A 288,358-nucleotide genomic window follows, 5' to 3' on the forward strand; every position below is an offset into this window, starting at 1 on the left:
TGCAATGTTTATGTTACCTTTATTTATTCAAATTTCAATGTATTAGATTTATATTGTTTACAAGTTTCTTAATTATAATGTATTAAAAATTCTTGTTATTGATAAAATCGTAACTTTCCTTCATGCCTAAATTTATTTACGGTTTGTATCAATTTAAAAAAATGGTCAGTTGTGCCTGCCGGTCTACTTATAAAACTAAACAACAATTGAAACATTCAGCCTCTGAAAACTAAACTACCCTTCTAATGCATGAAACCTTTTTTTACAACTGTGCCCACTTAGTTAATAATTTATATTTAATTTTCTGGCCAAATATGATAATCTAAAATTAAATATTGGAGAAAAAACTCCACAAAAAAAAATTTGACGTACCTACAGCGAAAATATTTTCCGATAAAAAGTATATCATTAAAGATATCTAGGTATAAAAATCTTAATAAACATTTTTCCGGTTTCTGAATTTTTGAAAAGATAATGTTATGAAGACAAAATGGTAAGCTAGGAATAATATATAAAACATTGCATTAATTTTGCATTATCTATCTTCTCATCTCTCAGGCAGAAATAATATAATACTTAGACATACACAAACATTGTGTAAATGGTGTACCTATGTGCAAATGCTTACCAGCAGCATATTCTGCTTGGAATTTTATGAGATGATAGAGAGGCCACATTGAAGTGTCAAGTCATGGAGATAATTAAAAATACACAAACAATTTGAATTTTAAGGAAACCAACATTTATTTATTATTTATGGGAAATATGTGATACTAAATTTTACTCTCAATCAAAAGTATAATTGAGGGCTTTTTAGATCTAACCTGGCTCTAAGAAAAATGTACGAACATTCAGTGGTTTTATAATCATAGGTACACTTAGTGATAATTAATGATCACATCTGATTTTGAGTCTAGAATTTTGAAATAAATCTTAAGAAACCGAAGTGCTGTTGTTGTTTGCAATTGTTACAAAAATGAAGTCGCAGAGATCAGCTAGTTGATGCCACCAACACACCAGTAGTATATTATTGAATATACATTTAAAGGATTATGAAATAAAGTTTTAGAAACCAGTTTTTAATAGCATTGTCAGTGTTATAGTAACAGTTAACTTTGTTTTATTGTGGTATTTTTATTAAAAAAATATTAAATATAGTACCTACTTTAATAATCTTTAGTAATAACTTATTTCGTAATAGTAGGTACACAAATAACTGCTATTACATATTCCTAGAAAAAAAATTTTTTTCTCATACATCCATGATATAACAAACAATAAACGCGAAGCTCCCTTGCGTTCCCTATAATTTTCCTATTCGTTAAACACCATATTTTGAACTCCGACACCGTTTTTACATAATGTTCTATGAACACTGGATAAAGCCATTATTTTCGCTCGAGATAAAATTCTGATGTAAGAATGGTGTGAAACTTACATTATAGCAAATATAAGTATAGTGACGCCAAGGACTTTAACGGTTATAAAAAATTACATGGTACATTCGTTTGGAGTATATTTTCAAATTCAAATTCACTAGGTGCAATAAAAAATATTTAAAAAATACTAAACATGAAGTAAAAGCACCTAAACAAAAATTGTAAAAGTTAATTAACCGTGAGTATTTTGCTCTTAAAGTACAGAAGGCGTTAATTTGAAAGTTTTTAAACACAAATATTTGTATTGCAATAAACATTATTTTAGTTCTGCTGCGTTATACGACGTGTGAATATTAAATAAATCTTAAAGACAAAGCAACTGTAAAGGCGAAAGCTAGGTACTCTATCACCTTTCACGAAGCCTCTAATGTGATCTCTAAACTAGAAGTCCAAATTACCCAGTTGAGAGTAGGTACTTAGCGTGTCACATACAGTGAAATATGACTTAATGTTAGTATGGAAAGGGACACGTTCATGCATTTCTAAGTACGCTGCCATTTTCTACAACTAGATTGTTATCACAGAGATCACGCTAACAAGTCGACATGAGCAGGTAGCTCGTAGACCAATATAATGGACTGCGGAAGTTAGCGACAGTATTCTGCCCGAATCGCGCCCACAAATCGAGATATTCACTTGTATGCTAATGGAAGCCCATATAGCTGATGTGATAATACGAAATGGGCACCATATACAGTGATACGAATTGTAGATACCAGATACACGTGTTGATAAGGGCGATTGTCGGAACTCGTAATAGAGACAAAGGGACAGGTCGACATTGCAAGCTCTATACTTGTAACAATACCATTCTATAATAACGTTATTGCCACGAATTCCAATGTGAACTCGTGCACAAATTGTGTGGCTAGGAATATTGAAATCGATATTAGCAATGCGCAATAATAATTTTATTTTGCATAAATGCATATTTATATAGTCGTACAAAATTATAATAGAAATTACATCTTCGCAGCTTGTTCGTTATACACTCACAAACCGATTTTCACAAAGCTCGAATTAGAATTGTTAGTGTAATTTTATATAACTGCAAGAACAGATTAAAGAAAACGTGTTATATCAGGGTATGATAAAGAAATATGTTAATAAATTAATAATATCAACGTTGAATAATGGAAGGCATGCGTACGTGATCAATTTATTATCTACCTACTAGTAGGTCAGCAGACTAAAGACTATTTAAGTGTTCAGAAGGGTTAACCAATTTGTTAGAAGGTCAACCTGTTCGATTACGGTTCTCATCGTCTAGAACTCCTCGGACCCGAGACCGCTATACAATCTGTAGTTTCATGCGTCCTAATAAACTTGTATCTGGGAAAATAATGAGTGGTGTAATGGTGTAATTGAATTTTTTCTACCCACCAATACCATATATTCGTAGTCGTGTTATGTAGTGTTATCCGTAAAAGTATGTTTATGCTATAGAATAATTTAATTAGTGGATACCTATATATATACCTGGGTATATCTTTTTGTGAATAATGTAAATGTTATAAAATGTGATGTTACGCCTGACGTGTTGGTTTAATTATAATTAAATCTAAAATTTGGTTACCGACTACGGTAATCAAATCTAAATCTAGGGTAAAATTTCATACGGTCATCGAGAGTTGTATTGCCTTAGAATGGGTACGGTTAGGACTAAAACAGAAAACAAAGAATTTTTAGCCCGATGATATGTTTTATGAGGAATAATTGAAGCTTAAGACAAAACCCTACCTTTTAGAGCTTTTAGGCTCGAGGGAAAAGAATTTTTGAGTCGTGCTAAAATCAGTAATCTAAGTAATTATAGTCTCTCTAGTTTGCGTATTGCTAAAAAAAGTAAAGTTTCTCCACAGTGAAAAACCCTGTAGATTTATTTGTCATTAAATCTTTGTTTCTCAAGAGATAATTTTTTTTACGGATTATATAGATATAAATGAAGTCAATACGCGTGTACAACTTATAATCTATTGCATATCTTCATTTCATGTAGTTTATAATATAATTAATCTTCTAACGTTATTGATGATATTAGTAATTGGATATTAATGAATGTGAATGCGCGGTTCCTACATGAGAAACGTTCAACTATGTTCATATGGAATCATTAGGTTTTTTGGATTAGAGGCCTTGTTCCCCATTGCTTTCATAAATAGATTTAACAATTAATGAAAGCTCGAGTTTATTCCATGCAAATAACTTTTATGAATCAACTTGCTGGTATCGTGAGGGAATCGGCTATTTTATAGTCATAATTCATAAAAAGCATGTATCAGACCATATCACCAAACCAAATAAATTGATGTAAAAATGTGCTCAGTAAAATAGATACAGAAACGTGTTTACCTGTTCTGTTTGTGCTTCCGGGATTCTTAAAGTAATTAAACTTTTATTACACGAATATTTAATAAAAACGTAAACATCCTTAGAGCACGGAATAAAAGTATTACGTTTACAATAGTGAACATAAATTATTTGCGTATGATTTTACAAAGGTAGTCTTATGTTCGTTGATCAATACTATGACAGCTATTTTAAATCATATTTAGCACCTTGATTGATGCTTGTATACGTTATGCAAGAATAGTATTAATATTTCTCAATGCAAATAAACGTTATTTGTAGTTCCTCACTTCAATTACGAGATTATGATTAGAAATTAAGTCTATTTTGCACTCGAAGGCATCCCTATTCATGAATTGGATTCGAGCTTCATTACAACGCATTCACAGTGATCGATGTCCTGTCTGGGATTGAGTTATACAATTCTAACAATATATTACTTACTTCCTTTAGTGTTCTACGTCACAGGCTAATGATGAGTCTTCATGTATTAAGAACAGCCTTAGGGGTTTGAAAGTTTTCATAGACAATCGTACTGATTGGTGGACTACTTTGCTCTAAAATGTTGCAAGTAATTAGTATTCAGCTTTGGAATGCTAATTCTAATATTTTAAATAATAATGTTTAAAATTTTCACAATGAATGTATAAAGTACCAAATAGCTCCGAATAAGATACTTCGCATTTTATGCCGAATAGCGCTATCTGACAGTCGTGAAACGCAAAAATATTGTTTATCCTACCAATAAGTAATAAATAGCTTATTTGGAACTTATCCGGACATTGTGAAACAGACCCTAGATTTTGATTTGTATTAGTCCCATAACTACTAAATCATTGAAAATTTTAATTATAAAAAGCAACAAAAATGCAAAAAGAATGTTTATGGGTGTTGCTGTCAAATATTTAATTGTTATCACGATGTGGTAAACTATCACCACAAATTAAAGAATCCACAAGATCATCAAAAATCTGGATTTGGATATATATATAAAAATCTAGCGATTAATAACACGAATCTCTTTTATGTAACTTTTGGAGACCAAACTACTAGATAGGTACTCAGAATTTTATGACACCCATCCGTTTCCATTACCCAATGCAAATTAGTAAAATTGAGCAATTGCTATGTATAGCCTTTCAAAGTTATTACTTGGAAGATAACAGCTTTGACAGGCTCGTAAATACCTAAGGGATTTCTGGAACGAAGCAATTTAGCAGGAACTAAGTTCAATTGTAATTTTCATTACCCATTCGAGGTTCTCTAATTAGCTGGGATGCTTATTACTATTAAACGGCTGGCTCACGATTTGTCGATTTACTTCAAATCAGTTGTGGTTTCGTCTTGATAAGCTGGACATTAGTCAAGACCTTTGCTAACTAGCAGGATGTATACATTCCCGGAAACCCTTAGGTAAACATCGTTAGATATATTGATGTAAATTGTCAGGTTTAAAAAACAATTTTATTTGTACAAATTTTTTCCTATTTCGTTCGTTTTTCTGATTCAAATTTTTAACTCTTTGAACGTTTCAGTAGCTTATGGTACGAAACAAAATCGATTCAATTTACAACCTAAACTCATCAGCATCTAAACTTAACAAAGCTTATAGTAGGCTCCCAGTATTTACCTTACATAAAATTTAACTTAAGGGATCTGATTGCATTGACTGCATTCTTATATATCTCTAGGAATGAAGTATTTATAAAATTTCGTATAAATTTCAACACGTTCTATTGGTATTTGCTCAAAACAAAGGCTTCCAAAGGCACAGGATTTAAAGAACTACCTAAGATTGCGACTTGTTGAAGCTGGTATCTTTAATAGTGCTAAGAGAGTTGGATTTGAGTTTTATAGGAAAGTGAGTATTAGTGGTACAAACATTTCGTCCCAATGCAGTTAGCAGTTGTAATATATGAATATTCCAGTAGCTAAAACATTTTTAAGCAGTAATTAACTTTCCTTATAAAAAAAAATTGTAACACTTTAAACACGTTTTCCTACATTTTATAATATTATATATACATACCACCTGAAATTTATTGCAGTACCGATGACCATGCATCGTGACTTTCTAACACTGTAACTGGCGCATTGGCTAACGGATTTTCATTCACCATTTGCACGTAGGTTTTATTATTTTCGTTCACTTATTGGTCTCCATTTGCGAAAACGTACCTATTGATTGAGGTTGTGGTGATGCGGTCTATATATTGAAGTATTGTGCAGACTCAAATAGAATACGGTTTTTGATATATAAATACCGATTACCGATTTAAATAAAAAGCGTTTAAAGTACATAATGTGTAATGTGACAACGTTTTTAACGCCAAATTAATGTGTTTATGTCAGGGTCATAGAGCATTCACATTTCTTTTTAATAATAATTCTTTGTAAGTACGTGAACGTATCTCGGTCACCCCGAAATTAATTGAATTTAGGGCCTAATATTAAAAAAAAACTATCTTATCTTAATTACTTACACTCAATAATAATTTTTGGCTTTCAGTAACTGCCGCAATTTGTACCGGCTTTTCTTGGAAGAACCTACTTTCCAATCGAATTAAAACATGTATGTTTCGAAAGCGCATTCTAAAAATTTCATTTTAATGAAGTTTGCTTGAATCGCCTTTGGAACAAACACTTGATTGTACATCGCAAGCGGTTCTGGGATGATTTTCAAACATCCTTATTCTACAGCGAAGAACAAAAACATTAATGAGCCGTGCGACCAACGTCTGAAACTAAAATATTTTTTACGATGTCACATCCAATTTGTTTCTAGATCGACGCAAATGCAAAAAAAATCTATTCATATACTGTTACTTGTTTCGCTTAATAAGTAGTCGGGGTTGAAATCAGATAGGACTATCCATTAGAAGAAAACAACACACCTGTAATGATGTACCAACATCCGTCAAGATGTTATCGGTAACACTATGAGGCATGACTTGGCAGATCGCACCTCACAATTTGTATAACATATTTGGCAAAATGCTTATTACAATAGGTGTAATTTAGCTTACTTAAAAATGCATTAAACATTAACCGTTATTCATGGGAACGGTAACTGAATTATTTCTGTGTATTTGAGTTCTATCTATATCTATATATTCTTTATATCCGTTTTTTAAAGCAAAGTATTTCGCTTTTATCACCACTAATAGGGTGGAACCACTATATGGTCTTTCTCGATAAATGGACTATGGCACGAATATATGTATATGATGTTCTAAACGAATTTGTTTGTTCCTTCTGTGGTAGGGCGTTGAACAAACAGAATTCACAGCTTTGTAATATTAGATATTTATAGATAAACCTTATGCTCGTATAATGACGACAACTTTTTTTTTTATTTTTTTTTATTCGAGGTGGAAATGCATTTCGCATCCCCTGCCCTAGAAAGTTGCAGGGGTATGTGGGACTCGACCCACACCAAAATCTCTGCTATTCAGAGACTGGGTGAACAATACCCAATAAAAACACCTCGACAAATTCCTACAAAGCCGCGTTACAGAGGCTCCGGGTTCGCTATCGCATTCTACCGGCACCTCAACGGCATAATACACTCAAAAAGCTTTGGTGCAATACACTACATAGGAGGTAAGAGATGGGCATATCTTCTCCTATTTCCTCCCCGTCTTCTACCCCTAGGATTCGTCCTAAAGCGCTCCCTTTCTCGTTCTGCTGACTCCTTCTGTAGCATTACATGCTCACAGAAGGATACCACTGCATTCCATACCTCGTCACTGCCGAGCATTTTATTTACAACACAAGGTAAAGCAAGATTATAACCCACCACAGAACAAAGATTATGACGCAACTGAGACCACTGTGGACAATCCTCCATATAATGACGACAACTAGCAAGAGTGTCTTAATACGAATCTTAAGGATTTAAACAAATACAAAATAGATTATATTGTATACAATTTATAAAGTAATGTACATGTAAAAATGGCGGAAAACCCAAATCAGGTTTTCTAAGGACAAACTTTTTGGGTTTTCTCAATAGTACCGCGCTGGCCATTAACACACAAGCCAGAGAGCTCGTGAGTACGCCGTTGGACTTCTAACCAATGACCAAACTTCTTTCATATTAAACTCAACACGTATGTATAACTCGAAGCGCAATCTTTTTCATAAAAATTTCATGTTACTATTTTTATACCTACTTAATATATTTAACTAAACATACAGTTAAATTATGTGCCTTAATGGTAATAGTATTAAAGGGTATTTGGGCTAGTAATATATTAAGATTAATTGATATATGCGACGAATTATTAGGACAACGTGCGCGTTGGCTGAAACACGACAGCGACACATTTAAGCCGATCAACGACCTCAGTTGACAACTACATATAAGTATTTTTGCCCATTTTATTCTAAACCGTATATGACTCATGTGGAAATTGCAGTCTATCCCTGCAACTTAAATCTGAATATTTAGTTTCCTTAGAGATCTCAGCCAGAACTGGAGCTGCATACAATAAATTTATGGCCGAAGTATTGTGTGTGGATCGTAAGCGTAACTCGTAAGTTCAAACAATCATGGATTTTATAACTATGCGTGTGGAATTTTGCTAAATATTTTCTTACCATGTGTGATTATATATTGACAAGAAAAAAAAACAGGGCGGCTAGCTACATCAATCTAGAGTCTGTTTAAAGCGCTACCGATGTAGTGTTATTTAGTAAAATGATTAAAGGTATGATATTCTACCACAACACGCAAATGTTATTTTGACAGCATAAGAACAAAAGTATTTTCCTTATATTTCTATGTCAAAATTGAATACCAATTAAATTACATGTAACATGTAATGGTTTGTATGTTAGTAGGTAATTGGCATTTTAATAAATCATGCATGACATTTTTGAAACTGTGAAATGAATTCGCGTGACGGCGTAAAGTCGACACGGTGACTAATGCTAAAAACGATAGAAAATATTTTCGAACCAAAGTTCTGTTATTTCATTTTTACCAATTTCAGTTGTGACTTGCGCTCTAAAAAATACCAAAAGTGCATGCATCGATTGTATATAAATATTGAAAGCATATAGCATTCAATATTTACATTGAAACATTTATCAACAAATATATTATTAGCTATAATGTTAGTTAAGTTTAATGTTTTTATGTAGAATAGTTGGTGTGGGAGTTATTTTGGAATTCTATCGTATTTGTAGTTACTGTTAAGATAGAAAAATGTAGTGAAATAAACAAATAAATATAAATGTAAGGGAAAAAGTGGGTATTTGTATATTATTAACATAAAAGTTAAAATAATTTTTTTGATTGATTTGATTGGAATTTAGAATTCGAACGAAATTCTTAAATACTATTAAAAATAATTATTTTCTATGTTTATACATCGAATGTTGTACAAAAATCAGTTCTACGTCCATTATAAGAAATAACAACACCAGATACAACGAATTATTTATTAATAAAATATCGTAAAATTAAGAACAAATACATATTATTTACATATTATGTTGTGCTAAGAATATTTTTAAATACAAAAATAATTTTCAAAGATTTATACAACAGCTTACATACGAAATTGTAAAAAAGAATTAAATTTTATTATGCTCTCACAACACCACAGGTAATGTACTATTTAGTCGATTTTATAAAACTATAGCAAAAAGATTTATTCGCTTGTATAAGAAGTGTACCCTTATTACGAGACATATGATCGAATCATTACAATAATGGATTAGTTTCGTATGGTACTGAGGACAGCACAAACATTACTACAGTTTTGTTAGACACTTTCAAAAACAATTTTATACAAAATTGGTATTACGATAACTATTCGATCACTTGTATTATTCTTGCAGATCTCTAGTAGTAATCTATTCATATAACAATGAAATTGCATCATCTATAAGTTTGCTTTTATCACACATTATTCTGCAACATAAGGCGTATGGCAGTAACATTTCCTATTTTACCGGTAAAGACAATTCTTTTCTGTAGATTACTCCTACCTTATATTTTACGTACATTACACCTTAATAAAACTAATAAGTTTCACGTTTCGAGAAAATAAAAGTATAGACGAAATTGTGTGATTGCGCTTTTTACACTAATTCTGTAATAATCATGTTTACCTGTTGTTCGTATAATACATCAGTTGCACAATGTATTTGAGAATGTATTAAACGCAACGTCTGCATGAAATATTTAACGACAAAGAGCAAAAAGATTATTTCATACAAATAGTTTCTTAAAAGAGCGGCGCGCAGTTGCGAGTATTACAGAGTATTTTTTCGAATTAATAATAAATAATGAATATTAATGAAATGTAAGGTTAGGTCCGAATAGAAACCAGAACAGAGTATCTAATAATAGATTATATTCAAACAAGTAATTAAATTTCGTAGTACAAATCATAAATTTAAACTACGAAATTTAATGACTTGTTTCAGGTTTAAGGATACTTGTTACACAATTAAAATGTTCACTCCCTTAAAGCCGTTTATTCTCATCAAATGATTCTGTACTGGTTTAGTCAGTTGGTGGATTTTGGAAGATAGCTCACAAGGAGAGTGAACTTTGAAATATCCAAAAACTATATTAAAATAAGTATATATAAAATAGTAAATTTAAACGTACCCGTTATAAAAATAACTAAGATAAATTCCAGACGCTTCATAAGAATACGGGGTAACAGAAAAATAAAATGATAATAATTAATATAACAAATGTAGGAGTTTGTTGTTTGCAATACAGAATTTCAACGCATTATACACGCGTCTAAATATAATGAAATAATCGCGCGAAACATCTGTGATAGATAATAAACTTTAAAAAAACGTTCATTGACTTACGTATTTTATAAGGATATCTAGTTAGTGTAAACAAAGTGAAAAAGCATTTGTGCTTGCTATACACGTATTGAAAAATAAGTACAACATCTTATAAGCTTACAAAGGAAAGTTAATTTTTTTATAAAAGTCGGTTACACCAAAAATAAAGATTACAAATAAATGTTCAACAAATATAATAATTAACTATATTCGAAACAAATTTTGAATAAAGAACAGCCAATTTTATGTGACTAGCTACCACACCTTCAAATTTGTATTCCTAAATCATTTTTATGTACTTCGTGATTCCCAAAACACATAGCATTTAATATACTATAAAATTATAGTGACATAAAATTGACTCCTAATGCGAATTTGTATCCAAGTTTTGTGATACTTAACACTTGCCATTTCGGAAAAGCGTCTGAGAATTGTCTACCATTCTATGAATCTTAATTCAGTTTGAGTATAAAATCTTAAATGTATGACATGTTTTTTGGCAAGAACATTAATCTAGAGAGACAGTTACTTGTAAGTAGGTGCGCCAGAGGGTATGTGTTCGTAATTTGATCACCAACGGAAACAAATCTGAGTTTTGAGAGATCATTTTACAAACAAATTTAGATTTTGAGGTCATGAAATGAATTTTTTGCGACCTCAACAATTCTTTTATCCATTGGAAACTCTGTGTCATACGCAAATACAGATTCAATTTCATTTTTAAACGAGAAATAGATTATAATGAAAAGATCACCATCATTTATAAGAAAAAAACATTTGAAACTATTCGGACAAAAGTTGTGTGTTTTTATCGACGCTTGATTTTCATGGCGCCATGTTTTTTAATTCTAGATGGCGCATTTGAGTAATTAAGCGGTCGGTTACATGTAATTTCATTAGCGTTTTTATGTGGGTTCATTGACAGTTAAATATGATTAAAAAGGTTCAATTATAGATTAATTTTCGCTCGTCACAAAATATTTACAAACACGCTCCGATAGGTGGCGTTACCCAACTCTTTTGTTTCACAAAAACTTCGTTGGAGCCACGAATATGAACAATTGTACATTAAAAAAAAGTAGGCTGCCAAGGTTCAGATTAAATATATAAATACATATATCATAAATATTTTAAAACGATTTTTAACGAAATCAAGACATCAATAATTATGGCTGCAACGCGCTCGAATCACGAGATTTTATAGCTATTTATTACAGTGGAATTATGACTTACTATTATTTTTTTATACGCCAACGAGCCTACCATCAACTCACACGACACGACACTCAATCACAGTCATCGCATCCGATGTCAGTGGGTGCGTTGCCGGCTTTTGAGAGTGGGCGCTTTGGAGTCCTAAAGCGAAATTATCGTGATTGATTGATCTTTCGGCATATAGTCATCACCGTGCGAGGTGTCGAAGCACATTTTAAGGGAGATTAACCGATGAAATGTGTGAAAATTTGAGACTTCAAAGAAGTATGAGCTTTTTAACCCATTAACACAAATCATTTGAGTCTCCTAATTAGCTGTGACAAAGTTGCTATCTCAGTAATAGATAGGTTTATTGATCGCGAGAATTGTCCGCCAGTCGCATTGTGTGCTAATGAGTCGGAAGCGTCTGCCCTCTGATCCCGGCCAAGTTGGGAAAACAAATATGTAGTAAGGGTTATTTGTTGTACCACAGTATTAATTAACTGGCTTATTATCGTACTTTGGTAAGCAATATGTCAAAATACTGTTTTATCTCTTAAATTCTTGTTACTTATTTTGTAAATTTTTCTTTTCTTTATTGGGTTTGATGACGTCGTATATAAGACAAAAGAACTAAAATGTAAATGGGCTGGACATACTATAAGAGGAGCAGATAAATGGAGCAAAATTGTAACATTATGGCAGACCGAGGTAGGTAATTTAAAAGGTGGGCCGACGAAATTGCGGAAATGGCTGGAAAGACCTGGACGAGATTGATTTACAATAAGGAAAAATGGGGGAGGCCTCTGCCCGTGGGCACACAGAATCAGTTATCGTAGATTAACAAACACAATAGCTATAATTTATATATTTTGTATTCTGATATAAGGCTATAAATAAATAAATAATGTCAAAATATCAAAATGACGGTGTGATTAAACGAGAACGACAGCCTTTCAATGCGACTGATCTGTTAAGAAAATACGCCAATATGTCGCTATGGTCGTTTTTAGGTCTGGGCCTCAGATTTCTGATCTGTTTCCTGATCGTTTGTCATCTTAATAGTCTAGTACGTGATCAGCCTCCAGTGACGTCCACGTCATTGACTTTTTACCAAGACGGGGTTACGATATTTTCCTTCAAGCGAATGTCGTATACATTCTCATTTGCGAATACGCAAACGTGCACAGTCGGGAATACGACCACAAGGATGAGAGTCGCTCGCTGAAGCCACTAGGACAAGACTACTCTAATTTAAAGACAAAACCTTAGAATATTGCAGTTTCCTTTCTGAATAATTTGATATTTTGATTTTAAGTCGGTATGAAAAAATTCCGTATATATTTGGCGAACCTTAAACACTCGTATTTATGAAGTTTTTCAGAATTAATAAAAAAATACTGTAGAAAAAACCTTTTAACCAAACGATCCAAGAAATAATGTTATAATTAAAACTTAAGTAAACAATAGGTGGCGTAACCACAGGGAGGTACTCAAATAGCCATTCATGTATTAAGCTTCAAAAGCTTAATACATGAATGAATCATTAAGTTACAAGATTTTATAATTGTTTGAAGTCCACCAACGGGCGCTTTCTGTACTCAATCCCAATCCAAGTTTGACTACTAGAGATTGACATTCCAATTTATTTCTCATAAATTACTTTTCAATAACCGATCGATGGATCGTTTTTGTAAAATATCTTTCAATTCGACAGTTCGAATTTTAACCAAACTTAATTTGCGAACATCTAGATTGCAAACAGTTTTAGACTAAAGATCGATTATAGAAAGCGGCCGACCCAATGTTAGAGCTTCTTTTATTGTCATTTTTTGTAGGGTCGCTCAAGGTTAGCCTTCTCTTGATAGCAACCTGATAATTTTTAATTATTTTACCAGAAATCGAACCCTTAGAACTTTAAGTTATTACAGTTACAAGCAATGTGTGTTGAATGCCATGCTGACGACAGTAAAGTCCCACAGATTCTGTGATATTATTATTTATCTATTGTTTATAATGTTGTAAATTAAACGACACATAGTCTAAATTCATAGTCTATAGAATGTTTTCACGTTCCCCCAGTGAGGCCCCAACCTAGGGCTTCAGAAACAGTAATTACACCACCCAGTTAATAAGGAATGAAAATAATTCGGAAGACAGCGTGTAGTGCAATCGCGCGTAAAAACATGACTTAAACATAGCACCCAATTAGTATTTACAAATACAATTTTTAGTTTTTTATTCGCAAGATCGATATCCGTTAAATAGTACATGTTACACGAATGAAAAAGCTGGAGACTGCTTAAGGCTCTAATCAACCGTGTTTCCTTCGTCTTTTTTTATGTTTATTTTTTACCAACACACAAAAAAGCCAACACAAACGCGTGGGTTTGTTTTCGTAATAGTTTAGTTATGTATTTTACAGATGTCCTGACAGTCGTTATTAATTAGGTTACAAATGATTTAGGAAAACATCCACGTTAATTTTAGCTTCATTTTAATCTACGGTTGTGATATATGTAAATTAAATGTGTGGTCGTAATAAACGGCACACACATATGTTACACTTATGTACTTCTATATATAGTAATTAATTTTGTTCCATATCTTAATTCGTACAAAATTTAATTTAACAATTTAAAATTTAATTTTCAAAAGACCTTTGAAATGAATTAGAAGCTGATGTCTTTTAATATTATTGACACATCGTTATAAAAGAAGTCAATCAAATCACGTGACTTATAAAAGAGCCTAATCATACAGATTTCGAGACTAAGAAATTTCCATACAAGCCTTGCTTGTCTGTAAACACTGTGTTTTACGTAAGTCTATGAAGAATATCGGTTGTGATGCCGCGTAGAAACTCAATCACCTCGCCGCTTTCACCGCTGTCAGCGCTTTCCGCTGTTGGAGTCTCGGGTTTAGGAATCTGAAAGCAGACATTTAATTAAATATTGGTTTAGTAATTGTTTGTGGAAGATTATCTATCGTGTAATTTACAACAGGAACATGTCAAGGTGAGAAATGCATGAGGTTTGAAAAAGTTCGGGAACCAAATAACAAAGACACATACGTACATAATACACATTAGGTAGAAAACATCATTATCATATTACAAATTTTCAATGAAACAAAAGACGACATGATGGCGTATATCATTTGCATGTCATAGGTCAGTATAATTTCTAATATATTTAAAAACCGAAGCACGTCTAAAGACCACCGATGGAACACCATTTAACAAATCACAATCAAGGAAACAACAAAATTTTCATAATAAAAAACGTATAATAAAGTTTCATATTTATTTACCCAAGACTTTAGTTACCTATTTATACCATCCAAACACCTTCAAACACGATAAACATTTCCCTAACGCAGGCCATATCATTTTGTAAGTTCAAACAAGGTTAAGGAATTCTCTCTAGACTTATCTTTTATCACCTAAATATATTTTACTGAAATGTACATGAATGTCATTTCGACATAATATTTGCGACCATTTTGTAGAGTACGAATAGAAAACATGATATGTTTATTGTAGAGTTACCGTTATTAACACTTCTCATATATTTGTATATCATAGCACTATTTCAAATCTATTCGATTTATATTGTTTAGTGAATTGCCGACGCTGTGGCGTTGTTCCATATTTGGAACAAATGACTATGTTTTTCGATCAAGAAGATGATTTTTATACGGTGTATATTTAGGAGCAACTTTATTGGCAGGAAGTCTCGAACCTCTGAGGTAGCGCGTTTGAATATATGTAGAGAGGCATAGAGTCATTATTTCCCCTGAAGCAAAACAAACATTCAACGTCCAAGCTTTCTAAGCGAAACTAACGCGATCGAGATATACATAGATAACTTTTAAAAGTGCATGTCTAATCAAATTGTACATTCAGTACAGACCTACAAAGTAGTGATTTGTGAAACGACTTGTAATAGACAAAATTGCTTGAGAAGTTCACACAGACGAAATGATAGCCCCCAAATAATTCAATTGCGATAATTTACCAAATCTCGCTCGGAGGCAAATTGTTCCGTTTAGGAAATAAAAGTTGACCCACATCTTAAAGTCAAGATAACAATCACAAACGAAGCGACATAAGCATTGTGAGTTCTTTATTGTTAATCTCTGAAAATGATTTGGTAATAGCCGACATTAAATGTATTAGGACTACTGAAAACAATGATAGTGTTTATTAGGAGAGCGATGAACTGAAGGTGAAGCTTGTCATGCTCGGGTGACCCCGTTCTTCAACTCCAAGTGTCTTCTTTAGTTTAAATGTTAACGATAAAGGATAAGTAGTAATTCTAGTTAGACGCAATCTACTTATCTATCCGGTGTGATACAGGAATTTCGCATAAGTGAGTCGAGAGGAGCGGAAATATTCTCAGGAGTTTTTGCATTCGTTTTTATAGTGTGAAATTAAGATCACAATCGCTCAACTGAAAAGCCAGATGACATATTAGGGTCCTCTTTAATTAATAACTTTACGGTACTTTGAATGTGTGAGAAATTAAAATATTTCTGAATTATTTGGTTATGTACTTTCGGTCGTGAAATGTTTATATCTTTAGTATAACAATCTAGTCGAGACATATTTATGTGTCTGTCAATACAACGCGACAGTGCGTTATCAATTCGTATGTGATTAAGATCTGAGGTTCGTGCGTGGATTGGTCGGGTCATTACGCCGAAATGTAACCGACCAGGAAGTAACGGCATTTGGTTTAGCCGCGGGCATAGATTTGTTTACATGATCAATTAATAGAATTTACAACTTTTATTACCATAATTGAGTAAGATGATTCAGAAATACAATTACTGAAAGTGGAATAAGAGGTAAGGATCTATGCATGTGGCGTTTGATTTTGTGATTTTCGTAATGAGAACATAATTCTCTTAGCAATTCGCGGATCGCGGATTTTCCGCGATGGATATGAGGTATAAAATAAATAAAGTGATTTAAAAAGAAAGGGATTTCTATTAGGTCTAAGTCTAATCTTGATGACATGTTATAATATTGTTACAATAAGGACCTACAGTGCAGCAATGTTGTGAGAAGGCACGTTCATTTTATTTATTTATTTATTTTATTTTGTTAATCTCATAAGAAGATACATTAAAGAATAAAGTAATATCAAAATATAAAAGAAAAATAAAACATAATACATATATATAATTAAGTAACAGAAAGAATCATATTAAATACAAATCGGTAATTTTAAGTTTACAGTCAATAATAGGCTAGTTCAATAATTAACAATTTTAAGTAACTGAAATTCGGAGGCATTTTTTTAGGGTTTTCAGCATTCCAATCACGGATAAAAATATTTCGCGAGCCTTCGCTTTTCTTATGTAGTTTATAATATAACACAAAGAATGACTATTCTTTTTAATCATATTATGCATAATTTTACTAAGATTTTCCGCCCTTTTTTTAAATAAATATTTTCTAGATAATTCCCCGACTTTATAGTCGTCGAAGGTGTTAGATAGTTTACATAAATGGTATTGGTAACTTGGATGATAAAAAAATACTACCTATTTCTTTTAACTACTTTTTGTTTGATCTTTACAGCAAATCCAAAATAAAACTTTGTGACTAGAGATAATACAAGTCGAACAATAATAGAAATCCAGAATATATTTAAAAAATGCTATAATTATTCTTATGAAAAAGCTATGGGAAATGAAAGTGTGTCACGCTTATAATAGTACAATAACAAACACGTTCTGAAAATTGGATTGGTAATTTTTCCGCTTTATTTAACCGACCCGTTGTGACGTGATTAACTAGTGATTGAACCAAATACTTCCCGCAGAGATGTTGTTGTCATATAATTTAAGTGTGAAGTTAATTTATTCAACACAATAATTTCACTTATGTCGTGAAGAAAATCTAAATATTTTCTTTTATTGGCATTCTTAGTTTGAACAAAAAGTTTAAGGCTTTTGAAGTAGATCATGTACTTGATTTTAACCATAGGGGTCGTTAAAAAGTATTACGTAAGCAGGGGTGTAGGGAGGGGAGGTGATTACGTCATCGGTATTTATTTACTTTTTTACAAATGTTACCCCCACGTTGTCTATGCTTGAAACAAAATACATTTTCGATGATTATATAATTAGAATATATAATTGGAATCTCGGAATCAGCTCCAACGATTTTCATGAAATTTAGTATACAGAGGGTTTCGGGGGAGATAAATCGATTTAGCTAGGAATCATTTCTAGAAAATGTCATTTTATTTGTGTTTTATCAACTTAAACATAGAATTGCTCGTTTAAAGATGTCAGTCAAATGAAAACTTAAATATGAATATAATTATCTTTATTCGATAATTATATTCATATTTCATAATTTTATTAGTATGTAATTCGTACTTAAATAAAATTTCCAAAAAACACGATTTATAAAAAAAATACCGAGCTAAGCTCGGTCATCCAGGTCCTGAAATGTTTAATTGTCAGTGCTCACAAAAAATACCATAAATAATATAGATATAATACTATTTCCTTACATACCCTTAATCTAATATTTTACTAGAATTTACAAGTAACATTCCTAGTATTCATTCAATACAAATTTGTTCATGGGTTTTCAAAGTGAAGGTGTTGGACAATGCATGTGATATTGTTCGGTCAGCACGAATCCATAGTTCATACATACAAAAACTCAATGAAAGTCGAAAGTCACGCTTTCACTTGTCGGCGATTTTGTTTTGTACATAACCGCTAAACTCATTTTTAACAAAGGTGAATTTTAGGTAATGGTCAAATTATCGAACGCAAATTATTGGGTCGAGATATAATTATTTTTAAACAAGACATCACATACCGAAGGCTTTTATGGGTACAATTTCACTTATGACCGCGACTTAGCTTACTTTAAAACGGAACAAAAATCTTTTGAGTTCAATACAAGCCGACGGGTGCATCTCTCAATTCAAAGCTCGTGTATTGGAGTCCTAGCCGTCCTATGAACATAATAATTAATACAAGCTGATTGTAAACCAAAATATGTTAACGTAAAGGGGGAAAAAGGTGATGAACTAGTTTTTTATAGAACAATCACTCAACGTTGATGGCAACACTAAATGAAATGTTTATTTAGTACTAATACTATATTTTAAAACCACTCGAAGTTTGAATTTCAAATAATCAAAATTAATAAGAAGAGTTACGTGCAAATATCCAAGCAATGAAATTGCATAGTAACAGTTACATCACATCAAGGATCAAGGTGTCGCAAGTGTCAAAGCTCTCAGTGAGTTGTCACGAGGTCAGTCACTAGAAAGGTCAGAGGCGGGTAATTATACCGTCTGCGCATGTCCGCTACTAATCTGTCTAATAGTTTAAATATTTCTAGTACATATCATACAACGTTAAAGGCAGTAAAATATTTGTTAGCATAGACAACTTTTCACATGTTTATTTTAACGATTAAAAATGAAAAATATTTTGTCAAATTATTCCTTGTTAATGAAGTAGTATATTATTTTAGTCTAATATACTACGATATTCTTATACTACATATGAATAATAATAATAACAAATATATAAACAGAAAGCAAAAAAAAGTTTTGATTCTTCGCCGTATTGCGATTATTCATTAAGGAAAAGACAACGGTACTGTGTAACAAATTAAATATTTAAATTAATCGAAATATTTTTTATTATTATTAGGCTGCTTGTAAGTATCTACTCTTTTCAGCGTATGCAGACTAAAGGTAAGATGTGCATTAGAGAAATGTTCATAAAAAATACAATCAAAATCTGCACCAAGCATCAAATATTCTTACTCTATATAACTGCGTTTTTTACTTTGTCGAGTTCAGTAGAGCTCAAGATATTCAATGTATGGAGCAAATTATAATTGCAATAATTTAAACGAGCCCACTTATCGCTTAATGCGTAGGTAACACGATAGCATCTTACATCAAGCGTTATCTCATGAGTAAAAGGATATAATTATTGTATGTCTAAGGATGAGATGTAGGTCCTGGATGCTGTCAATCTTTATTTCAAATTGGTCCTTATTAGCATAAAATATGATGAATATTAAAAGTGCAATAAGCATTCATGGCTAAATTACCTCAGAGAAATTACACATCATTTATTTAGCCATAGGATTTCTTTATTTCGTTATAATATCTATCATATTGTTACCAGCGAAATTATATATATTAGATTTAGGTTCTCTTTTGTGTCAAGTAGACACGATTAAAAAAATCTGTTGACTTATAGTGTAAATTTCATTTTAAAGAATCATATCACGAAGACTTTCGATTTTTGAAAATCTAATCAATACTTTACAAAAAGATTGTTTGCATACAGGCAAAAATATAGGGAGTTGTCGAATGATTATATATCGATTACCTGCGGAGGCTGAGCATCCCATGCCTGTCACAAATCACCCCAAATGACGGCTCGCTTCGCGCGATCCACTGATGCGAGGAGACCCGACTGCGGGTGCCACGACACGGCTGTCACGGCAGTTCTAGAAAAATAAAATAAAATTGAATATTTAGGGCCTGTTTCACAATGTCCGGATAAGTTCCAAATAAGCTATTTGTTACTTATTGGTAGGATAAATAGTATTTTTGCGTTTCACGACTGTCAGATAGCGCTATACGTCATGAAATGTGAAGTATCTTATTTGGAACTTTTATCTTTCGAATAATTTATGTGTTGCATAGCTATTTGGCACTTTATCCATACATTGTGAAACAGGCCCTTAATATGGCTAATTAACTAAAACTTTATAGTCAATATTTTTTTTTGTAATCTGTTAAAAATACCTGTAATAATAATTAATTTCAAAATGCCTGGTTATAAATTGTAATTAAAAGTAACGATACAAATACTACGAATACAAACTCTTTACAAAAAAGTTAGTAATTACATGGCGTATTTATTAATCAAGACATTGGAGTTTTATCTAGGTGGCATTTCGTATAAAAAAAATGCAGTAGTTTTTATTTGTTCCAAAATAAATTCATTGATATTGAGAACATTAAATAAGACAAACAAAGTGCGTTTCATTTATAAGTTATAACTTATTACCCAAAAAATCCAAGCAGAAATACGCCGCAGACATTATACACGTATTTGGCTAGAGAGAGATGACATTTATTCACAGATAATAGACTAAGAAAACCATCCATAAATGTCGTAATTGGATATATCAATAGAACTCCTCGCGATATGCTTAAATATCATTCGGTCCCGTTAATAAAATTGAATAATTGTTCGGAGAGTGAAGTCGTGAGTGAAGAACACGTCAGATCGGGAACTAGTGAATAGCGAACCTTGAATAGTCAATTCCGATACTGATAAATCTTTGAACTTAACGTTAGACCGACAAATATATGAGCTTTGACATTTCTAACGCTGATTTAACGCTAGGTAATGGCTCGGAAATGAAATATGACTGAAGGTATACGCGATTGAATGTAAGCATAAAATTTTTAAATACAAATTGAAAGAATTTTTATCAAGTTTTGAAATAGCTTTTGAATTATATAATTTTTAATGAATATGTTATGTGCGTCAATGTCAATGATGGGCAGTGGAGTTAATTTGATTGGTGTGCAACTTTTAGATTATGCGCGAACTTCCCTTTTTTTTCTTGCCCGCTTTCTGGTTAGAAAGTATTTATTTATTATATTATATTTACTCTTCGTTACCATAATATACAAAATCATACATAAAAAAAAACAACAAAAAAGCAGGTTACACAAGTTATTAGGGCAACAGGCGGCTTTATCGCTAACTAGCGATTTCTTCCAGGCAATATATACTGAACAATAAAAAAAGAAAAAGTATTATAGGATAAATGTGTGTGTGTGTGTAACTCTATTTCAGAGTCCCTTCAGAGAGACTTTGAATGTTTACGAAGTTTTTACTGTATTATTTTTTGAATTTTTACAAACAATTTAATTAAATGTAAGGATTAAATCATTTCTTAAAAACTGGTAGCCATAAGAATGTGGTTTACGACGCACATCTCATCTCGCGCGTGATAAATGTCATTCGTACGTTGTTAGATGGGTCTTAAAAGGAAGACATTTCAAGCTTCTCGACAAAATCTTTTAAAGGTCATAAACTTCGTGCCATCGTTTACTTCACAACTGGTGCATTTTGTCATTGTAATATTTCTTAGAATAATGTATGGTATCTACAGTAGTGTTCATTTCCTTAGAATATTAGATATTAGCGTTGCCCAAGTCTTTCCTATTTTGATATGGGGCGAGCTAATTTTCTATGCCTCATACTCACATGTATAGTTTTATTTATTTATTTCGTACTCTTACAGCTACCATATATTATATTAATGAAAAATTTTAAGATAAGATGGAATACATGATATAAACAAAAAGAAAAACATCTATTCAAAAACTAAAAATTATTCAATACTATTAAAAACTAACTAACCTAATTTGGTTGTGTTGTATGATAGTGTTAAAGTCAGGGTACGTATGTACGTGAGTTAATTAATTGAAATTTAATTAATACATAAATATATCACTCTAAAAATTACATCATTTTAATTTCTATTTAATTACAACGTTAGGTCGTGGGTTCGAATGGCTGTGCTATCTATGTTTATTTCAAGTACACATTTACCACTCCTTCGTACGACAAAGGAAATTATCGCGAGGAAACGAGACACGCCTTACAGTGACACAGAAGGCGGATCACACTTCTTTATAGAAGACTCAGATCACGAAAAATAAATAGATCTGAGGTGAGGATCAGACCCAAAAGCTTGTAGCGCCACTATAGGCGCATCAAGCATATATGGAATGTTACTTAATTAATTACAATTATATAGCATTTTACCAACTAAGACGAATCTTGTCTTCAGATCAATTAAACCAAAGCATTTTACTTATACCTTCAAACTACTTACAGTAACTATTAGTTTAAAGAGCACCAATTATTGCGCTTATTGTATAGCGGCTAGTTTATAGCTTTATTATCGTATTTATCCTCGATAAGGGGCCGCATAAACAAGAATTAGAGAGTATGCGCGGTTCGTTTACACATACCGCATCGGGTCCGTATAACGAGCCAAGCAATTTGGTACCAGGAAGGCATATGCCGAGCCAAAATCGGGACCAAGCCTGTTTGGATATAAGGTCTTAATACATACAGACTTAATTAGCAAAACCAGTATAGAATGCTTATTTAAATGAAATGTAGATTAGCAGAATTTCTAGTATGAAGGATTTTTGACATTTAAGTTTCTAATTATACGATTTTAACAATATTGACGTTTTACATTTGTTTATTTATTATGGTTTGACAATGGGTGTTGTAATTCTTCTTTTTACAGTGCGTTTTCATTACTGAAGGTTGACCGTCAGTCGGTTGAAGGGTGTCTTGTCCTGTACCAGATGCATCAACTTTTATAAATAAAAAAAAAACCCGTCCGCAGTTGCCATACCTGTCCACTCCTTGCTATAGCCATGGTTTGATCCTTCTACCGACATACCGTTTACCCTGCTTTAACCGATTATAATTAATTTAAGATCGTAGCGTTCAGGGCACAACACGTGGCCTAAGTATGCAACTTAATTCCGTTTCGACATTACAAATAGTTTCAAAACCTTCTCGTTCGACACCTAGAACCAGCTTTTCCTAAGTTTGCGATAGCATCACATCTTAATCTACAATACAGATACATAAAATAAATACAAGAGGCATACTGAATAACTAATATAACATAAAAAAACTATAATAATACGATTTATCAAATCAAGCAATATCAATGCTCATTAAAAATATATAAATAACGCATCACGTTGTTTGTCTGTTATGGACTCCCAAACTACTTAACCGATTTCAATCAAATTTGCACACCGTCTACAGTCTAATTTAACTTTAAAGATAAGAGATAGTAGATAAGAAAACATACATATATATAATTCTAGGGCACGTGCGTATGTCACTAAACTCTTAAACGGCTGGACCGATTGATGAATGATATTTTTTTGCGTTTGGGTGGAGCCTTGTATGGTTTAGATGGCGCTGTAATCAGTACTTTCATACTTTCTTTAATATCCTAATCATGCAGGACAATGTCTGTGGAGTCCGCTAGTATATATATGTTACCTCTATACATAATTCTTTAAGAAAACAGTTAAACTGATCCATAAATAATACACTTTAGGGACACATTAACGGTACGTGAGGCCTTAGTGAGTTTCGACGTTAATTAAATCGTTACGACCTTTAGCCGAATTCTGATCAATTAGTTAAATCAGATAACGCATAAGAGCCGAATTAGTTACGGTGCATCATTCGATAATCAAATGTTTGTGTGGCCATAAAATTTTAAATTGAACATGGATTTATCGTTCAATCTTGAATGCAATACGAATATTCTAAATTCAAATCGCATTAATTTTTAGTCTTATTCATTATGTTATTTGTTTATATATACAGGCGTTTACCAAGAGACAGACAGAGACCTGTCTGAAATTGCTATAGTCCTGACGCTTCATTCACTTTCATGATATTCACCATGTATGCTCGTTGTTTTTATAAACTAATAACAGTACCAATTATTTAACAAGGGCACTAGTCGGAGCAAAAATGTATAAATCATCCACGGGCGTTTTAACTCCTGGGTGGACCAACTTTGTGGAAGTGAATTGTATGTGTTTAATGTTTGAAAATGGTTTAGATGGACAATTGTTTTTTTTATAAAACAGGGGACAAAGGGGCAGGAGGCTCACCTGATGTTAAGCGATACCGTACCCCATGGACACTCTCGATGCCAGAGGGCTGGCGAGTGCGTTGCCGGCGTTTTAAGAATTTGTACGTCTTGTCTTCAAGGACCCTAAGTCGAATCGGTTCGGATATACTTCAGTGGGCACCTGATTCTACAAAGTGGTGGTTCGCGGGAAAAACTGCCTTGTTTTAATGTGTACAGGACAGCATCTTTTGGGTCCACTATGTATAATTACTAGAAACATTTGAAATATTAGCATTCTACTGAAGGCATAAAGACAGCATGAGACCGGAGTAAAGCAAAGCCGCAAGATGTTCGACCAAGCTTACGTTATTTTTTAATTACGGTCCATGAAGGTGAAATAACCTATTAGTTTTTAAATGACTACTAAAACCAAATTTAAACTTTATTAGACCCTTATCAATTCAGGATGTTCTATCAGATTATCTTTAAAACCGCTTCCGTGGCTCCAAGTGCAACTTTTAAAAAGGAAAATAAAAATAAGTCAATAACTTTTATTAAACATCTCACTAAGGAAGCAATGATAATTTAAATTTAAATAAATGAATGAATAATAATAATAACACATTATCCAGAGGCGCTACAAGTCTGTGGTCTTTGGCTCGGATTGCATTAATTTGATAATTTTATTTCATAGACAAGTAGATCAGTTTTCTGTACACTTGTCGATTGGATTTGAGACATATGTATATACATAGAGGTTTTCTTCGTCTCTTTCATTGTGTGAGTGTGTGATGCGCACAAAGACAGAAAGTCCATAGGTTTATAGCCGTGGATTGAACCTACGATCTCAGGGATAAGACACTCTAACGCCACTAGGCCACAGCTTTTATTATCTCTATTGTATCATGTTTTTCTAAAGAGTATTTGATGACCGTACTTTCTTACTCGTCAAACACGCACGTTTTTCTAGGTATGTGTGTGTCTTGATTATAAAACTGGACTGTTTTACAGTTTACACATTTAGTGATTAACAAAACTGTATAATTTTGAGCTTTCAAACCGATAAAGAAGGAATTTCGATATGAATATTCAAATTATTAAAATCTATTTCGCATTATAGTAGCTGATTGCTAAATCGATATAACAATATCAATAATAATTTGTATGTCGTTGCTGGCGGTCTAACGGATTTTGATAGTTTGATATTTTAAATATAAGTTAAATCTATTGCGTTTCTGTATAAGGCGCTTTTCGTCCCCAATAAAAAGCGGAGATTTCTCATGTTATATTTCGATAGTATTAAATATATACGTAATGATTTGTCCATAGTTAGTTTTGTACTTCAATAATTTTGTCAAACAAAACAACCTTATTAAAATCGTGTTCCTAGTTTTTGAATTGTTAGAAAAAACTGTGTTACGTTAATGAATTATGTATATTTGCGATATCAACAAAAATTTGTAAGCATTTATGATGATAATTTATTGTGTTATAAACATTTTAAAAGCCTTTCCTTTTAAAACTACAGTAATCATAATGTATCTAGTTTTGAGTGAATACATTATCTTAATTTAAAAGCTGTCCTTGGATAGAATATTTATCGGTTAGTCATAATAGGTTATTTATAATGCAAACACAAATAAATATTAAAAATAAGTGTTATTGCCAGTAATCTTTTTAGAATATAAAAACTTATAAAAAATAAAAATAAAATAATTTGTTGATTAATATTAATTTATAGAAAAATCCATAGATTATTAAAAATATTGATTTTTTATAAGCCAGTCACGTGGCGCAAAACGATCTCGGATAACTCGAATTGTACATGTATATAATTAACATTCATAATTATGTTAATTAAGACGCAACCAACTTGACGGTGGTTTATGTATTTACCGGTATAGGGACTAGGCGACGCAATCTTTTCTAGAGAAGCGTTTTGGTGGGTTCTTGAAATTGGAAATGAAAAAGATTTTTCAAACCCCGACTCAATAGAAATATAAATAAGAATAACAATTAGTGTAACTTATAAATAAAATGAAATATTTTTCAATTCAATTTTCTTTACTTATTTTTTACAGTAGGTATAAAACAACAAAGATAACTTTTATTTTAGTAGATTAATTACTAAAAGCAATTTATCAACCTGTCACAAATATGTGACAAGCTGGTGACAGATTTTGGAAGCTTTAGTTTAGTTTTTGCTAATTTTTGCTTTACTACTAAATTACCTATATCGGTTGGCAATGCGAAGATCGCTACCAAAAAGGCACTGGTCCATCAGAAAGCGTAAGAGAGACGGGTCCAATATACAGAGGTATTTTCAAATCTGTACTTTATAAATCAAAAGCTTATCCAAATATTCAAACAAGAAAGATAAGCAAAATCATTTTAGGTGTAATATAGATAACTTTGCTGACACTGCTTAAATTTAAATATCAAAGGATTTTGAATTTAGATGCCAATTTGGGAATCTATCCGAAATTAATTAACATTTTCTCGTTAAGATTGACTTCTAACTTGATTGTGGATTCATATATGTATGAAAATGCTAGCCTCACAAAACCAAATTAATTTTTATACAAATCTATGTATAATAAATTAAAATTTATTGATTTTGGTAATTACACATCTAAACAATAATTATAAACTCTGGTATTTCCATCAGAGTTTGTTGACTTTAACTAGCTGGCTTGCGGTATGGCGAAACACATTGTTATATAATATTATTAGTTATAAAGTTTTATATGAACATATTATGTAAAACTGATACGGACGAATGTTATTTATAATAAAAACTGTGGTTCACCTTAATATGTTTTATTTACCTAACCTAACCTTTTAGTTTCTACATACCAACATATATAACATTTCGATATGTTACTTCATAGCGACTCTTCGCTTGTCCGAAATATAAACCTAAATATCTTTCTAACTCTAATCTACATAAGAACATTTCTCAGAATAAAAGAAAAAAATACTCGATTTTGTCAGCCGTCTTCGAGTTATGGACTCATTTACATATGTATATAAAATCGTCAGCGAAAGTAGTTACATACGAACATACATAACATACGAATTATTATAAAATTATTTATGGTTTTAAAGAAGTTTTATTACAAGTAAATCCATCTACCTAAAACCGGCGCATTCGTATTCGAAAGAAGTATACGGCTACAATTTCCCTCATCTCATGCAAGGCGAATTTAGATGAATAGTTTAATAGATAAAAGTTTTATAATAAATAGTAACATACAATAACTTTACCGCAGAAAGCAATTGCACACAATACAAAAGCAAATATATTGGCTCTACATCTTGGTCTCAGATGGCATCCGTTTCATAAATATTTTTTCATTTGAAAAACAATTAAATGATTCTTCTTCTGCATCTGACTTTTGTCTAGCCTCTAGCTAAATGCACACATAGAAAGACATCAACACAACCCCGGTAGGCTATTAGGACAACGCTCCTCTATAACAATAATAATAATAATAATAAGCCTTTATTTTTCCACATCTTATTTACATAAATAAAATGTATACAATTTTAACTAAGATGTGACCCCTGTCTCAGTGTCACCCCAGAAGGCCTCCTCTAACTTTTTCCACCCTAATTTATTTTGTGCCATCGTCATCCAAACAATAGTATGCGTAATGCGTATAATGCGTAAACATGTCTTAGCCTAAGTCTATACAGAATATTAAATATGATGATATATTAATATGAATGTTACTTAAAAGGTATCTAGTGACTTTATCGTGTGAGTAGAAACACTTATTTTGGAAAAGGGAAGAGCAGTGGTATTTTGCGAAAACCTCTATCATCGTTGTTAATCTTTAGCCATTATGTTTAGTAATTCTAAGGGCCGTTATCTTAAGTGATATGAATCAACGATAAATCGTCGGGCTGCGCAATAAATCATAATACACACAATAAGTGTCCGCGTGTCGCACATGTTGTTAATTTTGTACCGCACGCTGCGAAGGGCGCTACGATAACATTCAGCAAGCACGTCACTGCTTTTATGCCTACCATTGACAGACTGAATTTCATTTGCAAATGTACTTCTAGAACCGTTAGACTTTCGTTATAGTTGCTATTACTAAAACTATGTCCGTAACGAGAAGACTGTGTAAAGACTTTTAATTTTTATATGATTGTATTCAGATCGTCTGAATACGCCCTTAGATCCAAAAGTCGGTACCAAAAACGGTGAGTATCAGAAAGAAAAGGCAGATTACTACAATTTGAATGAACAAAATAAACTCAAAGTCCTGAAAAAGGGAGGCAACGCTGATAACAAAGTATTTACTATTTTAATTTACATGGGAGTGAGGCAAATAAATTTCTTGACATTCTAGACATTTGTACTTGACAATTAAGGTACAAATAAAAAACACTATATAATATGTCTTAAAGCAATATCAACTAAAGTTCATGAACTTTTCAAAGGTCATGAACGCAAAGTTGACCTATCAGCTGTTCGTTAGCACTATAATCATAAGCTCTGAGTAGTTGCTCAGCTAATAGATCTTTAGCAAATAATCGTTTCATGAGATAGATACTTTAAAACAATATTTTGTATATTACTGCCTGCAATAGATTCATTTAAGGTATAAAAACCAATTATGTATTTTGTTTTTACTTAAAATGGACTACATTATTAGGAAAACTGTATCACGGTACTAGTAAGATTCAAGGCGTGTTAAAGACATTTTATTACAATGCTAATAAGTCTATCTCGATAAGACTTGGAACAGTTTTATAGTCGGGTATTGAACCCGCTCGCGGTTTATGAAACACGAAACAATGGGTTAACCGAAATGAAATCCAATCTTTATTGTTCATCTAAATATTCGATAAACTGAAACTATTTAAATTGATTTCCATTAAGTTCATTTCTATTATATCTTATTAAGCGTTGCTCGTAGTGAATGAATGATATAAACCAAATTAAAAATAAATTATTTTATTGTTGTTATAATAACTAATAACATCACTACATATCTATATAAATATTTTTTTAAATTTATTTGAGTATATTTTTTTAACTGATATGATCATGTTCGAGACTTGAATACATTATACATGTCGTAGGATAATTTGATACTTCGAATCTTCGCGAAAATCCTAGGGGTTTTGAGAAAACGCGGATAATTAGACATAGGCTAAAAATTATCAAATCTTACTGGACAAAGTCAGGATTTTTGCGAAAATACTCGTTAGTATAGCAATATTGCGAAACGAAACGCTGGCTGTTATGAAATAAGAACGCTGATTGGTCGGTCAGCGCGTTCAATCAGAGATCGTCTCTGATTGGTTGACGTCTTAAATGTCAATCATTTGTTGTCGCACGTTGTTTGTTTACGTTTGTGTCTGAGTTAAATTGCAGAAGTGTTTTGTTTTTTATCGTAAATAGTGTACCTACTTGGACTTTAATAAAGTGGTAAATAAAAGTGCTACACGGATGTACATAGTGTCATATATCATAAAAGTCTTAGTCAATCACTCAACAACAACATTGCTTTCGAGATTGGTTTAGCGGTCTTTTTGTTTGTCATTGTGTTAAAAGTGGACTATAAAATTGGACTTGAACTAAGAAACGGTGTGAATAGGAGGTTTGGTTTTCATATAATTATGACAGATTCGACAGAGAATGATGTTCAACCTTCAGCAGAATCGGAGAATTTGGAGGTTATATCCGATAAAGACAAATTTTACATAGAGTTAAGAAAGTTTTACGATAATAGAGTTGACGGTACAACTAAACCAGAATGGACTAAAGAACGCGTAAATGCTGTAATAAATTCAATTGAACAATTTAACACTGCCAGTGTACTTAAGCAACCAAAAACACAACAACAGTATAGGAATTCAAAAAAATACGACGTGATGAGTGTAGGTGAAGAAAAACTTCTGATACTGAGAAGAAAGGATCTTAACTCTCCTGTTGTACAAGTACCTTCAACAGATATGTACTATGATATTCTTCTGCAGGGGCACATATCAACTGGGCATGGAGGACGCGACAAACTGATATATAACCTAAAGCAACAATATGTGATACCGGTACCGATTATGATATTGTTCCTCAACTTGTGTAAGATCTGTCTAAATAAAAAAAGTTGCCCAAAAACAGGAATTGTTGTACGCCCCATAATTTCTCAAGACTTTAACATACGTGCGCAGGTAGACTTAATTGATCTCCAGTCAACTCCTAGCCACAATTACAAATGGATTTTAAACTATCAAGACCACCTCACTAAGTTCTGCTTTCTCAGACCTTTAACCAGTAAAAAAGCAACTGAAGTAGCCATGGCTCTTTTAAAAATATTCTTAGAAGTGGGTGCGCCAATGATTTTACAGAGTGATAATGGCAAGGAATTTACTGCCAGCATAATAAAAGAGCTAATCACATTGTGGCCTGCATGCAAGATAGTGAATGGACGTCCCCGACATCCTCAAAGTCAAGGTTTGTTTGCAAGTTTTGCACTATCCGGCTTACCGCTATGCATTTTTCTTTCACCCAAAGGTTGCCTGGTAGAGATTGCTACCTTAGCAATAAGGCCACCTATGTTGTACTGTCTTTTGTTGTTATTTGTTGTTTTGTATTTTTTTTAATGTGCAATAAAGTATTTTTCTCTTTTTTAGGTTCGGTAGAAAGGTGCAATCAGGATGTTGAGAACATGTTGCGTTCCTGGATGTCCGACAATAACTCAACTGAATGGTCACTGGGATGCTATTTCGTTCAGTTCCAGAAGAATTCTTCGCATCATCGCACAATAGGACGTTCACCATACAAAGCCTTGTTTGGTCACGATCCTGTAATTGGCCTGTCTTCAACTTATTTGCCTAGAGATACATTGTCAAAATTAGAAAATGAAGGAGACTTACAACAGGTTTTAATTAATGAAAATCCTTCTCGCACTGAAGATATTCAAGATGAGCGAAATGCAGGTTGTAGAAATGAATCCAAAGTTGAAAATGCAATCCTTTCCTATGAGCAGCTTTCTAACAAAACTACAAATCAGTATGTTTCCACTGATCAAAAAATGACTATCCGAACACAAACTTCAACACAATCTACCCCTCTTTCATCTATGACACAATATAAAAAAGAAGAAATGATTATCGATCTGAGTAATAAAGCGAACAAATTTGTAGTAGCCGCCGATTCTGCAAATAACATTACAATTTTAGAAGATGTAATAAATGTCCCAGGAAGTACAACAAAAACGATCTGTCTTGATAACAATATCGCTATAAATGACACAAATTCCCACACAAATGTACAACAACAGCATTCCAATAATATTGTTTCTACTAAAGTTAAATGTTGTATTTGCCAAATTACCACATGCGATTCACTCAAATGTTCAAAATGCCAACAAGTGATTCACGGCGCATGTGGAGTGTCTGAAGTTAGAGAAGGTAGTAGTTCTTCTAATGTTAAATGTAACTTATGCTGGCAAGAAGATTCTATTAAGAAAGAAAGAACAAGTTCGCATGAAAATTTAAAAAGAGCAGCTGCGACTATGTGTACTACATCCAACAAAAAATTTAAAGAAATAGATGTAGGTGCTACAATTTTGGTTGATGTTCCGAAGTACGATCGTGCACCCTTAGATAACAAAAACATTACAGGACGAGTAATTGATAAGAAGAATGGTTTGTTTCAAGTTGGTACCTCCGTTGGTATAATTAAAGATTGGCTACCAAGAAACGCACTTCAAATATCTCCAGGAGCTCAATTTACCGGCCCCGTTCCCGAGGTAGTATTACCTATTCGTGGTATTTCCTCACAACTATCACCATTCGGCGGACAAGGGTATAAGCAATGTCATTGCAAGAAATCAAGCAAACAATGTTCCTCAAATAAGTGTGCTTGTAAAAAGCACGGTTTGCTTTGTAATTCCAAATGTCATAAATCTTTGAATTGTTGTAACAAGTAAAGTCTTACTAATAATTTCATAATATTACTATTTACTAAACGCAGCTGTGCTTGCATTGCAACTCCAATGTTACAGGTCCATGCAACTCAGCGTAAGTTTCACATTAGTGACGTATTTAATTATCTTTTGTTCTGTGATTATTCGCTTTTCAATTTTTTTTCTAGTTATCTTTTAATTTTTGCTTACTATTAACAAAATAAAAATATATATTAAGCATTATGTCATGTTATAAATACATAATTGTGTTTAGGTCTTTGAATAAGTCTATTTTTTCCTATTTTTGCTAATTCAATAATAATTTGTTGTAGTTATTTTGTTCACTATAAGTGAACCAGAATGTGATAATAATTTTGCCTCAATATATCTTAAGTTTAGCTGTATAAGAGAAGAGAAGGCTGATGAATGAGTGATTTTATCTCAAGACTTTAATTTACAAGACTGATCAATTCCATTGTTGCACTATTAAACTAATTGTTTACCTAACCAATTTCATCAAATTTATGGATTACACCCTAAAATTGGATCATTTTTTTTTACTACGACTGAGATCTCCTATTGTCTGTAGAAAACAACATACATACTAAAATTTTCAATAAAAAGTTTATAAAAATCAATTTAGTGATTTTCCTTTCTCACCTATTCTAAACCTTCATAACTCTATGATACAATACTTGAAGTTAATCATCGGCAAACTAGGAACCAATTAGAAGTCAGCCAGCAAAATTGTAGCCAATCAGTGTTGAGCACATCAAATCTTACTAGAACGAAGAGTATTTTCGCAAAAATCCTGACTTTGTCCAGTAAGATTTGATAATTTTTAGCCTATGTCTAATTATCCGCGTTTTCTCAAAACCCCTAGGATATTCGCGAAGATTCGAAGCATCAAATTATCCTACGACATACATATTAGATATATATAAAAGAAAAATCCGTGGCGGTACAACCTTTTTAGGTCTAGGCCTCAGATTTGTGTATCTGTTTTAAGATCATTCGTCAATATAATAGGCAACTAGGTGATCAGCCTTTTGTGCCTGACGCCGTCGACTCATATATACGTATAAGGGGTAATTAAAAATCATTATCATTCAAACCACCAGGAAACAATTCTAATTTAACTACCCACATAACAGGGATCCTGTGTGACGGCTAGCGTTAGATCAATTGTCACAACAATATTTCTGACCTGAATATAGTTATTAGATCAGTTCACAGCATTCTCAAAAAACAACGATTTGTCTTCAGTCGGATTTTGTTATTTTAACAAACTTTAAAAAATCCGACTGAAACCCAACCTTATGAGAAAACCGGAATACAATCGAATACAGTTCTTAAATTATCTGCTAATTTTAAATTATAATTTCTTTCGTGAATTAAATTTAAGAATCAGAAACAGTAAGAAGAGAATCATCGCTTTGGATCACTCAAGATGATTTCTGACCATCTGGGCTCATAGGAATAAAATCATGTTAGTCAAAAAGTTGTTTCAGCAATTTTTTCAGCCATCTCATATCTTCAATTCAAAGCATTTTGTCTATGTAAATGTTCGTATATCTTAAATAAATAAACTAATCGAGCATTCAATTTTACGATTATTTCTCTACGTCGTGCGTTTTAATTGAGAGACGAACTCAGTGTATAGTAATAGCTTAGAGCACAGTAAAACGTTTGTAATTATTCAAAACACAATTATACTACTTTAATTTGATGGCCTTTTGATGCTTCTGAAATAACAATAAACATTACTTCCTTAATGCTAATTTAATAGCTAATATTATTTTGCACTGTGCGTAATATAAAGTATAATTTGTTGTCTATACGTTTTAGTTTGTACATAGGGTTTTGAAAAGTCTCTAGAGAAGTTCAGTAGGGATTTGAGGGATGGAGATATAAAATGCGAAAATATTTATTACATATTTACTTGTATGGAGATTAAAAATGTAGAGTTAATGCATTATATATATATCAGAGTTTTGATTTCCACCAACCAAAAAATAGTTTTATACAATATTTACTCTTATCATTTTCCCTAACGCGCCAAAAGAAGTATGACTTTAATAATATAACATGGTAAATGGATTGATTTCGTCACATTTTATTACCCGATATAATATTACTGACACTTAAATATATACACAGCTATTTTATATTTTGTCCTTATTACTCATTGGTCAATTTTAAACTGAATAGAAGAGAACACTTTTTTAGTCTTCAATTTGCTCATTAGACTGTTGGAGTTCTATCTTGAATCTTTCATTTCCTAAGTGTAGGATTATATACTTACGTAAGCGTCTGAAAATCACAAAGCCGTGTGGGAAAGAGAAATTTATATAACGAGAAAGACAAAACTGACGTTGACCTCACGATTTCAATTGTCCAAGCGAATTATTTTGCCTAAACGATGTCACGAGCTGGCTGTTAGTGTGAATTTCAAGGTCGTTAAAATCCCGCGAAAAGATCATCTTAAATGATTAGTCTCTATTTTTAGTTTGCTTCATAGGCATATTAACATGTAAGATGCCAAGCGTCTTTATGTATGTGTCGCAGCCAAAGAGGGCAATTAGACGTTCAATTAACACCCTAGCCTTTTAATTTACAGCCTGAAAGATCCGTAGCGTCTGTAACAACATTTAATAAACTCACTGGCTAATACTTAGGCCATTCGTACGATAGAGTCATTATTTGTCAGCAATAAAAAATATGAATCATATGACATAACAAATATTTCTTTTAAAATTAAATTGCTCGAGTCAAATTCACATTATTATTGTCACTACAGTCTTCCACTGTATTTGTTGTTTTTCATGAATATTTGGGAAACACCATCAAAGTTGTAGTTTGCCGACGCCATATTAACAGTAGGAAGAGTTTCGTTTCGAGTTTGAGAGTGGAATTAAATTTAAATTTACAATCAACAGGCTAGACAAGTAATGAAACGTCATTGATCCAAGTCATTTGCATTGCTGTTTGATCAACTAACTGAACATCTTTCAGGTCGATAGTTAAACGGCGCGGTTTAGTTAAAAGGTTATTCTGTTAATTGAACGGCTAATTAATAGCTAAATAATGGCCTAATGGTTGGCTGCGAGATATGCATAAAGTGGCTCCTCAAACCTGTATGTATTTTTTCATGGGACAGGAGGCAAATGAGTAGACGGATCATAAATACGCTCAATCGATCGATCAATTAAAACAACTAACTAAACAGATATTAAAATGTGTGTGCCTTATGTTTATATAGGGCGGTTGTGGACTTTAAAGATTACCAATATTATTACTTAACTATACTTACTAAGTCCTCAAAGATAAATAATTACGCGAAGCCCCTAATCAAAATTAAACATAAGATATATTACAGACGTAATAATACTTACGAGTGATCTTTGAGTACTGCTTCTAGTTTGCCGGAATGTGTATTCCATACGTAGGCGGCACCGTCCGCCGCGCCCACCGCGAGAAGCCGCCCGCCCGGGCCGAAGGCGGCGCGCGACCAATCGCAACCAACTTTGAAAGAATCGTGGCTGAAAAATTGCTCATTTTAAGTAACTTAATTACATCCTACTTCTATGAATTTGGTATTTACATTGCCTTTTCGTATTACATTATTAAATACTTTGTTGCATAAAGCAGAAAAAATAAATATTTAGGTCAAACTGGCGGCTTATTGTTAAGCTAATCTAGTAAGGGAAGTTAATTCAAATTTCAAGTATTTACCATCATACTATGCAATTTATACTTGATATTTGTATACCAGCTTGTAATTTAAAAATAAGTAAATTTTGTGAATAATGTCTGTTAAAATATTCGTAATTAAGTCTCACCTGAAGGACCGCACAATAGTATTCATTCTTAAGTCTATGAGTTGTATTGTGTCATCTCGTACGCACGCTAATAAATAATTACTATCTGAAAATCAAATTTAAAAATTAGTTTGCTTTGTAACACAATTATGTAACTGGTATATTGATACTGACATTCCATAAATTATTTTGAAATAACTCGGACTTCTAACCTAGTAAGTCTAAAAGCATAATAATGTGTTGAATATATGTGTATATATTTTATTTATATATACAATAACTATCCCTCAAAAGAAGATTGACAATAATTTACATACATTAATAAATAGTTGTAACTTATCATGGATGAAGTTTTGTATGTTTTTGTGAGAAAATAAATAAAGATTATTATTATTATTATTCACTTCTTTTACCTGAAGGGGTATTCAGAGACCACGAATCTTCAGTTACTCCGGTCCTAATACACCTCTCTCGCTTCATACACTTACGTGTTAAGATACTTCGCACGTAACAGTTATATTAACTTAAGATAATTCTAAATTTCCAATTGAATGTATAAACATTAAAATAAAAGGTATAAAATCAAGATTTAAATGTGATACATAAACATTTATTTAATTACTTAATGCCCTAACTGTCTCACGCAACAGGAAATGTACCTCCAAAGGATAATTTAACGATTCCGAAATAATCTTTAAGCAACCAAAAAGATAATAAAGAACATGCCACACATAACGGGATATATTATTCTCGAATTTTAAACTTTAGCAAACTTCTATACAACATACCTATTATAGCAATTTATCATGTTTACCGCGATCATAGTGTATTATTAGATAGTTTATTGGTTTTCTATGTTCGCGAGAGGATTAACCTCTGCAATACCAAAACCTTTCGCAGTATAAGGTAAAAAGCAGTTGAGACCGCTAGATTATGCCAGGATTATTATTAAATTAAATGAGGACTTTAGACGATAAAATCTCTCTCGCATTTATCATAGCATTAGCGGATGGACATTCAATTGGGGTTTAATTTTGAAATATTATCGCAAAGTGGTACAACATTTGTATGGCGATTGATTACGAGGAGTTTGTATATGAATATGTGGGTCACCGCATCCGCTGTTTACGGGCACATCAACGCGTAACAGATGATTGATGCTCTTGATGGATCTGGATCAGGCGTGACGTCTAACTGTGAATCTCCCAATTTGTTGGCCGATCGGTCGAGCGAGGTCGGCGGCGGAATCGACGTGATTCAATCATTTTCCGAAAGACGTCCAGACGCAGCGATAGAATGTATCAATCTCGGTATTTCGTGCTCTGTCCGGACCGTTATCGACAAAAAAGGGTTTGATCGAGACACGCGTAACGGAAATAGGCATCGCCTACCCGTCACGTTGTTGTTCTGACACGAATACCGATAATAATATTCTAAGTATTCAATTATAAGAACACTATATAAATTAAAATCAGTATGAAAACCGTTCAAAGAGTAGCGTTTGCCAATCGTGAGATAGCGATTTGTTTAATTAATACTGGTTAGTAGTAGGTACCTCTACTGAGATCGAGTGAGGTGACTTTGCCCTGAAGCACAATGTGATTGGCTGACATTTCTGTTCGTATGTCCCAAAATCGTATCCGCTTATCGAAGTGTCCTGAAATGATGGTCGAACCGGCGCCGTCTGACGTCACGAGGTCATTGCAAGATGATCCCGCGAATTTGGTTTCTGTGCCTGTAAAAAATACACAATTGGTTACGGGAGATTTGCATGTATGTGTTGAGTGCATACTTTAAAGACTACGAAAACATAATTTATTAATATATAATCGACATAATCCAAGATACTGTTTACAAAATATTGTAGTAAATTTATATAAATTATAAAAAATTGTCTCGTAAAGAAAAGTTATCAAAAAAATTAAACCAAAGGCCAATATAGGGTTGTAGCTAAACTATATAATGTATAAATATTACTTACACATCCTACTCCTAAGATCCCATATTTTCAAAGTCCTATCATGACTTCCGGTGATAACTTTTGAAGGCTCTCCCAGGAATTTGGCTGCCATAACTTTCCCACTGTGCCCAGTTAACGTATGCTGAAACAATGTTATTAACGTTAATTTTCATTCGTAATGTAAAAAGACGATGTTATTAATGATAATATTTTTAAAACCGGTAACTTAAAATTATTTCTTAAGATAAGCAGAATGAGTACATCTCGCGATCACTTCCGGTGATATTCGAGCTTTTAAGAGTAGTTCTTTTTGCATTCATTTATGGTATTTAGTTCAAGCTTTTTGAAATTTTTGGTACACATATTTAATTAAGTTGCATTGATGATAATTAAAAAAAAAGTTTAACATTTTTTTTTATTTTAATGTTCTTATTTAGTAATTATTTTGTGTGATGAAGAATGCTATAAAGGCGATAGTTCATTATTTACTAATGCTAATGTTTGTTCAACATTCAATAAGGCACAATTTAGTCCTTCATTGGCCATTAGCACGAGTACATGTCGGCGCATGCGCAGCTAGTTGCGACGAACGATTATTGTCCAATGTTTACGGCTTCGTGATCACACAACTGGCCTCGGCCCGTGCTATACTGACGTCTCACGAACAGATTTGCTGTAAGCTTATTTACATAGAAAAAGCTCATTAATTATCCGTTTAATGCACACAACCCTTGTTACCTATTTGTGTAACTTTATTGTGTCTTAATGTTTACTGCATTTGTCAAAACTCGTTTCGTAACTGAAAATATGTATCTTAGGCCGGCAACGCACTAGCAAACCATCTGACAATGTGAATATCAATGGGCGTCGGTATACCTAAATATCAGGCTAGCCTTCTACCCATTTGTCATATAAAAAAAAGACACGAAACATAGAATTCGAAATGCCATCGATCAAGATCGTATACCTCAATCCATTTTTGACCATCAGAGATATATCTCTGAATCATCAGAATCTTAATCCAAATACATAGTTATAAAAGTTTGCTTATAACCAATCGACGGATTGTAATAGCCATCTGTCGATACAAGCTATTCATGGTGGGTCGGTACTTTGTATGAAAATAACAGTTTAACTGTGCCAATATCCTATCTGAAGATTTTGAACTTACACCAGTTTTTAACACAATTAAAAAGCTATTTGACATATTTTAAACATATACATGTAAATTTTAATATTATTTGTACGGTTTTATTTACTTTATTTGGTTTATATTGATTATCAAACATGAGTGTAAAGAGCGAAGAAATTTCATTCTATCCGTCGACAAAAATTGAGTTGTCTTCATAGGGTTTGGTTATTGGGATGCAGATAGGATATCAATTTACTGTAACGGTCTGATCTCAAATTGTTTTTAATCTAAGATTGTGGATACATTATTGGGTTTAGGCGTATGCGCACAGGATTTTTTGATTGAAGACCTGCCAGTTTTCTCCCTTAACCTATTGAGAATGCTGAACCTCACACTCAAAAATCATAGATAAATGATATAACTCATCCCTCTAAAGGGAAAGTGGATATCAATAAGCCCAATTAAACAATAGTCTAGTATCATAACTAAGGTCTCAGTGCGTCTGACCTTCTTAATTATAGACAAAACACTCCGTTATCCGAACGTGTCGACTCTCATTCCATTTATGCGAAGAACAGTAACATAAACAAAGGCGATCGTAGAACGAACCGCAAACATTGATCTGCACTTGCCAAGCAAGATGTTTGCTTAACTTTAGTGTTTTGTAACCTATTTAGTACTATATCCCAAATAACGTTTACAGTTATGTGTTTATTTTATATTTTTATTTTTTTTCGCTCTTTGATAAACAGCAGTACATATACCTTTCAAGCGTTGATCACTGCGTTACGGTTTTGATATCACCTCACAATTAAAAAAAAATTATGTTTAAAATCTTTTTTTTTTGGGAACAGGGGGCAAACGGGCAGGAGGCTCACCTGAGGTTAAGTGATACCGCCGCAAATGGACACTCTTGATGCTAGAGGGCTCGCGAGTGCGTTGCCGGTTTTTTATTTTAATCTTTTTTTCAGATTGTTATAATTTTTTATTATTGAACAAGTGCTGATTTTAATAGGGATGCGAAGTATGTCTTCTCTATTTGGGTAACTTTAAAAAAAACAACAACGATACAATTAAAAACATAAGTTAAAGCTGAAATAGGATATTTTCGAGGCTTAAGTTTATTTTTTAGGTTATTTATTAGTTAAGATGTATAATGTATATTTATGTATGCTTTATATTTAATAACTTTTGCTAACTAACACCATTACAACTATAAATATGTGATTTATAAACGGAATATACATGATAAATAACTTATGGAACCGTGAACATTTTATGGGGAAAATTCATTAGCTCACTTACAAATCGTAGGAATAGGTTATATCCTTGAACAGTTATACAAATGGAGGGGATATAGAAATAGCAATTTTTGGGCGAACGACACCAACGTGACAGGTTTTACGACTCAACATTGGCCATTGCAAATACCAGACACTGGTCTCAGTAACATAAACAAAGGCGATCGTAGAGCGAACTGCAAACATTGATCTGCACTTGGATGCGAAGCGAAATGTTTGCTTAACTTCGGTATTTTGTACTGTATTTATAGCAGGCATAGGATACTAAAAATTACGTCTTTAGACTACAATTCGTTGTGTCAACTGACTGGATTCGGTTTAAAATATAAATATTTATTCTTACGTATATAATGTAAAATAAACATTTCAAAAATGGCATAGCAAACAGCCAATTTAACATTCTATAAATATAAATGAAATACACTTTAATTTTTAATAAGAACCTATTATTAGCTATGTTTTAAAACCATTTTTTTAATAAGATACACATAGGTCCTTCATAAATTACCTACATCTTGTGCACTTTTACGTAATAGCTTATAATTGCTTGGTTATTACATTCAATAAAGTCTTACTTATGCAAGTATAATTGTTTCTAATTTTAAATACGTGATATTCCTAATACGTTCTTGTCCGGTGATCAAGCCTTTTTTGATTAGACATAACATCGCCATAGAAGTTATTGTTATCTCTTTTTCCATACCGCTTTATGCCGCATAATTAAAAGACTATTATTATCCTCGATGAACGAAAAAATTGCCCGCATTTTTCATGGAACTCGGTGACAGGTTTGTGAGGCAGTAGGAGAATATAACGATTATCCTATAGCGATAAGTTACAAAATGCTTTGATATCATCTTGTTCGTTATTTCTCAAACAAAACAAAATGAAGCAAGTTAATTAATAAACTTTTTATAAATCACATTTGAGTTGCTAATTTTCACTATTAACTCGGAATGGCGGAACTTAATTTTTTAATACAAGTAAAAAGAAGTCCCAAATGAATCATATAACAGTGTCGGTTGCAGATGTCACAGTCTATAATAGATTTTTCTTACAATGTACAATGTGTAATGGGTGAAAATGTACGAGCGTCTCGTGCGTGAAACATTATAATTAATATTAATTTGATATTGTAATAAAGAAAAAGAAAGAAAGAAAGAAATAATATATTTTAATACAGTCATGACTTAGTAATAAAATAATACAAAAAATTACTTTAACTATAATAATGTAATTGTAACATCTATTCTACCCTTTAGGACAAATTTGCACGCAATTATGTATGGCATAATATAAGAAACTATACCACCACAACATTTTTGTACCATGCGTATAAATTATTATCATTATTAAAAAAAAGAACCAAAGCTTAGTACGATTAACTATACATCATTAATATCAATATAGCTATATACACTATACGAAGAAATTATTGTAGCATATATTTCATTCTTAGTTCAAGCAGACATAGCATATAGCAATAATTTTCAGTTCTGAAAGCACTCTCTCGTCTTGTGGGAGACAGGCAGACAACTCTTTCCAATCTCTTAGGAACATGAGGAATTAATTAAACGATTCGCAAACCATTAACCAATGTTTAAGACCAACGGGATGTTATCATTTCGAAATTTATAGTATAACGGCTAATTAAGTGTATCTTCATTCCTTTCGTGTCACGAGTTGAAGCTACATTTTGATTAGTACTTGGAGCTCAATGTTTTTGGATTTTAATTAATTATATTTTCTACGACAAAATCAAATTTTAAATTTAATTTATTTTAAATCGAATTCATTAAGGAAACATTAATGTATATTTTCAATGATCGAACGAATATTTACAAAAGCAAAAAATTATAATTTTAATTTGATTAATATACTCCTTTCAATATTTTCACTCTTCGATTTTTAACAAGTAAAATACTCGTTATAATACAAGCATTAAATTATGGAGTGGAGAAAATATATCGAGATTAGATGCGGTTATTAAAATTAAATTATTAGACGTTTATAACGTCTTAATATAAGTAGTTCTAACTCTTAATTACTATTTATGATATGCGCATATTCTGTGAAGAACGAAAGGGATTGTTAAATACGCCTGGAGGCACCATATTGCCTTACATACATTTATTACACTGATAACCATGTTAGTCTTCGTAGTAAAGGGATAAAAAATAGATAGCTAGGTAATAGTAATCAACGTGTTATTAATACATTTAATTAGTTTTCCTTCAATTTCGTAAACTGTATTCTTTAACTAGAACTAAACATTTACAAACTTAAAGGGTGAGTAAAATAAAGACTTAGATGCTATCATATTTTTTTTTAAATATTGAACTGATTAGCTGACTTTCATTGACTTGAAGGACGTTATCTATTCATTACCGAAAGATATATATAAATTAACTACCTTCGGGTCTGTTTCACAATGTCCGGATAAGTGCCATATAGCTATTTATTACTGGTAGGATAAACACTATTGTTGCGTTTCACGACTGTCAGATAGCGATATTCGTCATGAAACGCGATGTGTCTTATTCGGTACTTTTATCATCAGAATATTTATGTGTTGCATAGCGATTCGGTACCTTATCCATATATTGCGAAACAGACCCTTAATAATATAATTTAGAACAGCACAGCCTTTACATTCTACTTAATAATTATCGTTATCCGATGAAGTGTAATTGAATGAATGACCACGATTTGTCCTAATGTCTTAACATGAGCTGAACGCGAGGCAAGATGGTTTCCCATCTGAATTCGCTACACTTATCTCGCCTATGGATTTGAATATCTAAGTGGTTTAGAATGTATAAATAACCCACGAGCTTCGGGCGAAATAACTCATTCCTTATAAATCGGACGATTTGAATTGCAGTCGCTCATTAGCGATTCCAGCTGTGCGGCGTTCACCAGAATCTACACAACTTATTACTTAAATGTATATACGCTTTATAGCCATGATATGTAATGAGTTCATAGGGAATTATTGATTGACTTTTACATTTTATCACAGGTATTGTATTATTTTATTAGAGTGTCTTAGATAAGACAAACCTCGCTGCCAGATTTGAGTATATAGTTTTCCTAGGCTTGGAATCTAAAATAATTCTATGATGGAGGTGTTGGTTTGGATTTTTTGTCTGCAGAGCACAAGTTAAAGTTTTGATTCCTGACTGAAACAAACACATGGGGAAGGGTTGGTAGACGTTCAAACTTTTATGAATAAAACTGTATGGTGTGTTTTTAATTTACTAGTAAACCGTCCGATCACATTTTTGACCCTGAATTTTCACCCTTTGTAACAATATCAATTATATACTAACTATAGCTAAACCCACCCGTGAGCCTTGCACTGGCGATGTTTTTAATAAAATTATTTCCGCTTACATGACATAAAATTCTTCATTGCTCATTGATTCTCTTTTATTATGTTCATTTTAAAACACTTTTTATACCATTATTCATTTTTAATTGTCCATTAAGGACAAATATAAAAATACTCTAATTAATTGTCGGCTTAGACTTTGGAGATAAGTGTTAATGGGGAGAAAGGTAGATAACCTTACAAATAGAATCCGCTTATTGCTATTCATCCTTACTCCACTCTTATCACTTGTAACAGGTTCTATCATGTGCGATTATTGAGTGCTATCTTACTTCCGCTAATTAACACTTAATTGAGATACGTCAATAAATGAAGCAAATGTACTAACGGTATAATTGTTCAATAAACAATGGAATCGGGTATTTATGGATCAATACAGTGAATTAAAGTATATTTTAGATTTTTAACGAGATTTTATATTTGTCGGTTCGATAAGTGTATGTTAAGTACTTTATAGTAGACTATAAAGTACTTAACATACACTTATATTTAGTATACTATTATTAACATAAAATTTAGATTAATATTACTCAAAATAATACAATCCTAGTCCTGCTCGTTTTAGCGAAATTTGTTTCTCCTAACATTTATCTTTAGACCTACCACATTTAAGAGTCTTAGACGAATTGACTGTTATTAAATAAGCAATTAAAAGCAAGATATCTAAGCTAAATGAGACAAGTTCACTGTTATTATAATAGTCACAACAGGATAGATCTTGAGAAAATAATGTTATAATAAGTGCAAGGTTTTCTGTGTCAGCGCGCAGTAGGGATCCACAGTTATTTCTTAATGTGATAAGGACCCGGAGACACGTGTAATTGTGCTGATGTATCTCAGAAACGCATCGAGAGAAATAATTAGAAGAATAACATACGTATAGTATTTATAGTGAAGTCCCGTAACACCAGTAAGGCTTACGTGACAGTACTCATCTCTTTCTGCCCGAGTCACACGAGGCTAGTTTTTAAGTAGCTTCTTTCTCGTTTAGGCAAAACTAAGCTAGTCTTCTTTCGATCAAGTAGATAGGACCGTTTTTAATAGGATGGAGTTCTATTTTTTAGGATAGTAGCACCCCCCACCACTGATTTTACTATCCTAGCTGGTGTACTAGCTTCATGTTGCTGGCGAAGCTAGTTTTCGGTTGGCTAGTAGCTAGTCACCGCGACGTGTTTCTGAGATTTTAAGATGCCCAAACTAAATATGGATATTAATTTAAAGTTTGTACAACTGTACCGTGACCATTCATGACTGTGGAACGCCACCCTTCAAAGTTATAAAGACATATCTGAACGTGATTCAGCACTACAAAAAATTGTGGCAAATTAAAGCGAGTGTCAGACAGGCAGTTTTTGTATCATCTAGTTCGTTTAGTGCGAATTGGAACTGTTTTCGAAGTAACTCATTTAGTCTAGTTTAAAATAATCCTAGCCTCATGTAAACAGAACTAGCATGTTCCATGCCAGGACAGTGCTAGCTTGCCAACCTGGCTTGAAAAACTAGCATCGTGTAACTCGGGCTCACACTGATTTTCAGACTTAAAAACTTGATTCGATAGTGTTAGAGGTTTCCAGTAGACAAATTTGAGGTGTCTCATCAAACGAGATGTATAAATGATAATCTCTTGGTCACAGTCGCGGTTCGATTACATGACCGGGGTTGACAGTTAGCCGCCTAAACACTAGGCTCATGTTTTTCTATTCGAACCTAAACTCAACGTAAATATAGGAGAAGATCGAAAGCACCCAAGCACTCTATTTTGTTATGGATAATATCACTGGGCGAAATAAATCAGGCGCTTATCTTAGAATTGGCCAATTAAACGGATGTTAATTTGCTCGTGAATCTAGCGAGATGCATGATTCTAAGTGATAAAGTAGAAAATTTGAGGTCGTTGTGCACCGTGAGAATATCCTTAACTACTCACATTATTATTTTGTTTTATATTTGTATGAATCATTAAATCCATTGTGTATATAGTGAATATATAAATATAGTTTATTTATTACGCATTGTCCCCGAATTTTCAACCGCGCAAATCCTATGTTAAGGTCACTGACCATTCAGACCTCCAAGAAGCAATTAAGGTAAATTGTATATCTTGGATTTAATTTATATTTAATAATAGAGTTTAGCCAACAGATTCCCGTTGATGATTAATTAGAATATCGCATTGACCCGGCGTTATGAACCTAGTATCAACCAGTTTGTTTGAACAACGACATGTAATCGAGGAGGATATGTTTATGTTGTCATTCGTTGTTGCTGGGTCAAGAATCATAAGTCGCGTTGTCTTGTACGGTTAAAGGATTAAAGCTCTTTGCATACTGTGTGCGGTCTATGACCGGCACTTCATGTTAATATTGCCGTGTCTCGGCGGCGACATGGCCAGCGCACGGTGCGTACGAGACTTTGTAGTAACCATTTTATATTTGCCTAGCGAGTACGGATGGCAAACACTGGCACATTATTTTGACAGATGAAAGTAACAAATGGGTTGTCGACAACTTAAATAACTTTAAATACTGTGTAACTCAAAACAAAACAAAATATATCGAGTAATAATACCAAACAAAAAATATGTTATATAATAATTCTGAAAAGTTAGTGAGTTGAGTGGCGTCTAGTCGTTAAATCTTTAAATGGACAAAAACCCAAAATAAATTTAATACAAACAAAGTATTATTTTACCTGATAAATGTATTTAAATAACTGTATTTTTTGTAACAACCCGCCCATCTAATTAATAATAGAAAATTTTCTACTAAGATGTTTTTACAAAGATTTATAGTGGAAGCACCTACCTTATATCATACATATACATGTTTGTCAGCATACAGTTATCTTAACATTAACATATATTATGGATGAAATAAAATAAACCGTTTAGGTTATTTTAATCATGCTGATCTCACTTTACTACCACTATGAACAGTATTAAGAACGATGCTGTCAAGTTATTTTAGAAAGCAAAATGTATGTATTTCTATTATATATCTGAAGTGAACAAATAGAGACGGACGTGAATAGTTTCCTTGTTATTTGAATACTATAAAATTTCCCCTTTGTTTATTGTGGGGTCATACAATGCAGAGAAAGTCAACAGGGCTAAATTTCAAATCTACCTGTCAGCTTGGACGGAATATTCCCACGGTAGGATTGATAACATTTCCAGCTTGTTAGTGGAAATGAAAATTATTAACAATTGACTCACATATACCAATTCCCGAATTTGATCTCTCCGATCTTATTCTAAATTATGGGGATATCAGATATTTTTATTTAATTAACATAAATTATTATTAATATCTATAAGTCTTCCTTGTTTGTTTATTATGTTCTTAGTGATGTTTAAGTTTTTTGTAAGTGTAGGTTTATTACATTTATGTTCGTTGATTTATCGTGTTAGCCTATTTTTACATCTTAACTTTATTGATACACTTATGATTTTTAATTCGATTTTTAGTGATTTTAGGACTTAAACATATGAATAATTTTAAGTAGTGTTGCCCAAAGCAAGACCAAGACGAGACTTAGACCAGTCTTGGTATTGGTCTTGCGTCAATATACCTGGTCTTGTTCTTGGTATTGGTATTGCGCTCTCAGTCTTGGTCTTGGTCTTGATCTTGCAGCAAGAGTCTCGCAAGTCTCGCAAGACTTGTAAATACCTATTAGCCTATTGCTATTTATTCGTCACTCATGTCAAATTGTAAACATTCACTCCGAAAGCAATAAGAATTTAGAGTATCTAGCTAGTAAATGGGCGAGAATAATAAATAAGATAGACTCGAAGCGAAACTCAATTGGAAATGACTGAAATTGAAATAAAAACTCATATTTATAAGCACACAAGCCGAAGACCGACAAAGAAAAATGCGGCATTCTTTGATAGATAGAATAAATCTTTGAAAGATTAAAAAACAGAAGTATCAGAATCAAAATCATATAGGTTTTGTGCCTACGCAAAAATAAAGTGTAGATAATTATGCAAATAATATTGTTTATTATGTTCCTTTTTTATTGGAACTATATGTTGCCTGCTGTTTTTATGGCGGTTACTAGCTACTAGAGTAGATATGATAGAAGTTGATAAACCGACACTGCAAATCTCGATTTTTGGAAATGTGTGATTTTAAAACCAAATGCGTAAAGCAATATGACGTCGCTCATATTTGGAGGTTTCCACGTTTCAAGTTAATGTTTAAATCACCCACTTCCAAATTTGCAGTGCAATGTCCTTCAAAAAGGTATAATAGGTATTAATAATAATATAAACTAGGTATATTATTATAAATTTTTTATAATATCCTTACGACTACAATCTTCCTTGCGAGGAAAACATAATCTACGTCCGTTTTGAGCACCCAAAAACCTATTATATTCTTTGGAACCATAGGCAGTGGCGGCGACCTTTGACATGAAAGCGACGCGACAACACAAAGTCTAGGACTAAATTTTTACCTATTTTGGTAGGATTGTCAATGTTGGCATTAGCACAGAAAAATAAAATTAAGTAAACACAACGTTTATCACTTTTTTAATAACTAGGTATCCACGATAGAATATTTTTTCTACTAATTCCCTAAGTACTCAGTCTTAATATATTTTTCATAATTTTTTGTTTTTCAATAATTTATTGTGTGTAATTGAATAGTAAACTCTAAATCTTACTTGAAAGCTTTTTTAAAATAAACTTAAGTTAATAAAACGAAAGCACTGACATGGCATATACAATTTTCAATGTTGCTGCTCACACTTTAGTACCTAGGTATATCACTCACTGTCTAACATTTACCGATATTAACAATGATTATTTCGAAATCAAAATATTCGCAATTCAATAGATGCAATACCTACTTAGTTATTAATTATCATGTCGCCCGACAGCCAGTGTGAGAATGTACAAGAAACTTAGAGCATTCAATTTATACCTACCTACTGCTAGACATCTTCACGGTCATTTAATTTTATCCTCCTGTACCAACCCTATCAAAATAGGTAACAATTTTGTGTGCCTCTGTCCGTACTCTTTGTCGGCGAATGCGGCGCTCAAACAGTGTCAAATGCTGTGATACACTTGTTGCAAACCGCGTCGTCTTTGTCGGTAAATTATCAAATATGTATATCACCGACCGACCAATAGTTTATTCGCAGAACGTCACATTTTCCCAATCAACATTGAACCTTAAATCTCTTTGGATATAGTTGAAAATCTGTTAAAGAAATTTGATAACGCCCAAATCTCAGTTTGTCTTAACTGCAAGACGCAAGAGTATTGCAGGCTTAAGTATTGTCTTGCTCAAGTCTTGCAGGCTTCGGTCTTGGTATTGGTCTTGCTACGATAAGGCGGTCTTGGTATTGGTATTGGTCTTGCAAAAATGCAAGAACAAGACCAAGACTGCAAGACCAAGACCGATTTTGGGCAACACTAATTTTAAGGTATATATAGGTTCTATAAACAATCTGCATATTCCGATTTAGTCAGGATAAATTAAATTTATTTTGACATCTAATCACTTCAATACATATTCAAGGACAGGAACTTGGACCTTAAATAATTTTTGGTTTGGATTTCCAAAGAGCAAGTAAGCTTCTACATTATGAATTGTATCAACTGGTGAGAAACTTCAAACTTAGAGTAAACTTTATAAAACTCCTACTCACATTAAGTATTAGAAGAAGTTAAATTAAGTAGAAGTATTCATAAATAAATCGAAGTTTTAAGCCATTTATTGAAACAGCGTACAGAATGAAAAAATATTCCGCGAAAGTTGACATTGTAATCTATATTGCTAACCAGCCAACTACAGAGGCGTTTGAAAACATTAACATAAAAGATTTATTCCTACGTCGACAACATCACGCGATTAATTAACAAATTAAATATGTGAGAAACAGAAACTGGGATAATGCAATGTACGTTTTTAGATCACGTTTCACTCCCGTACTATTGTCTTGGCTACGTTCGCATCGATCACTTGCCGGGTATCGTTAAATTTAAATAGAGCACTGCAATTTCCTTTAAATTGATTCAATTAATTAGATTAGTAATTTCATGATGTTCTTATCACATAACACTTTATATGATTAAACAAGATCGCGACAAATAGGCAGGCGTTTACCCAATATCAAGAGGAATAATAGAAATAGCATTTAGAGAAGTACTTGAAATAGGATAAATATAACAGGTAATAACAATGAAAATGTTTAATATAAATTCAGTCATACTGCTGAGAATAATTTATTTTAGTCCGAAAACCAAACACCTCTAGGATTTAAGCTATGTTCCGCAACTAAATAATTATATTAGATAGCCTAACGTTAACCAACATAAAAAGTACATGTCGTGATTCATGTGCACTGTTTACTTTTTGTTTTGTTTTATGTAACTTGTATCAGTTTAGTTTATTTTTATTTCTTTTTGTTTCTGTTAAGTATGTTTTTTTTCCTCCTTTTTTATTTTTGCACTTCTTGCCTACCTTATCTAATATACTCATAGTGGTTTTTTCCTTTACTAACAGTGGTTGTCTGGAAGAAATCGCTCTAAAGCGATAAGGCCGCCAGTTGCTTGTCATTAAATTATGTTTAATATTTTCCTTTTATGTAATGCAACAAAGTGTTAATAAATAAATAAATAAATAAATAAAGTAAGTTGAAAAACTACATTTCTATGCATGTTCCTAAACAAGACTGCTATTACATTTATACAAACCACAGCGGTTTTATAATATAATAGATTATTCTGTAAAATAAATAAATTGAAAATTAATTATTTAATCTCAATTGTATTCTTCAGTCTCACTCGGTTTGGTCTTTATAATTTTTAATAATTACACGTATATAAAGTTATTAATCAAAACTTAATTAGTATAAATATAATTTTAGTATAAGATAAATGTGTAGAAATGCCTCTTGCATTTAATTTACAGAGTTGTCTGGAAGAGATCACTCAATCAGGTGGTCTACCATTAATATTTTTTCAGTTTATTATAAGTTTTTCAAATCATATGCAATTAAATCTTATCTGTCAAATCAAGAGGTAGTTATAAAAATTTTAAGTAATTTAAAACCAATAATTTATTAATAAAGATACTTTGTTCAGACAGTTTCCTTTAATTCGACATCAAGTTATGCTAACAAGCAGACACCCACAGTGATAACCAAAGCAGTCATTAACCCATATAATTTTATTGCAATATCTTTATAACGGAAACTTATCAATGTACTAATTACGCGCCATTTTCATCACTTTTATGGGCGCCGACGCGTGTGCGTCGGTTTCATATTCCCCTGTTACTTAAACTATATTTACACCTAACTCTTGTTTGATAAATAAACACGATAAAATTCTGATAATTCTAATAATAAATTAACATCATAATCACTCATCATTTTTATTTATTGTTTTCTTTTCTTATTAGGGTTGCCTGGATAGATCGCTTGTTAGCGATAAGGCCGCCCGTAGCATCCCTTGTAATTTTTATATATTGTGTTATTTGTGTTTCTTTGCAACGAAGTGTGAATAAATAAATAAAATCTTTTTTTCGAAATATAATTTTCAACCAAGCAGTTTTATTATACTTTATTTTAGCAGCTTATTTGACAGAATTAAAATTATTAATGACATATTTTTCGGTCTTACACTATTTCTTTAGACTAGGAGTCAATTAGTTTCCGTGAGCATTACTAAGCCAAGCACATAATACATCTTTACACACTTGAGCAAGGGCTTTAAATTAGACATACAGTCAAACCTAACCTAATGTCTATTATGAGAATAAATGTCTTTAAACCTAACCTGGATAATTGAGAATGTAATGTGTAAAACAAGAAATACCTTTAAAGTATAATATATCAATTTAATAATCAATAGACTGAATGTAAATTTACTATACCAAAATCAAATTTAATGTGCGTGCGAAAATGTTATACCATACATAACTTTGATTTAGGGTCGATATTGCCATACATAAATTGAAAAGTACACATGAGTTTACAGTTGAAGTGTACGGTTAGTCAATTAACGAAATGCGTCGTGTAGCGGACTTAGGCTTTATATGCGGTGTGCTTTATCTTTATCGAGTTTTCCGCAAAGGACTGCGGTCATAAGCTAGAACCGCAAAATCACCATTAAATATTTCATCTGGTAGCTTATTTATATTTACGACGAGGTTATTAATTATAAGATATATTATATTGCTCCTACATAATTTGAAAATGATTTTCATAGGTCTCAGAATGCTGTGTGTTTTTTTACAATTTACGGATAAGAAGGCATTCGTTATCGTAACATACATTGATTAAACGACCAAGCAAGTGGCGTTACAAGCCTTTACGTTTGGGTCTCAGATATCTGTATCTGTTCCGTGTTCATTTATTTATCTCAATAAGCAGGCTATTTCAAATGCACACTGATTTGTCAGAAACCTGTAAAAAAATACACGATTACCTGGTAAAAACAGTAGTAGATACCGGGAAAGATTAAGCAAGCATACAAATGAACTGGCCAAGAATCTGTTACGTCCAGGTGATGACGTGACTCGCCTAAAAAGATGGCAAATACTGGACCTAGACCGGAGAAACTAATCTAAAATCCAGGTGCCTTTCAATGGAAATGCACCCAAACCAAATTAACCTCAGAAAATATCTGAATATGGCTGATAGCCATACAATTATAGGATAATCGCCTTTATATATAAAATTAACTTTTTTATCTAGTTAAATACAGTTTATTTTAATTTTATATATATATTATAATATTGGCTATAGCTAACTTTAGAGTCAGTGTTTTGTGACAGTGTGCGTGCATCGTAAAAATTTACTCTCATCATTTTCCGTAACGCGCCAATAGAAGTATAACTTCAATAAGCCTTAAATAGTAGCGTATAAGATGACGATCGTATTAATTACTCTATTGATTTTAGCACATTAAGCCGAAATAAGGACCTTTTACTGGTCAGCAAGAATAGCCAAACACTGATACTTGGGTACTCCCAAATTTCTAAATTCTAACAAAAGGGGTAAAGGGCAGTAGGTTTGGATTAAATGAACGGCATGTAAACATAAAAGAACTGCTTTCGTTAAAAGTGCATTTCCCCATAATCAGATACACAACAGTCGAAATACGTGTGAAACTTGTATACATTAAAAAGATGTCTAACCACTTGTCATAAAAAAGCCGTAAAACCATTTCAATTACACGTGTTTAGATTAAAAAGTGCTGTTGCAATTACGAAGTGACGGCTCGTGGTATGGGACAGACATTTGTACGGATCTGTTTAGTTATTAGTAATTCTAATACTATGAAGGTAGAACCAGCTACCCACTGAAGTATTTCTTCGGGTCCTTTGAGAAAAGAGCGAACCAAGTCTTAAGGCCTAGGTACTAGTGTACACACATAAGAAGTAAAGTTTCTTAAGACCTTATTTTTCTAAAAATGATCTACGATATGCAACTTTACAGAAATTGGTTAAATAAAGTTTAATCAGATAAAGTTTTACAAAAGGCTTTTATTAAAATTTTACCTTATTACTAAAATTATTACTATCATTGTTATCGTTATTATATATTTTAGTTAATAATGGCTTATAAAATCTATTGTTTAATATACGCGTAACCGAAAAATGTAACGGTTTTATTTTTTCCAACGCCGATAAAGAAGTTTCACTTCAAAAACTTATTATTATTCCAAATTCTATGGCAGCATGATTAAAAAAACCTAAATGTGGTTTAATAAACAATAGATCTATCGATCTAGAGAAAGATAGAGGTAAGCTTTATTTGATAAGATTGTCTTTCATCAGGAATCTCAGATTGGGGTAAAATGTAATCAAACATACAAACTGTCCCAATACGATTGGCGTATTATGCAAACAAAACATTTAAATATTATATGAACTAAGTTGAATACAAAGAACGATTGTGAATATATTTTTACTAAATCCTAGTATGAACATGTTTAAAATACGTTTACTCCGAGCTTAAATATGTGTAGGAAACGCGCCATAACTGCGAATCAGAGATGAAAAAATGCACACAAATATTTAAATGAGTATTCATAGTATACTAAGGGCCTGTTTCACAATGTATGGATAAAGTGCCAAATAGCTAGGCAACACATAAATTATTCGAAAGATAAAAGTTCCGAATAAGATACTTCGCATTTCATGACGTATAGCGCTATCTGACAGTCGTGAAACGCAAAAATACTGTTTATCCTACCAATTAGTAACAAATAGCTTATTTGGAACTTATTCGGACATTGTGAAACAGGCCCTTAATCTCAAATCGTATGTACTATACGGTAATATAAACGTTTCGCACGCTCAGTGCAAATTGCTTGAACAAGAATAAAAGAATGCGGTAAAAACAAAATTGGGCGGTCAAGAATCGATGTGACCGTGTTTCTGATGATAGTAATGCTTTTGTGGCGTGCCGACACCATCTAATGTGGTTATAATGGCAATATGAGGCGGGGCTATGCTAAGTAAATTGATAGAGCGACTCCGCCAAGTTTACTGTGTTAGTCGCGCTAATATATTTGATTACATACAATGATGTCTTCATTCACAGACATTTCATTAAAATATTATAACTAAATATTTTTGAACAAATTAATTTTTTTTACGATATTCAATTAAATAATTTATTTGAAAAGCATAGGTTTAATTAAAAGTTTGTTTATAAGTAAAATTTTGCTGGCGAGTTATTTAGACTGGGAGTACAAAATAAATATCACATTATTAGAGTTCATATTGATTTGCTCAGTCAAGCCCTAATGATGTAATAGCTAGCTTATAAATTATAACATACCAATGAAATACAAAAAATACCCATATATAGTACAATATTTTAAGTAATACAGCATGCACCGTAAAAAATTGAATCTAAGAACGCACACGTTGATTTATAAACGTATATAAAATGCTATTCCATAATTCAATAGTCTTTTACGAGCCGTTGCAATAAAAGAAGATTACGAATTTCAACATGCGAACGTTACGATAAACAAGAATTGCGGGAAACGCTTTTTCTTTCAGATGGGCACCCATAAAATCAGCTACATCCCCGTTCAACGCCAGTCGCCCATTGTACGGCCCATAACAATAAACAATACTTAATACTTTCTATTCCTAGTGTACTAGTAAAAGTTTATGCATTATCAAAATTATCCGCAGTAATCTGTTAATATCAATAGGTTTGCGCAGACAATACGATAACCCGACTGTTGGTTAAGTTGATTTTTTTTTGTTTAACTAAATTATACGTTTTCATCATGAGAAAGTTCGAGCGGGATTCAAATTCGTGCTAAATTGTCTCTTTAAGTGAAAGTTTTGCACGGACATGGGAAGTGTTTATTTTATGTAGTGAAGTAAATGAAGTTATAAAGTGGATCGTACATAAGATGCGAGATTGAGAGCTATCATCGCCTGGCACTGTCTTGTTATTGTAGCGAAAATATCGCTAAATCAGTATTGCTCGGGCATATTCTTAGAGGCATGACCATTACATTTAGAAGTGGGTGCGAAATGTTCCGCTAGTGGTTTTGGTTACACTGTAAGCAAAGTGTAACGAACAAAAGATCATTCACATTTTGTGCTGTTTCTGCCGTAGGAGATAGCATGTAGGAAACAATGAATGTAACTGAATCGCTCTTTTAGTATTGTTTTGTTGTTATGGCCTTTTCATTTCTTCATTTGACTAGCTCTTAGTATGTAAACTTTGTAAGCATTGGAAAAATGTTACATTTCCGAAATGTAACTTAAAACAATTACCGCTATTCGACGAATGAAATTAATTCTTAGTCTGATACTTTTTTTTTATAGAACAGGTGGCAGGAGGCTCACCTGATGTTAAGTGATACCACCGCCCATGGACACTCTCAATGCCAGAGGGGCTGCGTTGCCGGCCTTTTAAGAATTGGTACGCTCTTTTCTTGAAGGACTCTAAGTCGAATTGGTTCGGAAATACTTCAGTGGGCAGCTGGTTCCACAAAGTGGTAGTGCGTTAGATAGATTTTTAAGTGTGTTACTTTAAAATCTATCCCGCTGTGCACTATGTAAATGTAGAGTGAAAGCACTCATTTTGGCATTAATAAATGAGTTAACATTAAGAAAATAAGCCAGAAAGTCAATTAGCGTAATTACTATACACGTTTTCTTACGGCACCAAACATTAAATTAATCTCCTGTAGATGTCGCACTAAATCTCTTCGCGTGTCATCCATAATAGATGTGAACACTATCACTTATGTTAAACAATGTGATAAAGCGTAGAGTTTGAATGATAAATGTGCCAGAAATGCAAATACATTAGCTCTAGGGCAGGAAAAGCAGGTATAAAAAATTTGATACGACTGATGCTTGTCTGATGTATGTCGAGATATGAATCGTTAACTTTATCTCGATCGAAGCTTAACTGGAGCAACACGCAAATTAACTGCATACTGAGACAAAAATTGCGAAAAAATGCATTTTCCCATCCTTTTCTTGACGTGCAATCTCCGTTATTAATTACGTTAACGGGAACCGGTAAAATTTACACAAATAAATTATTGTTACGGTTTATGGAAGGCATATAATATATTCAGTAAATAAAGCTATTATTGGCTTAGGTGGATCTAATATAATTCACTAGACTGAACTAAAAGGAAAAAGAAATAAGGGCAGACCAATAGAGCCATAGAGATTGGATGACATGAAAAAAAGTGTTATATGATGCCCAATACAATGTGGATAAATAGAGGCTTAAAACAAATATATAACTCAAATTAACTTAAAACACCTGCCATATTTTGAACGCTTTATAGTTCACTCAATTTTCTAGAAGTAATAGTAAATATATAATATTAATAAAGATTTCGGTACAGATAACGCATTCGTTTCAGATCCAACCATACGCATACTAGATATATTTAATGCTAAAATTCAGAAACGGCTCTATGTACTAAATCCCATCTGCCATCTGTCAGAGTCATGAGTCAGGTACACATCTGGGTTAGTTACAACTAATCAGTACACACTGATTAACCTTTCGGGGAAGATTCAGTCTGACGTCATTAATGTTTCGCGTTAATTTATGCCTGTTTCTTACGCTTGGGTTGATATGATACGCTCAAACAGCCCTGGTTTAGTTCCCCATATCAATAGGTATTGGTTGTGACTATAACAATTGTATTTACTATGTGTGCTACGGTTGATGTATCATATAATAAGCTATATTACCTTACTCTGAAGTCATAAGCATTACTCAAAGCCAGCTCTGATTCTATATTACAAAGTTAATTACGAAGACTTTTTGCTAATTCTTATACACTCAATCATTTATGTATATATTTTATCTTATACTTAATATTCTGGTTAGTGATAAATATTGTGTTCACACGATATGGTTTTTATACGCATAGCATAAAGCAAAAACAAAGATATATTTTTGTTTTTATAATAATACCTATTCGTTTAAATTAATAAAATTTTATTCATGACAGAAGTATGGTTGTAGCAAAAATGATGTAATGTAAACCCCCATACTAGGGAGCTTCTGTGTTGTGGGTAACTAGATTAAAGCATATTTTTTTATTTAAAATAAGCGTTACTTAAAACCTAATTAAACTCCTTTTACAAAAAACAACTAACGCCGGGTTACGTCGCAAATGAAGGCAATACGTAAGAAGTCAAAATTAACGGTAGCTAGGTACAATACCCTTGGAGGGCGATCACACGCCAAACTTCGCACCCATGCCTACGAGTGCTTAACGTGTTCACAGCGTAAATATTTGGTCCAGGACATTCACCTTTACGACATCTATGAAACATTCATTGCATAGTTACGGTTTAAGATATTATATTTATTTTATATTATATTTATTTCTCATTAAGAATATTACAACATTGACTTATATGAGAAAATATACAAATATTTTTTGTATATTACAATAGTTAAAAAGTACAACAACAGAATATACGTAAAAACAATTTGTTTTTATTTCGTATAGATATAAATCATGAAGCAGCTAGTATAAAAATTAGCAAAAAGTCAGCGTAATGGAACTTTGTCATATAGAATCAGAGCTGTATTTGAGTAATGCTTTTGAATTCAGAGTAAAATAATATAGCTTATAGTACCAAACATCAACATGTACTAAATAAAATCGTTATAGTAACAATAATATACAGTAAACAGATACACAACTCGAAAAAGAATTCAAGATAAAAGAATACAAAGCTACAACCACAATGAATAATAAATAGAAGTAATGTTACAAATAACACAGAAATGTATAATTTATATTTCAGTAATAAAGCACGCCAAACGTCTTTTAAAGGCGCCAACAGTTTTGGTACCTGTTATCGACGAAGGCTATTAAACTATTTTGCAATTCCTTCAATTTTTATTGTATAAGATTTTTATTCTAATTCCACTATAAACGGTTATAAGCTACTGTAATATATACGGTTTTTTCACTGAGTTTACATTAAATTAACATGACTTATGTTTGTTCATACAAGAATACAGTTTAAATAGCGTATATAATTGTTATATATTAAATAATTATACTGAAAAAAAAAACATTGATAAATTAAGTTAATTTTTTGGCAACCAGAAACAAACGCTATCAATAAATTATAAAACCGTTGTTTTGTAATCATCGTAATATGTTAATGCGAAAATACGCTGGTAATGTATTTCGCATTAATATGTGTTTTATCTTAAATTCATATTTAAAAATTATCTATAACAGTAGATAATGTTCTAATAATTATATATCCAAACAAGTAGCTACTTAATATCAAGCTACTAACTTTAAGTGTAAAATACCTTATTCAAGAACAATCATTTTATTTTTACTAAAACTTAGTAACGGCTTTACTTACGTAATATAACGGCTTTTAGTAGAAATAAAATATATGTTTCAATTGCCCTGCAACTAGGTATAGGTTTTATTTTTAGAAAGGACTATATAGCACTCGTATATATATTTTCACTAGCTGACCCGGCGAACTTTGTTCCGCCTTAATGGCAATAAAAAAGCAGTTTGGGTTTTTTTATTGGAAAAAATACAAAAAAATTAAATACCTACATTAATCATTCATTATTATTTCTGTATTTTAGTACATAGGTTGCTCTTCCCTTAAGTACCTTGTGATACACATTTTTTCATTTTTTGTTTTATTATCAGGCGCAAAAACAAACAACGCTGATGGTCTTCCGACCCGTGAACATGCCACGTATAATTGACCATGGGAAAAACATGAATGTTCTAGATTTAAACCACAAACTTTTAAGGATTGGCCTTGTGATTAGTTGATGGTCATGGCAAATGCAAGACGTATCGGAAATTGAAGTCTTTTAAATTCAAACGGCATATCGGTTGGGATCATCGGGATCCTCGGAATAAGAACTTCCTCACCTTTGAATTTTCCTATCATTATCGTAGCGTAAATTACATTGTTTTTCAATTTTCTAACCACCAAACGCATACCATTATGTAGTTCAGGTCATCTACATCTTTATTCTTTTTCTTCTTTTTTATCAGTAAGCAATGTAACTCTCATGTTTGTTGTCAGCTGCAGTTTCGTCACATAGCGCCATAGATTTGACGATTTGAGGCAAGCGTTTATTTCGTCGACAGCCGTAGATCTTGGAATTACTGGCAGTATTTGGCGGAAATCGCCAGACAGTAAAATCATTGCTCCTCCAAAACATCTCGATTCATTGCGTAAATCTTTTAATGTTCGGTTAAGTGCTTCCAATGCACGTTTATGCGCCATTGTGCATTCGTCCCAGATGATGATTTTCGATGCCGCTAAAACTTTGGCCATTGCTGAGTGTTTTGCAATATTACACGTTGGTTCTCCAATAGTTTGAAGATTTAACGGTAATTTTAATTCTGAATGAGCCGTACGGCATCTTTCTAACAATGTGGCTGCTATTTCAGAAGAAGCAACTGCAACCGCTATGTTGGATCTCGCCCGAACAGTTGCTAAAACTAATGACATGAGGAATGTCTTGCCAGTTCCACCAAGGGCATCTAGGAAATATAAACCACCATTTTCATCATCGTTTGCCTTCATTAAAGTATCATAAACTTCCTTTTGTTGGTATTTCAACAGGGGTACATTCGTTTGAACTACTAAATCTAATTCCTGGTGATCATATTCACGTTCCCGTTCCAATACTCGATTAAATGCGTCATTCGACAACAACAACAAATAGAAACATTCATCATTCTTTGGATGAACTGTATACATACGACAATACCGAGTTTTATAGTTCTCTTCACTGTTTATACGAATGGGCAATAGCACTATCATTATAATTAAATTGTAAATTGTAAAAATAATTAAACGTATTTATTTAATAGAAATATTTTGAATATTGATTTCTTACAAATATCAAATTGTCATATATACGTCATTACATAGCTGTCATTATACGTCAATTACATAGCTATCATTTGCGTTTTATTATTCCAAGTCTGATTCTTATTTGTTATACCACTTTTTATAGTGACTGACGTTTCATGTCAAGTCCCACAGGAACGCTGTCGAACGGGATAAAAAGTATCCTATGTCCGTCTCCTGGCTCTAAGCTACCTCCATACCAATTTTCACTCAAATCTGTTCTTTCGTTCTTGAGTTATAAGTGGTGTAACTAACACGACTTTCTTTTATATATATAGATTGAGAATTTCCTATATCGTCAGGTCACCAGAAGTGTGTCTGCCATACGTCGATTTTTTGCCAATCAATGGTCAATTGGGCAGTATTAAAAATATATTGAGACATAACTGGGGTTTTAACACACGACATATTTGCGTTCTATTAATGAAATACATCTTAAGGAAGACACCTATCTTGATGTTTACTAGCATTTGGAATGTGTTAAGTCGAAGGTGTGCGCACATTGACAACCTGTAGACATAAATCTGTGCAAATTGCGTTTGACGATACAATGGTGGGAAGAGTAATATAATTGTTTGACAACGCCTCTTGTGAAATGTTGTCAGGCTGTCAAGAACAAAAGTACTTATACATTAACAGATTTGTCTGCTATTATGCTTAAATTGTATGCAGAAATGATTTAATAACGTCACCAAGTTTTTAATTTGAAATATCAAGAATAATAAACAATTATAATTTGCTAGAGCTAATGGGTATAGTGCAATAGTACATTTAGTGTAATTTTGTGATGGATGGACTGCCTGACACACGCCATCGACATTTTGGGACCTAGGCGTGTCGGTGTTTACTCTATATATATTTTCCTTCGCCGTATGACTCACATAAAGCCACTAAAGCAACTCCTCATACACGGGGAAAGGATTTATATTGTACAAAGAAGTCTAGAATAAAAGATAATTAAGTGTGTGGATAAAATAAATTTCCCATTTATATTAATGAAATAGAATTTATCTCTTAAATGGTATTTAATTAAGTGATAATCACGTGAGAAACTTAGGTCAATAAAATACCGTTTGTCAAGGTCAAAAGACATTACGTTGACTTCTCTGATCCAACAATAAAAATAACACACCAAACGCTCTTTAAGTCGTAATAAATAAACCAAGATAGATAAGTATTAAAAATTGCAAGCAATAATTCAAATTAAAAATTCGATCGAAATATATTCACCGATAAGAATACGTCCTTTAAGCTAAGACCAGACTAGCGAAATTTTTACAATGAGATGCGTATTTTTTTTTTGCAGTTTCAAAAACCAGGTAGTGTTCTTGAACATCCACAAACTTTGTATTATACTGTGACTTTAATAAACAAAAACATTCAGTGTATTATAAATATTCGCCAGAATTACGGAAACTTTGTAATTACGTAGCTACGTACTAATAAATAAAAAACCTAACCATGGCCTCGTATTGGCCTTAAAAGTCTATATAACAAACTATCGTAGGTGGGTGTATAGTCTCATCTGGCCGCAGCCTTAAGACAATCAATATATCTAAACGACGGTAATTCATCATTAGGTTTTTGTCGCAAAACCACGCCTTAAGCAATGTAACTGTATTTAATGAGTTATTTTGACAGAACGCCACTTAATCATTGACCTTATGGACGTATGATTAATCAATGTTCTATTAGAAACATGCCACTTGACATTGTAATATTTGAATACAGTTTTTATATTAAAATTCTCGTGCACTGACAACTGGTTGATTTTAATAATCGTCTTGAAATTAGTTTTCTTTTTCCACAACCAACTGACAGTTTTTTTTCTGCAACAGAACTGTTTTTGTTGTATCTGTGTTTCAAAATAGATCTCATGCTATGAAACACGACGAATTTCTGAACGCATAACAATGTTTCATTTCTAAAAAGACACATTCAACATATTTATTTGAAAAAAAAAAACACAGTTCTATTGGAAAATTCAATTGTCGTGTCATTCTTTATTATTTATGGCTACCACCGTTTAAAACTTTCCTGGACTTCTACAAATAGTTCAATATTATAATTATTGTTATACTATTCGTTTAAAAAATGTTCTTTAGAAAAAGCATTAGATTGCCGTATCTAAATAAGCCATTCTACTCAGGTATTATTCATTAATGAAATAAAAATAAAATATACATTTTGTAAGTCCTTACTGAAATGTTTAATAAATTTAACAAACAAAATTTAATGTTCATATTAATCAGTAAACTTATAAATTATTTTAATAAATCATACAACGTTAGGTGATTTGGAAAATGGCGATATTTGTCAGTGAACTCGTCCGTTCTGCATGGGTGGTCTAGGCGCGCACGCACCTAATTATCCCTCGCAATCTTGCAATCTGAATATTACTTTATTTCGAGCTTAGCTTTCATGTTTGATAAAGATAAGTACTATCGTTCCATAGATACTTGTTGCTATAAGCTTTCGTGCTGAACGCAATGGTTTTAGTACCCATGGTTCTGTAACTTCAAACCGTTAATCATATTTTTTTTAAATTTCATTATTTTATATAATATACTTCGCGTAGTATAAGGACTTTCTAGACCGAAACCAATAGCACCGCTCTGTAACTTCTAAAAGCAACATACCTATCCGTATATTATATACAAGTTCATTATACATAGTTCATCCGTAACGTTGATGTCTTGGTATCGTGCGGAACAAAAACTCTTTACTGTCAGAATCTCAGTCTGCTATCGGCCGAAGACCCTTACCGTTCCATCATAGCATCGCTTGAGTGGGTTCGCTTTGGTTTAACTTCAACAATAATGATTTGTAGGATATGCAGCTGAAGCTAATGATGAGACATTATTACATTTTTTACAAGAGAAAAGGAAAATAGTCTATATTTTTTATAGTAAATATTGTTGGTTGTATTTATCTTTATATGTAATTTTATGTATTTGCATCCTTTAAACTTTTAATATTTTTTATTCTTTCTAATTATCAAATATTTTTTAATAATTTTTTATACTCCAACGTAATATTATGTACATTACAATTTAAAAAAATACAATATATTCGTTAAAAACAAGTAAGGATTGTATCAAAAACGTGAATGATTTTTTTCTAACAGTTTTATTAACGGATCGTTATAACAATATATGTATACAATTTTGGTTTCTGAATCCCATATAACTTCATATAGGTAATCCTCAAACTAAAACTATTGAATACCGCAATTTAAATAAAGCAACGTGTGGGTTATTAATGACATTACTGCGTGCCTGATTTTTACCATTCTTAATTCGTTAATTAGCTTTCAAATGGAAAGCGCCTCAGCTAATTTGGTAATACCAATAAAATACTAAACCATAAATATAAGATTAGGAACATGAATTTTATTGCTAAACATAACATTGAGGTTAACTAATTGTAAATCATTTTATGTGTAATATCATGAATAAATAACAGTCAACCGTATTAAAAGGCATTACCGTATTAAATATAGGTATATTTTACTTAAATAAAAAGTTCCAGCGAAATCAGGCATCTCTGAAGTCTGTTAGAATTAACCGAGGTGATTTTAGTGTGAGTAGTCACCAGAGTCGCTGAGTGGCATAGTGGGTGTGAGTCGAACCTAACATAATATTTTAGCTATTAATAAACCGCAGATCTAGATAATTCTAGACATTCTAAGTTAAATAGTGTTTTATATTTCAATTACTAAGGATTCTTATTAAATTAATAATATTTGTATATTTTTATAAGTGTACATCGAAAATTTATTAGTGCGTAGACATACGTTATTAGAAACCAAACAATTAGGATATAATCCCATTTCAAATCAGACTTACACACAGTTAAATCAATGTATAGTCGCACAAAAGGATTTTTATTCATCCACAGTTTAATAACGAACTACTATTGTCCATTTAATATGAACTCTAGAAAAGGTACAACGCTATACAAATGGCGGAAGGCACTGTTGGGGGCTATGTACTTGACTCTGTATTATCACGTAACTAAATAACATAACTAATATGATATATTCTTGAAGTGCTCCAGGTGCTCTATGGCCTAAAACACGTTGCACATGTCCCGCTAATTCAATTTATGTGTTCTGCTAGAAAAGATAGGTATCGGAGGCGTGAGGCGGAAGGATTGTGGTACAATGCGTAAGTACGCAGGTCGCGTATCGCGCTGCGCGAAAGCATCCGCGGAATATCTCATAGGACGGTGTTCGCAATTAGAGGACGGCCTGACTAGGCTAAGAGCTAAACAAAATTTTAAGGCATCATTGATTTATTTTCATATCAATAGAAATGAAAAACACTTCTAAGTTCTATTCGCCAGTTTCTTCAGGGGCGCTGTCGCGTTGATTTTATTTGTACAAATCACATATAACTGAAAATTATGAAGTTGGTTTTTATCAATTTTACATCGATATTAGTATTTGAACAAAACAAAATGTTTAATAAAATCCAATTTCAAAAAGGCGTTTGGTCAATCTTCAAAATTTCCTTTTATGGTCCGGCAAAAAAAGGATATTTTTAATGCTTTTACGTACTAACGGAATGGGATGATGCTCGCCTTGTCGAAGTGGTGTGCGGACACCAACCTCATCCATGGTATATAGTGGGAAGCTTCATGTTGTGGTGGAGATCGGCGTTTCTCACGTAGAATGACGCACCGGGCGTCTTTATTCTGAACCGACGGCGACGTTTTAGCTCCTATACTACACGCTATCGACGCATCCGGCGCGGGCGCCGCGTATCGTGTGTGAGATCAACTCCACCTGCACTTAGCTGAATACGAGTGCCATTGCAAATGATTACCGACAGATCAGATTATCAAGATTATACTGGCATTAATATAATTTTATTTCATTTTTAATTAGAGTTAATTTGATGGCTTCAGATTGTTACTAGAACTTTTCTTAAGCACAATAAATGTAATACACATTTGAATTACTCAAAGATTCGTAATGAAACGTTTTAGAGTAAGTTTAGTAACCCGGGTGGTATGTTTTGATTTTGTACGAAACACCGTTCATAATATGCATATTAAAGTGATATGTAAGAAATTCCATTTTAAACATTTGTATAATAACGAAATATCTAATATACGGTGTACTAATGAAACTTCAAATATCACTATTAAAGTAATAAATTAATTCAAATCTATATTTTAATAGCCGAGGTGTGATAAAACATTAATTAACACTAATAACACACGGAAAGCTCTCGGGATCATTAATATTTAAATTCCATCAAAAATCCCATAACATGTAAACATTAAATTGATTAATATTTCGAATACACAAGTAGCGAGCCACGATCAAATGTGGAATTCGCAGTTTAACGAAATACGGCGAAATTACGTTCGATAAATCACATCAATTTAGCCATAAATTATTCAAGCGATAAGTAATCATTAATATGAATAGTGTGAAATTTATAAATTGGAATTTGGCGACGTCAAAACATTTGTAATTTAACCGAGGTTCATTGGCCGTTCGACACTGTATTATCTTTCAAAGAGAACTTATGAGACATCAAAACTTGTACGTTCAAAAAATCGTACCAGTTTATTTATCAGGAACACATAACCCATGTTTTTTTTTTTTTATTGGACCACAAAATTAGGACAAACACATGTCAACATCAACTTACATTCGAAATATAAAAAAAATGCGGTGCCGTCCCTAGGACATGTGGACACGACCAGTGAATACAATACAGTGTCAAAACAAAAAAACAAACAAAAATCTAAAAATAATAGCTATAAAGAATGAAAACACTATAAACAAGAAAAGAAATTATTGGTACTGAGTCCTAATTCTACTCTTTGCTGAGGCCAGCGAACCATGAAAAATTGTCAAAACTCTGTGCAATATCATTATGGTGGCGACACAACCTATTAATTGGAGAGTTGGTTTCAAGACTTACAATTTCTCAAATAAAGTTATATTCATGAAGTATTCGACAATTCGCAATAAAATCGAAAATTCAAACGTCTTAGTAGTTTTCAATATACTTCATATTTTGATAATTATTGCCTATAATTTTGATCCTTGCTTGCAAAACGCATTACTTACATTCCTAAACATTTTAATGCCCCCGACATTAAATGCACGTCTGTGGGCAGTAAAGCTGTTAGTCAGTTACGGCAAGGTGCATTGATTGTAAAGTATCATGACTATAACTGTTGATAATTAAGAGTGGTCGCCTGATGGCGGTAACGGCTCATGTGCCGTGTCCGCTTCAAACGTATGCCAGCAAATATTGACATTATGACCGCTATAAACACAATATCTAGACATATCTAGGCACTGTGTCCACACTGTATACGTCAACCCTAAGCTTAAACAAGACGAGGAAATGTTTTAGGATTATATTCCCTATTAGAAACATTTAAAATTCAGTTATCCAGGAAACATCACAAATACAGATTTAAATGAAACAGGTTTATTAATATTAACTGCATACAATTAAGCTTTTGATAGGTGTAAATATCAATATTAACCGACTTGAAATTAAAGAGGGATGTTATATTTGTATTTTAAATTAGTGTCACGCAATTGTCTGTTGAAATATAGGAGCATCAGAGTGCGATTCTCATTCCTCCGTAACTTGTAGGCAGAACCCTGACTATATGCGCCTTTGACACTCGGTTGCTGATCATTTACTTGCCTTTTAAAAGAAAAAGTTCGTGCGTACAAAGTACACATTTCAGAAGTGAAACTTTTTTGTAAATTAATTATTACTAAGGAAAAAACTAACTATATGATCACTTCATTTGAACAAGACGTTATGCAACAGAATTGCCATCTAAAGTTTTAATATGTACTAAACGAATACATCAACCAATGGCGTGTATTTTCTCGATCTCCCTTTCTCACTCTCTCTCAATCGCTCTCTCACTTATCTTCGACAAAACGCTGCACATCTTCGTGACGTGTCATCCGTAAAACAATTAACCTCATGCACCTAAAGAAGTTTCACTTCAAAAATAAATACGAAATTTCCGCTCCAAACCTAAAAGGCTGTAGCGCCAGTGACTTTGTTATGCGATTACTATAATCTAAAAAGGCATACCCATTTTTGAGTTAGATTCTATCTTAAATCTATGAATTAGACATAGAATTATCCAATAATCAATCTACCAATAAAACCATGTTGCGGTCACTAAACTCAATATTTATTACACTATATATTATCATGTTATTTGTGTACAATTTGCTCATAACTATGTACATAAATCCTAATAACTAAGCGGCCGTCAAGTGTGGACTCGTTGTATATTTGAAGGTACAAAGGATGGACGGGACATTGAAAAATACGCGAAGAGAACCTCCAGGAGCGTAATTCAAATAACATTAAATATTTATACTTGAACTTGCTCAGTGCATCGATTTCGCATACAATAAATTCAACGTCACATGCAATAATGCACTCGTTTATAACTAGCGACTGGCGACTGCACATAATGAGCTTCATATGAATAAATGGCCTTTTGCTCAGCAAAAATTTGGCTAATTATGAACTTGAAATATTTCAGCAAGTTTAGGCGAGGTTTAAACGGCGAGAAACATAAGTAATAAGTAAGTAAGAACAAAAAAACGATAATTGAATAAAATCTGTTTTAACCTGGAAAATATTTGCTTTCTTTTTTTTTCTGAAATGTAAAATTGTCTATGAGGTCCCTAAAGAGGTGGGGTAGGTGACCCGCTGAAGATCGATTTTCTAAGAACATTATGTGTTCTAACCCTAGGCCTTGAGTGTGGGTGATTATACATTTATAAAAAAAATGAATATAAATGATGTGTAACAATGTTAAATCTAATCAAACAAACAATTGTGTAAGTTGGTTATACATACTTAAGTATGAGTATGTGCTAAGTATGTGAATGTTCATGTGTGCGTATTTGAGAGTGTAAAGTACTACTATCGTAGCTTCACACGTTGTCTGGGTTAGTTTTATAGTTGTAGTAGTTAAAGTTTTGCGTTGACCTTTTCTAATACACTCTCATTGTAGGCTGCGACTATGTAATCTGTGAAATTATTTCAATATTCTGCAGTAGTCAAGGATACGGAGGTATTTGATTTCAATTATTTTGGAACATAAGATCATCTAGGTATCACTTATTCCACGTCAATCAATTCGAACCTGGTTATTGTCAATATCATATCAGTCTTGATTGGAGAAAGAAACTTCATAGTTCATACAGAGATCATATATTTACATAAATTTCTATAATAAAAAAGCATTTAATATGATATCATTTTAAACTTAAATTATAATAAGCTTTTTAATTTTGTTTTAAAAGACTGAGAAAAATGACACGATAAAAGCTGCAGGTGTTATAGATACAGGTACCTTCCATGATAAATATTAGGGCTTTGAGCAAATTGCAATCACTGTATATCAAAATCAACTTTATGTAACTAAAAAACAAATGCGAAATGTGCAGCTAAATAACACAGTGTAGATAAAGAAAGAGAAGAAAGGTTAAATTATGGGTGTGATGGTGTTTAAAGACCTGGACGTGAAATATTATTGGGGCCACAGCAGTGAACATACTAAGTCGGGCAACTAAATGGTACAGCAAAAAGTTCCCTTAAGTAAGGGATTAAATAAATTGACCGACTTGTATTACAATTTTTGACGGTCAAAAAACATCATTTAATTTTATCTACATTTAACAAAATCTAGAGAGTCACTATTTACACTTTTACGTCTACATATGTCTAGAAGACCAGGTGTATGTTTATGATATTTACGATCTACTTTGCTCGTATTAATTTTATTCATTGCTCTTAGAATAGATTGTTATTTATGGCCCCGTGAGAGGAGGCTTTTAGCTTTTAAATATTTATTTTTATCAACCGATGTCATCAGATTATTAGATTAATATAAAAAATTGAATGATTACCACCAATGTAATACCAGAAATAAGGATGGTTGTAAATGCTTTTTAAATAGGGATTCCACGGCTTTTCAACACATTTCCAAATACGAATTTGTTTGTTTTATCTACAATCTTTACCGACAATTCACAACAAAGACGTCCAACTCTAAACCGCGCTATATTACCCGTTAATGGCGCTAATACAGTAGCGAGTATGCAAATACATAATGAACAAAAAACATACCGCGTAATGAGATTTGCGGGTAGATACAACTTACAATAACAATACAAACAAGTCCTTTAGAGGCAACGATTCTAAATTCTAAAGTATTTAAATTCCCAAACACTTGGCGTAATATAATTCGAAGCACTGTATTTATGAGGTCCGTCACCCATGTGGTCACCTCATATATACGCTAATGTTGTATGCATATAGATAACAAACTAAAGAACATACTGCGTAACGATAATAGCGGGTAAAGCATTTTATAATACTCACAAATCAGAAGCAAACATTCTAATTTCATAAGAGTGTTTTAGTTCACATAAACACTTGCCGTAATACATCTGGAAGTACATATTTGAGGCCCGTTATAATGTAAGACAATAATGTGTATGTACATAGAAGGGCAGGCGCCGCCACAGAGGCTCGGTATCCCCACGATTGTATTTCAGCTATGTGCAGTTGAGTTATCGCTGTTTGGTTCGTTCGTTTCCGCATCATTGTCACAGGTTACAAAGATGGCTAACACACTTTAATACATGTAGAATTAAAGTTAGGAATAAAACAGCTGTTGAAGCTTTAAAATTATGTTATTTAGCGGTTTTATGTTGTCTGTGGATTGTTAGCACTCCGCTAGCGGCTCTTTTGATAAGCTACGCTACGAGAGACCACCTGATACCACAATCACATACATCGACTGGACAAGTAGAAACTTTTTAATATACTACAAAGTTATTACTTCAATTAATAATATTTCTGTACCAATTCTCCTCTTTCAATTTTATTAATAATAAAGCAAATTAAGTTTTTATAACATAATTTAAAGTATAGTAAAATAAAACAAGTCTAATGTCCTAAGGCCACGAAATTAATAGATAAGAAGAAAGAAATTTAAAAACTTTAAAGAAATACATAAAGTATTTTCTTTCGTCGCGTCACATCGGAATTTGAATACTTTAACAATTACTTTTGATAAATTCGAAATCGATTCGGGAAATCTTCTTATCCTATCACTTGTAAGGCGAAAAATAAATTATTTTGTAAAATGAATTGATAAATAATATTGTTAGTCAACTTCAGGTTGATATTAAAATAGAACCTCAAAACAATACATTAATACGAGTAATGATTCCACAGAATAAAATTTACTTTTTCCAACGGATACTACGGCCAGTAACAATATATTAGCATCGATTGAAAACGATGCGATAGACAAACCTGAATACATAAAACATGATCATGAAGTTTTAAGTTTTGAATAGAATCGATACTGTAAGATATGTGCATGAATTTATGATAATTGATATATGAATATCAGGACCTACCTAAACAAGTGGATGATGTCTTTTTTACATAGTATTGCTTCCCTGAATCTGCCTTGAATATATGAATGTTAAGCGACTTATCGTAAAAGAAAAAGAAAAGGAAAGATGTTATTTTTTATGATTACGTTTAAAGCACTGGTATTGATAATTGTTCTAATTTAGTATAATATATTGTCTATACATTGTGAGTAATAAATCAATAATTTTTAATTATAAATCGCCACTCGGAGGAGCTGGACACTATTAATAAATCTTATGCAAAAAAAAAATGTCTACTTCAAACGTTAAATACCAAAAAGTAGTTACTTATGCAGTAAGATCCCAGACGTAATAAGTAAAATATACGAGATCTGTTTACTTCCATATTATTTAATTATTATAATTTCTACTGATTTTTACAACGACAACTGTCAACTCAAATAAATATATATTTAGGTACTGAAGCTATTTGAAAAGATTTCTCACTTTTAATACTTACTAAATACCATCAATGAATCGTAAGAAACATTTAATATCTAAAAGAACCCGACAACAGCAATACACTCTCAAGTATATCGTAATATATTATACATAGATTATTTATCATAGCTCTACAATGAATTAACTAATTCAGCTGATCATAATTAGTGAGCAACAAGATGTTCAAATGCTTTAACAAAGGTGTGAGCCAATGTCAGTGATTATTATTCGTTGTAGCTTCGGGCAATTTTACTTCATTCCCCTCACGGTAACTTTAATTAACAACAACACAAACGTCCGCATTTAAAAGGAGCGCACCTAATTTATTTGCAAATTTATTTGAAACATAAGCCTCCTTAGATTTATTATAGGAAACGAATTGACTGCCGCTAATGCCCGGTATGATGCTTTAGTAATCTCCAATAACGAGTTCGCCTGTTATGGAATTCTATAATTGCTGAGACGAATTATCGAAAGCAAGTGTTAAGCAATTAAGAACAAACTGAAAATAAAACTCTTTTGAAAATGTAACGTCTTTTAAAACTCTTTTATATAAACATTTCCTAACCTTATCATATCCTAATCAATCGTGACCTGTATAATTTTTGTATCTCCTCTTTGCTAGTCTTGAATCCTTAAGATTAGCTATTTGGTTTTAGTTAGTTATTAATATTCTGTTTTTTTTCTCTAGATTATGGTTATTTAGATTAATATAATTTTTTTATATAACTTCTCATCATTTTTATTTATTGTTTTCTTTTCTTATTTGCCTTGAAGAGATCGCTTGTTAGCCGCTAGATAAGGCCGCCCGTTGCATCCCTTGTAATTTTTATATATTGTGTTATTTGTGTTTCTTTGCAACGAAGTGTGAATAAATAAAGAAAAAGAACAAACATCAATCGAACACTTTCAAAAGCTAAGTATGTAAATGAAAAAGTAACAGAGCACAATACGGGAGCGAGGTACGTGATCGACCGAGAGACCTACTCGATTTAATCACATTAATTGATACAACCGTTACGGAAATGATGATGTATTGTGGAAATAATTTGATGTTTTAGTATACCGTGTGTTGCGTGCAAAAAACGAATTCAGGTACCGCAAATTAGATAAAAGCCTAGCGTAGCGTGGGGTGTTTGACTTTTGAGTTGCACTTTCCGAACAATGGCGGACTGAGTAATATAATTGCCCTATAATCTTACTAAATTAGGCATGAGAAGGAAATTTTGTCTGAATTAGATCACTATTTACGTGTGATGTTTTTTTAAAGGATAATTTGAAACGGTTTCTAAGTGGCCCGTACTAAAAGTTAAAATAATTACTTTCAATCACAGTTTGCCAACTATTCCTCATGATGTTCCGTGGGAAGTGAATGAAGCCAATACAAATATAACACAAGAAATATGAATTAGCTATTAAGGTAGTGTTTCCGACATAAATTCCAGTATAAATCGATCAGAAAGATAATTATGTACGGCGGTCACGATTACCAAACTTAAAATACTAGATGTGTGAACCCGTAATTTAATACAAATCCATCAGAGCAATGAACTCAAGGTAATATAGAAGAAAATGATCCGGCCACTTAAGATACAAATTTTATTGTCGAAATGAGAGCAGAGGCGGCCATCGCCTCTAATGACCGTTGTTACGTGTGTAATTTGCACAGATTTAAGACAAATGTGTTAATGTGAATTTTATGGCATAATAATTACTGCACTTGTAAAATAAACGTCAGATTGAGACAATTTGAATGTAACTAACTTCCGCCCGAGGCAATCCTAGTTATGTTTATCACACATTTGTGTTGTTCAAATCGCGATGTTGCTATTTTATCGGCAGGTCTCGTCCAATAGTTATTACGCCCATAAATCTAAACAAATTTCTTGTAACAAATAGCTGTAAACGCCAGACAAGGATGAGTTGTGCTGACGTTGTCAAAAGAAAACAGGAATGTTTTATCGTATATCGTAGCTGCCCGGGGCCAGGCGGCCAGTTAGTTCGATACGGGACAAACTGTTCACTTCCTAACATAAATTCGGTGCAGAATCGGATATTATTCAATCGTACGATCGAGGTCCAATAATTCATGGCGACTCGAGCGCCGGCGGCCGCCGTGAGCAACGGCGCACGAGCACGATCCCATCACCAAGCATTCGGATGCTTTTAGCAGGTGCTTTCAATACCATATTGACGTGGTAAACAGCTATATACGTAAGAACAACATACATTGTGGCATATTTGTCACGCTGTAAATAGAATTTAAATATATGACATTAAGGACGATACCAGTTTCAAAGTCAAAGTCTCAGTGCATACGTTACAAAACATATCGGTCTAACGACAGCGACTTTGAATATTTACAATTTGAATGTTAAAAGTCTGTTAAGGCAATTTTGTTTCGTTAAACAGAATGCATTGTCCTAATTCTCTTAATTTAAGATACAGTTCAACGATGACTTCCTTGATATCTTTTGTATGGGCCAAAGGTTCTCATAGAAAATAAACAAGTTTAGCGGAGTATATGCTCACTATGTAAGTATTTTATTAAGGATATAGAGATATATCACCAGCCTACTATTTAAACAGTCACAATAAATAGTTGACTGAAAATCGAAGCCTCCGTTGACAGGCTGAAACGAATGAACGCAGCCGTCAAGTTAAACTTAAAACAATTGTCTAGTATAAGATTTCTTTATTTCACGCAATGTCACCACTTTTATATTCCGTACGTGAGTTTAACAGTCAATTATAAAATAAAAAACAATAAAAACACCGCTGGCGGTGTAAAATGTTGAAAAATTTTTACGTAGAAAAAGAAATTGTCCGACAAAGAAACCGGTATCAAAATAGCTATGCACTTGGCCTAATATCACGGTACATTTGGAGACTTTTTAATTTTACTATGGCCAATTTAATAAAAATTCTTTGAATACGAAGTAACGCTACAGTAAAACTTATTCTTTATGAAGCTAATAGTATATAATTACTAAACATAACTACAAGTGTCCAAGGGCGGTAGTATCACTTAACGCTAGGTTAGCCTCCTGTCTGTAACATAAAAAAAACCTATGTCGAAGGCTTTGCCAATACCAGGGGCGCTACAACCTTATAGGTCTACTACTAATATCGGCTTCATGATAATTTATTTTCCATAATAATGATTTTTGGGTATAAGGTGCGCTAGTTTTTGCCTACAATGTTTTTGCTTCACAATTGTTTAATGCGCACTTAGAAAAAAATCAATTCGTGCACTGCTGTGATTCCATCGCACGACACTCAGAGATGAGAGGAACACGCTCAAGTCACTGCTTCCGATACAGTAAGCCGTAAATGTATATGACACGATGCTATGTGTCCGTAAACAATTCAAAGCAATGCGAATGGTCAACCAAAATCAATCCCTTTTAATTGTTCTATTTGAACTAGAGAAATATAGATATGTAGATTCACTTCTCAAGTAAATATGTTACCTGCGGGAAACAAACGTGGTACAACAAAAGTGATGGGAGAAATGGATGGAAGAAGAAAATGGAAAGTTTAGAAGGAGACCTTTTGCCCAGAAATATTGTATACAATAAGAAATAAAACAATAAAATAACAGTTACTAAACTAGTCTACGTAAGTCACAAATTATATCAATTGGGATATAAAATATCTATATATAAAAATAAATAAGTAATAATTATCGTTTAAAAAATGACAATGAAAAATTTTTATTTAATTTTTTTAAATATTATTAATGTACATTAAGAATATTTAAATACAGTATATTTATATTCCGTGTACTTTTTATCCCAGTATATAGACTTATTGGGAAAAATATAAATCACACGGCGAACTTTTTTTTTTTTTTTTTTTTTTTTTCTATATACATGTGTCTTCACTGAGACATCATGGAACATTACGATCTAGCCTAACTTAAGACTAATAAGTAATTTAAGTCTAACCTAATTTACTAAAAAGGATTATTATATAAGTGAGTGTCCAATAACACTACTTACAGTCTCTATTAAAGGGAAGAAGACACTCTGTTCTTGTGTTCTATGTTGCAGACACTCTTTAGCACTTGATATTTACGTACATTATCACTAAATCACTAGTTCAAATGGTTTTGTCCTTTTCAGTCTTCTCACTAAGCCCGTGGTGTCAAGGAGTTGGATAGCCTCGACATTCACGTGATGGTGGAGCCTATGTTCGTGTGCTCCAGCAGTCTTTTTTATTACTGTAGCGACGTCCTCAACATTAAGGTCCCGGTGGAGGTCGTAATTGCGAATGTACCAGGGAGCATTGACTATTCCCCTGAGCACTTTGTTTTGGAAACGTTGGATCACTTGGATGTTACTATTACTGGTGCAGCCCCACAGCTGGCAACCATAAGTCCATACAGGTGTCAGGACTTGTTTGTATATCAATAATTTATTTTGTACTGATAAGGTGGAATGCCTTCCGAGCAACCAGTACAATTTAGTGTAACGGAGATCCAACTCTTCGCGCTTCTTTTTAACATGGACCTTCCATCGTAGTTTAGTGTCCAGCGTCATACCTAGGTACTTAGCTGAATTTTCGAACGGAACTTTGTCGTTATCAATGTATACTGGCAGGTAATTTGATGTCTTGTTGGAAAAGTTAATGTGAACTGATTTCGACTGATTTAGTCTTATCCGCCACTTCTTGGTCCACAAGCCAACAATATTTATAGCTCTTTGTAGTTTTGCTACCGCTTCCTTTTCAGTAGCTGCCGTAGACATGATAGCAGTATCATCGGCAAAGGTCGCGATTATGTTATCTTCTAGTTCAGGGATATCGCACGTGTATAAGAGGTACAGGACCGGACCTAATACACTCCCTTGCGGCACCCCAGCTTTTATTTGTTTCAGTTCTGAATAATCATCTTCTTGTCGTACCCTAAACGTTCTTTGTGTTAAATATGACTCGAGGATATTTGAAAATTGACGAGGCAGTAGTTTCTTCAATTTGTAAACAAGTCCTCGGTGCCACACTTTGTCAAAAGCCTGAGCTACATCTAGAAAGACCGTGGAGCAGACTTTTTGTTCTTCTAGTGCTATTTCAATATTATTTGTAATTCTATGGACCTGCTCTATGGTAGAATATTTATCTCTGAAACCGAATTGGTAATCCGGTATGAGCTGCTTTTTGGCAATAATGGGGTTAAGACGTTTGAGAAAGAGTTTCTCAAATAGTTTTGCTATAACAGGTAACAGTGAGATTGGCCGGTAAGATGTTACTTCGTGTGGTGGTTTTCCTGGCTTGGGAATCATTATAACTTCCGCAACTTTCCACATACTCGGAACATATTGAAGTCGAAATGTGGCATTAATTAAGGTTGTCATTTTAACTACGGCTTTACGGGGGAGATGCTGTAGTACCTCACCCGTAATTAAATCAAAACCTGGCGCCTTTTTCTTAGTTAAACATTTAATTTCTCTTATAACTTCTTTCGGTGTGACTAGACGGATGTTTAACTCTTCTAACGATGTTTCTTCGAAGTCAAGTGAATCTTCTTCATCGATTTGAAATATATTTTCTAGGTGATCAGCAAACCTCCTAACTTTTTGTATGTTACTTGCAGCCCAATTCCCATTAGACTCTCGTAAGGGAGGAATATGTGTTGTAGGTTTTTTGATATTTCTTATCGCTTTCCAGATGGAGTAGTTGGTGGAACCATCAGATGTTAATTGGCTTAGGTATTTATTTATTGAGGTATCTTTATATATTTTTATCTCTCTCCTTAGTTGTTTAGTAAGATTATTCAGATGTTTTTTGTCTTCAGGACATCTTGTGGAATGCCACCTTTTTCTTTGAGCTCGTTTTGTCTGTATGAGATTTATAATCTCTTTTGGAAAGTAGTTGTTTTGTACCTTTTTCTTAAATTTAGGAGTATTGCTCCAAGCAGCTTGTTGGATGTTCTTTGTAAAGTTATTTACTTCAAATTCTAATTGTTCCTCAGTCTTTAAAGGTACTCTTAGGTCTATCATATTCTCAAGATAAATTTTGAAGCTGTCCCAGTCCGTATGCGGGTTTACGAGAGATGGATTCAGTTTTCGCTTTATAGGGTCTTCGCCAATTGTGAGTAAGATTGGTGAGTGATCTGAGTTCATATCATTGGCTTCCTCTATTTGGAGAACATTTGGTGATACTTCTCTAAATATGAAGAAATCTATAAGATCTGGTATTTTATTCTTGTCTGTTGGCCAGTAGGTAGGCTTTCCTGTCGAAATAGTATCACATCTCAAATCTTTCATAGCATTGAACAGTTCTTTTCCTTTAGTCGATATTAATCTTGATCCCCAGTAGGTATGTTTTGCATTGAAATCGCCTCCCAACACAAATCTATTTCCAAGACTTTCTAGTAGGCTTTTGTACTGATCATACTTAAGTGCATGTCTAGGTGGGCAGTAGATAGATGAAATTGTTAATGGACACTGTTTCATTGCTACGCTTACAGCCACAGCTTGAATATGCTCTTTTTCATATTTAAATGTCTCATGGTGTTTTAAACTGTCCTTTATTATAACTGTACTTCCCCCACTGGATTTATTACTGGGATGAAGGGCATGGTAGGCTTGATATCCTTTAAGTTGAATGTATGACTCCCTGGTAAAATGTGTTTCCGATACCAAGCAGATGTCAATGTTTTCATGTTTAAGAACAATATGAAGTTCTCTTTGGTGTTTTAATAACCCATTAGCATTCCATGCCATTATTTTTAAAGACATCATTGCTTCAGACGTTTAGAAGCTGCTATTATGGTGCCGCTTTCTAGTTTTTTAAGTCTTTCATCAAAAGATGTCAATAATGAAAGTATGGTGTTGATCTTTTCATCTATGCCTGTGTTAGCTTTCTCGTTTAGTTGTGTTGAGGATTTAGCCTTTGGTCCTTTAGTGACCTGAGCAAAAGAAACAGTCTTGGAAACTAGTTTTTCTGGTTTTACAGATTTGACCGGTTCTGTATTTGATTTTGATTTTAAGACGTTTCTCATTTTTTGCAGTTCTTTTGCAACTACACAGCCTCTATAGTTAGCTGGATGTGACTCACCACAGTGAACGCACTTCGGTTTCGCGTCTCGAGGCTTGTTACAGTCTACTGTGAGGTGCTTTGCAGTACATTTTACACACCTCGGCTCCTTGGAGCAGTATTTCTGTGTGTGCCCATAAGCCTGACACCTCTTGCATTGAGGAATCAATTTTGGTGATTTCAGTGGCTGTACATCAATTTTGCAGCCAAGTATCGATTTGATTTGATAAATGTTCTTTATGTTTTCCTCATGATGGAAAGAGAGAATGAACATGTTCAGCGGTTCCTTGTTTTTCCAGCTATATTTAACGGCTGCGTCTAAAATTTTAAATCCTTGGAGGATGAGGTCTTCAACTATCCTATCAGGCTTGCAAGAAGCATGCAGATTTTTTGCCATAACTCTTATTGGTCTGTTCTGCTTGTTTTCGTAAGAGAACCACGAGGCTTCTTCTTCTTTTAGATGTTTTGTGATACATCTATAGGTAGCTTCGCTATTGGTATTGATCTTCACCGATCCATTTCTGAGCATTTTTACTGTAAAGGAGTCTTTATTTAATTCTTTTTTCATTAAAGTGTCGTAAAATGATTGGTATTCAATCACATTTTCGACGATAATCGGGGGTGGAAGGGGTTCCTTTTTGGACTTTTGTTTGGCTACTTCACTACAAGTAACTTCTTTCATGGGGGAAGGGGAGGTGTTTAGTTTCCTTTTCTTTCTGCTTTTTTGTCGCACCCATTCCGTTTCTTTAGCCAGTTCTTCTTCGTCCGTCTCATACTGGATAGGTTCAGCGGCTGCCGCATCCCTTTGTGTTAAGGGTTGATTTTGCTCGAGCTGAGCTATCCGTTCCTTTAGTTCATGGACAATAGTTTCCAGGTCTGAGCATCGGGCTCTTTCCTTTTTCAATTCAGCTATTAATAAGTGGGTTTTAATTTCACTGACAATTGGAGATGCCATGATAAATTTAAAATAATTAAAATTATAAAATCAAAAACCTTGCCTTAATTCATTACACAGTAACAATTAGGTCAACGATTCATCGTAGCGCGACCGCAGCGCTGCGTCAGCGCGTTGCACTTTTTCGATTACAATAATAAATACGCGTCGTTTCTAACCGAAATGGAAACTACGAATAACGGCGAACTTGAAAAATTTATATTTCTATTAATTAAATAATATATTAACTTGCTTCTTATATAACAATAACACTAGTATAAATATGTTACACTTGTAAAGATAATGCAGTCCTGTAATTGTAATGTGGGCGCATGACTAAAATGTAAAGTACTACTTAAGCAGAACTTAACGTTTTCAGACTTCGAGATGAGAACATGTATCAAGGCAATATTTTCTACCTGTCCTAACGGTACTTATACCTATAAGATAAATAGAGTTTATATAAAACACTTTATAAATCAATAACCAGTGGCGATACGACCTTTGAGGGTTAGGTCTCACATTTCTGTGTTTGTTTCGTGATTAGTTTTTTCTAATACGTGATCAGCCTTCTGTATCGAACATTCGCCGTCGAGTTTTTGGTTCTAAGGCATGTCGATTCCTGACGATATTTTTTCCACGTACGAGTAAATTTTAAATGCGCACTTAGATATTAAAAGTCCATTGGTGCCACAGCCGAGCTACAAACCTACGGCGGTTGAAATTGATTGAGGGATGAGATTAGGAACGCTGCAACCACTAAGCCTAATACACTTTCCAAACACTTAGAATTGGAAAAGCAGAAGAGAACATCAGTATTGACAGCAACATACAGTTGAGTTGGACACATTTTTCACTTAAATGCATGACTCAGTATATGGCTCCATATGTACTTTTATCATATACATTTTTTTTCTTATAAAATAAAAGACAAGTATCTGATTTTCTATTAAGATTTTCAATGATCAATATCAAGTATATAAAAGGCTTTCTCTAAGTCTAGATCATTTAAAGTCTAGAACGAAATCATAAAATCTTCAACGTTAATAGCGGTGAAAGTTCTCAGGTCTGCAAGAAATTGATGACCTAAAAGGCAAAAACTGAAGATAGATCTTACATTAAAGGTCATGGGACAGTCATGCCTTAGGTCCATTGGAGAAATAGCTTCTAATTGGTACAAGTGCATTGTAAACGGTGTTATTCATTTTAATACAATGCGTTTCTTTTGTTGTAATTAACAAGTTTCAAGACTAAGAAAGGGGAAGGTATGTATCAGAATGGTATTGTATTATTTTAATGTATTATTTTTTCGAAATTCACCATTTTTATTTAAACGTGTAGTTTGTTTTAAGAACAAAAAAAAAATACTGCGTCCTAATGTAACTTTGGCTTGTTAGCACAGAATCCGATTTTATTTTCTGAAAAATGATAGCAAAATTCTCTCATATAAAATAATATAATATAAAAAAATATAATAAGTATAATAGTCTTTTTAAGCCTTAAGCTAAAATTAAACTAAAGTAATAAAGGGTAAAAGTAGGTAAATAGCCTTCCTAAAGGTACCTGGCGTATATCCAATGGACACCGTAAGAGCAATATTAATTGCACATAGAAAAATAATAAATACGACTTTAAGCTCAAAAGCTTTCTTCTCAGTCAAGTATTCGAACCTACACAGCGAGAGGCGTTCAATACCGATTAATTCATAAGAAGTATTATTAGATCCACCTGGATATCTAGGTCTATATAAATTGATCTGGATACTTGCCAAGGGCTAAAATAAAATATCTAGACTGTAATGGACATCATTGAACTAGCAAATACAAAACTTTTCCCGTCTTATAACCCGCTGGCAAATAATGTATCGCGTAATTATAGTAAATTATGTAAGATACTTTTAGTATTCATCGTGAAGCTTTCCGTTAAAAATAATTAATCTACAGCGGTATGAAGAGTCGTTTATTAGGAAACAATAACAAAAGCTTTTTATTATGAATCAACGGTTTCAGGAACTTAGTAAATGGCCTTATGGGACTAATCGCAAGCTACAAAAGGCAGTTTTTGCCGCGCATCACCACTTTGTGCAACCAGCTGGGCACTAAAGTATTTTGGGAACATTTCAACTTAGGGTCCTTCAAGAAAAGAGCGTACCAATTCCTAATAGGCCAGCAACGCACTCGCGAGCTTTCTGGCATCGAGAGTGTCCATGGGCAGCGGTATCACTTGACATCAGGTGAGCCTCCTGCCCATTTACCCCCTGTTGTAATACGATTCTTTAAATCGTTAGTTAATCGGGCATTATGTATTACTTAGTTCGATGCACTTTATTGAAACATCACGATGAAGAAATCACAAGCATCTTGTTCCCTATTTTATTAAAAAAATTATTTAAATAATCCTTAGCTACGTACGAATTCTAAATTTAGCTCACCTTTTTCAACGAAGTAAAATTAAATATTTTGTAAATCCAAAAAAACAACTGAATAAAAATCACACAGATATTCCTGCAATGTAGAAATAGAAACCAAACATTGCATTGATATAAAATATCGAAAGGAATTTATAAGCCATTCAATACCCAGGCAAAAAAATAAAAACCTCCAGGAGTTTACTCGTGTAATTTGTTCGTAAAATATCTACACTACTTGAATTAGCTCGAAGCACCTGCCTCTATGGAATTTTGTGCCACACACTGAGCAATCCCGTTACAAAAATAAAATTGAAACTTCGGTGAACCATCGAATGGGAATTTTAATAGTGAAAAATGATGGTTTACGCTCGAAAGAAACCAATTTGTATGTAGGTATTATAATTATCTTGCGTCATATCGATATTACTACACCATGATAACATTTGATTTATTACTCATAAGCAACAAACGTTTTAATTATAATAGCAATTTTTAAATGAAATTGTTCATCAGATTGCTTAGCTGAAGAATTTTTCTACTTACACTTACTATTAATGGGAAGACACATCTGTTCTTGGATAGTATAAATATAATAAACCGTATATAATAATAAAACTATGGCTATACAATTAACATTTTAATCGCATAAATCAATACATAATTGGATAAGTAACTGAATTAAGTTTTTCTACCCGTTTAATATATCGTCGTATAATAGAGCAACTGGTATCTTTACGAAGTAATGAAAGTTGATTATGTGAATCCGAATTGTAACAAAAAAGGCGTGACCAGAGAGTCATTAGGGTAGAGAAACGGCAAAAGCGTGCCTAGAGGCAGTTGGTAGTCGGAACTGCAATGCGAGTAGCGTGAGAAATGCACACTGAGGCCCTACTGAAGCGTGCGCACCCAATTCCCAATGCAAATTTGCACTCATCTCCCACCACTAGTGCACTAAGCCGCCCGGCCCGACTGCAGTATCACATTAATCGCTGGAGGCACAAGGCTCAAACTCGAGCGACCCAAGAACACCACATATATAGAGTTAATAACTCGGCAAACGTACCTTTTACTGCTTTATTCGCAACATTAGAATAATCTGCGCAGCTTTTTACGGCGCATCACAACAATAGTGCTTAATAACTAGCGAGCACTGCTACAAGATCGCATCCCTATTATTTTATTAAGTGCTCAATAAGAAGACTCTGCGAGCAAGACCCATTTATCTCCAACTGCTTATTGTTTAACCACGAGTGTAATAAATACATTGGTGGTAAAATGTTTATCGCGTCATAAATATACATGAATCAATTACTCTATCGTTTTGTTCATCACAATATTTTTCACAGTAATAGCTGCTTTGCTTTAATTTATAGCCATCTGAAGCTCGACACTTCTATAAACTATAATGTTAGGACCATATTTAACAACGATAGTTAAAATTAAGATATACTCGTACAGGTTAAAGTAAATTTGGTCTCAAGTAAAATTAATTTCTATAATAGGCAATTTTATCGTTATAACAAACAAAATCAGAGAAGTGCATAACAGACAAAATCAAAGAAGTATATAAAGATCCCATTTCATATAATCACGAGTAAAATCAAATCAGATATTTATCAGCATAAACTAGGTATGTTATTTGGACCAATTCAAAAATTTGATTAGCACAAAAAGTTGCACGGATCGATTAGCGTGAAGCGGTTGACACGAGACAATAGAGCGGAGTGCAGATTGAAACCGACAGGCCGAACGATATTGTTGGAATTACAAGCGTTTAATCACGGAGAATAAGCTCGCGACGCAACGCAAGCCGGCGCCGACAATAGCAGAGCGTCATGCCGAACATCAAATCTCAAACGATCACGACCGCGACATCAGAAATCAATAAATGATTTAGCCACCGCTCCGCGTGCGAACCTGATTAGACACGATAATGCCGCGTCTCCGAACTCTTGGGCTGAGGGGCGATAGGTTATCGTCGCCCGTACTTCACACAACTGTTTTATTTCTAGACATCGAATAACGGCGTAAAACACTGACATATATTTTACAATGATATCTATCTCACGAGAGCGTACTCGATTTAGTCGCTCTTAATTGCTAGGCGTGCATTTGCCGTTGAGTGCAAGTGTGAATTTCGGATACAAAAAAGCTTTCGTGACGTATCAATAAAGGCAATTACTGTCTGTGTAATCGGCGCTGCGTGCGAGTTTCCATCATGTTTCACTAATGTATCTAGAATAATCTATCATTACAATGATTTATATGGGGTCGATCACTGGCTAGGATGGTTAATGACAGGTCGTGGTCCTTCTAGCGTTGCATATGGGTTTGTGGTTTATAATGATTGAGTACGCCTCCCTTGAGCAATGAGCGTAATGCGTGTATCTTCAGAAAAAAAAACAGCGCTGTTCTATTAATATAAAAGAACTTCGCAATAAAAACTATAAATCGATTTAGGTTATATTATGCTTGGCTAGGGTAGTACTAGAAATTTAATAAAGTGATTTAACCATAGAGGAGAAGTCACACAATGTATAGTAGACGATATACGAAACATGTAGCCTATTTGCTACCGCTGTATACAGAATCAGTGAACTTTTGTAAAGTATGTATAATTACAAAATAAAGGGAACATTAACCACTCGGCATTTACAGAAGCACTTGCAAAAATCTCCATCAACGTAAAAGATTTTTTGTGGAAGCTTAAATGAAGTTATTACCGCAACGGCCAACAAGTAATAACTATATTTAAGTAAGCCAGTTTGGAATTCTTCTCAACGTTAACATTACAAAGGAAAAAAATGTCATTAACAAATTTGAACGACATGTATTTTTAATAACAAATTTATTTTAATACTTTTAAATAAGAATATCATTCAATTGCCTGTTAATCGGTTCAAAAGTGACTATTGAACTTTCGTAAATATGCACTTATTTTTTACTTTGCTTTTATATACTTTATACACACATACTTTATACAGATTCGCTTATAGTTTGCATATCTAAACGCATCAGTTAGTAAAAGTCCATTTTATAATTATTCAATAATTTAATAAACTTTGGACATACTAAATACTGAAAACAAATCCACATACTATGTTAGCTATCTTATTGAATAATGAAGAGTTGTACTTACATTGTTCATATTCTGTAATAAAATTACAAATACAGATATAATGCTATCTTAATTTTCGATTAATTATTCTAATACATCTTTATGTAATAAAACATACATAAAATATGTATTAAAACCTATAAATAGTTACTTCACAAATTATTTTCATACTTAAAACCAGACTTACCAAGTGTGATTATCTTAAGTTTGTTTAACACATGTCAATCAACACGACATGTGCTTATTGGTCGTAAAAATGTGATATTCAATTTAATATAATTTTGAACAGTTACTTTCAATTACGTATAATTTATCGCCATTAAGATTGCGCATTTGTGGACACATCAAAGCCTGAGTTCACCGGCTTTTTAACAACGATTTATAACCTCATGTTTAATGAATAGTCAAAAATTCAAAGAAAACGAATGCTTAAAAAAATTTTTATCGTAAATGGCTTGGCCTCTGCATTCGTTTCTTTAAACATTTTTATTTTATAGACAAGTAGATGATCAAACACATGTCGTCGATTTTTGATTTAAGATATGCCGGTTTCCTCAGGATGTTTTTCTTTACCGTCCCTAGCCAGTATTGGATTGCGCAGATGCGTCTAATAGTGCACGGCCGGCAATTGAACCTACGACTTCAGGGATGAGAGTCTCTAGATCTACACCTGTTAAAATAAATAGCTTAAAGTTTAACAATCTATGACATTCTTTACTTATATCATCATGTCATATGATTGTTTTCATGAGTTTTAAATATATCACCTAACAAATGCACAGCATTCTCATGACGAACCGCAGTTAAATAGAAAAAACTTCACCTAAATCTACAAAATAACGCCTACTTGAGTCGATTAAAAAGTTGGTGCGCATAACCAACACGCAAAAGCTTGCTAAATTACTTGCCATCTAGTGTTATATACATTTACACAAACTTATAATTATCCAATTCGATTGAGGTTAAATATATGTAATTTTATACAAGCTACTCGACAGCGATTCTTTCTGAATATAATAAGGGATCCTTTAACACATTAACTTGAACGTGGTATCTTTGCAAATAACCACAGATTATGGTCGATGGTAAATGGAGCCCGTAAAATTTGCTTGAGACATTGTGAGATGATAAATACAATGAAATTAACTGCATGCTCTTTGGGGATACAATTTTTTGATCACTTGATTTTGAATGTTAGTTTATATACTTTTCAATGTGCTCTACGATGTCTTAGTTATTGGAAACGTTTCAACTGTACATTGACTTCAGAAAACTTTGATAATTTAATTTTACTAAATAATATCGTTAATTTTATATTCGTGCATTTATTGATACCGTCTTCTTATTCATTAGTAGTGCCTTCATTCACTTAAGGTTTAATAGTCAGATATATTTATGAAATATATTTCAAAATCAATTAATATTTAATACTTTTACATGTGTCAAAACAACAATCAAAGTATCCGAATCAATTAGCAACAAGTAGCACACTTTAATTTAACAATGTATTTAAATATAACGGACTTTAAAATTAAATTCTGTTCGATCACTTAATGTCGAATCGCACGTTATTTTTGTCAAACTGTAAATTACGACTGACCCAAATTTCTATCGCATAAACGGCGAATGCTTTTATTGTAATAATAATTCGATATTAAAATTTAATTTAGTACCTATTAAACTGCAAGTATTCTAATAGATTATACAATGTTGCTTAACAAAAGCTTACAGAAACTTACTGTATAGTTTTATGTAAGGTATGTTTGAGTTGCCATTCGATATTTAAATGTATTAAATTTGCAAATTTTATAGGCGTAATCTTCAAATTTATAGATATAACATAAACCTTAGAGTAGGGGCCTGCGATGCTAAAAGGAGATTTACTCTTCATAGAGACCGATAATAATATAAAACATAATTATTAACGATAATATAGAACATAAATACGACTTCATAACACATTTTAGGTGTAAGTCTATCAAACAAAATTCTGAAAGATATTTTTTTTGTTTCTTATATTTATTTGCGAAATGGTAAGGACAAATTATTCAATAGCTACGAGGCTTTTACTTTGACTTTATAATTATTAAATATTTATGATTGGAAAGTTTGTTTTTGTGCGCGCCTAGTTGTATATATTTTTCGGGAATTCTTTTTATATTTTACTCAGAACGTGATGATTTAACTAATGGTTTAAAGTACATTGATGATAATGTATGTAATAGTGAAATTAATGTGTGATATCGTCCCAAAGAAGTCATGTATTCTTGATACAGATCTGTCCCTTTAAAAATAAATTTGCTAGTCCTGTTCAGAGGTTGTTTTAATTCGTTCGTTTAGCCAAAAGAAAAAGCGACATTTACAACGAGCAATTACAGTAAATAAGACCTATTTATTGGTCACCCAAATCGTTAATCCACAGGACTTTTAAGATAACATCTTTTGAGAGAGCGATTTAAAAAGTCTTAATGATTAGCCCACTACGACATTTCATTATTCAGTGAGGCGCCAATAATCAGGACTCAGGCATGCGAACAGGCCAGCCATAAATAGACTTGCTCTATCGAACTTCACCAACTAACCTATAAAGCCTCCTCAGAGAGAAACCTTATATCGTTACCATGGAAAATGAATTAAATAAAATCTCGTGGTCTATGTGTACGTGGTAATAAATCTACAAACATATAAATATATATAATGCAAAAAAAAATTGGTGATTTCGGCAATACTTAATAATAAAATTAGCGTTAGGCTAATACAGATTTTTGGTTGAGCTTTCAAACTTTTGCAGAGTTTTTTTTTTCTAAGGTCCAATTAACATACGAAACCAGCCGGTCTCATCCGAATCGACGACGTGTGTCAAAACTGATGAACGTAAGACGCAATAATGTGCTACCCTGTTTCAATTTGGGTAATGGAATAACAAAATCTAATACAAACCGACTGCTTATGCCGCGCAAATACTACTTACACTCACATAAAAGCACTCGCAAACTACAAACTATTTCAAAATGATTATTGAATATTAATATTATTTTTACATTCCATTATCTCGTTTAACAGCGGATAAGTGTATTCATGTGCATTAAATAGTTTTAATGCTCGTACGATAAAACCGGCAACGATCGTACGCTTACTTGATCACTCATAAAAAATATAATAAAACTTTAGCAGGGCAAGATATTGATTATAACTCTACATATTTTAGCGCAGAGCTTATGACATAATTGTATGTTGATGAGCGCTAAGTGGCGACATCTGGGCGACGTACTTACCATAATAATATAAGATATCGTTCCGTGCATTTTCACCCTTTTTAATTGGTTCAAATACTGTCTATAGATAGATATGAGAGTATGATAGAGAAGGACTTAATCTAAGTGTTCACGGATGATTTAAAAAATTGTATCGATTTAAGTTTAATGTATTATATACATTATACGTATAATATATAGTAATAATTTAATAATGTATTTTAATTATAAAATTTTAAGGTTAGTTATTAGGTATATTAGAATTAACTACAATTATATTTTTAACTTATTTAATTATTAATATATAAGTTATTATTTTAACATCTTACAAAGACATAAGTTATGATCGAATATTTGAATGTAACAGCATGTCTTCTATTTATCCTGTGATTTAGGTGCATTTAGACTTTAAAAAACTTCGCTATACAATGACGGTATAAAGACTATATGGATAATTATATCTATACGAACACATAAACGTATAAATCACAGCACTTGTTGACCTCACAAATCACAAGCCGTAATTAAATGCACTCATAACATGCATGAGTTATATCTTTGCAGGCTTTGCAACTTTTATTGAAAACCAAAACGAAAATAACCTCTCTCCACGTAGGTCGGTACTCTATGGTATATTTTTATTCCATTTTTAAAACTAAACTTGTCATTTGAATGTTCATTTATAATTAAAACTCTTACTATGCCTATAAATCGAGGCTGGAGCCTTGTTTTCATGTTTTTTAATCAACTCGGTATGCAGATGGAGATACTACACAATAAATATAGCTTCTATTGTCTGATCGTATAATTTAATAGTAATAATCTTAGATAGATTCAAAGATAGTCGCAGAAATATACCTTTTTATTACTCGAGCATAAAGTATTTTTACTGCGAAAATACTTCTTTTTGGCGAAGTATTTATGGACAATCAGCATAAATATATTGCTTTTTAAAACGTTTATAATATTTAGAGGCAATAAACTCGTAGCATTCCTAGCAAAGATAAGTAACTGTTACGCATGACTAATGATTTTGAATATACAAGACATTTATTGGTAAAAATACGCCGTTTATATATTAAGTTCGGACACTTGTTAAATTGTTTTTAACACACAAAAACAATATTTTAATTATACCTGGCTATTATTAAAGCTTTTCTAACATGCGCTGTAAAAGGATTTTCCTCATTTGGCACTACAAGCCCGCCCTGGTAATCAACCTCTCAGTATTCATAGCAAATCGCGAAACACGATAGATAATATCAAGTACATGGATAAAAATCTATAATAACAATGTTATTAAACCAGATAGCAAAACAACTAAAAATCCAGTACAAAAATAAATCGTACTAAAATGGTATGTTTATTAATAATATCTGGGGTGGATTCATTGAAGTGTAAATAGAAACGAGTTGAAACTGGTTAGTAATTCCTAAAGGGAGCTATATATCACGAGCGGTGGAGGGATGATGTGCGAAAGAGATAGAGATGTCTGGCGGCAAGGACGCCATTGCAAGGCCGAGTGCGTGTCATTGCGCCTGCGTCAAAGCCCTCATTTGACAGAACCCCGATCAAACGTCACACCAATCAAGGGGCGGTGACAGCTTTACACGCCTCAAGGATCAAAATGAATTATTTATTGCTTTTAATCTGAGCTTTATTGAATCTTCTTCTCGTGGAATGCTATTTTAATAGGCGCTGATATATCATATTATGATGAAAGACGAACAATCTCGTTAATAACAAAACATATTCTTGCTAATGAAAATTGAAAAAGGAAACTTTTTCTCTGGGATAGTGTTCGTAATCTATGGGAATTTTATATATGGCATATGGGATGTTCTGAAACCCCCCACTAGGCCTTTATGAAAATACTTTAAGGACTGTTTAAAAAGCACCATCAGTGCTAGTGTAATTTTGTCTCGGCTTCACATTTATGTATCTGTTTAGTTATATTTGTGTAACTTCCCTCTGTCTGTCTTGTGCTCGATACTCGTTGAATGAAGCTCTAAGGCCAGTAATGCTCAGTCTGTTTATATTGACTATAATTTTTAAAATTTCCATTTAGACCCAAAAAAATTATTTAAAACTATTTTCCTCAGATTAATTTTAGGCTATACAGATAACGTAAATAATTAAAAAAAACCGATCGTTAAACAAAATACGCATGGCAATAACTCATTGTAATATTAAACAGAGAAGCTCAAGTAGTAAAAGTTCCGTTACCAATAAAACTATACCTATATCTAAATAGTTAACGAGAACCCGTAAACTGTAAATGCTTTGGTTACAAATAATATCAATAGTTACAGCATCATACAGTTAGGTTGTAATAAAATGCTTAGCATGAACAGTACTTAAAATCGAATTGTTTACGTAATAGCATTGTAACAACATTTTTGCCCAGAAAACTTCAACAGCGCCGTGGATGTATTTGGAACTAATTTCTATCGATAACTATCTGTGCAGACCTGTGTATCATAACGTGACGACGTTTCGTTTTGAACGGGACTGTCCCTTTTTCCAATAACGAGTCCCAGTGTCCCCGAAATGGACGGGGACTGTGGGACGCAAAATTGTGCCATTCTCAGAAACCTCGCGAATATTTGAGCAACAGAATGTAAAAACATCGTACCAAGGGTTTTGTTCTTATTTGAAATCGTCACCATAAAACAAATGTGTTCGTCTGATAAATAAAAATATGTATTACTAAAAAATTTTGGTACATATATTTTGTAATTTATTACTTTTAAGCCAACTTTTTTGCATTAAATAACTTTAAAGTGTTTCTTTTAAATTGAATACTTAATATTTTAACTAAATTTAACCAATGTCCGGTTTTGAATCAAAGAATAAATGGTCACTAAGAATATACCGTGTATGAGATCTGTGTCCCAGTTCTACAGAGTATCCAACACTTGAAACTGTTAAAACACACGAACCAAAAATATAAAAGAAATACATAAAATAAAAAAATATATATAAAAGCATCTAGATGGTGTCATTCATGGTCATTAAAATGTTTAGTGCGAATTTACAATAAACAAGCACATTAGTTAAGATTGAGCTTTTAACTGTGTTATTGTATTATATGGTAGTTAAGCTCCCGTTGGCATAACCGAAAGCTGCATGCAAGATAATGTAATTCAAATTCAATTCAATGTTGTGTTAAAGTGCCCTATTAGCTGGTAGGTGATTGTTGAATATAAACGATTTACTTCGAATTAAATAGCTATACGTGACTTGGCGTATTCGAGACTTATGGGAAAGTGTTAAGAAATTGTGGAAACAAGTTCACGATACTTAAACGGTTGGTTTTCTAAAACAGTTCGTAATTCTAATACTAAAGCTTCGTTTGAGAGAAATCGTATTGTTAAAATGTCGGTGAACATCGGCCTGAATGGAAACGTTTACATACTTTCATTTGAATACTTATTGATAAAAAAACTTTTGATGACATTTATAAACAGAAAGTCACTGTAAGAAATTTTTCTGATTCGGCAATTTGTCTCAATAACTTTAAGTATATTAGGTTAAAAGATAGATACGTCTCAGTATTTATGGATTTGTATTGTTTTTATAATGGTATTATAGATATTCATACTGACCAGAATATTTCACAACTCACCTAACCTAACGTCCGTATCCACATTCATTGTTAGTAATTTAATCCATTAAGTGTATGTTATAAACGTTAATCATAAGTACAAGAGACAAAATGGCTTCAATAACACAGCTTCCTCAGATCAGTCGATTTTTTTAACTAAGTGTCTCTGTTCTTTAGATTTGTCACTCACACATCACTTATAATAGTGAAAAAGGTAAAATTATTCCATCCTATGTCAAAGCAATTAATATAGTGGTCATCCTTCATAATTTATATGTATAAATCAATCATATCAAATAAAAATATATGACATCCATCATACATATATATTGCTGCTTGTCAGAGTGAAAATCATGAAAATATCCTAATTTCCAACTGACGAAGCCACATCTATGCATAGACAATTCTAATAATAATACCTCACCTAGATAGAAGATTAGGAGACACGTATTTTACGATTACATACGCTTCGAAACAAGCCTTATACACTCACAATAATCGTACACTACAAACCCATTTTCGTACTGAATACGTTTTAAAGCCGGGCAAACTCAATAAATTCAATACAGCATAGCCTTCGGTGGCGAGAGGCGACCATCTAAATATGCCACGGATGTCAGGCTAATGTTTCGCTTACATATTATACAGTATAACCGTTCGTGAATAATTTTACATGAAACCCTTTGACAGTCCCTTTTACACTTAAACAATATACTTCCTGTTTGCAATTTAAGTGCGGATAACCAATAAGGTTAGCTTCGGATTGTCTTATTTGAAATGCTTTACACGTGAACCATTCAATGCAGTTTATCTAAGTGCATTTAAGGACTAATAAATTAATGACAAATTTAATGTTTCATGTATTAAAAAGATTTTGCAAATAATGGGGTAATCTTAATGTGTTGAAATACCAACATCAATCAATATATATCTTAAATTTTTAAATATTTGTTGGAGAATATATCTGTCGTCATAGATCAGACAATAATAAGTACATTTTTGCTCAGTATGACTCATTAATATTTCGAGTGTTTCATATTTTAATAGTGTTTTCAAGATTTCTTAATAATTAAATTGCTTTTTTTTATTTTATAGAACAGGGGGCAAACGGGCAGGAGGCTCACCTAATGTTAAGTGATACCGCAGCCCTGTAAAATATTGAAATTGCAGTTATCATATTCGGACCTATGGCCACAGATATAAATTTATAGAGATTTTATAAGTGTGATAAAGTTACCTACAACAAGAAATAATTCTTGCTTCTAATTTAGTTTCTAATATTATAAAGAATAAAGATTTTGTTTATTTGTTTATTTGGTTTTTCAGGCTTTAACTGGATTTAAAAATTTCTTTCACTATTAACTTTGACGGAAATATGCTACAAAAAAATTACGGATCCGTATGAAAACTTTGATAATGTAACACAAGGTGTGAAAAAAATACAAATTAAAATTCCTATATACGCTGCGGAAACTTTTATAATAGAGAAAAGTAATGTAGTACAGTTTTATAGAAGACATAAACATCTACAAAAGTCCGTGGTGACATGCTTTAATATTAGATATTTAATAAAATAAATATCCAAACTGCGATATACGATAACTATATATTTTATATCTTTTCACTTATAAAATATCATATTTTTTTATGTAAAGTAATAATAATACACGCAGCAAGACTTATTTCAGACAGTCTGCCTTTTACAACATGCTGTTATTTGTACTTGCACCTGACATTTGCATTGTAAATTGCTTATCAAAGATCTGTCGAAGTGCTTTGAACTTAAAGCTCAGTGATCTAGTGCAAAGTTCACGACACTGATAGGCCTACTTAACTGTACTTTTAATTAACATATCTCAATCTTCGCGTACATGTACCGTAACAAAGACTGCACAGTGATAAAATTAACGACTAGTGAGTCCTTAGTTTATCTTGATCATAGCCTATATATAGCTTATATTCAAGCCATAAATAATAAAGTACAGTAGCTCTCAGTACTCTTTAATTTACCATTTGCAGTCATAGCTTTCAAAGGCATTTATTTTTAGGCGATAATAAATATTCTTGATAAAAATCTTAAATAGGTCTAAAATGTCGCACATAACATATTTTTTAAGATCTTAATCGTTAATTAGAGTGTCGAAGTCGGCGCTTCTTTTCAACTCCTTAAATGGCCGAGAAATGTGAAACTAATTAACAAAAATAAATCATGAAATATATCGGCTTGAAATATTTTACAGCACATTTTTATTAACATTGTAAGTTTCATTTGCTAATCGAAGTAATAAAAATTATTGTCATAAAACTTTAACATTTTATTATTTAATATGAATATTTATGAAATTAAGGTTAAGGCTAGTTCGGGCATATTTTATGCATTTGTTCTCTTGTCAAAGCAGTATTGATCTAGTGGCTTCAGCGTCCGACTCTCATCGCTGACCTCTTTGGTCGTCGGGGATCGACCTCGACAGTGCAATTAAAATTCGCCTGTCGGAAGGAAAACATTTTGAGGAAACCAGCATGTCTTAAATCCAAAAAAACTACGACATATGGCAGGCGGATAGACTTGTCTATGAAATGAAATGATCAAATAAACGGGTGCAATATGAGTCCATATAGAGACACTGCATTATTGTCAAAATAAATTTAATAGCAAGAGTAAAATCATCCTCTTTTTCTAGGTAATTATAATTCTTCGGCCCTAATCGTCTACGATAATTAATCATTGTTGCCGGTGACAAACACAGCCTCTGCGCACGCACCACACTAACCAACCACTATCATTACATCTTGATTTATAAATTAGTACCGTTTAGCTTTAATTAAACGTCGATTCATTTTACACATGGTACTGGCTCCATCATTCGTCCATTGTCTAACATTTTTATAACAAAAGAAACAATCTTGGTAACGTTATTTTATTCTAGGAATGAATAATTACTAACTGTATTATGATAAGGATTTGAAACAGGTCCTATTAAAATTCAATGACCAATTATCGATTTGCGATCCAGTTGCTAAAAGATATTGACCCCGCCCAAGGTGGATGGCATATGATGGATGGTGGATGTTTTTCATTCGATCAATAACTCATATTTTCAATTTGTAACACTTTTATTACCATATCCCAAATACACAAACCCATCACCGTAGACAATGTAAAAAGACAAAATACATTTTCCATTACAGTTATTTGTGTCGATTCATGTACAGAAGCGTCAATTGATTCACTACAAAAATAAAAGGTAACCAATATCGCTACATTAAAAGTAGACTTTGTTAGGACGCTTGTACAATGAAATATTATTAAACGGCAAATGCAAAACAACAAAACTCATCGATTCTAGAGCGTGAGACATAAATCAAAATCGTAGATGCATGATATAAGTAAAAGTGTGGGCTTGATTGACAGTCTTTTCATTTCTATTTGTTGATATTGATGAGAGAGAACGGGGCTTTTACTTGATACCTGCAAATGGCATTTAATCCGCCGGCATGAGGTCTCTGACACTACGGATTAATTAGCCTCTGCAAATGAAAATAAACGTTTCATTGATAATGCATAGTGCATTCATCGCTTCGGCTTATAGTCATCGTATCAATATGTCAGACTATTTAAAGCTGATAAGTTCTTTATTCCAATGTTATTTCAAACGGTGAGAATAAACAATTTTTGCTCCATCTGATAATGTGGCGCCGCGGCAGCTAGCCAAACAGTCGTAAGGATCACATCTTGTGGAGATTGGTGAATTAATTTAGCGAACGCGAGATCGAGTAACGGTGTCGGCGTGCCATTGACATTTGTCAGAAGCCGTCTCTCACCGGCCACTGAGCTAGTACGTGTCATCGAACGAATTTCCACTCTAATATTTTTTATCAATAACATGAACACCTTTTTTTGTTTTGTCTTGCACTGAATCTATTAATTTGGTGATGGTGCTCTGAATACGCTTAATATGGCGTGAGTGTAGCGTTTCATAACCACCTTTCCAATAATAATGAATGAGTCGATGTTATATTACAAAAGTTTGGTTAGCGGATTTTTTGCGCATCGCTCTCTTTATAGATTGATTTCTATTATAGTTTGAGCGAGAGCATTAACAATTGAATATAATTAACACCCGCAGACTTCCACTACACTGCGCTAATTTTATATAGAGGCTAACAATTAAGTAAGTGAAAAAACGTCTGTAATTGGCGCAAGTAACATTTGTTTGACCCACTTGGAATCAATTTTGAATTGAACGCGCAAAGGATTATTTTCAGATTAAGTATTAAAATCGGCTGATTCTCACGTTTCAGTATATAAAGTGTTTTTTGAAATTAATTATTTTGCATAAAACGACAGGTAATTAAAACTTTTTTGAACGAACGTATGTACGGTAAAACTCGTACGGAACAACTTTTTACAGAGTTTATTTTATTGAAATATACTCATACTAATAAAGTTAAATGTTTTAAAAAAGTTTTTTGATTTTATTGATGCATTGAGTTAAAACTTAAGAACGTTAGCACACTTTTTTTAATTATTTAATGTAAATATTATTTAAAATCACACCATTTCACATTCCAACTACGATGAAGAAGTTTAAATAAAATACAGTTCTTATCGGATACATCTGGTTTAATTATTTTTAACGAAAGCCGTTTGTGTGCGATACCTACGTAAAAATAAGAGTTTATTTCTAAAGCTATTTTTATGCCCTGCGCACCCGCTTCACAAACCATATTTAAATAACTTATCAACGCGATCTCTGGACAAATTATCACTATTTGAATATACTAAAGAAAAAAGGTTTCGGTAAACAAAATACGTTTATTTTGGAATATAAGATCATCATGGTATCACTTATAAACAACCAGTAAATAAGGTATTTATAAAAAAAAGTAAGCAGGAAAAGTTTACTTCACGCATTTAGCCATTTCAATCTATACTAATCTTACAAAGAGGAAAGATTTGTATGTAAGTATGTTTGTAACGAATTTTCAATTGCAAGAAAAAATTTGAAAATAAGGTACCACTATTGTACTAACACTACTATAACAATTTTTTCATACACCCAAGGTGTAAAAAAAGCCTATAAATTATCTTTCATCTCCTGCGCTGAGAAAACTTTTAATGATAAAACAAAACAATGTTCAACAATATTAAAGACGGGCCGCTAGTTATTCATATTTTTCTAATTCAAACCGGATATATATACGTTATCAGTTTGTCAACTCATAAGTGTTCATCATGCTCATAATTATTCAGTGTTATACATCATCTATGCACAAAGACATAACATTAAGATTTAGCCCAAATTGGGCTCCAATAAGTAATGTAAGTTGAACCTAATTTACTAAGATGGATATTTAAGAAAGTGCAATAACACTACTTAGTCTTGATTATGGGGAAGACAATCTGTTCTTGGCAAGTTTAGATTTTTTTAAAGCTTACAAACGGTAAAAAGCTATCGACATAGTCCTATTTTGATACTATATAAAACCGGTGTCAAACCGCTTATAAAAGTATTTAAGTGTTGTCTTACAACACTTCTATTTCTAGACTTTATAGTTTGAAATAAAATTAAGCTGAGTCTTGCATACGGTGAGAACTTTTGTGATAATTAAACGGATATATCTCTTGTAATTAAACTGCTCATTATAAAAACGGGTGCTGGAAAAAAGGAAGTATTTTATGGCAAGATTTTACAAGGCGTGGTAGGATTTTTTAATCGTGTTATAATAATGATAGATATTATATACTGTTACTATAGAAAATATGAAATTTGGATACGGACCTGTTCTGCCTAATGTAAAGTAAAACAGTAGTCACCGAAAAATAAAGTTTTATATAATGTTTAACTATTCTAACTTCTCTAGGGGTTACACAATGGAGAGACAGTACTAGCATAATGTTATTATAAAGAACAAGAATAAAATTATCTACTTTGACATAGATATTGACTTTTTATTGACAAACGAAACGAAGTACGAGAGCTGTTAATATTTTTTTTAATACAAATACCACGAAAGGGTACACACAAATAGGTGTATATAACACAAATACATGCGATAGAAGGCTTGTAATCCGATAAAGTTGGCAATATCTCATAGGCAATTTGAAAAACCTAAGTTTTTAAATTATCATAACACTATCGAGAATTTGCGTATAATGTCCTCGATTAAGATTGTGTAGGCGACTGAACGACCGTTTCTATAATAAAAGGCCTGTGGGATTATACAAATAGCTTTTTTGTATTTTAGTTCATATTTATGGTAATACGTGACTCTATGGTGGGAATTATCTACTTTACGTCCGACCTTAAATTGAAGGTAAATAATGTTTGGAGGTAAACTCTTCATTGGTAAACTCTCACCAATATTATTAGTCAAAGTACGTATTCAAATTAGCTTTTAAACGACATTTTAGTCGTCAGTATTCTTTAGTAGAGCCGGGAATCCCAGTAGGTACCCTAAATATGAATTATATCGATAGACATAAAATAATTTGAAAGAATCAGTTTTAATTAAATTATATTAGTATTGTGTTGTTTGAATTTTTGTGTCTATTATTGTATTTTATTTAAGTTGTGTTACTCATTGTTTTTTTCACAAAAGATCTTATCTGTTAAATAATTCAAGGACTTTTTTGTTTATACATCTTGTATTTGTTATGCGTCTGTCATTTTGCCTTTTGAATGAATTAATAAACTTTTAAATATTTAGATTACGCCGATACAAATATCAGCACTTAAAAATAGTGCAGTTAAGAAACTGCAGAACTAAGCTTTAGCTTAATTCTTTCTTTATTCTTCTTTTTCTCAGCTGAGGTAATCACTTGACACGTTAATCTATAAAAATTATTATAGTCATCAGAATGGCTGACGAACACGTTTTAAAATTAATCATATATTCAATTAGGGTTTATAAGGCTATGTGAAAAAATCTTTACTAGAAAAATGAGTTGTATTCTTGTGATGTGTGTGTATTAATTTATACTTTGGTGAATTTTCTTAGTAAAGATTAAAAATGTTAAACGCGTACAACTCTAAGCCAAAACTCGTAATTCCCGATACTATGTCTCTTTATACAACGTTGCTACCTACGGATTAAACATTTTTTTATTTGAAAACGCATTAACAGCTTGATTTCTATTGATAAATATTTGTAGAAATTACTTCTATTTATAAAAAAAAAGGTTGTCTATATTTTTTATTTTATTTAATGTGTTACATGCTACATAGCAACACTCACTTATTTAAAAATAGAACGAAGTTTTTTTATATTATTTAAACTGCCTGTAGGCTATTGATTTTACTGCAAGGGCTCCAGTTTTTACCATATGCGGCACTTGTCCTGCTGTACGTCACGCTTTCTTTTATTTTAGTGTCACAAACGTCTATTTGTGGATTAGTGTCAACTACAACCATTGTCATGAGAATAATGTTTCTTCTCACCGACAGATATAGCCTTATATATTAACCACACTATATATAGTCTAAAGAAGTCTTACCGCTAAAGACAGTTCTGCCAGTTAATTCGAGTAATAATTTAATTGTTTTTTTTTATATTAATGGTTTAAAGTGCTGTAGGGTTTTAAATGTTTCCTTTAATCAAATTTTGTCTTGTTTAGGGTTGTCTGCTTTTTGCTTTAAGACCGCCACTTCACACATTTTAGTGTTTTATGATATTGTCTGTTATGTACATAAAGTGATCTTTTTATTATGATATATTTACGAATCTATATTCAAATGACTATAAGTGTTTAAATAAGAGAATTAGTGCGTTACAAATTGTTGGAGTTTCAGTGTTATCGAAGTCCAAAGTTCATATTGAATCATAATTGTAAAGAATAATTTACGATCATCTTTAAATATAAAATCAACGTTCACAAAGTATTCAAATAATATTCTGAGTTGTTAATAGATAGCTAAAATTTCATTTTAATTGTATATAATGTGACAACAATACCTATAAGCTATGATTCATAAGTCTAAAAGTGATTAGTAGAAACTAAAATTAGAAGTGTTATTATTATTGGTAAAATTTATGTTTACCGCCTTCGTCATTTAGAATAGATAGGTTGTAACTTATACAGAAAATGCATTTTATATAAACCCGTGTACTTTAATAAATCTATACGACTATCTTTTCAATAGAAATTAGATAGGAAAGAACACATTTTTTCTTAAAAACACTGTAAAATATCACCGTTAAAACGGAAAAGCCTACGCGTCAATAAAAATACCGGTTGAATTATACAAATATATCGAATGGCCTGTTAAAAATATGCGATCTATTGACATAATTTAGATCAAGTAGGCTATCGACACAGCCTTGGTGCTCTACATTTAGTTCCGCGAATCACCTGCACTTAGACGTCGTCTCAAGAAAATGACCGATGAAAAATGGAAAGTGGAGTGAATTTGTCTGGTCCAGTGTGTTAGTATCTTAACGGTTTTCAAGAGAATGTCATATAATAATAATAATAAGTATCATATGAAGCTCGGAAAGCTACATCAATAATTATCGCTCAAGTATTTACGTTATTCTTCACAAGGAACAACGTTAAGCTTTTAAGGAAGCTTTAAAGGACCAGGAAAATCTTACTCACGCCCTATCTATAAATAAATAAATTAGTGGCACTACAACCTCTTTAGGTCTTGACCTCAGATTTCTTTCATGATCAATTTTTAAATCTAGTAGGCAAGTAGGTGATCAGCCTCCAGTGTATTTATTTTCTATTTTTGACGCAACTAACATATTTAATTTATCATTAAATTGAATGAGAACTTTTATTGGTATAATATTTATTCCATTTTCTTGGTGATTAATTCCTAATCGCCATTATGTGATTTTTTTATAATAAAACTTCATTATGAATGTAAAATTTTACTAAATAAAAGAAATATATAAATGTTAAATTTCATTTTTTTTAATATTTGCTTGAGGTTTTTGGTTGACAACTGAAGTGAACTGAACTGAAATCGATTAGTTCAGTTCAGTTCACTTCATTTGTTTAGAATTAATATTTGTCCCCCTTTAAATGGTGTGAGAGGTGGTTTTATTGTATGTTGTGTTTGAATATACCTAGTTATTTTTTTAATGCAAATGTGGTGTGATTGGCCGGCTGTATGTTAGAAGGTAGTATGTAAATATGTTACACAAAATAGCTATTATAATTATTGTTTAATAGATATTTTGTATTTACTGTATATTAATATTTTATGTGTATTTGCAAGTTTTCTATCTTTGTAGGTTATAAAGCTCTTAGAAGGCCTGTCTATAGCTTACCAACGAAGGACATTTCTTTTTAAATTGATCACCTATAGAAATCAACGTGTTTCTTAAGGCCGTATTATAGTAAAGCGTGAGAATAGCAGCTATCAGTTCTGATACCATCTCGTTACAATCGTGATAAATCATTTTGCCGCGCAGTTGACTTCGACTCTATTATTACACCTAGCACGATGTAATTAAGATACTTCCAATTAAATTATGAGTCTTTGTATACAAACATTACATATCTAAAATATTGGTACAGGTCTTTTGGATGCGGTACGTAGATTTTATTTTTATTTGGGATAGATTATATTGAGATGGAGGCGTTTATAGATTTTTGTTATGAAATGGCAACAGAGTACAGGATTTAAGCTCATCTATGTACTGACTAGCATTGTATTATTCTGTTGAAAGTACACCTAAAAACAGTCATAAAGCCCAACCAATACTTTATAAGTAAATTGTCATAGGTCTTCGTATATATGGTGTTATCCGTTTTGGCGATTACAATTATTGTAATTTTATAATATTATTGTAATTTTTAAATTATAAAAAATATGTTTAAAAAACTGTGAATGAACAATAAACTGTTAATAAAAAAAATTATTATTATAATTGTGAGAGAATGTCACTACGCAATTTATATTTTTTTAGAATAAAAACAATATGATTTATGATAGACAAGGCGGCTGTCTAATTTCGACTATGTATTTGCGTGTTGTTCCCACGAGAATGAAAGTGCGTGCTCCTTTTTCACCATGTCTACTGCTGATAGAGGACAAATATTTTTTTAACTATTTTTTATTAATTACTGAGATGACAGATGATGACATGTGGAATATGGTGTAATGGTTGCAGCTCCTCCTACAAACATTGTGTAAAACAAAAACTTGGCGTTCTTGATTTGAGAACTGGCAGTTCATGTAAAATTAGAAGTATTTAGCATATAATATGTGTTTCTTAATTCACGTTCATAAGTGGATTATATGAATAAATAATTTTTAATTTTGTATTTAGAAATTTTTGATTATAGAAGCATTTGTACATTAGATCTAGGACCCGAAAGAATAAATAAACAAGAATTACAGGAATATAAACCATGTATGTTACAACAAAATCAGTCTAATTATAAGTTTACGATTAAAAATATTATTCGTCTTGTGTCAAATATTACGACATGATAATCTTTTTTTAATCGGAATATCATTTACACTATGGAACTATAATTAGACCTTGCTGATTTAAATATAAATTTAATAATTAACGCTCTTGTGTTAATTTCCAATAAATTATAGTAATGAAATATGCTACTAAAACTTTAAACGATGTTAAAATCCGTCTGATTAAATATACTAAAAAAATATTTCGCATCGAGAATCGAACACCAGACACGGTTTATCAAAACAATTAAAGTAATTCGTAATCCACACTTAAGCAGCTTATATCAATGTAATAAATTTGTTACTTTCCAAGAAAAGTGTGTCAACCAATTACATTAAATACTCACAATGTTAATCCAGATAAATATTTGTCCTCGTCTTACCTGTAAAATAATGTTTATATTAAAAAAAGTTCAGCAATTATAATTAATCTGTACCGGTGGATGCATAAAGATTAAAAATATCTTTAAATTTTAAAACTTACTAATTTTATCACCAACGCTTTTTTTAAGATTTTACACTAATACACGAAAACTTAATACATAAAAACGCGATGTTCGCCAATATATAACTAAATACTGTAGCATCAATGCTATAAATATTTGATATTGATTGATCTTTCTTAGAAATAAAAAAAATACTAATAATTCATATTCTAGGCGTTAAAGATTAGTAATGAAAAACTAACAATTGTAAAACAGATACCATGTTTTACATTAAAATTGTATCGCAACTTGCCATAAGTACTACAATTTTCTATATTAGCACGTTAAGAAAATTATTATATTGAAGTATTTTATGTAATAAATATATGGATACAAGCACGTATGCTGTTTACGACAACCTATTTGCCAGTAAGAAATATAACATTCCGTACGTGTCAAAGTAAGTTTAAACATTCGCAGACTGGCATTTTGTGATAATGAAACTGGGACACACAATGCTAAAATACATTAATATTAAACGAATTTGAATTTTGCTTTTACAAGTCGAAATTAGGCAATTATTAATACCGGGCTACAAATTTTTCAAGTTTTTTATTTAATAGGACTTCAAGTTTTTTTGTTTAATAGGACGTCAAGGGGCTTACTAGTGCGTTGCCGGCTTTTAAAAAAATAGTACGCTTTTTTCTTGAAGGACTCTAAGTCGAATCCTATCAGTACACGAATTTTAACTGCGCCGACTGGTTAGTTCCTTGTAAAAAAATCTTCGAAGGTCAAGTGTACAGAGATTAGTCCAAAATAAAACGGTCCGTTACCAGTTAAACGAGCCGTTATAACGTTGGTATGTAAATTATAAATCTTCCCGTGACCCTAATCAGAAATGTAGAAGGAAATATCAAAACATAAGCCTCACAGATTCTGATATAACTGTAATTGTATTGTCTGTGCGGATCAACCCACGGATCTCACATCAAACTTGAAGATAATCGTAATTTAAGGTCAGATGAATGTCAACTAAATAGGGTAGCCTCCATGATTGTGAGTTTCTAAGGACCCTCCATAAGTGGGACTTACAACTTATCACTTCAAGATTAAATTCATTCGAGCAAGTTTATATCTAAAATATATAGATAAACAAAATTATTAGAAAAATGTTAACGGAGGAGGAATATATATAAGTAGATAAATAAATTTAATTTTAAAAACCATGGCTGATGATCATACATCTATACTTACATATACGAAAAAAAACAAGGTTCATTTCACATTTTTTAATGATATAATATCATTTAATTATCTGGTTTTTGATCACAGTTTTATGAAAAATATTAAAAGAGCGTACAATTTCTTAAAAGGCCGGCAACGCACTCGCGAGCTTTCTGGCATCGAGAGTGTCCATGAGCGCGGTGTCACTTAACACCAGGTGAGCCTCCTGCCGTTTGTCACCTGTACTACAAAAAATAAATATACGAAATACAGATTATAACTAAATAGAAGCTACTTCAAACAAATCTTGACGTCTCAAAGATTTGAAAACCGCACATAGTTAGAAATTCCTCGCAAAGGCACGCGTGTTAAAATTAATGAGAAGTTATTCCATGTAGTGCGCTACTAATTAATTCTATTTCCTTGCTTTATTTTCATACGTTAAAATACTTTAACTACCAATAGGACATTACGGCGAAGAGTCTTCCTGTCGTTTATAGCACTGCAATTTAAAACAAATTCCACAAATCTAATTAATCATTTTAATAATTATTCATTTGCATAATTAAGTTAACCGTTACGTGCCTAGACAGTCTCAGTAACGAGGGTTATATAATTATTGTGGGGTACAAGTTTACTCTGAGTTATAAGTATTTATTGGACTATAAGGAAATTGTTAGGGCTCTTCCTGCAGGGATGCAATGATTCTGGCTATCCCAATTATCGCACATAAATCCTTGCAATGTATGGCCAATCTTGTCGTATGATAAAAATAACCACAACATAATGGGACTGAAATAGGGCTTCGGTATATTTACAGTACAGAATTATCACTGACTTATTAAGTAATTTTAATATTATTAGTTTAAAAAATCTCCGCAGTATTGTGTAACAGGCCTGGTTTTTAATGAGAATTAGAGTCTGGATCGTCGCTTTGCAGGCGAATACATATTTGAGATCGCAGAGTAGTGAGTCAGCAAGTTAAGAGGTGAGAAATTATATTAAAATTCAAATACAAAAATCATTTATTCATGTAGGTAACATAATGTACACTTATGAACGTCAAAAAAAAGAAATATACATTAAATTCTTCTAATTTTACATTTACTGCCAGTTCTCAAATCAAGGGCGTAGATCGGAAGAGAAGAACTGGCAATAAACTCTCCGCCACTCTTTTTAATCGCCAAGTTATTTCTTTTACACAACGTTTGTAAGGTGCTAAAACTTTACACCATGTTCCATATATATCTCAAAGAACCCAGTTTAGTATTTTTTTTTTGAAGATTTTTCTTATCTATGGGGACCTAGACAGTAACAAAATAGTACCCAATACTATTTAACTCAAAAACGCTTCAGACAATGTCAAAACATTTCTAACGCTAAGTAAACCGCTCCGCGACAGACAACGGGATCGTTCGTATACCATAAATCTTTCCTAGTCACATAAATTTCTAAGTTAAACCTACATTTCTATGTTTTATTTAATTTCACGCTACCACAGTTCAGTGAGAACAGATGTAAAGTTTTGAGCAAGTGTCATGTCAGCACGCGCGGCCCGGATCGTGAGGCGAATACTGTGAGACAGCTGTGTAAAAGTAAAATTGATATGTGCTTCTCACATACGCGGTGACTAACAACACTTTCAACAGGATTTCGTTAGTTCCTTACTAGATACGTGAAAAATACGATTTATTACGAAGAAAGTTTTGTTGTTAAAAGTTTGACGTTATGAATTTGATGTTTTACCCTAGATCCATAATTAGAACATATCAACACTTCAATTTAATTTTAGAGCAGTGTCAGCTTAATGGTTAGCGACACTTAAACTGTGAGGTCGCAGGTTTGAACACCGGGTGTGCTCTAATGGCCTGTTGGGACTCTAAGCATTATATGGTGAAGGAATAGAGTATGCTTAGGACCCAATCAGTCTATGGCATGTGTCAGAAGGCTGATGACCTTCGCTTATTAGAAAAAAATACCACAAAACATAGAAATTTTAGGTTAAGATCAAGTATTGTAGGACGCTGATTTTTAATTTTAATAACTAATTATGACTTAATTTATAATTCAGTGTCAATACAACGAGTGTTTTTTTTAAGTTAGTGATTCATGTTCTATGCCTGACATTTTCCTATCGACTCTCCTCACGATAGATGTCTGTACCAAATAATGCGCAAATAAAAATGCATTTTCTGGCTTTAAGCCTCACACTCAGGGTAATTTCAGTAACTCAACACTGCTATATATATATTTATTTTTAATAATTTATCAATTAATGAAAACGCTTTTTATTTAAGATCTACTAAGACCAATAGGGTTATATTCTAATAGGTGTATATAAATAATACCATTAATATAGCCTTTTTAATTTTTAGCCTAATACAATGAGCTTGAATATATTCTAAAATGTAAAGTACGCCCCGAAAAGTGTGTCAAATATTCAAAGTAAAAACTGTTTCCGTCCGCGCATATCGTATTTATGTATTAGCCTGTCTGCATTTAATAAGAATGCTAAGAAAGACCGTGAAAATTGACTCTAAAACGGGTATTGTATGCACAAAATAAATTAACATATAAACGAGATACGACATTGAAGTATAAAGACGTGTCTGGACGGAGATATAATAGGTGGTTATGTACAATCTTTATAACCGTACAACTATTTAATTCTTTCATACTGTATTTCAATCTACTAATTCTGAGGCATTAATCACGATGGGTGAAACGCATTGAAGGGAACTGAAAAGCATTTTAGTTACTATGTAAAGGAATAATTATATTTCTTTTAGATTGTTAATTATCTGTCATGTGTCGAAACTGACATTTTAAATGTAATATTGAGAGTGTTGGTCTGTGGAAAAAGGCGCGAGTTTTGGCTTGTCACTTGAATATTTACACGAACATTTTCGGATTTAAATTAGAAATTTGATCAAAATAATTGTTTTAAAGAACTTTAATGAAATAATAAATTATGTTGTTTTTATACATATTTTAAGTCATTCATTACTTTTCATCCCGTGTCATTTATATATACTGTGTTATTTGTATTTCTTTAGTAACGAAGTGTAAATAAATAAATAAATAAATAAAGAGACAAAACCAAATTCCTAAACTAACTTTTGTAAAGTACATATTTAAAAATATAATATATATCTTTACTTGGAAAAACAATTAACGTGTCAGTTCCACGAGTAAAGTTAAATTATTACACCTCGTGCTTTCTGTTCGTTATGTGCCCATCATTTGTACGCTTTTTACAGTGATTAAACGACTCTAATAGTTAGTATATTTATTTATTACAACGATTTAACATTTTAATGAACCGTTTAATTTGAAATACTGTTAAATCAAAACACTACTGTCGAGTGTAGCTGTTAACAATCATAAACCACAATTTACGTTTTACTTGTCATTTTAATGTCATGAATTCGATGCAGCATGGTTTTAAAAGGGTGTAATTAGGCGAATTTAATAAAACACATTTATTATACAGTGAAGTAAATCAGCGAAAGACCTTAAGCAGAACTAAGACTTGTCGATATTTTGCACAGGAATCTGACTACAAAAAACAAACAAATACATTTATTTTTAGGTTATTACTATCTTATTTGTTTAAATTTTTTTTTAAGCTATTGCATAGATTTTATCGCGGGCTTTGAGCGCGGCGACCGAATCAATCGAAGAAATTCCGTAACGAATAAAACCTAACACTGATCGGTGACATAGCAAGCGCGGCCGGTGCAGCCGGTACCCGTGAGAGTGAGACGGACTATATAAGGGGTTTCTGAGTGTGATAGATAGATTGAATTATTGAATTGAATATCATACTGCATAAGAATAAATAATTGTTTGCATCAGTTGCTAAAAATGCTTTACCGCGGCAGTCCCCGAGTGCCCCATGTATTTTTTTAACTAAGTATCTAATAGTTAGAGTAGGTACGTTTTGTGATAACGCTAGCCTTTATCTTTACAGTACTAAATACAATCTATCTTTATAATCCGTCTTATATTCAAAGGTCATTAACTTTTAATTTAAAAAACCTCGAGCTATTCGTTAACGATTTGTATGGTAATAAATTTTTAATTAATTAGCCAAAACATGAGTAGAAATGACGTGATAACAATATCAAATTAATATTTAATTTATTTGAGTAACGGTAAAGCTTTTAATTACTAAGCTTACAATAATGTTTTAACTTATGTGATAAAAACTCGTTTACGAAAATTGAATATTAAAATTATCTTCAATCGATTTAAACAAGATCTTATCAATCAATTAGTAATATTTGAGGCTACTAAAATTCAGATAAAACAGTTTGTGAGTTTACGCACATAGTTAATTTAATGAGACTTTATTAATAGCTACGCAAAATAACTTATAAATATCAACTAATAATAACATATTATAAATATTTTTTATTTATTTAATTATTGCATTTTAAATAATGATTACAATGAAATAAAGACAGTATTAATTACAAATCTCCACCTATAGAAAAACCCTAAATACCTTAAGGAGATAGGAAGAATAAAATTAACAATGATTGATTTAAAACCTACGAAAAAATTTAAAGATTGAAATTAAGTATGAAAAAGCAGAAGATTTAAATTTATAACTATTCTAATGCAAATGAAAACAAATATCCTATACCTGTATATCTGTTTTGCGTTACAAAAGTATATACCTTGGTAAAATATGTTTTAAGCTTTTATGCTTGTTTTCTGTTTTTTATACATAATTTGTTAATCTGTGTAATCTGTTTTGGCTTTCTGTATTGTATTAGTATTTTGTATAATAATATGTATTAAGTAAGCTGTTAGATTACTTATAATTACATAAATAAGTATTAGGATTGAATCTAAAATTACACTAAAGCTTCTGATACAGAAGCCTTCATATATTTTAGCCATAAATTGCAGTAAATTACATTGTCTGAAGTAACTACAGCCTTCTTGTCCAATTAATTGTCTAACGGAGAAAGGATATGATTAAAACTTGTAATATAATGTGGAGGTAAAAGTATATTTAAACAAGGGTTCAACAATTCATAAAACCATTTTTTACATGGATGTTTTTTTTAATTGGCGAAAATTATTTAGATTATAAGTCTTATTGATAAGGACTAAAATGCTGTAATCAATCACAATCTTAAAATAAACACACCATTAGATCGTCTTTTGTTTAACGACCTCATTCATTTCATTTAGCGTAAGAAAAACTTATATTAATTAATTTAAATCTTATAGCTAAAGCACTTTTATCCGTAATTTAATATCGATTTTATTACTCTCAACAATGCGGAAATTTTCGCACAATACCCATCGTGTTTTGATAAAACCAATTATGCTATATCAGCTTAGACCACAAATGACTGGTGTACGCACGATTTTGTGTATTAAAAACGGAAATTTCATAGAATGCGTTGCCGCCACTGCGCACCGCAATAGCCGATAATTACCTAGCAATTAGGTGTAATGGCATATCTTTGGGTATCAGAGTCGTGTTGAAACCTATTTCTATCGTAATTGCATGATAATCATACGTTGATACACATGGTGTACACTATAACAACGCTTTATACTTGATTGACATAGAAACCGGAAATTACAGTATTTCTTAAATTTGCTTATTTTATTAAGGAGTTTATTCAATATTTTTTGATTACGAGAGTTAAGTAACCTAACAGTAGTTTATTTACATGATTATATTTAGTTCATACGAAGCGCAAATGAAGATAGTAAATAGTGAAATGTCAGTTTTACCTTTGCTTATACATAAATTCTAATATAAATTTCTCATGTCAGATACTGTATGTCTTATACCCTTCATATATATGTGACAAATGTGATAGTTTTAAGAAATATAAAATTTTTACTGTATTAGCGCTTGTTTGAAACGATTAAAACCAGTTAACATACAATTATATTTAAACAAAGAGTTTTATTTATTTCAACATCCCTCTAACAATCGCCACCGAACTAATTTATATTATTTTTCTGAGGTAGATTGCATTGGTTTGGACGAGACAAAACTATGATTATCTTATCAGTGTACAAGTTTACAGACTTCACCCAACATAGGCAAGTGCAAATATTATTAATGAAGTTTTGCAAATCACTTTATTTTCTTCCCACAAGAGCGGAGCTCGATTTGCTTAGACAAAAAGTTGCACAAGTAATTCAAGTATATCAATTAATGTTCAGCAAACAACTAATTACGACAAGATGGGGTCGTAGAAGATTGATGAGTTCGTGTATCTTAAATTTCAAACGTTTGCTTCTGCCGCGATTTGTTTTTGTGAACTTTCAAATGGGGTCAATTACCGGGATAATTTTGTATATATTTACGAATAGTTTTACCTGTAATTCGATCGAAAAACCTTTTTTAATTTGAACCTAGGAAACATGGGGTATTTAACTCTACAAATTTGTACTTTTAAAAGTGTTTAGTCATAAAGTAAAAATTTAAATAAAATCACCATAAATCGAAACGGAAGCTAAAAAAGGTGCCAGCGCTTCCTCAGATCAGTCTGGAACTAATCGGGCATAAAATTTTGTTGGTAAGTTCCATCGTTCTTTCGATTATTACAGTATTAGCCTAATAAGGGGCTCAACTCAACCCTGAGGTCGTGAGTTCTAGCCCTGCTTTGCACTATGTCATATTGTGCCAACATCGTGATAAAAGCAGTACGTCTATGAACCAAAACTCTATAGAAAATTTTACCAAATAAGAATTTGATTAAACCATGAATGATTATAGAAAATATCTGGGATCCAATAAATTTTTTGTAGTTCGTTCAAAGACATCTTATTTAAAACATAATAAGAAAGACCATTTACAGGAAACAAATACACACTACATAGGTTTTATGCTTCCGCAGAACATTAAAAATCGTACAGTTGATTGGAATAGGGCCTGGAGCGTGTGAATAGAAAATCAAGGAAGTAGATGTAACAAACGAGCACAGATATATTGATGGTTGGGAATATCAGATTTTATTAGTATCGGATAGTTGCGTAATTTGATGAGTTTGGATTAAAAAAATCTTAGTTATAAAACCATATTTATGCTGTAAAGATGAGAGAGTCTTTACGCTGTGAGGAAAAATAGAAATCGTCATCATAACTGCTATAGTGGATTAATAAACTGATTAAGATTTACAACAATAATTATTACTTTGTAAAATAAAATATAGTTCACCAAATTCCTGTGACTTATATTTTCGCACATAAAATACAATGATGTTCACCTAGAGAATTTGTAGGCGAAACCCTTAATTCTTATTTGACTCCAGCTGAGTGAGGATGTATGACAAACAGCAATTTATCAAACGGAAACACTATTGCTAATATGTTTCAATCTTTTAATTGTTTCGTAGTTTTTATAAATCCATCATTGTTAATTTTATTCTTCCTATTTCCTTAAGGTATTTATGCTTTATCTATAGGTGGAGATTTGTTATCAGTACTGTCTTTATTTTATTGTAATCATAATTTACATTCTGTTAAAATACTGTAAATCTTCCTAAAATGCAATACATAAATAAATAATAAATGTGTTGAGCTAAAACGCTTATATAAATTAACATCAAACGTCTTTTGTTTTACATATCCACCTAAAATCCATATTCTAATCTACCTTTACTTTACCGGTGAAAAGGAAATCAGACATAAACGCACTATTAAAATATTTCGTTACGATGCAATCGCAAATACCAAAGCACTCGTATCAAATTACTGCTCTAATTCGAGATATTTCTGATCCTTGATCGTGCTGATAGGTCTCCAATCAGCATTGAACGCCATTAGAAATTTCTCATCCTGTAATAGGTTTAGCATTTAGACGTTTACGTGAAGGTTGAATTACAAGTGCTTCACCGCTTCCGTTTTTTTATAGAACACTTTAAGGATCTAGTGCAAACTCGTTTTGCGTGTGTACGTGAAAAATCGTGTAATTTTTAATAATACATGGCTTAGTAACGTAACAAATAAAGTAAGTTTCGATTCCCGGCGAAATATTATTAGCACAGTAATGATTTTGGAAAGTTTATCAATTTGTAGAAAAGGAATTACAACACATTAAGCGTTCTTTTCTCGGATCCGAGTGGAGTAGGGCCATAGTAGCGGTACCGCCCACTCGGTTCCGTGCGAGCGTCTCTTTTATTTATTTAAGCCATTGCCACCCCTAGTCGCGGATTCGAGTATTCTGTTGTATGCCGACCATTTTCTAATAAAAATAATAGGTATACATATTTTCAAACATTCATATTTACTTATATCAAAATTCGCCATAAAATGTTTTGGTGTCAGGCTATTACTTTATAGCCATGGTTTAAGTATTTAAAGTGTTAAGCCACGGACAGCAGTTCAAGTGACCTACCAAGTCGAGAAAATTTATTCGGATTTTTAAAAACTTATTAAATTTGTACTTTTTTATATAAAAATCATTTTGAGAATACCATAAACGCACCATATAATCGTTAAACAAAATTCCAACACAAATCTCCAATCAGATATGCTAAAATATTTCATTGTAACGTCATGTTCAACTTTCCTTTAGACCTATGATACTATTGAAATATTTGCAGTACTTTCAAAACAAGCTGGTCAAATGTCTAGTAAATCTTAAATAGAATTTAATGTACAAATCGAATAGAATATTACGTATGGAAATGCGGGTTGGATTGATGGAGCGGGCTGATAGAAATACTAACGGACTTATTAAAGGTTAGCAGTGCAGACGATTTGAACTTAGGGTACGTAGCGAGTGAGGTATGTAAGCTTACCACGCAACTTACAAAGGTATTTTTTTGACACAAACACAAAATATTATTACGAAAAAATATTCTAACTATGTAGCTTATATTCGTTTATCGCGAGATTTATATACTTTTTTACTTTTTATTTAAAAGTAATGTAAACCATAATAAGTTTAAACTAGTTTAAAACGCGGTCTAAAGCTTTACTTGGATTTTTAAATAAAATTCAATTAAAGGCTCTAAACTTTACTATAGTTCATTGACGTTATAAATTGTAAACAGCATCTTGACGCCTCGAAGGCCAGCAATAGCGAGCTGATTAAGGATTGAATCAATCCTAAAATTATTCAAAATGAAATAAAAATCCTCACTAAGAAATTCAAAACAAACTATAATAATCAGAAAAAAACAAAAATCACAACAAACAATTTGTTACTTAAAAGCTTTATACTACAGTCGATAAAATATAAGATATTCGTACATTACCAACGAGCTCGAAGCTCGTAAAACTAGTAGTTCTAATAGCTATATCTCAAGTTCACTATATCATCGCCTCTTTCAATATCTCAAACAATAGTTTACACTCTAATCTATAGTTGTAATGTACACTGGCGCGATGTAAGCAATTATTTCGTGAGAAAATATGACGCAAATTTTTATCGGACTGTCATTACCGCCATTTGTATTATCGTGAGTTATAGATTATTCTTTTTTTTTTAATTTTACAATGTTGCCGTTTAGGATATGCACTCGACTTTAAGTAGCTTTTACCTGAAGCTCCCATTATATACCACGGTACTGTTAAAATAATTAATTAAATTAACGCTGCACCTTGCTGTAATAGATAAGTCCATTGTTCAAATACAACGAGTTATTGAAATAAAATAATTTGAACACAACTATTGATTTTTACAATAAAGAAAGATCCAAAGTTAATAATAATTATATATAGAACGAAAATTAAAGGCTGCGAAGTAAAGCCTTATGTTTGCAAAGCATAAGTGAAAGCAATATTAGCGACATGTATTTAGCTTGTGAGGTCTTGAGATAAACTGGTGAATAATCAAGCGTGTCCTTGTGACCCATAGAAAGCAGGGGTCGTCTGCATAAGCGATTCTTTAGAGTTAATATGCCGATAGGTTATATCTGCGCGACCTACTTGAACCGCATGCATTTTCTATTTATCAATTCAAATAGTTCATGAAAGTTCAAGTAAATCGATACACAAAAGAATGAATCAATTTACTAACGGCTGTAATTAATTTTATCTGTAAAAATTGTTGCGACTTCGTATTAACATTGCCAAAGATTGTCGGATTGGAGCGTAACTATCTCTCCCTTTCTTTCTTGTTATCGCGCTCTCTCTCCGTCCTTCGGCGGCTCGTTCCTCTTCTTCTTGCAAGGTTAAGGTTACGTCAGACGTGTTATGTTATAACCGTTGGGGCGCACTCCAGCAAGTTCAGTGTCTCGTGGAGAGTGGCCGCGACACGACTCGCGACCAATACCGCGTCATCCCCGAGGACTGTGCGCCCGGCTGTGATAAACGAACAGTGAAAAGTTCATGAACTGGGTGTTGAATTTGTTTGAACTTGAACGTGAAGACCGACAGTCAATTTAATAAAACGCGCCTAGTTCAAGGTAGGTTTTAGTTAAGATATAACAAATAAAAAATACGCACGAAGCGTAAAAAAATTAGACGATTTGTAAAATAATAAATATAAATTAAAAAATGTTTGATCCTGTGGTTGGCCGGTATATCCTGTTCAATAACTGGTCTATAAATATTTTATGTTGGTTCCAGTGGCTGCGTAAGGACGCCACAATTTCTGCTTTGGTATGAGATAATTAAGCTTATCTCGTGTTTGTATGTCGTTTTAATTAAAGTACACGGCGTAAAAAAAACGAAAGAAAGATCCCCAAAGGGTAACTGACCCAATAAAGATTCGTCGATATGTAACTCGTCCCAAATTAATATTTAGGAGTCACGAACTTAAAATATGCCGTGAGCAAGCAGACGAACAATTGTATAAATAACGATAATTTATCACGCAAGTGCATCAACGTTATAAATGCCGAGTGATAAACGAAATATATAAACGATGGAATATATTGAAACAAAATATTAAAGAAAAAGATTTTCGTTGAACCAAACCAGGAAGAATAATTCTATAAATTTCTTTAAACATTTAATAAATCGCTCAATTATGACGAGATGTTATTTTATCCCGTTACACTGCCCATAGGTTTTTGCAATCCGAGCAACTTGTCTTCAGTATGAACGATAAGCTTCGATGCGCTTGCGCAATACAAACGATGCTCTATATTTTGATGCGCTTCGCTCACCAGTAAGACAATTAATTTTGATAAAACCTATTTTTTAAGGTTTTTAAAAATATTTCCGCGTAGCGTAAAAACCCTTTTGAGGAGATTAATTACAGCGGAAATATTAAAAAATAAACTGTTTTTAACTCATCTTGCTATATTTCTTTCGTAATTAAACGATAAAAATAGGTTTTAAAAAACAAGTCTCGGCACACGCGGTTGTTTCAAATAAAAGACTTCAACGTGCTCGACGATACTGCACGTAATAATAAGTATTAAGAAAATAAAAACAATAAAATTATACTGCGTTTATTATCTAGATCGCCCATTCCAAGGGCCATAAAGCTTTTATGTATTACTTGTACGGCTTTAAATAGATTTATTAGACCGGGTAAGAATAAGAAAATAAATTGTCTAGATTTAAATCTATGAACAAAAAATAAAACAAAAAGATATTTACGTATTTTTACACGTAACATTGCTTTATAGAAAAAAAATACAAAAACATGAATATATTGAAAAAGAAATTGGGGATGAAATACATAATTCAGATAAAAGTAATGAAATGATTATGATTAAAGAGGTAAAATAAATGATGAAATATTTGCCAAGAGTACTCATAAAACAGTAAAATATGAAATATTTCAAACAATGCATAAACATGCATTCGTAACATCGCTCGTACAAAAATCCCAAATAAAAGACATCAACGCGCTCCACAAAATGCTGTTTTATATTTATGAGGCGAAATTTAAACAATAAAAAGTGTTATTACCTAGATCAGACATACCGAGACTCATAAAACGTTTACTATTAAACGCATTATTCACATGCCTATAAAATAATAATCTTTATTTCTGTCGCAACTCTAAAAATATCGTCTGATTTTATTATGAGTAAAAATAGTTTTTACACCACCAAATCTCTTAATGTATCTTTATTCATAAAAAATATTTTTATCGATATCGACACCCTATATTAAAATGAGCCTGCAATTTTCGGACATGCGGTCTTATAATTAAATCAATAATACAATTTTATTAATTAGCAATTATACTTAACGTTCGGATAAAAAATATTTAAATAAAACTTGTATTTTGAAAGACTTGTTTAAAATTATTCTTATATATAACATTTAATAGAAACAATATAATAAGAACATTTCTAATCTCTCAAACATTGTGAGATTATCTATAACAAATCGATTTCCGAACATTAACATTGTTTTGATAATCTCACTGGGTTAACTTGGTCGTAACAGGTAGTTAGAGCTTTATAAGCATAAGGTTGTAAACGTTGTATAGTGTACAAACGATCCGATACACGACCCGGGTCACCATTAGCGCAAGATCGCTTTGAACGTTGTAAATTGAGACATACGAACGTAATGTAGTCTATCTCTAGACATTCATCGTATTTCTCTGTAATCTACGATATGTTATTAATAGCGATTTCGTGCGGAAGATATCGACTATTACTTGTAGAGTGCAATTTATAAAATACCCATCTTTTCATTCACAAAGAATGTAATGGCTAGCCCGACTCGTGTATATATAACATATTCCAGTATCACAATTAAATTAAATTTAGCGAAAGCGTAAAAAACTTACATTTATACTACATTTTAGAAATTTATTTTAATAGTTGTAGAAACTGTGTGAAAGTAACATAAACACAGAGTTTAGATAATTCGAAACGCAGTTATTAAGAGCCGGACAATTATTGGTTTCTCATTGACACGCAAAAACAATATGAAATTTTACGGCTTAACGGCCGGTAGGGCTTTTCTATGGACTCATCTGACCTCCTTGCCGATGCACAGATAATAATTAAGAGGTCAGGTGAGAATCGCTTGTTCGTGACCGCGCGCGATGGTGACACGCTACTCTTGTATTATCGAGTACAAGGCGAGACTGCGTTCCGATTTCCCGATAATGGGGAAATTCGAACAAGTCATTCTTACAGCTTTATAGTATTCGCATGCTCAATTCGTATAACTCATAACAAGAGAAGATCTTTTATATGCTCTATACGAGAATATATAGCGACGTTTTTTAATACATTCAAATTAGAAAATGTCTAACACATGCACACATAATATGGCTTACGGAACTTAATAAGGAGTTCCTTTTAAATATTTATAATCAAGAGGAAGTAGCCTCAACATTTTTAAAACCGGACCGAGGCACCGCGTTGATTGACGTCGCATTAAAATTCATCGGTTCTTGTTATTAGCAAGTTACTGTTATATTGATATGGCCTAACGCTATAATTTAAATAATTTTAGCAGTTTTTTTTGCAAACATGATTAATTATTGACGATTTTATTGCTTGGGTTTGATACGTAAAAATATTTTAATTTTATACCACCTAACACGGTGAAAACAAATATGTAATAATATAATCGTAATATATTACTTTAATCGTCATTTAGTTACAATTTACTGCACATATAGAATACAAATTATCTACAGATCAATAGATTGATTATTGGACACTGTCAGTATGTATATAATATAATAATTTAATTGTCAGCTAGTTACAATTTGCTGCACGTACAAAATACAAATTATATACAGATCAACAGATTGATTATTGGACGCTGTCAGTAGATATAACTTGCCTATTTATAAAGCATAAAGGGCAGTGCGGTCGTGGGCGAGGTCACAACAGATTCCATCAGGTGCACTTTCCATCAAGGATTTTAATTACAGCAAGGCGAATGACCTTTACGAATTACGTCTAGACAACTTTAGACATTAGAAGGTATCTATAGAAAACCTTCGGCGCCTCGGTCGATTTGGTATACAAGAATTGTGCTTATTCATCGAATTCCATTAGAAAGTTCCATAAAAACTGTACTTTAACTTGTTGAGGCGGGTCAGGGTATTTTGTTATTTAAAGCTAATAAATTATACGTTCATCTTTGGTTTGTTGTAGTTTTTAAATAGTTTTGTTACTATGATCAATTTCTATAAAAGTTAATAAGTTTGCGTATGAGGACAAAACAGAGCTTTCAGCTGTTAATTTTTAACTCATCATTGCAAAAAAATATTTAGCATCAACAAGGCATAAAAATCCTTCCATTTTTGGCAAAAGTATAACATTTCAATAATTATTCGAAACGAAATTGTAATATTAATTCATACAAAGTATTTTAATCCCACCGGTTCCCAAGTATTTCGATTCCGTCGGCATAGCAGCATTACTTCGAGTACATAGCAGGTGCGCTCACAATGGACGCAAGAAATAAACAAAGTATAAATCATGTATGTTTGTGTCACCGTTTAAATGAATTACACGAAAGTTTTCTTTTGATATAAAATAGTTAGTCCAAGAGCGAGTCCGTTAGATGCTCAATAAAGTTTTATTGTAAATGTATCATTGATATATTGAAACGGGAATCTGTGAGAATGAAAACAATAAAGATATTAATAATGACCAAAATGTTTATTATAAAAAGGCAAACGAGAAATATATGAAAATTTGACATACAGTAATTGTTGAGCTTTGAAAAAATTCAATAACTTATGAAGATACAATTATTTCCCCACTTCTATTGCGTGAAAACAGGCATAGTTCTAAGCTGGATTGACTTTCGAATTATCTGGAATCTAAAGATAAGTGAAATTAAAAAATTAGAACGTTTTCTCATACGCCATAATTTTTCGTGTCACGACATAACTTAAAATCTGCATAAAAACTTAGAGAAACGAGGTATCATCTCCCAAAGCTAGCATAGACCCGTTAATTGTTCCACATTTTTTTCAAAGTTGGCGAAAAATTAAGTTTGTTTAGTCATGACACCAAATAAAGGCACGTGAGGTGGTTTTAGAAAAATGTTAACAGCTTCGTGTGGGTGTCTCTGACTCACTGACATGATTACCATACTTTTGCAAATATCTTTATACTAGGTATAACATTTGTTTACGCTTTCTTTATTAATGTTTGCCCGTCTTCGGCTTCGTACGGGTAGATATTTATTTTTAAACATTCTGACATAAACATACAGCTGATATACTTAAATAATAATGTGAGTAATAGTGTATTGACACTTGATGAAAAAAATAATAATAACAGAATAAATTACACCAACGGGTAATTTTTTAAAACATTTTACTGAGGTTATCCTTATTTTTTTCTTGCAATTAAAATAGCCTGATTAGTGATAATGTAGCATTCAAATAGGCCCAGTTTTTAAACCAAATCGTTACAAACATGCCATACAAATCTTTCCTCTTTATAATATAAGTATAGACTTGAAAATCTATCTGTAGACGAGAAGACAAATTTGCAAGAAATTTTTAAATTATTTTGCATATAAATTTTAATGTTGCTGCCTACTTAATTATTTCCGAACAATTTCGAGTTAGGGCCCTTCAAGCACATGAGTGTACCAACTCTAAAAAGGCGTTTTTAACCTTTTTCTATGTAAGCCACATGCCTATTTGCCTCCTATATTAAAAAGATACTTTTCATTAATCGTGGTCAACGGAAGACTACCATATCTTAACAGATAATAGCAATTATATTCCAATTAAACGAATAATTAAGTAAATATATATTTATCGCATCTTACATTTGATCACCGTAATAAAATCATTGCCAAATTAAAAGCCACTGCTAAGTAGAAGCTTCGCTCATAAGCACCTACTTATTCTCTAAGAGCCACCTAGATTGCACTGAAATTGATTACAAGCGATATACGGATCGTAATAAAATCACTAATGGAACGGTACCGGTAGCGTGCATCGCATAACGGCTTACCTCGGATTCGCTCCCACGTTATGCAACCTGTGCTATGGGCGTCACAATGCGAGCCATTGATCGCGATCAAGTTCTCGGTTAAAAACCCGGTGGAATTAATATATGTGGACCTATCGCTGTCTAGTACCTGTTTAATATATAGTGCTTGGCCATTATTTTATACATGAAATGCGATCTGGAACACTGTTGTTCTAGTAGCTTCAGCTACTCTCCGATGTCGTAAGTACGAACCCCGGTTGTACTTAATATAATAATAGATAAATTTATCCTTAAATAAAAATACTGACAGTATCAGTTAGTTTAATTAAAATTAACATTAAAAATTAACCGGCTGAATCATCTCAGCAAAGTCGAATAAACACTGTAATAAAATTCTAAATCATTCAAAAGAAGCAATTTTGCTGTTCTTTTCGAAAATCGCACAATAATTTCCTTTCAATGACACATAATGGTTCATTAAACGCTTAATAAGCACCTATCCTCCTCTATATATACCTCTGAACAATATGATAAATGTGCGAGAAACTTAATTAGCTAAAGCCATTTAATTCAATAGGCAATTGAACCATTAATGTTATGTTATGTTAGGAAATTATGAAAAGTATGTGCAAAGAAAATCGCTTTCATTTACATAAAATTACGCATTTAATAGTGATGTTACACTATCAATGTTTTCTCACACGTAAATAGGCGGAAGAGTGTCGACATTGCGATTTGCATATGCACAATCATCTCGCTTTTAATTCCAACTGCAATATTTTAGGACATATTTAAAAGGAAAAAAAAAGATTCGACAAATTCTTAAGTTATGTGTACACTGACCTCTATCAAATTTGTGCACTCAAGGCCCATATATCCTGTGTCATCCACCCCGAGGCCCTTATGAACACAGGATGAAACGACCAATAAATTATTTAGCAGCTAACCGTGCTCCGCAGATATGTCGCATTGAAACTCCATAGCTTTAAATTTCACACTTTATTACTTAGCATGTGACCCACATATGCTTCACGTCTATTCGGCGTGCTATGAATGTGGAATGTCATTTAGTCGCGAGCGCCGCTATTTTACACCGCAACGCTTATCTCTGGCTTTGGTACAACTATTGTAATATATGTTCTTTACTTTTGCATTCAAAATAACTGTCGCTGCAAATGATCTGTGAATGTGTAGACAATGAGTACAAACTCGCATCTAACGATAACTTTTTGTACTTCAAGTACGAGTTTATTGAGCCTGACGCTTCTGAGAAATGCGTGCCGGTTCAAGAACAACGTTCTTTTTTAATTGTTCTAAACTATAAATTCAATTAAAGCTTCATTACTGGGAAAACGTATATCAGATTTTAATTAATGAATACGAAGGTGTTAGAAGTAGATGCATCACGGAATAAGGATTTAATGGCGTTATAGGACACAGTGGCTTAATGAAGTTTGTGTTCATTGTCGAAAACAGTTAGTGATAACATTCCGTTGGGTCGTGACGATCGGCTACAGTAGCGTGTGTCGCAGTAACGAGTGCCCACAATTTTACACAGATGCAATGCAAATTGACTAGCGATTTGCGCGCGTATAAATAAGCCTCTACAAATACAGCACTAGCCGACTTTCGTCAATTAACGTCAGTATCGCGTGAGATTGAGGAAGTGTTTATTCATAGTGAGCCAATTGATTTCGCTGGCGATATACACGAAATATAACAGCAATTTTTGTTCACAAATACCACCCAGGCGTTTCGTTGCCGCCCTAAGGGTATTCATCGTCAGTTATACTAACTAGAAAGTGAATTATAACCTACGAATAATTGACTAGAGCGGTTTGTACGCACGAACAAGATTATAGGGTGGTTTTCTGAAAATACATTTTAGAAACTTTGTATTTTTTTCGTTCCAGTAATAAAATAAAAGTTGGTTTATAAAATATTACATCAGATGAGATAATAGTTGTTTATAATTAAACGGCGAATTAGCAATTACAAATCAGAATTTGAATGCCAGTGAAGTGGAAAGCTGAACGTAGACTTATATAATTACTTCATATTGCATGAAAAACTATTCAGTGATAGTGCAATTATTTAACCTAGTCTTTTTGAAAGATAATAATTAATTGTTTTATTAATTATTCATTCTCAAGTTTTAATTGTGCTTACGGTACCCATAAGCTGTTTGCGTAATTATGAAGTTAAGACAGTTTATATCAAAGACGGTGAATGGTGGCAATAAAGTGTAATTACCTTAACTTTAACAAGTGCTGGTCTTCTAGTATAATGAGATTGCTCTAGGTTCCGATATCTTTTAATACAGCTTAAATTGATGAGACTTAATAGTCGTAGCAAGTTATACTCAAAGCTTGGAATAAAAGAAAATATGACTTAAAGGCCGATCGTGCAATACCCAGCCGGAGATGAGAATTAATATTTATAATTAATAAAAACTCTACTAAAAGTATAACGTATGGGTTTTTCAACGATTACCATGACTTTTTGACTTTAAGAACAAAAAAACGACTTTTTTAAAAAGTCATATAGAGAGAAAGATGCTGTTTACTAAATTACTTTTTATAGAATATAAATAATAATTATCAAATATTCTTTGACTCTAAAGCTTAAACGAACATACAAATGCCATTCCAAGCTGTCAATCGATTTACACGTTATGTTGGACTAATCTTATCATGCGCATGCGTCGGTGGGCGTTGTTATCCTGACACCTTACACCTCAACTCTCATTATAAACAGTTACATATGCTATATATCTCCAAACACTTTATTTCTGAGTCCTTAAAGTGTAAGTCAAAATTGGTGCGAAATTTAATTACTGGCTGCATTAAAGAAACTGATAGTATAAAGATACAATTTTATACCGATATGTATTAACTTCTTTATATACGAAACGATTAAATCTTAATAAATGAGTCTGAGGAGTCAGATCAGCTTTGACATTTCAGAACATTTATTAGAAAAGTAAGCTTCCCCGTTCGACACAAGTTAACGGAAGCGCAAATAATTTTCACTCCTGTCAATTATTTAAACCGATAAGCTTTCCCATTGTATTTCCTCACAATGTTAAAGGACGACTTCGAGACCCGAACAATGATAGTATTACATCTATACTATAAAGAAAGTTATAAATAAAATAATAAAAAAATAAAAAAAAGCCTTTTAATTCTGCAGAACAAGAAGTTGGATTAATTAAGTTTACTTACATACTTGTTAGTTTTGTTAGTAATTAAAAAGTTGTGTTAGTTTTTGCTACTTTTAAACTATTATTCTTCTGTAAAAACTCCTCTGTATGTGAAGGCCTCCTCCAAAGATAGCCAGTCCTCTCTCGATTGGGCTTCTTGGATGCAGTTGGTACCAGCTGTTTTTTTTATTTCGTCTTCCCAGCTAGCCACACTATCAAGATAAATCCGTTTAAAAAAACTCTGCGATCACCTTTCCTTTGAATCTACACTTTTAACCTAATGCATAATCATCATTCCTTTGAATCTACACTTTCCTAATGCATAGTGCATCAATCAATACTAGAGCAAAATAGGCGTCGTGATCGCGCACTGCGTACATTTCATCAATAATGGCTCATCCAATAGATGTAATTACAATAAATATCGCTCACGTGCGTAGGAATAGCTTACATGACGTGTCGACGCTACTATCCTTTTGCTAATTATGCAACACGTTCCCTTAAGCAATTTTGCGCAAGGCATTGACTGCTACATTGTCAGTCCTAATGGCTTAGAGGAAAAATTCCAACTAAGTCGACGTTCCTCTCCCCTTGCATAGGTAATTGTAAGAATAAATAAAATCCTACGCACTGAATTAAGGTTCATCTCCATATTTTTACATAGAGACTAATTAAATATTCCGTTTCTTGTTATCAATTACATCATCCGTAGAAACAGAGTTGCATTAGCAATGTATTTAACCCGAGAACCACAGAGGTCAGTGACCGCTCCGAGATGCGCCATAAATGACAATCTGTTTGCAAAAAGGAGCAAATATTAAAAAAGGAGAACATAAGAAAGCACGAGAATAATAACAGTCGTGTTGGCTCTGTTATTACAGTAATGTCAGGTTGCTTCGTCCCGATTCCCGGACGTAGCGCGGCAACGCTGGGGAATCTAAAAAGCGTAGAATGCAGCAAAAATTTCTACATCGCGACAGCTCTATTAGGTTTTCTACTACACTTTTTGCGAAGCTGTCGATCAACACGAACGCGGGACGAAAAAAAGTTCCACTCGATTATTTCGAAATGAAATAAAAGTTGGCATAGAGATGATGAAGCGCCTTTTTAAATTGAAAATTAGCAAAAAGCACTATTGTTTGCTAAGGTAACCTCGTTTGAATCTTTTTAGCATAGTGTTTCGATTTCTAATTCAGTTTAAAGTCTATGATTTATGCAGTGTTATTGTCGAGAGTCGAGATTTTAACAAAGCAATGTTGTTTTAATTACATTTTTACAGAGTAAAAGCGATTTAGAAAGGAAGAGTGCATGTCACTGCGCAGTCACAACGGAGAAAGCACTTGACATATCGCGAAAGGGAACGACTATTAAGTGCAATGACACTGCCCGAACTAGCTTCAACAGCGAGATTAGTCCCCAGAAGTACAAGTTTTTCTCTACGATAGTATGGAATCGTAGAACAAGTTCTTGAATTAAGTACTTCCTGAATGCGTTTATTTAAATATTCGTTCTTTTAACCATGAGCAAATGCATTTTGTATTTGCTCGCTACTCAGCGCTCGCGGCAGAGTCGGATTTCCCGCGATTAATACCGATTTTATTTAACAAAACTGTTTGTCTGATATCAATGTAACGGTATTGTACGGATACTGGGTTTTGCATGGTGCACCCATTAAGAAAACCGCTGCCGGTGGAAGTTATTAAAATACCTTTAAGATCAGTACCGTTTTCGACGGAGGCGATAAAGAGAAGAGACCGAGTCGTGAGCGTGCCTCGAGCAATAATCCTTTTCGGATGGAATCGAGCTCCCGAGGAAGTACCGCAAACAAAATGGATTGAAGTGTTTCGTGAGCTGGTATTGATAAATGCAACTTTATCGGACACGAATAGCGTAAGCTCACTGCAGAGGATATTTCACGGATGCATAATTTAAGGCACACTTTTACAACGGTTACTTGGCACAGGATCTATTGTAATGTTGACCCGAGTTCTGCATGCACTTTTACTAATGTTAGGGTTAGAAAGTGGGGCCACGAATGGCGTCAGATAGCAATGTCGTTGAGTCGCGTGACAAGTGAAGTCTGTGAACATTATCATTCCACGTACGACGTTAAACCACTTATTCGGCTCGCGGTGACCGTTATCCGGCGCACGCACACCGCTTGCATCAATGGCACATTTTTCCTCGGCGAAACTCCACGCACATTTGCCATTCAAGGTTAACCCGGTCAACGATGCTCTTTTGTTCACAAGAGTGTCGAAGACGAGACGAGAATTCCTGCATTTAGAAATCGAATATTAATTAAATGAAAGTAAGAAAGTGTCGAACACTGAGCGACAATACAATAAATGTTTCCTCTTAAGTACACTAACACATGCTATAAACAATGACTTGCCTTTATCTTCCCCAAGGTAAATCGTTATAAATGTTTAACATTCTAACTGTGCCGTAAGCGACCGAATACACATTTCACACGATTTTATTACGCGGAATAAATAGTCAAGTAACATATATCGTCTACGTCGTAGCAATAAAGTTCCGACAATATTTACATTTCCCGTGTACAATAGATATTTATTTGTATTTTATGTATAGAAATGGTCCATTAAGTAAATTGAATCATTGACTTTGAGGCGTTGATATAAACATCAGCTGTCCGAGACGTCGGCGTCCATCAAGATAACGGTATGCGTGTCTAAACCCTATAAGCCTTAGCCCTTGAGCTAAATGGCTAAATCAAATCTGTATCTCTGAATAGAATGTGTCATTTAATTGAATAGAAGCCAATAAAGCTTAATGGTTCTGTGTTGGAATAGCTCAGTAGCCGTATCAGTGTTCAAAGCTATAATCATTAGAAATGCATTTCGTTTGGGAGAGTTCTATTTCCCTATAGATATTACTATCTATTATTTGCATAATACACATGCAATACAAAACATGTGGCTGTTCATATATTCTATTCTAAATATAAGAAGAGCCTAGTAGACTAAAATTGGAATGGCTGATGGCGACGTGTGTCTTGTAATGTATATAAAAAAATGTAATGAGAAATAAAGTTCTTGAATCATTATATATACAATAATTCTTTGATATATACGTATTAGAGACTTGTTCAGAATTAGGCTAATGCAAGCGGGATGTATGCTGGTAATGAGGAAAGTAAGCCATATCCGCGTATACCTCACATGTTAGTAAACAATTCTTGGTCACAAGTTTAAACTGGTTACCAGAGATTTAATAAGACCTCCTGTTCCGTTAATTAACTAGTCTCCATAACTAGAAAACATTTGAATGTTAGATTATATGTAAAGAGCCACGGAAATGTTTATAACTTATTACTGGTATTACAGTTATGAACTCTACGATGATATTTATGTTATGTTTACTTGATTAACAAAGGTATGGAGTTCGTTAAAAATGTTTGGTGTAGTATATATTTTTGTGATAAATATTCCATCTATAAATAAAAGTTATATTCTTAATAACGTGAACCTGCAATAGATTTAATATATGCCTCAAAGACGCGAATAAATTCTTAAAAGGCCGGATGCGCTGGCGAGCCTTCTGGCAGTTTGAGTGACAAAATATAAAGCAACCGTGAAATCTAGTTGGGTAGGCCTTGCCTCACATACAAGAGAGAGAGAAGAGAGGAAGACCAGTTAAATGTACCCATTACTGACGAAGATGCATGGTGAATATCATGAAAGTAGATGAATCGAGTATGTCTTGACCGATATGGAGATACGTGGTCTCTACCCAACCTTCGGGAAAAAGGCAATATGTCATTTAAGAAATAGACTTCAGTACAGCGATAAAGATAAAGGTACAAATAGGTTATAGGTTTGAAGTACAGTGATTTGTTATTCGCGTGCCTGCACTGGCCAAATACGATCTGTCGTCATGCCATCCGTACATTTTAACGAGAGCGCGATTCTGAGCGCCGATATCGACAGCCTAATGAAAACCCTTGAATAATGCATTAATACCAGCGTTAAATCGTGAGCACCTACAATCGACATAACGACTTAAGAATACTAGATGCAAATTTAAGTCAACATTGGATGCCGATTCGCTTCCGGTTACAGTTGAAGAAATCTTTACATATTTAAACTGTTGGATACAATTTTTTTAGATTTATTGCTGGCATATTCCATGATCTACAGGAAGCGTCACAGACTCTTTTCTAACATTGTGACCAAATGTATGTACATATGTATGTATCGTGCCTTGTCTCACGCCGCGACCCATGCTCACCTTCCCTATTGAAATGTCAGTGCTCGGACTGGTGACGAGACAATCGTAAAATACAATGTTAAGGTCACATCATGACTTCAATAAACCATTCTTAACATGGGAAACGTGACAGTCGCGGAAGACCCTTCGCAAGAATCCCGGAAAGTGTGTCAACGTTGTAACATACCGGCAAACAGCACGTTACTTGATACTTGGCACGGTTCTATTGCTCAAGAAGTATAAGCTATACAGAATTTACTGCTGAATTCGAACTATATATTTGTCGTAATCGACTACATATTAGGTTTTTTACGACAACTGTTACATAATTCTGTGCAGACATCGTGTAAGGTCATCGGTGAGATGGAAATGGTACAAGAGCAGAGGGCAGAACCGAGCAGCGTGATAACAAGCGGCTACAGCCATACTTACCATTCCCGCGTTCCAGATCCGGCGAAACTTAGTATTGGGGTCGTTATGTCGTCGTTCTCATCGAGCAAATGCTATCTGTTTTTCCGCAGTAAATTCTACTACCTTAAAGGCCATTTGATCTTTGCAGACCCCATTAGGACAACATGAAATTGCATTCCGAACGTGCTTATCCAACAGATATGTCCCTTGTTCAATTGCACTTGGTTACCTTTCACTGAAATTTATGGTATGCAACTTATTAAATTGCACGTTTGCAATGTGCACATAATTCAACATGTAACAATAAAATTGAAGATAGAAACAAAGGCAGCAGGTTGATATTCCAGAATAATTTATCATAGCAATTTGTGTGTCAACAGGACACGGGGCAAGTCATCGAGCGCCAGCATAGCGGGGTTTTACTTTCTTATAGTGGCCTCAAGAAACTAGTTAAGAGAAAGTAGGATTACTAACCAACACTATATCGTTATATAACTTTGATGAGATTACTCCATAAGGAGTTTATGGTTCACCGCTGAAAATGCCAAGGGCATTAATTAAAGCGTTTTTATTCTTCTCAGACTGGAACAAATAAGCACCTAAGATATCCAATTAGAGTAACAATAGAATGCGTATCCACCCAAGAGCCGTGTATACGCCAAATAGGTATTTTCTCATAAATATTTATGACGAACACAAAGACGCTTTACGGACTTCCACATATAAACAAAATTATACTGGCTGTCAAACAAGGATTTTGAACAATGGCCGAAACGGTTTTCATTACAGAGTATAAAGGAATTTCTCTTAGCAACCGCCACGCTGAATGTCACCAATAATATAGGTGACACAGATGCTGCCTTTGCGATTTCTCGTAATAGTTGAGAGCAGACAAGAATTGTGTGTTAAGGTATGTCCAGTCATCCACGAAGTGGGTGCCTGAGGAAATGTCTGCTTTCATATCAGTCGGTCAATTTGTTTTTCAATGCGGTTTACTGAGTGCGGTTGCAACAGGAAATTGTGGTGTAGAGACAGTCAAGTGTGGGTGAACGACTATTTTTGAAGTCTGAGATTTTACGTTTACATAAAATGAGATTGTGTTACAGATATGAAGAAGTTAGTTGTTAGTAATGTTCCCAATATTATACTACATTGCTTGCTCAACATTACATGATAGTGATATAAAGTATACCACAACCCTTTGCCATTACGAAAGACATTTTGGTATAACGAGGCGGTGTATATATTAATTAATAACATATTTTAAACGTTTCGTAACTTTAAACATAACAATTTTAGATATTTAGACGCTAAATATTTTGTATTGTAGCTTCATTATTCTCTTAACAAAAACTATAGCATAAAATCAGCACGATAGATTTTCTACTTTTTCGGCCGTTTCGCAGCTCCGTAGTTAATTTGCTATAGTAGGTATCCTGAATCCGATTTCACGCTTTACGGTAATGAAATCTAGCTGTACTTGTTATTCTTATTACTTTTTCCTTACAAATACTTTAAGCTCATAACAAAAACCAATAAAACACTAGGCACGAGCAATTCAAAAGTTATTGACGGTAATTTCTTTATGCCGAAATATGTATTTAATTATTCTATTCTCTCGCTCGTAAAATATGAATGGAATCACGTAGATGGCGATAGATCAAAATTGTGTAATGCCGAGCGTAGGTCGACGGCCGACTGAAAAAAATTAATCGAATTACACCCAAATACTAAACAAATGAGTTTCTGAATAAACAGTTTTTATTGCGTTCGTTCACCTTTGAATTTAGAATAAATAGCCTTCGTTCATACCCACGTATTCGATGACACATTATACGTTGTAGGTTATATTTCCTTATATCCTTTATAAAAACCTAATACAATTTGACATTTTTACAGATGAAAATTGCCCAATCCATACAAATTTAAATCCATGCTAATCTTCCGAGACATTATTCAGTCGTGCTCTTTATTCCGAAACATTGTTTTAGTGTCGCAGCACAATTTTATCTACTCCCCGTGTCTTTGGCTAGCCTTAAGAAGAAAACTCTAGTGATACCTGTAAGAACTCAATTTCAGTCGGTTAAAGGGAATCTGTCCTAAATTCTCAAAAACTGGATATTTAATCACATTGATGTTTATACAACCTAAATTTTCTTTAATCTGTGCAGAACAACATATGCATGTATTTATGAGTTCTAAACGTTATATTATTATTAAATTATTATTGGAGACAGACAGCCATGTCTCAAACAGAGGTGGAAATATAACATGGTTTATTACAGTATTGTTAAACCGTGCATGAAAATGTTTGATTTTCATAGCGCGCAAATCTGTAAATGCAAAGACACTAAGTTATTGCCAAGTTTTAGTCACAGTCAAGTCTTGGATGTACGACGTTGATCTCCTCTCTGATAACGTTAAACCGCGTGGGAGAGACAGTATTTCTAAGGTGTCGATAGATACTGAACACCAATAACGGATTACAGGTGCGAAGTAAGTTAGGAGCTTGTGTTTTATCTGTGTGAAACATCAAATTCCTATTAATCGGTATTTAGCTGGAGGAATAACTTATTATTTAAAAGAAAATCTTTCCTATAGCAAAACTTATTTCCAATGATATATTAAAAAAATTATTTTGATAAATGTTTCAAAATAATAGAGCAAGAAATCAGGAAAGTATCACTTTCAACTTTCGCCTAACCAAAAAACATATGACAGTTAAACATCTCTAAAATGCAAAAACACATTTAGGTCAAATATAAGACGGGAGACATTAAGCAAAAACATTAAAACTACAAGGAAGAAACTTATGTACATAGCGTATAGATGAGTCAATATTAGTGTTCGTAGGTTATCGACCCTATATTGTTTCTCTGAAAGGTTCGAAAAACAAATACGCCTCCCTTGTGCACACGAACACCTTACACTCTCGTACATTAAACGCCAATAAGATAGTACATTGAAATTACATCAGATTAACGAGATTAAACTCACGAATCATGTGTGAGCGCGTGTTCGGATTCTGCCGTTATCTAGGTACGAATTTACAACCAAGATAAAACTACTAAAGCAACGCAGTTTATCTCTAAGGTCGTTGAGGGAGCCTGGTAATGGCTTCTTTATACATTTCCTGTTCACATTTTGCTAATTCGTAACATTGATGTATGAGAACAAGATGCAGTTATCCGTAAGGATTGCGAATATCAAATATCCCGTCGTGCGTGTCTGTCACTTTTTTATTATTTTTTAATTTAGCAGGAAAACGTTCAAAGATTTTTGTCAAAAATTTATTTCTGTATTTTGATACAGTGATAATATATAAATATGCATGCTGCACGAATATACCTTCGATTCTATTTAGCCGTGTTTTTCGTTTCATTAACTTTCCTTAGTCTTAAAAATACCATGTTAAGATAACAAACTTACTATCGAAATAACGAAAGCAGTTATTCTAATTAATCATACATTGTTTATAGTTTACCGCGAATTAATTGCATAATTAAAGCAAATAAGTTTTTGTACGGAAAAATTAATTTCCAAAGCAGCTGCAAAAGTTATACGAAATGAAAAACGATATGCATTGTATTACGGTTGTTTTGAACGAATTACGTTACGATTCAAACTGTTACTTATAAAGCTTCAACTTATTGTATTAATTTAAAAAGCTTTCCGGCTACATATGCATAGGTTCGTTGCTCCATATTTAGAATTAAAAAATCCACTTAAACTGTATTAATACAGTTAAATGCTAATTTGTATTTTAATTATCGTGTCATTTTGCAAATAAACGCGGCAAAATATTAAAGCAGTTTAAGACTGTTAATAAATTCTACAGTATGTTATCGCATTCGAAATTTTTCACTAATTATTTTATACTTAAGCTAATGTTGCTAAAGATGAAGTAATATATATTCCAAGTCCGAAATTATGCCAAATTTGTATCTTAAAAATAATTGTAGTGTATGCAGATCGCGTTTTTTAAATAAATAAACACAAACATCGAAGCAAAATAAATAAAATAAATAAGAAGCAAATATAATACAATATATCTCATTCAATTATGATTATGTTATACTCACGTAAATAATAATATAACAAATTCCAAACATTATCGCATTCCTGCAAATATCTGTTACATTTCAACGAGTTACATAATAGAGAATCGTGTTTATCTTTCATAACAATCATTGTAATGTCATAAACATGGACGGGCCCGTTCAACAGTTAACCTTTAGATAATATTGCTCTTCGAATTTGTATCCTTTAATCTGGATACTTTGAATCCTTCTAGTTATGATTTACTCACGTCACCTTTTTTGAGTTTTAGTTCCCATATTAGCTACGTTTAATACCAATGCAACTATATCCTTTAGGACTGTGCGCTATTTAAATTTAACGCAAGCCGGTTTGATTGAACCTACGACCACAGGGTTGAGAGTCTCACTTTGATAAAGCTCTAACTACATTTCATGATTAGTTATGAATCGAATAGCGACTGATTTAAAAAAAACAGTGGGAACTTTTTGGTTTGGATGTTCAATGGTATGAATTTTACCAAATAGTAAAATCGCCCTAAAAATGCCCTTTATACAATATTTACAAACAACTACAAAAAAATAAATCATATCTTAAAAAACTTGTCGTTCCGAGAGTGTATTGTAATTTTTCATTTTATTTTAATTAATATATTAGGGTATTGTATAAGGGGGTAAGTATAAAAGCTAAGACGAAACTACTATATTAAAATAAAATGTTCCTTGTAATACTTTTATTAATAATGGTTTTCTTTCACAGGTTAAGCGCCAGTTTGAGTAGCAGTTGAAATCTCAGGTCAGTAACCCCGCGCACCTTACTCGTCCATCGGAATTCGTGAATCTTCACAAATAATATGTCATTATATCGTATTAGCAATTGAGGAAGCACTTACAGCTAATGGAAAATAATACGTTATCGGGCTTTAGTGACATTGAATAGTTTTAAGTATTCAATATATTCTTGCACAATTATTTAAATTATAAAAAATCTAATAAACCGTAGTCGAGTAGTCTAAGGGCCAAAAGTCGAATACGTGTACTAACTACCAGGAACAGAAGGATAATCCCCTACTTATAAAACAATTTAAAACTATGAGAAATCGACCCAAGACAACAACTAATAGTTTAAAACTTACTTATAAATGTTTTAATAACAAAATAATTAAATACAGCCGCCTAACGCCTGTGAGCATAATTGCCTCGTCTCGTACATTAGTTACAAGTCGTATATCGTCATACGGTAAAAAATTGTATAATGTTACTGTAATGTCAAATTATGTCGAAATGATTCATAAAATGAGGGCCATTAAGTCAACGAAGTGAAAAACGGATTGAGATACAGTTATATATTTCGTAGCGCGTGTTGTTTTAATAGTAGCCGTACTACCGTTTCAAAATCAACTTGAGGTTTCGTTAATGAGTTATACATGAGGCTCACAAAATTTTTAGCGTAAAAATATGAAGCCTTCTTTTTTATTGTTTACCATGTCACACGCTGATAATGTTGCATCAAGTATATTCATTATTTATTTAATCGTGTCAAATCGTTGATAGAGATATTAATATATGTAGGAAATGCAGTTACGATGCGTTTTATTACAATTACAAGTCAATACATATAATTTTCCTTTGGAACTTTGGCTTTCTAGTAATCAATACGTTAATTAAAGGTCCAAGAAATACGATACACTTAGATAAAATATCATGTTTCTGGCGGGGACCTGCCAAAATCTCACTTCCCAGAAACACTTTCGTGATGGACTTTTCAGGTCCTGGCACCAAAATTACGAAACCTGTTTGTAAGCGCTCTGTTACTTTTACCGTTTAACCGAACCTGACCCACAAACGTGAGACGTACGCTACTACATAATCACGCATGTAATTAATATTAATTACCACGGCTGAGGATCGCTAGCTTTCTTACAGTAAAAAATTATAACCAAGCAGAACGTATGTTTACGATACGATACGATTCATAATTGTAAACGAATTTATAATATCGTACATCTAAAATCCGAGTATTTTATTTAAAATAGTTCTATTCAAATGCCAGTTGGATAATATCAGTATCACTTACGGGTAAAAGACTTTTTTCTTTCGTTATTTTTTAAACGTCTGATGGCAGACACGCGAAACAATGTATGCGAAAGATAAACGATAGGCTCTCGCGATTAAAGTAACACGCAATATCCGTAATTGAGCGGAAAAGCCTCAATTTAAGAATATTCTTTTTAAAAAGTGCCGCAAAGAACAATGGACCTGAGCATTTATATTTAACGAGACAATTCTAGAGAGTTTTACAAAAACTCAACAGTATATGTCATTCAGTTTCGTTTCTTTTAATCAATAAAAATAAGAAATGTGTGAATGGAGCGATTGTTATTTGCACTGTTAATGAATCTAACACCTTTTTTAGATTAAAGAACAATAGGTGAAAGAAATGTATACTCATAGCACTCGAAATCTCAAGCAAGTATTGAAGGAAGCCTATACTTTTAAGATATATCAACTTCCGGAAATTTAATAAATTTTCTATTCAGGCATTACCATTGCAACGTGGGCGAAAACGTGATTGATGCGGTATAAGCATCAATAAGGCTAATCTCGTTGCGCAAATACACAAGGATTCAGATTACCAACAGAGATTCAATCAGTCCATTATTATTGTTTCCTTATTGATCAAGTTATGATTCGAATCAAAATAGAATGTTAATTTAGCGAATGCACTGACCGGTACAGGAAATGTTGAGTAGCCACCCTGGGGCACGAGAGGTATCGGGAAACAAAAGGCGATCGGTCGCAATCTGCGCCAAGGGCTTTTAATTGACAATGGGAAGCGACTCCTCGGAGATCTACTAGATAGCATCCTACCTTTAACCCTCTCATTATGGTAGCCCGTCCCTAGGTACGCTCTTATCTCATTTGCCCATTATAGTGCAGATCGGTATTATCCTCTATTCTTTGCGCATCAGGATGAGTATTAGCTTTAAACTAAATAAGCCTCATTCAGCGGACGGTAAGAAATAAATGTGCAGTCATTATGAACATCTGCGATTCCACGACTAATCAACGTGGAGAACCGACACAAGAGACATTGCTTCGAGTGTCCAATCGTTATGTTGCTATTTGTTTGAGCGGCATCGCCAAGATAAATGCTTTGAAGATAATTTACCACTAATTGTAAATTATCTTCAAAGAATTCCATAATTAAAATAAAGAGTTTGCGCAAAGGAGTTATAAATATTATTTTTGAACGTTCTATATATTACACTCCGTTAAATATTTGCAATTACTTGATACCGTAGTTGAAACCAATTAAAAATGAAACACGCTTAAGTGTTAAGGCATGTCAAGTGTGTAAATTGCTTAACGGAGGAGAAAAGTGTGTCGGCAGACAGCCTTATTGCTATCATATATACCATCTGGGGTTTTGCTGCCCGGCTAATGCGACATTAAAATGCACGTAGAGTCGAGCCCTCAAGCGAACGAACCCCATGTTAGTTATTCTTCTTTTATAAGTCTCGCTTTGTCGCTACTTCTATTTAAGCGTTACCTTTGGCAGGATACTCTTCCCTCAAAGATCGGTAACGCACCCACTAAAATGGGAGTCCATGGGCTGCGTAGACTGCCCTTTTTAGGTGTCCCGTAGGCTTTTTGTAATTATATATCCTATAAAAAAAGGATCACCTTACGATGTGGTATCGCCGCCGCCCATAAACACTCACATAGCTAGAGGGCTCGCCAGTGTGTAGCCGTCCTTGTAATTGTATTCGAAAATACTTCAGCTGTTGTCTTTAGCTATAGTCACTAGACTATAGAAGTCTTACATGTGTATAAAACTTCAATAACCAAGGATATGCCTCCAACAACTTGTCTAGAATACATAAGTCATTTGATGTAGTAGATGTCTGGGAGGTGTTGTCAAGTCAGTTATCAAGACGCGACATCTTCGTTGGGGTCGCTTTTTCTGCGCGTGCGCGGAATTGTGGGCGGTAATAGCGTCCGTCACAACGGGATTCGTCGACATCGTTTCGTGTCTCATCGTGGCCGCAATACATTGCTCCACTTTAACACCGCGCGCTTGTTCCGGTAAACGCTTTATCGACAATGAGTTACCTTAATTTGTGAGATTACATATTTGATTTTAGGAAACAATCTCCTCTATTCTGTCGCCGAATAGTTTTATTATAAAATGTCAGTGCCATGTGCAAATTATTGTCAGATACCCTTAACATGTCAAAAGGAAGAGACCGGACCACGACACAGGGAATCCTAGTGCAATTTTTTACAAACTAAATAAACTTTCTGATCATGCAAAATTAAGTTTTATGTTCCTTTTTTTCTAACTACATAATTGCATTCAATATGGGTTAGAATTGTTCTTTAACTTTTAAAGGGAAGCATAACATTTGTGTGGGCCTGGGTATCCGGAAACTATATCCAGGATGATCCCTTCCCACGGTGAAAATAAATTTGCGCTGGTTCGGCTATCGCGTGTCAGTATAATTAAAAAGGAATCCACAAACGATAAGACTATGACTAGCACTTACCATCAACGGTGTTGTGTCTCACTCCAAATCCGGGATCCTTAAATCTATCATATATACGGAAATGCGGTACGGTTTTGCGGTATTCAATGCGCACGCGACAGCGGTTTAATTGCAACTACTTTGCGCTATTATGACGGGACGCCACCTATCGTCTCCGGTTCGTGTGTCAAAGTCAAATCGAAGTGTCATCCTTCTTTGACCGACACCGATTTAGCGCGAACATAGCTCCCCGCCTTGAAAGTTCATCTTTCAAAAGAGAGGATTGCGGAAAGAAAGAAAAAAAATTGATAGAATTAAAAAAAAACAAAATGTATATATATATAATAATAATACAAATAAAAACTAAACTACGATAATAAACTAAAGATAAAACTAAATTTAAGATAAAATGGGTAAAGGGCATAGACGTATGATAGGACGTTTAAATGTTCCTGATTTGGTACGAATTAAGGCGACACGAGTACGATCATCTTTACCAGGATAAGTTTTTTCTACAATTCCTAAAGGCCAATGAAGTGATGGTGCGTTTTTTTCCATAAGAAGTACAATAACACCCTCTTTTATAGGATAACTTGCAGAATTCCATTTCTCACGCGTTTGCAACGTATGTAGATATTCGTTACTCCATCTTTTCCAGTATGATTGAATTAATTTGTCCAATAAATGGTACCGAGAAAGGAGCTGCATCCTTTCTTCCTCAATGTTAGATGAAAGCAGGTAATTTAATGGCTTTAAATTTAAAAAATGAGCTGGAGTCAAGGGACTTGGATCAGAAGGATCTTCACTTAGTATGCCTAAAGGTCTAGAATTAAGAATTGCTTCAATTTGACTTAAAACAGTTAGAAACTCCTCATAAGATAACAATTGCTTACCTATCACACGGAACAAATGAGTCTTTACACTTTTGATTGCCGCTTCCCAACTACCACCAAAATGTGGCGCGTTAGGCGGAATCATTTGCCATGTAATACGATTTTCGTTTAATACGCAGCGAAAGCCCTCACTGAATGCGTTAGAAAAAATGAAATTTTGAAGTTCGCTTAAATAGGAACGTGCACCAATAAAATTAGTTCCATTATCAGAATAAATGACTTGGATTGGACCTCTGCGCGACATGAATCGTTTTAAAGCATTCAGAAATGAGTTAGTACTTAAACCAGTTGCGGTTTCTATGTGAATTGCTCTTGTCACAAGACATATAAATACGCAGATATAAATCTTTTCACTTTTACTACCCCGTCTACGAATAGGGGTATATGATAAAGGTCCACCGAAATCCACGCCAACATGAGTAAAAGGTTTAGAAATTGATAATCTACACTTTGGTAAGTCAGCCATTATTGGCGCTGTTGCAGCTCTCGGGCGCAATTTAAAGCATTTAATACATTGATAAACCCTTGATCTTACAATACGTCTTGCAGATAAAATCCAAAATCTTTGTCGTAACAACGAAATTAAATGTTGAGGTCCAGCGTGACATGACTTTTTGTGCATCCAATCAATAATTAAATTCACTACATGATCTTTATGAGGCAAAATAATAGGGTGTTTGTGATCAAATGTCAGGTCGGTGTTAGAAAGACGACCGCCAACTCGAATTACATCATTAACAATAAATGGGCTAAGTTTACGCAAAGCTACGGGGTACGATTTGTTAAGTAGAAGAGATTGAGTTAAAAAATGAAAGTGCTTTTTTTGAACAGCACGCAGGATAATTATTTCGGTTTCTTGTAAATCTTGAGATGATATTTTACCTCGAGACTTTAATTTACCTATAAACCTAAATATATATGTACATACGCGTAAACAACGAGACCAATCAGAGATTCTATTAACGATTTCTAATATTCCTTCATCTTGCGGGATGGATATAGTCGGTAAAGCGACTACTTTACGTTCTGGTATTTCATCAGACGCGCACAATATGAAGGGTTCTAGTGGCCATTGATTCACATTTAAAACTGCCCAAGAGGGACCGTTTAACCATAAACCGTGCGAAATAAGTTGAGAAGCGGTTAGACCACGGGATAAACAATCGGCAGGATTGGTTTTGCCGGAAATGTGGTAGAAGTTTTTAGGGGATAAAACCTCCTGAATCTTAGTAACCCTATTGGCTACAAATGTCTTTAAGCGGTGGGGACTGGAATTTATCCAGTTTAAAACAATCGTTGAGTCAGACATAGCGACTACTCGCTGCACAGAAAATTGCTTTTCGAAGGCACGTGTCACGGCAGATAATAATTTTGCCATGAGGTGAGCGGCACAGAGCTCAAGTCGAGCTAAAGAAACAACTTTCAGCGGTGAAATCTTAGATTTACTATATAATATACGGATAGTATTATTTCCCTCAGATTGTACACATAGATAAATTACGGCACCATAGGCCTTTTCACTGGCATCACAAAATGCCAGCAGTATGGGTGAAGAAGTTTTAGTTACACCTACATGCCGTGGTACTTGAAGATTAGATAAGAAGGGTAAATCACTATAGAATTTCTTCCATGCTTTAATAATATGAGGAGGAGCAATCTCATCCCAATCCTGTTTTAAAAGCCAAAGCTCCTTTATTAGAAGTTTAACGTATAGTATGAAAGGTGCGGCAAAACCTAGCACATCCCATAAACGGGCAATGATAGAAAGCATATTACGCTTAGTTGCTGTGACATTAGTTAAGTTGCTTACTTCGAACGAGAAGGTATCTGATTTTGAATCCCATTTTACACCTAAAACTTTATGAAACTCATTTGAGTCAAAATGAACTGCTTGCGGATGCAAATGATGGGAAGGTAAAGAAGAAAGTAACTTTTCAGAATTACTAGACCATTTTAAAAGATCAAATCCACCAGCTGAAAACATTTTAATAAGTTGAGAGGATACTTCAAATGCTTCGGGAATCGAATCGCAACTACAACAAATATCGTCCATATAATAATTACCGCGATCAATAACGTCAGCAGCCAAAGGATATTTGGCCCTTTCATCATCGGCTAGTTGTTTCAAAGTCCGAAGCGCTAAATATGGGCTTGAAGAAAATCCAAAACAAACGCGCTTAAATTCAAATAATTGTAACGGATCAGACGGATCAAATCTATAATAAACGCGTTGATATTTATTATGTTCAGGAAGGGTTTTCAGTTGTAGATACATCTGTTTAACGTCAGCGCAAAAGGCGATAGGGAACGTTCTAAACCGAAGTAGAACTGCAAATAAGTCAGGCTGTAAGTTGGGACCGACATGTAAGATATCATTAATCGATATGTTATTATCCGTCTTCGCGCTGGAATCGAGCACCATTCTAACTTTGGTGCTTATAGATGACTCACGAATTACACCGTGATGTGGAATAATGTAACCTATATTGTCGCACTGATCTACTACAGGAGAAATATAATCTTTTTCCAGATATTCAATGAATATTTTGTCGTATGCCTCACGATAACTAGGCGATGACTGTAATTTACGTTCGAGTGACATAAACCGCTTTTTAGCTATGTCCATAGATGAACCCAGATTAAGAGGGCTTTTCTTGAATGGAAGTGCAACAACATATCGACCTGACAATTCACGATACGTGGTAGTCTTATATATACGTTCACACTCTTCCTCTTCCTCACTAAGGAAAGCGGAAGAATTAGATGACGGCTCCTCAAGCTCCCAGAATCTTCGCAAAATGTTTTCTAAAGGGATATTCGAGTAAGCGCATAAAACCGATGAACTTTTTATATTAGAATTTATAGATAAAATAGGCGCTTCACCCATTAAAATAAAACCAAATGTGGTTTGAACAGCATCGGGCATACCAGGCGGTCCCTGGATACGACCCTGCTTGAGTAGTTTCGAAAACAGCTGCGCACCGATTAACATATCAATCTGACCGGGTTCATGAAATATATCATCGGCAAGCGGTATGTTAAACAAATACTCCAACTTCGATCTATCAACCTTAGAAGTGGGTAAATAATCCGTAATGCGTTTCACGATTAAAGAATTAATAGAATATTTAATATTTTTATCATAACGAGAGGATATAACAATATTGGTTGCTCCTATTATATCATTCGAACAGCCACCAAACCCGTTCACAAACATAGGTTCGGAAAACGTATTGTAATTTAATAGTAACTTTTTGCAACACTCAGTCGTTATAAAATGATTTTGAGAGCCGTTGTCTATAAGACAACGCAAAATATGCGGGTTACCACGCGTATCAAGAGTACATACGCGGGCAGTACCAAGTAAAACCGTTGACGGTTGTGATATTAAAGTATTCGCTTCATTCTGCAATGAACACAGAGAAATCGGCGCGTGATTGTTATTAGGTTCGTCAAAGGAGCCAGACGCGACGCGCGGGGTACTGTCGACTAGCAATGACTCACGCTGCGACTCAATGGCTTGCGCGTTTGATCGCAGTCCATCGATAGCAGGTTCGAACGGTTTCTCCTGTTCATTAAACAAACTGGAATTTAACGAAAAATGCAGCAGTGTATTGTGCGTATTAGAATTACATGTTTTACAACTTTTAACAGAATTACAATTTGTGGTTTTATGTTTTACGCTTAAACACTTCACACAATAATTTCGTTTTTTAATGATATTGAATCGTTCTCTTGCATTTAATTTTAAAAAATCAGGACAACCGTATAACTGATCGTGATTTTTACTATGACATAAAGGACATTTTAAATTAGTTTGATCAGAGTTAGAAGTTACAAAAGATTTTACGGTTTTGGAATATTTATTATTAGCCGGTTTAATAATAATAGAATTTGTTCGATCCAAAACTTTACACTGTTCTCTTAAAAACATAACTAATTGCGTGTAACAGGGTAATTTTTCTTTTCTAACAGAATTCTCAAATGAAATAATTGTTTCGTTATCTAATTTTTTAAGTGCCAAAAATAAAAATAAAAAATTCAATTTATTAGGTATTTCTAGTTTTTCAAATGCTGCGATTGATGTAACAAAATTATCAAGAAAATTATTTAAACCGTCCGTAGAAGAACTAGTTAATGTTTTGAAATTATATATATTATCTAAATACTGAAAGCCGAGAGACCGTATATCTTGATATTTATCAACCAAGGTAGAATAAATTAAATTATAATTATTCGCGGTTGGATTTATGCCAGCGATCACAGTTAGGGCCTTACCTGTTAGTTGCCCACAAAGATAAAACACCTTTTCTGAGTTCGAAATTGACCCATTATTATGCACTAAATGGTTAAAGGCTTCATAAAACGACGTCCAATTATTTGGGTCGCCATTAAACTGTGGTAATTTAATTGGAGGCAATTTCAATTTCGGGTGATCTAATTTCTCCTCAGGTGAAGTATTTTTAATTTCCTGCAGCTTACTTTGTATGGTTGCGTACAGGTCCTCAAAGGACTCCCATGTTTGAAAAGAAGGAGTGAACTGAGGGTTATGCTTCATTTGTTCAATATTTAATTGAGTTACTAACTCATTAAATTCACTACGAAGTACTTGTATATTAAACGTTTTAATTTGGAAATTTTTTTCGTCTTCCTTACTATTAATATTTAACGACAAATCGTATAATGATTGCATCTTAGAAAAATACGAATTTTGTCGGGCTTGTAATAATAATATGGAACTTTGAACATGTTCTAACTCGATTGGTGAACATTCACCGGCCTTTGTTCTTGTTCTTTTGTCCATATTATCTACAAATAATTATTAATCGTTTCAAAATTAACTTTATAAAATAAAAAAAAATAAAAATTAAATATGAACAATACGATTAAATTAAACTATAAACAGATTTATTTCGATTGTTAACTATGAAACAATTTTTAGAAAAAAGTGATGTAGGTACTAATGTTACGCATGATCATTCTCACCAAATCAGGCACAATATATTATTAAATACGTAAATACGTAATACGGGATATGAAATACGGATAATAGATTTATAAATACATATAATATTTAAAATCTATATTAAAATTGTCGTTATACAGGTAATAAAAAATGCCCACCGGCAATTTCACCTAACGAACAAAATTGAAAGAAAATATACGAAAATAAATATGCCTAACTAAGAGATATGATACATATACGGCTCGAAAAGGACCAAAAAAGATGTGTGGGCCTGGGTATCCGGAAACTATATCCAGGATGATCCCTTCCCACGGTGAAAATAAATTTGCGCTGGTTCGGCTATCGCGTGTCAGTATAATTAAAAAGGAATCCACAAACGATAAGACTATGACTAGCACTTACCATCAACGGTGTTGTGTCTCACTCCAAATCCGGGATCCTTAAATCTATCATATATACGGAAATGCGGTACGGTTTTGCGGTATTCAATGCGCACGCGACAGCGGTTTAATTGCAACTACTTTGCGCTATTATGACGGGACGCCACCTATCGTCTCCGGTTCGTGTGTCAAAGTCAAATCGAAGTGTCATCCTTCTTTGACCGACACCGATTTAGCGCGAACAACATTTTTTATGAATAATTATTTATTAATTTCATTAATTTATTGAATAATCTTAGGATGCCGAGGATGTCCCTATCCCTATGCAATGAAAATCAATTTTTCCTCTCTTAGTAATATTTAAATTCAAGACCTTAATTTTTCTATTTATAATTTTCGAACAATCTGATCCTTCGAAAGCTACGCACAAGTATAAATCAGTGTCAGAAAAATCAGTTACCCACTCTATTCCACGTCCACATTACTACATCACGATGATTTGCGATAGTGTGTGCTCAAACAAACCTCGCACACGATCAATTGCTGATAACGGTAGGCGCGAGATGACGCGCCGATAATTAATATGTTTTGACTTTTACAACTGTTTTGATATGCAAAACCTTAATATATGGGGAAAAGTTTATTGCAAGTGCTTTTGACATAACAGTATACCTTATCTTTTAGGCTGTCTGTTCTCATCATTATATCTATATATATAAAAGAAAGTCGTGTTAGTTACACCACTTATAACTCAAGAACGAAAGAACAGATTTGAGTGAAAATTGGTATGGAGGTAGCTTAGAGCCAGGAGACGGACATAGGATACTTTTTATCCCGTTCGACAGCGTTCCCGTGGGACTTGACATGAAACGTCAGTCACTATAAAAAGTGGTATAACAAATAAGAATCAGACTTGGAATAATAAAACGCAAATGATAGCTATGTAATTGACGTATAATGACAGCTATGTAATGACGTATATATGACAATTTGATATTTGTAAGAAATCAATATTCAAAATATTTCTATTAAATAAATACGTTTAATTATTTTTACAATTTACAATTTAATTATAATGATAGTGCTATTGCCCATTCGTATAAACAGTGAAGAGAACTATAAAACTCGGTATTGTCGTATGTATACAGTTCATCCAAAGAATGATGAATGTTTCTATTTGTTGTTGTTTTCGAATGACGCATTTAATCGAGTATTGGAACGGGAACGTGAATATGATCACCAGGAATTAGATTTAGTAGTTCAAACGAATGTACCCCTGTTGAAATACCAACAAAAGGAAGTTTATGATACTTTAATGAAGGCAAACGATGATGAAAATGGTGGTTTATATTTCCTAGATGCCCTTGGTGGAACTGGCAAGACATTCCTCATGTCATTAGTTTTAGCAACTGTTCGGGCGAGATCCAACATAGCGGTTGCAGTTGCTTCTTCTGAAATAGCAGCCACATTGTAAGAAGGATGCCGTACGGCTCATTCAGAATTAAAATTACCGTTAAATCTTCAAACTATTGGAGAACCAACGTGTAATATTGCAAAACACTCAGCAATGGCCAAAGTTTTAGCGGCATCGAAAATCATCATCTGGGACGAATGCACAATGGCGCATAAACGTGCATTGGAAGCACTTAACCGAACATTAAAAGATTTACGCAATGAATCGAGATGTTTTGGAGGAGCAATGATTTTACTGTCTGGCGATTTCCGCCAAATACTGCCAGTAATTCCAAGATCTACGGCTGTCGACGAAATAAACGCTTGCCTCAAATCGTCAAATCTATGGCGCTATGTGACGAAACTGCAGCTGACAACAAACATGAGAGTTACATTGCTTACTGATAAAAAAGAAGAAAAAGAATAAAGATGTAGATGACCTGAACTACATAATGGTATGCGTTTGGTGGTTAGAAAATTGAAGAACAATGTAATTTACGCTACGATAATGATAGGAAAATTCAAAGGTGAGGAAGTTCTTATTCCGAGGATCCCGATGATCCCAACCGATATGCCGTTTGAATTTAAAAGACTTCAATTTCCGATACGTCTTGCATTTGCCATGACCATCAACAAATCACAAGGCCAATCCTTAAAAGTTTGTGGTTTAAATCTAGAACATTCATGTTTTTCCCATGGTCAATTATACGTGGCATGTTCACGGGTCGGAAGACCATCAGCGTTGTTTGTTTTTGCGCCTGATAATAAAACAAAAAATGAAAAAATGTGTATCACAAGGTACTTAAGTGAAGAGCAACCTATGTACTAAAATACAGAAATAATAATGAATGATTAATGTAGGTATTTAATTTTTTTGTATTTTTTCCAATAAAAAAACCCAAACTGCTTATTTATTGCCATTAAGGCGGAACAAAGTTCGCCAGGTCAGCTAGTTATAAATAAAAGCCGCCTGATAGCGTCTGTCGATTTGTATGAACGCGATCGTTATTTAAGATTCACCAGAAAATAATGTAATTCAGGAGGTTATATATAAATTTATTGAAACATACAATTTATTATCGAGGTCGCAAAAATTCCTACCCAAAAGCAGATTTTGGTACAAGATATAGTCTGTAAACTGTTAAAGGTTTTACAGTTTATTTTCTTACATTTAGTATTTATTCATTCGTATAGACCATAATTCCTTAGTTAAAACGCTCCTTATTTATAAATTACAAATGTTATCTCTTAAAGAGTCTGTATTATTGACGATTTTTAATTTTGTTTTTTTACAGCACCTCTTCAATTTCCGCAAAACCAGTATCTCTTACAAAAATCGTTATTTAAAGTAGCCAATAAACGTTTGAATACATCATTGTTCACAATCATATTAAAAACGGCTTCCCGAGCGGCATTTTTTTGCTTAACTAATTACTTCGTCAGATTGATTGACAGTATATACGAGATAAGTATATGCCATGAGTGATAGACTTTTAATTTAGTATGGATCAATAAACAAGTGGCTATTATCTCATTATAGCAAATCGTCCCACTTATTGGGACCGTTCATTTGAACAAAACTGATCGTAATTAAGACAATTTGTTAAATAATGTATTCAAATTGAGGCATATTATATTTAGAATACTGTTATGATGAACAGTATCTGTTTTAATTAAGCCTCATTGTATTTTAAAAACTTTTGTATAGCTCAAATACTGATGAAAATTGTACTAGAATTCCATTGAAGCCTATAATTGTAAATTTAATGTGACAAATTCTATACTCTAAACTCTATACAAATAAATTGATCATTTACTTGTACAAACGATACATTTGATAGAAAGAATAAAACAAAATTGTAAGCATACTAGGAACGTTTCTCGATATGCCAGAACAGTGTGTTCACCGTTATAACTTTATAACATTAGTGTTTTTGTATCCGCCATCAGTGGGACAGGAGACCGGGAAACCAATCAATTACATATTAGCTTAATGTGACGGAGACTTCGCCACCATTTGCATGGTGCGTGCAAAACCGTTGAGGACTCGGCTAACGGCATTGGGGACAATCAACTCATGATTGTTCCTGGAATTTGTTTCCACAAAAACTAAAAAAAAACCTTTAAATTTGAATCGTCAATTCTTTATTTACTGCCGGCTTGGAAGATACGAACAACAAATTCGGATTTTCAAAAATATTACAAATTTCAATGAAACAATAATTGTATACAAAAATATTTGGGAGGTATTTATTTTTACAAGATTTTAAACAGGCACGTCATACTTAACATGAGAGCAAAGGATAAATGCATCTACTTATAGCCATCCGTTTGACGATAAATAATGTTTAATCTTAATAGTCTAAGCATGACCTAAACATAGGAAATGCGGCAAAATTGCAAAGAACCTTAACAATAGTTTTACAAAGTTCTATCTTGGAACTGTACTTAATTTATTAGAGGAGATAGGTGGATCATAAAGTAGAATTTAATTGGAATTGCTAGGATATCGTATCCGGGGGCTAGCGGGAACAATGGCGGCGTGCAGTAGGCGGAGGCTGGTCGTGAACCCCGCCCGCCCTATTGGATTAAACGCTACAATGGTTGTTCATTAATATACTTTAATAACTAGCGATAAATACGCAAACATGAACTTAAATTGATTAAAATATCTAAGTCCAAATATCCATTAATCGATTAAAATGTCTATGTACAAACTAAGACTTCAAAGGCACCCCAATCAACTAGCAGGACAGCTAACTATACCAGAAACTACTCGACGACTTAAAAAGACAGACATTTTTGACCAGGACAACCCAACAGACTGAGTTTAAATAAGGCAGGCTCCGCTGGAAGTAGCGCCTAATACGTCAAAAAGCACTCAACGTATCAACTTATAGTCGCAAAGACTGATTGTCTGATTACTTAAATAGAAGAAAAAAAAATATCCATTTGCCTTAAATGATGACACAATTTGCTGTAAAATAGTGTGAGTCGTAAAGTAGTCGCCGCTCTATGCTCGTATTCATTAAGTGAGTAAACAGACGCCAATCCGCCCGATTCATTCATAAGATTAAATAAGTAATATAGCATTGGTGTCGAGCGTGAGGTTCATGGGTACTTTGGATGATTACTTGTTCGATAATGAGTTTAGAAGTCCGTTATGGACCGGTCGAACGTACCGTACAGGCTCTTCACTATTACCAATTAGTTATTACTAATACGAACTTACATAACACATGTAGGGCATAATAAACATAGAATGCACTTGATAATAATTGAAGGTTCTACATATGAGATATTGTAATGCTCATATACTCTATAGGATCTCTCTGATCACTGTCTAGTCCAAATTTTTAACATCCACATTCTTATCGACAGGCAGCCATCCTAACGGTTTAATACAGATACAGATGATTGTGACGCGCAGTATTTATAAATGATAAATGCTCTCCGACAATCTAAGAATGTTGCGTAATGATCAGTAAATAAAGATTTAAATCTTCATAATCATACTTCATGCCGCAATAACTGCATAGAGTTTATTTCACCACTCGGTATGATGAATGCGCATTATTTAAATATTGAATTAACATAACTGTTCATACATTTTCTTAACTACATGGCGCTTAGAATCCAGTATGTAGCGGAAGCGATGTGCCGTTACGCAGTTCGTACTTGTTAAATTCGATTTTCAAAAACTTGTAGGCTGGCAGACCAATAGATATCATTTGTGGACACCGGTAAAGCCGCAATGCAATTTGCCGTAGGCACCAGCGGCATCGGAAGATTGAAACAAACCTGTAAATCGAATTTATCACGTACTGCCTGTCATTACAGCAGCCATTGGATTCCTTGCGGTCGACACTCCCTATGCAAGGTAAAATATTACCGCACACGAGGACATATACGTATGTTTGGCTTTACATAGATTATCCACGATTGGTTCCCAATGTGTTTTAATCAGAGGCCATAAGTTACGTCAGTAAGCCTACCTTATACGTATATCATTCTTTGTGGATATCACTATTATAGCTTGTTTGCAAATTATACTAAGTCGTATAGGAGATAGCAACACCTGCTTTAATTGAAAATTTCAAACAAAATATAAATAAAGTCTTCATTCCGTAGACGAAGACGAGGTCGTGCAATAGTTTAAAATAAATCGAATTTGATCGCGGTGCATTTGCGGCGCGTGTCAACCAAATAAGAGGAAAGATTTCTAAGAAATTTCGAATTTGTTTCGTTTCGTCGATTTTTCGACGCGAATTAGAGCACGGCAGGGCGAAAATACATAGCGTTTTTGCAACATTTTGATAGTTACCCTCATAATTATTTATAATATAACCGTTAATTGCGAAACGCTATTCCGCAAATTTAAATCTTTAACAGTTGAGATATCCGTTATTTTAAGTATGTTGATTATAAAACTGAAATATGCTTTATAATAAGGATTAAAATAAAAGTTAAATTATAATAAATCAGAAGTTCTGACACTAATTATACAGGTCAAAGGTTCAAGAATCTTTGACTTTTGAATTATTTAAAAAAATTTAGTATAACGACCGAGTGAACTTTGAATCACGCATTTGTATCATACCTTAATATATATTTTTTTAATACCAAATAGTTCGGACCAACTACAGAATACAATTCAATACAGCGATTCTGAAGGCTTTAATTACAATCCTCTATTGAAAAAAAAAACAAAAGACATCAAATATTTTCCAGCTCAGAATAGTTTTACTGTAAAATTCAACTTATCAGTATTTTCTATATTTATTATTTAAGTTTCCTACCGTTTAAACCTTCCCTGAACTGACAAATATTTCAAATTACTTAGCCAAATCGATCCAGCCATTCTCGATTCTAGTAACCAACAGCAATTTTTTTTTATAAGATGTATCTATGATAACTGTTAAAGCAGGTGTCAAGTAAAAGCTGTTAATGGCTCTAATCACGATTTGAGAATATAAACTATAGAGTTAGTATGAATATACGCACAAAGTCACCCGCGGCGGTCGTGACTGCTGCGCGTGCGATGTCATGCGCTACTTGTGATTATCGAGCTGCAAAGCGCCTCTGTCATGGTCTTTATATTTAACCATCAGCGTATTTACAGCTACTAGAACCACCATCATTTCTTGACAGCTGTCCGAAAGGTATGTCTTAGAACTCAAAATATTAATACAAATATTATTTTGCATAAAATTTATTTTTTCATAGTATTTGATAACGTTTAGATTAAATGCACTTGCACAACCATTTTAAATTGAAAAAATATCTGTTTAAAGATCATTTGTTAATCTAATTGGTAAGTATCAGGCTTCTGTTCCAAACACACGCATTCGACTTTTTAGGTATAAGACATGTCGGTTTCCTCACCATGTTTTCCTACACCGTTCGAGCGAATGTTAAATGCGCACATAGAAAGTCCATTGGTGCACAGCCCGGGATCGAACCTACCACTGAGAAAAAAGAACCTATGAATGTGAGTCGCAAACCGAAGCCACTAGGCCAACACTGATCTAAATACTTAAGATACACAATACTATCACAATTATTTACAACTGATTTAACACTAGAAAGACGGGAAAATCTATCTACCTACAAAGACGGCGACCGGTCAAATGACTCCTCCAATATATTAAACCTTTTTTTATTATTTTAGCTGTTAAAAATGGTGACTATAGTAATAAAACAGGGTTTGATATATGATTAATTATAATATTTATACACATATTTTACATTTTAACATTTTCTTTACATTACAAGAGCCGCAAAGTGGCTTTTTACAAGTGTCTTTATTAGTTTTATTTTTGCACTTTTGTACATAACATTTTCCGAGTTTCCGGATTTTGAGTGGAAGATCGAGAAGAATTGAAAAAATGTACGGCCACCTTCGAGATGCTGCTTTGACACTATGATTTTATGCCATCTGGTAAGCCACATCCACGCCGTACTTGGTAGCATTGTAAACAGGCACAGTTTTTGGCTTTTTCTTAGGGTGATTGGAGTCTATTTCAACATTGTTATGTAACGTGCTAAGGAATAACACGTTCTTTTTTTCGTTTTCCTTGATAAATTGTGAGTGTAAATCTATCGGATTTCAGGATTTTTGTTTCAAACAAAATCATATGAAGTGATTTGACGTAAGGTGGAATCTTTCATAGTGCCCTGTTCATAGTTCCTACAATCGTAGTGCGTTTTGCGAGCAAGTTATTTACCAAGCTAATCGATGTAAAGAAGTTGTCAGTAGTTATATTTCGGCCAGTATTTTCAAAAGGTTCCACGAGACGCATAACAACGGATTCACCAAGGCTTTCGTTTTGTGGCCTGCTTTCGTCCTTTCCTAAATAAGGAAAGCCGTTGAGCACAAACTTTGAATCCACATCGACACAAGCAAGAAATTTTATTCCAAACTTATCAGGCTTGTTAGCAATGTAATGAAGAAACCTGCATGTAACCTTAGTAGAAAACAGTTGTTCGTCTACTGTAAAATTTTCTCCTGGCTTGTAGCATGATAAGCAGTTCTCAATAAATTTCTTCCAAACTTCTGATATTAGTGCAAATTTGTCTAGTTCAAGTGACCACGACGTACCATCGGTAGAGGTGATAAGACCTTGAAGCTCAGAAACTTTTAAAAACTTAAACTTGAAACTTATAAACACTTATCGGATCTCAGCCGTCAAATGACTGCCGCCGTCTTTGTCGGTATATCAAGATTTTAAATAATAAACAAAAGCGATGTGAGTTATTTTGATACATAGTTTCATTTAACTACTAATATTAATAAAAGTCACAAAGTCTCAAAACGTTACGTCAAATAGTTTGTGAATTATTCAACATTAAATTCAAATTGACAGTCAAATGACTGCTCCCGTCTTTCTAGTGTTAAACACTAAGCAAAAATAATTTTTCGTTTGCACGATAGATGATTTATTAAGATCAATATTTATCAAAATCTCCACGGTTAAGGACTGACCTATAAACTATATTTAAACTTTGTTTACTAATAAGAAAAACGAAGCCACAAGACAAGAAACACGCCTAACAGTAATACAATTAGCACTCCATTGAGAATAGTTCTGCACGATCTATCGCGCTCACTTCGAATGGATTTCGTGACAGCGTCACGTGACGAACGAAGCATCTTTTCCGGGAATCGGTTACCGTTCTGTTGCTTTATTAGATCGGGTTCAATGTAAAGCGTGACTTTTATGCTAAAATATACGCATTAATAAAAAAATACTCAATTATAAATAATCATACGCTTGTTAAATCCATTAACTACTTGTAAAGCTTCCTTTAAGTAGATTGTCTCCCTAATAATTAAATTAAAATCACTAATTTTATATATTTTATATTACTTTTAAAATGTTTCGTTAGTAACTCAGAGCTCTTAATTAACGTTTACGTAGAATTGCGTTTCTCTTTTGTTTGTTTTTATATATTTATATATGAAGTCTTTTAGTTCGCTAATCAAAATTCTGACTGAATTATAAAGCGTATATGTAGATGAAAAACGTATAAGGTTTTTTTTTTGTATTGCACATATTATGTAATAATTTCAAAATTAACTCATAATGTAAGAAATTTCGTAATTGTAGTCACATTACGATAGGCATAGGTAATTGCAATGGAGGATTGTATCATTGACGCCCTTAGTAATTAGAAAGTTCCAATCAAGTCACTTTGTTGTAACTAGCTTGAGGATTAAGTAGAAACAAATTTCCATACTCGAGAATTGGTAATGCTGTGTTCCGACCTCTGCAGACGCAATAATTGAGCATAGAAATCAAATTACCGATGATTGATGTTTCCGTTATAACTCGAAGCCACAAGTATCCCACCGGCTAAGCAGACCGTATCATATTCTTACAAGAAATTCGACAACACGTCCCAAACTGAATCTAATAATAGGCCGCTGTGAAATTATTTAATTGAATCAAATTGAATTTTCAAGTTGATTGTGAACAGATAGGTCAACTGTGATTATATTCATTGAAATTCGTATAATAATAGCAATGGAACAGATGAATTTTAATACTAAAATGTACAGTAGAACATACACAAAATAAATCTACCTGCCAACAGGCATACATCCGCAATTTTACGAGATAAGCAATATAAAACCATTAGGGGTAATAAATGCCCGCTCGGCTTACGTATATGACATTTTACAACGCTCTTTGAAATATCACTCAAGTCTCAGAGTCCGCTTCATAAGCAATTGAAATGCCTGCGGCTCACTCTTCGTTGTTCCTGTCTAGTATTTGAGACGTTTATGATAATTCTTATTAATGTTATTGAGATTCTTTGAACAAATATATCAACCAATATAAATTAAATAATTAATATATTAGTATTAAATTAATAGCAGAATAATTAGGGAAATATGTTTAAAGACATTTATTCTAATAATAGACACTAACATTAGAATTTATGACGACGTGGGTCATTGAAGAGTTTCAAGGATGGATTAGCGAAGTAGACTTGTGTAGACTTTCATTTCAGAGGGATCACTCAATAGATGGTTAAGAATCTCCAAGAATTGCGTGACTTGAACGCTCCCTAAGCAGCCGTCTTATATTTAATAGAGAAAGAAATAAAAAGCCCTTGAATCAACTAACCGATTATCAATGGTCTGTGCCTATCACGATTTTCGGGAAAAATGGATGGTTTTTTCACGACGTTTATCAGCCATAGGTTGTAATTGCAAGATCATAAGTGGACAGTCAATTGGGGTGTAACCAAGTTCTAACTAAGAGTTGAACTCTAAACCACACAGGCTCAGAGTTATAAGTAAATTTACAACAAATAAAAGATGGCCACTATCATATTGAATAAATAGACATTAATTTATGTTCATCCGTTACAATGAAATATTCTTGATTTCCTATTGCAATACATAAATAAAATGTACGTGCGCCTCACTGAACGTGCCGCCTCGGGCACGTAAGCGCTTCCAATATAAACTTTTATTGCTTTATTTCAACTGAAGTGAAAATCGTCGTTGATTTAAAGTAATATTTCGTTCTAAGGCGTGTGACGTCAATCATACAAGTATTTACTAACAAGTGAGTTTTATTTTATTAACAGTATTAGTTCTCTTCATGATAATTAAATAACATTAGTATGATGACTTTAGTTCTCACTTAGTGTTAGTAGTTAGTAGTTAGTCTCTAGCATCGAGAGTGTCCATGGGCGGCGGTATCACTTAACATCAGGTGAGCCTCCTGCCCGTTTGCCCCCAGCTCTATAAAAAAAATACTTGTTTATCTAAAACTTAGTTTAGATTTTTAGAACATATATATTTATAAATGATGGAAAAATTTTCGTTAAAAATCCAACGTTTAAACGTTATTAAATGAATCTTTTTGCATATCCGGTTTAACTCACAGATAGAATAAACTAACCTCGAATGCATTGGAATTTTTAATTGGAAATAAATTATAGAACAATAGAATAGTTATAACTGTCCCCGATCGTTATTATCATTATTGTTGCTTCATACTTTGACATGAAATATTGAATCATTATTACGAAGATTTTTATTTTATTTCATTGTACGCTTCTAATAAATGGTATGTACAGAATTCTATCATATTTTACGCGCTCCATGAGTCTCTAGAGGTGACCACTATAATATCCGTGACGCGCGATTTTTGAAAAAGGAATCTTAAAATAAATTGATTTAAAATAAACTAAGTCCAGAAAAACAGCGTAACAAGTGCAAAGAAACCGAATAGGTCAATCTGCACAATTCAAAGAAAGCGACATAAAAGACGGATGCACTGTGCACCCAAAACCTAGTTTCTATTATAGCCGCCATGAACAATACGAAATTATAGCGTTTAGAATCTTCTACTTGAATGAGTTAGCGAGATTAATCGTGGAGAAAACTAGACAGGTTTTTACGGTGGTCATTTGTGATTGTAGGCTTTGTCTACCTATCGTTAATAGTTATAGCAATCTTCTAGATTTTTCTTGATACTATAAGCACTATTATTCCTTTGAAATATCAACTTACACTAACATTCAATATGCAAAGTCTTTCGTCGCATTATAATGGTCCGAATTTTATTTAGCGAAAAACGCATATGCATAGGCTAAATTATTGATTCAACAATTTTTTTTATACCAAAAACTGCAAAAATCTTCACCAAACAACTAAATGTTAATTGATATAAAATAAATAAACTCCAGGAAAATGTAATGTTTGCATTGTCACACATTATACCTTACATTGCAATTTAGGTAAGATGTTTTACGTTTAACACGACATTGGCATGTTCGTTGTTTAAGCTTATCTAAATTGAACGCTTTAACTAATCGTGCGCAAGTTCGTAGGCGATGGCTGTGATACATTGATGGACCCTTAGTGCATTAGCCATTTAATGTTTGGACATGAAACTAAGACCCCTTTTCTAATTATAAGACCATAAAAAAATTGTGTTTTGTTTTTCAATTCTATCGTCTCTGTAAAGACGTGGTCTCCCATACCACGATTTCTGAAAAGAATTCAAAAAGTAACAAATTCGCGTATATAATATCATACTCGTCAAACTACCAGGCTTAGCAAATGGTAAGGAGATATCGCGATCCAGTATTGAGCCTTACGACCTCCGATGCGATCAACCCACTGACCCGGGAGGATTATCGAGGCTAAACACGTTAGAGACGTTTCTTATCGTCATTAAATTACCAGGCATTTATGGATTTTACATTTATGAAGAGAACCTAAGCAGGAAATGAGAATGTATGAGAAACTGGAAAATATTGTGTCACTTGTAAGCTGCGAATTAAGTTTTTGATTAAATGGCTAAAGCACGGCGTTGTGGTCAGCCACAACTTCATGCCTTGCCTTTTCAATTATCTTATAATTACTTCCTTTGTGAATATTTTACACTTGAAAAATATAAAAAGACTTTCGAATTCAAGCGTATTTAAAGTTGAATTTGTGTCATCAGAAATCTAATCTAAATATCATCAGTGTATACTAGACACCATCTGCCTAATAAAGTATATCCGAACCAACTCGACTAAGGTTCCTTCAAGAAAGGCCGGCGACGCAATTGTATTGAAAATCAGCCCGTTTTTATTACATACAAAGTGTACATTTATAGAAATGAAGCCCTATCGTAAAGTACACCAAACATTCACACAGTTAATCAAAATGTGAAGTGAGTAATAAATTACATACGTTCGACACCTGTCTTCACCTGCACATTAATAAGGCGGGTTCACAATTCCATCATGTCATCATAATGTTATCTCAGGATTATTAAGAGCAACAAATAAGAACCTCATTCAATGTAAATGAGTGTGCTACTGTGGTTGTAAATGGTTAAATTTAGACGCAGGTTATCAACTTCCATTGTTGACAGTTCTATGCCAGTGCAGGTATTACGAATATGAATATGATACAAGACATTTAACTACTTTTTTTCCTTTACACTCGCCAGTCATTATACCATACAATTTATGTGTTATACAGCCATTTCATTTCCATTAAATCTAGTATTTTTAATATAAGATGATAATTTTACTAGATTCAATAAATGCCAGATCTAAACTAGATTAGAGAAGGGGCACAACAGATTGAGGTCTTTAAAGGTCTGGCAAGAAATCAGCCGATATCCATAGTGTGCCAACCAGTACAATTATGGTGAAACGTAAATAGCAGGTTGGAGGCATCCGCCTCATTCAATGCGCCTGACCCCATCTGATCACAGCTCGAGGCTAGCATACATTCGCAAGTGATATCGAACACAATAGCCCTACTAAAAACCCTTTAAGGGTCTCTCTAATAGACGTTAGATAGTCTAACTATAATTTCTGTTATTGAATACAAATACGTATAAATTGCACGATTCGCTTACAGCGAACACGATAAGCGAGCATTAGAATAATTTTAATTAGGCCACAGAGAGACTTTTTAAATACTAATATTATTTTATGTTATTTTTATATTACAATAAACAACGCAGCTCGTTTTAAGGGATACCGCCCATGGTAATGTAACATTAAATTCTCAATTCGGGCTCGCGAGTGCGTTGCCGGTCTTTTATGAATATTTACGCTCTTTTCTTGAGCCTTACAAGGATTAATTTAAACATTTTTAAAATTCGTTTGAAGTACGCGCACACCATTAATTTCTCAATTTCCGCTTGAATTAAATAAACATGATTCGTATAATCCTGTCAAATATGAGAACCATATCAAACATTGGACCATAAATCGTAATTTACATGACAGTACAAATAGAAACTCATACAAAACATACACGTTATACGTCATAGTTGAATCCGTGTCTAACTAAATTGTATTACATTCCTAGTAATCTTCAAGGCGGTTACGGGTTTTATGAAATAGAGCAAATAGTCGTGTTTTTGCTTCACATCTATTATGCTAATGTTATAATGCCACCCACTTTTATTGTCAATATTCATTATTTAGATATCATTTCAAATGTTAATGAGCATGTTCGTCACCTTTTAAGTTTTTTATGGCTTAAACACATTATAATATCAACTCTTATTGATGTTAGGCTGATAATTAGATACAAATTAACGAACGAATCCTGTTTATGATACACAACAAATATATTACTAATTTTTAAAGAGGTTTCAGTCAATCAGGCAATTAAACAAATCATTTATTACAATTAGATCACCTAAAATGGCAATTTTGAACGTTAAATAAAGTGGATTCTAGTTGCCCCTTCCAAAAGTTTCGTGCGGAGAAGAATGGGCAAGAAACTTCACTCTTACTCTTTTAAAATAGAATTTACAATATTTATTTACATTAATAATATTAGATATAGACATATCATTTATTACAATAAAAGCACACACACAAATAACAATTATCAAAGAAAAAAAAAATTAAATATATAATGAGAGATAAATAAATTTATTATAAGTTAAAATTTAGTATTATTATTATTAATAGTATAAGTTTGTATACAGGTTGTTAAGAGTACAAACTTCTACAATGTCTAGAAGCAGATCAAAGACGGTTCGCTAGCCGTGAATAAATCATTATTTTTCAATATGTAATACCGCTATGTATAGTTAAGTAGAAGCTCGTTATTGAGGTTCAACAATAGGTTCAATGGAATCGATTTGCGGAGCACGCTACAAAAACTACTTTTGTATAGAAGATGTTTTCAGAGCTCTCCATAATTCAATTTTGGAACAGTTCGTGTTCTCAGAATTACTCGCTACCAAGCAGTGGCAATCATAGGCTTTTGGTAAATAGATCCCATCATTTCATTAAGTTTAAAGAACTTCAAACAAAATCTAGTTATGCATGTGTTACAAGATATGTCAAACATTAATTTGTTTTCATATCAAATAAAAAGTTCGACAAGTTTTTGTATGAATTTCGTTATTTAAGATGCATTGTAAATAGCATTTGTAAAAGGCTAAGAAATAATTACTTTTAACGAAGGATAATTAACATTAATTTTCAATCAAAATGTGCATCACAATTTTTTACCATAAACACAGTGCCACTGACCATTGTGGACAGCACTTTAATGTGAACCGTTACTACATTGTGAGACTAAGCGTAACAGGGTACAAAAACTTGCTCTAATAAGCGCTTTACAATTCTCACACAAATACATTATTGCCTTCTAAATGGTTATCAATTACCGTTCTCTACGTGTTAATTAAAACAATCATGAAACAAAACGAGGTCACATTCTAATTAAATATCGAATGTGAAAGCTTTTGGCCGATTTTTCGTAACGTGCACCGTTATATTTAGTTTTTTTAAATAAGAGTTCAGCATGAAGGATACTAATATACGCCATATTTAGCACTAATTACTTTGAAAGACGATTAAAAAGTTAACGCCCCTAGATTGAGATCGTAATTGTTTTACGTTCATTCTCACAGTTAAGACCAGGTTACGGAATAATCAAAGTAGTGTCTTAATTATACGAAATAACAATACTGAGAAAATAGTCCCGGCAAAAAGCTCAACAGTATCCGCAGAATTTAAATTAGCAACGTGTTTATCTTATGGAATAAGTAATCCTTACAATTAGATCACATCATTAAAAATTTACTAAAAATTCCTGAATAACATTTTCATTTTTTGTTACAGATGTTGCCACGGTCCTTATCGAGAGGAACAATGCGGATTTTAATTAGTTTCGCGATATTAGTGTGCGCTGTGGAAGCGGCTAAGAAGTTCGAAGGGACTTTAAGATCGGCAGCCGATGCACCACCTCAAGACAATCTTGCCATTGAATCGGAATCTCCCGAACCATCCGTTGTAGACGCTCCCCAAGAGTATAAGAACCCCGGCGCTCCACCACCTGAAAAAGTTGAAGACGATCCCATTGAAGAAGATGAAGATGAACAACCGGCGCCTGTACCAGAGACAGCGGCCGGTATCCCTCCATCCGCACCCAGTGGAATATCAGCTCCATCGGCACCTGCGAACTCTCTCGAAGAATGTGATTCCGAAATGATTGGATTCGAACTAGTCACTGGGTAAAATTATACACTATTTTATTACTGAGAAGTTTTGAATAAGTTGCTTCTAACATTTAATTTAATATTACTTCTGATAGTGATTTCGTGATACACATAAAATAAAAATAAATTGCATTTAAAACTAGTTTAATGGTTACAATGAGCTTTTGATAAGTATAATTATGCAACATCTTAAATCTTATCTTTCTTCACGCAGGTACGTTTTCTCAGCGCCATCACACATTCTAGACGACATCCCTGGCACTTTAATGTTGACGGATTGTTTAGAACAATGTCAAACGAATGACACTTGCCGCGCTGTGAATTACGAAACAGGCTTGTGCGTTCTCTTTAGCTCTGATGCTGACCAATTACCAGGTACTAGTTTTACATTTTTTTAAGTCATTATAAAAAATTTTTTTAGTTAGTTATCTCTCGTATTAAGCAAAGAATTCTGCTGAATGATATTCTTTATAAAATAGTTTGTATAAATAGTTCATCCTTATGTACACTTTTTACAAAACTAAATAATAATTTTTTTTTTAGGCGCACTGACGAAATCGCAATTCCCTGTATTCACGATATACGCCCAAAAATCTTGCCTTGGTGTTAAGCCGTGTGAACGGGCTTGGTGCTTTGATCGTGTGCGTGGCTACCACCTCAAAGGGCGCGGCAAGAAAACACACACAGTCAGCTCTAGGCAGATGTGCCTTGACCTTTGCCTGGGAGAAAATGAGTTTATATGCAGGTATGTAATTTGTTTTCCATTTATTTTTAAGTATAAGGAAATTGCAATAAGGAAAAATTTAAATAATACTGTACCAAGTTTGTTCAAAGGCCAGCGAGGACAGCTATTAAATGTTCATAATTCACAGTATGTACTAGTATTCTTGGCATCGCATTGCATAGAAAAGGTCATAACATCTTCATTGAATACTGTTACTTATTTGTATTCCCTTCGACGAGGAAGTGAAAATGCTTAGATTCCGCGAATAAGTAAGATTTATATTGTGTTGTTTCTGAAGCGTATTCAATTGAATAGGGCAGAAACAGTTCTGTTCCATTATTGTGGTTATGCACATTGCTTTAAAATCTAATAGCGTCGATCATTTCTTATTTTATTGTGAGTGCAACGTCTTTATACTACATTCGGTTTATACTGCGAAAAACCCTCTTTTTATGTCGCTTATATGGTAAAAAATGATGTACCACTATCACATGTTTTTACTGATACTAATTAAAAGGATATTTTTAGTAAACTAGCATCCAGATAAGGTAAGGTCTTATCAAGATATTTTACTCGTTTGATTTCTAGATGTACAATCATTCTTATTGCGTGGAACTTTAATTAAATCTACTGTAATATTGATGTAACGTCGATAGAAATTACATAGGGTAAAAGGAAATGAGTGCATTCATTCCGTAGATACACGGGCAGTACATATGATTACGATCCGGTGGAGACGATAAATCCGTTTTACGATCATGCTTCCATGTTCAACTTATAAGTTTTAATCCATCCAAACGAAACTTATTACGCCACTCAACTGCTTGATATCAATTAAATCTTCCCATAAGAATCTTAGCAGGCATGATACTTTTATGGCAATTATTATCTGATGAAAAGCTATGAAATAAGAATTTAACGATAATTACTGGTATAATTGAACTTGAAGCTCGTTCTGTATAATAAAAATTGTACTGTGAATGATCGTAAATTTTGCAATAGAACTTTATAAGCACAAACATTCTTAGGTGTAAATGAATAATGTACGATTAGTCAAGCAACCCGCACCAGAGCTCATCGCGATTCGACAGTCACGACAAATATTCGTTTTCGCGAGAGGATGCTTAAAGTCCCAGTGTGGGAGAGGATTGCCCTATCACTTCCTACTTTCACAATACAATAAGCGATAAACTGAATACTCCTTGCCTTATTGAAAGACCTACATCTCGTGCCAAGTGGAATTTATACGATGAATCCATAAATGTCACAATATCATGTCCTAGATTTACTATGAACTTTGTAAAGGTAGCACGGAAGTTAATTCTTGTAATAGAACATTTAAAAGGGATAAATTATACATACGATTTAAACTCAAGCGACTAAAGTTTATAAATAAAATCGGTATAGATACTCTTTGATGATAAAGAAGATATGCAGCCACAGGGAATTTACAAGGCGTGTGTTCTGTTCGATGTAGCTTAGTTTAAAAGGATGTATTGGCACAGGTTAGACCGAGGGTCATATGATTAGGATCGATTGTAAATCAAGAGAAAATATTGATACAGATGAACATGCGATAATATTGTCCTTGGGTGGTCACTATAAAGTAATAAAGGCTATAGAGGTCACAGTTACATATGTAACACCGTGAAGCGACTTGCAATAAAACCAGTCGAGCCATATGCGTTTAAGCCAACCCTAACATTATGGACTGCCACTAACATGATTTAATGACTTTTGTTAGAAACTATAACAATACTATAATGGCTTAAGATATGCATGAGTTTCTAGCTCTTTATACTTAAGTAACGTTGTGCTACGCTTGTTCACTAGGCATATCTTTTTGTGTTATAATTGGCTTGTTATCGAGTTACCATATAACAAGTTCATAAACCACAAGTAGATATAGTCGTTAAAGCATACAAGCGAATAAAAGGTGTCACTGGATGAGGTTAACTCTGGGAAAGTTCACACGGATATACAAAAAGAATAGAACGCCTTTTAAAGAACGTATTACTTTGTTACAGATCGGCGAACTACAACAACAAAACAGGCGAGTGTGTTCTATCAAACATGGATCGGATTACTTTGGGCGGTACCAATGCTTTCCAGCCGAATGAAGGTGCGTACAGAAACTTAAGTACAGCTTTCAAATGACTTGAGCTTTGTTTCATAAGGTCAAAGTTACCTTGTCTTCACATTCATGTTAATAGGCAGTTTCATATCGATTTCCTCTTACAGATACTGACTATTTGGAGAACAACTGTGTCGAAGAGCCAACGAAACTTTGCGAGTTCAAAAAAATGAGTGGCCGTATTCTGAAGACTGTCGATTCTGTATACCAAGACGTGCAGACAGTAGAAGAATGTCGTGAACTATGCTTAAATTCACCCTTCCGTTGTCACTCTTATGATCACGGCGATACTGGTGATCACGTATGCCGACTCTCTCACCACTCCAAAGCAACTCTTGCTGATATTCAGGTTCGCATCTTTGGTATAAAAGTTTATGAACAATATAAAAGTACGTGGAATACCATATTTAAATAATTTTCCTTTTTAGGATCCGTACCTTGAAGTACCAGAAGCCGCCACATACGAACTGTCTTCCTGCTATAACGTATCCATCGACTGCCGTGCTGGTGACATGGTCGCCAAAATTCAAACATCCAAACTTTTCGACGGCAAAATTTACGCCAAAGGAAGCCCCAACTCTTGTGTTGTTGATGTTAAGCAGAGTTTGGAATTTGAGTTGCATATGGGTTACAACAACATTGAGTGTAACGTTAAACAAAACGGACTTGGCAGGTAATTCTCATCTTCATAGTAGTATTTCTTGAACACTTCATAGTTTACTACTGGCAAATACTTGTAGCCTGTTATCATATTTAGGTGGGATTATTCGAATACGAGTTTTGTAACTTAACACTTGTTACAGATATCTCAATGACGTCGTAATTCAGCATCACGACACGATCGTCACCTCTTCTGATCTCGGATTAGCCGTGACTTGCCAGTATGATTTAACAAATAAGACCGTTGCTAATGAAGTGGATCTTGGAATTCACGGCGATATTCAGACTGGTCTGTCCGAGGAGGTCATTGTCGACTCACCGAATGTAGCAATGAAGATAACCGACAGGAGCGGAGATGACACCATTGTTTCTGCCGAAGTTGGAGATCCTTTGGTAAATACAGACGAACTTATTTATGTCTTGCAATACTACGCTATAATAATAGTATATAGATACTCAATTTACTATTTTTTTTTAGGCTCTCAAGTTTGAGATCATGGATCCCAACTCACCCTTCGAAATCTTTGTACGAGAGCTGGTTGCTATGGACGGTGTCGATTCCAGTGAAATCACCCTTATCGATAGCGACGGTTGCCCCACTGATCATTTCATCATGGGACCTCTGTTCAAGTCAACATCAACCGGAAAGGTACAGTTAAAATCCACTTTAATCCATTCCCATGGCCTCGAATGTAAAGGTATCTAGAATAAAATGTTTATATTTTATCTTTTCAGATACTTTTGTCCAACTTCGATGCATTCAAATTCCCATCTTCTGAGGTTGTTCAATTCAGGGCTTTGGTGACACCATGTATGCCTACTTGTGAACCAGTTCAATGTGATGGTGGGCCAAATGAATTACGATCCGTTATGTCTTACGGACGTAGGAAGAGGCGTTCCACATCAGCTGCCCCCACTGACGACATGCTTCTGGTACAAACCATTCAAATCACAGACAAATTCGGTTTCGACAAGCAACGAGCTAAGAATGTCACAGAAGATTCAGTGTACGTCAGGGAGACCGATGTTACTTGTGTAAACGCATCTGGGGCTATGTTAGCAGCCGCTGCATTCATTGCTGCACAACTAGTCGTACTTGCCGCATGGACCTGCAGTTGGCAGAGGAGACGCGCTGCCGCCAAAGCTGCCGAGTTACTCCCGGGTCCAAATGCCCCTTCATCTCTTTGCAAAGTCTACGACCCTAGTTTCTCCCGAGCACACCAGAGGCACTTCTGAGTTATTCTATGAATGTCGACGTAACAGCGTTTGCAATAGTAGTATATCTGTAGCTTAAATACCCCCGTCGAGTCTTGGCTCAGAGAAACTTTCGAGTGAAGACCTGCGACAGCGGTCATTAATAATAGGAGCGAATCTAATATCGAAAAAGATTTGCGCGACATAGAGACGGGGACGATCACTGAAGCGTTTGTGATAGAGGATGAATGATAAGAGGATTGTGTGTTAGTTGCGTGATTGTTCTGAATGTGAGCGCTTGCTTGTCCCCATCCCTAAAGTCAACAGCGGGACAATGGTCGTAGTCGTTATCGAGACGACGTCGCTCATTCGTTCACAATATGTCCGAAAGTCCACAGGAATTATATATGTATTGTACCATATTTTTCGATGTAGCGTAAGAGTGTTTTCACGATAGTTTTAAGTAAAAGTAACATTTTTGTACCTTTTAAGTAGATAATCGATGAAGCGACCAAGTCAAGAAACGATACGAAGACTATCATAGTTCCGATACAAGTAATTTATTCCTAGGATAGTTTCTTTTTTACTTAATTTATGTTCAACTACGAATTATACCTATAATATAAATCTTAAATGTTAACAAAATGTTGCTTACCTATAATAAAATGTGCTATTTTCTATATTTAGTGAACCGATAGTATTTTTATGGATATTAGTGCCTTATTATGAATTTATTTCAAATAATATTAAGTACCAGTTTCAACCGTCCAAATTGTCGAAAAAGTACAGCGAAATAAATTTATAAAGAAATATTATTTTATTTTATTTAAAACCCCTAAAAAATCCTTAGAACCATCCAAAAGGCAAACCGTTATTGTTTACTTATTTTTTTACACCAAATTGTAAGAGAATACAATTTACAAATTTTAATTATTCGAATGGTGCGCAGTCTACGGCGTAGCGCTACAAGGACTAGAAACAGAAACAGAACATTTCTTTATTCATATAGGTAAACAACTAAAGCAAGGGTCTAAACAATTCCCTTAATTATGTTTGGAAAAGCATTTACTATCAATTCCTATTACTTAACAACACAACAAGAAACAATTAATATAAAAAAAAACTATTCTCAAATCATAATATTCCACTCTTAATTAATCATATCTTTCTCAAGCTTATAAATATATGACTTTTTTATAAATTGTACATATATTGCAGTAGCTCTCGATTACTATTAATTCCTACAGATACCATTAATGCTTAAAAAATTTAACTAACTTAAATTTGTGAAGCCGATTTTGCTACCGAAGAGAATCAATACGCTATTCGATAAATAATAATAATAAATAAATCTTATTTATGACAGAAAAATGGTTGTGACAAAAATTAATTCCCAAAGACGCAATACCTTTTCTATTAAGTGCCTATTGATATATAAAACTTGTGTATAAACGGCTTTCACATCGAGGCAACACGCGATGCAGTTCAAAGTATGTGATAACGAGCTTAAAGGCAATTTGACGACGAGATAATCAAAGAAATATCTTTAAAAGATCACGCGTGAAGTTGCACACGTCACGTCAGCATCCGTGCCCGCGATCAGATCAACGCAGACGGCACGCGACTATGAACAGCCTTTTGGCACTTAAATGTACCTGCATTCTTTGATAGAGGGAGAGAGAGAGATACAGAACTGACTCTTCAACTCTTATAATAGGGTATCTTTAGCAATCGCTCAAGGCACTATATATACCACGTCAGAAGTTGCACTCTATAGATACGTGTCACCAGTCGTCTATTAACGAGCAGAAAGTGTTGAATTCTTTTCAAGATGCGAGTGCGTTTTGTGGCGTTATCTTCCATCGTATTCACACATGACGATAGCAGTAGTACGTAGGTTTAAATTTTTAAGATTATTGAATCTTTCCTTATATATTTCAGAAGATTCTAGATATGTGATGTGTATCGTAAAAAGAATTAGCATATGGTTGGAGATGAAAATTCAAACAATGTAATCGAGTTTGAAATATATTTTTATGTTTCATACTAATAAGACAGTAGCTAACTTGATCTTGAATAATTTGTAATGTTTGCCAGGCCATCTCTGTGCAGAACTAAAAATAGTACATTTTGTCCAAACTGAACTGTAGTAGTTATCAAACATAGTATAAAATAAATAAAATGAGACCAATGTAGGTTGTTACTTTATAAGTGTTTATCAAAAAATATCCAGTCAGAAGAATATATATAAAATTAAAAAAAAATGTGTTACCATTTCCAACTTAAAAAACAAACAAATATGTAATTGTAAATATGTAATCTGAACCATTCTCAAAAGCACATCAAAATCGTTTAGGCCGTTTAAAAGTATAATTAATCTAAAAAAAAAGGCATTAAATTTTTAAAGCTAGAAAACTTTGGTATATTGAAAAATTAAATTAATTGTGCGTCTAAAAAATAATTTAAACATTTCCCACAGTTTAAGCTTTCCCTGATCTTCCACAAATATGTCAAGATCAAAATTCGATCCAGCCATTCTCAAGTTTTAAAGAGTAATTTATTTTTATACTCGTAATAGGCATATAAGGCCACCGTTTCCAAGATAGCTGACAACTTCTAGAACTTTTAATGAATTCCTTTGCATCCTGTTCCTAGATCTTACCATTTGATAATAATTTGAATAATCATTATATAAGAACTGAACATCCGCAGCGGCTAACTAGAACATTGATAGTTATCAATTAAAATCCGAATCTCGCTAACAATCTCTTATCATAATATATTCACAGCATTGAAAATGTGAAGCACACGGAGAATGGTAATAAGAAGAATACGGTAAATGTAACATGTGAGAGACTCCATGATAAGTTAACAGTTAAACAATAAAACCACTGAATACTGATGAAACTGTAAATAAGTTGTTTCATGAAATATTCATTCGTTGATGAGACAGAGACGACGTTTATAAGACAAGTTATTTATAGAACTTTATGGAATTCAAAGTTCAGAGAACTTATCGATAAGTTCTTTGATAAATCTTTCCGATTCCATTCAATAAATAATTAGATTACATCTAGCCGGCATATCGGATATGATATATTACAACTAGCTTAGTACTTATAAACGAACATCCACAGGTTATTTAAATGGAGCTTAGTTTAATACGTAGGATTGGATTGGATTGGATAAATTAATCAGAACACATCGCCACTTACCTATAGCGTAATTAGTTACATATAATATATTATAGTTTTCAACATTTTCCAGAAATAAATACGAATTCGAGTGCCAAGATTAACATACATCGCGTATGTATGTTAATAGGCTTAAATACAGTTTTTTTAAATAGAATATGGACAACCAACGGGCATGAGGCTCACCAGTTTGTTTAATGAACGCCCATGTGTTTCTAATGTCTCAATGCCGGCCTTTTAGGAATCGGTACGCTTTTTTCTTGAAGGACCATAAGTCGAATTGGTTCGAAAATACTTCAGTGGGCACAGTGGTGGTGAGCGGCAAAAATATGCGATAGGAGATGTTTTACGGGTAAATTTCATAGTGCTTCTGTCCGCACAATAAAGGATTTCATATAAAAATTAATATAGTACTGATACGCTAACCAAGTCAATGAACCTTTTTGTTAGGTTATGATCTCAATTTGACATAACACGATGTCAGTTGATTTGTTGATGCGGGTAGAATTCCTGTACATATCAGATATTGAAAGAGAGAGTGCGTCGATAATACAAATACAATGAGTTCATAGTGAAATTATGCCCGAATGTCCGTACATGGTCGAATCATGTTTATCGAAGCTATTTCATTGTTTAAGCGCATGACTTTGCACAACATTGATCGCAGATGTTACTATTCAGGCACAGGTAGGCAAATCAAAGAGTTGCAGTATTTGGTAGTACTTTTAGTTTCAAAACGATTCTATTGTTGTGTAAATGTCTTTAAACTTTTCAATGTGAACTAGGGCACACTTTCTCCGGGATGAAAATGAGGTCACTTATAATAGATGTGGACAATACACATCGTGGCTATTCTCAGTTGCTAACGACGGTCAATGAGGGGACTTATTCTTTGTGATACGATCTTATCAGCGACGCGACATCGCGGCTTAAAACGGCAGAATGTAATTTTGGGCAATTTTTATAGCATTTTCATCTAAATATAAGGCATCTTACAAATACAGTTATGTTTCAACTTAAAGATCAGTTTATACTAACTGATCTGTAATTATAGTCATATTTTTAATATAGTCCGGTTAACTTTTTACATATGTTTTGTTTTGTACTTTTCCATTAGTTTTGTCTTAATAACTATATATCCAACGTATTTTTGAACTTCTTCATCTTACCTTTTTTAATTAAAAGAAATCTCAGTCTCAGGTGCCCTCTTTATTATTTAATTATATTAATTGTATTATATTACTGTACATGCAACGAAGTGTTAGTAAATAAATAATAATGCACAAAAAACCATTTTCAGTTAAAGACAATAAAATATCTTTCTCTATACATTTATGTATATAACCTCGGTCACAAGGTTCATATATTATATAGTTTAAAGATATGAGTCGAAACGCTGATTATAAAAAAACGTTTTATATGTCTTAGCGTTAGAAGTAATACTTATTTGGCGAACAAGATAAAAATCTTTTCAAAATTTTTATTATACATTTAAAAAAATGACACAAACAATAGAAAAAACTAAAATATTGGCTATAGCTAAATTCACGGTGTCAGTTTTCCTGTGACGGTGTGCGCGCGCATCGTAAAAATTGACTCATAATTTTTCACTAACGCGCCAAAAGAAGTATAATGTTATAGACACGAAAAAGAAAACATCATAAGAATAGAAGTGTGCCGGACACTAAAGGCCGATCACCTACTTGCATATTAAGAAAAATAAATGATCATGACATCTGACGACTAGATGTAGGAGGTTGGTGCGGTCGGTTTAGTTTATTAATTACGAACCCTGTAATATAACTTGGGTTATTATTAGCTGCAGCTCACAACGCTATTGATGAGTCATATAATTAATACATATAAAAAAATACATATTTCAGGAATCTGGTCGATGCATGTTGACTTGTAAATAGAATTTTAATAGTATTAATTTATTTCATCAGTTAAGAGCACAGTTGTATAATGGAATACGTAAAGTCCGATTTTACTGCTCGATACCCTGCTATCGGGTCGTGATGAGAGGAATTCTCTGAAATTAACGTTCCAACATACAATGTACGTAAAACATGGTGGTGCAGGTAATGCCAGCCAGTAGCTGGGTAATGACAAAAATTGATAGTGTCAGTGCTGAGGGCGAATCAACAAATCTGTTAGCAGATTGTAAATCACTGAGGAATGAACCGAGCCTGTGCGTTCACGATGCATCGATTTTGGCTTATTATTATGGCGATTACTCGCTCTCGGTTACGGGAATTCGTTGTGTAATTTGTGTTTGCATCAGCATCATCCTGAGCGATCGTGGTCACGCAGACCCCAATGCGAAATCAAACACGGAAACTATAATTCTATAACCTGGAATGGCAGATCTATTTGCTCAACACAATCTTCCCTTACGAGATTGATACGTGATTATATATGTAATCCGAACTGTATATATTTTCTTTAAAACATGTTTGTTAAGTATTACTATAAATAGATGGCGCCTAGATGTGTACTGTAACGAATGGGCGGAAATTACAATTTGAAATAAGAACGATTATATGATAGCTTTATTAACCAAGGGCCGGAAGTGATAATTTGAAATAAGAATGATCGACTATCTATATAATCACGTAAACCAGTGTCCAAAGTGGGTGGGACCAGGTTGACCATTTGTCACGGTTATTGAACCGCATTATCATTTACTAGTTGACTGACAGTTCCTTATTTGCAAAACGGGATTAAACAGGTAAGGCACAGGCGGGACACCCCGATCAATCACCCTAATACATATTGTAAACGTTGATACAAACGATTTGTTACTGAAACCAATTTGAATATTGTTTTCAATCAGACACCGGATTTGAATTTCATTAATAAACAATATTGATGTCTGAGCTATTGTTTACAGCTATTTGATTACAGTTATTGTTATAAAACTTGATTATAAGGAAGCAGACTTGTTATAAAAAAAAACTATAAAATCGCTTGCTTACATGCGTGACGTAATAAAAAAACAAACATACAGAGGATTTCCCAATTTTAGTTATCTATAGTGCATATTATTTATACTTTTTTTTTTAATTTGGCGAATTCTTTACTCATTCTATTTACAATTAAAACCTATGTCGAATGTATAGATGTTATACATATAAATGATTAAAATCATCATTCTAAACATAGACAATAATTTGCTAACAACATTTGTTAGACACAGAAATAGTACCACGAATATTCACGTAAACTGTCGGAAGTGATCGGTCGGGATCACGAAGTGAACCAGCGAACGCGCGCTAACAATGCGCTAATAGGCATCTTGCACGCTGCCACGCCCCCGTTCAACAATATCATCCACGTAGGTATACATATTGTTACACAATCAATCATTTTTCTCGCAATTTTGATGATTGCAAACTACCTGAGCATTTTCACGTCGAATCTCGACATTATAGAGCCATTTTGTAAATCATAGGTTCATATAATAGGGATAATCTCTTTGAAATAACCATTTTGAACTGACAAAAATGTAGTGTTTGTTTGTTCCGTAAACATGACAATATGCTACATCTTCCATATATACATATGTGCGAAATCAATATTTTTAACAAGGAATCAAAGCGTCCCTGCTTTGATTCACCACGTAAGATATTATATATTACATTATGATGTATATTAAAAATGAAATTTAAATTTAAGAAATGTATTAAAGAAATGCTCTGTAAAAAGGCTTACTATAAACTTAGTGATTATCTAGTAACTAGATAATCACTAAGTTTTAAACTAGATAATCTCTAAGTCCCTTTTATCAACTAGATTCTAGTTGATAAAAGGGCCTGGGACTAGTGCTAGTGCAGGCTACTTCTAATTAATTTGCTATATGTATTTATTTAAAAAATTTGCTTTTTGCTTTTTTTAAAAAAAAGAAAACCATCAAACAAATTTTTAGTTTTTTACGCCGGTTTTTTCTCTCGGCCAACACCCTCTGTCTTCTTTGCCGATGAGTAGAGATGCCAACAGGCTCGAATTTAATAACGTGGAATAAGTGACACCATGATGATTTTATATTCCAAAATAAACGTATTTTATTTATTTTTTATCAATATATGTTACAGAAACCGCTATCATGGTAGTAGTCTGTTATATCTACGAATAATACGTTCTGAATAGCTGACGTATTAAAAATTTAAGCAGCGCACGTATTTGGAAGGTTCGCTTTCTAATTATATTCGTTGTTGACCAAATGCTTCAATCCCACACAGCCTAACCATAATCACACAAACATCCACTTCAAATCAGGACTGAATACGGCCGCACTCATTTCGGACCCCGTCTTTAGAACAACTTGCTTCCTGATATACGCGAAATACATTTTCAAGTACGCCTGCGAAGGCGTTTGATAGATGGAGTTTGATTGATAGTAAAATAATAAAAGTAATTTATTCTCATCCAAAAGACATGTATTTAATAAGAAAAAGCTTTTTTAGGTTTATTCAAATAATAGCTATCTAATGTATCTGTCTTCTTTTATATATATGTATATTTTTTGTCGTCATATATAAACATTTAATTCTGGTAAAATGAGTACATACTCTCAGAGATAGATAAAAAAAGCGCGGTGTGTGCCAAATAAATAATGGTCAATTAGTATAAAAGTATGTTATATACAACATTCTATTTTCCCCACAAATATTTTTAGGTCCATATATCATATAATTTATAAGAAATTATGATCTTGAAAGTTCATTGGACCGTACATCAAAGGTCTATAAAAACGTGAATATAATACTATTATAAATTATTGATAAACTACCATTTATGTACAATAAAACTATAAAGTTCAAGAATAAATTTGTAATTGATTATATTCTACCTTTAACAATGACAACTTTTATAAAAACTTTATAATTCACAACAGTATAACATATCTATGTCATGAAGAGAATCGTTTTTATCGTAAACGGTTATTTCTATATAATACCGACACAGCGAAATCATAAGCATTTGTGTGCGTGGGAATGTCAGGCCTAAAAATTATCAATCACACAGAAATGTGCCTGTCCCCATTGATGCTGTCTATATAAGTATTTATCCTCCTCATTGTGATGGAAATAAATATGTGCAGAATGTAATTCATTAGAACACATGCATACATGGCTTTAAGAAATGTCAATTTAGCAGTTATATTGATAATGAAATGGCAAAAGTTAAAGCTTTATTCATAATAATTAAATCAGGCTTCACACGGTTAAAAATGAAGTACATACTCATTCATAAGTCTCTATAAGATTTTTGGTTCACAATAATACTGTGATTCAAAATGACTCAGTGGACATAATTAGCAACTCCATGCAGAGCTTTCCCCAATTTGTTTGAGCATTATTATATTTTTATATCTTTCGATTTTCTTATTTTTCGACCTTGATGAACTTATTATGAAATACACGGTTTTCTAAATATTCAGCTGCTTGGCAGACCAATGCGACATCTACAATACAAAACGTCCCTTTGAAATCTGCGTTCCGCGATATTGCGGGCGATGTGATTTCCAGGATATTGCTTGGATTACTCACACTGAATGAAATTTGTGTTTGATAGTCCTCGATTTAATATCTAAGGCATTCGTAAAAAAATACGTTAGTGACATTGATTTGTCATTATAGGACTGTTTTAGTTTTTGTGTGAATAATTATGAACTTCATTAAAAACTGAAGTTCTATATAATATTTTTTTAAATAAAAGTGCCTTTTAGATTTCTAAACGTCTAAATTCCTCAATTAAATTTAATAATTGTTACTAGCGCCATCTATCATTTAACACGCACCCAAGCCAACAAGGCTAAAAGAAGCTTTTTTTGAACTGACTTCCTTAAAAGAAGACGTACACTATACCAGTATAATATATATTACATTTATGAATATATTATTTATGTACAACTAAAAACTTATTTACAACCTAAAGCCAAACACATATTATTAAATAAAAAACAACAATTTATTAATTTCTGAAGAGAAACATTACATCTAATACATATTTATTTATAATAAATAAATTTTAGGTTATGGATTTTTTCTTATTTTTTTTTCTTTATTTTTTTTTATTTTACAAAATAATATAATCACAATATGTTACATTACAAAACCGCTGTGGTTTGTGTATGTGCGCGACAAATGCATATAAAAGTAGTTTTTTAATTAAGAAATTATGTTGGTTAGCGTTAGGCTATCTAATATCTGATTGATATTTATTACCCCTCTTTATAGTACCTCCTACATCCACCAAATACCTCAACGTTCTCTCGCCATATACGTTGTTTGCCCTCGATGTACAGAGCCGAACTTGCGATATTGCTCAAGTCTGTACGACGCTCCACTGGTTTCTTTATGTCAACTCGAAAAAGTGCTGGACTAGAAGACATTTATTTACTTTCTCTGATATTGGCTGCATGCCGATGAGTAGGGATGCCTACAAGTTCGAATTGATTGACGTGGAATAAGTGATACCTAGATGATCTTATGTTCCAAAATAAACATATATTTTTATTTTTTTATTTTTTTATGTTTAGAAATTCCTTTTTCTTTATTTTTAAATGAGGCGAGTCGAGAGAAATTTCTCGACAACGTGTTTGAGATGCTTTAGATAATATCTATCATATCTTAGACCGTAATTGATGACTGACTCGCAAAGCGCGGTGTAAAGTTTGGTTCTAAACTTACCCTTAATCGTTGGTCACCAACAGTCCACACCCGACTCGCGAAGTCATTCGAAGCTCCGACAATGAAGGCACCAGTTGAATCGAAGTCCACTGACATCACACCAGCATTTGATCCGACGAGAGTACCTCTGTTTTCTGATGTACCCACTAAAAATAATAATAACTCTTTGTCTAGTTGTTCGGTGCATAAACAGACTGGGGAAAGGTCGTAAGTAACCCCAGCTGTGTTATTTATTTATTTATTTACACTTCGTTGCTAAAGAAATACAAATAACACAGTATATATAAATTACAAGGGATGCAACGGGCGGATTTTTATATTGAACTTTCCTCTTCATGTAAGCATTTTTAGATTCGTACTTGTACGGTAAAGGAAAACATCGGAAAGAGAAGCGAAATGCCTCGCACCCAAAAAATAACTGCGTAATAAAATTATACTTGCCTCCTAAGGAGAAAAAAACCAAACAGATACAAAATACGGAGGCCAAGGTTGTAGTTTTTTCTTTATATATTCTTAAGCGTACGAGCTTTAATGCGCAGATTAATAGACAAGTCTATTTGTGCACAGCCGGGGTTCGAATCTACGACATCAGCGATGACAATCGCGAAACCCACTATGCCTACTACCCGCAGATATTTATAATTAATTAACATTAAATGAATGATATGAAACCAATGACGAAATTTTTAAAGTTTAATTGTATATTTACAATACGGAGCGCAGTTTACAGTCGATGTCCAGTACTGCCAAACAAACAAATCATAAAAATAATCTTATAGTAAATTGATTCTCGAAGGCACTAAAACACACAATACATCAAAATCGTTTCGGAGGCCAAACAATCACGCGCAGAAGAATATTATTGTTAGATTTCTTTTAATAACTTTGACTATTTTATCCTGACATTTAGATAGTGAATTAAACAAAATAAATATTAAGTCTATCTTTGTGAAATAATAAATTATTTTATCACAACCGCCACTGTCAACAGTTGAAAAAGTTTTAAATAAGATGAAATTCTTACACTTAGACACATCCCATAATTTAACTTTCCTGTCAGCTCCGCCTGTAGCAACAATTCTATCAGTTGGACTCCACTTAACAGCATTCACTTCGCCATCATGAGCATCCTGGAATATAAAAACATATTAAGTATATTATATCTTTTGTAATGTACGAGCAAGTAATGATTGCACCACTAAACTTACGACTGGGAAGAGCCGAACTACTACTCGAAATATGACTGCCGAATCTCATAATCCAATACGATTATTATTCAATACTTACAGGTAAGTAAAAATTCTCGACCCTTATATATTGGGTCCTCAGAAACAAGACAACAACAATAACAACAAAATATCTTTATTCATATAGGTAAACAAGTACACTTATGAACTTCAAAAAATTAAATTAATTGTAAATTTACATTAACAACCAGTTCGCAAGTCAAGGGCGTGGAGCGGGCAAGAAACTTTCCGCCAATTTTTCAATCGCCAAGTTTTTAATACAAATTGTTTGAACTGGAGACTCTATTGACTCCCGAACGTCAAAAATATTTTAGATTTACATACTAGAAACAATAGTTCCTTCTTGGTGAAATTCATTTTTAGAATCAACTTCGTATTTCTAGCGAATAAAGTAAATATGTACTTACAAATCTCAAAGCAACTTTACTCGGTAGAGACGTTGCATAGTACGGCAGAGAATCCATAATTTTATCGTCACTACCACCAGAACCACTGCTTCTACTCCCGCCTTCTCTTGCTGCTTCCTCCAGCTCTTTTTTAACTTTATCACTCTTTTTTCTGGAAAAGAAAATATCTATTTAATATATTGATTATAATAAACGGGCGTTTACCAGATCCTTCAAGCATTCGTTGTAAGCTTGTCGCCTCGTTTTCCCTTGCATCCCAAAACCAAATTTTGATTTAAGTTAAATTTCATTCCACATGCGGTATAGACATGCAAAACGCATCTTACTAAATTATATACAATTTTCTTCACTTACATTATGTATTTTACAATTTCACTCATTCAAATTAGATATATATCGAATTGCCTAAGTATTCTGCCGCAAATCGCGCAAGTTTTAATTGAAACGATAATATACATCGGGGTCTAATACTCCCATTTAATTGAATCCTTAATTAAAAACTTACAAAGTAGCATCATATGACCGCCTAGAATATATAGAAGGAATTTCAAAGCTCGCACCATGCTGTAAGCTTAAACCTAGTTAGGCGCAGGAGGCTCCGCCTTAAGGGTCTAGCTTCTAGTATTGTCTTAAGGTCTAGCTTGATGTACATATCAAATGTATTTATTAGTATCACACGTGAAATAAAACAGGCCTATTACAATTTTCAGATTCCATGACTATTTTAAACAAGATTTTTATTTACATTGACATATCTATAATTCAGATTTGATTTCATAAAGTTAGATATAAGGATACACAAAAAAAAATATTTTGTCAATTGTTTTTGTTCGTACCGTATATTTTTCGCAACTTATAAAGTAGTAGTGTAGTAATAGGACTACACACACAGGAATAGTGGCTTTACTAACAGTATTAATATACAGTAAATTATACATTAAATTTACTTGAATCTCTTATTTTACCTTGCACCTCTTTAGGCGAAGATTTTAATATGTTTCACACAACATTTTAAAATCTTCGTGGAAGTTGTCATTATATATAATATAATGATATTGATATATATAAAGTAATTAAGATTCAATATAGAATCATTCAAAATCAATCAAAGGTAACGTTTTCACAAACACGTATGACGTATAATTCATCCTACAAGTAGCGACATCTTTATGTAATAAGCCTGTTTAAATAATACAATGTTGAGTTAAATGGATCCACGCTATTGGCTGAATGTGTAGTGCAAACAATTTCGATTTAAAAACCAATTCACAAAAATCATAATTGAAATTTGACATGTTGACAATTCAAGAAAAGATAGAATTAGGCATTTGAATATAGAACAAATTTCAAACCAAACATCACAAATGCATAGAACAAAATCCATAAATTCAGAAATCCGAGTCAGTTTCAGAGTGCAGTTAGGACATATTATGAGTTAGCCAACCGCACACGGGATACGCAATAGGTTTTCGAAGTCCAAAGAAAGATAGATATATAATAAATTTATTTATCAACTTTTCGCTTGCTGCATTTAAATCTCTTAACTATGGAAAATAACGAAATTGTGAGATTCAGAAACTAATACATTTTTGACGCATAGGTGCCAGGCGGGTGTTTGTTTCTGAATTACCCAAAATCTCTGTTATTCATTAGATACCCTTGCGTAAACCGTAATTGAAAAACGGTGCTGGCTAAACGCAATGGAGAGTTTACGCCACATAACCGTCATACCACCATATCGTCATTCAATATGTCAAACTCACCCGAAACTAACTCTACCAAATGTGTTGATCAAAAACGCAGTAGGGTTGCTTGACCTGTTGAAAAAATTAACAAAAAAGCAAACACATAAATCGTAAACTAGGCAGGCGCTACACCGCGTGACACACGCATAACCCCTCATTCGCCAACGGTACACTAAGCATTTTGAGTATAAAGTATAATAAAATTCAATGGTCATATATTTTTTTTAATTTACAGTTTTCTGTACTACAAAAAAATTCAGACTTATATTTGTTATATTTCCAAGTTTAAAGGCACATTTTAACGTAAATCTAAGTTCTTAGCGAGCCGTTGGTAGCTACACTACTCTAGCACATACAAAAACTCTAACAGTCTAGACTCTAGTGCATCATTTACAATAAAATAGCGGACAAAAATCTAAATTCTACGTGCAAAACTTCGCAGTTTAGCTTTCAGTTGTGCTTCAAAATTCATATAAAAATGTATATAACTAAACTCTATCGTTACTACGTGCAAAGAAATGCAAAAATACATACTTAAGAAAATGTTCGTTTTCTTCATTCATTTTGTCAGCATCTTTCGCCTTGTACTTTATCAATCTCTCCACTAGCGAACGGTTTTCATCCTGAAAGCACAACAATATTATTTTAAATACACATTTATCACTGAATATAAACATCACTGACATTTCGATACATTATGAAGAAAACAGATTTATGACACTGTAAACTATTTAAGAAGCAATATATCACGCAAAATGCGATCTTAAGAAATGAAACACTCGTGCCCACACGAATCTAAATTTTGACTGAAACCTATGATCGTATAAAAGATATTAGCTTTAGTATGAATATAAAATAATATTGTACTTCTCTAAAGTCGGTCCGTACTCAGTATTGATTGCTTACAAGAAGATTTTTCCGATCTTATATGTTATACACCTATTGCTTTCTTTTGTCCATTCTTTGTATGTTTTTTTAAAAACAATTATTATATTATTGCACTTCTTACGCTCACATTATTTAATTACATTTTTTCGGTTCCTTACGGTTGCCTCGAAAGCCGCCCATTATTTAATTATTTTAATTGTACTGTATTTCTTGCAACGAAGTGTAAAGAAAGGTGTTTTGTTCATATTCACATTACCGGTAAAGTTAAAACGTCTGCCCAATGGAGTACTAAAGTTCCTTAATTATATCTACATATTTGAAAATATTCATATAATAATTGTTATTTCGTATTAAAATTGCATAGCAAAGTCAGTATGAAAACCTAGTTTCAAACACAAATACTCACAAGACTCATAAAATCTACGGGGTGTTAGTTCATCAATGCAATAATAATATTAGTGCTGTCGTAAATAGCCAGACCTAATTTATAAATAGATAGAGATTCCAGTTTTTTATTGAAACTAAACAATAAGTAGGATTAATCGTATTCTAACGAATCATTATCATTCAATACAATTTTAATGAATTGTGAATTTTTTTCATTATTTGAACATTTTGAAATACTAACATCTTATAAACGGAAAAAAATTCCGAATTGATTTGGCCTGGTGCCATAATTTCAATGATGCAATAAAAATATGAAGCTCCAGTGAGATAGTTCTTAAGATTTAGTCCATAGTACTCGTAAAGTTGCGTAGAAATGAAAACGCGTGCGCATCACGGAGGTAATGTTTACACATTATTTATAGGTTTATGTTAGTTTTTAATTTGTAAATTACACTTCTTGCTATGACAGTGATCTTTTATCTGTGAGCATTAACGATTGTATAGACAAATCTATTTTCAATCACCTTTCTGTATTTTACCATTTTCATGAATGTTTAACAAAAATATTCCAAATAAATGATATGTTATTATTTGTTACGTATGTAACGTACAGTGGTAAGCAAAATGTTTTAATGGCGGGCCACAAATTTAAAGAAATTCTTGAGTAGGGCCAGAATAATAAAAATAAATGCATTGTGTGTTAAAGCTTTCAATCATAACATTACAAGTAGAATTTACTTTTTCTTAATCGTTCTTCATCTATCCATGCCGATGGATGGGCTGGATTAAACACTTTCGCGAGCCGGAGTTTTTTCCGCGGGCCTTACTTTGCCCATCACTGTACTAGTATATAAGGTGTTTTTTCCTGACTGTCCATCTTATCTACGCATCAAGAAGAAAATACTGAAGGGTTTTGGATGTTCTCTTTATTTCGGATTTAAAAAAAAAATATATATATATATTATCCACATTTATTGTATATATGTCTAATAATGGTAACGAAATAAATAAATAATAGTTTTGCGTTATATGACCACAAAGCGGACGAATTCATTCAAATTTAGATAAATTAAATTATATAATATATAATTTAATTGAATTAAATTAATTTAGTTATGAAAATGAAATTCATTTTACGTATGTTTACATACATATGTTTACATTACATTATACGACTTCCCGACAAATAATGGGCAAAACAAATGTTATTATTAGAAAGAAAATAGCATAAGAACAATGTGCTCTGTGTCTATATTTAAATATGTTAGTAAATAGAGTCCTAATTTTATTTATAAATTTCTATATTATAATTAATATTAATACTTTTCTATTTAACCAAAATCTAAACTGTACTATTTATTCAATGCATTTTTATAGCCTGCATGGTCAAAATTGAAATCCAACAAAAAAGACAAAGTGTCTTTTTAGAAATAAAACATTTCGTTTTTTACATAATTCGAAAACACATTCCCTCAATTTTTAATGTAAAAATGAATAAATCTCTACAATGCTCATTGTGTTTACGAATGATTCGCCTCCGCACCTTTATTTTTTGTATAGTTAGTCATAAATTTGGGTCCAGAATGTTTACATTGAGAGACATAATGAACTGAAAACCTATTTTATTTTTTTAAATATTGACAAAAGTCCGTCTGTTCTGTTTACTGTTACTTTTCTAATAGTAAGTGACAAGGAATAATCAATCCTTTTTAATTACTGACAACAATCTACATTTTTTAAATTTTAAATATGCCATCTGAAGAACAAAACATAACCCATGAAAATCTGTATAGTGCCTGAGTTAAAAGTGTTTGAACATCCCAACTTTGTTTTATATATCAAGATGAGAATTACCTGAGCTTTCCGTAACTTGTCTTCAATAGCTGCAAATGCTATTTGTAGTGCTTGATGTTCATCTCTTAAAACCTGATTAAGTCCTTGTAACTCTGTCATATTATTTTCATACATCTGAATTTCAGCCCGAAGTGATGCAATAAGAGCTGTGTTTTCTGAAATTCTAAATATTTGTCATATTATTGTTGAAGAAATTTTATTTGTTTTGATGTCTGTAATTGTTATTTAAAGATAGTAGTTATAATGTATATATTAATCATACTTATTGAAACTACTTTTAGTTAGAGGAAATTATATTTGTATAAAACTGTTTTGGCTTTGTGTATTGTATTTGTGTTTTGTATAATAATATGTGTTAAGTAGCTGTTGGATTACTTATTATTAAATAAATAATAACTAAAAAAAAACTATTAACACTAATAGTCTTTGGTTCTGTTAAATTTAATAATTACAAGTCTTATCCTGCTCAATTGTCACATATGTTTAACACATGAGTATGTATTTTGTTATTCTTTGGTATTTCAAAGTACATTTGTATTCATTAATCTTAGATTAGCTTTTAGTTTTTTAACAACAATTTTTAATAAATATTTTATATAGCCTTTAAATTGAATATAAGTATGTAGTCAGTTAATAAATATATGATTATACTTGTCAAATGCAGTACAATGATACATGTTTATATATTTAAAGCCAATATTTAATATAAAATACTCAGTAAATATATGCTCATTACCAACATATATTAATGAATAGCACTAAGTAAATTAGTAACAAGTTATCACTATTTAATTATTTTTATAATAATACATGTATTTTAATAGTTAAGAAAATCAGTGTCAAGATATTGTGATTAGTATGAAAACATATTAAATTTTTACATACTCATATTTTGCATTAAATCTCAAATCAGAATTTAACCATTACATTACATTATAAAAACATCCAATACACAGCCTTATAGATATTTATTATCAGAGTGCATTAATTTCATCAGCAATGAATATGCACATGTCCATGAATTTAAATGTGTTTATCCAAAGGAGTAGAAATTGTTTTAATGGGCACACAATTAAAGTCCACCCTATTTATTTATATTAATTCAGGATTTATTTAGTATATAACACACCAACTTCTGTTTATTGTCGAGAGATATATATAAGAGAAGTTACCTGTCTTTAAAAAAGAAACTAAGTAATTATAATTACAAAAACATACATGATATCTTTAGCTTGTAAGTTCTTCTCTAAATCATGTACTTTAGCATTTAAGTTTATTATTTGTTGCGAGCTCTCTCCTCGTCTCCTGTGTAATGATGTCAACTCTTCTTGCTGGCTTAAAATTTTTTGTTCTAGGGCTTGTATCTTTTCATTAACAGCACCTGTAAAATAGTTAAATGTTATGAAATATATAGGCTAGCATAACTAATAATGTACTTGTATCAAACTGGTTTTATTTACTGATCTTAATATTTCTTAAATTTCTCTGTATTTGCTTTTGATAACAATTGTTTATCTATTTGATGATATAAAGTTTTGAAATCAAGACTACAAACCTCCTCCAGAAGACACACTTTCTGTGTTAGAAAATCTTATTCTCTCATTGACTAAAGTCAGCTGTAAATTTTCATTTTTAAGTGTGTTTACATTATCAAATAACCGGCTCTCTGAAAAAATAAAACAATTTATTTGTGGATAATTAACTGTAATCTGGGAACTGTTACCATAAAGAAACTAGGAAAGAAATCCAACAAAGATCTATAGAGAAAGCTATAAACCTATATAAACAGAGTGTGTTGACTTTAATCCTTTGTTATGTATTTTATAATATTTATATAATAATTATTAAGGAATTGTAAACAAGTAGTTGTTCAGAAAGGTTATGTTATATGTACTTACGAAATGTAAAAATATCCTGAAACGCAAAAGTTTCCCTTTTGTTTCGAGCTCGTAGCTGATTTATTATATTATTTCTCCACTCGCCACCTTCCATTTCTTAAAACTTTAGAACTACGGTGCAGTTTTAAAGTATTCTATGTAATATGTAAAACACACACAGTAACTTTATTATTACATAGGATTAAGAGTTTGGATCGAGGACATCTTAAGTAGGCGAAAGTACAATTAGTATGCATTAAATTAAAATTAAATCAAAAATTAATCAGTTCCCTTGTAGGTACGTAAATAAAGTTTAAATATGATTGACAGATGTTATGACTTTTATAATAAGTGTTTTGAAATTTTGATGTTTGACATTTGACAATGACAATAAACTTATATTTTGAGTATGTTTTACGAATTGTACATGATTCGGAAAATAAGAAATAGAATAGAATAGGGATGGCGATTCTTTACGAAAAAGATCGATTTTTAAATCGATTCGAATCGTAGTCTAATGAATCGATTCACGAAAAAATCGAGGCCTACAAAATCGATTCTTAAAAAATCGATCTTTTTTTCAAGTTTGCGTTTACAATGTAAATTTGTATCAATTTTACTAAAAACAAGATTAATATTGCAATTAACGATATCTTATCAATAAAATCAGGGAATTCAAAAATAACAATTATTTTTATTACCGTATCAAACTATAAGATCAACTATAAAAAAAAAATAAGTATTTATATACTGAATGTTTTTATTGATTGCAAAAAAGTAAAAAATAAGGTAAGAGTTAAAAGTTTAAATATTAAGCATTGGGAATTATAACTGGTAAATAAATGTGAATCGATTAATTAAGATACGAATTGCTTTAAAAATTGATATTTTTCGGAAAGAATCGCCATCCCTAGCCTGGCGATTACTTGATTAAAATAAAATTAGAGTAAAAGCGATAGTTTATTTTTAAAATGATAATGGGAGCTTTACTATTTTTTCTGTAAACAAGATGAATAATTTGATGCTTTGACGTTAAATAGATAATTGGACATAAAGTAATCGTGAATGAAGTATGAACACTTCCATCAATAAGAATTCCACATATTATTTATTAGTTATTTCAATGCTGATTATTCCTGTGTAAAAGTAAATTTAAATGATAATCACAACTAACAGAACAAACTGAAAATAATAGCGTCAAAGTAAAAAATAAGAAGCGCTTTACTTATTTACTTACCTACTCTCAATTAGTTATTATTTCGCAACAAACACTACATGAAAATCTGATGAAAATCAATCATGAAAATACTTATATTACGCTAATAACAGTATTCATTAAACGACAACAACAAATGAATAATGCAATATCAATCGTCACAGATTATAAATACATAAAGTCAAAGACTACAAACGTAACTTTTTTATTAAAGAGAGGCGAGTAAAGGATACTAAACATACAGCCATCTCGCGAGTTTATGAGTAGTTAACTCTTTAACCGGCAGCACTCTTATAATTCAGGCACATTCAACTAAATGCAAATAATTGTATGGTTTATACCAAAACAGAAAAAATCGAAAGTCGATTTTCAAGGGTGATATATCGATTCAGTGAATCGACACAGTACTTCATATCGATTTAAAAAATCGATATTTTCTGCTCGAAAAATCGATTCTTCGATTAATCGATCTCAGATCGCCATCCCTAGAATAGAAGCCGTGGTAAAATAGCAAATAAAGGTTGGAGAATTAGTTCTATATATTCTTACTTATTATTCAAAATATTTATTATTTATGCCTTATAAAATTCAGTTTTATTCTTTTACAAGATTAAGACATCTGTTATATACAAGATTTAGCAGGTGATGTTTTAGAGCACTCATCATATTAGAATAATCTGATATAGTTTTCAGAACCAACATTTAAATTTAATTGTACATATATTAGTTTTAACCTTTAACTGTTCCTGAGTCTCTTCTCATTGTTCTTAAAGAATCATTGTTTTTATAGCAGTATCCCGTAAATTCAAATCCTAATTCATACCTACGAGTTTTCTGTTGCGGTTGTAATCTCGTTACAGTAGAGGTGATAGAGGTGTATATTATGACAATATAATCGTTTGATTATATTTTTAATTTCTTTCTATTCTTTCGATACAAGGCAAAAGAGTCAATTGAAAAATTTCTTATTCTTTTCAACTATTCCTCATAATTGTATTTATGCATTTATACGACGCTATAAGATACGCTTGTTCATCGAAGAGACTAAGTTTTTGATTCTACTACCACTTAATCTTAGAAGTTCTCGTCATATGTTACGTTTCGGGATTGATCTCGAGAAATCGCACTTTCTTGCGAGATCGGTATATAGCGTTACCTAGTTTTAGGACTAGTAGGTATCTAATAGTAATGCTGGCGCGGATTTTCGTTTTCGGGATTCTTTATTAAAGCTCTTTATGCACAATAGAGGTTATACGAGACATAAGAAGTATTAATTTTAATGAAATACCAGAATTTATGTATATTTTTATTAATTCAGATTCTTTCGACAGATTACCGCGCCTCTGAAATAAACGAAACAACCATGAGCATTTTCATAAAACAATTTCTTAATAAAACCTTAATTAACAAAATCTGTACCTGATTCCGTATCGGATGACTTTCCTCGATTATGAAGTCTAGAATTTGCTGGAATAAATGCGGTTTATTATTATAAATACTGTAATTTAGAGATGCGTGAGAATTGTTTGTAATATTTTTTTCTTACGTTCAGGCTCAAATTCATCAGGATTAATACCCTTAGTGCTTCTCAGTGCTCTGTCATCGGACTCTGCAATTTCGAAGACTTATGTATAAAGCTACGTTTGAAGTAATATTTAATACGACTTTAATATGTGATGAATCTCTTAATTTATATGCAAGAAATCTTCAAGTGTTTCACTGACGTCTATATTTTATGTGATTGTCATTACAGACGTATTATAGGGCCCTACGTGGCCCTTTGTTTAAGACCCCGCATTTGGGTAGCGCCTTTAGAACGTGTCTACACTAATATTACAAATTTAATTGTTTGTTTGTTTTGAATAGGCTTAATATAATAATATCTACCGGATGGATTTGAAAACTTCTAAAAAAAAACTTCTAAAAGAAACCACTGCCAATAAAGCAAAGTGATGTACTACAGTTTTATATTAAACATCTACGTAACAGTCCCTGATACCATATGTTTATTACATATTTGATCAAATTTAACCATGCGATGTCTGAACGCTAGTAATCTATATGAGAATATGTACTTTGGATTTAATTATATCAATTTTATGTTTAAGAAAAAGAAGCTACGACATGAGGACGTTCAAGCATATGGTTGAAGAAGAGCTCCATTTTCTTGTACCTGAACTTTGAACCGCATCAACATCGGAATCCTTGTCTACCTTTTCAACTTCTTTATTATCTTCAGTCTCCGAGGATGAACCATCAGCTCTTATTGAAATTATAGATTTATCTGCTCGTCTTCCAAATTTTCTTAAGTTAAAATCTGTGTAAATTAAAGGGTATACAAAAAAATATGAATTTTGTGTTTATTTATAAAATTGCTTCTTGGTCATCGTTGAAACGTATTCTAGTCTTACTTGGTATGTCGTTGGTACATTTGTCATCCGAAAAGAAATACTCTTACTATCATTCAAAAGTTCTACGATACGATTCTCGTATCGTCATCATCTTATTAACGCAGCTGAAGTAGCTACACGAGTTAATAAGAATATCGTAAGTAAAGAAAATGGTACCTTCAAAATCACGTATCCGTACTGAGGGACTGCCATCAGCCCTTGGAATAAGGTCAAACCCTATTTTAAGATTAACTGAAAATAGCAAATGTTGATGTGACGACGACACGACAAATATTGATATTCTTCTTATACAAGTTATAACTATGATTTTTTGTGGTATCTCTTTTTTCCAGGAAACAGGAACCATTTTTACTGATTTACCTACCAGAAAATTATACCAGCACCCAATTTAAGAATACAAAACTACTTTTTTTTCAGTATATACATAAAAAGCATAGGAACTGAAAAAACAAAAGAGGTACTAACTTTTGTGATCTTCAAATGCCTCAGCAAATGCACAGCTGATCTAAAACGTGTTTGTTATTATACGAAGAGTATGCAGTTAAACAATTACAATATTTTCTAATAAACTTACCATCATAAGAAGGAACATTTTAAAAAGAATTGTCCGTATTTCGAAATGCATTTTACCAAATAAGTAACCGCCTAAACTCATTTTTTAAAAAGAAAATAATCTATGCGGTATGATTTTAATTTAGAGCAATAATGTTTTATCGTTATAATCGTTAATACTAACGTTCATAATAACTAGACTGCGTTAACATGCATACGAGCAATCTTTCATTCGTGTTCAATAATTCGTCAATGTTGTATCAAACTATGACATCCTGATATCCTGAATCATCAGGATAATGATTTTTTCCACCTCAAGAAAAAGATATCCAGAAGTACTTGAAGAAGCCGGAAGACTCTGATTTTGTTTAAGTGGTAATTTTAAATTCTAAGTATTATTTTTTGTTTCAAATGTTAAATTAGTTTCAATATTTATGTACTTGTTTTTTTTCTGTTTCATATACATATATTGTTATATATTGTAATCTATTTTGGCTTCGTTTTGTCTTATAATATGTATAAGTATAAGCTGTTAGATTACTTGTAATTAAATAAATAAATTATATTTATTAAAAAAAATTAAAATCATTTATTTCAGACCAATCAACAAGTCCATATGTTGTTAGTATAGTAAAACTTATAAGACTTATAACTAAGTCTTACACTTTCCAGCAATGACTAGTCATTAGGTATTACGTAACGCGCTTAAACACTGGACACTTAGCAACGAAATTTATGTTCCTAAGTGTCTCATTGCATTATTAGATGTACAAAAATACTAATCGTTTCTTCGATTTACAAAAATCCATGTGAAGAGCTGCGAGATAAAGCCGAGATTCTGAAATTGCGGTTTAACGACTGAGAGGTTGCAAGAGGTACAAGGTACGGGCCTCAGAGGGATTTATGTCGGGTTTCCTGAAAAATAAATGTTTTAACCGTTTCTTATATTTTTCCAAGTTTGCGCTGCATGCGTTTGAATTCTATAGCCTTCTTAAGATGTAGTAAAAATCGTTTGGTTGGTCTTGTGAGGTTTTTCGATCACAAATCATCTAAATGCGCGATGGTATAAATGAAGGATCTCTACTATTCTAAAGATTAAATAATCTTTAGAATAGTAGAGATCTAAATATAAATATATGATTTCATGATTTTTAACGGCAAAGCTTTCAAAAATTGTAGCTGTGGTGGTAGGATTATAGAAATGTGCTCTAGTTGATAACAGTTCGGAGTTCCTAAACGGTACATTTTTATTACATTTGGTTCTGACAAACCGTGTAAGTATATAAGCGACTTGTGTATCTAACAATAGTCGCTAATATCGTAAATCACGCATAGTGAACATGACCTGAAAGCTCTGATTTGTTTCCGGTTCAATATGTTCAAAACAAATTTCAGATACTAGGTACGCCCAGAAGGCTAAATAAGAATAAAAAAACTGATAAATGAGAGAAACGTAAAATTGATTTGCGAGTTATAAGAAATCTATACCATTTTCAGAAAGTCGTCGACTAATAGAAATATCATATCAAAGGGATTTGAGTTCAGTTTGGGGAACACTTAACACATAAAACGTAAACAAAATCGCATCTACAATTAATGTAATCTTTGCCTGAGTTTATTTGACTTTACAACTGCTCTTAGACAAAATAAAAAGGCAAATATTTACAAAATGAATAAAACAAACGGTCCAATAAATTCAAATTTAATATGTTCTAAGAATAAGTTACCTATTGTTATAAAATACTTTTTTTTAAAACAACACTAAAAAGATCGAGTGTTTTAAAATTGTTAAAGGTTTTTGAAATGTTACATCTAGATTAAAAAAGGATTTTTTTTATAATTTCTAATAAGGCTAGTCCACACAGAGCGAGCAGACTCGAGAGGCATATGCCGCGCGAGGTAACGACTGAGGTGTCTTGCAAACCAAAAAGCCGACACTCGGTCGCTCGCCCGCGCCCCCGCGACGGCCAAGCCAAGGGTTCGAGTCTCACAGGAGACGCCCTTGCGCGAGTCGCGGGAACCCCACCCATTCAGGCTGAGCTAAGCTCTCCAAACAGCCCGTGCTGAGCTGTAAAGGCCCTTAAGGCCAACAGCGAGATTCCATCCAAAAAAAAAAAAAGCTCGCCCGCGGCATCTTGCGCGCTTGTCTCGGCCGAGGCACGTCCACACTAACCGCAGCTGCTTCGTGAGGGATAACTTCTTTTGCTGTGTTAAAAAGTAAAGAAACTATCAGCTATATCAGCTATATGTCTCTAATATATATAATATATAGAAAATAGATAAAAATAATGTGAAATGTATGGTATGTAAAAAAAGTTTTAGAAATTAATAATACTCTGCAATAGTATAATTATTGTACATTATTATTTCTTACTACTTAATTGAATACAAAACTAAAAAGTTTTTAATGAAGCCTTTTATATAATATATAATATTTTAAAATAAATTTATATTATTATTTATTTTAATTTAATAATCGATTCGTACTACAGTTTGTACTTTGTATATCACAATTCACATCATAGATATAAATTATATTAGACAGATGTAAAGTGAGTGTTAACCGTAGAGTATGTACCAAAAGTTTGTGACACAAATTTAGAAGTAATAATTTAAATAATTTAATTACTTCGCATATTCATGATAGAAAAAAAATTGAATTAATACCATCGATAAAAGTGTATTTTATAATCTTTCATAATATGATTTTATACAACTTGGCTTCATTTTTTATTGCGAAAATGAACGTTACGCCACCTTTGAATTCGCCGCTTTGATCAACTTTAATTAGGAAAGCTTTTCCAGATTTCTCGCTTTTAAATTGGTTAAAAACTCCGCTACTTAATGCTGAATTACAGTAATCTCAGCTGCGGAGGTGACGTAAAAATTGTCTCGGTATTTTTCTTACGATTTTGTAGGTTAGCAAATGCGTGGACGGCCTGTGAGGATGAGATATTTGGTACCTTGTTTTGGGGTTGACTTATTTGTAGCAATCGAAAATACTTCACTTTTTCTTACCTTCTTCTGAAATCAAAATATTATATTATGTGCTTTAGATATTTCACTAAACAATGTAACTAAACATAGTTCAACAATATTTGTTTTATTTCTATAGATTTGCAAGTAATATTTATTTCGTCCTAGTACCTAGGGGGTATTAATGGAATCCATTCATGTATACGAGCACGTTGCAGCCACATCTGTCTCTGACAGGAATTATCAGCGTTTCCATTATTTTTTAACTTGCACTATGCCAGTTATCATCAATACACGTCCATACAAATATATCTGGAACAATGTAGGCTAAAAGTTATTGTTTATTGCTATTATTAGATCGATAGAGTAGTTTACATTTATTAATATAAGTATTCTTTTTTTTTGTATAAGTTCTTATAAATGTAACATTTTTTTCTTTTTCAGTAGTCTATAATTTGTATGGTCAAAAGCCAGTTCTATATTCTGTCCATCTTTTCTTTTGTCTCACATGTCTTACATCTCTTTCCAGTAGGTCCAGCCATTTTGTTATTTTAAGTGTTCATGTTTTATCCTGCGCTCTAGAATTAATGTGACCTACCATTTCCATTTAAGTCTTGAGGGGTGTAGTATGCAACCCGAGTGTTATCCAAGAACTGGGTATCTTATGTACCTTATGTATATTAGACATCTATTGACACTTATGTACATTTTTTTTTAACTTTTCGTCTTAATTTTTTTCGTCTAGCCCCATTTCGCAACGCACGATAAGTAAATTCGTTCCAACAAATAAATTTCGATTAAAAATAGTGTTTGGCGAATATTTTCTCCGAAACTTTATTAGCTGACTGACGGACTAAGTCCATTAACTACTAAGTCATATTACGACTATACTTGGCGTCATAGATTTTTCCTGACTGATTCTTGTCACGTGACTGATAACCATTTTAATATTAGCTTTTTGCGACACCAACGTTCTAGCTACAATGTAGTCGCATTATGGAGATGACGTCAAGTATGACGAGAGTACTGAAACCCGCTAACTTATTCCGACCGCTAGGTATATACATATTACACAACTTCTTTGGGCCGACCAGTCAGTGTTTAGGCTGGTCAAGCATCCTCTGTTTTGGTCGAAGAATTTGTTCGCCATCCTTCCTCCATAGCAGATTCTTTTATAAATGATTGCATATTTTTGTTTTTTTAAAGTCATGTATATAAAGATTACTTTCATTTAAGGTCAAATAGCATTTTCTGTTAAAATTAAACTACTATCTACCTGGTTCTTTTGATGTTGTTTAAAAAGGTTAAAGCTCTCAAAATCACAACAAATACTCCCCAGTTTATAAAGGAACAAGATTTTAAGGAACAAATATTTGTGGTTGTAACCTCGCCGCACCTTTTACCTTAAGTATAATTAATTGAGATTACTTTCTAAAAGTCATTTTTAGAAGATACGGCTTTATTTAATTTTATTCTAAGAAGTAAAGTTTATAGCATTTTCTAAATTAACATTCTTGTATACTAATATTTTATTTTTGTAACGAATTAAAATCAAAGAAACCTATAAGAAAATTGTTATTATCTCAATATAAATTCTCGGGAATTTATTTCTTCACATGTTTAGGAAGCTCCTTTGTTTGAACATTATTAACAGAAGGAAAATATATTTAATTAATTTCTGAATTATTAAAGCAATGTCGGTTTCGTGTCTGGAACGCGCGTTTCTCATCGCAGTATAAAATCGCTGCTGTGAGTGTGCACCATTGATAGATAGATGTGTCACATCCAGACGGATCACTTCTTGCCTATTAGAAAAAAAATATCGCTCAACAGATCTATTATAATTAAATCATGTAATCAGTATAACGCGTTCCTAATTGTTTGGTATATAAATGTAATTTGTATAAAAGCGATATTCCAAGAACCGTCTCAGTCACAATAAAGAAACGTTGCTAATTAATTAAAGCTTGTCGTGTTTCCTTGTGTGGGTGGGGCCATTCTTTCTTAGCTTTGCAAGGGAAAAGAAAAGTTAGATTAAACGCCTATTGTCCCACCATTGTAGGATCAGCACGGTATTAACTGGTAAGAGTGAGGCAATGTCATTACTGAAGATTAGATTCTAGACGTAACCTGCTTTATTGTTTTATCTACAATATTAGTAAGGTTTTTTTTTAATATTATTGAATAGTATTCGAAGTATAGTAAGATTAATAACGAGATTTAGCGACTGCTGTCAAAATCCTATTAAAATAACCTATCTGATACATAAAGGTGACATTAACAGTCAGGGATAGATTTACCAGCAGGCACCAAATTTGGCTAAACATAATTTTTTGCCTTAAAGAAAAGAAATAAAAATTAAGAGTGCAATTCAAACGAAAACCTTAAAAAAGTTATAATTAATAAGTTGACATATATTAGATTTTTGTCGCGTTTCATGTTAAATTTAAATTTATAAGTTTAATATAAATATTTCAATTGGTAACAGTTAAAAGCACTTCAAAATAGTATGTATATTTCTGTCTCATTCTTTCCCGGCTCCATTCACATTTTTGTACCATTTTTACCATTGAACGATCCTTAACTTGGCAATCATATTTATAACGAAAAAAGATGATGTAACTGGTAAAGTACAAAACGTACAATTACAATGTATGTATTTGACCAAAAAACTCAATTAGATTGCAGATTAAGAGGAGAATAAAGAGGGGCGGCACATGTGTATTTCCGCCACCTTACTTGAAGATCGGAAAAGTATTGAATTTAAAACCAAATCAATAAGAGAAGATCTATCAAACGTTCAAGCACTGGAATGGATAAAAAAGAAATTGACGTAGTCAGCACCAGTGGCGAAGAGTCCATACAAGCCGATTCCCACCGGGTTACCTTTCAAAAATCAGTTCCATATTCATACAAAAGTATTTACATTCCATTTCATTAACAAAGTATTATTAATTAAATGCCTGCGCGATTTACAATAGCAATAGTAATTCTTAGCAATACCCTAAGTATCACATTTCATTTTATAGTCGTAAATTAATCAGCGCGTCAATTTTTCGTACCTAAATTACATTAAAGGTAACTCGACGAATTACAGCTTATCTCGGCCAACGTTTTACTATGAGGCGAAAAGAGACAGAGCGTGTCAAACCATCTCTTTCTAATGCTCGCTAACTGTACGTAAAATTTAAAGAAAGATCAGGCTGATCGCGACCGGCTTGCAGTTCTCTCCTCTCCTCTATTAGAAAGAGACAAAGAAATTATTGTTATTGAACCACGGCACGGGAGAAAGAAAACACGACAAAATTAAAAAGAATTAGCGTTATAATGAAATCCTTCGCAAGTCATATTCTTTTTATTTTGGCATATTTTCGCGTTCCATTTCGTTTGGTTGAAAATAGATTATTTTTAGTATGTGACATGTGTTCCTATACCACTGGTGCGTGATAATTTCGTTTGTTATATTTTATATTTTTATTATTTATATATTTTTTTGGACCGGCTTCCCTTTTCCAAAATTTCACCCTTCGCCACTGGTCAGCACGCAATTTCCTGCCGCGTCAAAATGACATCGGATAAAGAAAATTAAATATTTATGATAACATAGATAACACACTATGTCTAAATGTATGCCTATAATAAGTCATGCGTATTGTTTGAGTTTGAGATGTCTATGGTTTGTACAACTCTATTGTAATGTAATTTAGGGGTAATGGTATTATAATACATTATACATAAATTTTGAAGGTTGTACCGGTGTAACAGATACAATGGCTACTTTTAAATGAATTAAAGAATTTGGTTTAAATTGATGTTATTTATTTTATTTTGTAAATGCCAAATCTATAAAAATCCAATTTAGAATTCGATGAATTCAAAGAGTATCTCGAGAATCTGTCTATTAAAATTTGAAACTTCGTTCTACGGAATAAATTGCTCCTTGACATTTATTTCGCAATCTGGACACGCAAATAACAGTTACCTAAAAAGTTTATCAAATTAGATTTTTTGATTGAGTTATCTCGTATTAACTTTCGATGATCGTTGTTTACTTACTCTCATATTTATAAGTTCTAAAAATAAAGTGTGGTTTAATATTTTATTTATAAGTAATGTCACAGCTATATACGAAGCCAAAATAGATTAGATTGGTAAACAAAATATTTTAACATAGAAAACATAAGTTGTGTTTAAAGAACTTTATTTCTTATTACAAAAAAATATATATTTTATTTACATGAAAAACTTAATAGTTAGAGAATATTATTAAAGATTAAATAAATTAGGACTCAATATTTTCAATAGAAAAAAGACATAGTTACTACAGCTTAATAAATTCAAAATCCTATCGCTTACTAAAAAAAAGTTGTAAAATGTCTACATTTTAAAAATTGTATGACAGCTAGTTAAAACCCGTTACATTGGCGAATGAGGCAAATAATTACTTAGTAGCACACAATTGTTTAAACGCTCAATGAGATAAGCAAATGTGTAATTTTAATATTTTACGTATATTTAATAAAATATTAAAAGTCCAGTCTAACATTGGACTAGACTCCGGCGAGAAGTTCTAAATATCCTAAATGGCAGTATGAGTAATAACTTAGTAAGCGCGTTTCAGCGTATGCAGACATCGCTTTGTATGTAGCCGTAGGTTGTAGGTGAATCAGATTGTCCTTACATTATACATTTTACTGTAATTGGACTTTTATTAAGTAATAAAACAAATCATAATATCGTAAAATTTAAAAAATCATACGTATAAAGGAAGGCTTTTTCTTGCCGAATAAAAAAAAGCGATATTTACATCTATTGTACCAAATGTTGTAAGAAGTTATGTTACAAATAAAAATACTTGCTTTGAAGAAGATTCCCGTCCTTTATATTTTCGATAGAGGAAGTATTCATATGATATCTATCGATATTGCTACGCCTTATTAGCTTGTAAAGCTCCGTCTCTATGTGACCAACCACTCCATACTCTATACGCATTCATTGAATTCCTTTTATATTTCAAATCCTTCTTATTTCAAATCTATTAAAATAACGGAAACAATGCGTTCTAAATTTAAAACTACAAAAAGAAAGATTTTTGTACCATGCCAGACTTATGGTGATAACCTTTCCACCAATTGCAACTAGTGTCAGATTCTGTAAAGCAATATAGTTATATTGTGTTTGTTAGAAAATGTACTGTTTGGTTTCCGAGTGCTTGAATATCACGTTGCATTCTTGCAAGAGGTATTTCGTATATATCGTAATAATTTAAGTGTTATTTAACATTTGGTAAATTAAATATATGTTATAGTCTTGTTTACTATTAAACGACTATTATACTATGTGAAAAAACGGAATTATTCTAATGGAGCCAGCCTCTTTCTATTTATCAATAATAAATAAGCTTTCACATAATTATTTTTCAGTGGTGTTTGGGAGATTTTTTTAAACAACAGAAAATATCACATGATCGTGACGCCTCTAGACGAATAACAATCAAGGGGCTAAATGCCCCTGTAGTTTTTACCTATGGAGAACTCTCATAGTGATACGCGGCATTATCTTCGATTACCATATAAATCCATGAAATCAAACTGACAAGTCGTTTTTATCTAGATCATTAAATTACCATTAATAGGAGCGATTTATCTCTCTGGATCATTTTATTTAAATACAGCCTCTAATCATCTAGTGACAGTACTTATCCTATACTGTGGTCTCCTTTGTTTATCACTTGTAGACAATGAAACTCAAACGTGTACTTAGGCGCTACTAAGCCTACTTGAGACCACTCCAGGCCCTTAATGTTAACGTATACTTCTCTGCTATTAAGTGTTTATACGCTATCGCAATTCACAAATTACCGCGATATTCTAGCAACATTTCCTGCAATAACAATTCGGATTTGTATCAGCCGATGAATAAATTATAAATACATTTAGGAGCGTACGTTTCGAACCATTTCTCTTCTTGCTCGGCTAGCCCATTTGCAGATCTCCAAAGCGTGCCATTACTCAGCAATAAATTGGCGTTTGCGACGTCATACATAAATTACATAAAGCACCGAAAACCAAGTTCCTTCGCAGTCACTTTTTGCGTATTATACTTTGTTCTTGTATAACAGTGTCAGCTTAGTGTCAGTTTTTAAGTATTTAATTCTTTATCTTTCTTATTGAATAATATTTATGTGCTATTGTCACTCATTTGGCTCATACCGCTGTTTAAAAATTTACGTGGACCATCCGAAATGGGATAGTTATGTCGAAGAGGGCTCGCGAGGACGTTGCGGGTTTTTAACACTTAGTCGAATTCAGAAATACTTCAGTGGGCAATTGGTTCCACATACTGGTAGAACGTGGCAAAACTACCTAGAAAATCGCTCAGTTGTGGTACGGTGGAAGTGGTGATACGGGTGGAATTTCATATTCTGCCTCGACATCCGATGATGAAACTCAGCTGCAGGTATTAATCCGATGATGATAATACAAGATGCAGTTGAAAATATAAAAATTATTGATTGATGAAATGCTTCTAAATTTAAAAACACAAAAACAACAAACGTATAGGTTATATAAACATTTTGAAAACTTGGAAAAACAAAACAATAAAAAAGACAATGTCCTAAGAAAACAGAACACGAAGAATTGTACCATCTCTATTTTTTATTACAGTTCAATGTTTTGACTACCTGAAACGAATTAACGTTAAACCGATGTAATCTATTTTATAGATCTTTGGATTCATGTATTGTAAGATTTTAAGCTGGCTCAAGTCCGCTTTCCCGTTTATCGCTTCTCTAATTTTACAATTCACTAATTTATTATTTTAAATCATTTCTTCATGTAGGTAACATAATATATAAACAACAAAATAATAATAATATTTTTTAATAATTAAATTTTAAGGTTAGTTATTAGATATATTTTTATGTATTAGGTGATGTAGTTGGAATAAATGTCTTAAAAAGTTAAAAAAATATATATATAAACATATAATAAACATATGAACGTCAAAAAAGAATAAATGCTTCTAATTTTACATTTACTGCCAAATCTCAAATCAAGGGCGTAGAACGGAAGAGAAGAACTCTCCGCCACTCTTTTCAACATGCTATCGTTTTCTGAATTGCTTCAATCTATGCTATCAATATAGTAATTACAATTTCGTTGATCATTTGTATTTATTTCGATAGTTTCTCCAAGCCAACATCTGATTATATATCGAACGCATTAACCTAACTATATATATCTATTATAATTATTTTAGTCCACTTGTATTGTAAATATCCTCCAATAATATTTAAGATTTATTAGGGTTTGAAATATAGCCTCAGTAGAATGCAAAATCGACCCCAGGAGTGTGCTTACGCATTGACGCACCTCAAGAGTGTTTTAGTAGGCATTGCTCAGCCGGCAAGCAAGCAGCAGAGAGGATGCCTAATGTGAGTCGAGTCCCATATATATAAAACATGTGTAAAAAGGGTTTACATCATATAATCTCTCGAGCTATAGTCGCCTAAACTGTCACTAATAATGTATTCTTGTTTATCTCTTTTTTATTTATCTTATTAAATTATTATGACCATCAAAACATACTCTTTTGGTATATCAAACAGTGATAACAAGTAACGCAAATTCAAATAAAAAATTAAACCTTCTTTTAGTTTTCTTCGTATATCTCCTATAAGATCCTGTCAAACATGAAATATCTTATTTCCGGTGCGATTCTGCTAACCAAAAATTCCAATTTTTTATGTCAAAGGAAGCTCACACGATATTAAATGATCAACACTTACTCTGTTAGAGTGCTCGCAATTACGTTAACAGGAACTAAAGAACCAATGTAGGAATTTGTTTCAAGAAAACATTACTTTGATTTCTAATAACGAAACCTTTAACCGTGTTACTTTATTACCTTACATAATAGTGTCAAGTTAATTGAACTCAGGTATAAAAAGGTACAACCCTCCGATGTCATTAAAGATTACACACAAATTAAGTGAAGACCGATTAATTACCTTGTATCGGAACAAAGCGCCAGAAATTCAACACGAGGCGAACAAGATTTCTCTTGGCTCCTGTTAATCGGTTCAAATATTGAATTTCAATTATTTGTCTTCAGGCAAAGTTCGATCGGTATCTGTTAGTAAATAAATAAGTTGCATAAGCCTAGGCTAGGCTACATAGAATATGATATATAAATTACATAAAATAATGACTATATTAATTTATTTTGCACTTATATAGTTAACGTTAAACTTATATATATTCGGTTGTAGAATGCTTACACTCTCTGGATTTGTCAGTTAGAAATTGTTGGGAAATAGTAAAAAAAATATAATTTTATTAATTAAAAGGAAGAAGGATAGATTATAAATGTGAAAATGATAAATATCAACATAACCAGGTAAACCGTATGGGCAAGGCAATTGATATCCTGTAGGATTCAAATCCTGACATCGTCCTAGCTCAACAATAGTAGTGTTGGCCAAGTGGCTTCACCGCGCGATTCTAATTCCTAAGTTCTGACTTTGTTAAGGAAAGAAGGAAATTATCATGAAACCGGCGCATGCTGAAGACTCAGTCACAGAAGGTTGATCACCTACTTGAAAATTAAAAGAAACGAAAATGGATCTCTTTAGTTATCAGCTTAAATCTATTATTCCATTGATATTTTTGTTACATAAAATTCCATACATAAAGGCAAATAAAATGTACGTATGAGGGTATGTGATTAAAAATTTAGGTCGGTACCTTAAACTGTCCATCCCAATTACGTACTCAAACCCCAAAAGGATAAGTCCTGATCTTCGCTAAAATAATATTTCTTTTATAAATTATTCTTTTCAGCCAATGTGGAAAGTAATGTACTGGTAAAGTGAAATTTTAATAACAATATTTTTCGACCTTTTGGTAGATTTTTATTAGAATTTTTTTAGTAGAAATCAGTGTTTTCTTAAATGTGACTATAATCTAGTATGAGTTATTAATTTTTACGTGAATACCATTTAATTTGCTACAATAGGGGGGACTTAATGTTAATTAAATCGGGGGAGACAATATGGAAATCCATAATCTACACCTAAAATAAAATTTTCGCCTTGGATAGCTTAATGATTCAAATTCAAATTCAAATCATTTATTTGCTCGAATTAGTCTTACAATTAGTTACATAAATGACAAAAATCCGCCACATAATATGAATAGGCATGCAAATGTCATCTTATATTTTATTTATTTGATCTTTTGTATAACAAGACTAGTTATCAAATCCCACATTTAGAAAAATGACAGCGTAGAGCTAGTTAGACACCAATATTTGTAAAAATTCCTATCCAAATATACAATGATTTAAACGTTAGGCTTCTTTTTCTTGTATTTAATAACATCTGAAGTGATGTTGATGATCAAAGTATTGATAACAATACGCGAGATTAGGTGATCCATCGTGCGTGGTGGAGGGTTTTTTCTGTGTATCGAGACTTGAAATTAATATAACTTGACAAGTTATGATATTTGTAATGAAAAGGGAATAAAAAAAAACACTTTTTAGTGAGAAGGCTTTCCGTTTGGTTTTCGGTGCTGTCGTTATAGTTATAAGAAAGGATTGTATATTACTAATAATAATAGGACTCCAGCACGCATTACTTTTCGTTTAACATTTGCAGAGGATGAATTCATTTCTAAGAAGGAGAAGGCGTTATCCATTGCCCCGTATCCTATTATCTTATACCCAAATACTGTGACCGAGTGGTGACCTGGTGTTCCTCATATAAAAATTTTTTTTGCACTTATTAATTGATCGTGCTAGTGGTACATATACAAAACTGAAATTCAATAGAAAAACTTACTGGAAAACACAAGCAATTCTAACATTGTGTTTTATGAACAGAGCTTAATCTTTTATAAAATTTTCGTACACTTAAACAAATCTAAGAGATTCAGGTTCCAAAGTTTGCTTAATACTTTAAACTGGTGATGAAGGCATTAGAGCGCTGAATGCATAAGAAATGAGTTCCCGCCAAGCTGCTATATAATTAGTTACTTTATTACTTTAGTAAATCCTGATTTTTAAGGACTATAAAATATGAAACGTAAAGAGTTCACGATGGCAGATACTAATACACTAGGAATTACCGGTAAATAATAATTTAAAAAAATAACTTCAACTTTAAAAGTCACTACTACAATAAAAATAATAATTATTTAACACAGCCAAGATTTGAACATCTCATAGTTCATAGACGAGGTTATACAGCTTTATATTTGATAGTACTTAATGATTATTTAAACATATAGTTTTATCGAACTATGGCAACCATTATCAGGACATTGATCTTATCCACCTCAAAAAGAGAGGTTCAAGAAGTACTTGAAGAAGCGGGAAGACTGATTTTGTTTAAGTAGTAGTTTAAAATTCTGAATTATTTGTTGTTTTTAAATGTCAACCTTCAGTTTACTTAAGTTTTATTCTTTTGTTTTTTTTAATGTATCTTTATCTATTAATGCACTTGCTTGTTTTCTGTTTTTTATACATAAATTGTTTATCTATGTAATCTGTTTTGGCTTTCTGTATTGTCTTAGTATTTTGTAATATAATATGTATAAGTATAAGCTGTTAGATTACTTATAATGAAGTAAATAAAATAAATAAATAAAAAGTTAGTCATCATGTATACTAAACATTGCACGTAAAAACGAAATCTAAGGATAATAAATAAAATATTTACGCAGGGTTTCTTGATAGAGGAAAATTGCGACCGCTATATCTCGAAACTAATTTGAAAAGTAATTGACTTGGTTTGTTTCCGTATTATCTTGTTTAATCTGGATCGGATTCCTTTGTAAAGCTGTTTTGATGTGTTAACAAAACTTTAATAAGTAGGGAAACAGATACTGTGTTACTTGCGTGTTAAGGTTAGTTAATTCCGTTAAAAATAATTAGTAAGTTATTTGCAAAGTCATTTAATATCAACAGTCTTTAATTTTAATGACCTAATGTGTAGATGATCGTATGTTCTAGATTTTTGGATCTCACACAGATTTTTTATTAAGATTTTCAACGGGAAGAAATTCATTATTTATTTTATACTAGCCGGTCCCGCCCGCTTCGCTGGTCGAATTTTCAAAGGAAATAAAGTAAATTTTATTCATATTTTTTTGCTTTTTTGTTAATTTTTATTTTTTTTCTGAAATTTTTATTTTCGGTTTATCATAAAATTAATTAGGTTATATAAAAACAAATGAAATTAATTAAATAAAAAAAAAACAATTGACTTTAACCTTTTCTATTTAAACAGTAAAAAAATAATCATTTGGAGTCTGTAGAAGTTACAGTTTGGAAACATAAATTTAACATCTCTCTCACACCCACCCCCGCAATCCCTGTTGGAAATAGAATTTCGTAAAATCCTATTTGAGATGATTTCTGCATGACAAATAAAAGATTACTACCAAATTTAAAGTCTATAGAGATTAGAGTTTGGAAATAGAAATTTCACATTTTTTTTTATGGAATTCTTAGCTGAATGTAAAAGAACATTATCCGTTTAGTAAACTCCGTTGCCATGGAAACAAAAGAATCAAGAGAAAACGCTTGCAATTAGCGGGATAAATGTTCATAAAAGTAAAACAGCAATAAAAAATGAAGGAACGTTAGAATTCACAATTAGCCATAAACCATCTAGGAAAAATTTCGCATCGAATAGTCGTAGTTTCATGTCGATACGATCAGTGGTTTAGGCGTGAAAGAGCCTCAAACGAAGACCATTTTCATTATATATATATAAAAGATTCAGCAGATGTGTGAACATTTTTTGAGCTGCTGGGCCGGGACTAGACTAGGTGAGAATTGTTCCTGCTTCCAAAAGAAGGGTGAAATGGCCGATGTGAGTATGGTTGTGCCAAGTCACACATCATACGTGTGGGGGCCGTAGGGGGCGTGATTTCAACGGCATATCGCGTGAGAAAAAGCTACGCGTTTACCGCGAGGTTTTAATGGGTAGGTATAATAGCGAAACCCCCATAGCTCTTCACAAGAAGGAACTCGCACCGCAGGAGACTATGCGAGAGTACGCTGTGCGCTAGAGAAAAGATTTGTTATATATATTGAAATAAAATACAAAATAAATCGATTTTGTATTGTATTGTGAGTTTATAGTAATAAAAATATGTAGAAATTATATGTTTGTAAGAACTTTTTAGAATGACATGCCTTCGTTCTGATTTTGTCTTTGAAAAAGATTTTAGAAAGATAATAAAATCCCACTAACTGTGATTTTTTAACCACTGGATTTTTTATATATACATACTAGATTAATCTGGATACTTAAGATAATATCTATAGCGGTTTTTACAGTAAGTCGACTGAAAGATGGACGACAATCAACCAAACGAGTTTTCCTACAAATGTTTAGTTCTATGAATGGCTTGTCTTAAATCACTTTTCACTTTCCAAAATACCAGTTACTGCTATTAGAGGTATGGTTCATATAAAAACTTTAAAGTTTCATAGTCACTAATAAATAATCAGAAAAAGTATTTGTAATATTGTCAAGTATACTATTATATCACTTATTATTTTAAATATACAGATTTGAATAGTTGTATTTTGTTGAACTATTCTTACAGACACTTCTGAAATCTGTAACTAAAAATTTAAAAAAATCTTTTCATGTTATACATATATATGTTATAGTATGTTGTCCTTGATCCCGCAATGACGACCTTCGGGCCTAAATGGGACGTCACAACAGTATTCAAAAATATTGCTGGGTCTACGAACAAAGGCTCCATCAACACATGAATGTCGAGGCTATTCAACTTCTTGACACCACGGGCTTAGTGAGAAGATTGAAAGTGACCTTTTATGCTGTAACGTGAAAAATTGTAATAAGGTGGTTAGAGTAAAAAAAATATAACATGTGGATTTTAAGTAGTTTTTATATAATTCTTCGTAAATCATTATACTGTGGTACTAGAGAATCTACAATGCGAATCAAACTTCATTTAGTTTAACCATTTTTCTCTATTAGGGCGCAGTTTCTAATCAAGTCAGAAAGAAAGTGTTCTGAAAAACCATTTATGGGAACACAATATAATTTTTACCGTCTTTCTGTTGTCTCAACATTATATGTTGATTTATTGTAGCTTGTATTTAGTACGTTTAAGGCCTGATCCTCCAAAGTAACAAAAAGCAGTCTCTTTCATTACTTAAGAATACATTGTATTCGTTACTATGGAGGTTTGCACATACCCAATTTCCGAGACTGTTTCTTTGAATATATCTTTCGGAATTTCCCAAAAACAAAAATAAACGCCATGTTAGAAGCGATAGACTATCAAAAAAATATTTTGATACTATAAAACCGCTTATAAAACTCGTATTCGTACATGGTTTCATGTTCTGACCACTATTTAGGCATTGACTTGTTTAGGTTATCGCGGAATGTGGTTAAAAAATGTATTAAGAATATACATAGCGCAAAATCATCTACATCATAAGCACGACCCACATACACACTATCACGTACACACCCACACTTTACACCATTACACAACACAACCAATTTAGGCTTAATTAATTAAATTTAATCAGTTAGTAAATTGTATTTACTTTGTTTGTTAGTTCCCTTTTGTAAATTTTTTTGTTATATAATGTATCATGTATTCCATCTGTGGCTATGTTCTCGGTGTATTTGTTTGCTATTATATGTATTTTGTGTTAGCTGTAGGAGTACAAAATAAATAAATAAACTTTAGAAGAAGAATTGTGTTTATGCTGTGATGAAAAAACAAACGCGTTGGTTTGGATTTTACGAAGAGTTTTACATTATTACATTTACGTATGGCAGAATACATCTATTTAAATCCCAAGGTTGCGATATCAGCAGTACGGATTCAATTCAAATAATTTATTAATTTAGGTAACACAATGTACAATTATGATCAATGCTTCTTATTTTACATCACTTTCTGTTTTTACTGCAAGTTCTTAAACCAAGAGAAGATCTGGCAATAAACTCTCCACAGCTCTTTTAATCGCCAAGATTTTTGTTTTACAAAATGTTTGTAAGCTGCAACCATTACGCCATCTTGCACATGAAATCTTAAAGTAATTGAGATAACTAATTGAAATTGTATAAAATTTGTCGAGAGCCGCATTGGAAGCAAGCATCGCACATCAACCGGTGGTCACAGACGTATGAGCTTAAATGTAAAGAGATCCTTCATTGAACGTGATTCATTAACCGACAATACTATTCAAGATACAAACGTAATAATGGAAATCCATCAATATTCAACGACTGTGCAATGATCGAAATTGTTTTAAAGCCACGTTCATTTAACAGATTTTAATAAAAGTTTATAGTGATGTGGGGAATCATAATGAACTTTTTCAACAATGATGTATATAAGGTAACAAACAATAAATTAATCTAAAAATTGTAATTAATAAATAATTGTTTTATGTTCCTGAGGCAAAAAATGTCATTTTATAATGCATAAAATAATATAAAATGCAGGTCAGGAGAAAAGTTTTTTGTTACATTTTTTAACAGTTCGACGTTTAGAGTGCTTTTTAGAATTCGTGAATCGTGGTCAGATAAAGGTTTGTTGAAACAATTTATTTTTAATTTAAAGGAAGTCTATATTAGCTCTATATTTAAGTAAAAGAAAAATACGTAGTTAGCGTTTACTATACGGCGTATAGTAACAATTTTTTAACCAAAACAAAAGCTTGACAACGGTAATAATAATAATAAGCTTGGGGTATGTAGTTAAGTTAAAAGGTTGGGGTAATCACCTGATTCTTAAATATCTTACACGCTAGGACTATATGAATTACAATTCAGCAAAGGTGAAAGAAACAAAATATATTCTATAAACATCATACAAAAGTGAAATAAGTAATATTGTTATCTATTGACAAGCCATTGTTTAGATAATTCTCAGAATTATTAATTATTTACTCTAGCGAGAAGCTGTTAATAAGTTGTTAGGGAATGTTATAAAATAGGCCTTTGTTCTATACTTTATGGTCGCGTTATAAGCAATTCAGTCAAATCAAAAAGCCTTAAACATTTAAAATGACCTTATTAAAAAATGTATCTCTTAAAAATATAATTTTTGGGTTTTATCTAGTCTTCTGTTCATGTCTTCTTTTTTAACGAATGACAATTATTTTTTTTGATGTCACTGATTTCAAATATCTTTTAAATCATATTCATGGATAGTTTTATGAAAATTTATGAACGATTTCGCATATAGGAAGAAAAATATCTGCTTTTCCAGGGAACATGAGTATAGGTATTTGAATCGCTAACCCAGGCTACCAAAAACCGTTTGAATAATAAATCGTAAAAAGCGTATATTTTTAAGCACCAATAATAATCTTTTGGGATTATTCAGTGACATACGTTTAATTTAAAAATGTACCCAAATATAAATCCCTTGGATCATACAGATCAACCCGTAACACTGTCACAAGATCCAAGCCGTTAGCCGTGCGTTAATAGGATCAATGTAGGCTTTATTTGGGACGATGTCCACACGATTTCACCTAACTTATCGAATTTGCAAATCGGCTTATACTTCGTTAACCATATTATGTATAAGGTGATTGATAGCTTTAACGGACGACTTTCGGCCCTTTGACGAACTTATATCTCCATTAATATTGAAATATCGTTATTAAATAAGTTGATGCCTGTATTGCATAACATCTTTTAAAAATACAAAGTGTAAGAGAAAAAACTATGAATAGTAAAATTACATTTTCAATAAAATTCACCACAGATTAAACAGACCATGGGCGGCGGTATCACTTAACATCAGGTGAGCCTCCTGCCCGTTTGCCCCCTGTTCTATAAAAAAAAGACACCAAATTTGTGTAGCTTTAATAAATTACTATTGTTAATTATGAATCGTATATATTGTGTTCATTTTCTTTGATACGTACACGTATGCTACTTTTAATTTAAGATTTTAAGGCTTCTATTAAATAAGAAAAGGCTTTCTACATTTTGGCTCTACGTGCCTTAAACGCTTGGAATGTCTCAATTTCGGACGATAGCTGGTGTGTTAATCTCAACAGCTGCTAATTTCACACGTGAAAATTACACTGCCTTTCGATTGGTTGGACGATTCACAGCTGTGATGTGTGTCACTTATGGCAAGTGATTTATATAATACGTAGAAATTGGCAAGTTTATAGCTGTGAATACGTATACATCTTGCATAGTTCATTTAGGAATATACTATGGAAGATATATACGCTATGCCACTCAGGCAATGGCACATTTATAAGTACATAGAAGGCGTAGTATTTAACCACCAACCGGGACTCGAACGTGTTAAAGGTTCGAATCGCGGTGACTGTTGTTTCTTTTCTCAAGTTTTACTTACCTGAAAGAAAGCCTACGCAAATACGTCTTGCCATTGCCCTAATGGTTGAGAACCTTGTTGTAGTAACCACGTTAATTAGTTATAACGTGGTAACTTGTATAAAAAAGGAAGTTAATACAGTCTGTTATAACTACATCGAAGAGACTACTCACATTTGGTCGCAAATACATTTGGTGGCAGTACATAATATTATTGAATGTGTGATTCATATACTCATTGTATAAAATAAAACTACATTTTCTTTATTCCACATGAAAATTTTGATAAGACACAATTAACATTCTTCTACATTAATAACATCTGTTATTTTTTTAGCCAGAACCTTTGATTTTGATCAAAAAACCGGTATGTTGTTTAAAACGATCGTCGTAAATTGTTTTGACTGTAATTGCTTTATTTGTCGTCTTGTATATGAACTAGATGTAAAAATAGTTGTCTAATTTGATTACAGCGACTAGCTTTAAGCATCAAACCTAACACACTACACCTATAACATACATAAATAGATTTCGAGTTCAAAAAAAACATCTATAAGTTAACCATTTTTTTAATTTCCATAGAACATGCAGATTCTTTGCAAAAAATTGTCACATTTATAAATACAATTACCCGTATTACACCAAACCGAAATCATACCTACGGAAATAAAACAGACCAATTTGAGACAAAATAGAGTGAAAGCCTTCTCGCTTAGTCTCTTAAATTATTAACCCTGTAAGGGTGATACGTAGAAAGGTCTTGTTTAGGCGTTAAGGGAGGAGGGAACTTAATACCCTATATCACTGTCGGGGTAATACAAACTAGCGGGGTCGCAACCTTTTCCACTAAATTACGTATCGGCACATGGGATAATCCCAACTTAGTTGAATAACATTGAAACGAGGAACTAATTCCGTAATAAGTGTATTGAATTAATAATATCGTTATAAGTCTGTGTGTTGTGTAAACTGTAATGGCAAATATGTGTAATTACCTGAACAATATCTGGCGTCGGTCCTTGTCAATATTTGGATGTAATGCCCTAATTTTGTTTAACAACACTCTCACAGGGGGATTTCTGTATGACATATTAAACATATGTTCGGTTAGAATGTGAGTTATTTTATTTTTTCATGTTATGTATTTTTTTAATATAGAGGAAATAATGTATATGTAAGAAAAATTAATGTACTAGCAGAGACGTTAGTTGTTAATTATTCGTTAATATATTTGTCAAGGTGTGGGTGGGAATTTATAATGTGTAGATGTGTGGGTGCGTTTTTATGTGATCTCAAAAATCCATTACTTCATCCATTAATTCACTCTAAAATATGCGTTTCTATATTATATGGAATAAGTCAAGGCTCATGTACTCCTTATTATATAGATTTACAGCACTTCTATTATTTTGAGCATAGTTTGTACAAAAATATGTATAGAATTAAGTTTAATACTTATTCTATGCAATCTGAGAAGTCACTCATCATATAATAATAATATGTGTAATTGTATGTAATGTAATGTATGTGTGTGTCTGTGTATGTGTGTGTTCTGAATAATTGACGTAAAAATATTGCACAATTATACTCCAAATAATTATTAACTAAAATTTACATAAAATTTATGTCAAACTTTATGCTCAACTATTTAGTTCGTAGTTGTTTATTAACAATATTTATGTAACACAAATATAAAATAAATACACATTAATAGCGAAGACATTTTTAACCTGATTTTGAGATTTAAAAAAGCTACCTGGCGCGTAGTGGACTTTGCCAGACAAAACAATCTCCTTTTTATTCAACTGTATCTTGTCAAAATTTATTAATCAGATAAATGAAATGTAAGCTTCTGTTTGATAGATGATTAAACGTTTTTTATCGTCAACATAAACAAATACCTTTTAGGTCACAAGATATAGAAATGTATTGTAATAATAAAATTTACTATAAAACTTACCCCTAGGGTCAACTATACGATAATAACTATAGACACACCCTTGGTAATAAACGTTAATTAAAATTTAATCAAATCTCAACGAAATAAAAGACATTGCGAATATTAAATATACATACAACGTAACTGGTGCGAGCAGATTCCCCACAAAATCTCCTGGCGACCATTATTCGGAAGTACCTCTTACACCTTACAACTTATTGAATTATTTATCAAACTATCTTTATTGGATATATATAGCTTGGAAACCATCCTATACTTTTATATCGTTCAATCTAAGGGACATAAAGTATATGTCCAAGTCGTTCGTTTATTACGACGCTAATAAACGTCATATTTCTTTTATTTGCTATACTTACGTAGTTTACTTACGTATGAATTATAAATAATGCTTTTGTAGCTGTTGGCTTAGATTATTATAGTCGGTGTATGAGCAAAGGCTGTACGTTTTGCTCACTAAGGCTTTGTGTTAAGCGTAATAAGCATGGCAAATTCCATAATTGGAGTCACGCCGATAGTATATATAGCTAAACGTAGGCACTCTCTTCAAGTACAAAATACCATCTGTATTACATACCGTCCGTCGTTCCACAACTGAGCGTTTTCTAAGGCAGTACGCGCACCATCACTATGTAGACAAACTGCCCACTGAAGTATTTCCGAACCAATTCAACATAGGGTCTTCCGCGAAAAGCGCGTACCAACTCTCGTAAGGCCGGCAACGCACTTGTGAGTTTTCTGGCAATGTGAGTGTCCATGGGCGGCGGTTTCACGTAACATCAGATGAGCCTCCTGCCCGTTTTCCTCCTTTTCCTAAAAATACACTATTACATTGCATTCATTCGTTACATATATTCTATTGTTGTACGCGAGTGGTTAATACAGAGTAAAACTAAAATCATATATTATTTAAAGCACCTCGATGACCCAGGAACCTTGCAGTCGGCTAACATATTATTAGATCAGCGACTAACTTCATTGGCCTAAAACTATATCTAAACTAACATCCGTTACATTATAAAATATTCTTGTTTTCAAATAAGAAACAAATCTTTTTATTGCGTATAGGTTTTTTGGACATAATTTTTTTATATAATTTGCTTATAACTCGCAGATTTGTTGCATTAGAAGTATTACAGGCAGACAAAAAAATATAACCTAAATTAACAATTTTGTACTGCAATGTTCGAAAATTGAAATCTTGACAATAGAAGGACGTTAATAAAGAAGGAAGAGAGAGATACAATGATATTTACACGTTAGTAAATATCATTGTATCTCTCTCTTCAGTCGGTAGCTCATGTCGAGGTCAGCAAGGACACATCTTAGACCAGGGTAGAAGCCTTTAAAAATAATAAAAAGTGAAAAAAAAAATAATAGTAGGATGAAACCCATTAGAAAAGGAGGGGAATATTATAAAAATGAAAGGAAAAATAAATTACGGGCGATCTGAGGTCGGGAAGGGGATGGGGGTGACGGAGGAAGGGTAAAAAACAGTTTTTCTCGATTTCCGGCAAAACTAAAAGTCCTATCGAAAAAAGTCAAATGGCAAAGTTGTAGGTAATAAAAAGATCTAAAACTTTTCTATTTATTTATTTTATTTTTCATATAACCTCAAAAATTATGTGAAAAATTCAAAAAACCAAGTTTTTGGTTTTATATTTTTATCTTTTACAAATATATTTTTTTTTAACGAAATTTGATGAAAATTTTTATGTCCCCAATACGCTATAATTTAATTGATTAAAAATATTTATATATTATAGGGTTTCATCCTACTACTATTTTTTTTGGTTTTAAAAATTATCGACACTGGTCTATCTGTAGCGCACAAAACGCAAAACATACAAATCTCTAATTATAAATAGTTTTAATTCTGTGGCGTTAATATCCTTCAGATATTTGGCGCATTAGTTAGTCGTTTCTATTTCCTTCATTAAACGAGTATGCTTTATGGGTACAAATCGATGCACGCCCACAGACAACCATTTTTTATCCATTAATAGTCGGCAGGTCGACATACTTACGTAGTACTATAAATTAAGTTTTTTACTCAAGGTACGTCAATAAATAAAATTCAGAGAATCGCTTTGAAACCCAAATCAACTTCCACGCTCGTCTGACGTCAATTATTGTGTGAAATACCAATTACAGTCAATTAATTGAACTGTGAGCCAAATAAAGATTCAATGATTAAAACTATATTGATATAACTGTAATAATTATAATTGTTGCGTAAACAGACCATGGTTTGGTGTGAATTCAGAATCTCGTTAGCAAAATTTAAAATAACTCGTTAACGAAACACTCCAGTCGTCCTGTGATTTCGTTTAATAATTCGAGAGTACTGTTAAAAATGTATTTTTGATTTTTGTCATTATAGAACTTATGTAACAAATTTACTTTCAAGCTTTTTTCAGATTATATTAAACTTATTTAACGCCAATGTCATTATAACTTCATTTAACCATTTAGTTAACCGCGGTTTCGATAATACTGTTAAAAAGATGAACATACTTGGAATGGCCTAGTGGGAAAGAAAGAGAGGACGCCCACCAGAAACTTGGGAAGATGCAATAAAAGGGATATCGGAGCAAAATTGGAATTTTGTCGCAAGGTCTATCCTATCCTATCCTGACAAGTTTTTAAGACAAGAATTTGGACGAGGCCTTCATGCCTTAGAGGTCGAGTACATAACAACATAGACTTAGATTTTTCTTTTATTTTATTTAATGCTGTTGTAGACGTACAGTTATACTTAAACCTAGAAATATTGTCAAAAGTGCGCAATATTTGAAGAGAACCAATTGTTTTGATGTGAAACATCTATAGCCGCACGTAAAACCGATTTCTGGCGTGGCGACGCATGCCGTGGCGACGCGTCGCCACGCTATATGATATACAGTCTAAATGCAGTAGTAAATTTCACATTAAAAATATTTAATGAAAATAATGTTTATTCAACAAATAGTCGTTATCTGGAAAAAAATCGTAATATTTTATTTTATCATATGACATATTTATTTATTTATTTATTTATTTACACTTCGTTGCTAAAGAAATACAAATAACACAATATATATAAATTACAAGGGATGCAACGGGCGGCCTTATCGCTAACAAGCGATCTCTTCCAGGCAACCCTAGTAAGAAATTATAGTCGGTGTATGAGCAAAGGCTGTACGTTTTGCTCACTGAGGCTTTGTGTTCAGCGTAATAAGCATGGTAAGTTCCATAATTAGTTCCTATCACAGTCTGTTCTTTTCTGCATATTACTTTAACAAAATAATGTCGATGTTTCACATCTGCCAGGCGTCCCGTGACGGCTCACATTTTTTATTTTTTGTTTATATAGATAGAATGAGAGGACGGTTTATAATATGTGTAATAACATCTGAGAAAAGTACTGTTATTTTTGAGGTTTCTAATGTGATGTCGTAAATTTTACGAGTTTTATCAAAATAATGTACTAAGTATTGTACACATTGAATAGGTCTACAGAGTCCGTGATGGTATATGTCTATCTCTTATGGATAACCCACATTTTTATATACAACGTTCACAGATTTTGCACCAGCATTGCACCGGTCGAAGCCGGGGCAGGTCGCTAGTTACATATAGAAACAATCTTACTATGAATAGTTACTCTCATTTATTACTTTTGGAGAGTCATCTTCGTGGCCATTAAATTCTCCGAAATGTCAAATAAAACGTTCGAATCGATTTCACATAAACGATAGACGTGATCCGACGGGTCAGCGTCGTAAGGAATCTCATTTAACGCTATTAAAAATGTTAGCTTTGGCCTAATAGAGTTACTAACGTCTGGGTTATGATCCACTAGCAAATAGTTCAACTAAAAATCCGGATAAGTTGTTATAAACTACAATCATAAACAAATTACAACGAACGTTAAGTATGACGATAAAACATTCTATTATATTTTTGAACATCGTAAAATGCATCTTATTACCATCCAACAATAAAGGCGCCATTCACTTACGATACCACTGAGTCATAAGGCGTTTTATTTAAAGTGTGCCTCCATTCCATCAAAAACAAAACTTTAAAAAAACCAAATCTTCCAACGCAGTAAATAATTGTGAGAGTTATGTTTTACCAAGTCGGTTAACTTATTCAGTCTCTACTTAAGTGACCTTCTTTACATAATTTATAACGTAATTAGCTTAGCTAACAACATCTAACACTGACCATATCAATATTACAAATCTTTCTATGTGTTAAATAAGTACATTGGTGGTCGCAGTCCAGATGCCTGAAAACCTGCATACTCAGCGCACTGCTTAAGTCTAGACTTCTTCTCAATATAAATAGAAGCGCAGTAATTAATGTATTTTGTAACACAAATTAAATAAAAGCTATCTCTACATGATCATTTTTCAATCTAAAAGGCAAGTAGGTGATCAGCCTCCTGTGTTGTGTGGTGGGTTGTGGGTTTCTTCACGATGTTTTCCTTCAGCGTTAGAGGGAATGGTAAATGCTCACATAAAAAGAAAGTCCATTGGTACACAGCCAGGGATCGAACCTACGACCTCAGGGATAAGAGCACGCTGTGTGCATAGTGATTTCACTATGCCAACACTGCTCGTAATACAGTTTTATCTGCACTTAATTAACCCTAGGAAACACAAGGAGAGGTTTTTAATGGATAATGGCATAATCTAAATTCGTATTCGCTCATTTGTTTTGCACTAACACTGTCCATTAGTCCTAAGAGATGTATTGCTATCTACATAAGCCTACCTAAGTGGATTGACAAAGGGTGACATTTTTCGTAAATTTATCAACAAATTACTACTTAATGATGACAGCTAGTAGAAGACGAGGATTAAATAGGAGAAGATATGCCCATCTCCCACAAATGTCTAATGAATGCAATACTACATTAGGTTACCAAAGAGTTCTATAATTGAAATTCAAAAAAAATATTTCAAAAGCAATGTTTCTAACTGGTCAGTTCTAGACATTTTCAGTGTTACTCACGTATTACATAAGTATATTATAAATGAATGGAGCGTAATTAAGTAAATTTTTGCCATGTACCATCACAATGGAAGTAGCTACCCACCGATATTTTCCGAACAAATTGAATTTTGTGTCCGTCAAGAAACTAGCGTACCAATCAATGTTTAAAAGTTCCGCAGTGCACCTGCGACCCCTCTGCCATCCATGGGCGGTGTCAATTAGCATTTGGTGGGCCTACAGCTAAATAAAATATAGAAAAGAAAAAAATATTACATAGCTTGTCATAATTATTAATCTTAGCTACTTATTAACGATCAGAGTAAAATTATTAGGCATAGGTTGCCTGAAAGAGATCTCTTAAACTGAATATGTGTATACCGCAACAATTTTATGTGTGGGCAATAATGTAAATGCGTTTCGCGTATACCTACATCACGGTTTATTCGCGATCTCCACAACGTAAAAAATTATCACCTTAAAAATACGCCGGAAAAAATAAACTATACAGTTCGCCTAAAATTGTAATTTGAATATCGAATGCTAAAACCACGTTTATATTTAAACTTAATAAAAGTAACTGGTTGATTTTGTAATTGGAATATACTTTTAGACCAGGGCCGAAGCCTTCAAAAATGGTAAAAAATGAAAAAAAAATTACAGTAGGATGAAACCCATTAGAAATGCAGGGGAATATGATCAAAATGAAAGGAAAAATAAATTACGGTCGATCCGAGTTCGGGAAGTGGGAGGACCCCCTCCGTTTTTAAGGGTGAAACATTGTTTATCTTGATTTCCGGCGAAACTACCAGTCAGTATTTATATCTTTTTTTAAAAGTTTTTTTTTTCTACGATATTTGGTGAAAACTTACCTTATTATGTCCCAAATATACTGTAATTTATTTGATTAAAACCCCCTCCCACTTCCTGAACTCGGATCGACCGTAATTTATTTTTCCTTTCATTTTGATCATGTTCACCTGCTTTTCTAATGGGTTTCATCCTACTGTAATTTTTTTTGGTTTCAAAAATTATCGACCCTGGTCTATTTCCCAAGTACATTTGTTTACCGATTAGTTAGCACTGAAGTTATCAAATTAATAGATGTTTAAGCACTTTATCCCTGCCAATCAATATAAGAGTTTAATAATATTAAAATAATCCTTTGAGTTACTTGATATTAATGTAAGGCAGTCGCTGAATATTCCAAAACTGAAATTCAATTACAAGTTTTGGGCGTGAGTGACCATCAGATTAAGGGCAGACCCCAAGATCGAAATTAATTGGCTCATCCAGATATTGTTGTTCAAGGACCCTCATCTACGGATTTATGTTTCATTGAGGGCTTCTGAAAAGGATTTTGTTTATGATTATGAATATGTTTCAAACAAGTCCATACAAAGAATTTCATTAGGTGTTAACAATAACTAATACAAGATCAATGCTATGCTATATGAGGTTTTTTTAAAGCTACCTATAAATAAGTTCTGACGTCAGGTTATTCCCCTTTATCGCCTAAATAAAACAATTTTTTAAACAAAGGTGTTTATTTTTACCAAGAAAAGACTTGTTATTAAGTAAAAATATATATTTTATCGCTCTAAAGTTTCTAATGCATATTTAATACTACAAATATATTCCTAAGTTTAAATATACTGTGGCGTATGCAAATCAGTTTAAGAAAATTATATTTTTCTCGCGATTTTCTATGTTCGCTGACATCCGTACCGTATTTGTTTTTTTAATAATTCAACAAATGCGAATAAGTACTTAGAAAAAATCTAAGCTTCAGAAGTGTCTTATTCACATACACCCCGTCTCTCGCTAGGTAGTGTTTATGGGATACCGCAGCCGATTGAACATGGGCAGCTAATCCACGGCCTCCCAAGTAAGGGTTTCCCCTTCCTTCCTTAACCGTAGAAGCATACCCCCCCCCCCCTTTTACGCACGTTTTACGTACAACGGACCAATTATGAGTCTAAGCGCAGAAACTGAGTCCACCAACCTATACCCTGCTACAAAAATACGTTTATTATAAGAGATAATTAACTTGACAGATCAAGCGTTTTGAATAGATAATTTTCTATTGTGGTGTCTTAGTTGTTAAATATAGCTAACGAGCGACTGATTTGAATACGTTCGGACTGCGCTAGTAGAACAATTTCTTGTCTAAAGGAGCATGCAATACCTATAATTTATATTATAATTATACGAAATATTTTATTGGAAACTATGCTTTAACACGTAAGCGATGTGGCTCAATTTTGTATGTCAAATTTTGTGGCTATAAAAGTCCGCGGTTTGTAAAAGGATCGCGTGCATTGAAGAACATCCGACGTGTGACTAAATGCCGAGGTTTTTGCATAGGTACCTACTATGCGTGCATAGGAGCGATAACATTATATATTGCGAAACTTATCCAACTTTTTACTATGTCACTTTAGTAGGTCAAAGTATACAAGAAACTCGATTTAACAAAGTATAGATTGACATTTAAAACATAACTACAACGGAACCGATTAATTAACATAAAAAGGCTATAATTAGATTTAGTCTGTAGCTTTCACAAACAATTAGTGTAGATTGTATCGAGATACAGCTATTACTCAGCGAACTACAATGGCTGGCGATTTGTTACCCAGAAACATTGTGGGTTGTTGAACCGACGTAAAGGGTGAAAATCAAGAAAAATAATGGCTACGATAACACGTTTACTAGCTTTAAATCTGTATAAGCTATTCGGGTATTATGTGCATGTTTTTGAATAGAAGAGTTTTGCGATTTATTTAAAAAATAAATAAATCAGTGGCGCTACAACCTCTTAAGGTCTTGGCCTCAGATTTCTAAATCTGTTTCATAATCATTTTTAAATCTAATAGGCAAGTAGGTGATCAGCCTCCAGTGCCTGACACACGTCGTCGACTTTTTAGGTCTAAGACATGTCGGTTTCCTCATGATGTTTTCCTTCACCGTTCGAGCAACTGTTAAATGCGCACATAGAAAGTCCATTGGTGCACAGCCGAGGATCGAACCTATGACCTCAGGTATGAGAGTCGCACGCTGAAGCCACTAGGTCAACACTGCTATTGCGTTTTATTTATATATAATATACAACACATACGGTGGCTTTCAATGGAATCGCACCCGACCCAACCTCAGAACCTAATTATGGCTGATTGTAGATGAACGAGAACACAAAAAAAAATTGAACTGGACGACTAGATAGTCGTCGTATAAATAAAAAAAAATACGTTTATTTTGGAACATAAGATCATCTAGGTATCACTTATTCCACATCAATCAATTCGAACCTGTAGGCATCCCTACTCATCGGCAAAGAAGACAGCGGGTGTAGGCCGAGAGAAAAAGCCGGCGTAAAAAACTGTCGGTACTCTTTTAAAAAAGCAAATCATCAAACAATATTTAAAACAAATATATCAAATTAATTATAAGTAGCCTGCCCAGCACTAGTTCCAGGCCCTTTTATCAACTAGATAATCGCTTACTTTATAGTAAGCCTTTTTACACAGCTTTTCCTTAATACATTTCTTAAATTTATTAAAAGGCAGAGATAAAAGAGCCTCTGGGATTTTATTAAAGAAGAGTATCCCTTTTCCCAAAAAAAATATTATTAATATTTTTATTTAATAAACTACCAACATTAGTCCAAAGCCATCTATAATTATATGACTGCCAAGTGACAAGTTCTCATTTCTAAACAGACAATATTTCCGTTATAATTTTGTCAATGGAAAATTCAGTAGTCGTTTTTAGTATTTTTCTTTACTTGTTATTTATGATTCCCACCGTTTAAACATCCACAAATATTTCAAGCATTTTATCCTAATTGGTTGGAAGACACGATAATTTATATATATATATATATAGCAAGTATAAACAGTTACAGATATATATATATATATATATATATATATCTGTAACTGTTTATACTTGCGTGCAAAGTTTATCAATAAAGCACACTTTACACAACTTCCGCCACTATATATTATGGATCTAAGATCTAAGATCTAAAATCTACCAAAAAACCAAAATTATGACGATCAAACAACTATAAGTTTATAGCACCTGTATCTATATTAAAAAAACTCACAACATGTTTCTTATAAATAAATAAATGTTTCTTGAATAATTGTTGTGTATTCGTAGTCAAATACGCTAACAAATAATGGTTAAGTTAGTACCCGTTTGTGACCTCTCGATCGCACCGCAAATTGATGGTCTGGCTTTGGGCAGTTCAGACTATTCGTGTCTCGTGGTGTTAGGAAAAGACAAATGCTCCTAATATCACAAAAATATGTCGTAGAAATATGATACACTGAGAACTTGTATGAACCAACAATTTCTATACGTTGAAATAACAACAACATTGAACAATTCGGTTTGAACTTAGTTATGATACAAAAAACACGATTAAGTACATTGAAATATGACTACCAGGCACATAAATACGAATAATATACATGAATAAATTAAATTAGCAGTATTTATGACCCATAATTAGTTTCCTTAAGATACGTAGGTCATGTACTATTTATTACGAATTTTATTTTACAAGACAATAAAAAAGAATTCTCCAAACAATCATTTTTTGCGTGTTGTGTATGATAAAGTAGGTGTCGTTTATCTGTATCTTCTACCACGTAGTTATTTAGGGAGCTTTTGCCACGCACTACCACTATATGGCAAACAAAAAGAGCGTGCCAATTCTTAAAGGACTGGCAACGCATTAGCAAACCCTCGGGCTCTAAGAGAGTTCACAGGTACCATCTAACATCAGTATCGACCCGTTTGCCCACTGTTCTATAAAAATATAAATATATAATTAGGTATGGTAAAAATCCCTCACTATTAAGAACTATAGATATGACAAAGAGAAGGAAAAAGTCAAATCTACTCCATGAGTATGTAGGTTTAAGAGCTACATACATACTCATACATATATAGAATATTTAAAAAAATATTTTTTATGCTTTACGGGTAGCCATTGTGTACGTTCCCGTTATTTGAGTGGACTTAAAAAATAATTATAACGCAAGAACGGAGCGAGACAAAGCGAATACAAAAGAAAGTAAAATTCAAGTTTATCAAGACGGTGGATTCTCGAGTCAAGTGGCACATCTGTTACCAGTTTTCTTCGCTCTCGTGACTTGTAATAATGGGATTAACGGGCTGGTTATGAACAAACGGCGTCTTCATTTTCAGTAGCCCTATTTCACTGCCACTCAATTCGCCGAATGAGATAGTCTCGTAAGGATTGTCGGACGGCGTTATGATTAGGACTTTTGGGTAATATTTACAGAACATTGGCGCATGAGTGAATTAAATTATACACAGATACTATCTCATAGGTTTTATTTATTTTTAAACGTAAAACCAAATACAATTTAGCGAAGGTGCTTCTTAACTATTTTTAATAAAAATTTTGATTTGAAAATTGTATATTGAAGTTTATTTATTTCTTAAAGTTGAAAAAAGGAGAACGACTAAAACAATACAGTGTCCGTAAAATCTTTTATTAATATTAAGAATAGGCATAATGAATTATTTTTTTGAGTTGAAGTTCGAGCAATTTATAAAGTTACAGTATCATTCCACTATCTGTCAATTATTGTAATTCTTAAACCAGATTATAACATTCTACTAACCTACCCTAGGAAAATTTTGATAATATTAAAAAAACAATTATTGTCATATCGTCGTATAATTAACGTCAAGCGCGAATTAATTTATACACACGAGTACAAACCGATTAAACGCCGTCACGCGCACCAAATCCATTCACTAAATAGCCTCCATCTCGCATAATGGGAAAGGCGCTGTAATCCAATTAATTACTGGCGAGATGAAACTACATGCTAGTTGCACAATATGCCCCAGAACGCGAACCCTTGTTGGCTATCTTTGTTATTCTACCGAATAAAACAACTTAGAGCATCGTTTCGTAAATGTTTTTGAAACGTTCTATTGTTTTTGTAGTTTATAACTGATTGTCTTTGTATGATGTCTTTTGTCTTCGTTTATTCTTCTTCTTTCTTACTAACACTGTTTTTAAGGGCTTAAAAAAATTTTGCTATCAACAATCTTTGTGCTCGATTTTATACTTTACAGAAAATGCCTTTTGGCATTCCCATTCGATTACTTTTAGATTCCGCCAGCTATACTCAATTGGAATAGCGAGTTTTTATTATAATCTGGCTCGAAGCTGGTTGCAATTTGTCCGTTCTTTTTCAAAGTAAGATTTCTGTGCGAAAACATAATACAACCTAATTTTTAATCGACCTCAAAAAACCTGAAGTTGAAATCCATTTTTTAATTATAATTTAATGGCTTATTTTTGTGTGAAAACAGTAAAATCCATATATTTATAGGATTTTCATTTTTGAGTTTATAATAAAATTATTTTATAATATTTTAACAGGAATTTAAGATCAATTACATAGTATTTACAAATATTATATTATATATAGTATTTATAAATTACATTATTATTTTTTGCTACATATAATAACTAAAAAAATTTGTATATATTACTTAAAAATTACCAAGGTGTTTATTTATTTATACATTCTAAAACAATGTGTACACCTAACACACTTACACATACACATCAATTACATTATAACATAAGCAATATATCAAAGAAAAAGCTACATATCACAAACAAACACAATGAGAGATATTACCAATTTTTGATAAATATATTTTGCCGTTTGTATGGCCATGAAATTTCTAGAATCTATATTATAGGTCTGTATTTCCAACTTCATAATAAAAGTTAGTTGACAGAAAATACCCGTGGCCTGTCATAGATTTCTTATTAATTTTGTCAACCAATAAATTTCAAAATAAACCAAATATATTTAAATAGACCTTATTAATCATGATGTCATCGTAAGACAGATGAACCGCAAGCGTTTGTTTGTTGTCAATGGTCTCCTATAAATCACAGACCCTCGTCCAAGAATACACAATGGGCACCCACCGAGTCAAAGTGAAGGCTCCCCAGATACTTGGTTATTTTTGGCAAACCAACCAATTATCGTTCTGCCACCTCCCTCTCGGGGGCAATGCAAACTGCAGTCAAGTTACTAGTATGATTATATAATTGTATGGATGACACATGAATGAATCTTACTTTGAAATGTTCATCCAACTTACTCAGCGGAATCATAATTAAAAATATCTTAGGGCATCCCGATGTACGAATGTCTAGAATAAACTATTTATTCATAGAAATTCACTGCCTACTTTAATAATAAAAATAATAACTATCAAAAGTGATTTTATATTAAAAGCTTCCATATTTTTTCTTATTCATGATTTATAATAAAAGTACATAAACCACCAAAGAGCTCCAAATAGTTGTAATCCGGTGCCTAGGGCTACGCATTCATAATAATTTATAAATTTAAAATCCTTATAAACTAAAGAGTAAAAAATATATACAGTAAATACAAAAAACCGAAACGGAAACATTAAAACAAGCAGAGAGAAATAAAACTATTTTACACCTTATACACTTCTCTTGATCTTAGTTTTGTTTCTTTTTGTAGCAATTAGAAATATTTGTTATAAGTCTGAAGATCCTTAACCATTTGAATTTATCTTAACTGTTTGTTTGAGAATAATGCCACAATAATTTTAAAGTTCTAATAACTAACAATAACTGTATTTGATAGATTCATTTTTGTGCGGAAACTTATTCTATTGAACAATTATTGGGCTTGTTGGTGAAATTATTTGATGGATGACTTTCAGCGGTCGCGGGACTTTCCTAGTTTTACTTAACGGTTCAACTTAGCGGACCAACTTCTACTACACTTAGAGTTCTCAAGTGTTAATCGATCACCTAGTCCACGATCTTCGAAAACTTAGCTATCTTACTATACTACCATCTCTGTTTGGTGGACGTTAAAACTCGCGGAACTTGAGTAATCCTTTCTGTAACATTGTGAGTTTGACAATGTACCTGCGAAAAAAATTTGTATTAATATTTTCACTTGCGTGTACCGCCACGAGTGCTTCATTATGATGTTGTAATCTTTTGCGCAACTATTGATATTATATATATATATATATATTTTTTCTGACCCATTAAGCTTTGTCAACTTTCCCTTGAAGGTTCTTTGAAATATAGAGTTGGAGTTTTCTTTAACCTTTATATGAAATGTTCCTAACGCCCGAACCCAATAATAATCAATTCACAATCTCAGATTGAAAATCTGAGGTCAGACCGTGACAGTCGATCGATCTCCTATCTGCATCCCAATAACCAAACCCTACGAATACCATCCATTTTTGGCGAATATAAACCAAATAAAGTAAATATAACCGTACAAATATTAAAATACACATATCAATGTTTAAAACATATCAAATAGCTTTATTTTTTTTAAACTGGTGTCAGTTTATACAAAGGATTATCCACATACACCGATCCTACCTACCATGGATAGCGTGTATTGACAGATGGCTATTACAATCCGTCGATTGGTTATTGGCACAATTTTATTAATATTTGGATTAAGAAGTCTATCTCAGTTGGTCAAAAATAGATGGAGATAGGTTATTGGTTTTGGGCGTAAATAATCTTATAGTTAAAGCAAAAATGGGCTGGTCATATTGACCACGTTTGCGGTGTCAGAACGGTCAAAAAGATGGTGAAGATAAATCCATGATGATCAACAGAAATCTGGAAAGATGAAATAAGAAGAATTTGGAAATTCCGTTAGAGATCTTGAACTAGAATTAAATTTAACAAATAAATTTTGAACTAGTATTAAATATTTGGCATAAACTGAATGAAACTTTAATATAGGTAAATTAAAAAAATACTGAATGTGAATGTAAATTTAATATATAATTTTTTTATTTTACCTTGTGTATTGCATTTATTAATTAAAATGTATTATATATTGAGGTACACAACAGTTAAATAAATATTTCATGGAAAGCTTACTGAAATTATACTTGTAGGATTCGTATCGTACTCGTTTATCTTAAATATATATACATATGCCATAACCACCAATATCTGACCTGGCCCGTAGGCATAAAAAAACTTAAAACAACACAGCATTCAACAACGCACTCGGAAGCTTTCAAGAGTTGTGTTTTGAGGTGACAGTATCCCTTAAATTCTCCGTCCGTTTGCTGTTTATAAAAATCCTTCGTGGTTGATCTACTTTTATTGTTAATTATTCTTGGAAAAATTATAACCCATATTCAGACTAATTCGTCGTTATTAAAACTCACTTTATTATTTTCATCGGTCAGTATTCGTGTTCATTTCCTAACTACATTCTATTTGACGTTGGAGAATTTCATGCATTTATATTTCCTGGTTCCGTTCACGGTTCATTAGACGCAACGTTCATAGGTGCAGCGAGCTGTTTTGAATACAGGATAAAGCCTCCCATTAATATTAATAACTCTAGACCAACAATTCAGCTACTTTTATTAAAACAGATATTCTGTTTCGACCATAGACTTAGTATATACTGGCGTATAGACGAACTGGCAGCTCGATAAAAAGTGACCAATTTTGATTTGTCAGTGTGTGCATTAGCTAGTGATGTACCTTTTACTTTGGAGGACTATCGATAACTTATTGAAGTTAGATGTTCGACCCTTGGAGAAAGTAGTTCCATAGACTGTTTTTGGCCAGATTATAATTATGACATTATGTAAAAAAAATGCATTAATAAAAAAAAACAACTTTTTTCATTGCTTCTTAATTTATTGAACTTTTGAATTTCGAATATAATTAGATTTCTTGGCACAGAAGAAGTAAGGCGTTATAAAACCAAGAGGTTTTTAAAGATAAAAAAAACAATCTTGTTATTCTATGACTTTATTGTAATAAATAAACAATCGTCATCTATAAATAGTATAAATATTACTTAAAGTACTTCTTTGCGGGGCAGAACCAATAGAGTTAATTTGTTATCAAAATCTCTGTCTATAGAAAGTATAAATTAAATTCATAAATTTACGGACTAGTGATTGATTGAATCAGTAGGTAAGTTTTATATACATATAGATAACATAATGTAGACTTATGATTGTTAAATGTTTGCTTTGCTTTTGTGTCAGTTAACTTAAATCCTAGTTTCTTTACGTTGTTTCCTCTAATCATTAGCCAGTACTAATTGCGCATTAAAAAATCCATTACTGCAACTCCCGGAGTCAAACGCATAACCCTAGTGTTCATAATAAGAACATTTCCGGCTATCATATTATCATCATGAGGATAGAGTATTCTCTGCACTAAAAGTACTCTAGGTCATAAGAGTATAACTATTTCTCTGAACGTAAAAAGTACGTATAAATGATATTGTATATTGCCAAGCATTATTCCTCATATCATTTATCTTTTACGTCACATTATTTTCTTTCTCCCTGTTCTGTACAAATGTCAGATTTCGTAGTTACGTCAGAACGAAATAGGACCATTATGCTTGTAGGATTAATAATTTGTGACATTTGTCTATTTCATATAATCATTGTTCCCGTAACCAGCCATGCATTAGGCATATATCTCTATCTACTTTTTTATATAAATTTACATGTATATAATATAATATATATAAATGATATAATAATATAGAATATAATAAATGCCAACGAAAGCAACACATTAAAAGGGCGGCTACGGACTCGCGAGCCCTTTGGTGTCGAGTGTCAATGGACGGCGGTAAATAAACAAAATTATTAAAAGTTGTGGCGCTAGGGCGGTGTACTTTCTCCAAAGTGGGCACTCTATTAGTGGCTGGGTAAGCCAAAGGCTCCACTGGCCAAGGTTGAGAAGTTAAATTATGAAATATTGATATCATCTTAGACATTATTGACTAAGTGTTATATAACAACTTTTTCATTTATTTTAACATTGTGAAAAAAATTGACACCCTTTTTTTGGGACTTTTTGGGACATTATAAAACCTCTTTTTTTGTTCTATTTCCAATTTTAATATTTGAAGAATAACGGGTTCTTTTAGAACGAAACGTATTCAACTTTGTGACAATTTGGCAAAACGCCCAATTAGACGGAAAGTTATACAATAACTTGGTAGTTAGTTTAAGTTTAACGTCGATATTGTATGCTCTTGAAGCGAGGCCTTTACATTCAAAACTTGAGCTGGGCTTGTGATCTACTACTTCTATAACAATAGAAATAAAATTTATAAATTTCTATTGAAGACTTCTACTAACATTGAATACTTTATAAAACAGAGTTTTTATTTCTTTATCTGACGACTACAGAAATAGTATGGCATACACTCACTGTATTTGTTTAAGAAATTTGAATGCAAAACAGAAAACAATCTATTTAATTCACAAATTGACCTTTGAATAATAATCCGGGTGTTATTTTTCGTTACAATATTTTTACATTTTGCCTTTGCTCATTGACCTGCCCAAGAAACATTTTAATAACCATGCAGGAAATAATAATTATATTCTCCACATTGCCTTCGAAACAGTGGGCTCGCTCCGAGTAGCCTGTGAAAGGCCCAGATGGCTTCTGTGCTTTTGCAAGGAGTAGGCTTGCTTGCTCAGGATGTTCGGATATTAGTAAACTGAAACTGCGGAAACCGAGTCATTAATAACCAATAGCCAAATGTAGTCTTAACTGAAGTTCGTGTCTATTTTAAAATCTGTAACGTTCGTACTCCTCTGTTCTCCGTTTATCTTTGAGCATTCATGTCGATAAATACTGTATTTAATAAAACTAAAACATTTTTAAAATGTATAATATGTTTTACTGTTAGCTCTAGTTTGACGCATACAACTTGTATTCCGAAGTAAATAAGAACAAAGAATGTTCCATGCTTAGTTCCACAACACAATATCAGATTAAAACTGCCAATGATTTCTCGCTCCACACGGCTGCGATTAAGCGATTCAATTTTCGAAGTGCCAGCTATTAATGAACTTGTTGGCGTCTATTTTCCACAAGAATTAAACGAAATGCCACGGCTAAATCGAAATATATGAAGATATACACCTCAGGGCGGTATGGTACGCAGGCGTTCAGTTGGAGTTTAATAAATGGGTGGAGTATTTAACGTCTTCGTCATGGCTTCAGACTGCTGTCTCTTTATGTACAAGTAGGATCATCACCTAAATCTTGCCGTGGATAAAGTACCAAATAGCTATGCAACATTTGGAAGATAAAAGTTCCGAATAAGAAACTTCGCGTTTATGACGAATAGCGCGAATAACAAACACTAGTTTATCCTACCAATAAGTAATAAATAGCTTATTTGGAACTTATCCGGACATTGTGAATCAGGCCCTTATGATTTAATTTAACGGGTAATAATGTTGTGTATCAAGTTTAATCGACCCCAAAGCATTTCTTTAATCTCAGCAATAAAGATCATTGCAATTAAGTCAATCACGCCTGTTTAACTCGATTTCCCTTTAAGAAACCTATTAGAGGCCGCAGGGACCGAGAGCTACGAACTAAATTGCCTCGAGGTAGAACCTGGGTAGAACCAGTCAATTTAAATGTTAAATACGTTTCATTTAAAAATTGACAATGCAAATTTTATTACAGCTTAGATAAATCCTGATATAGCGTTCGGAGACGCTTTTAGTTTTGCTCGAACCGGTGATATCGATTAAGGATAAAAACTATATTTTTCAAGACTTTAGCTGTTAAATTAAGGCCGTCCGTTGGTCAATTAAAACTTAAGCGTAACTCACGTATTTTCGCATTGAGTTTGTAGTCATATAAAATCATTCCGAGATTCTAATTCTAGCAAGTTATGCATAACTGTTAGTGTTATTAGATAATATGAATTGTTTTTTTTAAGGAATCTCGCTGTTGGCCTTAAGGGCCTTTACAGCTGAGCAGTTTTGGCGAGCTTAGCTCAGCCGAAAGGGCGGGTTTGCCGCGACTCGCGCAAGGGCGCCTCCTGTGAAAATCGAACCACAACTTCGCGGGGGTTATATGAATTGTATCTAACAATGGACTTTATATAGCGAACAAACAGTGCTTGCACTATAATTAGAATTAGTTTAATTCACGTATTATTAAACAGTTAAATTAAGACCCGTTATAATGCTATTAGTTAAAAGCGCAAGACGTCTAAAAGGTTAAAGGTTGGTGGACTCAGTTCTACGCCCTCAGAAAATCCCTAAGTTTGTTGTGCGTAAAGTCCTGGCTAATTTACCCAACCTAGCTCCTTCCAGAAGCACAGAAGTCTCCTGGGCACTTCACAGGCTTCACGAAGCGATCTTACTGCTCTAAGGATTTCTGTACGTTGGTTAGTATAGCATATCTTAGCGCAGTCCGAGCGAGAGATTAATTATTGTACATATTTAATTCAATATGATATTCTGAACAAAAAAAACTTTAAATATTAAAGAAGTTATAAGCATCCAATCTAGTTTGTTTTTTTTATAGAACAGGGGGCAAATGGGCAGAAGCCTCAACTGATGTTGACCCGCCGCCTATGGACACTCTCAATGCCAGAGGGCTCGCGAGCGCGTTGCCAGGCTTTTAAGAATTGGTACGCCCTTTTCTTGAAGGACCCTAAGTCGAATGTTAAATCTTAAATCGCAAAGCTATTGCTGTTATAGCAAATATTCCAGTAATAGTCCTACCCCTTTCTACGAATTACTCGAGCATAAAGTTTTGTTTACGAAAATGAGTATTCGTTGTAAGAAGTCTCGTGCCGAGGTCAACAAAGAAAATACTTCTGATTTATCTATTTTCCTCTGTGGCTGAGTTTAGTGGAAAGTTTGTAAGTGTCTGCTTTTCTCTGTTCGGTCCGCTGTTACAGTTATTCTATAGTTTGCACTTAGTTGAAATTTTTAACAACATTTTATATTCAGTTATATGTAGTAAAAACTTTGCGAGTGAAATAAGTGCATAAAGCAAACACTTATTTTATGAAATGTTTTATCTGAAAATCAGGAATGATAGCGACTGTGTACCGACTGCAATCGAGCAAGTATATGATTGGGAGTTATTTTGAAAAAATATATATTAACTAGCGGATCCGACAGACGTTGTCCTGTCTACACGTCTTTAATTTCAAAATTTCAATTTTTAATAAGCCATTTTGATGAAAATTATTATTCAAATGTTATGACAATATCTAACGATCCAGCACATGGTCACACATGTTACGAAGTCCTATACCATAGAATATGCACTTCAACTTATTATTTATTAAGTATTACACGTCCGTGAGGTTACACGATGTCAGCAGTATCGCTATGTCGCAATTTATAATAAGAACTACACGTGCCTCACGTTGTGCTTTGTAATCAATATAGCCTCTTTGTGTCTTTTATTATTTTATATAAGGTAGCATTCAATTTCCTAACTTCGGATTGATTAGCCGTAATTTTAATTATAATTTAAATTGTAATTTTTTTATTATAATAAATAAGTTTAAAACATTTGGTTTTTTTTGGAACCTTCGGCTGTGGCCTTCGTAATTGGCGCAGTCGGTAGGATTTGTTCGTAAAGTCAGTGAATCGATCGCGGACCGGGCAAATTCGGAAACCTACAAGAGCCTGCAGCCAGAGGGAAATCAAGACATCGATTTATCAAAGAAACCAGATGTGGTGAGTACCTAGTTTTTATCTAGACTTGCCAAATTATCCTTTAAGTTTTTTTATAATCCTATACCAAGATTTTCCATCCTAGAGAATCACGGACCCCTAGGTTAGGTATTATACGTAGAAATTTAGAATTTGATATAGGTAGAAATTTAACAGGAAATATGTCGGAGCTTTTAGTTGACAACATATTCAAGGCTTTACGTTTAGTTCCCGAGTTTGATGGTAACCCTAATGTTCTTACAAGGTTTATTAATTTATGTGATCAATTAGTGGCGAAATTTATAACAGCGGAACCGGGTTATGAATTAAGTAATTTAGCACTTATTAATGGTATTCTCAATAAGGTTACTGGACCTGCTGCGCGGACTTTAAACTCAAATGGAATTTCAGAAAATTGGATCAGCATACGTAATTCTTTAATAAATAATTTTGCAGACCACCGTGATGAGACCTCTTTATATAACGATCTGTCTCTTATAAGTCAAGATTCGGGGACGCCTCAAGAGTTTTATGAGCGTTGTCAGAATCTTTTCAGTATAATAATGACCTATGTTAGCTTGCACGATTCCGTTCAAAGTACCATTGAAGCAAAGAGAGAGTTATATAAAAAACTGACTCTTCAAGCCTATTTGCGTGGCCTTCGTGATCCACTAGGATCTCGAATAAGATGCATGCGGCCGGAGTCAATAGAGAAAGCTCTCGAGTTTGTACATGAGGAACAAAATACGTTATACATCCAACAACGCAACCAGAGTTGTACAGATAGGAAATTATATAATAGTGATAATAATCCTCCTAATAGCCATAACTCTCAGCGTAACTTTAATTTTGTACCTAATTTTAAGCCAGGCCCCTCTAGATTTTTGATCCCGCAACCTAATATGCCTATGCCTATGCCAGTTATGAAACCACAGTTGCCTCGTGGTCCTACTAGAACTCAGCAGATGTTCGGTGCTCCTCCACCTAATTATCGTCCTCAGAGCAATGTATTCAGATTACCTCAACAGAGACCAATTAATAATGGTCCACAACCGATGAGTGGTGTAAGTCATTATGTTACTAAGACCTCTCAACCTAAACCCGTCTTTACCGGGCATGATTGGTCTAGACATGGTAATCCACCACCTTCTAATTATTTTAAATTTAAAGATGTTAATTTTAACGAATTATATGACCAAAACGACTATGACTTTTATGAACATGACTATTACTATGACCCTTATTATCAGGAATATTATTATTCGGAGCCTGTTTATGACATGACTTATGAACAGTATCAAGACGCTAATGACTATTCACCTCCTACTGTTGAAGAGCCACAAGAGAGTTCAACTTCAGATCAGGATTTTCAAAAAACGGTCAAGTTAGAAAAGCCAAAATAGAAATTAATTTGCATATTCAACGACAATTACCGTATATTCAAATTTACAATCCACCACTTAAGTTATTAATTGATACCGGTGCTAATCAATCTTTTATTAGCCCCGAAGCAGTAAGTAATTATTTTTCAGACATACCTTTGACATTTGATCCATTCGAGGTGACTAATGTCCATGCAACTACTAGGAATAACTATTCTATTACCTTACCTTGTTTTTCGGAATTAAATAATAATGAAGATATTAAATTATTTTTATATAAATTTCATAATTATTTCGATGGTTTGATTGGACTCGATTTACTCACTAAATGGGAGTCTAAAATTGATCTTAAGGATAAGTTATTAGTAACTAAATTTGGTTCGAATCCGATTCATATGTATAACTCTAGAAATTGTAATTTGTATGAAGATATAATACCTGCTAATAGTACTAAATTAATAAGAGTTCCTATTGATACGCTAGATGGTGATGTTTTAGTTCAAGAACAAGTTATCTGTAATTGTATTATTCATGAATGCATTACATCTGTCAAAAATAATCGTGGTTATTTAGAAGTAGAAAATCCAACGGATAATGATATAATACTTTCCTTTGATCATGCCGCACATGCTGAAATATTTAATGTTGAAAGCTATGATTGTCTTAAGCCTAATCGTGTTGATGATGTTATCTCTCGTCTTCGCACAGACCATCTTAATCCTGAAGAAAAAGTAAATTTAGTATCACTTTGTTCACGTTATGTAGACGTATTTTATATTGAAGGTGAACCACTTACCTTCACGAATAAAATTAAACATCGTATTAAAACTACTGACGAAGTACCAGTTTATACAAAGAGTTACCGTTATCCATATGTACACAGACAAGAGGTTAGAGATCAAATTGGCAAGATGTTAGAGCAAGGTATAATTCGACCTTCGGACTCAGCCTGGAGCTCTCCTATTTGGATTGTACCCAAAAAGGCTGATGCTTCTGGGAAACAAAAGTGGAGACTAGTAATAGATTTTAGAAAAGTAAATGAAAAAACTATAGATGATAAGTATCCCATACCGAATATTAATGACGTTTTAGATAAGTTAGGTAACTGCCATTATTTCACTACGTTAGATTTGGCAAGTGGCTTTTACCAGGTCGAAATGGACCCTCAAGATATTCATAAGACAGCTTTTAACGTAGAACATGGGCACTTTGAATTTTTAAGAATGCCCATGGGTTTAAAGAATAGCCCTTCAACTTTTCAGAGGGTTATGGATAATGTTCTTAGAGACCTTCAAAATGTTATATGTCTAGTTTACCTCGACGACATTATAGTTTTTAGTGTTTCATTACAGGAACATATGGTAAATTTAGAAAAGGTTTTTAAAAGATTAAGGGAATCAAATTTCAAGATACAAATGGATAAATCCGAATTTTTAAAGCTTGAAACTTCATATTTAGGGCATATAATTAGTAAAGACGGTATTAAACCGAATCCTGACAAGATAGAAGCAATTAAAAAATTTCCTTTGCCTAAAACTGCCACTGAAATAAAGCGTTTCCTTGGTTTAGTCGGTTATTATAGAAAATTTATTCCTGATTTTGCTCGTATAACAAAACCTATGACGCAGTGTCTTAAAAAGGGATCTAAAATAACGTTTAACGATTCAAATTACATTAATTGCTTTGAAAAATGTAAGTTATTATTGATAAATGATCCTATCTTGCAATATCCTGATTTTAATAAAGATTTTATTCTTACGACTGATGCATCTAATTTCGCTATTGGCGCTATACTTTCTCAAGGAACTATAGGTAGTGACAAACCTATAGCATATGCATCAAGGACACTTAATTCGAGTGAAATTAATTATAGTACAATAGAAAAAGAACTTTTAGCAATAGTGTGGGCTACTAAATATTTTAGACCGTATTTATTTGGCAGAAAATTTAAGATTGTCACAGATCATAGGCCACTTCAATGGGTTATGAATCTTAAAGAACCAGGTTCTAGGTTAACGCGTTGGAGACTTAAATTAAGTGAATATAATTTTACCACCGAATACAAGCAGGGCAAAAAGAATACCAATGCCGATGCTTTATCTCGCGTCGAAATTCACAATGAGGACGTGAGTTCCATCATAGTAAATACATCTGAAAGACCTCCATCACAGTCTGATTCTGCCACTGAAACAGTTCATACCAGTGACGAAAACCCAATTCTTGAAGTTCCTATATCAGACGAACCGTTAAATAAATTTACGAGACAGATATGTTTTGTCCTCGTAGGTGATATTAAAAAGCGACCAACTGTAACGAAACCTTTCGAGACACATACAAAAACGACTATACAAATTACTGAGACTAATATTGACAATGACGTTATTAATGCAGTTAAGGAATATGTAAATCCCAAGGTCAAGACAGGAATCTTAATCCAACCCCCATTAGCTATGTATAAGATAATCCCCATAATACAAAGTAATTTTAAAAATTCCGCAATGAATCTTATTTTAACGAAAACTGAATTAGAAAATGTTAAGGACTATTTACGTCAACAGGAAATTATAAAAAAATACCATGAAGGAAAAACAAATCATCGTGGTATTACAGAATGTTACTTAGCATTATCTTCCAGGTATTATTGGCCTAAAATGAAGGATAGCATTTCAAAATATATTAACGAGTGTAATATTTGCGGTCAAGCCAAATATGATAGGTGTCCAATTAAACAGAGGTTCTGTATAGTTCCACCCCCTTCTAAACCCTTTCAGACAGTTCATCTCGATCTTTTCACAGTTCAGTCAGAGAAATATCTTACAATAGTCGATGCGTTTTCCAAATATGCACAAGCTTATCATTTGAGAGATAGCACAGCTTTAAGCGTAGTTCAAGCTCTTCTTATATTTTGTACCCATCATGGTATGATGTTAACTGTAGTTACGGATCAAGGTACTGAATTTACTAATCAAATATTTTTAGAATTTGTTCGTCTTCACAAAATTCAGCATCATAAGGTTCTAGCTCATTCTCCGAATGACAATGGAATCGTTGAGAGATTCCACTCAACTATCCTTGAACATCTAAGAATATTAAAATTAGAGAAACCAAACGAACCGGCAATTAATCTTATGCCATATGCCATTTTAGCCTATAATAGTTCTATTCACAGTTTCACGAAATGTAGGCCATTAGACCTAATTACAGGACATTTTGACCCTCGTGACCCTGTAGACATAGACTTAACCGAACATTTATTACAACAGTATTCTCAGGACCATAAAAGACGAATGACTCAAGTATATGAAATTATTAACGAAACCTCCTTACATGACAGGACTCAATTGACTGAAAACCGAAATAAAGACAGAGAACCTGAAAAAGACTATACCCCAGACCAACAAGTTTTTATACGTAATCCTATGGCATCCCGACAGAAATTAGCACCACGCTATACGCAAGACACAGTGCTCGCGGATCTTCCCATTCATATATATACGAAAAAGAAGCGTGGTCCCGTTGCAAAATCACGCCTTAAGCGAAGTTCTAAACATCCCACTTTATTACAGGATACTACTATGGTTGACGTTTTCTCTATTTGATCCTCATTTGAGACATCTTAATAATAAAATAGCTGTAATTTCAAACGAACTTAGTATGTTGAGTCAGTACGTCGCAAAAGGGGAACTCATTGACGGTCTAGGTTCCATTATTAAAAGCATTTCTGGTAACCTAGATTATGCGATAATGAACATAAGTTAGAGACCGAACTTAACAGCCGTGTTAGTTTAAATAATGTTAAAGTAATGATAGGTAAACTTAGGATTTTATACTCTAGTGATAAAGTCCTTGACATAGAATTTAGACAGTTTTATGAAATAATTAAGTTTATTATATTTTATTTTATTAGTTTATAGGATATTTTTACTCAGAGAGGCAAGTTGTTATAGTAATAAAAGTCCCAATTGTTATATCCTATACCTATGACCTTTATAAATTATCTGTTGTCCCGAATAAAAACCATAAAGTCCTTATTCCCATCTCTCCATTTTTGGCAATTTCTGGAAAAGACTCTAGGTACATAGAGACAGAATGTCCGAAGTTGAATTCGTGGTTTCTTTGCACCTCAAAGCCAGATTATAAGAAGGATAAACATGATTGTATCCAGCAGTTGATTACCCATCAGGAACTCAATCAGTCCTGCCCCTTAACTTCAGTTGTCCTGCAAAATGAGGCTTTAGAACAACTCGATGACAAGCATTATACAATGAGTTTTCCAACCTTAACGAAAGTTAAATTATTCTGTGGACAAGAACAATATAGGACACTACAAGGCAGTTATGTAGCAACCATTCCACTTAACTGTTACCTCAAGGCACCAGGATTTACCATTACTAATGTGAATAATCGTATAAAAGGTCATATTGTGAAGATATTGGAAATACCACAACACATTGAATCCAAGTATAGTGAACAACCAATATTAAATCTGGCATCTGTAGACCTGAACACTTTCCACAGTCTTAACACGAAGATGTCTATGCAGCCTCCGGTACATTTAAACCAATATGAGGATATAAGTTTATATCATACTACAATACCTCTATATATAGTATTGGTGATTACGATTACATTAGTTGGTATCATAACATATAGACGAATGGGAATTAAATCTGAAACAAAAGGACATCCTGGAAGAGAACAAGTTCCTGAAGACCCCAGTCTAGTTAAAGTGAATCCCGGACACATTTCATCAGCTACTCTCTCAAACAAAGTTCTCGAATAGTCGCTGATTTTAGGAGGGAGGTGTTACGAAGTCCTATACCATAGAATATGCACTTCAACTTATTATTTATTAAGTATTACACGTCCGTGAGGTTACACGATGTCAGCAGTATCGCTATGTCGCAATTTATAATAAGAACTACACGTGCCTCACGTTGTGCTTTGTAATCAATATAGCCTCTTTGTGTCTTTTATTATTTTATATAAGGTAGCATTCAATTTCCTAACTTCGGATTGATTAGCCGTAATTTTAATTATAATTTAAATTGTAATTTTTTTATTATAATAAATAAGTTTAAAACATTTGGTTTTTTTTGGAACCTTCGGCTGTGGCCTTCGTAATTCACACGATATAACACAATGATAACAAAACTTTTTTTATAAATTTCGGGACAGACTAAAATTAAAATTCGAATATTATTTAAAATTTGACACTGCGATGGTAGCGCCGTCTGTCGGATCCAATGTAAAACATTCCAAAATCAACAACAACTAATAAATTGAAAATTAATTAAAAAAACATTGTCCAGCGGACAAAATTGTGAATCTAAACCATTCCCAGATCCCCTTGAACACACACAAAAAATTTCGTCTAAATCGGTCCAGTCGTTTAGGAGGAGTTCAGTCACATACACACGCACACAAGAAATTACTTGTTATGTTGAATAAAAATAAGTCTACTATAATAAAGAATTTGTAACGATATCGTGATTAAAAAATATATGTCCCAGAATATAAAAATAATTTAAATGGCTATTTCGAGACGGTTTTATATGAATTGATGATCCACGATATTGTGTTGAATAAACCTTTCAAATCACTTGCGTATCTATATTTGCAAAAAGAATACAACAATTATTAAGTAAATCAGTTTTGTTATTAAATTAAACGTCTCACAGGATAATACAAGCGAAGTATACACTGAAATAACTTGAATATAATACTTGTATGTACCCCCATTGTTGGTACTTGGCTCCTATTCAAATTTCGTTCATTACTTATTTAAATAGAGCGTTGAACCATTACATAATGTAATAAACAGAATACAGTAACAATAACTTTATATATCGATCCTAAAGCTTATATCTTACAACGAGCTACGACAAAATCAGATTACCACAACATTAGGTTTTAAAATTTTTAATAAAAAAAATGATTTATTTTCAGCTAAATTACTTACGCACTTAAAATTTTTCTTATTTATCTTGGTAATAGTTAATATGTTAAGCCTAGAAATTATTTGAATATAGATTTCATAGGTCAGAAATAATTTCTGTTCAGTGCTTTAAATTTCTCACTATTTTTGCAACGTTTACTAACCTATCATTTATCAGCTTATCTTTTTTTGAACAGGAAGTAAACGACTAGAAAGCTCATGTAAAGTTAAGTGTAGATCCACTGCAGGAACTCGCCAGTGCGTTACTGAAAATGAAGCTAGATTTAGACAAAAACAATGCCCAAACACGAGAGACGAGAGCACGCGCTTAGTTCGGATTTTTGGATAGAAAATTAGGTCAACGAATTTGTCCCTCAAGACTAGAAGTTAATATAAAATAATTCCCTTGAATAAACTTTGAATTTTTATTATAAGTGCTAATGTAGTAGCTGTAGGATGTAAGAATATTTTTTTTAGAGAACCGGGTGCAAACGGGCAGGAGGCTCACCTGATGTTAAGTGATACCGCCATGGACACTCTCAATGCCAGAGGGCTCGCGAGTGCGTTGCCGACCTTTTAAGATAATTTGATATTTCAAACAATACGTATAATAAAAATTGTCTTAAGAAATATCCGTAGATGTGACCTCACATATAGACCAAGATACAATTTTCAATTTGCTTCGTTTCAAAATGCAGATAGTTGAATTTTCATAACTGTACCGAATGTAAAAAAATCGAATTTTCTAAATTAGGACCGTGACCCCTTAACGAGACTCCTCTCTGTATTTGGCCAACAGCCAGACGCTTCCGTAACCGGATAGAATGAATAGCGCTTTCATATTTTGATCGATATACTACTCAAGTTTATTGCATTGAAATTATACAGACAAACAGATCTATGTAGTCTGTGAATAAAAATAATTTAGCACTAAAACGATATTTATATGTCATAAGAAATATTGTAAAATAGAAGTAACTAGAAATGAAATTTATTTATACGAAGTATGGATGATGTTAGTAGCTATGTCATCCTTGCTAGGCCTGTGTTAAAAAGCCATTTCTTTCGCAATTTAATAATTTAATAAATGTAAAACATTATTTTACAATGCTGCTATTTTACAATTGCTTACCATAGCAAGACTGTAAATGAAATAAGAACATCGTTAAATGATTATTTTATTGCTCCACATTGCAGTTAAGGCTTGTGTAAGGCACAGAAGGCATATCACCTCTTTGCCTATTAGAAAGAACGTATCAAACAGATTAACTGATGCTCAGACCAAAAAGGTTGTAGCACCACTGTTTTTTTAATTCTTGTGTCTGGAGTCGATGCCTCTATTTGCAATGTTTTTGAACTTTAATTGTGTAAGGATGTTTTAAATTTATTAGAATCAAGAGTTTTAAAAATAACGGAATCCTGGCATATTTATGATCGTTCATTTCATTTAAAGAAAAACTATAGAAAAACATAATGTACTTGTATCTGCCGTGCCGTCTAACGATATTCGTGATGGTAAATCGTGTATAGATAAGTACTTAATAACTTAGAAGTAACGATATGCGAAATGTATAATGATAATAATTCTTCGTTTAACCAAATTCACATTTATATATTTTCCTTAATCCGCGGCGAGACGTACCCTTTTGTGTTACTGAAATTAGTGTAGCGTAGTGAATATATTATAAGCTATAAGCTATGCTTTTATTGAGCAGTGTTGGCCTAGTGGCTTCAGCGGTCAACTCTCAACCCTGTGGTCGTAGGTTCGATTTCCGGTTGTGACCACAATGCACTATGTTTCTATGTGCGCATTTTACAATCGCTCGACCGGTGAAGGAAAACATCGTGGGGAAATCGGCTTGCCTTAGACAAAAAAAGTCGCTGGCGTGTGTCAGGCATAGGCTGATGACCTACTTGCCTATAAGATTGACTAATGATTATGAAACATATTCAAAAGTGTCTGAGGCCCAAATCTATGAAAGGTTGTAACGCCACTGATTTGTTTCAAATTATTATTTATTTATATCAGCCATAATTGAGGTAAAGGCTTAATTGAAGTATCTATAAAGCCACCCTCACGTTTGTAAAGTTTATTGTAGAAAGAAAAAGTGTGTGCGTACATTGTATATTGTACACATGTCAGAGGTGAAACTTCTTTGTAGAAATCATCATCCCAATAGATGATCACTCCATATATTTGTATATCTATATTCTCACTGTGTACACTGCATACATGCTAATCATATAAATTATAGGGATATTTATATAATTTATATAAAAATATTATATAAATAAATAAAAAATCTGCGTGTACTGCACAAGACGTTATGCGTGTATTTTTTATCGATCTCCCTTTCTCACTCTCTCTCAATCGCTCTCTCCCTTTTTTAGACAAAAAGCTGCAAATTACCCCCATGTGCCTATAGAAGTTTCACTTCAAAAAATTCGCGACGGAAATTTTCCACACGGGTTTCTTGGCAGTTGTGTGATGAATTTCACGTCACCCGCCACTTGCATATACGGCGGTACGTAAAGAAATGTATTTCACTTATTTGCTCATTTGTAACGATTTTCAAATGAGCGAGTATTTCCTCGATACTTGTAACGTGCTTGAAGTTTAGGCTTCAATAATCTCGATATTTTATGAGAGTGGTATAAGTGAGTAAAAAGAGATAATTTTTAAATGTATCAAGATTTTATTGGTTCAAATATAAACCAACGATTGGCAGAAGCTGTGTAACTAGTGGCTTCAGCAAGCTACTCTTATCCCAGAGATCGTAGGTTAGTACTGTGCACCAACGAACTTTCTGTCAAATTATGCTCAATTAATACTCGATCGTACGGTAAAGGAGAACATTGTGAAAACGCGATACACAGAACGTTGATCTAGCTGGCTTACTTAACTTTTGTAAAAAAAAAGAAATGATACGAAACAGATAAACTAAGCAAAGGCTCAGACCAAAGAAGTTGTAGCGCCATTGGTATTTTTAATTGGTCGATTTGAGTCGATACGTATTTGTGTTTTCTAACTTGAAATTTCTAAGGAGTACGAGTAAAACTCCTATTGGCATGCCATTGACTCTTGATAAGTAAATAACCATTGAATTATCTGTTTGCTTCCACTCGTTGAAAGGTTTTAATGTCAATATCTTTTTAATCATTCCTGTAATGGAAAGGGTTCATCGTACAGACGTATGCGTATAAAAATCTTTCAGATATAACTTCAATATATTTTTAACAATGAATTGAAAAATATTAAACTATATACTAAACATGACTTTGTTCGAATTGATTTAATATTTTTAGAAAATGTATAGAAATGAGAAATAAAAATGAGACGTTAATAACATGAAATTTATAACTTGGTATATATGTCACATTTTAATTAAACTATTATGTCGCGACGTCTAACAAAAGAACTGCCTGTTCTGTTTAGGAATACGACCTTATTTGGTTATAATATATACCATATTCATGCCTAAAAATAAAATAAAAACTTAAGTTTTTTAAATATAATTATTAAATAGGGGATCTGCCTTTTTGCTATGCCAGTTCTGTACATTACGTGTCGGAATTAATGATTTGATGGGAATCGAACCGAAACATTAAATATTCTTGTTTTGGTTACATCATTTAGTTTTTTAATTATTATTATTCAACAGTTTTCTTAGATCATTGCGTAGGATTTTTCCTCGAGGATTTCTTGGTAATTTTGAAATGAATATTACACCACCCGCCAATCGCATGAACGATGGAACCTGAAATGTTGGAAAATGCATAGAAAATTATAAAGATTAAGATTGCTGTGTAATAAAAATATGACTTCTTATATTTTTACTTTATTAAGACTTTAGTTTTTCATATATATTGAAATATAAATGAAAAACTAAAGTTTTAGTTTTTCATATAAATTGTCCTCTCCAGCGAGCAATGAATTACATAAGAGGGATAAGCACAGCTGTAATTAGACCTCTGCTTAAAACCAGAACCAGTTAATGTTTACAGAATAGGAATAAGAAAAATCACATATTTTAAACAAGATTTTCCGATTTGGAAGAGCTCTATTTTTATTAGTTTCGAGTATTTTTCTGTAAACTAATGTTCCAAAATATAATTTATTTATTTTGGAATATTAGTTTTGTTCCGTGTCTCTAACTAAAATCCTTGACCAATTATACTTAGGTTTTTTGTTTCCAGTAGGTTCTTAAATAGTTTAGATCATTTTTCAAGTTTCTCAACCATTTTTATGTCGCAATCCACGAAATGCGAAAAAGTTAAGTAAAACAGTCTTGCGAACCCATGTAAAGTAAACTGGACAAAGATTGTCGGATCCGCTATTATATAATAGGATTGATGATTATACAAATTAGATTGCAGCTTTAAATAAATATAATATGCTCACCTCAGCAGCAACGTAGTCAATTAATTCTTCAGCTGTAACTTTGGCATTTGGCTGACGAACAACGAAGGCTGTCGGAATGTCTCCGTATACCTCGTCATATTTTCCAACTACACCCGCTTCCAGGACCTCTGGATGTAATTGTAGAATAGTCTCTAGCTCCAATGGTGGCACCTAGAACATTCTTCTACTACTTTTCTGCATATATGTAGATAAATTGCTTATAATATAATTGAAGCAAAAGTATAAATATCTGTTTTAAAATGTAGGCTTAAATGACAGACCTTTATGTAATCTGACTTGTGTCGTGTGTTATTCGAAATTGTGGACAAAAACACATATATACAGGCAGTTACGTTATTTTCTCATTGCACTGTATTTTTTCGTCTTCTTATGTTACTTATTTATTTGAACAGAGATGAAACATAGTAATAAAATTATCCAGAAACAATATAACAGTTAAATATAACGGGCAATAGCTAGATTTTTTAGAATTAGCTGTAAAATTTTATTAGGTAGATGGGCTCAATTACCGCAACTAGACTAGAATTTGGTTCGTTTTGCGTAAATTTATTGTACTATAACAAAGCAATGGTGCTACAACCTAAACATCACCACAAGTTTCTGTACCTGTTTTCAGATCTAATTTAATATTTACAAAGAGAGTACCCACCTGATCACCCTGATAACACAATATTTCTTTGATCCTATCAACTATGAAGAAATAATTATCATTATCATAATATCCCCAATCACCAGTTTTAAGGAATCCATCTTTATCTAAATACGTAGACGGATCCACTCCAATATAACCATTCATGAGAACAGGGCCTTTGGCACGTATTTCACCTCTTTGATTCGGGCCTAGTGTTTTATCTGTTTTCGGGTCTGAAATCTAAAATGTATGATTATAATTATCAACAACCTTGAACAAATATTTTACGAAAGAGTTGGAATGTGTAGAGCATGCTACATGCATGCATTTGGCTCACTCAGAGTTTCTTAGTTTTATAATTGGCGATTTTTATAGTCGGAGTTACGTCCCGAGAATATAATACATTGCATTAATTCATTAATAGCAATTAACATTTGAATATTTCTATTATTGTACCCGAGTGATTAATATAGAGTAAAACTAAAATCTTCTTTTATATAAAGCATCACGATGACCTAGGTACCGTAGACTCTTCCTCCAATTTAGACTGAAACTTTGACTAGACGAAAAAAGTGATAATTAAATACATGTTTTATTTACAGCAGGTTTTATTTTAAATAATTAGTATGTAAATGTGACTGTTTTTAGAAAGAAATAGTACTTATATCTACCGTAGTACTCTGTTTTAAATATATTTTTTTTATTTTTTTTATATAAAAGGTTTTTTACCTTTAAAATAATACCTGGAGAACCCATTCCGACACTCCCAGGCTTTGGTCCCATATGTCCCCATGTTTCAGATGTGAGTTCACCACACTCAGTCATACCATAACCTTGAAAAATTTGTACGTTCTGAAATCTAACGAATAGTTTTAATTAGGCGAGTTTCATACTTTTTAACGACCTGTATTAAATAAGTCGCTTTTAAATAGTTTGACTTTTGATTTTAAGTAATAGTTATAGTTATCTATGGATTACTTTTTAATAAAAAATGTGACAGATTGAGGAATAATACGTGTAAGCCGATCGCAAAGCAATAATAATAATTTAGTCAATAAAACAAAGAGGGAAGCCTGCTATGGAATCCTTTGTCCGCTATTCTACCGTTAGACACCTATCAATAGTTTTGTAATAATAAAACAAAATACTATCCACTCTAACAATATATACCATGACAAACTATCTCGGATAAATAATGATTGTTTTCGACAATTATATAGTTAAAATGAAAATATATTGTAGTACCTTTGTTTAGCTTGTTCGATTGTTTTGTTATGAAGAGGTGCCGATCGATTATAAATGATTCTTAGGGAGTCCAAGTTGTAGTTATTAGTCACTTTACATAGACCAACAATTAGATATGGTACTAACATCGCCATACTAATCTGAGAAAGCAATGAAAGAATTAGTATCACATCTTCTTGGCAAGAACAGTGTTAATGGTATAGCATTGGACAATTTAACACAAGGAATATTTTTTTTATACGTAACTAACACTTGCACTCAACATTTAGCATGAGGAATTCGGGATTTAATTAATCCTTAACATCTGTAGCGCTAATCAATTATCTATGAACGTAAAAGTATGTAAAAAACATAAGCAATATGTGTGTATGTGTGAGTACAAATTAAAAAAATATTTTTATTAGCTGACGTACGTTGTCTTGTTGTTAGAAAATCAGGTTATCTACTTTACGGTTATGGATATTAATTAGGTTTGTGGAACTGTATTCATAAAAAGATGCTAAATATATTGCCAAGAAACCGTAGAAATAATTTAAACGCGAATACAGTTCAGTAAGTTAAGAGAAAGAAAACCTGGGCCTCAAAAGCCTCAGCTGTCAACAGCTCCATACTTAATTTTACGGATAATTAAAATTAATTTTAATTTTATTTGAAAATAAAACCTACCGTTTCTCGGACAATTTGAGAAATCACTAATATGTCATTAGTTGAAGACTTGATAAAAATAAAGAATTGTGTCGGTTTTTTTTAATTTTATCACAACATAGTTAAACAAAATATACCTACTAGTTTTAATAAAAACATACTTTATATTTATCAATGCATTCCACTATCCTTTGCGAAGTGATATCAGAGAGGTAAATGATTGTACTTCCAGCACTTATAAATTTGTACAAGGAAAATATATCATAGTTATGAAACCACTCTCCGCACGTGAAAATTGTCTTAGTAATGTCACGGTCCAGTCTGGAACAAAGAGATTTTTACTTTCGTCTTGATAGTAAGTAATATTGAATTAGTTCTAAAATTGCAAATAGGGTTTATTCAATCAGTGCTTTCACATAATCTGTGTCATGATGTTAGTAAACTTAGATGTAGATGTTAATAAACTTATAAATCTGTTACATTGTTTACAATTTGAATGAGTGACAAGTTCGATTTAGTTCATTTGAAAAAAAACTTTTACCGTACTTCTGTATGTAAAATACTTTTTGGATTTGACATTTCTAAAGATCATTTGGAGCTTAATATAAATCCTCAAATGTAAGCTTCCACTTAAACTATACAATTAGATAGTAGATTCGTCTTTGCTGCCTTACCTTACTTACTTGCATTGAATATGTTCGAAGAAAGACAAAAGTATTTGATGGTGAACCACATGCCCATTTAATGGAGATGGGCCGGGCACGTTATACAGATGACAGATGATATAAATCAGTAAGGGAATGGACTGGTCCAAAATGAAAAGGAAAAAAGGGCAGACGAATAGAACGATGGGCCAACGGGATCAAAGGGGTAGCTCAAAAAAAAATAAAATAGGATAGAAAAAGTTGTAGGCCTTTTCCCAGACCCGATCTTATGATAGTAGAAATTTTATTTATGTCTATTTTTGTAAAATATACGTCTACAAGATGTGGATAGATAATATAAAGACTTATTAAAGGTCATTCATATTCATTATCAAATATTTGAGACACTTACTTGTATGGTAAACTGTTTAATATACAGTTCATATGAGTTAACCGAACACCTTTCGGCAATCCAGTGGTTCCCGACGAATAAAGAATTAACGCAATATCCATTTGCCCGAGCACATCTCCCGGCTCAAAGCTATTTATATCAACGTCATTATTTATATAGGGCTTTATTGAATGCGCTGATGTTGGTTCATCGTCGAAAGTCATTAACGTCATTAATTCAGGTGATAATAATTCATTGTACAATCCCCAAAACGACTTGGAAAATATGAAATAGTTAGGATGAGCCACTGATATTTTGTGTTGTAGAGAAACTGGAATTCGTAATAAAGAAATAATACAAAATAACGGTTATATATTCGAGCGAGCATTCGTGCTTCCGCTTAGTATCATCGCAAAATTTTGATAAAAATTAAATGATTTATTTTCTGAACGTTTGAATAAATAATTTGATTTGCAGAGCTTGCTTTTCAGTTTAGAATATATATGTATGATGAAGGCGTATCATGTACCTAATCAATTATATTTATAAGCATGTTATTTTTTATATATTGTAACAGGCAGGAGACATCTTATCTGATGTTAAGTGATAATATTCTTGAAGAACATTTGACTTAGGGTTTTTGGTTCTTTTGTCCTATTAATTAATTGATATCATTAGTTAAACATTTGAACTACTTTTACAAGTTCATGTACCTTACACACACACCATAAAAAATTTTAGTGTAATGAAATTAAACATACATTTTCCACTATGCAAATCATACGCAGTATAGGTAGCTCCCGTTAATATTACAGCGAATATAGTGATTGTTAGGGCATTTCGTTTTTCCGAACCCACAGCAACAATATCTCCTCTTCCAATTCCCAGCTTCATCAGTTCACTAGCCAAATTGACTGCATGTTGCAACAGCTCTTTGTATGTTAATTTTTCTTCAGTATCCGCATTTACCTGTATTATAGTTGTAATTACTTTGTTTTAATAATTAAAACCGTTACTGGCATAGTTATTATATTTTAGGCTCCAACCATATTTCAGCAGTTGTCTTAATTTATTGAAAACATTTAGCCCATGCATCATAAATTCGATTTCCGCCGATCTAAAAGAGCCAGGTTGGGCATAGGTTATGACCTACTTGTCTAGTAAAGTTGTTTGAGATTAAGTGAAAAGATTTATTAATTCAGTGGCGCTACAACCTTTAATGAGAATTAATTTGATTTTAATAGTAGCTTCGAAATGTGGGATACCAAAAGCAGTCACAAAAAGAGTCGAGCACCATATAATAAAAGTTTCGAGGCTAGGCAGTAGGAATGAAAATAAATTTCTTATGGTCTTAAATATTTATATAATGCATATTTTACAAGAAACAGGGTTATAAACGAAATGAGATGGAAGCAAACAAGAAAAGAGAAAGCGTAAAGATAAAATTAACTAATTATAAGATGCAAAGGGGGAATTCGTATTTTGCTCGCACAGGTTCCATGTTCGAAATCGGTCGCACTGCCACCCAACGCGCCAGTGTCTTCACACATATCGGTAAAATCAATCGGAAGAAAAGAGGGTATTAATTGTTCTCCACACCGTGATTCGAATGACATTAACATCATATTATTACCATTTTATAAGTTGTACAAAAGTACCTAGCTATCTATATATTTATTTATCGTAAGTCGCGTCAATAGGGCAAACTCATATATATAATTATGGGGCGGCATGCAATAATTCTTGCTACCGCTTAATATATCCTTAAATTAATTATGCTTACACAATAAGTATTAATATAGCTACGCCTATCTACACATATGACCAACGAATATTTAAGTAAATACTTTTGTTACATACCACAGCAATCGTGTGCCCTCGCTTAAGCAACTGTTTCATTAGGTATTTTCCAAAATGAAGGTGAGCGGGAATTTCAACATTTTTATCGCCATAAATATATAAACTCATTATTGTATATTAATTTAAAACCAAACCGACTTGCACGAAAGACGATTTTTAATTAAATAATTTCTTAACAGCACGACCTTATTTATAGTATTAATAATGGATGTTTTTTTGTTCTAATTTTAAATAACTGTATATTTGTATTGATAGGTTGTTAATATTATTATTTACAATACCCATAAGTGTAGATCTACCCTGAGAGCGTAAGTTCGGACAAGTGTGTATTTCGGCTATAGACACAAAAATGTATGACTTTTTCACGACCATGTGCTAGTTACAACTTACGTATAAGAATACTTATAATTTAAAAAGTCTAATGTATTACAAAGTCAAATATATGCATTACTATGGTATGCATTCTTCGCACATCTAACTACAAGTTTATTACTTAACGTTTAATCCATAATCCTAAATTGCTAACGAAAAATAGTGTGTATTTCTAAAAAGGAAATACTATTATGTATCGGTAATAAATTTTATCGCTACTATAAAACATGTTTTTAATTAACGTAACAATAACTACGTCAGTGATAAAAGGAATTAAACACATTAAGTAGGTTAATTTGTATTTTGTGATAGTTTTAGTATGTTGCAAACAAATTAATTTAATTTTTATTTTATAAGATTAATTAATAAGCGACTGCTTCATTGTTTGTGTGAAAAATACATTTCACCAGCTTTCTTCGTTTTTGGAAGAAAAGATGTATGGAAAATAGAAAGACTACTCGCAATAGACCTTTAGTCAAAGTTAAAGTAAAGATAAGACTATTCGTTTAAGAGACGAAGAAGTCATTAAATACCAAAACGTTTTAACCAAAACTGTTTATAAGAACTAGCAGAAAACTGTTTTAAAATGATTGAATAAATAAGTTATAATATATCGTGGTTTAAATTAATTCTCAGCAAGGTTTGTTTGTAATGATGTTAAGATCTAGTGATCCCCAATTATCATGTAGTTTACGTGTAATTATATGTAAATATGTTAATTCTCTTACCAATAATTGGCAATAACGGTTAGCTAATGACCACGTTATGGAGTAAGGAGTATTGATTTGATCAGGGCAATAAAGGGCACTGCACTGAGATTGGTATTCGTTACATATTAATGGAATGGCGGTCGGTGTTACATGCTACATTTGAAACTACTCTATAGTCTGTGATAGGTATAGTATTTTTGTCTTGTCTATTGACAACGTACTTTATATAAGTGTATATCTATGTTTTTTCTATGTTAAATCAACTTATACACAAAATTTTGCTATTTTATGAATTGATAAGTTGAAACAAAATACATCCGCTTTCGTGTGCACTAGACATATAAAAATTACAATCGTGCTAAATGAACAAAAAATAACATATTTTACACTATTTAATGTTTATGATGAGATCTCTATGTCTAAAACTAGCGCTGGTAACACAATTAATCACCGACGAAACCACGTCGCGATTCGTTTGATCGTGATTGGTCAGTTAGAAAACCGGATCGTGACATCGTTTTGTCTGTTTTAGATGTTTTTCTTGATTCGGATTTTTCAAATTTTCGACTCAATTCGCTGTAGTCGTTTCGATTCGATCTTCGGTTGTGCACCAATTGATATTCTGCCTATGAACGCATTTAACACTTGCTCGCCGGTGAAGAAAAACCTATTAGAAAAAACAATAGAAATCCGAGGCTCAGACCTTAAAGGTAGTAGTGTCACTGTTTTTTTATGGTAAATCCCATAATATATTACTTAATTCTGTGGTGCCGAATATTCCCTCGACGATTCCTAGGCAATTTGGTAATTAATTTCACGCAACCTGAAACTTGCATGAACGTTGTCACATGAAAAAATTTAACCATTAGTCATTAAATATATTTTTTCTCTGAAACCGGACATGTTATACTAATAAAAAACACCATGTCAAAGATGAATAACAAATAAAAATTCTCTTATTATTTAGTTATTCATTAATTTTGATATAGGATACTTATTATTATTTTAACATATGATTACTCCCTTTGGGCTCTCGGGCCATGGGATTCAAGTTCACAGGCACTATTTGGTAGTGATACCGTTGACCCTAGACCCTAGTGCTATCACTCATTGAATAAGAAAATACAGTGAGGAAAATCTTTATTAAAAGTAAACTGCGACAGTAACCAAACTATTTCAATTTGTTTTAATTTTCTAATTATCCATGTATTATAATATTAAAGCGCAAGGAATATTGTAAATATTAAACAAAGTATCAATCAGCATGATGGTGGGAAGTCTTCCACGGTCAGCTTTACAAGATGTTCTCTTTTACGAACTAGTAAGCTGTGGATTCCAAAGTTCTGCGAGATACGACACCAATTGTTTTAAGCAGATCGGCGCCGACTAAATTAGGGCACGGCTGCAGTGACTACTCTTTTTGGGCATATTGAATAAAAAGGATACTGTATCTTTAAAATTAATTGTGTCTCAAAAAATTTTTGAAAATTATTAGGTAATTATCTTAGGCTATATATCATCGTAGGCATTAAGTAAGATTCTTATGTTTTTCATAGGTGAGAAAATTTCATCAGTATTTATGTAAATTCCTAAATAATTTGTGTAAAAATAATAATGAAACCGAACACCTCCTCAATATGTGTGAATTGTAAATATCACGTAGGTACCTTGTGATTATCGTTCACACACCTTTTATATTTACGAATTCTAATGAAGTTACGTACACATATAGTAATTTGCTTTTTTTAGTAAAAGTAAGATGTTTAAATAAATTATAGCATTTTATTCTACTTCATTTTCATTTCTTTTCACCATTATTCGACAGTGTAAATAAATGTCGAGTAAAGTGAAAAACGTTCGGAATAAATCGCAGTATTTTAAATATTTTAATACATTATTCATTTTAATAATAATTAGCAATATTATAACTAAACCATAATACACTTAAATAAAAACGTAAATCTTAGATAAAAATAGAATGTACTTTTAGAATGACGTCAGAAGAAGCCACACGACGGGGTCCGATTTATTTCCTTTTGTGGCCAAAATCTCGGACCATACGAAACATTTTCTATTTTTGGGAGTCTATCGCAGAACTTTCATTGTAAGTATAATTATGTAAGAGGTTGAATATATTTTTAAAACCCCAGTCATCACTTTTCTGCAGTGGCGTATTAACTAAATCTATCTATCTTAATCTTAATATATATATTTCTTGTGTGCGTGTGTATGTGACTGAACTCCTCCTAAACGACTGGACCGATTTAGACGAAATTTTTTGTGTGTGTTCAAGGGGATCTGGGAATGGTTTAGATTCACAATTTTGTCCGCTGGACAATGTTTTTTAATTAATTTTCAATTTATTAGTTGTTGTTGATTTTGGAATGTTTTACATTGGATCCGACAGACGGCGCTACCATCGCAGTGTCAAATTTTAAATAATATTCGAATTTTAATTTTAGTCTGTCCCGAAATTTAAAAAAAGTTTTGTTATCATTGTGTTATATCGTGTGTGACCATGTGCTGGATCGTTAGATATTGTCATAACATTTGAATAATAATTTTCATCAAAATGGCTTATTAAAAATTGAAATTTTGAAATTAAAGACGTGTAGACAGGACAACGTCTGTCGGATCCGCTAGTATATATATATTTCTTGTGTGCGTGTGTATGTGACTGAACTCCTAAACGACTGGACCAATTTTGATGAAATTTTTTGTGTGTGTTCGTGGAGATTCGAGAATGGTTTAGATTCACAATTTTGTCCGCTGGACAATGTTTTTTTTAATTAATTAGTAGTTGTTGATTTTGGAATGTTTTACATTGGATCCGACAGACGGCGCTACCATCGCACTGTCAAATTTTAAATAATATTCGATGCGAAATTTTTCCTAGATGGTTTATGGCTTAAATATATAATTCTAACGTTCCTTCATTTTTTTATTGATGTTTTACTTTTATGAACATTTATCCCGCTAATTGCAAGCGTTTTCTCTTGATTCTTTTGTTTTCATGGATTTCAACGTAGTTTACTAAACGGATAATGTTCTTTTACATTCAGTTAAGAATCCACTTACAAACTTTCACGCATCCACTCACCAACTCCCACGCACCCCTGCACACCCACTCTCATTTTTTGATAAAAATAAAATGCTGTATCTATGATCGAGTATCACTTGAGAACGGCCGGACCAATTTGGTTATTTTTTTTTATTGTCTTCAGAATTGTCAGGAGAATGTTTATATGTAAGAAAATTTTAAAAAAGTCTGCTAAAACGTTAAAAATTTCGATGATAATCGAAGTATTCCAATTTCTATAGTTACTCATCACGAAATCTGAAATCATCACAAATAGGATTTTACGAAATTCTATTTCCAATAGGGATTGCGGGGGTGGGTGTGAGAATGTTAAATTTATGTTTCCAAACTGTAACTTCTACAGACTCCAAATGATTATTTTTTTACTATTTAAATAGAAAAGGTTAAAGTCAATTGTTTTTTTTTTAAATTAATTAATTTCATTTGTTTTTATATAACCTAATTAATTTTATGATAAAACGTCAGTTCATAAGCGGTTGAGAAATGAAATAAAAATGTCAGACAGAGAAATTATTGAAAGTTTATGTTTGTGTGCTGACTATGTGTTTGGTTCTAAAAACTGGTCTCATGAGATAAATCTTATATATAAAATTCTCGTGTCGCGGTGTTTGTGGTTAAACTCCTCCGAAACGGCTTTCCCGATTCTCATGAAATTTTGTGTGCATATTGGGTAGGTCTGAAAATCGGACAAAAAAATGTTTCTTACAAATAATATACATGGCAAAACAACGTTTGCCGGGTCAGCTAGTACTTTTACATAAAGATACCTTAAAAATAGTTAAGTTGCATAATCCTCGCACTGATAGTTTTATTTATATGATTTTTTTGGTTAGCCTACCTTTTTAGTGACTACAAACATATGGAGCTTTTTCTACGCTACCCCTTAGAGAGTAATCTGTTTTTCGAATTAAAAACATCCGTACTAATAAAAACAAAAATTTTCCAATATTCTATAGAAACCTTTATCAGCTTATAATTAATGAATATTAAAATATTACTCGAATTAATGTAGCTGTCCTCGAGTTTCGTGCTTAGCAACATATTTAGCGATACTAAATGTAGATAAAACCAACCTAATTTGGTATTCACTGGTATTTTTTATCGAGCCGTATTCTTCGACTTACACGATTAATCAAATAACTCTCTAACAACGACTATGAATAAATATTATAGCTAAGCTAACTTTGCTGTTTTAAACTGTTGACTTAAATCTATCAAGTCTCTTAATTATCACTTGAAAAAAAATCCAATTCTTAAAAAGGCAGACAACGCATTTGCTAGCTTTGGGGCAATATAAACTTAACATAACGTGAGCCTCCTGCCTCTATTACATAAGAAATAGTGGTATTGAAAGGCAGAAGGCTGCACCTTCGAAATCTGAAACAATTTTTTAGCTGAGAGTTAACAACCCGCTTTACATTATATTCATTAAGTAACCAATGTATTATGTATTTAGTATTAGTATGTGAAGTATTTTCCTTTGAATAAGTTAGCAAAAGTAGTTGAAAGCGCTCTATTTCCGACACCACCGCAAAAATAACTGTTATTGCTAGCTCCATCACTGGCGAAATTAATAGTATGTTGGAGCAACCTTTTATGTAGATGACGCAAAGGTTTCTCAGAAACGTAGGCAAAGCCAAATAAATCATAAGTTAGGTAGGTTAGTGTTTTTACACTTTTTTATTTTCAAATATCGAATGTCAGGATTTGAAGAGCGATGACAGTTGACAAATAAATAACAACAACTTATAAAGCATGATTTTATTGAAACGTCACTTCATGGTTTGGCTTTTACTTTTAACAGCTGTTAGATAAAATAGTCTATAAGTACAATATTTCAGTTACATTTGGGTAAGATCTACTTAAAACAATATATAAATAAAAACAATGTGTATCCTATAAAATAAAGCAATTTATTTCCTAAACAACATTAACGATCTAAATTCTAGAATAGGCAGTTTATATTTGGAATTGTGCGTTTACTACAAAAACAGTGAACCAAGCATGAGTTTTATTCGAAAAACGATTCTGTAGATTGTATATTACTCATGTGTCACTTATTACAAATAAAAAAATAACTACCAAGTATTTGTTCCACATTCAAAATGTGAATCAAATTTCATTTGTAATCTTGTTTTAAAATCTGTAAATTACAGAGCGCAATACTATATTTTAACTAAAGACTCGTTTTATTAGTCTAAGATTCTACAAGGCTTATCCAAAATTTACAAAATCGATGTAGAAAATTCGACCTAAATCTAATTTATACATAAGACGTTACATCTACTATAAAACAAAGCCAAAATTTCCAGTTTAGACTAAATGAATTTAATTGTCTAGTCAGTTGTTTCGTTTGTTCGTTGACAACCTATCTGGCTTCATTGACACAATATAGTCATTTGTGATCGTAATATCTGAAGCGTTGAATGAAGTGGCCTTTGAGAAATACGACAACTGTTCAAAGTAAGACTGTATTCCTTCAAAGGCCGGCAAACCTGGGTGTGTCTTGATGCCCATGGACTGCGATGACTGCCCTTTTTGGGCGTCCCAGTCCAGGTTTTAATCCTATAGGATTTACTATGAGGCAATATTTTACGCTGGCTTTTATTTTTTGTAAGCGCAGTTATTGAAAAATCCAAACATTTCAATAAGCTGCATTTATAGCATCTATTAGCAATGTTTATTAATAATAAATAAAGTGTATTATGTTTGCGTTAACTAAATCATGAATAACCTCAAAGCAATTTATAAACAGCATTAACGAAAGCGTTCTTATTCGGGCTCATTCCTTCAAATTCGCAGAGTTATTTTATATTAAGTCGGTATTCTTTGGCAAAGAAAACGTCAATCACATTGAAACATCTAGTCATTCATTTAGTCTAAACCTACAAATGCCAGGTTCGTACAAACTCGGTCGCAGACTTCAATAATGTTATTGTCTGTTCAGCATGACATAAAGGAACTCGTATTGATACAGAACATGTTTTAATGAAATACAGTTTTAACTGTTAAAGGTTTTTCTTAAATAAATATAACTCTGTTAAGAATAGTTATACTTGATTTACAGTTTTTTGTTCATTTATAGTTTTAAGGTTCATAAGATAGGTGTTATCAGCAGGGTTACTCTGTGAAACCGATATTGATTTCACAGACCAATAGCACAGCAAGCTTAATCTTATATAATAAAGAACGTGTGTCGTATGCAATATGATAAAATATAAGAATTCGGAATACCAGAATAACTATTGAATTTACAGAGTAAGCCTGCGCATGATTAACAAAATATCTGTATTTCATTAAAACGTCTGATACTTGCGAAAATTATCACGAAATTAAACAAATTTTACATCAGGATACTAAAAATATGTGATATAAACAATATACTAGTATTAAATTAATATTCAAATTGTGTGTCAGAGCCGAGTTTTCGTAGAAATCTGGAACAAAATATTGTTGGATAATAAATCGTTGTATTTTTATTAACTTAACATAAAATACGAACAATTGATGTATCCGTTATTTATAAATTATATTTTATTTTTTATTGGAATACAAGTTATATATAATAGTTACAATTTAATATTAAAACGCTCATGGGAAAAATATATAAGAAATTAAACTCAATATATCCATAATAATTGTTATTGTCTTTGGTGGAGAGATTCTTGAGCCATGAGGTTCAAGTTCACAGGCGCTGCTTAAAGATTTAAGATGGCGCCTGTAAGACAGTATCAGACCACAGACCTGAAGCTTTCCGTGCTCAACAAATAAGTATCGCAATACAGCGAGGTTCACTGCTACATGAACAAACATTTTTTAATTTATTTTAGTTTTCTTTTTATCAATATTTAATTATTATTAATTTTAAAATTTATAGGTAAACAATATTCCTAATATATATTTATGTGTTATACAAATCGTTCTATGATATGGTATTTTACTAGTCTAGTTTGGTCATGGTGAAACAGTTTTTCATTTTTTATTCAAATATAAGAAAGTGAGTGAAAGCTATATTTTGTATAAGTATATTAACTTGTATATTACATACCAAAATCCCGTATTTGTCCATCAAACACCTCACCTTGGAATGTGGAGCTGATGGCTTCATTTGTTTGAATAAGTTGCCCTGTAGATTTACACTATTGTTATGTTTGCAATACCTCAAAGCTACCAAACAAATAATAATATTAAACGATAAAAGCCAAGAGGCTGATTGCAGATAGATAAAAAAAAGTCAGTCGAAGGAGAAGAGCTTTATCTCTCTCTCTCTCTATTTATTTTTGTTTTTACCCAAAACTAAGCACCATCTTCGAGACTGAGGTGAGGCTTAACAATTTGGTTTGGAAAACCACATACGTTTTTAAATTTTATTAAAATTAAAAACTGATGAGTTTTTTTCATTGTAATATTTAAGTGTTATTTTATTAAAATTAAGTAGGCTTGGCCACGATTTTGACGTTACTAAGAGCAGAAAGTATTATCAAGCTTAAAGCATTTGTTCAATGAATTTCGATTTCAATATTGAGTTTTCGTCATGTAATTAAAATGTGCCGACACCGAAAATGACTTTGAATTTTATTCATAAGTGTGCAAGCCAGCTTCATTAATTATTGCATGATATTCACTTTATGTATCGTAGGATCTATTAAGTTTGAAATTCAAATTGATTTTTTTATAACTGGAATCCGCGTCTGTTTGACAAAGCACACATACCTTTTTTCCTTATTGTTTGGTTGTCTAGTACCGGTTTCTGAGTGGTCGTAAAGGCGGACGGCGGGGCCGGTATTTCTGCAACAAATAAGAATTTATCTGTCGTAACTCAATATATTTTCAATTATATTTGAGCGTTGAGTTCTTGTATAAAATATTTAAACCTATGTAGATACAGATATGTTTCTATTCATTTGGACGCACAGTAATAATAGTTTTGTTGAAATCAATACTTTTGTTTGAAATAGTATAATAGCTCACGAACTAACATAATACATATATATTATTCTATTTTAGGGTGTTGGAGTATTAAATGATTAATATATAAATAATAGTTCTTTGCAAACCAACGGTAGTGAACACATATTCGAAGATCAAATAGTATTTATTTGTGTTTAATTTGTAAAAGGTAATAATTTGTTAAACTGTGATTTAAATTGGGATAATGCAGATATACAAGGTGATAAATTATTGCATTGGTAAGGTAAGATTACTGCTGTAATTATAATGAATTGCTGCATTGTTTATAAACTATTATATCACACCGGTAAGTTCATTTGCTTAGGCGTATTAGTATCAAATTATATAATATGAAATTTCGTTTCAGGTTTATATGCATCATTGCCTGGAAAAATAAAGCAATAATAAAGAAAAACACCAAGCAAGGCTTACCGTCAAGTTTAATAATGCCGTCAGTTTCCCCGAGCGAGTTCTTGGCGATGCACTTGTAGAAACCGAAATCTTCTTTCGTAATATTCCGTATCTTGAGCATCATGAACTTGTTGTAGCCGCTGTCGACTGGAATCGCTTCGTATTTCCCACCTACAATTTCCATTTCTACTTCAATTATAAAATCTGAGTACAATTTTGTTGGAATAAATTTCCTGCTTATTGTTCGTTTATGTATACATATATAAAAAACAAAGTAGGGGTTTTAAAACACTTATAACTTAAGAACTGTACCGATTTCCATGGTTTTTATGAAGTCTTTGTCCCAAAAATCAGGATAAAAACAGAATTTGACGAAAAAATCTAAGAAAATTTCAATTTAAAATATTTATAGGTTTTGTAAGCGTCTGAACAATATTCGGTTAGTGGTGTAAAAATGTAAAATAATGTCAGTAATGAAAAAGGATTGATATATTGGTAGTCAAATATTTATACGTGTGTACTTATTGCTTTTTGTGTTAATTTATTTAAAGTCATTACTTATTTATATGTAAACTTAGCTCGCTGCTATTTACTTTTAGATACGATCTGAATAACCTAAAAGTCCGTCTAATTATTAGGTGTAAATTGTACCTATTTTAGTAATACTTTAACACAAGTTAACAAACATTTACGTGATACAACAAACTATGAATGTGGATTTTAAACCTAATTTTTATGTACTAAATATAAAAAGGATACAACGAATACAGTTATTTTTACGAGTCCATTTTTGGATGAGTTTAATCCATAAAGTTTCCCAAATAACATTAAATTAGTTTGACGTATTTCACAACAAACTTCGTTTGGCAAAAATAGTGAATTGCGAAATACAGTTTTCCCTTCAGGCAATGACATGGCTACAAAGTAAAAAGTTATACGTTGGATAGCCAGAGCTTTTCCTCAACAAATGCTTTGTGTAAAGAAATATCCTCTACGCGAACGTTATAATCTACATACAAATTGTACTTTTGATCGTTCAACTACATTAGAAAAAATATTAGTAATTATATATATTAGTTATAAGTATTATAATTAATATATCTAATATTAGAACGTCAAGGTTTTTTTAGTGTAAATGTCAATGTTTTGTGTAAATGTCAATTTTATTAGTATAAATGTCTCCTCAACATCGGATTTAGGTTGGTAAGCCCAGACTGATAACCATGAAAAATATGAAACAAATGCATTTGTCTACCCCATGTCACGGCACTTATTTAATAATTGCATTCTTTTCAAATTTATGTCAACGTTAAAAGTTGCTGCGGATTCTATGGATTATATTTGATTATGATCATTATTCATTCAGTAATATTTGTTCACATGTATTACAGACTTACCTTCTTGGTCATTAAACATCAGTCATAAAAACATTTTTTACTTTAATAGACAATGGAAGTCAACAGTGTACGAAAAATTGATCGCGCAGAAATCGAATTGCTTACGAGCAAAATATTCAGTGCTATTTGGTACAAACGTATTTAATTCACGCATGACTGCACACAATGTATTAGAAGTGCTTTTTCCTTTACAAGGAAACTATTTTCATTATCGGATAATAAATCATTGATAGAATCGTACAATGTTACATTTTGAAAGCACGTTATTTAGTACAATATGATGTATGGTTTCTATCTATTCACAAAGTTAATTATGATTTAATATTTTATGTAATTTTCTTTGTAATATTGTGAATTAAAGTGATGAAAGACATATATTATGTAGCTTTTAAGAACGTCTATTTTTATGTATGTACGCGCATTATTCTGATATTTAAGGCCTTCTCCCATCGGACGTCTTAGACATAGCGGTTCTACGCAGCGTAGCACTTCAGCCGCGAAGGCGCGTAGAGGTGCTACATGATCTACACCCGGTTCACTTTGAATTCGGTCCCCCTAACAACCAAGAGAAGTGGTATAACATTGTCGACTTGCAGAAGCCCTCAAGCTTGACGTAACTTCTCACCTCTGTAACATTTAGTCCCGTCCGCACAACCACGTCACTAGGCGAATGCTTGCGGATTAAGGGCTTTCGGATCCCGAATGTCACTGTTCTCTTTGCCAGGGAGTAACTCCAGTCAACTCAATCTCGGGAAACAATATCTGAACAGGCAAAATTCTGTCAAATATCTATGAGTCACCTTTGATAGCGGCATGCACTTCCGCAAGTATATAGCCGTCGTTCGCAATAAGGCATCTTGTGTTCTCTGACGCTTCTATTTCTTCTTAAATAAAAGGAGTCACATGTTCCGTCACGTATTATTTTTTCAAAACAACACCTCACACAACATCGTATTCTGCAGTAAACTAAATAAATGAGCAACAAAGAATTGCTGGAAATGTTTTCATTGTTACTTACATTTGATTGACTTCGATAATACTATGTTGCCATATTTCCTGAGTGTAAAAGTACTTCGCTATAAATTACCTTCACTACCTTTATAAATGTATTTGTAAAAAATATATTTGCCGTTTTAATGCTACTCGTTCATAAGTGTATATTGTGTCACCTATATGAATAAACGATTTTGACTTTGACTAACAAACCTGAGACGGTAAAATTATTAAATAATATTTTCTCTTTAATACCTTAACCTGCACCAAAAACAACACATTAACACAATATCAATTTCTATACCGAGACATACTATAATTATAAAATGAACAGCAATTTTTGTCAAATTTAATGGCGCAAAAACGACCATCTTTAATTGGTCAGTATTCAAATTAGTTTTATTTTACTGAGATAGAACACCTTGATGGCTGGAAATCTTCCACAGTCCATTTCACAAGGCATTTTCTATTGCGAACTAGCGAACTGTGGAATCGACTACCGACGGGGGTTTTCCCTGAGAGATACGACCTCCAACAATTCAAAATTCGAGCGTACTCTTCCCTCAAAGGTAACGTACCCACTAAAAATGGGTGTCTATGGGCTACGCATTCTCGTTTGCCCCCCTATTATATAAAAAAAATCTTAACTATTACTTACGAATATTATCATTGTCAGTTACAAATTAATGACTTACTTAATTATAATATTAATAATAGAAGCCCGATTCGCTGCCTTTTTTAACTTTTTTTCTATTATTATAAAACAGAGCACACAACAACAAACATTCTTAAATCTAATTTTCGTAGCGAAATAATAAATTAATTAGCAATCACTTTGGTGTGGTGTCTGTCGACATAGACCTGCCCCAATTGTTTCCACGTCTCTCTATCCTTGGCAGACCTCCATCCTTTTAAGTTTATAACTTAAGTTTATCTACGGCTATATATAACTTAGGTTTATCTCTATCACTATCGTACAGTAAAACTCTCACCGGATATTATCATATCTCCCCTATCCGTTGTCCAGTAGTTGATAGAGGAGGGATATGCCTCTGTGTGGCACTCCAGCGTTACATCCTGTCCTAGATAGGCGCCTTCTAGTTGATTCGGAATTGATAACATCGGAGGAACTATAAGAAAACACAATTTGAGAATCAAATTTTTTTTACGTACATAATAAAAAAAGGCTTTTTTAATTAAAAACGCTAAATATAGCAATCAAAAATAGAAAACTAAATATGTAAATGGGTACTATTATTATAATATGACCGTTGTGTCAACAGAGGTTGCAACCAAAGCAACTACTAAGTACGAAACTGTCTTGCAGCTGGCAATTACATTTATAAATAGAGGGCAGAATTTTTAGTTGAGTTATGATGATGAAATTACTAAAAGTTACAATTTATTTAATATACAGTTTATTGAAATAAGATTAAGTTAATTTGTGACCCAATAAATAATTCGTATTTATTATTTTTGTATCATTCGTTAATAAATAATGTTTTATATGAACCGCTCAATGTAACAATAAATCTATCGAATTTATATGGTACAGAATACGATAAAACGTCCAGCTTCTAAGAGATAATTTATTTTTCTTATTGTATAACGAAGCTTATAACAAATTAGTGCAGATATACAATTTGAGCTTCAGATAATCTTAGATTAGCGCTAATACTCACATTGAACCATGAGCATGATGCGTTTGCTAATTGAAGGTGGCACTCCATTAGATGCAATGCACAGGTATGCACCCATGTGCAGGCGAGATACCTTCGTTATAGTGAGTGTTTCACCGTCGACCACACTTACTGTCGAAGATATATTTGGATGAATAAGACAAAAATTATGGTGTTGTGGTAGCTGTCTTACTATCGAAACGCTTTGAAAAAATGTATTTTTGTAAAAGATCAGAGATCACAGCGATAATACAGTTTGACGATAAGAAACAGTTAAATAGAACATGCTAGGACTCGAATATGTTATAGATAAGTAGTTTTTAATTTATGGTCCCCCGCTTTAACCTAGGTAACACTTAAATGTTGAGAAAATTAAAAACGGCTTAATATGGAAAGTTACCAATAATTTTATTGTTGTTCTCTACACGAATTCGATGGAACCACTGAGAAAAGCAGTGGGCTTATTCTTTCTTAGTCTTTTTTATGGCTTTTTCGTATGCTTTCACCGCGCCTTCAGGGCTCGTAAAGCGAATACCTCGAATTTATCTTTAGTTATTGAATTCTTAAATAAATGAAAGTCGCAGGGTGCCAGGTAAGGACTGTATGGCGGATGACACATTATTTTGACACCTGCCATAGTCAAATATTCAACGTATGCGCTGTCGTGGTGAAGGAGGATAGTGCTTCGAGAGCGTTGCTTTCAAATATTTTCCAAGACAACAGTCTATTGGACATGTCATCAGTCTACAGTAACTGTTTTTCCATCTTCTAGCACAGCTCACGCAAAATGTCCTTACCGACCAATGAATGAGGCAATCACCTTTTTTCCTTGACTTCCTTAGTTGGCCGATCCTCAAAAGGAAACACTGAGCTGATTGTCTTTTGTTTTCCGGTTCTTAACAATATATCAATTTATGAAAACAAATGACATATGAATACACTACATTAGGCTACCAAAGAGTTCCCAAATTGAAATTTAAAAAAAAGTTTTCATTAGCAATGTTTGTAACTGGCCAGTTCTAAACATTTCAGTGTTACCCACGTATTAAACTGCGAAATAAACTACATTTGGTCTTAACTAGTCTAAATTGTATATTTATTACCATATATCTTACAAGTAACATTTGTATTATATATATTGCATACTTGTAATATATATATTGCAATAAACTTTTAAATTAAACCATTAGATGGAACGCAGTTATTGTTATGGCATTGACTATGGATGTATGATCCAGGCTTAGTGTTATATTCACGCATCTAGCTGGTTATTAGGTAAATAAAAAAAGTAAACGATGCAAGATATTTTTAGAAAAAGATATTATATAAAAGGAATAGAATTATATATTCTTAAACTACTTCTTTCTTTACGGATATAAAGGTTCAATATTATTGTGAGTGCAGGTTGTTAACCTCGAACATCTATCTTTATAATAAAATTCAATAATAAATTTCAAATGAGTTTTTAGAACAAAGCAAAAAATATACTATATTATAAATTTGTAATGTTATTACAAATAGACAAAATTACTTGTAGGCAATTATTACTAAGCACTAACCCAAATTTAAACTTACGATACAACTTAGAAGGTAAAAAAATTATTTACCTGATTCTCCGTTATAATTAAAATCTTGTCCATCCTCCCGCCGCCACATCACATAGGGTTCAGGATACCCTGATGCTCGACATACCATGGTAACATCAGCACCCTCCCTTACCACCATGTCAGTCGACGTCATATTGTCAATGATTGATGGTGGAACTGGGAAATTAAACTAATTAAATATTGAACTTTGGTAATCGAATTTGAACTCCCGGTCTAAATCCTGGTTGTTTCGTAAACTCCAATGGGACATGGGGTCAGATAAAATCTTAATTTGGTATAGAGCTCTTCAATTGTAAGCAAATGTTTTTGTCTGGAGTTCACTCAAGACAAAAGCTTCGGACTGAATTCTTTAGTACTGACTAACAAGTACTTCTTATAGTACTATCATAAATTCGTTGTTTTCGAGTCTATTAAAAAAATTCAACCATTTTTTTTTCCTAAAAACACCAACCATTTTTTTTCCTAAAAAAACTTCAATGTCATAAAGCCAATAACTTATTACTAACTTACCTAACCTACAAATGGTAAAATAAAGGGTTATAAAAGAAAAACTATCGTAAATTTCATAATCAAAATCAATACACTACAAAGAAAGAAGAAGCTATAACGACGAATTCCATCAAGCGTCGATGCCTTTCAATGTAGTGTTTGTGAATGCCAAAGATAATTAGCTTGCATGCAACCGTTTAGTGCTTCCATTAAATTGCTTAACTAGATGCGAGTGTCACTTCAAGCGTGTAATTTCATTCCTTGTACTTGAAACTTTGTAAGAAAACTTTTATAATTTGAAAAGTTGCTTTTGATTCTAATTATTGTAATTACTTGGAATTCAATTACAATTACCGAAATTTGTCTTCAAGTGACATAATTAGACGTAACAAAAGGGAATAATATTTATTAAGTTTTGAAAGATGTTTGGAATACATATAGATAAATGTTTTGATGTAACTACTCTTATTGTAATAATATAGCTTAAATATTAATTAACCTATTTGTACATATTATTACAGATAAGACTTGGGTTTTAAAAGGAATTAAACTGTCCGTAAAACTATTGACACTTGTGTTATAAAATATTTCCTATTTTTCTGTAAAACTTGGCGATTAAAACTAATGGCGGAGAGTTTATTGACAGTTCTTTTCTTCCGTTCTATGCCCTTGATTTGAGAATTGGCAGTTATTGTAAATTAGATGCGTTTCATATATACATTTCTGTTTTTGCCGCTCATAAGTGTACAATGTACATTGTGTTACCTATATGAATAAATAATTTTGAGTCTTTTCATGGTCCACTGCATATATGATAACTTAGAGGGGAGGAAACTAATAAGTAACGCTAGCTCTTAACATACCTACGACTTGAAGATATCCCTTTCTGGATCGCATGGGGTCAGTGTTGACTTGACACATGTACCATCCTCGATCCACTTCGTGCACGTCCTTTATATGAAGGTACCATGACCTGTGGTCATTGTATGAGAGACTGATGCGGGGATTCTGAGTAATGATGTTATGGTGGATACTTAGAATTGTTTGAGTGTCCATACGGACCCACGCCACCTAAAATAGACATAGTTTTTAATTTATAAAAGATTATAAAAGTTTCATGCTATCCCATTTTTATCACACTTTATTTAATCTCTAGAATTTATAGCTCCACATATTCTACAAATAGTCGTGGCCTGTAAGATACCAAGAAGCATGGTCCTTGCAATTACAAGTATTACCATGATTTTAAATTAAACAATCAACATGCAGTATGCAGTATTTCCAAAAAGGCATGAATATTAATTGTACGTATATAACGTCGTAAAAATATTTATAAACTATAAAATAAAAATATAATTAAATACGTAATTACTTAACATATTCTCTTAGTTATTCATCTAAAAAGTGTATTAGAAAGTTACCATTTCTTTAAACCATAATTATTATTTATATAACAATATAAAACAAATGCGTTTTTTAAATTCGATATTTCTTATATCGAATTTATCGGGATCTTAATTTTTAATTATAATACGATTTACATCGTACAGGATATCCGTAACTTCCAATAATAATACTAACGCGTATTCTAGTTAGATGAAGTTATCTTAGTATCCTCAGAATATTAACGCTGATGTCGCAAGCATTGGTTGGCGCGGAACAAAACTTGTTATTGAATTCGGTATGGCTGTTAGAAGTTACAGAGTAAAGGCTCAGGCAATTTGGTTCACGTAGGGACAATTCAAGACTGCAGTAAGTCACATCGTAAATTATAAGGTTGATTTGTGTATACCATAATGATAAAATAATACCTTGAACCCTCTCAAATTGTCGACGACGCAAGCAAGCAATGCATCTCTGCCGACAGTGACGGTAACATTCGGTATAGGTTCTGCAAATCTCGGGTACATGGACTCTGTAAAAATACATATGAATTACACTAGACGAAAACATGTTTACGTAAAGATACCTAAACATATGGAAAGTATAGTACGTACTTTCTTGATATGGCTTGGATTGTAGTCGGATTGAATGAGATTTATCTGTTGTATTGTCTTAATGTGTTTATTAGATCTAATGCTAATAACAATACCATTCCGACTTAAAACTACCTGATAGGTTACTTAACATTATTACAGCTGTTATTATTAATATTTTTTTAGTTTTTATCATTGTATTGTGTTTTTTATTTAATTTATTACCTAATTGTTTTTTAATTTTTTTTCCCTTGCTAGCTATGTTCTAATATAATTGATGTGTATGTGTGTAAAATTTGTGATGCCATTTTTTGCTGTACATTTAAATAAATAAATTTGAACGTATATCGATATATAATCACTACTGGTTATATATACACTAGTTATAGCGAATGAAGCAAATTACGTCGCCTATAAAAAATCGTGTCATTCATACCTTATAAGTGAACGCAAAGCGCAAGTTTTGCATCTACGATTTGTCTTATCTAGTACGTACAGAAGTGGCACCCCGATTGACATAGGCACGTCGATTTCATCACTCGAGTTTAGCGTCAAAAATGGAGCAAATACCTTCACAACGGTGGTGCCATCGTGTCTGCGTGGGGTGCGTGATTTATGTCCGACCCACCTCGACAAATAGCGGTTTGTCGTTGTATCACTCTTTTGCTCGGAATAATATATCACGTTAAAAACTCTCAATATACGAGCCCTTTAAAAGAGTTGCGAGGTATGTAATTTACATACAACTGTGCGAAATGTATTTTTGCGGCTTGGGTTTTTGCAACGTATTTTTATACGTTGGTACCGTTTCACGCCATCTCGTAATTGAATAAATTAATATGGTTCTAAACTTTATGCTACGTATTTTAGTAGAATTATTTTATATACGTTTTTAATATAGTATAAAAATAAATAAATTGTACTATTTATATATGACGATCACCTAGAACTTAGTATTTAACACCTCGTCAAAATCTATGATTTGACCCACTGTTAGTGAGTTAAATATGTTTTAATGTAAATCTATAAAATTCCTTAAACGCTGTAATAATAGGCATTTTCACGCTCAACGTGTTATTTCCTATGAATAAGTGTTAAAATCGCGTTATTCACACAACACTCAACTGCCTCTATCACGCAAGTAATCTAAGCGAACAATTTGTCGCCGAACAATCACTCGTTTTTACACTGGAAATGGTTATTTGAATGGTTAATGGCTTGTATTTATTCTCGTAACTGGAATTTTACACACCGTTACGACAATGCAATCATTGCATCTTTTAGTATGTATGATAACGTTCATGTCGCGTGATGGTTAAATGTCAAATTCTTTGCCTGTATGTCTTTATTGCACTTATTGATTGGTGAGTGCCAGTTACATTTAAGAGTATAAGGGTCTGTTTCACAATGTATGGATAAAGTACCAAATAGCTATGTAATACATAATTTTTTTGGAAGATAAAAGTTCCGAATAAGCTATAGCGCTATTTAACAGTCGTGAAACGCAACAAACACGAGTTTATCCTACCAATAAGTAATAAATAGCTTATTTGGAACTTATCCGGACATTGTGAAACAGGCCCTAAATCAAGCTTATGTAACTTTACAGCGTGGTCAGTTGTCTGTTAGTTTATCGAAACGTACACATTAGTTTCATAACAATAATATTCTAAACAATATTCAATTACATAATACGGGCAAGGTACCCTTAATGCTGGCTGCATTACCTCGTTGTATTGTGATGTTTATAGGGTCACCGAAGGTCCACCTGGCACAAACTAATTTTTTTAATTTGGGCAGTTGAACTTGTACCTTACGTCTTTTCTCCTCGACTGTACTCCAAAAGCAGTAAGTAGTTAGTGTTTGCGACTTTTGTGTTTGCGTATTAGTTACTAATTATTTATTTTATATGTTATATATACGGGTCATATGAAATTGTCGTTTTATATGGGAGGAATTAAAAGTAGATTTTTTTCAAATATGATATTAATCATTGCTGTCCATGTACCTTTGCCATATTACAGGTAGTTCAATGATCTCTATACATACAAAAACAAACAATCGGACGGAAATCAATAAACTCTTTGAAGACGGTTTTGATTTGCGTCCGGGGAGAGTACGGTGAATGTCTCAGAGATTCCAATTATAGCACCTCTAATTTGCTACAAGTCTGTTGTTCGGTGTGTGGTCTGAGGTTGTCGTGAAACAGCAGCGGCCTATAGCGCTGGACCAGTCTCGGTTGTAGCAGCTAGCTGTTCCATCATGGTTTGCAGTTGCAGACATTAGACATCTGCCATAATCGTCCGGCCAGATTTAAGAAAGTTTAATGAACGATCCCGGGACTAGCCCACCAAACGCTCACAAGAAACTTTTTCGGAGTCAATTTTGTATGTCAATTATGTAATGCTTCAAGTGTATTAATACAGTTTTATAGTAACACCGCAGCCTGCAGCTAACTCAGACGTAGTTCGCAATGGATCCACTTCTACAATAACCTTTAATTCTTCCACGGGGCTTATTATGCAGGTCGAAGTTTCCAGAACAAATACTTTGAATCCAAAAACTCGCAACATGCTGCTATATACATAATTAATCTTATGAGCCGTTTCAGCAGCACTGGTGCCACGGTGGAAATCGGACTCGTAAATGACGCGACATATCAGGCGATCTATACGTAGAGTAACGCAAAGAAAAAAATCAACACGGGAAAATGAAATGAATTATGGTTTTCAAAAATTCCATTTCAGGTTCTTCATAGAATGTTCCAATGCCCTTACTATTTTTTGTATATCGTCTATGACCCATGTTTCACTACTACTCTTATTATCAGCTTTTCTGATTTCAACCAGAATTTAAATTTATTTACTTAACATTTCGTTGCAAACACAATTTAAATAATTAAATAATTTACTAAGACCGCTTTTGTATAAATGCAATGGGTATACCTAAACCAATTAACTATTACACACAACAATTTTATTTCTATTTTACACTTTTGTAAAGCTTAATTAATTTAATTACCAAATAATCACGACCGATTGTCTTAAAACAAGTTAAGTTGTTAAGCCGTAATTTATACATACTTAACGTCGTATATATCAAAGATATATTGTGGAGGCGCTAATTAGAGAGAATTACAACTGTAGCAACAGCGCCATTGGAATAATTAATGTTGAGAAATAACAGCTGTACAAGCTCGTATGGTAACCGAAGTCGAGTGACAAATAGTTTCTTTAATTCGCTGGTTCCATTAATTTTATGTTTATTTTGTCGTACGGAGCCTTTAATGGGACTTTGTAAAACTTGAATACTTCGTTCTTTGTGAATTTATAATTATATATTATAACATTTACTTATTATAAAGTATAAAGAAACTTAATAAAATTTGAAAACCACTCTGTTTTGTGGTTGCCTGGTTGCCGGGTTACAGAAGTTGCCTGAATCGGTTAACGCTAATTCGTAAGTTCTTCTGTAATTTTCGCATTGATAAAAGTGTTTAATTGTCCTCTTTTGTTTCTGAGTGGGGCTTCGAATCTCTCCTTAACATGAAGTAATACATATATAACATAAAAAACGTGGACACTCACATGGCCAGAAGACTCGCAAGTATGTGTGTTGAGTATTGTGTGTGTTTGAGAGTATAAATATAAAGGAGCAGTAAACAATATATTCATTTAACTTACTGTTTTGTTGGTAAACACAAAACTGTTTAGTCATTGAGTTTTCAGACTATTTATTATTACTATATTTATTTTATATAAATTGTTAAAGTCTTTGACAAATGCAAGATAAATGCTTTGCTTATATATCAGTATATACATAGCACCGCCCTGCTGTTACAATGAAAAATCCGGTAAACTATTGTGTACGGCCAGTATTTACACTGTGCAATCATAAAAACGATGATATTTTTAAAAATATAACAAATGTATCGTTGGAATGTCATGAGTGGGTTTTTAACTTTTACGACATTTGACTTAATAATTAGTAGAATATGGAATTAATTTGTGTATAAATGTGGGTACAATTACGCACAATGGTCCTTTAGAGAGTCTAAGTGCGGAAACTGAGTCCATCAACCTTTAACCTTTAACCAGTGGGTAAAATTAGTATTTGTATTTTTGTATACTCTTACTTACATATTTATATCTGGAGAAATAACTGATTCTTAAACAGAATATATAATTTTTAATTACCTTAACTATGAAAAATTATACTAGCGGATCCGACAGACGTTGTCCTGTCTACACGTCTTTAATTTCAAAATTTCAATTTTTAATAAGCCATTTTGATGAAAATTATTATTCAAATGTTATGACAATATCTAACGATCCAGCACATGGTCACACACGATATAACACAATGATAACAAAACTTTTTTTAAATTTCGGGACAAACTAAAATTAAAATTCGAATATTATTTAAAATTTGACACTGCGATGGTAGTGCCGTCTGTCGGATCCAATGTAAAACATTCCAAAATCAACAACAACTAATAAATTGAAAATTAATTAAAAAAACATTGTCCAGCGGACAAAATTGTGAATCTAAACCATTCCCAGATCCCCTTGAACACACACAAAAAATTTCGTCTAAATCGGTCCAGTCGTTTAGGAGGAGTTCAGTCACATACACACGCACACAAGAAATATATATATTAAGATGACATACATACCATCGGGCACTTCAATAGGTGCGACAGATACGACATTTTGTCCCGGAATCTCTCGACCTGAAAGAATAATAATATGACTGAACTATGAACATTACATTAGTTGTTGTTAGTAACAATAGTAGTGTAATAATGAATATCATTATTTATAATACTAAATGGATGTAATTATCTAGTTACGCTATATACAATTTGTTGCAGATTTTTTTATCATTCAGAATCATAAACACGTAAAGGTCCTGGACTCTAGTTACTACATCAAAAAAATCGCCAAATATATATATTTATTTATTTAAAAACACGCAAATTTATTCAAAAGAAATAACACTACCTTAACAGTGAAATAGAAAAGAGAAAAGAGTTAAAAAATTATACACGCCTTTCTATTTCTAACACTATAGGATCAGAAAGCAAACTAACTGTTTGTCAATTCTCTCATCGCAAATCAAGAACGTGAACTACTCCCTAAGTATTTTTTCTTTTTTATGGCAATAGTTTTAACTTTACGCTTTCTTGGCACGCCTCGGGGCATATGATAAAATTATTCAAATCAATTGTCGTCTTTAGTTTTTGACTTGATATTTTAATTGCCCCTTTATGATACAGTTTGCCCATGATGCCCTTATAGTCTGCACCGGCGTCCATGCGTTGGGTTGTCTCTCTCCCTAAAATATGGCGAGGGGGCCGATGGCTGGCCATGCGTCATACTCGTGAACGGGTGCTACTTGTGGTGACTGGTCGTACTTGAATTCGTGTATGCGGTGATATTAGTTGTTTATACTACATATTTGCGTGTTGTTCTCACGAGTATGTAAGTGCGTGCTCCTATTTCACCATGCCTCCTGCTGATAGAGGACAAATCATTGTTTTTAATTTATTTTTTTATTCTTTATTACTCAATATGTCATATGGAACATGGTGTAGTAGTTGCAGCTCCTTACAAGCATTGTGTAAAAAAACTTGGCGATTAAAAAGAGTGGCGGAGAGTTTATTGCCAGTTCTTCTCTTCCGTTCTACGCCCTTTATTTGAGAACTGGCAGTAAATGTAAAATTAAATTCATTTAATATTTCTTTTTTTGACGTTCATAAGTGTACATTGTTACCTACATGAATAAATAAATTTTGAATTTGAATTTGAATTTGATAAATGCATGAAAATGCAAAATTCTTAGAAGTTGAAATTCGATATGTATTAAACACTAGCTGACCCGGCAGACTTCGTACTGCCTCATCGATAAATAAAAGACCTAATCTTTTGTATAAAATAATTTTAAAACAAACAAAATAATTATTAATGAAAAAGCATTTATTGAATAAAGCATGAAGTTTTATTATTATTTTCGATACATCATGTTGCTTACTTAGAAATCAGAGTTTTCCTGAAAAACTGGCTATTTATAAGGTTAAATTTGATATTCACAGACACACACTGTGAAAATACAGTCTGTTAATTAATTTAAAGCTTTCTCATAAACTATATTTTTTGTTTTGTTTTGTGGTGCGTAAATAAACAAAGAAGACGGTTTTCCGACGCGCGAACACGCGACGTATAATTGTCCATGCGCGAAACAGGGAAACTCCAAGTTGATTCCACAAACTTCTAAAGACTGTCCTTGCGATTTATTTATGGTCATCGCAAAGGCCAGACGTACTGGAAATTGTAAGCGTTTAAAATCGAATGGTGAGTCCGTTGGAATCATCGGTATCCGCGGGATCAAGACATCCTCTCCTTTGTATTTTCCTTTTATGATTGTCGCCTCAATGACGTTATTCATCAGTCTTTTCACAGCCAGTCTTGTTCCATTGCATAGTCGAGGTTGATTAATGTTACGCAGCATGATGACAACTGATCCTACTTTTAACTGCAAATTGTGAGGTGGTAATCCAGGCAATTCCAGTGAATTTAAAAACTCAGTGGGATAGTTGATTACGTCATCCTGGTTCATTACGGTGTCGACTGATTTGAAGGAAACCATAATTTAATTTGTCTTTATTATTATTGATGTATCTTTCGATTTCTATATAGTCTTATTAAAAAAATAATCGGACAGAGTAACAACTTAAGTTAGCTAAAGTAAAAAAATAATCGGACAGAGTAACAACTGAAGTTAGCTAAAATTGTGTTTATTTATGTACTATGTATTTTGAGACTATGCAATTTTGTCGCGTTCGCGATTCACTTTCACTTTTGTTGAGTTTCAGAACGCGATATTAGGTCCTCCAACGCGCACGCGAATTTGAACTTTATGCAGCGGTAATAAATTACAAATTGACTCTCCATTTTATTTAGAAAACGTTTGTATGGGAAATAGAAAAATGCTGTTTTGAGGATTTTCCCGGCAATTATTCGAATTTTTCTCACCTTTTAAACCTTCCCTAGACCTCCACGAATAATTCAAGACCAAGATAAGATAAATCCGTTCAGCCGTTCTCGAGTTTTAGCGAGACTAACGAACAGCAATTGATTTTTATATATATAGATAAATAAATCGGCAGTTTATCGGCTGGACATTTATAGACATTGACACAATCTTGATATTAATCTTTACATCTTTAGTTGCACCTGCCTTTTACTTTTCCTTATGTTGTTTGCCCTAACAGTACGAGTGAGTTTATTGAAAAAGAGAAAGGAAAGTGAATTGGTGCAGCCGTGATTTGAAGGCATGACCTTCGAAGGCTGCTTCAAGCTGCTGGATAAAAACAATATAAGACCAGCCTATTAAACTAATAATTATTATTAACATATAACAATATCGTGCAAAGTTATGGACAATAATAACCCTAGTACGAAACTTTAGTACGCCGTTAAAAGTTTAAGTTTTAATTGCCGCTAGAAACGACTATAGCTTGTAAATGCTTTATGACGATATATGTGGAAACTAAGTTATACTCACTTTTTATGAGGCGTACTTAACATAAAATCGAATATGTTTATGGTTTATATTGTAGTTTTATATTAAGTATTTAGTATTTATATAAATTAAACTCAATATTCACTACAACTAGCCAAATTAATGAATTTATTTTCACGAAATTTATTTTATTGATTTATACGTATTGCGGAGTTTGCATTTTTTCATCAAGAATAGATAATATGGGTAGGATGATTACTTTTTAATACAAGTATTTCAAATAAGCAAGATAAGGACGTAGAGATAAAAGATAGAGAAAAAAACAAGTTAGAAACATTAAGTTCTCTTCTTCCTTATTTTACATTTCCTTTTTTTGCATTGCGATCCTTTTTCACGTTCATAAGTTTATGTTACCTACATGAATAAATTATTTTTTAATTTTAATTTAAATATGCCGTTGGAGTCTTAATCTTTCGCAACACATGTTTTGTTTGAATTCTCTTTAATTTTTGCGTTCGATATTTAAAATTCAAGCTTAACCTGGCCACTTACAAGATTGATGATGCGTTCATAATTTTAATTTACGATTTTCATTATTATTTTTTAAATTAGCACGGGTTGAAATCGAGCTCTGCGGGGGCGGGTTCATTGCTTTTACTCATGACGGATGATGATTGATGAATGAGATGTCAGCTACCAAGTAGTAATGAGTTTTGAATCTGCAATATTTATGTGCCATTGTTTCCTATTATAGGCTATAAGACTTCAAATACCATTTCAGATTATTCAATAATACTAGAATTGTCTATGAAACATATGTATTTCTCAATTAGGTTAAATATTGGTTTTAAAATTATAAATTAAACTTATGTATAACACCAGTGCCTATGACGTTCCATGTTCCATTTTTGTATGAAGTTTCTTCTGTTTCCCTAGGGTGCTGAGTGCATTACCATCATCAGCAATGGATAATGCTAGTCTTAGATTTACATTGACATTCCTTTCAACACACGGTTCGGTTATATCAAAACAGCGACAGTTAATTAATAGGTGAAGAAACTTTTATTAGAAATATTACTTTTTTTTATTACAGTAAGGCGTTTAACTTTGGTGTCTGTAATTACACGACAATACAAATTTGAAATTATATAACCTTATAACTGCCTTCTTCAGGTTTGCACCTATACAAGTAAAACTAAAGAGGTAAAAAAATATTATTTATAGTTATTTATTCCACTACAGGAACGGAAAAAATAGGAACATAAATACGATAAAAATATTAGAAATTTTCGGGTGCTATTTTAACCAACCTTAAAAATAAGCATTTTTGTACATTTCTACTAAACGAAGCCATAAAAATCCTTAGCTAATAAAATATTTAAATGTAAGCAATCAGGAGAAGCCTCGAACATAATATTTCCTGTTACGCTGAAACCTAAAAAGGGTTCGGCAAACCACAATTTTTATAAAACTTTTTATAAAATAATACAGTCTATTACTGCGTTAGCGTGAAATTATTCTACATTATTCTACGGTCCGTATTATAGAACGTCAATAAATCAATTTCAAGATTTGTCAACCAATTTTTTCAGTATGAAATTTAATATGACAGTGCTCAAGATAAGATAGTGAAGTTTTTATATCTGTTTCCCACATTTGACGCGGCTTAATTTAGTTTCGCGAATCATTTTCCGTCTATTAATAATTTATCCATATTCAATTAATTATGGAATTTGGTCATGATAAACATGATTTCTTGTCTTTGGTTTGCGGATGCATGAATTATGAATTGAGGGCCACTGATGAATCCCAAAAAAACACATAATTATTTAAATTACTTTAATTACTAGTGTAATAATTGAGACATTACTCAATATGTTTATTTAATCTACGATAATATTAGTTACACGACAAATAACCTATATTATGGACTTATACTATTTGAGAATTTGACGGTTCCGTTTAGTTATCCGATCCAAGCTCTATATTTTAAACATATTCCTAATTGACAATTGACCGGTCCAATGTGAGGTATCCGATCAAAGCTATTAGTATGTATCTGTTGTCCGCTTCCTTTTACAATGCTATTGCGTCATAGGGGTACAGGTATTGGTTATGCGGGGCAAGGGAGTGCATTGGATATGTAACATCTGCAAGAATATTTCTGTGGTATATAATAAATTTAATCTTTTTCTGTTATAATTTACGTTTTGATTTTGCAAACTAATTTTTATTTTAGCAAGAAAGCCAGTTTTCAATGACATATTGTTACATTATCGATTGTTTACGTAATGTCGAGAAAGCATTAATTGGTTTTGTCTTTGGCGCATTAAATAGGATCGCTTTTTGCATTAAGTATACCATTATTGGTAGCGTTGACAGGTCTCTTCGTGAGCCCGACAGGATTGTTCCATTATCGACGAACAGATGAATAATTGACACACACAAGTATGTTCAACCGTGTTCACACTAACGAGCGCTTTTTACACCTACGTTGAGAGATTTAGTGTTTCATAGGGAAGTGGAAAAAATGGATTCTGTTCCGGTTTTAGAATGGCTTTGATAGCGTTGGCTATTTTGGGTTGCGTTGAATATTATTTTTACCTGTCAACATATGAAAGATGTTTTCTATTTGTTGAAATTCGTTAAAAGCAATGCTTCAAAACCAATAAGTATTATTTTGGTACAAGAATTGTTAATATCTATAGCAATCACATTATAATTAGGTAAATAAGTGTTATACAACTAAAAGTATATTTACTTAATACTTAACTTTAAAGATTTATACAGAAAATATAAATATGAAATGTTGCCAATTGGAACTCATAATACATTGGTAAAAGTTATTCTAAGATCAGAAATAAATTAATCTAATTTCCGTGGAGATTTCATATCCATACATATATTATATAATAAAATAATATATATATATATATATATATATATATATATATAATATAATGACTTGAATAGCACCTGTAAGTTTACTTACTGTCGACTGAAAGCCCCTTAGTAAACATCCATAAGTGAATTGGATATATAAAGCTGATGTCATTAAGGTGTTTTCTTATTATCTAATGGGCTAATTTATAGGTAATTTATCATCGTTTGACGTTTATCTAATATTACTTATAAAAGAGTTTTGTTCAAGTCGAATCAAATTAAAATTGTTAAGAACATAAATATTGTTTACGATGAAAGTTTATTGTAATAGAGTATAAATATAGTAGTTGAAATAGCTGTAAAAATAATGTGTTTATACTTATGTACATGCGTTAGAAGTTATGCTTCTTTAGCGACTTAAAATCTTTTCAAAAAATGTATAAATTTTTCTTTGATTTTGTTTTATTATATTCAATTAGTTATAGTAACGCATGTTCTAAGTTTAAGTTTTTAGTTTTTTTGTTTTTTTGTTGCTTTTGTTAATTGATTTTTTTTTGTACTCTACCCTCTGATGGTTTTTCTTTAACGTTGTGTTTCTCATTAGGGTTGCCTGGAAGAAATCGCTTGTAAGCGATAAGGCCGCCCTTTGCCTTATATCTTTTGTTACTGTTTTTTTTTATTTTTTATTTTTTTGTTATGTGTGTTTTTGTATAAGGCAATAAAGGATTAATAAATAAATAAATAAATAAATTGTTTGTAGAAAAACGACACAAACAAACACTTTGTGGAACCAGCTGCCCACTGAAGTATTTCTGAACCAATTCGACTTAGGGTCCTTCAACAAAAGAGCGTCCTAATTCTTAAAAGGCCGGCAACGCACTCGCGAGCCCTCTGGCATTGAAAGTGTCCATGGCCGGCGGTATCACTTAACATCAGGTGAGCGTCCTGCCCGTTTGCCCCCTGTTCTATAAAAAAAATTGAAATAAAGTTACATTTATGTCAAATAAATATTTAATACATTGAAAGTTTTACTATCACGTATTATTTAGTTAAAAAAAGTTCAATAAAATATCACTAAAACTAACTAACTAAAAAAATGACTATAGCTAACTTTAGTTCGTTTTTTTTCTGACGTTGTGCGGGTATCGGCTTTGATTGTGTGCGTGCGTTGTAAAATTTTACTGTCTTAATTTTCCCTAACGAGCGAAAACAAGTATAACTATACCTAATGCGTGAATAAACATATCATAACCATTTTTAGACGAAACTTGCACTATTCCCCAAAATATGCCTGACTTTTGTAAAACAGATCATCTCGATCATCGATGTGATTATTGGAATCTGTAATATTGATCCCAAAATTATCTCAGCACTTTCAAAACAGGTATAATCGCGCACTACTATGTGGAACCTGCTATCCATATTACATCAGTAATAAGTATTTCCTAACCAATTCGACGAATCCTTCAAGAAATTAACCAATTCTTTAAAGACCGTTAACGCAATTACATGCCTTTTGGCAGTGTTAGTGTCCATAGGCAGCCTCCTACCTGATTAGGGGTAAAGTAGAAGTAAATGGGTTCTATAGTAAAAAGTGTATCATTAAATATTACTGCCAGATCTTTACGCTCGCACAGAAACTTATCCTTCCGACTCCCAGAAACAACATTGGGTTCCGCGAGCCTCTATGTATGAAAAAGGATGTGAAAGTTTAGAATATACCAGAAGACATGATCTGCTTGCAATAATAATTAATGTTTCTAAGAATTTGTGGTTTTCAACAAATACAATTCATCTATCAACTTCTAAATTCACCGAGTCATAATAATTATGTCATATATTTTTTAAAGTAATGGTATTTTCAATTATATTAAAATAATAAAATATATAAAAGCAGTTTGATGATGATGTAAATAGCTTAATGTAAAGTTATGGACTTCACCACAATTGGTCTAAATTACCATTTACTACCAGTTCTCACGACGTAGAACGGAAGAGAACTGGCAAAACACGTCACTGTTTTAAACCGCCAAGAGTTATTTTTTCCAAAATGCTTGTAAGCACCATTACATCGTACTTTTATCACATGAAAAAATAGTTAATTATTGTGATTAAATATAAATTAATGCCAGTACAGGGCAAAATTAATTGGGAGATTAATTAAATAGGAGAAGTACCATCCCATTGAATTGTCCATAAGAGTCAATGTAAAATATTGTGTAAGGTTATTTTACATTATATACGAACAACATTATTATAACGATAAATATAAAGTATAAAATTAACGAATTTTGTCAACCCAAAACCTTTATATAAAGTTTCCACCAACGTATTACTCTTAATCTCATAGTATGTGATTCATGTCGCGACAGGTTTCGACAGGCTTTTGTTCGTAAAAGGATCATTGTTCTTTGAGGTATTTATTTACCTCTTTATTTCGAATTTTATGCCAACGTAACAAACCTTAGTTAAACGAATTAATTAATAAAACGAATATTTACTTGTTCCTTCTGATTTTTATATCAAGGTTGCACAGTCTCAAGGTTAATCAAGGCAGAAAATAAATATTTCCACCACAGACTTTTGCAGACATATAAATTGTATATACTCATGCGAACATTAACTTGAACTTTCCTATATAGGCACTTAATTTAACCTAGCTTTGATTGACTATAATTACGACTTGACATTTACGATATTGCATTCATTATATTCTTTAGTCATATGTAATTTTTTATTTATAACATTATGTATTACACTTTTTTTATTAACATAATCTATAAATCATAGCAACATTCTAACACACGCTAGTATGTGTTCTCGTTGTATTTTCATTCATATTAAATGATTGATTCTGTTCTTATTTCTAAATTGAGAATTATATTTATATTTTATTTATAAGTATAATTACAGAGGCTCAGGGGTCGATGTCGCATTCTACCGGGACTTCAACGGCATGTAAGGCTCAAAAACCTTCGTTGCAGTATACACTACATAGGAGGTAGTAGATGGACATATCTTCTTCTATTTACTCCCCGTCTTCTATCCTTAGGATTCGACCTAAAGCGCTCCTCCCTCTCCCTTTCTGTAGCATTACAAGATCACAGAACGATACCACTGCATTCCATACCTCGTCAGTGCCGACCATTTTTTGTACAACACAAGGAAAAAGAAAGGTTACAATTAAGGTTATAAATTCTGTTACAAAACTTATTAATTGAAATTAATACTTTTGAGTAGCTTTCCTTACCCATTAATTAAGCGGTGATTAGCATTTAAAGATGTTTTATATATGAATGTAAGTGGGGTATACGCCACACGAAGCTTGGCAGGTTTTATTGAGTTCAAGCTTATGGTAATGGAAATAATAAGCAATTCAAATTGATTTCTCAATGAATCGTTTAATTTCCATGACATTATTTCATCTAAATATTTAAAAAAATATGTTTGACATAACAGTTATATTTGTTATCATAATAATTTGTATTTATTAACATAGCAAAAATATTGGTAAAGAGCAATTTATTACATGATGATTATATGTACATTTATATAAAGTTTTTTTGTATGTGATTGATAGTATTATAATATTCGTAGTTTTTAGGGCCGGGGTTCGAAGTTCCGATTTTTGAGTAGGAGGCAATACGAGTGTAATATAAAGATTTATAATCTATGATACCTGTATAAATCTATGCAGAATTTATCCTAGTTTCAAATTGTATAGTCAAATTGATTAAAATGAATATAATATATTTTAGTACAGGATATTTTTTCTATTGCAAGTCAAGGAACAACTCGCCCCACAAAAGGGCTGGTTGTTCCTTAGTTGACCAAAGTTGTTCCGCTGCCAACTCCAATCATTAATTAGGTAATATGAGTTATATTAGTTGGAAAAGGATGTATAAAATAAATAAGGCACATACATATTTATGAAAGTTTCATTTATAATATGAATAGAGTAAAATACAAAATTTTAATGATTATGACATATTTTCAACAAACACGTTTTAATGAAAACAAAAAAGTAGCAAGCATTAAAAGTAATAATGTAATACAACCTAGTAATTTGTGCGTATATCTAATAAACATCGACAATATTAATCAACTGTATTTATCTCAAACATTTGTATGAGAAAAAAAAATATCTATAAAACTAACATATGTAGAAGTTAGTTTTATAGATATTATTAATTATGAGTCAAGTTTTATTAATTGAATAAAGTGAGTTTCATAGTAGATCGTAATGGAATATTAAATTTAATAGATAGATATATAATTAAAGTATTAAATCAAATATTTGATTCCGATATTCCAAATAAGAATTCTTCGCCTTTGAAGTTGGTTAGGAATAATTAAGCATTATCAAAGATATTAATTAAATAAAGGAGCGGGTCAAACAAATTTGCTTTACATTAAGTAAAATGAAGAAATGAGTTATCATGCTGTTTATTTTACTGAAGTATCCAAATTACTACAGCATTTAAATAGACGATGATACAGTCAGGGTTACATGAAAGTTATATCTTAGTTACCTTAACTACTACGTATAGATACTTGTTCATTAAAAGTAAGCAGTTACTTGTAAAAAGACCTTTACTGCCCTATGATTCTCAAATCAGTTTTTAAATGATTAGCCCATCGACTTATTAAGCATACGATATGTAAATATATACATCTCAGAGCTAGCCAATGATTAGCCTTCTAATTTAATTAATTTCTTATATGCGCAAAGCATTCCAGCAACGAAGGGATGCATATTTTTAAATTTGGAACAATATAGGTTATATTTGAAAGATTATATAACTGTACTGAAATTGATAAACTGCCCTTTGATTACAAGTGAATTGCCTACGAAGCACATACTTAGTATGAATGTATAAAACGCAAATGCGGCTCCGAAAACTAGCAATATTTTATAAATGTCTTATCGCTTTTCGTTGTGGAATATTTACAAGGCTCTTTGAGCTGCTTACGACGAATAACATCCTATAAAACTGAATATCGAAGTATTGGGCCACAACACGTTCTTGCGACAATTTACATAATAATTTATGAGTTTGGTAGTGGTAAATATTGAGATTTGTTTACATTTAGTTCTGAGTAACGCTTAATCCGTTTCAAGAAACGTGTATAAACCAGAAGATTACAATTTTATTTAGTATAAGTGTGCGTTCAGAGGTATTTTATTTAAGCAAGTTATTGTGTTATATTTTGTGACAGATAAAGGATACGCTACTCCGATTTAATACGATTTGGCATCGCAATTTTGCAGCACTTGTTCAGTTAATTAACTGTTAATTAATTAACATAGTTTTATTTATAAAATAACAACTCGTCCCAGCTTCGCACGGGTGGACTTTTTTTTTTTTAAGAAATTGAAGAAAGTGATATGTTCTTTAAGATTGTAGAATATTATTTTGGTCAATCATCAATAGTTATGACAGCGCATGCGATGAAATTTATTTTATAGCCATTTTTACGCCTTGGGTAACATAATTGTAGTTTTTATTAGGATCATTACTTTTTTTCTTGCAATTAAAATAGTCTATAATAAGCAGATATTGTAGCATTCAAATCGGTCCAGTATTTTTTGAGCCACTGCGTTACAGACATATTTACATACAAACCTTACTATTTATAAAATATACGTATATAAATTTTTAAATACGTTGAACGCTCGATTAGACAGATAATAAGTAAATGTAATAAAAAATCCCTGAAACATTATTCACCTTCTTAAGTAAAAAATAATTAAATGTAAATAATGTTTTTCCGTGGAAAAAACGAATGAAACGATGGTGGTTAAATTTAAACGAGACAAAAATTTTAAATTCTTAACTCGGACCAGACCAAATCGTAGCAAGCAATGTAGCAGTGCTATGCGTAGAACCTACACAAAACCGCTTGAAACTATTAAGGTGTCGAGTACTAAACCTCTTATTAATTAATCAATAAAAAGTCTTAATATAATTATTCACGATACCCTTGAACACAACATACAATTTATTCCACATTCAAATTTTTACACCCATCGTTTTGTATTTACCACCTTATGATCTTATATCTATACTAGTGGGCCAGGCTTAGAGTAACAAAATAATAATAATTATGACGATAAAAAGATCTTTTGTCCAAGCAATTAAAAAAAGGTCAAATAAATAATCCGGGGCAAGTACAGCTTTACGGTATTTCCCTCAAAAAAATTTCAAGTGTTTTTATTTACAACGTCTTACATCCATAACTGTCTTGGAGATGCCAGCGGATATCCGTAGATGAGTCACCCAAGCGACCCCTGTCCGTTTTGTTTGCGATTCTTCCCCTTGTTAAGTGAATTATGTTAAAGAAATACGAGAGCTCCTTATCTCAAAGCCTCTGAATAAATTTAGCTTTTGAAGAATCTCGGCGCGGTTAAGTGCGTCATCTCTGTTATGATTTAAATTTATTCTTATCATTCAAAAGTTTTCCCTAATTAAATAAACTTCATAATAATAGGACGTTTCACGAGAATCATAAGTCATCACATGTTTATCGTATTTAACTTGGCATCAACGTAAGCGAACAATATACCTTATGGCGAATTATTCCATTAATTTACATTTATTCCAATATCGTTACTTCCAGTAAATCACTGTTAATTTAACAAGTAAATAAAGATATTATGTTCCTAAAATTCCTTAGTAAGATAATTGTTTATCAAAATACAATTGTTTTGTTTAACTGCGATTCAATTATTATAACAGATTGTAATGGATTATTACGGAATTTGTAGGCTACGTTAAATGGATTCAAGACGATTTAATATTTATTAAAGTTATTGCCCGTTCTATTATCGCTGACAATATGAATAAGAAATAATATAATTTACATATCCAAAAGAAACTCTGACGACCCAAATACACAAGTTCACTTACCGGTCGTACTGCAAGCTGTTAACGCTATCCATAAAACACCGTATACATTTAAAAAAAGAGTCATTTTATATATAAATTGAATTATTATTATGAAAGTTCACGAATCACGTTGACGCGTGAAAAGTCCGCTACGAGCAGCGAGCGTGCCATCGCGAGGCGGTCGACGGAAGCACTGGCGCGGGGTGGACTGACAACCCCATTCAGATAAACAAGGGTGAGAAAACTGGGTACACGCAGACAAACCGTCTCGCTGGCCTTTATAGCCGCCGAATAATGGCATAATAAAATAAGACAAAAGACGAATAACCGAGAAAAGCTCCGCGCAGCCACTAGACGGCTCACTGTCAAATATGCATAATCCGAATATTAAACGAATACACTTGAATAAAGCAAAGATAAATTGTTTGTGTTCATTTTTAAATCATTAATAAGGCTTTGTCATTACGTTTATGAGTTGAAACCGAACCAGCTGCTTTTATAATTTATTACTAAAGCTACATCCCGTGATAGATATTGGAGACCGCTTATTTGGGGATAATATTAATATTCTAAATTTAAACCATTGCAAAACGATTTTACCTATTAGAAATTAACATCAAAGAAGACATACGTTACTACATACTACCGCATAATATTCTCAGGCTATTATCTGAAACTTAAAAACCTAGTAGAAATGGTTTGACAGCATCTAGTTCATATTGAAACTTGATTTATTTTAAAATATGTTTCGTCGGAAACTCCCATATATTATATCAATCGTTAAATCGCTGCTTCAACGTCGTGTTGTGAAAATGTGTACTTAGGTTTAGAGGCAGCTTCATCTAGTCTAATTACAGAGCAATTGCTTTAAAATTACCAACGCCTTAGGCATTGCAACATTATATAAGCTTTGCTAAACTTATGTATAATTTTAAGTGCATATGTATATATTATAACTGTTATATACATGATTTGTTGACGATCATTGGCTCATACGTTTTGTGATAATACACGGAGTTTAAGGTTCGATTTATGGCAAAAATAGTAATTTCAAATAAAAAATGCAGAGGTAATTAAATTTTCTATATAATTCATGATGCGTCAAAGGGCTTCCTCCAGTCTCCTACGCCTACTATCTCTGAACAATATTGTTTCACCGGGATTAGAACTCTGGACCTTTTATTTATATTACATTATATATACCGCATATTTATGTTTAAAAATTGTTTTTGTTAACCAAACATACTCATTGAATAATTATTTCCAGATTGTAATTTCACTAGCTCGAATCTTTTCCGAGCTTTCCGGCAGGAAAAGCGGTAAAGCATAAAGGGAAAACCTGCATACTGCATAGATACTGCAACGTGATTTGTACAGTTATATAAAATAATGTTTTTTTATTATACTAACACGATAATGCAAATTAGAAGATTACAGCAATTATTACAGTTTAGCTAGAGCATATTATTTTTTTGTTAGAATCCTCGATACAGCATTTCGTTTTTAAGCATAGATAATGTGTGTAAAAAAGTAAAAAGATATTGGTGACCTTATCACCAAATAAGAGAATCAAGAGCCCCTCTCTCCACTATTGTGCTTACGTAATACTTGAAATGCCCCAGGTAATCAAACGTTCTTTAAATTTTTCTTACCTGCATATGGTATTAAATATATAAACAGTCTTTAGAGAACTTACGACACCATGTCTGCCTTACGTGTTATATATATATGGAGAGTGAGTTTTAGATTTTATGTGTTTATTGATATAATTATTATATGTATAAGAGATGACAAACTGGTTTTTCTACGCTGGGTGCCCTCTACTACACATACGAGACATAGGATCTTTAGTCAAGTGACCATGCAGCTTCCCAAGTAATTGAGATAGCTTAAAAGTTGTAAACCAGGTTTTATTATTGAGGCTTTATTTATAATTTATTCACTCGCATCAATTGATTAATGATTTTACCGATCATCTGAAACTAAATCCGTATCATAACATATTTATTCCAAATCAAACGTTTTATCAACATTAGTATACATTAAAACTAAAACGTGATAAATCCTATATTTTAACATTATCTGTATTCCAAATACACATAATGCCTGTCTGTGATTCAGGTCCTGCAACTACGCTTTAGAAAATGTAGTTTTAAAACTTATCTTAAAAGCATTGGTTATCCTTCAACGTGAGCCAGTCATAATATAAACTGAAACGAGCGTCTGAGAGTTGAATGTGCACCGTTATTGCTGTATCATGCACATCGCCTGTGTCCGACATCCACACTTTAATATGTACTATCGTAACACTATTCAGAAGTGTATATACTTATAATAAGGGTCGGATAGTAGTTATTAAATGTTCCCATGTTCCTTAGTAGTTGTTTTGTAATTCTATACTTCAGTTATAAACGGTGCAGACTTTTGTGTTTACAAACCAATTTACTTAGTAATAGAAATGTTGTCTATTTCTGAACCTAGATAAAGAAACCAGGAAATAGAAAAATTATTTTTATAAGCCCAGAGCGTGGACATACATAATACATAAGCATCGTTGCAAGCATCTATTGAAGTAGGTACCATTTAAAAATCTATATGTATATATATATATTATAGAACTTATTATAGTCATTATAATGTTAATTTTATAATGACCTAATAAGTCCCTTATGACCTTATATATCCTAGTTATAAATAATATATTTATAACTGGGACTTATTATGTGTATTGTTTACTGCAATAATTGTATTACTACTATGATGACAGCCAGTGCAGTTTACTACTACAACGACAATAATACGTACTTGAAACTTGTGTTAGAAACAGCTGCTAAGACTTGCAAGCTGTTATATGCTGTATAAGTTTTTAACTGAAATGGATTTAGAACAGGAGTTTAAATGAATGGGCATACAAGATTCGCTTCCGTATAAGGAAATTACCAAGAACACATACATAAATGTGTCCATGTATTTTATATAAAAAATAATTTAAAATAAAACCTCAACAGACTTATATGGCTATAATTAGAAATGAAAGGAGACGAAATGATTCACTGCATGCTTCTACCATAAACTGTAGTAAGTGCAGTTCCCCTGGTATACAGCCCGACAGATGAAAGAGGAAACCTGCTTGGAGGCGCTAAATTAACTATGATTATAGCAAAAGTTAGTGTAATCAAGTATACTGTATACAGCTGTGGCACATTATTCATAGTCTACAGACTTTTTTTTTAAATTCTTTAAATAAGCTGCCTGAGTCTATACGATTGGCTTCCTCCCTATCGTCTTTTAAATCTCTTCAATATAAATATTTCCTAACCTTATCATATACTGATCAATCGTGACCTGTGTAATTCTTGTATCTCCTGTTCGTTTTGTATATGTAATTCACTATTTGCTATTCTTGAATCTGTAAGATTAGCTTTTTAGTTTTAGTTAGTTATTAATATTGTTTTTTTTATTTTCTCTAGATCAAGGTTCTATAGATTTATATAATTATATTTTGTTTTTTATATAACTTCTTGTTATGCACTTCTTGCACTCATCATTTTTTTAATTTATTGTTTTCTTTTCTTACTAGGGTTGCCTGGAAGAGATCCCTTGTAATATATATATATATTGTGTTATTTGTGTTTCTTTCTAGCAACGAAGTGTCAATAAATAAATAAATTGGAAATTTCTTTAACAGTTTTTTCTTTTGCTTTTAACAGTTTTCGGCATATTAACGCAATTATCACAATCAATATTAAAAATTAGACCACGCCACCCTCAAATACATACACCACACTTTGACAGATTGTTGGCATTAGAAGAAATTCGTTTTTGGCCAGGTTGAATGTATAATTATAACTCGAATGAAAGAGACACTATCTAGCAAGTGTATCGGTAAATAGTACCCATATTTACTACCAATACTTAATACACTTTTTTTTTAATAGTCAAAGTCAAAATAACTTTATTCAGATATATAAACAACTAACTAACTAAATAACACTTATGGACGTCAGAAAACAAATTAAATTAACTCTAAATTCACATTTACTACCAGTTCGCAAGTGAAATCACATTTTATTGATCCACCATTCGTAAAATAATAACAGATATTTCAAACATATAACCCGGGCGTCAATCAACTTACTAAAGTACAGTACAACGCTTCAGATGCCTCCCAAAGTTCAGTCGGAGCCAATTGGAACAGATTGCGTCACCAAACATGAAAATTCATGGCAGTTTTTTCTAGATGATGTGTGATTTGATCAAGTAATGGAGGCAGCCAGCGGGTCGCCATTTAGTCGCGTCTCTCCAGTTTATCGACCTCGACGTAGTATAATGACGTTTCTTACGACAAATCGTCGTAACGCTGTTGCAGTAAGGATGCGCTTAAAGTAATGGCCCGTTTTGTTCTTTGAGACTTTATAGCTTCCTTAACCAGTTTGGTTTTTATATGCAGAATTTTATTATATTAACCGACCATGAAACCCTTCCTGTTATTCAGGGATTTTATATGAGCCTCATTTTAAAAATCGAAGGGGACGTAGTTACTTTGTTTCCCGTTAGGGATGGCTTTAATAATCCTCAATTTTAAAAATCGAAGGGGATTTTGTTACGTGTGTAGTCTTTTGTTTAAGCGGTTGAAAGGCTGATTAATTTCTGTAAATGTACGGGCAACTGTATGCCATATCTATGTATGTATAAACATATTAGTATTTTTTGCTATGCATATATATACATGCATATACCGTATGTATGAACATAGTAGAATTTACATTTAAAGATCGGTTTTTGTTCACATTGCACAGAGCATATTAATTGTTTGCCAACGTATCTCCTATACGTAGTCTAAGTATTTCTAGAAATTATTTTTCTGAAGAAATTCTAAAAACTACAACTTCGGGTAATATTTGAGGTACCAAAAATCATCGGTATTATGTATCTATGTACAAATTATATGATTGAAAATTTTATCGTAGCTTTCCCAAATCGATACAGAGATATGCAATTTAAATATTTCGCCCGCATTTTACGATATCGGCGTTATCTGCGACATTTCATCCTTTGATAACATTCTACATCCTTTATTGTAGGGAAATGTATTATTACGATACTTTTTAGGGAGAAGTGTGTACAATAAGAGATATTAATCTAAAAAATAACATGGAGTTTTGTTTTATTTTTGGAAGTTGTGAAAATCTAACCTGTACAAATATAATAATCGCTGACAAAAATAATTTGAATTTATTAATATTAACATATAAATACTACAAAAGGAAAACTAAAAGACATATTACAAACAAAGATCTTTGTGTCAGAGTACCCTCACGGATATTCCTTGCTCTTGAAAAGTGCCAGCTCCAACAATACGGGAAATGTTCTTCCAGGCGCTATAGTTGATATTTTTTTTTTATAGAACAGGGGGCAAACGGGCAGGAGGCTCACCTGATGTTAAGTGATACCGCCGCCCATGGACACCCACAATGCCAGAGGGCTCGCGAGTGCGTTGCCGGCCTTTTAAGAATTGGTACGCTCTTTTATTGAAGGACCCTAAGTCGAATTAGTTCGGAAATACTCAGTTGGCAGCTGGTTCCACAGAGTGGTAGTGCGCGGCAAAAACTGCCTATATAGATAGGTCTTATCATTTGGAGTTATTTGAATTTATGTATACATCTCAATGTATACATAAATTCATGATCTTGGAAAATTTGTAGATGTTCAGGAAAGGTTTAAACGGTGAAATAAATAAATATATGTAAAGAAATATACCAAAAATGCCAATTGAATTTTCCAATAAATTATTGGGATTTTTTGTCTTTTTAGAAATTTTAATAATAATATATTTTTTTTACTGTCGAGTGATAACTACAACTGAGTACCTAGTTGTTTTATATGTAAGTGGATAATATATTCTCTTTGGTCTGTTTTAAATATTTAAAGTTTTGACTCAAATAAATGTAGGTAATACGAAGTTAACTGGCTCGTCTTATATAAAAATTGTATGTAATATAAATTTTCTAGTCGAAGCTACCAAGGATCTACCTATGTAAACTAAATTATTTTAGTAAATTTATTCAGGTAAGTTTTAATATTTTAATGTGTCGACTGCAAAGTTACGGACGTCGCAAAGTTTCGTATGAAAGTTGGTAAATCAGCAAGAAAATGCAGATTGAAGGAAAGCTATTTTCAACAAAACGGTCCACATCGGCTCAGAAATTGCTTCGTACCGCTCCACTGGCCGATGAAACTTGCTACAGAGAAACCTATTTTATTATTTCGTACAACTTGTTTTGTGATAGGTATTCCGTTTTAATCTCCGGAGCAATTCTGTAATGCGATATTACAATAAAAGCGTTTCCGGAAATAGTATTGATAATCTTTATTTTATATTATTTATGTTTTAAACACAATACATTAAAATATAATTTTTTTTTTCTGTTTAAACTGTTACAATAAAATTATAGATATAAATTATTTAGATATAAACTTTTTAAAATACGTAGATACTTGTGAAATTAATTATCAATAGAATTTCAAGAAGTATCTCCTTTATAAGCCGAAACTCGAGAGACAGTTTTAAATATAATAAAATACAAGGGTAATGCAGTATAAAAACATTTTTTACGGTCCTTGAGTGGAAGAAGTTTGAAATTTAATAACAAGCTGAATATACCTTCTAAAGGTAAGCCTCGCTGCAAAGCCACCAAGAGAGGTTTCTAAAGAGATAATTGCTTGCAAAAATTCTACTTAAATTTACTAAGTATCTTGTTTGCGACCACTTTTATGAGTAGAAGTATATATAATACTTGCAATAACTTGCCTTATTAAAACATATAAATCAAACAAACCAGTTATTAAATACAATGTAATCGACAATGATACTTAAATTTATCTGATTTAATGTAATGTGTGATAACATTTCCCCTAAAACACAATTCATAATTGATAAAAGTCAAAAGTTCTCGACTCACAATTTCCTTCCACAGGCCGAGTCATAATAACAATAAAACGGCTTTAGAATTCTTTATAGCTCTGGTTTCAGCGTACGAATTTATAAGCCTTTGCTTATTAATAACTTGGCTTAGTTAATTCACATTATAGGTTCGATTTTCGCAGGAATTAAATGATTTGAATGTGTTCGGGTACCTATATATTGCTCCGTGCTTTATATACTAAAGTGATGTTGATGAAAATGAAAGACTAAAGTACAAGTGTCTCGTACACTATAAGTTGGTTTTCTCGCCACAGCGCGCTTACGAAAGCGTACGCCGTCTTGCCTTTGTCAATTTTCCGTTTTTGTTGGTTTTAAATTTCAGAACTCAATTAGGAACTCATTTTTCCATTACTTTAAGTGACTAAAGCCTTTTGACACGAACACACGTCGTTAAGGTTTGGGCGTTCATCATCCTTCAAGCCAGTGTTAACGGCGCCAATTAGACAAAAATATCTTCTTACATCAATAATTTTAGGTTGAGTGTCGCTCACTAAGCCGAATTAAAACTGATATTTTTTGTGTAATTGTGTAATTGAAAAATAAGAGAAACTCAATAGAAACAACACAGCTAAAACCTTTTAGGTAAGGTAATTTTCATTTCTGTAACTGAGAGTGATAGGCCATCCACTTTTTAAGGCGTCTAAGTCTAGCCTGCCAACTAACGTTTTTATTCACCATACGAGTGAGATAAATTACCGCAAAAACAGTCCATTGGTGCACAGCCAGAGTTCAATCCTAGGACCTCAGGCTTGTGTGTCGCACGCTAAAGACAGAGACAACACTGCTCAATGCACAGATTATAAAATTTAATATACCTTATATATGTCAAATAATGTAAATAAATATATAAATTGCGGTACCTTTGTGAAATAGTCCGCATTCAAGTTGACCATAGCCGCTTCAGAACGTGTGAGCAATTCCGTAGATGTTCGAAAAATGCAGCTCCACCTTTATTCCTCAGATCTCCAATACACCTTTTTAATAGCCTTTGCAGAGAGGAAAAAGATTTTCCCCGTAATGATATGCGCAAAGCGTTTGATGTAAATCCTTCATCGTGAATTATATACTTAGTCTAATCCTCGATGTACGATTATTTAAATGGAAAAAGAAGGACATGAAATTCCTTTATTTATAGGAATTATATCCAATAATATTAAGTACTCACAGTCGTTCTATAAGTAAGACTGAATTACTTTTCCGACGTTAAATTAAAAAAGTCTGACGTTTCAAGGTCATATATGGTTTTTATTCGTTTGATGAAGCTACTGTGATATTTTGAATTTGTACATAGTATTCTAGCAATATCGTAATTGTTGACTAGAGAAATCTCAAACTTTAAATTTAATATTACATTTTTAACAGTTTAAAAATTGAGAATTTTAAAAACAAAAACGTATGTATTGATAAAACAATACATACACATATAAATAACATCACAATACTAACTATTTACAGTCAGTTCGCTGTACACATATTGTATTTTTTTTATTTTCTCTGCGTTTGTTGCGATGTTAGTTTTTGAGCATTTGAGCAGTTTTTAGTTCATCGATTCTCGTTTAAATTGCCTCAATATTTATCCTAATTATTTAGCTTTGAGTTATCGATTATCCGTTCTGCACAGTTAGGCAGCTATCGTGTGCATTTACGGCTTTTATCAAATTTGAAAAGCCCGTTCCATCTAGCGTGTACTGAGCAGTAATGTTGAATTCATGAATGTTTTATTGCGGAGGCGACGGGGAGTTAGCGAGAAAAATGCTGCGCCATTCATTCGTTCTCGTCACGGGTACTAACTGCGTATTCTGTTGTTTGGATTTAGTGCGAAAAATGCGAGTTCTCCGTCTGTAATGCAATCTTTTAAGCCATTGATTTATTGCACTTTCCCTTTTTAAAGTGTTTTTGCTTAACGGGCTTACGAACTTTTGCATTGCTTTCTTTTGTTGGAAGGATTTTCTGAAATTGATTATTTCAAACGATTAGTGAAAGTCAACAAATTTCACATTTATAGCCAGTTATCAAATCAATGGCGTAGAACAGAGAACTGGTAATAAACTCTCCGCCACTCTTAATTATAGTAGTTCATCGTTGATTACTTGTCTAAACTAATAATAAATAATTATGTTATAGCGCGTTTATTTCCAATTTTTAGAAATGCTGAATTGCATTTTTTTCTTCTTTTGACTCAATATCCTTACTTCCTTCAGTGCCATTGATCGGAACCCCTTTACGGGTAAATGTTTCCTTTGCTATTCACAAATATCTCTATCTATGGATTTCTCCATACCTGATAACGCTTCTATTTCGTCAATGCACCTTTTTAGGGTCCCTCCTTTATTTCTTCTAGGACCAACTTCCTTTCCATATAGTTGTTTTTAAAGACGATCTTTTATCTCTGCGTTTTGCTTAATACCCCGCCCATTGCCACTCCTGTTTTAAACCATATTGTAATAAGGCATAAGCTAAACTAACGTGAGTTTAATTTTATTTAAATTTGATACATAGACAATAGACACGACACAGATAAAACAAGATAGTCCCTATTCCTTGTGATATAACTAGATGGATAGTGATAATGTATACGTTTTTGTTAAAAAATATCATCACATATTTTTCCACCTTGATTCGACTATAAAATATAAATAATTTAAAACAAGCTAACGAACTTTGTCTAAATAAGCTTAGTACTTACGATAATAAAAAATACAATCATTATAAGTGATAATATAATATGCAACATTTCTTATAGTCTGAGATGGCTAGACTGGATGGCACCAGTTGCTTACAAAACTTATTTCACTAGCTTGGCACTAAACCACGATGACCTACATACGCATCAGAAAAACAAAAGAGTGATTCCTATTCATCTTTTTAAGATCAACAACCAAGATTTATTAGAGACAAAAGAATAAGAAATACTTACTTTTAATTATCAT

At 32.6% G+C, this 288,358-nt stretch overlaps 4 protein-coding genes across 6 annotated transcripts; 1 reads left to right on the plus strand and 3 right to left on the minus strand.

Annotated features, from left to right (window-relative positions):
- Positions 1-13,020: 13,020 nt before the first annotated feature.
- Positions 13,021-181,550, minus strand: LOC110995297 (autophagy-related protein 16-1). 2 transcript variants are annotated; one of them, XM_045632439.1, is made up of 15 exons: positions 181,266-181,550; positions 180,923-181,033; positions 180,586-180,748; positions 179,368-179,530; positions 176,773-176,861; positions 176,257-176,310; positions 174,494-174,644; positions 173,864-173,969; positions 172,840-172,985; positions 38,253-38,373; positions 37,827-38,006; positions 36,293-36,377; positions 35,846-35,992; positions 20,193-20,313; positions 13,021-14,730 (listed from the first exon to the last, which is right to left on the minus strand). In XM_045632439.1, the coding sequence occupies exons 1-14, from the start codon at positions 181,357-181,359 to the stop codon at positions 20,220-20,222; spliced, it is 1,704 nt and encodes a 567-aa protein (XP_045488395.1). In that variant the 5' UTR covers positions 181,360-181,550; the 3' UTR covers positions 13,021-14,730; positions 20,193-20,219. The 2 variants fall into 2 exon arrangements, with proteins under 2 accessions (XP_045488395.1, XP_045488396.1); XM_045632440.1 differs by lacking the exon at positions 176,257-176,310.
- Positions 114,020-163,762, plus strand: LOC110995296. Its single transcript, XM_022262380.2, has 11 exons — positions 114,020-114,207; positions 132,281-132,316; positions 157,862-158,253; positions 158,453-158,613; positions 158,782-158,983; positions 160,990-161,084; positions 161,204-161,445; positions 161,525-161,769; positions 161,900-162,149; positions 162,235-162,405; positions 162,492-163,762. Exons 3-11 carry the CDS (start codon positions 157,862-157,864, stop codon positions 162,990-162,992), a joined length of 2,259 nt encoding a protein of 752 aa, XP_022118072.1. The 5' UTR covers positions 114,020-114,207; positions 132,281-132,316; the 3' UTR covers positions 162,993-163,762.
- Positions 181,551-236,956: 55,406 nt separating the features above from the next.
- Positions 236,957-243,602, minus strand: LOC110995300 (4-coumarate--CoA ligase 1-like). The gene is made up of 9 exons (XM_022262386.2): positions 243,463-243,602; positions 242,364-242,571; positions 241,624-241,933; positions 240,729-240,888; positions 239,923-240,062; positions 239,407-239,536; positions 238,696-238,917; positions 238,026-238,196; positions 236,957-237,381 (listed from the first exon to the last, which is right to left on the minus strand). Exons 1-9 carry the CDS (start codon positions 243,568-243,570, stop codon positions 237,265-237,267), a joined length of 1,566 nt encoding a protein of 521 aa, XP_022118078.2. The 5' UTR covers positions 243,571-243,602; the 3' UTR covers positions 236,957-237,264.
- Positions 243,603-249,403: 5,801 nt separating this feature from the next.
- LOC110995281 (lachesin) lies at positions 249,404-278,636 on the minus strand. 2 transcript variants are annotated; one of them, XM_022262365.2, is made up of 11 exons: positions 278,465-278,636; positions 265,822-265,878; positions 260,982-261,085; positions 260,034-260,241; positions 258,682-258,837; positions 257,078-257,206; positions 256,388-256,525; positions 253,027-253,176; positions 252,358-252,432; positions 251,693-251,770; positions 249,404-251,081 (listed from the first exon to the last, which is right to left on the minus strand). In XM_022262365.2, exons 1-11 carry the CDS (start codon positions 278,526-278,528, stop codon positions 250,993-250,995), a joined length of 1,248 nt encoding a protein of 415 aa, XP_022118057.2. In that variant the 5' UTR covers positions 278,529-278,636; the 3' UTR covers positions 249,404-250,992. The 2 variants fall into 2 exon arrangements, with proteins under 2 accessions (XP_022118057.2, XP_045488388.1); XM_045632432.1 differs by having other exon boundaries at positions 253,027-253,191.
- Between the last annotated feature and the right edge of the window lie 9,722 nt (positions 278,637-288,358).

This window comes from Pieris rapae, chromosome 19 (assembly GCF_905147795.1).
Source record: "Pieris rapae chromosome 19, ilPieRapa1.1, whole genome shotgun sequence".
NCBI classification, from domain to species: Eukaryota; Metazoa; Arthropoda; class Insecta; order Lepidoptera; family Pieridae; genus Pieris; species Pieris rapae.

Excerpts from the sequence above, each read along its gene's own strand:
- LOC110995300 (XM_022262386.2), bottom strand. The coding sequence starts at position 243,570 with ATGAGTTTATATATTTATGGCGATAAAAATGTTGAAATTCCCGCTCAC. Across the intron at positions 240,063-240,728 it reads AATGCATTGATAAATATAAA|ATTAGTATGGCGATGTTAGT; the intron begins GTATGTTTTTAT and ends TTGCTTTCTCAG. Across the intron at positions 238,197-238,695 it reads TGTGTTATCAGGGTGATCAG|GTGCCACCATTGGAGCTAGA; the intron begins GTGGGTACTCTC and ends AGAATGTTCTAG.
- LOC110995297 (XM_045632439.1), bottom strand. The coding sequence starts at position 181,359 with ATGGAAGGTGGCGAGTGGAGAAATAATATAATAAATCAGCTACGAGCT. Across the intron at positions 173,970-174,493 it reads GTAAAGTTGCTTTGAGATTT|GATGCTCATGATGGCGAAGT; the intron begins GTAAGTACATAT and ends TTTATATTCCAG. Across the intron at positions 172,986-173,863 it reads ATTATGGGATGTGTCTAAGT|TGGGTACATCAGAAAACAGA; the intron begins GTAAGAATTTCA and ends TATTATTTTTAG.
- LOC110995281 (XM_045632432.1), bottom strand. The coding sequence starts at position 278,528 with ATGACTCTTTTTTTAAATGTATACGGTGTTTTATGGATAGCGTTAACA. Across the intron at positions 260,242-260,981 it reads ACAATTTGAGAGGGTTCAAG|GTGGCGTGGGTCCGTATGGA; the intron begins GTATTATTTTAT and ends TGTCTATTTTAG. Across the intron at positions 251,771-252,357 it reads CCAAACAATAAGGAAAAAAG|GGCAACTTATTCAAACAAAT; the intron begins GTATGTGTGCTT and ends GTAAATCTACAG.
- LOC110995296 (XM_022262380.2), top strand. The coding sequence starts at position 157,862 with ATGTTGCCACGGTCCTTATCGAGAGGAACAATGCGGATTTTAATTAGT. Across the intron at positions 158,254-158,452 it reads GGATTCGAACTAGTCACTGG|GTACGTTTTCTCAGCGCCAT; the intron begins GTAAAATTATAC and ends TTCTTCACGCAG. Across the intron at positions 161,446-161,524 it reads CAACTCTTGCTGATATTCAG|GATCCGTACCTTGAAGTACC; the intron begins GTTCGCATCTTT and ends TTTCCTTTTTAG.